General features: G+C 38.3%; 11 protein-coding genes and 3 long non-coding RNA genes across 23 annotated transcripts; 11 read left to right on the top strand and 3 right to left on the bottom strand.

Annotated features, from left to right (window-relative positions):
* The first annotated feature begins 6,515 nt into the window (after positions 1-6,515).
* cUnh4orf54 (chromosome Un C4orf54 homolog) lies at positions 6,516-11,250 on the top strand. Its single transcript, XM_079595197.1, has one exon. It carries the CDS (start codon positions 6,903-6,905, stop codon positions 11,229-11,231), a length of 4,329 nt encoding a protein of 1,442 aa, XP_079451323.1. The 5' UTR covers positions 6,516-6,902; the 3' UTR covers positions 11,232-11,250.
* Positions 11,251-20,533: 9,283 nt separating this feature from the next.
* trmt10a (tRNA methyltransferase 10A) lies at positions 20,534-26,193 on the top strand. 5 transcript variants are annotated; one of them, XM_079605248.1, is made up of 8 exons: positions 20,534-20,645; positions 21,211-21,413; positions 21,811-21,973; positions 22,103-22,174; positions 23,323-23,397; positions 24,042-24,191; positions 24,445-24,550; positions 25,648-26,193. In XM_079605248.1, exons 2-8 carry the CDS (start codon positions 21,226-21,228, stop codon positions 25,914-25,916), a joined length of 1,023 nt encoding a protein of 340 aa, XP_079461374.1. In that variant the 5' UTR covers positions 20,534-20,645; positions 21,211-21,225; the 3' UTR covers positions 25,917-26,193. The 5 variants fall into 5 exon arrangements, with proteins under 5 accessions (XP_079461374.1, XP_079461377.1, XP_079461378.1 ...); XM_079605251.1 differs by having other exon boundaries at positions 20,540-20,645; positions 21,221-21,413; XM_079605252.1 differs by having other exon boundaries at positions 20,595-20,645; positions 21,154-21,413.
* Positions 26,194-26,391: 198 nt separating this feature from the next.
* Positions 26,392-50,992, top strand: nectin4a (nectin cell adhesion molecule 4a). 2 transcript variants are annotated; one of them, XM_079605246.1, is made up of 12 exons: positions 26,392-26,523; positions 30,807-31,109; positions 36,553-36,765; positions 38,318-38,485; positions 41,323-41,601; positions 43,512-43,629; positions 46,125-46,276; positions 46,532-46,691; positions 46,793-46,868; positions 47,454-47,510; positions 47,747-47,926; positions 49,415-50,992. In XM_079605246.1, exons 2-12 carry the CDS (start codon positions 31,061-31,063, stop codon positions 49,841-49,843), a joined length of 1,881 nt encoding a protein of 626 aa, XP_079461372.1. In that variant the 5' UTR covers positions 26,392-26,523; positions 30,807-31,060; the 3' UTR covers positions 49,844-50,992. The 2 variants fall into 2 exon arrangements, with proteins under 2 accessions (XP_079461372.1, XP_079461373.1); XM_079605247.1 differs by lacking the exon at positions 26,392-26,523 and having other exon boundaries at positions 30,516-31,109; positions 36,556-36,765.
* A 1,170-nt stretch (positions 50,993-52,162) lies between these two features.
* Positions 52,163-77,155, top strand: coro1b (coronin, actin binding protein, 1B). The gene is made up of 11 exons (XM_079605245.1): positions 52,163-52,643; positions 58,202-58,407; positions 58,531-58,653; positions 59,770-59,899; positions 61,881-62,062; positions 63,044-63,163; positions 65,762-65,866; positions 67,284-67,429; positions 69,057-69,114; positions 72,654-72,962; positions 75,669-77,155. The coding sequence occupies exons 2-11, from the start codon at positions 58,204-58,206 to the stop codon at positions 75,789-75,791; spliced, it is 1,500 nt and encodes a 499-aa protein (XP_079461371.1). The 5' UTR covers positions 52,163-52,643; positions 58,202-58,203; the 3' UTR covers positions 75,792-77,155.
* A 1,876-nt stretch (positions 77,156-79,031) lies between these two features.
* On the top strand, positions 79,032-82,556 carry LOC306984047 (uncharacterized protein). The gene is made up of 2 exons (XM_079585023.1): positions 79,032-79,101; positions 80,918-82,556. Exon 2 carries the CDS (start codon positions 80,920-80,922, stop codon positions 81,529-81,531), a length of 612 nt encoding a protein of 203 aa, XP_079441149.1. The 5' UTR covers positions 79,032-79,101; positions 80,918-80,919; the 3' UTR covers positions 81,532-82,556.
* A 1,375-nt stretch (positions 82,557-83,931) lies between these two features.
* Positions 83,932-116,717, top strand: dtx4a (deltex 4, E3 ubiquitin ligase a). Of its 4 annotated transcripts, none has more exons than XM_079591415.1 (9): positions 83,932-84,257; positions 85,555-85,772; positions 87,566-88,544; positions 108,180-108,241; positions 108,389-108,550; positions 110,534-110,595; positions 110,729-111,049; positions 111,232-111,321; positions 114,804-116,717. In XM_079591415.1, the coding sequence occupies exons 2-9, from the start codon at positions 85,562-85,564 to the stop codon at positions 115,029-115,031; spliced, it is 2,115 nt and encodes a 704-aa protein (XP_079447541.1). In that variant the 5' UTR covers positions 83,932-84,257; positions 85,555-85,561; the 3' UTR covers positions 115,032-116,717. The 4 variants fall into 4 exon arrangements, with proteins under 4 accessions (XP_079447541.1, XP_079447543.1, XP_079447544.1 ...); XM_079591417.1 differs by lacking the exon at positions 114,804-116,717 and adding an exon at positions 111,717-112,298 and having other exon boundaries at positions 83,947-84,257; XM_079591418.1 differs by lacking the exon at positions 114,804-116,717 and adding an exon at positions 111,721-111,854 and having other exon boundaries at positions 83,947-84,257.
* A 1,388-nt stretch (positions 116,718-118,105) lies between these two features.
* Positions 118,106-125,363, top strand: msantd1 (Myb/SANT-like DNA-binding domain containing 1). Its single transcript, XM_079584968.1, has 3 exons — positions 118,106-118,833; positions 124,328-124,606; positions 124,686-125,363. The coding sequence occupies exons 1-3, from the start codon at positions 118,577-118,579 to the stop codon at positions 124,960-124,962; spliced, it is 813 nt and encodes a 270-aa protein (XP_079441094.1). The 5' UTR covers positions 118,106-118,576; the 3' UTR covers positions 124,963-125,363.
* LOC306984023 lies at positions 120,362-123,628 on the top strand. The gene is made up of 8 exons (XR_013794463.1): positions 120,362-120,453; positions 120,570-120,670; positions 120,761-120,899; positions 121,275-121,315; positions 121,746-121,864; positions 122,854-122,953; positions 123,036-123,131; positions 123,270-123,628. It is a non-coding gene; the product is annotated as an uncharacterized lncRNA (long non-coding RNA).
* A 1,813-nt stretch (positions 125,364-127,176) lies between the features above and the next one.
* rgs12a (regulator of G protein signaling 12a) lies at positions 127,177-178,947 on the top strand. Of its 2 annotated transcripts, none has more exons than XM_079585235.1 (18): positions 127,177-127,289; positions 128,263-130,176; positions 144,668-144,769; positions 165,164-165,182; positions 166,846-167,015; positions 167,214-167,306; positions 167,512-167,655; positions 167,745-167,927; positions 169,188-169,332; positions 169,994-170,082; positions 170,459-170,662; positions 170,773-170,846; positions 171,106-171,232; positions 173,147-173,237; positions 173,587-173,645; positions 173,952-174,066; positions 174,727-175,185; positions 178,299-178,947. In XM_079585235.1, exons 2-18 carry the CDS (start codon positions 128,371-128,373, stop codon positions 178,556-178,558), a joined length of 4,140 nt encoding a protein of 1,379 aa, XP_079441361.1. In that variant the 5' UTR covers positions 127,177-127,289; positions 128,263-128,370; the 3' UTR covers positions 178,559-178,947. The 2 variants fall into 2 exon arrangements, with proteins under 2 accessions (XP_079441361.1, XP_079441360.1); XM_079585234.1 differs by having other exon boundaries at positions 170,456-170,662.
* Positions 178,948-180,034: 1,087 nt separating this feature from the next.
* Positions 180,035-187,356, top strand: znf16l (zinc finger protein 16 like). The gene is made up of 3 exons (XM_079585256.1): positions 180,035-181,768; positions 182,461-182,643; positions 184,322-187,356. The coding sequence occupies exons 1-3, from the start codon at positions 180,805-180,807 to the stop codon at positions 185,029-185,031; spliced, it is 1,857 nt and encodes a 618-aa protein (XP_079441382.1). The 5' UTR covers positions 180,035-180,804; the 3' UTR covers positions 185,032-187,356.
* Positions 187,357-192,566: 5,210 nt separating this feature from the next.
* On the bottom strand, positions 192,567-218,193 carry LOC306991225. Its single transcript, XR_013796055.1, has 4 exons — positions 218,056-218,193; positions 214,752-214,808; positions 194,035-194,071; positions 192,567-193,498 (listed from the first exon to the last, which is right to left on the bottom strand). It is a non-coding gene; the product is annotated as an uncharacterized lncRNA (long non-coding RNA).
* sstr1b (somatostatin receptor 1b) lies at positions 193,903-207,378 on the top strand. Its single transcript, XM_079598868.1, has 2 exons — positions 193,903-194,116; positions 202,782-207,378. The coding sequence occupies exon 2, from the start codon at positions 203,486-203,488 to the stop codon at positions 204,599-204,601; it is 1,116 nt and encodes a 371-aa protein (XP_079454994.1). The 5' UTR covers positions 193,903-194,116; positions 202,782-203,485; the 3' UTR covers positions 204,602-207,378.
* Positions 218,194-226,928: 8,735 nt separating the features above from the next.
* On the bottom strand, positions 226,929-229,575 carry cd248a (CD248 molecule, endosialin a). Its single transcript, XM_079605135.1, has one exon. The coding sequence runs from the start codon at positions 229,545-229,547 to the stop codon at positions 227,973-227,975; it is 1,575 nt and encodes a 524-aa protein (XP_079461261.1). The 5' UTR covers positions 229,548-229,575; the 3' UTR covers positions 226,929-227,972.
* A 45,724-nt stretch (positions 229,576-275,299) lies between these two features.
* LOC306992465 lies at positions 275,300-277,664 on the bottom strand. The gene is made up of 3 exons (XR_013796290.1): positions 277,397-277,664; positions 276,277-276,439; positions 275,300-275,449 (listed from the first exon to the last, which is right to left on the bottom strand). It is a non-coding gene; the product is annotated as an uncharacterized lncRNA (long non-coding RNA).
* Between the last annotated feature and the right edge of the window lie 10,694 nt (positions 277,665-288,358).

Here is a 288,358-nt window from a genome sequence, read left to right as displayed (position 1 = left end):
TAGTATCTTTTAAAATGTAATTTATTCCTGTGATGCAAAGCTGAGTTTTCAGCATCATTAGCCTACTCCAGTCTTCAGTGTCACATGATCCTTCAGAAATCAATCTAATATGTTGATCTGGTGCTAAAAAAAAATATTTCTTATTATTATGAATATTTTAAAATGATTGAAAAGGATTATTGGAAACATTTGTGCTGCCTAATATGTTAGTAATTTTACATTAATAATTTTAAGGATAATTTGATTTCATAATGTTAAAACTGAAAACAGAACTGTATAATATTTCCAAATATTACTGTTTTACAGTATTTTTTGATCAAGCTAAATTTTTTTGAGAATGGTGAGCAGTAAATTATTTTGAAAACATTAAGAAATTGTATTCTAAACTTTTGACTATAGGCTATGTATAAGTGCTTGCTATCATCAAAATTTGGCGCTAATGGCAGGATCCATCCAATGAGAGCAACCTGGGGTCAAATGTCATGCTCAAGGCCACAAAACAATAAATAAATAAAATAAAAAGTTAGGTAAATTCCAGCATTTTATTGCTCGTGATTCACATTTATAAGATATCCATAAATGAGCTGTGACAGTGTTTGTAATATTCAGAATATTTGCCTCAGTAAATTTACTGTAATACACAATTTTGTGGGGAAAATGTATTAACAAGGTATACCAATCATTCAGTACCATCACTTTACAGTTGTAAACTACAGGGAAACAATCAAGGTATTTGAAGGAATATAAAATCCTTGACACTGACTGGCCTCTAGTGGTAACATGGGAACACTACATCTAACATCGGCCCACTGATGGACAATGTCCACAAATGTGTTTGATATAATCTCATCAGTTGATCAAGCTGCTATAGATACTGTGCATGCAGCTTTAATCTACAGTGTTACTTTAATTAAAAATATGATTTAAGTAACTAAATGTGCAGCTCATTCACAAAATATGGTATTCATTTATATTATTTATACGACTAGAGCCCAGTCATGCCCATGGCACATACTGATTTAAATAAATCTCGTACAATCTCTAAAAGCCAGAGAATATATTGCAATGATAAGTTATATTGCAATGATGCCATATGCAGTCAGCTGGAAGACTTCATTACTAAGAAAAATTACTTTTAATTATAAATATAATTCGTTCGTTCACTCGGATGTACTATGTTGCACAAGTGACCACTTCTTGCAAAACCCTTGCACGCCCCAAGCCCTTGATCACTTGTGAGTAAATAAAGAGCGAGCGCTGTCAGTTGCTCTTGTGACGTCACAATCTTGTTGCATTGTGGTCTATGGAGCTTCCTGAAGTGTACGGCCCTGTACGAAGCGGCCCTCGCGAGCCTCGCGAATGGAGACGTGAAATTGGGCACTTTCTGCTTCCCATAGTGACTTAATCTCAGATGAAGTGGATTAGATGCAATATTTGCAGCACACATGAGTAAAGGCCTGTTCACACCAAAAACTAACCATAAAGATATTGTCCACACCAGCGCACAATATCTTTCTTTTTGTTTGCTACAGTTTTGCCGTCTGTCACTTTAAATGCTCGAGTTAAAGCAGGATGGATTCTGGTTGGCTGTCAATGTTTTTATCATTCATCCGCTGGAAAAACTATATTGTTTAGCGAATACAACACCGACAGGCTGTTCGCGGAGGGGTCTTGAATCAGCCTGAAGGGGTTGTATTCGCTATAACAACCGCCTCGCTGTACATTATCCCGCTTATTACATGGCTACCTACCAAATAAATCAATAATTTGACAAAATATTGATTTAAAAAGGAGTTTATTGATTTAAAAACGATTGTATTGCTTCTGCTAAAGAAAATAGTCCGTTCGGTTAGAATCCTGCGTCCATGGCAACGCTCTGTTTTTCATGGCAACGGTCTGTTATCAAGAAATAACAGACCGCATTGTACATTAGAATTCAGCCAAGCCATGTAATAAATATATACATACTCACTATATTTAGAAAGATTTTTAGCACTATATCTTTATCGTTGTAGTTACTGTCCTTGCTGTGAATGGGCCTTTGTATCTGTTTGCAAGTGTGGTCGTTTTGCCAGCATTTTGGGGACCACAAAGGCCCTGTTTACACCTGGCATTAAGATGCGTTTTGGTCGATCGGATCACAAGTAGACGACGTTAAATACCGTGTAAACGGGTCTAAAACTTTTTGAGCTTGTCCACTTTTGACCACTTCCAGATGTAGTCGAAAACACATTCGACCAGATTACTTTCGTAGTGTGAACGCTCATGTGATCGATTGTGTTTGAACAGCCACAAAAGGCCGTCTACTCTCCGCTTACTGACTTAATGTGTAACATTATGAGAAGCACACTAGCCAGATGGGATTTAAGCTTTGTCAACTGGAGACCCAAGTTTGGTTTGAAGGTAAAAAAACGTACCAAGCACAATGTTCTCACCGTTCCTGATTTCTAACACGGACTATCAGAGCAGAAATGAAAGATGATGCTCTCTGTATGTTTTTCTGTCGTCTCCTTTCACTTTCATATGTAATTTAAATGAGCCTATTATGTCTATTAGATTAAAGATCTGAAATTTACCCGCCCATAAACCCTCTCCTCGAAGAAATCAGGACAGAAGTGTTAGAAAGCGGACAAAAGAGACGGATTAAAACACCAGGTGTAAACAGGAATGTGTCTCCCTCGTCTACTTGTGATCCGAGCGACCAAAACGCATCTTAACACCAGCTGTAAACAGGGCCTAAGCCAAAACCTTTTGGGACAAGTCCACAAGGGAAAAAAGCTTAATAAACATACTAAATAATGTCTTAATGAAAATGTGGAAAGGCTTGAGATAATGTCTGATAATCAGAGATGAAGCGTTCCTGCCATCACGTTGTGTTTCGATGACAGCTCTCTGTAAGAACACCCACAGGTCCAGCGTGCCTGGGCAGAACAGACTCTCCACGACGTCATATCTATTTCCGCTTTCAAGAAGATTATCACCAATGTGCTTTTTAATGCCACAGATTTAACTGGCAACAACTATGTGATCGACACTTTAAATATATTTGAAAAGTGCTTGCTGTTTACGTAGCAGCTAAAAGTGTCATTTATACGACACCTGATTGATGCATTAGATCTGAAGGCTGAAAGGTTAGACCGATTGACAGTTAACCCTTTAATGCTGTAAATTTGCTTTTAAAGACCTCGAGATATTCGGACAGCGGGCGCCCCGTCTCTCAGCTACTTAAAAGTTGTGAAATGTGACACTGAAAACTAGACCGGTCCGTTGACTTTACTATCGCAGACAGTGGCAGAAAGCGTTCGCTCCATATGGATCCTCATAGAGTTTCTGTGCAAACAAAGTCTCAGTTGCAAGCCGGACTTAATATAGTTCTCCAGACAACCGCTGCATTCTGGCAGGAAGGCTAACGTGCCATGAGTCGACCGCGTAAAACTTGCATAGTTATGAAAGGGAGTAAGGGACCACTGACAGACGGGGCAATAGATGGGCCAAAATTAAACTGAGTCGTTAGGGTGACTGCGGACCACTCCTAATAAATACAATCTTTTGGTAGTCGACTGCAAACATTAGACTTTGGTTCCTATGGAGAAACAACATACTATTTGTTTGTTTATTGATTGATTGCAAGTTATATTTAGCTAAATAATAGGTAGCGCTTTATGGTCCACTTTAAGCATTTTACTAACTATAAGTAACTTTGCAACTACTTCTACTAAGTCCACTAATACTCTAATGACTGCTAGTTGACATGCAGGTGCAAAGTTACTTATAGTCAGTATAATGTCTAAAGTGGACCATCAAAATAAAATATAACCAAACAATAATGTTTAAAATAAATGTTACTTGTCATGTCAAATTCAGCCAAACAGCTCTTCAGGGGGCTAATTTAGTCATCTTAAATATAAAATATGAGTGAATAATTGACTTTACCGTATCTGGTTCATTCATGTGTTACCACTAGAACTAAATGTTTAAGTTACCATAATAATGTTGGGTTAAAAATATCCCAACGAGTAACCCAACTATGGGGTGGTATAGCACCTTCCCAACTGTGGGTTATTTTAACCCAATGCATTGGGTTAAAAGCATCAATATGCATAACCCAACGGCCGGGTTAAAAAAAAAAAAAAACACATGTTTTACTGTGTGCAGACAAAACATTTTTAAAGTATAATTTTTTTTACAGATAACAAGGGCGTCATGAAAGGCTAATGATAATTCATACCAGAGAGGCCTTGACTTACCTTCAACACTAATTCTCACTATCATTGACATCAATTTACAGGACAAGCTGGAAAGCCCCTGAGACTGTACGGGTGAATGATGAATGACTGTACAGATGGTCAAACACTCAGAGTTATCAGTGAAATACTTATCTAAGATCTCACCCCACCTGATAAACCCTTAATACTGCCGCTGTGAACTGAGTCACTCGCTGGTATACACAAGATGTCTTATACCAACATTAAGAGCTGACAGCTTTAAAAGAGGTCCTTATATTGTATGTTTTCAGAAACACTGTGCGGACGGATCATGAAGAAGCTCTTGATTAAGACACTGCAGTCCAATCATAACTCACAGTGCACTTCTGTTAAGCAAGAGAAATTGGCTGTGAATATAAGCTGTATTCGGGTGTGTCTAACTAATCAGCTCTAAACTGTGTGAACTGCCATTTGGTGATTAATAGATGACATGATTTAACACCTGGTGGATTAATACGGCCGCTGAATGTAACTGTATCTGAACACACTTGAGCAGACAGGAGCCATTTAAATAGCACACTAAAATTACCCTGTTTGTGTGTGTGTGTGTGTGTGTGTGTGTGTGTGTGTGTGTGTGTGTGTGTGTGTGTGTGTGTGTGTGTGTGTGTGTGTGTGTGTGTGTGTGTTCTCATGTAACAAACACAACATGAAAAACGGTATAGAATGAAATATATAATAACAATAACTCAAATATTCCTTCATAACATCCTGCTTAATACCATATCACATCTTGGCGGCTGGTTCTGAATTGGTAATGAAGGATCTTTAGTACTTTAAACTGGGTCAGATCTCAGACTCAGTCTGTCTTTATGGTGGTCTTCTCATTCAGCCTACAGTTGCTGAAGGAATGCAACATGATATACCAGTCTAAAACATTTGCTAGTCTTTACAGGTCTCCTGCAGGCCTATGTACTGCACAAACAAAGCACAAAACATCCTTAAATCCTTATAATGGAGTAACATAAATGTGGAGAATATATATATATATATATATATATATATATATATAATTATTTGTTTTGATGTGCAGTGCTTAAGGTTACAAAAGTTATGCTCCGTTTAGTTTTAATTTTCACTGTGTTCTGTTCCTGTTTTGCCTGCCTTAGTTCAATAAAATAAAATTAGTTTAAATTAAAAAATATATATATAATTTTTATTTATTTATTTATTTTTATTTATTTATTATTTCAACTAAATCTATTGTTTGCAGCACAAGACATTGTTTTACACAGAAATACAAATATTATATATATCGCCTATATATACTCAAGAAATCCTTTTATTGTGAAGCATTTGCTCAAATACTATCAGATTAAATGATGTGTGGTAAACGTGTGAAAGATGCATGCAAATAAGTTCTTATACCAATAGGTAATAAGTTAGATATAAATTCTCAGTGTGAATTCAAACACTGACTTTAAATAAAATAGGCTACCAAAATTGTACACAAAGCATGTCATGCTAAAACAGAAATGTAAACACTTTTGGCCTCTAACCCCTATAACAACAACAACTATTCACAGTACATACAAGTCCTTATTCGTTGCCCAAGTCTACTTAATTAAATATTCATGCGAGGCCACGCCCACTTGCGCAATGTACGGATAGGCAACTCATTTTTTTCTGAATCACTTTATTTAATTGACAAATTCATTCAAACAGAGAGAAAAAAATATGTGTTAAACATCACATTGTTGTTTATTTAAATGTAAAAACAAACAAACCTGCTTCCGAGGAATGAACAAATGACGTATTGTCTACTGCAAAGGCGCTGTCCGCCGCTGTGGTGCTGACCTTGCTCCAAAACGCACGTTTTAAGCATTTCCAGGGAATAGGCTAATTGTGGGAAAACGAGATTGTTTTATAAGAAGTTAGAGACGTCCTTAACTAAATATAGCCTAACTACGCAACACTTTACCAACTCTTCCACTATTTACTTTGGCAGCGCACTCTATTCAACTGCATTGCCTCATCAATGACTGAATCCTTCTCATATCCGTCATGCTATCTCCATTTAGAGCGTCAACCTTTCCAACACATGACTGAGACTGAGAGTGATTATATGGCTGTGACATATATTTCTATAGTTGGGTTAAGGCGGTGACACGTCTAAAGCGCGCATTGTTGAGCGGGAAGCTTAAGGAGGATTCATTTTTAGCACAAATGTTGTGTCGGGGGGAGCCAGCCTTGTCTGCAGTATGTAACAAAACACGCTGAACATAACATCCTCGTTCTAAAATAGCCGATTTCGCATTTCGTCATCTGCTCTAAATTTGCAGTCATACGCATTTTAAGTGACAGCGCGCAACACAACAGGCTGTGTCATGGAGGTCAGTCTCCGTTTGTCGTCGGGTAAACGCCTCCCATAGCATTATTACGGGAATGTGCATGGCATATTCTAGGAGAAAGTACAGCAGGGCGAGAGTAGTGTCGTTTCTCTCACTGAAAGGAGGTCGCGTGAACGTCTGGCGCGCGTCTGGAATGACGTTCTCGAGTGCCGCGCTCTCAACTGTGGGCGAGGAAGGCAGAGCAGAGCCACAACTCCACTAGGATTGGACAACGGGCAGTGCAGTGGTGATTCCTGGGGACTGGTGTCTCTCCTAAAAGAAAACTACGGCTTCATCACCAATAAAGCATATGGCAGCTTCGGAGAAAACGCTCATTTACCGGGAAGACACCGATCCGTTTAAGAACTTGCTTTCCAAACGGGACATGCGCCTGATAAGCGCACAAGAAGAGTCAAATTATGTGGATCTGAACGACCTGCTGGAACTGAAACTGGATGATACCAAAACCGTGAAAGTAACATATACTGGAGACTCGAGTCAACTGGAAATAATTAAAAGTATTAGTGGCATGAGCGATTCACAAGGAGAGCATGAACCTTCCACTGAAAAAATACACGAATCTACTCAAAATAAATGCGCACTGGAGGAATGCGCGGAGAAGTCGAGCTCTTTTGAAACAGAAACTTCGGAAACACCACAAGCTGATCAAACGGACTGTATCGAAAAGACGGAGGAAAAGCCTAAATCCCCAAATTTGGAGACGCAGAGCATAGGAAACGATAACAATGAACAATACAATGAAGTTTATCTGAGCAGCAAAAGTGAATCGGACGATGAGGCCACTGTGGTGCTTTCGGATCACGACACGCGCGAAGACGAGTCCCACTATATCACAACCCACGAAATAGAGCTTTTGGAGTTGGACCATGATGTGGATTACGACTTTGAGACGGGATCAAGCTGGGATCTCGAGGACGATCTCCAGGTCTACTCGTTTGTCGATTATGCCTCTTTTGACAGTGATGAAACGATAGGGGCAAAAGAAGTGAGTGTGAAAAGCAACCAGGCTAATACGAGCGGAGCAGTGGTCAGCAGTGAGCCTGAAAGCAATCTCTGTGACGCGGACAAATGTGCCAGCTCAGATGAGGGCCTGTCAAAAAAGCAAAATACAACCGGGCAGATTCACCTGTCAATCAAAGCCACTTCCCGCGCTGTGAATGAGCTACGCAACATCCAAGATCACGAAAAAGACAAAAGTCGCTATGTTTTGAGAGGAGTGGATGCAAAAGGCGACAAAGCGTGTGATAACGCAAAGTGTTTCATTGCTGTGCCAGGGCGCTTGCACTTTGGCAGCAAATTGAAAAGCAAAGATGTGAACGAGTATTCCAGCGGTGCGTCCAGCGCGGTGAGCGAGCTGGACGACGCCGATAAGGAAGTGCGCAATCTCACTGCCAGGGCGTTCAAAAGTTTGGCGTATCCATATTTCGATGCCATCAACTTTAGCACCTCAAGTGAGTCTTCTGCTTCAGAGCATGGGCTGGGAATCAACAGCTGGTCGACGTTTGTTGACCTAAAGTATGGCAAGGGGCGAGATCAAAACTTAGTCGCGCATAAGGGCTCCACACCCAAATTCCATTTCGCCCAAAACAGGGACGGTAAGGGGATAACAGGCTTGACGCTGACCAGCATGCGAGCGCCCCCCGTCGAGATATTTGCTCTGAACGGCAATTTAGTCGGCCACAAAAACGCATCGTCCACCACTAAAAAGATTGAGCTCATGGGGAAGTTCTCACAGGGGCAAAGTGGCCTCATAAGACTGACCGAAACGCTCAATTTTCGATGCAATGTCAAATCCGGCCAGTCTGTAAACGAAAGCGCTGGAGGATCACGTTCCACAGATGAAGTTACACACACCTTGCCAAACGCTCAAGGGAGCGAGGCAAGCAAGCGATCCTGCAATGCAGGTGAAACCATGGAAGACACACACAAGAAAGCAGTATTCGCTTCGAGTCTCCTCAAAAATGTAATTTCTAAGAAAATGCAGTTCGAGCAAGAGCGCAAAATGGAGAGGGGCGAGATATGCGAGGCGCACCACGCGCCCTCTCCGTGCTTCGCGATGCACGAGCACGAGAAAGCGGCCAAGAAAAATTCCAAAGGGCTGCAAAGGCAAAGCTCGAAATTCTCAGAAGCCGATTCCGACTTCACGATCGTCAGCGTGGACGATCTGGGCGACATAGTAGACGGCAATTCAAGCGATGCCAAAGACGACGGGCGCAATGAGGAGACTTTGACGAGTGCATCAGAAACCAATTTAGAGTCGGCGAATGATACTAAAAAAGGAGCATTCGAAGCATCCAAAAGCACGCTGCTTCGAAGCCAAAATAGCGCGTTCAGATCGTGGAGGGACGGCGAGCTAGAGTTTCGAAAGGAACATAAAAACGTCAAAACTCTTGAGGGGAAACCGCTACGCGAGTGTCCCGGGGAAACCAACTTCTGCGTCGATTCAGCGAGCGGCAAGCACACTAAAATGTCACATTTATTTGTGCCAAGCATACAGCTTCCGTCATCGGAGAGGGACCTTAGGAAACCACCGCCGAATGTGAGTTATTCCACGCGCAATCGAGGAGAAAGCGGAGCTTTAAAGTGGCGCTCGAACACACTTTATGTGACAGACGCGACGCGCAGCGCTGTGACATCGAAGTCGCCCGAAATCAAAATAAGTCTGCGGAGTGTACGGGACAACAAAAGCGACCCGTTCAATATCGCCAAGCTGCTGACTCCCAATTTGGGCTGTAAGACAGCTGAGGACACCAGATGCCAAGCGCTCGCCACGGCTTTCAAGGGTGAGTCCTCTGACAAAGTGCCTCACTTTATAGTCAGAGACATTAGAGAGAACAAGGGCAAACTACAGACCCCCATTCACCAGGTTAGAGACGTGCGTAAATTGGTTAAGAGCTCGTATCACTTTGTGTCTTTAGATAACAACGACAACAAATCTAGCTACTCGACTTCTGATGGAGAGCAGAAGACATTAAAGCAGAGTCCTTATCTGAACTCAGCCTCTCTTTCACCCATAGTGATTAAATGCCAGTCTGTGAATACAAATAGCAATGTAAAGCAATCTGGAGATTTAATAGACCCCCCCAAGAGACGGTTTCCAGAGGATATAGTTGAGGCTGACAGGTCCTCTCCTCACGTTGCTGTAGCCAACAGGCTGGCAAAACAAGAGGTCCCAACCGGATTAAAGGTTGAGACGAGCACAAGAAAGCAAGATAAAACAAGCGACGCCAGCGAGAAAAAAACCGAACCCAAGATGGCCAACCAAGCCGCTTTGGAAAAATTGCAAGCTGCAGTCAAAACAATGGAGCAACTGTATGTTTTTGACAAGAATGAGTGGAAGAGAAAAAAAGAACCTCGGCCGTTAACAGACAGCCACGTGCTCTCGCTCATCTCCGGCGAGAAACACACTGGAGAGGAACTGGAAAGCTATTCTCCTGCGGACAGTTTGCAAAGACGAGATTCAAACTCCAACCTAATCGAGGCGCCCCCTAAAAAAGACGACAAGTCATCATCGGCCACTCACGAGCGAAACGGCCCTAAAGCGCTCACAGGAACGCCATGTAAGAACATAACCAAGAAGCCAGTAACCCCAAAGACGCCACAAACACACGTTGCATCACCGGCATCTTTGAGCTCCAAGGCCTTGACACCCAAATCTCCAAAACCACCCATTTCCTTGAAGATATCTCACCCGAAGCGTGTGCTAGAAGAGCGGGAGAGGCCGAACGGAAGTGAGACTGAGTTCGCCCCCCTGCAGTTCACTTCCACAGCAGATTCGGAGAGCTACCTAACCATCCCCGTGAAGCCTCGCGCCACGTCCGCAGCCGGGCTGAGCAAATCCGCTGTTTATGCAATCCCACCCGGAGGAGGTAAAACCCAAACGGCCAGTCCGCCGTCTTACCTGGCTCGCAGTGACATCAGAAGCCACCCGTCACCAAAACGCTCATCGTTTGTCATGGAGGCAAGGTCCCCGGATACCCCGACCGCCACTTTTTACCACACACCCCTGCCTGTCACGATGCAAACTGCTCAGCCTCAACTCATTTGCTTCTCTCCTTCAGTTCAACCCTCCCCCATCCCGACAGAGCACTTCCACACGACCCAAAGAAAGATGCTGCTGGATCCCACCACTGGAAGCTACTACTTGGTGGACACTCCGGTGCAACCGGCCACCAGGCGTCTGTTTGACCCGGAAACCGGGCAGTATGTGGACGTCCCCATGCCACAGCAGCCGCCCATGACCCCCGTCCCACTTCCGATGTCCCCTCTCGCCCTCGGCCCGGGAGCTTATGGCCATACCTACATGTTTTACCCGGGATACATGCCAACCACGATGATCCCCACACGCACTATTCAGTCCCAGCTCTCTATGCAGTCCGAAGCAGATGACGGGGATAAATCGCATCCGCACATGGGACAGCAGGAGGAACGAGTTTATATGGAGAGCCCTTACTATATGCCATCGGGGAAGTCGTCACAAACAGCACATGTGGCTCAACATGTTCCCGCCACCAGCAAGCAGCCTGTCATCAGCATCACCTCCCAGCAAGGCCCGAGGATCATCGCTCCCCCCTCCTTCGACGGCACCACCATGAGCTTCGTGGTGGAGCATCGGTAAAGTCCCGCTCACCTGCAGCGTAAGTGCAAATTCAATATTTCTGCATCGTACTTGCATGCATTGAATGTTTTTCATAATGGTAAGGGCTGAATCATAATCATACACTGTTCGTTCGTTGGCCAGAGGAGAACTGGCCCCCGACTGAGCCTGGTTTCTCCCAAGGCTTTTTCTCCATTCCATTCTGGAATTCTCCATTCTGGCTCCTGATGGAGTTTAGTTTCCCTGCCACTGTCGCCTCTTTCGCCTTTGTCCCCTTAGTTAGGGACATTTACATGTTAATATTCAACAATATGATTGATCCGCCTGCATTGACAGCATTATATGAGAATCGAACTGAGCTGGACAATGACATCATGGTTTTCTCCAGAGCGGCTATATATATATATATATAAAGAAATTAAATTAATATTTTTTTATATATAATTCAAAAATGAACCATCACTGAACTTACTTAAGCTGGACTGTGACTCTATTTTCTTCTAGAAACAAACTTTGTTCCATTATTTTCCTGTTTTCTCTGTAAAACTGCTTTACTAATCTCTATTGTAAAAAGCGCTATATAAATAAAGGTGACTTGACTTCAAAATAAATTCTAAATAATCTTATGAAATACAAGATCGGCAATGTCTTCCTTTCTAGCTACACAACATGTCTTTGCCAAGATCTTGAAGATGTTTTCAGTTTGATTTCTTCACGCCATCTCAAAGACGTGAGATATGTCGCCATTGTTTTGTTATAGTTCAGGAGCACATTGTAGCTTTGTGGAATACGCTTTTCTAAGTTAATACTTAGATATTTTTGATTTACAGTATATACTTAAATAATTCAAGCAGACACTGTCTGACACCATAGATAGTATTATATACAGTACACTCTAAAAAATGCTGGGTTGTTTCAACCCAATTTTGGGTCAAATATGGACCGACCCAGCCGTTGGGTTAAATTTGTAAATTACATTTTTAACCCAACGTTTGGGTTTGTCCATTTGACCCAAAATTGGGTTGAAACAACCTAGTATTTTTTAGAGTGTACCTGAAATGATGTTATTTAAGGTTTGAAAAGCTCATAAAGTATTTGTATAGATTAACACAACAATGTAAACAAACAAACCAAAAAGATTCAATAGATTTTTTCAGATTTAGCTTGAGCTGAACATGCAAAATAGCTTTTCAAACCTTTAATAGTTCTTGAGCATCATTTTAGAGAAATAATGTCTAAAGACTGCTTGGATTATTTAAGTACAGTATACTGTACATCATCAGTGATGGTAATTATATGGGTACATTTAAGGTTCACCCAAAAATAAAAAAGAAATCATTATTTACTCACACTGTTGAAACATGTATGAAAGAAAATGTAAAATAAATAACTATATAAATTAAAAGTAAATTATCTTCCTTTTTTGTTCTTCCGGCTTGTAAGTGCACTTCATGATGACTTCATGATTCACTTCACCCTTTTCTCTCTGGCCACAAGACATAATTTTTAATGAAAAATTACGTTGTTTTTGCTGGCAGCTTATATCGCATACTAGGAATTTTCTTGTTTTAAAGAACTGTTTTTGTCAAAACAACATTGGACCCCATTAACTTAATGGACAGAAAAACAAGAGTTTTTTTAATAAAATGTCTTCTTTTGTGTTCTTGCAGAAGAAAAAAGGAGTCATGCAATTTTGGAACAACTTGGCGGTGAGTAAATGACGACACAACTGTCATTTTTGGGTGAATGATTCCTTTTAGATTCTCATAAGCTAAAGAACAATTTATATATGTACAGGTGAAACTCGAAAAATAAGAATATCGTGCAAAAGTTCATTTATTTCAGTAATTCAACTTAAAGGTGAAACTAATATATTATATAGACTCATTACATGCAAAGTGAGATATTTCAAGCCTTTATTTGTTATAATTTTGATGATTATGGCTTAGAGCTTATGAAAACCCCAAATTCAAAATTAGAATATTAAAAAGGTTTTCATAAGCTGTAAGCCATAATCATCAAAATCATAACAAATAAAGGCTTGAAATATCTCACTTTGCATGTAATGAGTATACATATATATATATATATATATATATATCCCCTAAATAAGTTTTGGATCAGACCTGTAGACATATCATTGCCATTATGTTAATTAATTTGAATTAAGCAGTCATAAAACAATATGTAAGAATTACCTCCCCATGACCATCTTGAAAGAAATCGAGGCTTTGATTATGAAGAACATTTTTTTTTTTTGGTTGTTTATGAGTTATTTATAACTATTGGAAGTTGGAAGCCACCTGTTCTTTTAGAGTGCTGGGTTTGCATTTGCACGCATTTTTAAGATGCTTCTATCTAAACTAACAGTGAAAGTTCACAGACTTGCAGTGGATCCGAGGTATAAACTATGTGCCAGAAACCCACAACCTTGGTATTGCGGGCTCAATGCTCAACCATTACCACTACAGGTTTGCTTTTAAAATTGAAGGCTTCTTTAAAATTGATTCAAGAACTCTGGCTCTAGACATTTTTTTAAAGAGTGTATAGAAGTTGGATCCGTATTATTGTCACTTATAATATTGTTCCCCTATTTCACAATATTATTCCCCTATTTTGTCAAACTTTTCTGTTTATGAATAAAAAAAAATTAATTCCATTTCCATCTCATAAATTTAGTGGTGAATTGGGTGATTAAACTCGTAATTGCATGTTATAAAGTCAGAATTGCGAGATAAAAAGTCGCAATTGCGTTATAAAGTCAGAATTGGGTGATATAAACTCGCAAAGTCCATTATAAAGTCAGAATTGCGTGATATAAACTCGCAAAGTCCATTATAAAGTCAGAATTGCGTGATATAAACTCGCAATTGCGAGATTTAAAGTCGCAAATTCCGTTATAAAGATAATTGGGTGATTTATACTCGCAAAGTCCATTATAAAGTCAGAATTGAGTATTATAAAGTCAGAATTGCGAGATATTAACTCAAAATTGCATGTTACAAAGTAAGAATTGCGTGATATAAACGCGCAAAAAAGAAATAAAAAGTCGTAATTATCTTATTTATGTTTTATTCTGTGCCGGAAACAAGCTTCCATACCAGAGCCCCACTGGTCTTCAATCCTGCTCCTGGAGGGCCACTGTCCTGCAGAGTTTAGTTCCAACCTGCTTCAGCACACCTGCCTTTGTATTTTCAAGCAATCCTGAAGAGATTGATGAACTGATTCAGGTGTGTTTGATTAGGGTTGGAACTAAATTCTGCAGGACAGTGGCCCTCCAGGAGCAGGATTGAAGACCAGTGGGATGTGGTGAAGTAAAAAAGAGAGACGGGAATTCTCTCGAAAAGTTTAGCATTTCCCCGCCGAGAAACTTTCCGTTCGCTCACAAAGATCTCAAAAGGTACGGAGCCCCAAAAGGGTCATAGTGGTGAGAAAGAAAAAAAATGAAATAGGAGGAAAAATAAGTCAATGCTTTTGCATTCTCTTGCAAATATTTTGCTTTCCCCGAGAAACTTTGAAAGATTCATTTCATGATTAACTTGTTGACTCAAGAACAGCTGCAATTGGATCAGTCCGAATCGTGAATTAATCGTTCCCGTGTAATTTGTGAACCAATTCAATAGGTTAATTGGAAAGAATCAGCTCGTTCACGAATCAGACACCGCTATATTGCGTCTCGTTTGGGTTTCGTCTGGCGATTTCTCCAGTTTTATGAAATGGAGTAAAAAGTGTGAAATTAGAATGTAGTGAAGTAAAAGTAAAAGTTTCCCAAAATAAATACACTCTGATACTTGAAAAATGTCCACCACTGCATAAATGAGTTCAACGTAGAAGTTAGATGCCTTACATTAATTTGCATGTGTGACACACACTATTTTGTTTATATGGGTATAAATAAAAATGATCTTATCTTAACACCTCCCACTCAAGTCATAAAATAGCACCACGACTACTGTTCTATTTCCTCAAGAGCTACTGTATGTGTATGGTATGGATGGTGATAAGACGCGCCCTATAAAGAGCGTGCGCGGCGCGGGCGGAAGGGAAGAGGCGTGGCATTGTTCGCATAGCGGTGGGAGGAGAGAAAGGTCAGCCAGTTTGAGGCATGTGTTTGTGCTGATACAGTGTTGTGCCAGCTGCTGCTGGATATCAAGACTCATGGGGCGCAGGCAGGTCACCTTTTTATAGGACGGCCTTATGTTAAAGGGAAAGACCCAGAGGCGGGCCAGAAGCTTTGGCTGAGGGATATTATACAAACAAATCAGCCGGCGTGCGACCGGCCAGCGCAGGGGAGTAATGTAAGACGCCCGAACTGCAATATTTTAATGACCAATAATCCTGCTATTAGCAAGCAGCGGATGGTTTTAGAGACACTAAATAACACTTACATAACTAACCTGTTAGCTGATAACTGCGTTCGCACTGCTGACAGAAGAACGCTGCTGTGAGAGATTCAGTTTTTAATATTACTCTTGTTTTGTTTCACACAGGAGCCACGTGACGTCAGCTTGTCTCTTCTGTTTTTTGCTGAATTTATTCCTCCTTCATCATGAAATACCCCCCCCCCCCCACACACACACACACACACACACACACTCTTCTCCCGTTATTATCTGTGGCCTGCTTGTTCATGCCGGCTATCCCATTTGCTTCGTTCTTGTGTTATAACATTTTGTCGGTCTGCTTGTCAAATCTTTATGAAAGCTGATGGATTTTTTTGCATTGGATTTTGTTTTTTTTCAATGGGTAGTTGAATTCATGTGCATTTACTGTATACGTCATTGTAAAATATCACTCTAAGCACCTTCGGAATGATGTCAGTTAAATAAGTTAAAGAGAACTTAACACTTTACTTAAAGCCTTTATATACTGTATATATACAGTAAATATATATTTGTTTTTTAATGCATTGTATGCAATGCATTTTGCTGTTGATTAACAGTAATTCGTGAAAAAAGAAAATGGCCCAGCATACATTCATTTCACTGTAAATTTCTGACTACAGTAATTTATTGTAAAAATATTCTTTAATCCTGTAAATTCCGGCCATTTTTTTTACAGTGTAGCTCAGATACATTAAAGTATATATTAACAGATACAACCTTTGATGCATTAGTAAATGTTGATATTAACATTAGTTAACTTCATGTTAACTAATGTTAACAAATGGAACCTACCTTTCTGTTACAATTATATAATGCATTATGATGTTCATTATTACAATACATAAAGGCTTTAAGTAAAGTGTTACCAAATAGTTTTTTTTATTATTATGACTGCTAAGGATGTCATATTAAAATTCTGCCAATAATTATTTTAATTTTATGGCTGCTAACCAATAAATATTAGAACTCTATACTATACTATTTTTTGTCTAAATAATCATAATGTAACAGCACGGAAAATCTATATTCATGTTAAAATTTACTACAGATTACATTTAAGAGTGTTAATAAATGATTAGTGTTTTTCAGTGAACTAACTATAAATGCAATCTAAATGTAAAAATAGGCCAAGTTTGTGCACAATTATATATCTGTATATAATTCAATATATATATACAATATCTAATATAAATAGTAACTTAAATTGATACATGTAAAGGCTATTAACAGGTTCTCTATAAAAAACACACCAAATTTCTCCTGGTTTCCATCTTTCCTTGACTGAAGTTCTTCTCCTGACCTTGATTCTCAACACTCTTCCTTGAGAGGTGGTCAGTGAGCTTAACAAATGACATTATACATTTTATATTGTATATTTGTGTGATTTTTTTTTTTTTACTGCTGTTGTTTTTTCTGCTGGTATTGAATAGACCACCATTAAACACACACAAATGTGTGGCGATGTGGTGAACGGAGTGTTTTAGGGGACGGTATTTCCTCTATTACTCACAGTACCGGTATAGCACGAGTGTGTGAGAGAATGTGTTTACCAAGTCATTTTGATTTGGTATTGCAGTTTCATTGCTTTTGGCTGCAGTGATAATGGATCAAGGTCAGGTGAATTGATTTCAGGTGAAGAAATGAAAGATATTAGAAGGGATTTCTTGTATTTTGAATACAGAAACTGTTATACAAAACACAGTTTACAAGCTTTGTAGCTTTAGACAACGTTTTAAAATTTGAAAAAAAGTAATCTACACTGTGCTGGGTAGTAACTCATTACATTTACATGTCATCTGGATTACGTAATCAGACTCCAAAAATTAAGTACTCGCAATTAGATTATATATATAAAAAAGTAAATAGACTACAGTTACTTTTCTCTTGATTACATGCCATTCTCACAATGGCAGTAAATTATTCATCATGATTCTACCGTTCAACCACACTGTGAAAAAGTTGCTACTTTACAATTTTAAGTACAATCAACTCGGATGTTTAAGTAATTTCAACTTAAATTACATTAAAATGACTTTTAAAAAAAGAGTTGAATCTTGTGTAGCATAAACAAGTAGAAAATTGCATAAATTATTTTAGTTATTATTTGAATTATCACTCAGTGAGTCATTCAACCACACTGTGAAAAAAGTTGCTGCCTTAAATTTGTAAGTAATTTTAAGTAAGTCATTTCAATTTAAATTACATTAAACTGACTTAACTTATTTGTATGAGTTAAAGCAATGTAAAAACATATTTTGTCATAAATTATTGATCTTAGAATTGTTTTTACAGCACATGTATTACTGTCTTTGAAAGGCTGTCTTTCAAACACATTCACTTAATTTCATATTTACATGCAATGTAGGAATTCCCCAACTTTTTTGTCAGCTGAACCTTTTTGCCCTAATATATTTATTTGAGGTACCTCCAGATATTTTAAGTTATTAAGTTAGGTCAATAATACAATTAAGACATAATAATAATAATAATAATAAGTAAATAATAAAATGTTATAATAATAAAAAATTATAAAAAATTACGGTTCTCTGATGTCAGTTAATGGTCACACGACATGCAGGTAGACAAATCTTTTTTTAATCTTTTTCATCAAATCTTTTATTTAGATTTTAATTTGTATGACTTAATTACTTACTTCATTAAACTCAAACCCCCCTGCAGTTCCTTCATGAACCCCAGTTGTTGGTTGTTGGTAAGGAAGAAGCTGTACACACTGGACGCGACAAAGCGACTGTTGCGAATCCATTTGTCCTTCGTATCAAATTGAAGTACGTCAGAAACAGTACGTCAGTTTATCGTCCGGAGTTTGTCGCATTGCTCCGCGCCACATCCAGTGTAGACAGCATCATTTATTATAATGGCTTTTATTCGCTTTTTCACGTCTTTAAGATAAGCCGACAAAATTAACATTCTTTATAACTGACATTATTCTGAACATTTTAATAACAGAGGGCTTACATTTAGACCCTCTGTTATATTGTTTTTGTTTTGCTTTTTTTGATGCACATGGCAAGTTTTTAATAACTCTTGTTTTACTATTCTTGTGAATTCATTCATTATTTCAGCTGTTGGAGCTGCTGGCCAGTCCGTTAAGCTGTCTTTGTCAAAGTTTGGTGTGGCGTTGTCATCAAATTAATGAGAATATCATTCGGCGTGTTTAAATTCAGTGACAAGTTTACTTAAAAGTTTTTTTTTTTAAATATAAATATGTGAAATACATTACACAACAAGGTAAATATGTGAAAATGTGTTTGTTTGGTATGTGCTCTATGTTGGTTTTGTTTGTAATCAGAAGTCACTTGATGTCATAAGATGACATTGAATGTTCCTGTAATGCCATTGTTTAATCATAAGCAATCACTGTTTTTACGAGCTACACTTGATAAATGATGAGACTGACATGGGGAAAAAGTTATGTTACAATGGTTAGAAGTATGTGTGAAGATGGACGGGCGACCTATCGGATGAGAATACGCATTATAGCGTCTTAGAAAGAATAAAGACTGAGATTCAAAACAAAGGGATGCAAAAAAGGGAGAAATGTTCTCTGGTTTGAAGTTACAGGAAAAATAAAAATTGTACTTTAAATCAGCATTTTGTTGTTGTTGTTTCCTTACTTGTCCAATAAACATGCACTTTTCCAAACACATACATTTTTTTTATTATAATAGTAGTAAGTAATTTGCTAAATGTTCCAATGAGTGCACTGTACAAAAAAAAACGTACATTAAGTTAGATTTTGAAGGTGAAAATTTAGATAAAGCAATGTAAAAACATTTGTTGTCATAACTTATTGATCATATAATTTTTTACAGTGTGCTGAAGATGGGAGTAGTTTATACTAGAGCCCATATCAGTTGTTGTTAATGGCATTTTAAAAATGAGTAAACCAGCTGTACAAATATTTTTTACCATATTAAGAGCTGCACGTTAAGGTCATTGACAGCAATCTATTTGTAATCCTCTGTAAAGTGCCTATCGGGAGAATTAATATAGGAAGCAACAAATCCATATGCTAATATGTGTTGCAAAGTGCTAATGTGAAAGGTGATAGTCTAGTTAAAAGTCTTTCTCACATTCCTCAGCAATGGGAATGTAAACTTGCTGTAACTCTACTCAGGTGACACCAGCTCTGAATCAAGACTTGACATCTGTTTTATCATTTTAATTCACTGAACTTATCAATGCATTTCCATGAATGATGTGTAATAACTTTTTTTGTGCTGACGCAATGAAAACATTATCAGAGACCAGATATGAACTAAACATTTTATTAACATTACTGTAAGAACGTTTGTTTAGAGAGAATGTATGTCCAGGCAAAGTTCACGGTCAGTTATGAGTGCCTTTTTTCATGCCAGTGCTACATTAAAAGCACTGTTACCATGTAATGTGCATGGCAGAATATTTCAGTTGACCACCTGTGCATGAAACATAATATGGTGTTACATTATATGTTGGGAGGCTGGTATTTTGCCAGCCATGCTGTCAGACATACATCATATATGGTGTTTGAGTAAATAACAAAATAGAAAACAATATTTGCATTATAAACAACTATGGTTTCAACATCAACCCTGTTTTTTTGTAATAATTCACTATTCTTAGAATTGTAAAGGAGACATTTTTAGTACTATAAGGATTTGCCTTTTTGAAAATGTATAGGCTTATAGTTTAACAATATATATGCATATCTCAATGTTAAACGTCCTAGTTTAAGTGTTAAATGACTCACAACATAGGCCTATGGCAGATTCAAGGCCATACACATCCAGAAAATTGTGAAAAGGATTACAGAGTTTCAAAAAAATGTTATAATGCATATACAAAAGTTAATACACATGTAAACAACTCACAACAGATGTTATCAACCTAGGATAATTCATTACAAAGATTTCTCATGCCTGGATGTCTTCTCTTGCCCTCACCAACATGGCGAACTGTTGACGTTCCCACGCTGAGCGAGTCGCTTTTAAATGACGCAGTATCCAGCACACGATGACAGCCCCACTGCAAACACAGCAGTTTAGAGGTAGTTTTCTCTTTCATGTAATTCTGCTATTTGAAGTAAATTATCACTATTATAAGGGCCGTTTTATAAGGTATGTCGGCATGCTTGTTTTATGGTCCCCCTGACGTTTTGCCTCATTTTGACAGTCAGACTCTGAATACATCTGATGTTAGATAGCCTATCTTAAGTTAACCAATATCGTAAGACGTAGATATCTTAAGTTAACATGTATTGCATGTCAAATAATATGGAAGTCATAGGCTACCTTTATACAATAAAATAACAGTCAGAGCTCATGATACCACAGGCAAAAGTGACATAAAGGTTGTAAGTTGCCGTCTTTGTTTGAAAGCTTTCTAGGCATCATAGTCGCGGTTAAACGCGGATACGGTAACCACAATTGTGTCTAAATTCTACCAGCTTTTCTTACATCTGTGTGTGTGTGTGTGTGTGTGTGTGTGTGTGTGTGTGTGTGTGTGTGTGTGTGTGTGTGTGTGTGTGTGTGTGTGTGTGTTATTTGTTTGAGTAGGCTACTGCTCCGCTCGGGATGCCGAATCTTCTCAGTGACTCGAATCTTTTGAATCAGTTCATTTCAGATTGAATGGCCACCGATATGGCCAATGCACCTGCAGTGCAGGAGAGGAGCCATGAATGTGCTAACAATGAAAATAAATCGACAAGGGATGAAAATGAGACCGTACAGACTGGAGAAACCGAAACACTGTCTAAAAGACAAAGGAAGAAACTTCTTAAGAGTCAACAATGGGAAGAACAGAGAGAACTTCGCAAGTAAGCAGTAGCCTACTTATTTTAGTATGATTTATGTATACACTTATATAGTTTTTATTCATATTCTGAATGATGATTCACTTTAATTTATTTCCATTTTAGTTTTAGTGTTTGAGTATTAGTATTGCATTTCTAAAATAAAAAAACGTTTTTATGCAAGTAACCATTCAAACTGACGAAACAAAACAAAACTGTTTGCTCTACTAATACATGGTCAAGCAGCTCATGCTTAATGAGAGACACTATAATTTAGGGTATGGTTCACATCAGCAAAAAAGTGTAAACACAATATGCTTTCTAAATAAAACAACTATTGGTTTCAATAGTTCAGTGTAACGTATCTGCTAGTGGCAAAGCTTAATCATTAAACACTATATACATTTCCATTAATGTACAGACAGAAGCGGAAAGAGAGAAAGCAGCAGAGGAAACTGGAGAGACAAGCGCAGGCTGACGACGGGGTGGAGTGGACGGGGAAGAAGCGTTTGCGCAGGTCGGCAGAGCCCAGCTCTCTCAGACTGGTCATAGACTGCAGCTTTGATAACCTCATGCTGCTCAAGGTGAGCAACAACTTCAGTAAAAGGCATCTTACAACTTCCTTTGATCACTTTCATAATGCTATCTAACTGTTGCACTAAAAAAAATCTTGTTGAAAGGTACTTTAAAGAACCAAATTTCCTATTGTGTAGGATGTAAAGAAACTTCACAAGCAGATTCAGAGGTCCTATGCTGAGAACAGACGCACCCTCCATCCTGTACAGGCATGTTTCCTTCAGATATATACTGTATATATATATATATTATATAGACTCATTACATGCCAAGTGAGATATTTCAAGCCTTTATTTGTTATAATTTTGATGATTATGGCTTACAGCTTATGAAAACCTTTTCACAATATTCTAAGTTTGAATTTGGGGTTTTCATAAGCTGTAAGCCATAATCATCAAAATGATCACAAATAAAGGCTTGAAATATCTCACTTTGCATCTAATGAGTCTATATAATATATTAGTTTCACCTTTAAGTTGAATTACTGAAATAAATGAACTTTTGCACGATATTCTTATTTTTCGAGTTTCACCCGTGTACAGCATTGGTTCCCAACAGGGGAGTCGCGGCCCACAAGGGGGCCTCAGCGAGCTCTGCGGGGGGTCGCGACATATTTTGAAAAGTTTTGAGCAATGAGAATTAAATAAAAGTCCTTAACTGTTTTCTGTTAAAAATGTACAACATTTATATAATGAGTGAGTTCATCATGGATCCATTTCCCAATCCGTGTTTTTGTCTTATCCTGAGCCACTATGGTACTCCTATAATGAGTGTTTACATTGGGACTATTTTACACGGGTTCGGATCGCTGCTGCTGCGAAGTAGCCCTGGACCTGCGTGACTCGTCATAGACGTACACAGAGAGAAGTAGTTCCGGCTACAATGTTCTTCCGAAAGACGCATTATTCTGCAACGCAAGTTTATTATCGCTCGCTATTGCGCCAAAAGCATCAAAAATAAAGCCTCACAAATAACATGCAAGTATTGAGTATGACAGCAGTCATTTAGTAATAGCCTATATTCTTTATTTTTTTACCTACGCACCAGTGTGAATATTTTTGTTATTGCATTTCAAATAGGGCCAATTTATAGGCTACTTCTAGGCTTACATTTTTAAATTACAAAGGGCCTACTGATGTTTTGTTATTGTATTTTCAATATCATAGGCTATTATTTGTGCATAAACATATCTGGTTATAGTAAACATACCGTTTATCATCGATAATATCATTAAATGTGAAGGGGGGTCCTAAAATATTTTCTTGGGAAAAAGGGGGTCTCAGACAAAAAAAGGTTGGGAACCACTGGTATACAGTATATATAAGTAAAACCTTTAAATTCTTTTTCATATTCACAGTTTTACCTTACAAGTCACGGTGGTCAGTTGAAGCAAATCATGGATGAAATTAACAAAGGCTGGGTCAACTGGAAGGTAAGATGTGAAATGACACTACTTATAATAAATATTACAGTTATTTATTTTGTTCGCACTTTTGTAAAGTCATCTGACAGTAAATGTCATTTGCTGTTGCAAAACTGATGTTTGCTGCAGACATCTTAGCAATATAATAAACATTTTAAAATAAATACAATTTAAAAAATTGTTTTAAATATAAACAAACAATATAAACCTTTTTGGCTTGTGTTTACAAAATGCATACCTGCAATTTATAATAGCCATATACTGTAAATATATAGCCATAGTTTTCTAAATGATGTTTGATTACAATTCTTGTCACCCGACGTCTGTGATCTCATGTACCGATTCAGATGGGACTAACATCTGAGACATATGTCTTTAATGAAGTACTTATTGATATAACTTTAATTTATTATTAAAACCCTATTTAAATAAACCTCACATGAGTATATAGAAGTGGATGTTTATAATAAATCCACAAAAGTGACCAGAGTCATCTAGACCGGTATCTTACCTGACACTGATATTAAAATATCTTAGCATATTTTATGGAAAAGGGCGGGGCTACATAAGGTCTTTATGAGTAGATTTGATGTATGAATGTTGGATAATAGAAAGCGACGCCTTTAACACATGGACATTTCAATGTGGTGTAGGATGTCCATGTCAAGCCTGAAGCGTTTCATGAAATCCTGAGCAAGGACGACCTTGTCTACCTCACGTCTGATTCCCCCAATGTGCTGGAAGAGCTGGATGAAGCCAAAGCCTATGTTATCGGAGGTCTAGTGGACCATAACCACCATAAGGTGAGTGGCTTGTTACAGTTAGAACTGAAAAAGGACATTTTCCTTAAGTCAGTGAAATGATTATTTGTGTAAAGTACATGGGACTGTTTTATCTCCTGAAAGTCACAGAAAATAATTTCACAGCCCCTGCTTGCAAGGAGATTTTATTTTGAGATGACAAGTGATAGGGTGGCACTTGTCATAATGTTTAATGTTTTTACCTTGAAGTCATTACAAGCTCATGGTTTTGGGGAATTCAAATGCTTTGTTACAGGGAATCACATTTGGTCGAGCCCAAGAGCTTGGCATTGCTCATGCTCAGCTTCCGCTGGGCAGTTTCGTCAAGATGAATAGCCGGAAGGTGCTGGCTGTCAATCATGGTGAGATGCCCTTTCTGACATTCTCTTTAGTCCCCGTTTACACCTGGAGTTAAGATCCATTTTGGTCGCTCGGATCACAAGTAGACGAGGGAGACACATTACTGTTTACACCTGGTGTTTTAATCCGTCTCTTTTGTCCACTTTCAAACACTTCTGTCCTGATTTCTATGAGGAGAGGGTTTATGGGCGGGTAAATGAATGGGCTTTTTCAAATCTTTCAATCTAATGGACAATATAAACTCACACAATTTACATATGAACGCGAAAGGAGACGCGGAAACATACAGAGAGCATTAGCTTTCATTTCTTCTCCGACAGCCGCAAGATCACGGCGGACGCTGTGTGTGAGTGTTAGAAATCAGGAATGGTGAGAGAACATTGTGCTTGGTGCGTTTTTCGTCTTCAAACCAAACTCGGGTCTTCAGCCAACAAAGTCTAAATCCCGTCTGGCTAGAGCTCTTCTCATAATATTTACACATTAGTTCAGTAAGCGGAGAGTAGACGGTCTTTTGTGGGTGTTTGAACACATTCGACCACATGAGCGATCACACTACGAAAGCAAAACCGGTCAAATGCGTTTTCGACTACCTCTGGAAGTGGTCAAAAGTGGACAAGCTCAAAGCGTTTTAGACCTGTTTACACCTGTATTTAGGGTCGTCCACTTGTGATCGGATTGATGAAAACACATCTTAATGCCAGGTGTAAACGGGTATCCATTCAAATGACACTTCTGTATTGTATGGAGGTTTCAGCCACGAAAAAAAAAAAGTAATTGTCTTTTTATCTCATAATTCAGATTTTTCTTGCAATTCAGACATTATAACTCAATTGAGAGTTTAAATCCTGCAATTCTGACTTTTTTTCCCCTCCGAATTGTGAGATATAAACTCGAAAATTGCAAGTTATAAAGTCAGAATTGTGAGACGACTTTTTTCTCAGAAGTGATATAAAGTCCTAATTCCGAGATGGAAATTAACTCACGATTGCGAGGAAAAAAGTAAAAAACAAAATGATTCTGCGGTGGAAACTTCCATAGTTATATACTACTTTTAAGTTTCCTGCTACAAATTAAACAATCATTTTCCCTCTTGCTGCAGTTTTTGAGATCATCCTAGCCTTCCTGGAGAAACGAGACTGGCAGGAAGCTTTCTTTACGGTTTTGCCACAGAGGAAGGGAGCTGTGCCAGTGGGCCAAGAGGACAAGCTCGGAGAGGGCAATGATGAGGAAGACTCGGATGAAGACTCAGACGCAGAACAGGCAACCTCGGAAAAGGGGACGGACTCAAAGGACCAATCAGATAGCAGACAAGAAGACCACATACCTCTGCTAAACCAATCAGATTCCAGCGAGCGCAACGCAGCATAGAGAGACGTAACATATTTATGCCATTTCATCTTTTTTTTGTGCTAATTTTTAATATTTTGTTTTTCTGATGTTTTTCCTTTTAGTTTAACAACATCTCAATTTGAGGTTTGAGATGCTTTATGCAAAGGTTTGGACTTGAAGCTGTTTTTGTCGAAACATTTAATGAAAATACGAAAAAGTACCTTTTTTTTTCAACCTTTTTCACTAAAAAACAAGCAACAAACAATGTGTAGATCTTGTGAAAAGAAATAAACAATTACAATATTACTTGTTTTAGAACAATGCGCCTTTTATTCATTGTAAACATTTAGTACCTTTGACCAGATGATTAAGAGAGGCGTAGATTTGCTATGTTATCTTAAATCGCATTCCTGTAATGAAAAGGATAAAAATGACAACATTTTTTGATTATCTGAGAAACAGAATCTGCGTATTTGCTGTTTTTGCTGTTCTGCCACAGTGGGATTTGTACCTGTGGGCCAAGAGAACAAGCTCGGACACGGCAAGACCAATCCCAGAAAAGAAACAAGACCAATCAGACAGAAAAAGGGAGGGACACAAAACTCTGTTAAAACAATCTCAGATTCCAGTGAGAGGAATATAACAGGTAGGGCGAAACTTGATATTCAGTCTTTTTTTGCCAGTTTTGTTCAGTTACAGTTTAATGAAATCTCACATGCATATCGATGTTCCCGTGTGTTCCTTTTTCAGTCTCAGACATTTCAAATAAAAGTGTTTTAGTTTAATTCTTAATACATGTGAATGTAGTGATGGTCTACATACATAATATATTTTATCTATTGTAATAATCTGCATCAAAAATGTATTTTAAGATTATATGAGCTAATCAGTGTTGGGGAAAGTTACTTTTTAAAGTAATGTGTTAAATATTGTGTTACTCCCTAAAAAGTACGGTAACTGATTGCATTATTTTTTATGGAAAGTAATCAGTTACATACATTTTTTGTGTTACTTTTTCTCACCTGGACTGGGCTTTTTATTTTATAATAATGATATTAAAAGTTCTACTTTTGGCAAATGTAAAGGCCCTTTCACACCAAGAGTGAAATGTATAAGCCTCAGCCTGAAGGAAATGCAAATTAGAGGAAACAAACCTTACAGCTGTGCTGCCATTCTGGATCACAGAACTGATACATCGAAGGTCAGCAGCAAAGAAATTACTTAATAAAGTGAGATTAAATACATAATAAAGTATATTTGAATTAATTATTTAATTATTGCAGGTTTGCATATTTTGAATAACACTGAATCTGTTTTTGTGCAAGTGAGATGATGAGTAAATGTATGTTCACACGATAGTTACGTGATCAGATTACTTTTTTTCTAGTAACACATTACTTTAATATTTATAAAAAAATATCTTGTTACTTTTTTGCCATTTATTAACTGACACCTGTCCTGTCCACATGTTGAGAGAACGGTACAATAACCATCATGTTTACTCAGCGCACACAACGCCTCTGCACTTACTCACGATTTCTCTCAACATGTGGACAGAAGAGCTGGCAGTCAATAGATGGCAAAAAAGTAACCAATATTTTGCTGTAATTTGAAAGTATCCGTTACTTGTTGCTTAAAAAAAGTAACTTTTGAGTCAGGACCCAAAAGTTTTAAGTCACATTATTACTCGCATTACTTCTAACACTGTAGCTAATAGACCTAAATGTAGAAGACGTTAATGTAGATGTTAAAATATTGATTATTGTGAATCACTCTAGTGTGTAAACATGCTTCACACAGTTGCTGAAGCAATATTAATTTAGAAAACTACTCAAATTGTCCCCTAGATGTCACTATACACATACAATTGGTTTCATCAAATAACTACATACAGTAAATGCCATAAAACTATATATAAACTATTAGTTTAATTAAACAAAAATAAAAAAATAATTCATATTAGATTTAATAGAAACATCTCTTACAATTCTTGATTCAGTTTAGTTTTATCTCTAATTCTTTTCTCAATAAATCTTGATTTCTTTATTGAAATATTTTTTTCTTCCACTTTGATATTTAGTTTTTTTTCCCATTACCGGTAAATAACTTTTTCACAATATTGACACAGCATCACAGATAGCAATAGAATTAAAGAGACCGCATCAATGAAACGTGTGGACATTTGGAGTACTTCATCTTATACATCCATAGACCGATATGATTATCACAGTGTATTTTCTTTATGAGAGCTTTCTTTATCATAATAACTCTTTTTCAGCTCAAACCCTCGTTTGGAACGCTATTCCGTTGAACACAGTAGAAGTGCCCGGGGCTTTAACTGTTTTCAGGAGGGAGAACAGGTTTACAGTTTTGGTGCTCGCTTTCCATCAAGAGAGGAATGCAACCAGATACAGTACATGACAGTTCAGGTTAGATCCCAGATAAATAACCATGTAGCCATTTAGCACACTTGCAAAAATCAATCAGATATGCTAGTAGCTCATCCAGCAGGATCTGATTGGATACTAGAAACACTACAGCCTGGTTTCACAGACAGGGTTTAGATTAAACCAGGATTAGGCCTTAGTTAATTAGGACATTTAAGTCGCTTTTATAAACGTACCTTAGAAAAAACATTACTGGTGTGCATCTTGAGACAAAACAATGGCACTGACATGTTTTAAGATATGCATGTGCAAGTTGCTTTCAGTTAAGACAGCTCAAACATTTTAGTCTGGATTAGGCTTGAACCTTGCCTGTGAAATCAGGGGTCAATGTTTTAGAACAATGTCTTGCTACTGAACCGATAAAAGAGCATTGGGATCATTCACTTTAAACGAAAAAAAACAACTATAAGTTATATACCGTATATGTTCTGAAAGATCTTGTATAAGACCATTTTCAATAGGATCAATATTTATTTTGAAATAATTGTTTGAAGCATTCTATATAAAAAAAAAAAAACGGTGTCATAGTAATGGTGTCTGTAAATCACTGGTCTTTTTCAGACTCAGGGGCGCCGTATAGGGGGGAAAAGTTAGGACGATTCCAAGGGCCCCTGACTGACAGGGGCCCCAACAAATACGTAAAAAGTAATTAATTTTTTTTTATTATATTATACACTATATAAACCATCATCATTGAGTATATTTCAAATAATAATACAATTAATGATGTCTTTGATTGTACTTATTTTGGCAATAAAAGTTAAATATCCCCATTGACCAAAAAGTAAACATACACCCCCCTGTATCTGCATGAAATGGTTTGGTCCTGCCTTAGCGCACTCATCTAGCCGCGTTTCTATTACAGATTTGCGCAGAACTTTTGCGATTTATTTTCTAAATATCGATACAAAACTATTGCGAAATGACGCCGTTTCGATTAACCGATGTTATGCGACTAAAACTTAATTTTCCTCTCGCGAATAGTAATTTAAAAAATCGTGGCAACGGACGTTGGTAGGTTTATATATCCCAGCCACCGCACTAGACATTATTCGTAGGCGTGTTATTCAAGCATCAATGGCAAGGAAAGACTCTTATACTGTGAGTGGCAGATATGAGGAGTTTCTTGGTGTTTCTCCATCATTTCTGCTTCGAGGTCTTGATTGTGGCATTTCTATGAGGTTTAGAATCCAGTATTCCTGTAATTCGTTAACAGATTGACACCCTTTCTTTTGTCTTTCCTCTCTATTTTCTCTCTTTCGTTTTTTTGAAAACCAGATTTTCTTTTACTATGCAACTTTGTGGTTTCTGGTGTTTCTGGCAACTAAACACCGTCATCCGTGTTTCAATTACCTTTCAAATTGCGCAAATTGAAATGAGGTGGTTTTTCAGGCAATTTTGAAAAAAAAAAAATTCGCAATGGAAACGTTTTTTGCGCATTTACACTCATATGATGTAGATGGTGCGGTGTGTTTGGAACAGAATACGAGACGAGTTGTTTATTAAATTCATAAGACAAAAGAATTACAGGAATACTGGTGTATTTCAATTTATTTTTAGAAGCTTGCACACACTTGAGATGCTTGTGAATGATGATGTTCATTTATTTTGATTAAAAAGTTAATAGGGCCTATATATTTAGTTTTTTTCTTTTTTTTCTTTTTTTTTTAAATCTGTCATTCATTTTTACAATAAAAATACATTGACACTGTAAAGGATTGCTTTAAGGACATTTTATGGTGGCTTTTAATCTTGCATCAAATAATGAATTGCATACTGTATGCAGACTTGCATTTACAAATCACCAGCAGTAAAAATTGTGCTAGTACTAGTATTGAACTACAAGAAGCAAGACAGTTGCAAGCATTTGATTAGAGTTATGTAAAGCATCTGATGGGACAGGTACGTCCTAGAGATCTGGTGACAACAGCTGTGCAGGGGGGGCCCAATGTTATTTTTTTGTCATGGGGCCCAAAATTCCTGGCGGCACCCCTGTTCAGACTAAAGTGTTTTTCACAAAACATTAGGGCAATAATCTCCAGATACCCACGTGAGCTCGACTATTAAAGAACCCAAGCGATTAAGCAATTAGAGAATATTAAACCAGCTAGATTGAATCATCCATCCGATTGGGAAGAAACACCCGGATTAAAAAACTGGAAAGTTGAGTTGCGCGTAAGAACTTGTGCGCGACTGCGCAACAGAACTGCCTTTTCCAACAGGTGCCTCTCCTGATCCTCACAGCTATTTCACGCATTCTCTAACCGACCGTCAGAACAATAATGGAAATACTCTGTTTTTTCCCCAACGTGTCGTAGATCTTAAAATAATACGAAAACGCCTTAAACTGGAGTAAAAACTTTTGTCCGCTTCCCTTGAGGATTTACGCACGGAGAAACGTTCACATTTATGGATATAATCCATAAACATTCTTATTAATTGATATCGTTTCCTCTTCTTTTTTTCTTTTCTTTTTTTGTAGGCTACTTCAAATGAATTAATCGATATATTTCAGATGCTAAACACAGAGTGATTTTGTTTTTCTGCACTGGATCTCCACAACGTGATATATGGGAGTCTCCTCTCCTCTTCTCCAACATCTAAGATCGACTGGATTGATTGGGAATACAACTAGCTGTTGACAGGGACACTGTTTTGGTCTTTTAATAATGACCATCACATTGAGATCGCCAAACTGATAACTTGGGCTCAGGTGAAAGTCTGAACTGGAGGACGATGAAGACAGTTTCATATATTCTTGCTGCGATGATCTTCTGGAACTCAGGTGAGCCATTTCAAGCTATAATAAATAAATACATCGCCGGTGCAACTGGAAACATTTTAAAACGTGTTGCAGGATTTAGAGATAAACTTATTATTGGAAACGAACTTCACAACACGTTACGGTTGTCTGATATTACAGGAAGAACTGGTTCTTGCATGACAAACTGAGCTGATTCAGTGTGACAGACAGGCGCTCCCTGCTCACGCGCACACACACACACACACACACACACACACACACACTCACTGACTGTGTGTTATAGGCTACGCATAGTCTTAAGGTGTGTTTTCTGGGCTGATGAAGTTGTGAGAATAAGGGTGTGATGAATCTGAGGGTGTTGTCAACGTAACTTACATTTTTGAGTGTTTTCCCGGTGAGCTTTTCATGTACAGCTGTGCATGATGTGTGTTAATTCAGGGTCAATGCGTCTGAACATGTGAAAGCTGATTAATACATTAACACCGTGTCTACACCAGACGCGAGCGGCGCGACAAAAGCAAAGAGAAGCCATTCAAATAATGCTCTGGATGCGACGCGACGCGACAAATTCCCGACAGTAAACTGACGCCCCTTCTATTTCTGACGTCCTCCAAGCACTCGCGCTACTTCTGATAGGAAGGACAGGTTCATGTGCAGTGGTCACTATGTAGGGTCGGTGTGGGCAGATTCTGTGCGACATGCTTTAGACATGTTCCTGCATCACCATCCTTTGCTGGGCCTTGAACAGTTCAGTCATGAGTTATTATTGCCCTCCCTCTGATGTTTAGGGTCAGGTTTAGGGACCTTGGACAACATTCCAGTCAACCAATCATTTACAGATCATTTTGAGATCAATATTGTTTTTTATGATCCTTTCATTATTTTCTGACATTCAGAATCCGTTTTTAATTAATAATATTTTTCTCTTGGCAAACAGTCATGACCGATTTTCCAATGCTTGGTAGATATTGAGCTGTAAATAACACAATATATTTTTAATTCATACATAGACTAATATTGTTTTATGATCATTTTGGTCATTATTGCCAGACATTATTTCTGCTTTTTGGACACATAGGCCTACTGGCAAAATGATCATTATACCATTCGTTGTTGTTAATGCTATATTATACGTAACGCATTCTACATTATTTTGTCATCTATGATTGCTAGAGAATAATTGGCTGTTAAATAAATAAATAAAAGTAGGCCTAATTCAAAAACACATTACATTACAGTGAATACCTTTGTTATTCTTTAGAAATCCATTAAATTATATTTCAGTTGACCTACTTAAGAACCGATTACAGATTAATAAAGTGTTAATATTAGTAGAAATATCGACATCACTTTATATTAGGAAACACATTCATATTCACATTATGAGCCTAGTTGCTTGGCTGTTTATTAAAGCACAGGCCTTATTCTGCATGACCATATTCTACATCCCTATCCCATACCTAAACTTAGCTACCTAACTATTAATAAGCCGTATGGGAGTTTATTGAGGGGAAACTCCTAGTTAGTATGTGTTCCCTAATCTAAAGTGTTACCAAAATATCAGTCAAATTATGATTTAAGGCTAGAATTAGGTAACAACCGCTGTAAGGATGCTGACTCAGAAACATGTCATGTTGTGTGACAGAGGATGTCAACAAGCATGTGTCTGGAAGGCTTTTGTCATTATGTTCATTGATGTAATCCTCTAGTCTTCGCAAACTGGACAAATGACTGTTGTGGCCTCATGGTCAAGGATCTGGGCTACTGACACAGAGTTCAGTGACTCAGAAACGAAAGAATTAAATGGATTACAGCCCAATCCCGGCCCTGATCTGAGAAGCTATTAAATTAATAGACCTCTTTTTTTATTTTTCCACTTTTCAACCCTGAGTACATATCGAGCTACAAATTTTACAATAAACAATATACATTAAAATAAACAATTTATTTCTTATTCAGTACGTGAGCCCAATCAACATTATGTCTGCATGAACTATTGTCTGAACTACTTATTTATTTACTTAATATGAATATTTTTTATATATATTACAATAAATATATGAATATATATACATTTTTATTTTAGTATATTATTTTATTAAAATATTAGTGCTGTCAAATCGATTAATCACGATTAATCGCATCTTGCATAAAAGTTTATGTATATTATGTAGCCCATGTGTGCGTGTGTATATCTACACATGTATGTGTATGTATGTATATATATATATATATATATATATATATATATATTCACACACACACACACACACACATAATATATATAAATACATATTATAATATATATATACACACACACACACACATATAATATATATAAATACATATTATAATATATACACACACACATATATATAATATATATAAATAAATATTATAATATATATACACACACACACACATATATAAAATATATTTATATATATACACATACTCACATTATGTAAGATGCGATTGATCAATTTGAAAGCACTGGCGTCTGTATTTAAGTGTAAAATGAGCTTGTAAGTAGTTCAGCTTATATTCACTCACCTTTGGATGTTCTTTGGATATGTGTTGAGTTGAGTGTTTGCTTATGCTTGTCTGCCACCCAAAAGTAATTAGCCCTGAGACGCATAACGAGTTGAACCGCATATCTACCTCTGGTCCACACTCTTCCAGACACCTGTCTGTCTCTCACCCCTCTTCCTTTCTCTTATTGTGTTATCCATCTCGATTCCCATGTCTGCGTCTCCTCTCTGTTCTCTGTGCCAGTTCAATAGAGTTCAAAAATGAAAGGTTCATGTTACCACCGTATTGAAGGTAACGGATGACCTCAGCCAATGTGGCCTGACTTTCCTGGTATGTTTCATGCAGGTATATCTATTAGAGGTGTTATTTCCATTCTTTTTAAAGCCTTACTTGAACCGCATTAAGCTGATTGATAAATGGCATATTATTTTTTGGTCTGGCCCTTTAAACCCAGGATGTGATGCCACAGAATGCTATACAAGGAACTTGCTGTGGTGAATTTTTCTTAACATTAAATGCAACACAGAGCAATACATTGTAATGCAATATCATAATAAGTTATTTAAATACATAGTTTTTACAGCTGAACGTCTAATTCGGGAATGTTGTCTCAGTTAACAAACCTGCCAGGGGGAGGAAACTGAACTTCAAAAAGTATAACATATAGTATGTTTATATATATGTCTTCTGGCTACTTTATTAAGTACACATTGCTGGTAGCGGGTTGGACCCACGTTTGCGTTCAGAACGGTCTTATTTCTTCATGGCACAGATTCAACGAGGCGCTGGAAACATTCCTCTGAGATTTTGGTCTATATTGACATGATAGCATTACGCAGTTACTGCAGGTTTATCGGCTGAACATCCGTGATGTGAATCTCCCGTTCCACCACATCCCAAAGCTGCTCTGTTGGATCGAGGTCTGGTGACTGTGGAGGCCATTTGAGTTTAGTGAAGTCATTGTCATGTATAAGAAACCAGTTTGATTTGCTGGAAGTAGCCATCAGAAGATGTGTAAATGGACATGGTCAGCAACAGTACTGTTGTACAACAATAAAAATTGTGATGCTCAATTGGTACTAAGGTCCCCAAAAGTGTGCAAAGAAAATATCCTCCACATCATTACTTCACCATTACCAGCTGAACCGCTGATACAGTGCAGGATGATCCATGTTTACACCAAATTCTGACCCGACCATCTGCAGAAATCCAGACTCCTCAGACCAGGCAACGCTTTTCTCATCTTTAATTGTCCAGTTTTAGAGAACCAGTGTGAATCGTATCCTCAGTTTCTGTTCTCAGCTGACAGGAGTGTGACCGGTGTGTGTCTTCTGCTGCTGTCGCTCTTCTGCTTCAAGGTTCGACGTGTTGTGTGTTCAGAGATTTTCTTCTGAGACATCGGTTGTAACGACTTAAAATATGAGTTACTGTTGAACCAGTCTGGCCATCCTCCTCTGACATCAACAAGGCATTTTCCTCCACAGAACTGCCGTCATTTTCTCTTTTTCAGACCATTCTCTGTTAACCCTAGAGATGGCTGTGTGTGAAAATCCCAGTAGATCAGCAGTTTCTTAAATACTCAGAGCAGCCCGTCTGGCACTAACAACCATGCCATGTTCAAAGTCACTTAAATCACCTTTCTGCCCCATTCTGATGCTCAGTTTCAACTTCAGCGGACCGTCTTGACCAAGGCTAAATCCGAAATCGCCCCCTATTTGTAGTGCCAATTGTAGTGGTGTCCGAAACCACAGTGGACGTTATTGAGTGCACTTATTCAATCCCACATTGCACTGCAATAACGAGTGCACAACCGATGTACCCCACTGGTGGTGGTTGAGGAGAGACCCCGACATCACTTTAAAGCGCTTTGGGTGTACAGTAGTACATAATGAAAGCGCTATATAAATGCCTCCTATTCTATTCTATTCTATTCTATTCTATTCTATTCTATTCTATTCTATTCTATTCTATTCTCAGCGGCTGTCCGAATTCTCTCACTCCATTTCATTCACTCCTTCAAGTGAACAGTATTAGTGGACTAACGTAGGGAATAGTGGGAATAGTGAATGAGGTTTTAGTGGGTGATTTCGGACTCAGCCCATGTCTACTAGCACTGAGCTGCTGCCGTGTGATTGGCTGATTAGAAATTAGCATTAACGAGCAGTTGGACAGGTGTACCTAATAAAGCGGTGTGTGTGTGTATCACATAATAGGCTATTAAAACAAATATATATATAAATAAAAAATATAATCACTGCTGTTCCACCAAATCTTGCACTGTTTATGGTTAAGACATAAATAAATATAATTCAAATGTAGTGCTTTCCAACCAAATCATAATTACAGTATATATAATATGTGACCCTGGATCACAAAACCAGTCACAAGTCACACGGGTATATTTGTGGCAATAGCCAACAATACATTGTATGGGTCAAAATGATAGATTTTTCTTTTCTACCAAAAATCATTAGGATATTAAGTAAAGATCATGTTCCATGAAGATATATTTTGTAAATTTCCAACCGTAAATATATAAAATTATATTTGTGAGTGACTGAAGCACAATCACGAACATAAATGGACAACTTTAAAGACGATTTTCTCAATGTCTCGATTTTTTTGCACCCTCAGATTCCAGATTTTCAAATAGTTGTATCTCGTCCAAATATTGTCTTACCCTAACAAACCATAAATCAACAGAAAGCTTATTTATTTACTTATTATTTATTCAGAAGATGTATGAATCTGAAATTCTAAAAATTGACCCATGTGATTGGTTTTGTGGTCCAGGGTCACATATGTCTATCAAACAACTTCACACACGGCTCATCCAATTGAATTTGTTTCTTTTATCATATTGCTGTTGGCAGAATTGTGTTAAAGCATCTGATCATGTCTAACGGCGCTACTCTGTCTTCCTGTCTTTCAGCAGCCTGTGTAAGTGGAAACCAAAAACCGTTTCTTGAGCCCTCTAAGACCCCCTGGGATCTGCAGTCTTTGGGAGAGGAGGAAACACGTTTACCCTGTCGATTCAATGTGTCGGGCAGTGACATTAAGGTGGTGCAGGTGACGTGGATTCGACAGAACTCAAATGGAGTGGAAGAACAGATTATCACTGTTCATTTCAGTGAAGGACAGACAGGTAAAACAAACTCTTTTACATCACAGATATCAAAACTTTTTTGTAACAATTAGTAGACCGTTTCCTTTTACTAATATCATTATCACCAAAGAAAAACTTTTTTTTTTCTAAATATCTTTTTTCATTAAAATTACAACGGTGCATCAGGGTGTTCAAAAATATGACAATATGTTTAAAAGTTTACTCTGAGAACATGGGTTCAAATAATATATCTCTCTACACTCTTAAAGGGGTGGTATAATGCCCTTTTCACAAGATGTAAAGTAAGTCTTTGATGTCCCCAGAGTGTTTATGTGAAGTTTTAGCTCAAAATACCCCACAGATATTTGTATATAGCATATTAAAATTGTCACTTTTTGAGGGTGAGCAAAATGCACCGTTTTGTGTCTGTCCCTTTAAATGCAAATGAGCTGCTGCTCCCGGCACAGAGGGCGGAGCTTCAAGATCTCATGTCCTTTTACCTCACACACACATGCACTGGAAATTTCAAACACTTTTAGCCTTTTATGTTCAAACGGATTCAGAAAGATGGAGAGACTCAAGAAGGAGTGACAACATGTAGAAGCAACAGGGTGTTTCTGAATGGTTAGTTGATGAATTTATGTAGCTTATGTGTAGTTATCTTCTAGTCAGTGATTAGCATATTCTGTCATGACAATATAAATCGTGTTCAGGGGGCGGGGTTTATGTAAATTATAGGGTTGGTGATATCACTAACCCGGGAGGAATGTTGTGTAGTCGCTACCAGCCGTTTGTTGTAGTCCTTAAAAAGCCATTTCTTTAAAAGCAAGTATCTTCCTTTGCTTTGAACTTTGAGCGTTGTACCTTTGCAGATGTTGTTTATGCTCAAACAGCAATATTACACACTAACTAAAGTTAGAAAAGTGAAATCATAATCAGCCACCCCTTTAAAGATAAAGACTCTTTATTGCGATTTGTGTTTCCATGAAGAACCTTTAGCGTCCAAGGAATCTTTCCATTGCACAAAAGGTTCTTTATACTGTTAAAAAAGGCTTTAGTTTATAAAATGTTCTCCAAACTAAGAAAAAAATATATTTTAAGAACTGTTCACTGAAAGGTTCTTTGGGGGAACCAAAAATGTTTTTTTTTTTAATGGCATCACTGCAAAAAGTGTATTTTTAAAAGTGTAAAAGCTCAGAGTCATTCCAAGAACTTATTTTGCTAAATAGCTTTTCAGTTTTAGCTCAGAATTGTTATCAGCTCTGCTCTTCCTTGTAATGTAACTATACCTGTCCTGTATGATTCAGGACCTACTTTCATTTCTATTTTTTCCATTTTTTGCATTCATTTACATTGAATCATTAAGGAAATGATTTTTTTTAAAGTGACTTATTATTCACTTTTGTAAAGAAACAAGATAATAATTCACAACAATTTATAATACAGGAGCCAACAGAGCAGAATATTGATTCTTTCATTTTAATTTTCAAAATGTTTGTTTTTTTGTGCATCATTCTTTGATGTATGTGTAACAAAACTGTCGTATATGGTGGATGTGACAAACACATTAAATTCTCTTTCTCTCTCACAGAAAACCCTGCATATTCAGGGCGTGTGCGATTCGAGACCAGCAACCCAATAGCAGACTCCGCTCTGATCATTATGCGCACGAGTTCTGCAGATGAGGGCAGATACACCTGTAAAGTCGCCACTTTCCCCTCTGGAAACTTTGACACAGTGATTTCCCTCACAGTGTGGAGTAAGTACATTTAATCAGTGCTATGGGCAAACAAAAGACAACAAACTGTGGTCATGCAAAACTAAAAGTAATTCATTACTAGCTACTAATTACATCTTCAAGCGTGTAATTGGATTACTTTCTAATTACTCTGTCTAAAAAGTATTGCATTACTAAAAGTCCCCCTGTAGTCAATCATTTTATCCTTTAAAACTCACCTTTTATCACCAAAATGACATGTGTAAACGTTTTTTCCTTGAAATAATTCCTTCGTGCCTTAAAATAGCTTGAATGTAACTCTACACCCTTGCCTCATTTAGTATACGTGGTTCGGGACTTTAACAAGATATCTATCTACAAGGATAGACATGAAACTGCTCTTTTAATTCTTTCAAATAAATAATATAAAGTTAAACTGACCAACGTATTTAAAGGGAGAAGGTTACATTAAAAACTTATATTTAACATAGACGTTAAACATGTTGATGTTAAATCCACTATTGTTTTATATAGAATTTTTTTTTTTTATTGTCTGGATCAACATCTTTGTCTCATCAGAATTGCGGGACAAGTTTACAGTTTATGTAAAGTTTAGGCTTACAACCAGGGTTAGGCGCTTCTACATCAATGTTGTTCACCATCATTTCCCTCTGATTTTAGGGATAACTTATGGGAAGGGTTGGGTTTAGGGGTAGGGATAGGGTTAGGACTACATTTTCAGACAGGAATGTTGTTCCAGGATTAACAAAATATTTTGATGATGTCCATGTCTTACTTGTAAAAATCATTGTGACTCACAGTATTTAATGCAATCACATCAGAATTAACTGTAATTAAATGACATAAAAAATTAAGAGTAATCCCATATTTTACTTTTTCAAGGGAAAAGTAATTAAATGATAAACTACTTAGTAATGTATTACACCCAACACTGAAATTGGTACATTGGAAGATCACTTTAAAGCAACTTTTGACTTCAGACATTCACTACGGTCGGTATCATTTCGGTTAAGAACTGCCCACTCAGGGTACGTTTACACAAAGTTTTTCCTTTTCCACGTGCAGACGACACCATTGTCAAAACGGATCTGCGAAAACGACTAAAAATGCTGTACTCTGCTGCCAGGCCACTAGATGGCGATGAAACACTACAGATTGAACACCTAATACGCATGCGCATGACGTCATCGTTTTTATGGATTTGCGTTTTCAACTAAAACGCGTTTTCGACTAAACACCATTTTAAACTAAAAACGTCAAAAAAAATTATGGATTTTGACCATTCATTTACACGACAACGGCGTGTTTGGGTGCCTGAAAAGAACGCAAACTTTTGAAAATGAGTTTCAAAGTGCAAGTTTTTGAAAACGATCTCTATGTAAACAACAAATAAGCGAATAGGTCATGCTCATGCGTATTAAGTGTTCAGTCTGTAGTGTTTCATCGCCATCTAATGGCCTGGCAGCAGAATACAGTGTTTTTAGTCGTTTTCGCGGATCCGTGTGAATGGGGATCGTTTTGACAATGGTGTCGTCTGCATGCGGAAAACTCAAAGGAAAAACTTTTTTGATTTAAGGCCCTGTTTACACGAGAACGCTCGCTGGTGAAAACGTAAAAATATTTTATCAGATGTGCCTTTCGTTTAGACGGCGACGGCGCTTTTGGGGCTTAAAAACGCAAAAAAGTGAAACCACCCTCCAGAGTGGAAATCTTAAAAACCTTCCACCGTCGCGTTCCCATCTAAAGGGTTAAAAACGCAAAAGTCTGCTAGGCACCGATCTGCTCACGGTGGCTCTCGTTGCGTACGCGTTTACGTCACAGGCATGCGCCAGTATCAAACTAAAATATAGCATTCATTTCATTGACAAAAACAAAATAAAAAATCTGTCATTTTTGAGCGACACGCGAAGAGCACCGAGGGTTAAAGCAGCAGCTTTACCGTATTAAACATGAAAAACTGTGTCAGCGTCTCTTTCACTTTCAGTGCTTCACATTGCCACCTAGCCGCCTGGAGTGCACACTACATCCAATTTCACACACTTTTGCGTCACCATATGCACGCAGATTTCCCCCCCATAACTCTCGTCTAAACGCAGAATAAAAAGTGATAACGCAACATCACTTTTGCGTTTTCTCTTCAGATCGGTTCCATGTAAACATAGCCTGAGTCTTATGTATATGCAGCAGTTAGAGATTAAGGATTTACCTTTGACTTTTTTAACATAACTCTTGTCATATCATTCACCGTCCCTTTCATAAACCTAGACAACCCTTTAACCACAAGGCTAGCTCTGCTTTTATGTATACATTTATTGTTCTCAGAATAACACACGAGTATTGTGTTTGTCAATGGAAGTGATGATGGAGGTTTTAACATGAAAGTGTTCATTGTTGCAGCGATTATATGATCGTACAATAGATGCTGCTTTCTCCTTCAGAAGTATTGTTTGTGATTGCGTTCAAGCACACAGTTAGAAACAGGGAAACGAACAGGGATATTTTATACTTTTTTAAACATCAGACGCTGGTGATCTATCTATCTATCTATCTATCTATCTATCTATCTATCTATCTATCTATCTATCTATCTATCTATCTATCTATCTATCTATCTATCTATCTATCTATCTATCTATCTATCTATCTATCTATCTATCTATCATCTGTCCATCTGTATCCATCCATCCATCCATCCATCCATCCATCCATCCATCCATCCATCCATCCATCCATCCATCCATCCATCCATCCATCCATCCATCCATCCATCCATCCATCCATCCATCCATCCATCCATCCATCCATCCATCCATATGTTTATTTACCATTTCTTATTTATTTGTCATTTTATTTCACAGCTAAACCGATCACTTCCCTGAAAGATTTCATCCTGGTCGAGGGCGAGTCATTCCGTCCAGCTGCCACATGCCGCTCGATGGCTAAGCCAATAGCAGGCCTCTCCTGGGACACAGATCTCTCGGGTCAGAGCCAGAACCTTAGTTCGGATGGTTTGGTGGCCTCAATCCAGTTTTCCCTCCACCCTCTCCGTAGCATGAACGGACAGAAGCTGGACTGTCTGGTCTGGCATCCATCTCAAAAGGGCCCCCAGAGGATCTCCAATAAACTTACAGTGCACTGTGAGTCTTAATCTCTTACATTGTTCTGAAAATGTTCACTATGTAAATACTACTGTATAACGGGAGAATCTTATAAAGGAAAGCCTGGGTCATAATTACATCCTTGAATCAAAACAGAAAAAATGCATAAAGAATGCAAAAGAAAAATGCATAAAAATGTCATTGCATAAACATTTTAGCCTATTTATGTGGCTATGTTTTTAATTAAAATCAGCATAAATGTAATTAATTCAGTACTAATACTTCCATGTATACTTTTAATAGTACTTTACAAATACATTTACTTCTATATAGAATTTTAAAATGTATATAATTTAATCATATTTTAATATCACTTTGACTTAAAATAAATTGTAAAAATAACGTTTTTAAAATGACTACTAAACTAAAAATTAATATCACTTTATTTAAAATATAATGTCCTAATTTTTAAGAAATATTATACTGACATTACTAAAATTGTTCTTGATTTGATTTTTTAAAAAATAGTATTCATAACTGCTGCTGTTTATTCAATGTTTATTCATTTTGGCATTTTTTTTTTTTTTTTAAGTCCAATCACTTTTTGATTGCCAAGTTATACACACAAGCGGTGCATAGTACATTTACTTCGAAATAACTTGAACGTTGTCCTCGCTACAGAATGATTGATATACCGTTTCACACATCACTCATTATTACATCGCTGTCTGTATGTGACTCAGAATGATTGTGAATTTTACAATGTGAACCTAAAACTCCTTTCCTGTTTACTGCGCTTGTGAAATTTGAATATGATGCAACTTTCATTTCATCTTTTTATGTCTAGAGATGTCATTTCCAATAATGTGTTGTGACCTGTGCACATCTGTTTATTATCTTAATCGATACTATGACAACATTGCTATTCTCTGATTCATCATTCCTTAAGCTACAGTCATTAAAACATTGTTGCTTTGCGTGACTGTAGGAAAACTTAGTAGCATTAGTTCACCTAAAAATCCTGTCATTTACTCACCATCATGTCTTTAGAAACCCATTTGACATCTTACTTCTGTGGAACTCAAAAGGAGAATACTTAAGAATGTCCTGGTTGTTGGTTTGTTGTTTGTTGATTCATTTCCAATGAATCTATCATTCAGTTCATCTGAACGATTCATTCACAAACTGGACGATTCGACTTACTGACTCAATGATCTGGTTGCAGGAGTTAACATTTCAAATAGGAGATTATCAGTTAGATTTGAGTGGTCCTCACCCAAATAATGTGCACCATTTTGTGATATTTTAATGGTGTTTTTACGTCCTTGTTAAAGTTGGCATTGTATTTTCCCTATTGCTTCGTATACCGCTTAAAACCTAAAGGCGGGACTTGATTTTGCCCATTGGAAGTTGATTGGATGGTAGTGGTTTGCTATTGGTGGATCTCATGTGAGTGACAGGTTGCCCCGCCCTCATCCGAGAAAATAAGAGATGTCGCTGCAAGAGTGAGGGAAAGTTATTGTAATTAAAGCTTACGAGGGCACATGAATTATAAAAAAAGTGATGTGCATGGACAAATCCTTTATAATAAGCTTTAAAGCTGCGGTCCTCATTCTTTAATTGTATAATTGCATGGAGAGAGAAAAAAAACAACAACAACCAGGACATAATTTCAAAATTTCTCCTTTTGTGTTCCACAGAAGCAATAAATGTGGGTTTGGAACCCATTCCCTTAATTTAATTGCACAAAATTGCGATAATTCAAACATGCGTGTTTCATAATGGCAGTATTAGGGTTTGTACTGTGTCAACAACAGAAAGGATCAGGTGAACGTATTGGTCAAACGGGAAGTTCATCACAAGTTCAAACAAGAGGCTGACAAGTGAATTAGACACACCTAATTGTGAGACCTTTTTTTGTGTGTGTGTGTGTTCATGTGTGCGTACAGACCCTCCGAATGCACTGATATCTGGCTACGAGGACAGCTGGCATGTTGAAATGCAAGGCGCAACGCTACAGTGCAGCGGCGAAGGAAATCCAAAACCTCACCAATTCAACTGGACGAGGTGAGGCTTTCCGTCTACATGTCTTTCACCTGTATCTATCAATTGTTTGTTTGTCTTCCTGACAGCCTGTCTTGTCAGTTTGATTCTGTTTCGGTTGGCTTCTCTATCAGCATGCCAGAGTAATCTGTAGGTGTGGACGAGAAGGTTACGGCCTAAACTCACGAGCGAATCTCTCATAGTCGATCAGATTTCAGGTATGAAGGCTGTTAGGAAGCAACACTGACACTGAGAGGTCATTGAAATACACGACAGTTGTTTTTTGCAGTCGTGAATAAGTCTGAGGTGAAATTAGTCACAATCACACACCTATTTTTTGGCATTTTTCAGTACGAGTGACTAAGGGGGTGTAGACACCGACGTTTAGATGATCACGCAATTCCTGAGACAAACATTCTCCTCCTCCTCCTCCTCCTCTCCGCCTTCAGTGGGGAAACCTGTTCTCGGGCTGCTCGGTGTGAATGCAAAGTAAATGAAGTAACTGTGGCCTGGTGTCGTGTTGCAACTTGTGCGGCAAACAGACAAGAGAGCATTTTCACACGGAGGGAGAGAGCGCGGGGGTGAGACGAGGCTAGTGGGGGAGATGCAGTGAATTTATGACGAAGATGTCGGGAAAATTTGCCTGAGTGTGTGTGTGTCATGGGATGAGTATTACTACTGTCCTCATGCAAAACACACTGTGCTCTTTAAAAACACACTGTAACAGTTCCTGGTATAAACTGTGGACAAAGTTCTTATTGTCTACAGAAACCCTGAGTGTGTCCATTTGTGATATTAGCTAAATAAAGGCTTATGAACTTTTAAAAAGTGGGGAAATCGCTTCCCATATCAAACTAAATAAGATGGATGCTTGACAAACTGCACTGAAAAGAACTTGATGTTGAGAGAATTTTCACTGCTAATTGCTAATACATGAAAATTTTTTTTTAACAATTTAGAAAGACTTAATTCGTATCGGGAACACTTTATTTCGATGGTCCACATTAGACATAAGTAACTTTGCAACTACATGTCAACTAGAAGTCATTAGAGATTTAGTGGACCGTAATTAATATCTCAGCTTCAGACTTCACTCCCACGGACCGCTGCTGATGCACACTTAACTGGAAACACTTCAGGATTTTCAAAGTCGTCATCTGATTGGCTGAATTCTACGTCCGGGAGACGTGCATGTCGCTTAATATCTGCAAGTCTCGCGTAGCCAGAGGTTTAGACTGATGATGGCAGACGCTCTGGACTTCATTGGTCAAGGACCACCCAGAGGCCGCCTGACTGACATGTGAAGCAACCAATCACAGTTTGTTTTGAGTCATGTTTAGGGGCGGGAATGTTTACCTGCAAATGAACGAGAGTTAATTGATATGTAGTTGAACTTTAAGTTACTTATAGTTAGTAGAATGTCTAAAGTGGACCACCGAAATTAAGCGCCGCCTTAGTATTTTCTTGTAAAACACACTCCAAAAATGATTTACAACTTCGAAAAACCTTTTTCTGTGTATGACAAACAACAACAACAACATAGACTACATTAAATTTGCATCTTGTCGAGCCGTCACTTCATGTCCAATGTAAAAAGCTGAATCCTGAAGCAAAACCAGTTGTAATCTCCTAACACATTAGTTTGTGTGTTCTTAACTGAATACATGATGTTAACTAACAACAACATGACATTATAGCTGTATGTTATATTGCTGTATTAACACTTCCTTTTCGAAACATTGAAACATGATGTGTATGTATGCATGTATCATGATATGTCCATACAATATGTGATACACTATATATTGTGAAAATTGCTATAAAATTTTAATTGACAAGCTATTGAATTGAACTACTGCTTTATACCACTGAATGAATTCAGTTGAAGTCATCATGATATAAAAATTGACAGTTGTTATTTTTTAAATGGAAAATTACAGTATGTATTATGATTTACCCAGCACATCATTATTATTATTAATTTTTAATTAATGTGCTCTTGTAATTTTTAATTAAAATAACTTCCCCTCCCTCTTACATCGACATCTCTTCTCTGATGGTGTGTTTACTGGCGTTAGGGCGGGGCAACCTGTCACTCACATGAGATCGACCAATAGCAAACCACAACAATCTAATGATCCAATCAATTCCTGATGGACACAATCAAGTCCAGCACTACTCGTTCGAGAAACCGCTTCACTCTGATACCGTGATACGTCACAATAATAAAGAAAATACTATCGCAACTTCAGTTTTATGATGACTTTAACTTATGTTAATTCAAAGACAACATGATCAATATTTTCACTGACAATATGATGGACAAAAGGAAATGGAAAGAAAAAATAAAATGGCTGATGAACTGAAAGTGACACAAGGACATTTTAAGTTGATATTTATGAAATAATTAAGTTACTAGCACTGTGTGTGCTGAATCCTTCAGTATAGTGATAGCATTCTGTTGATTTCAATGCCTGGTTTTTATTTGGGGATTGAATTGTATTTCTCTGTTTACTCAGGAAAGGTGAAGCTCTACCGGAGGGTGTGACGGTGGACCGTGGCTCTCTGAGGTTTTCCAGACCCCTTCTCCTGGCAGATCAAGGGGATTACATCTGCACCACCACCAATCTGGTGGGATCTGGGAAAGCTGAGATTTCAATAAGTATATCAGGTGTGTATCCCGCCGAAAACCCTTCACTCGTGTTGAAGTGCAATGCACAGTGCTGCCATCTAGTGAAAATATTATGCAACTGCATGTCTCCTAACCTATAAAAAAATAAAAAGGAATAATTCATCCAAATACTGTCATCATTTACTCAGCCTTATGTCATTCCCAACTTGTATGTTTTTTTGTTCATTCATGGAATGTGAATAAATATAATTGAATATACTGTACAACAAGCATGTTTTTGCATGTTTCTTTCAGAGTTGCCTCCGAAGCAAACATCAGTGAACTACATGCTGATGATTATTATTGCCGGTGTTGCTGCTGCGGTTGTTCTCACTCTCATCGTAATAATCATTTCTGTAAACCGCCACTATAAACGCAAGAATAAACAACTGGCCACCGAGCTGAAACTAAAAACGTAAGAAGCCTTTCTTTCTGAACACGGAATAGTTCACGTGAATGCTCTGAATATGCGAGTTCCTGTACTTCAATCTGTCCGTGTCTCACTTTCTTCCCAAGGGTGGAAATCAGCACTCTGTCCAGACAAGCCTCGATTAGAAGAGTGAACTCGAGCAGCACAGACAACAGATACTCGGTAATAAATCCAGATACACACACTTTTGAAGCAATCTATATTGATAAAAGCGCTTTATAAATGAAGGTGACTTGACTTAAAAAAAAAATAAACATGTTTATTGATCATTTGGTTTGGGATTATATTTCCTATGCTCACCAAGACTGCATTTATTTAATAAAAAATATGGTTAGATATTGTTTTCTTTTTTAGTATATTTTAAAATGTAATTGATTTTTTGTGATGGCAAGCTTAATTTTCAGCATTATAACTCTATTAGTCTTCAGTATCACATGATCCTTCAGAAATATTTTATTATTATTATCAATGTTGAAAACAGTTGTGCTCCTTAATATTTTAGTGGAAACTGAAATGAACAGTGTGTCTGTGTGTGTGTGTGTGTTATTTTAGGTGTGTATATATATATGTATGTGTGTATATGTTTTACCATTTCAAACTTGTCATAATCTATAATATATATATATATATTTACATCTGGCTTAAGTATCTAATTACCTTTTGGGGCAAATGTATATATGTAAACAAGGATGTATATTATATCTATTATACCTTCCTCTCATTTTGCTCTCTGTCTTCTTTTAAAAGGAGGAAAGTCATCCTTTAAGAGTCGAAGGGACGATACGCACAAGTCTCTCCTCACTGGTTCGTCTCTCTTTTCATGTTTTAAAAAAACGCTCTCATGCATTTACCAGTCACACTCTGCATTTGTTTGATATGATATATATATATATATATATATATATAGGCAGAATAATACTTAATTGTGTTAATGGTCGTCACTAAAGGTGAATTAAGAATAAAGTCTTAATGGTCGTCACAAGTATATTGCTTGTGTTTTGTTTTCCTCTCATAAAACTGATAAAACGTTTACTTTGCAGGATCGTCCTCGCTCCAGGGATAGTCGTTCCACGCTGGGAGGGGTGGACTCACTCGGTCGCCCCGCCATTTTTAACTCGTCCAGACGAGGTCGAGACAAACTGATCGAGAGATCTGATAGAGATACATCATCTCGAATGATGATGATGGAGTCTTATGAAGAGGACAGTAACATGTCACAGGTATGAGATGCGTTTCATGAGTCTGCATGTGCGGTTGACCGTAGCAGCCGTTTCACTTGAAACGGGCGTCGTAACAGAAGGGACCTCCGCTTGCGCTCGTAAAAGAGCCCCGGTCCCCGGCGTCATGCAACACACAGACCAGGGGCGGGAATTAATGGGGGCTTGGAGCAAAATGCAGCCAAAATGAATAAAAATGCACCCAAAATCTAAGATATGGTGGAAAGAAATGTCTTCAAGTTCTTGTTTTTTTTTATATCTAGAAGCAATACCACACAAGCAAAAGTGCTGTTTGTCCCGAATATCAGCACATTTGCAAATGTCATATTGATTTTAAACTTTTGAATTAACAAAATTTTATAATTTTTTTCTTACAATAACTTTGGTAACAAGTTTTAACAAAAAAAGTCAATGCAATTGTGGAAAAAATGACATGTATTGTTGGACAACTGTTACTACAGTAAAACTGTGTTACATGGTATTAGCCACCGACCACCCTAAATTTGCTATGGTTAAAACTAGCCTTTTTTCGTGATTTGTTAATTTTATGTTAGATACTATTTTATCTACAACATCTAATAGATGCCCTTAATTCTTTAAAAACAGTAACACCAAAATGTACCATAATTATATTAAAGGGGTGGTATAATGCCCTTTTCACAAGATGTAAAATAAATCTTTAATGTCCCCAGAGTGTGTATGTCGAGTTTTAGCTCAAAATACCCCACAGATATTTTTATATAGCGTGTTAAAATTGTCACTTTTTGAGGGTGAGCAAAAACGCACCGTTTTTTGTGTCTGACCCTTTAAATGCAAATGAGCTGCTGCTCCCGGCACAGGGGGCGGAGCTTCAACAGCTTGTGTCCTTTCCTTTTTTTGAAAAGTTAAAAAACTTTTAGCCTTTTATGTTCAAACCGGAGTCAGACAATGATGGAGAGACTCAAGCAGAAGTTACAACATGTAGAAAGCAACAGGGTGTTTCTGAATGGTTATGAATTTATGTAGCTTATGTGTGGTTATCTTCTAGTCATTGATTAGCATATTCTGTCATGACAATATAAATCGTGTTCCGGGGGCGGGGTTTATGTAAATTCTAGGGTTGGTGATGTCACTAACCCGGGAGGAATGTCGTGTAGTCCCTACCAGCCGTTTGTTGTAGTCCTTAAAAAGCCATTTCTTTAAAAGCAGATATCTCCCTTTGCTTTGAACTTTGAGCGTTGTAACTTTCCAGATGTTGTTTATGCTCAAACAGCAACAATACACACTAACTAAAGTTAGAAAAGTGAAATCATAATCAACCACCCCTTTAAGCCCTTTATAGCGTTTTACCCTAAATTCCATACAAATACTCTTAATAATAAAATAAAAAGTTGATTTATTGTATATGATCTGATACATCTAGCACTTAATGCTTTAGTATTTTTGAACTGTTTAGTAATGCTAACACAGTTATGCACCTAATCACTATATATTTACAATTTTGCTATACAGGAAACCCATCTTCTCCCTCCTCTCCACCCCTCGTCTTATTCAATGGACCAGGCCATTGAAATGGTTCGATCCCGGAACGGCAGTGCCATTCTCCCGGCAGAGGGGAGGCCGCAATCCGGAGGAAGCAGCAGAGGGCATCACTCACCTTTAATGACCACCTACCCAACTCTTACAGACGAAGAGGAAGAAGACTCTGTTAGCCCGGCGGATTCAGGAGTCCACAGAGGTTTAATGGAGCATGATGCTTTCGAAAACGCCGGCAGCGAGACGGCGAGTTCACAGATATCTGAGGCGCTATCCAACCATTTTGAGCGCACTAACGGCACACTACGGCCCAAGTCGAAACCCAATAACATCCTGCTCCCGGCCAACACAACACTTTTCCTCTCGCCGCATAGCCCAAATATCCACAAAGCTCAGATCGTTTAGAGTGTGTGTTTGGAAGCGTCTTGCATTAGAAGAGAGTTGAATTTATCGCCATCTAAACCCGGATGTGCTATTCTGTAAAATTCACTCTTCCAAGGGCTGTCTTGACAATATCTAACCCATAAAAATGGATCTATTATATGAACTTTTATATGAGTACATTCCCAAGGTGGCAAAAACATGGACAGAACTATCAGGCCATCCAAACTCAAACCTGAAAAACAATACCAGCATTACTCGCATACTTCCTCAAACAGTTGCGTAATCCGGTGTGTGTTCTGGAACTGGGACGCCAGAGCATTATGGGGCACAGCATGCGTTTCATGTACAGATTAACTGGAGACCCCCGGAGTTGAGCTCCACTGTGTGACCAGGGAATGGAATTAAGATCTTTTTTTATTATTATTGCAACATAAGGCTTCACTTGAATTGCTGTTGAGGGAGGAAATACTACATGAACTGTTGGTCATCCTTCACTGTGACTTTTTGACCGTAGTGTCTGTAATCCAAAAGGATATCAAATGGTGTTTTTGAAATATTTTTTTATGCGTCAATTGTGGATTTTGTCTCGAAATTGCATGAATAGTATTTTATGAAGTACTGCATTACCATATTTTAAGAATGACTCCTGCGTGTTCACAAAATGGGACTATCACTGCAGGAGTGACACTGTCTTTGTTTACAACATTTATACTTCATTATGTACTAAAGCTTTAAATGTAATTAGTTTTAATAAGCAGGTCGTGTTACCGCAAGCTCCTGAGGTACTCCTGTGACCTTTTTATCTTGCGATATATAAAGCCATAAATGGATCTTGATTGTAAGTAACTTTGGTGTATTGAGTTCACTACATTGTATGAGGGTGGCGTTAATGACCCGTTATTAAATCAACCCTAATTATACTGCATGTATCCATGTTAGATTAATTTCAGAAAACACAATGTTGAATCAGGACATCAGCCTACACCTGAACAGCACAGTCTGAGGTGTGGTGATTCATCTAGAAAAATTGACCATAATAACTATAATTTCCACCAAAACACTGCAATAAAACAGTGGAAACTTTGAGATTAGCCACCACCATTTTAAAAAATGAGAAAGAAAGAATGGAACCTTATATATTAATATAGTATGTTAGTAACAGGAAGACAGGGCAGGTCATACCGAACAGCTTTAAAAAAAACAAAACAATAGTGTTTAGTTTATATCACAGCTCGGCTGTGATTTCCCCCTATACTCTTAATCTTCTACATATCGCTTTAAAATACAGCATTTGGAGCAGAATTCAAATTCTGACTGTGTGGACGCTGCAGCGGTTTGCATGACACTAATGTGAAACCAACATATTTACACTGTCTGACTCGTTCCCTATCCCCGGCCTAGTGCACTATGTGCCATTCACCATGTAGAAAATAGTAAATAGTCAATTTTATCTGCAGATTCAGTATGTGAAAAGCCCTTCTAGGGACGGACATTGCAAATTAGCCTTGGCTATAAATGTTGTAGTGTGGTACATGTTTATTGTTCACACGTGTCCCTATTAAATAAAATGAAATAAATAAATAAATATTTATAATGTAGGGGGCGGAGCTTCAGATTCTAGAGAGAATTTGATTGGACAGAAAATTTTATGAGAAGCTGAAGTGCAGAGTGATATGTCATCAAAATCATTGATTCATTCTGGTGGAAGTGAGCGTTTTAAATGGTTTTATCTTCTAAATGCGAATTTTGTCATTGTGTTGGAGCACACTAGCTTATAGATAACAGTAAGACTAACATATTTATATTAAAAGCAAAAAAACGTACATTTTGATTTCATGGGGACTTTAAGAGCACCAGAACGGTATTTGTTGCTTGAATTTAGCAATAAAACTTACAAAATTTGAAAGCTGAGGCCTTGTTTAATGTCAAAAGTAACCTGCTCCTTCTTGCCAGTGGTGTTTGTTTTTTCACTGCGTGAGAATGGCCAAACAGTCCCTTTAAGGTATGGTATGGCATTTTCCATCACGAACAATGCTTGGCTGTTAGTGCAGGAAACTTGGACTTTTATTTTGAATTTAAACCTGACTGTCATTCTGCATAGCACTGCATTGCAATTAAAAGTCCCTCATATTTACAAAAAAAATTAAAACTGCCTCTGAAAGTTGAAGAAAATAGCCTTGGAATTTTTGTATGAAAATATATTTTTTGCCTGCAGTTTCCCTCACCAAAAAAATAAATAGTGGAGAACATGCAGAATACATAGACATTGATTAACCTTTTTCGAATACGAAGTTCATTCGGTTATTAATAATAAAATAATAAATGGTCACAAAGCGCTCAGAAAGGGACTTTTATCACATCAAAAAGGCGTATCGCCGTCCATTTTGTTGACTGCTCACCATGGCGAGCTTCACACATCGCTGCTTTTAATTCTAAGCACATTCGCTAAGGAATTTACCACCCATCATCTTTTCTCCTTCACCGGTGTCGACGCTCTTCCTGATTTATTTTAACTTCCTGAACTGTACAGTTTTCTTTCAGCTTTGTATATCTTTTGAAAACACACAATTGGGCATTTATTTCCCTGATAATATGGATTAATTTGTCGATGCCAGCTCAAATTGACTGGATATATCTGTTCCACCTGACCATGCAGAATATCCCGGCGATAACACACTCAAAGGATTAGTGTAATTTATATAGATCATTGCATTTATATAGATCATATTTGTATACCTGGAATCGCGTTATTAATTTCGGCAGGTTTTTCTAAGAAAGGAAAGAAAAATAAAGAAGAAAAAGGAGGAAACCCCAAACAGAGGTACGAATGAATGTAACTAGTTCATGTCATTTATGTTATTAGTGCATGTTTGCGGTTGTGGCTTGTCATCCGCATTTATTCGTTCACGACCCCTTTAACGTTACGTTACTTGTAACAGCCCATGTGGTGTGCGGTGAGGTTTTCTTATTTAAAAAGGAGCTCACATATTTAACGTAGGCCTAGCTAAATGTAAATGTATGTCCCTAGCTTTTACAATGAATTTTCCTGGTTAAATAAACACGACATAAAAAAGAAAGACTAAATACAATTTTATTTTGTATTTTACACTAACTATAATGTTCTATTTATTAAAAACAAGTATACATTTAATCAAGTTAGTGTTTCTACGCATTTTTACATTTATTCCAAAAAAAATAATAACCAGCAGTAACAATTTAAACAATATTATTTGTGAACTAATATTCAGTTTTTCTTTTAAATAGTCAACTTATTTTCAACAGTTATCAAGCTTGTAAACACGTAACGTTAGGCTGGTCAGTGGTCACAGGCTCAAAAACGCGCGGTCATCATTTTTTCAGGCCATTTCCAGTTTCATTTTGACGTGATTTAAAGCAGTGATATCTAAAAGTGTCTTGAGTTGTTTGTTTACTTTTTAATTATTATTTCCATTAATGTCATCATCGTCTTCATTCAGGCAAATTCGAGAACGCGCAAGAAAACAAGAGGCGGGATTTATCGCGTGAACCAATCATAATCAATCATAACTTGATGGAGGCATTGCCTCCTCTCACGTGACTTTCCCTCATTCATTTTCTATTACCCCCCACTAAATGTATCACTAAGAATTAGGCTATCTGTTTTATGGGCTCAGGGGAGGAAAGAGACAGTTACTTTACAAAAAAACGAGTGACTTTTAAACTTTTTAATTTCACATTTTGTAATGTCGATTTTTTTTTTCTCATCCAGGTTTTTTTTTTTTTTTTTTTTTTTAAGGAGACACTGCCAAGTCAAAAATGGCAAATATTTAGTGTTTTTTAAAGGTCTTCTAAACCATCAATCACTGGAAGGAAAATGAGCAAGAATTGTACAAATACTGTAGATAAAGTGTCTTAGCATGAATAGCCCCTTTGTTTTCTGTTAATGTTTAAGCCTTGTGGGTAAACTTGCTTTTCTTCCTGCTTTTAACAGGAAGAAGTTTTCCACTCAATAGTAATGGCTTCAAACAGTTCATAAGTAGTTGAACAATGTATCCCAGTTCGTTTGTGTTTAACGTGAGATGAAATATTCACTATAGGGGTCAAATCTGGATAAATCACGAGCCGATGAACTTCTTCTTAAGCCACTTCTTGGTTGAGTTTGCAGTTTGGGCTGGAGTATTGTTTTGTTTTGTTAAAAAAATAACATCGGATCATTCCTTTATAGATAACTTTTCAATTGTGGGAAGCAAGCCATTCTGCAATATTCTCTTACACTCCAAAGCAGCATTACATGATTTGTAATAGATTAAGATGAAAATAGTGTAATGTCATTAATCTGTATAAAGAAAATTGCAGAATATTGGGAAAAAGATGCACAGGAATGTCCCGTTAAAGCCTGTTCCTGGAAAGCAACCTTTAGACTACAGTTCACATGTCAGAGCTTTAGGATTTACAAAGTAAGCCATTTATAGTGAGATGTTTGCGGGTAGTTTTACCGTTTGGCATGTCTCTATTGATTCTAGTTTGATCACATTAAAGACAAAAAGTGTTTAGGGAGGGTTCATTTATCCAAATATATATAGTCAATATATCTCATTAAATGTGAATGTGTAATAGACCTTATTCAGAGCAGCGCCATGACTGTATGAAAGCGAAGCTGTGAGGGATAAACTTATGTTTTCAATGGCGACCGCTGTAAAAAGCTCCTAATTTTCCACACTCATGTTGTCTGGATTGTTTTGTCCACTGAAATGTCTTGGAAATATATATTTGCTGTGTTTATTCAGCAGAACAATCTAAAAACACATTAAATAACAGTACAACCCACTGAAGAGATATGTCTATCCCTCACCGCTGTTAAAAATCAAAGATGGCGCTGCTGTGAATAAAGTGGAAGGTAACCAAACATCAGACCTCAAATGATGTTGATGGTTTGCGGTCTGTGACTTTAGCTGTGTCGTGTTCAGTCTCAGACACGTGAGAGCTGCAGGCGTATAGAGTTGCACTGGACAAGAGGAGCTCTCACTTTTACCTCAATACTTAAAGGGTTAGTTCACCCAAAAATTAAAATAATGTCATTAATGACTCACCCTCATGTCGTTCTAAGCCCGTAAGACCTCCGTTCATCTTCGGAACACAGTTTAAGATATTTTAGATTTAGTCCGAGAGCTTTCTGTCCCTCCATTGAAACTGTATATACAGTCTACTGGCCATGTCCATAAAGGTAATAAAAAGATCATCAAAGTAGTCCATGTGACATCAGTGGGTTAGTTAGAAGTTTTTGAAGCATCGAAAATACTTTTTGGTCCAAAAATAACACAAAATAAGACTTTATTCAGCATTGTATTCTCTCCCGGGTCTGTTGTCAATCCTTCACAGTTACGCTGATGGCGTAAGACGCTGATGACGTGTATTTCTGGTGCGCCCGAGCTTCATTTGTAGACTGAGGGAAACGCACGCTGTAAAAGTGTCTCATCCGCGACATGCACATTTACGCACCATTAAAAAAATGATATCCACGCAAACAATGTAGAATAGCTTGAATATAGCGGGCGTCTCCCTCAGACTGTAAACGAAGCTCGGGCGCACCAGATAACACGTCATCAGCGTCTTCCGTCAGCAGCGTCACTGCGGAGTCGTGAACGCAGATTCACAACAGACCCGGGAGAGAATACAATGCGGAATAAAGTCTTATTTTGTGTTATTTTTGGACCAAAAAGTATTTTCGATGCTTCAAAAACTTCTAACTAACCCACTGATGTCACATGGACTACTTTGATGATCTTTTTATTACCTTTATGGACATGGACAGTATACCGTATATACAGTTTCAATGGAGGGACAGAAAGCTCTCGGACTAAATCTAAAATATCTTAAACTGTGTTCCGAAGATGAACGGAGGTCTTACGGGCTTAGAACGACATGAGGGTGAGTCATTAATGACATTATTTTCATTTTTGGGTGAACTAACCCTTTAAGCCTATCTGACCTAATAACCCAGTGCTCAATAAAACAGAAAAAGTAGAAATCATATTTTACGTGATAGACCACGTTCATTTTGAGATTATGGCCAAATACAGACCAGGGTATTTATATTTTTGCATATTTATTGTAGTTGATATTGCTGTGTCTTTGCTGTTACATGAATTTTATCATTTTTCCTAATACGTTTACTCTTTAAATCTTGTTTAAAAGCCTCTAAGGCTAGTGTGACAACATGCCCCACTACTGACATCTTGTGTTCAACTACCCACATGTTCCTTGAGGTTCTCTTATAATGTTAGTTCAGAACAAAAAATGTACGTACGGAAATATGATTATTATTTTCAACCCTGGCTAACGTCGATTGCGATCCGGGGCGCAATTAAAATAAACCATCCAACCTTTAAAATAAACCATCAAAATAAACCACTGTCGCCTCTGGCTTGCTTAGTTGGGACACTTAAGCCGTGTGTCCACCAAAGCGTTTTTTCACGCGGCTGGCTTTATTTTTCTATTGTTGTCAATGGGAACGCCGCGTTTTTAGAACGCCAGGAGCGTAACGAGGCGCTGAGCGAGTATTTAACGCTCAAGCGCTGAGCACTCGGCGTTTTTTACAGGTCGCCTAGAGTTGAAGAATGTTCAACTTTAGGTAAAACGCAGCGCTCATCACTGTCACTTTTTAGCCAACCGTCCAATCACAGTGGAGGAGGGGCGGGACTAATACCACACGGACCAACGGATATTCTGTATCATAGCAACGATGCGTCTCAACTGAAAAAAAAACTGCGCTGCCAAAACGCTCTCAAGCGCCCGCAGCTCGGCGTTTTCAGCAGAGCGCCTAGCGTTTTCAGGTGGCTAAAAACGCTTTGGTGGACACACGGCCTTAGGTTCTCTTATAATGTTAGTTCAGAACAAAAAATGTACGTACGGAAATATGATTATTATTTTCAACCCTGGCTAACGTCGATTGCGATCCGGGGCGCAATTAAAATAAACCATCCAACCATTAAAATAAACCATCAAAATAAACCACTGTCGCCTCTGGCTTGCTTAGTTGGGACACTTAGACTGTACTTGAAGCTGCTGTTTGAGAACTGAACTGAGCTGAACGATTACATCATTTCTTTTGTAGAACCGCTTTATATATTAAATTAACTAATTTAATAATTGATGGTCTTTATTACAACATAACTGAATCAACACAGAACTGACTTGCATTATTTTCCTGTTTATCACTGTACAACTGCTCTGAAACAATCTGTATTGTTATAAAGCGCTGTGTAAATTAAGGTAGCCTAACTATTTGTCGATGTCTTGCTCTGGAGGCTGTCATATGCAAATGTATTTGCCAGTGTGACATCACAGATCCCGCAATATCAAAACAAGCCATTTTCGGAGCTTGATTAAATAAATGCTTTGTTTATAATAAGACGTTTTAAGCTCTTCTGAAACTTTCAGGATGTTTTAATGGTACAAAGACCTCTAATGTCAAAAGATCAAGGCAAATTTGATTTCCCATGTCTTTCAAATTGAAGTTTACTTAACCGATTGATGCGATTGCAATATTTGCCTATTGAATTGTGATCAGTCTTTTTTCTTGCATTTATTTTTCTTACCAAATTGCTTTTTTTTTTTTTGCTTTCCTTTACGTTAATTTTTACTTATTGAACATAAACCCCGCCCCCTGAACACCAGTCCATGTTGAGAAGAGGAAGAGTTGTTGTATAAGAGTACATTTGTGAGTCAGCTCAAACTTTAGCATCTGTCTTTTCACATGCAATAGAAAGTCACTCTGTGTGCATCTCACAACAGTTCCTATACGAGCGAGTTATAGATTACCATGACAGAATATCCTAATTGAAGATAGTTAACTCCACATCAGCAACATAAATTCATCAACTAACCATTCAGAGACGTCCTGTTGCTTCTACATGTTGTCACTTCTTCTTGAGTCTCTCCATCTTTGTCTGACTCCGTATTAACATTAAAGGCAGAACAGTTTCTGTCATTTTAGTGTGTGTCTGCGTGAGGTAATCGCAGCTGCTAACACACACACACACACACACACACACACACACACACACACACACACACACAAGCTCTTCAAACCCCGCCCTCTGTGCAGCTCATTTGCATTTAAAGGGCCAGGCACAAAACGGTGCGTTTTTGCAAACCCTCAAAAAGAGACAACTTTAACATGCTATATAAAAATATCTGTGTGGTATTTTGTGCTAAAACTTCACACACACACTCTGGGGACATTAAAGATTTATTTTACATCTTGTGAAAATGGCATTTTACCACCCCTTTAACATGATTTATTTTGTGCTTCATGTCATTTTCATAAAATACTATTCCATGATTGGTTGAATCATTAATGACATGTACTAACTGTGTTCTCCACTCTCCTGCCCACAGTCATGTCCTTCAGGAGGGGTGTTGTCAGGCAGAGTAAGTTCAGGCATGTGTTCGCACAGGCTTGGAAGGCTGAGCATTGCCTTGATGATGTCCGAGTGTCACGCGTGACGTGGGACGGTCCGCTCTGTGCTGCCAATCCGAAGTTCATTGCTGTTGTCATCGAGGCTGGAGGAGGCGGAGCCTTCCTTGTGTTCCCGCTCGCCAAGGTTGGCATGCACTCTCTCTGCGATATGCAAAAGCAATGAGGATTCACAGTTGTCTGCATAATCAAACCAACATTTCCATAAAGTTGGTTGAGCTCACATTGTTTTTACATCTCTGACCACCAGAGCGGTCGAGTGGACCAGAACACCCCGACTGTGTGTGGGCACGCCGCTCCAGTGCTGGACGTGCAGTGGTGCCCACACGATGACAACGTTATTGCCAGTGCCTCAGAGGACTGCACTGTCAAGGTTAGTTTGATTCCCTTCGACAAAACACACACCTCATTTATGAATGGTGAATAAGGTGTCTTTATGAATATTCATCGCATTAAGACATGAAGATAGCAATTCACATATTGTCATTATTGTTGAATGAAAAGTGTTTGGTACGTTTTTCAATATATATTGAATAATTCAACAGTATTATTATAAAATATTATTATAATTTAAAATAACAAAACAAATTTGGTCCCACAATATAAAGTGGGACCAAAATTTTTGTTAATATATTTTAAACTGTAATCCATTCCTGTGATGCCAAAGCTGAATTTTCAGCATCATTACGACAGTCTTTAGTGTGTCACATGATCCTTCATAAATCATTTTAATATGCTGATTTGCTGCTCAATTTTTAACAGTGGTTCTTCTCATTATTATCAATGTTGAACATATTTTTGCTGCTTAATATTTTTATGGAAATCAGGATTTTTTTTATTTATTTTTCAGGATTCTTTAATTTAATTGATTTGAATATATTTTATACAATATAATGTAATATAGATATATATAATATATTATCTTTATATTATTCCAGTTTTCAGGGTCAAATCATGATCCTTCAGAAACTTTTTCATAATTTTTTTATTTTATTAATAAAAAGTTCAAAGGAACAGCATATGTTTGAAATATAAATATTTTGTAACAATATAAATGTATTTTTGATCAATTCAATGTGTAATTTTTAAATAAATTTATTAATTTGTCTCTTTTTTTTTTTATCTCACCCCAAACTTTGGAATGGTAGTGTATCACAATTTTTCATACAAATATTGAGCAGCACAACGGTTTTCAACATTGATAATAATAAGAAATGACAATGGAGACTTTTTCTATTTTGTCAAGGAATCCTGCATTTTTTTATCACGGTTTCTACAAGCATATTAAGCGCCGCATCTGTATTCGTTTCACTTTGATACAAATAGTAAATGTTGATAATAATAGTAAATGTTTCTTGAGCAGCAAATCAGCGTATTAGAATGATTTCTGAAGGATCATGTGACCGAGAAGAACTTCACTTGACTTTTACACGGAAGATACTTTTTCTTTTGTCTCTAAAAAGAGATGCACTGTGTTTGTGCACAACAGGTTTGGCAGATTCCTGACGGAGGTCTTACGTCTCCCATGTCTGAAGCTGCCGTGACCCTCGAGGGCCACAGTAAAAGAGTGGGCATCCTAGCCTGGCACCCTTCGGCCCTCAATATCCTGTTGACTGCAGGTAAGCACTTCCTTTTGTCTCGATATACTTTGCGGCTCACGGCGCTTGGATTAAGTCTGTTCTGGCACACTCTATTTCTGGAGTGTGCTCTAATTCTGGTGTCTTAAACCTGCTTTATATCTTTTCTCAAGCCCTAATTTTGGATGTTGGAGTTTGTTGATGGTTTTGTGCACCTTCAAAGTACTGAAAAGACAATAGAGCTGATTCTGTAATTAAGTGAATCTCAATTAATTGCATATATGAGACCCTGGACCACAAAACCAGTCATAAGTCACACGAGTATATTTGTAGCAATAGACAACAATACAGTATGGGTCAAAATTATCGATTTTTATATTATAGGATATTAAGTAAAGATCATGTTTCATGAAGATATTTTGTACATTTTCTACCTTAAATATATGAAACATTTATTTTTTTGAGTGAATGCAGCACAATCGTGAACATAAATGGACAACTTTAAAGGCAATTTTCCGATTTTTTTGCACCCTCAGATTCCAGATTTTCAAATTGTTGTATCTCGGACATAAATTGTCCTATCCCAACAAACCATACATCAATGGAAAGCTTATTTATGATGTATACATCTCAATTTCTTTTAAAAATTGACCCATGTGACTGGTTTGTGGTCCAGGTCACATATCAATATCTGTTGAGAAAAGCCACCAAATGAAGATAATTGAAGACATTACACTCTTAAAGGCAGACAAATTAATAAGCATGACAAAAAGTGGTTTTAGAAGCCAATAATATATTGTTTTATTTCCATAAAATTAAGAAATAAGGGTTGATATGTCTACAAATCTACACTACACAGAAGTAACATATATAAAGCTAAACCGCTTCATGCACAGATTGATTTAAAGGTTTGTGCACAACCAGACAAAGAAAGACAGCTCTGGGTTTGATTTGCATTAGCATGTAAATATCTGAGATGGAAATCTTAGCTCTTAAACTGGTAAAAAAAAAAATGTTTTGCTGATCTTTTGGCCATTTTTGATTGTTAACACTGTATTTTGATGGTCCACTCTACTAACTATAAGTAACTTTGCAACTACATCTGAACTAACAATCATTAGAGTATTAGTGGACCGTCTGCTTAATATCTGCTAACACTTTATTCTGATGCTCCCAAAACAGATATTCTGCTGAAAATAAGCACCTTTGCAACTACATGTCAACTTACTCTACCTACCTGAACCCTAACCTAACAGTCTACTAATACTCTACTGAGAGTTAGCCGGCATGTCTCTGTACCAATTTCGGGGCCAGAGCAAGAACTGCTGAATTAAGTACTTTAATAAATGTTGCCCTGTTTTGTCTCGTCCGTTGTTTGTCACTGTCAATCATCGCAGTTTCCCATTCAATGGCGCATTTAAATATGGTTGTCAGTCCAGAAACGTTTTCGTGTACTGCGCAGCATGAAAAACTACACTTGAATTGAGACTGTGAATGGGTAATAAAGAGAAACTATCAATCCCTAAAGCTCAAGCTCACTGAATTCTGCACTCTTGTGAAAACTCCCATTATAATGAAAAAAAAAAAGCTTTCTTGATTGTAGAGTGAATCTCCTGTTTATATTGTATCTACACTTTGTTGGTTATAATGAAAGGATTCAGGAGCAAGACAAAACCTCATGCAAATTCTGACTAACTTACTGAATAGCACCTCTGATTGGCCACTGCATTCACGCGCTCAACAGATATGTTTGTGACTCATTACAATGCTCTACACTGGTAAACACCTGTAAATAGAAACCTCTGACGCTCAGAGCGCTCAAACAAACACGAACGAGAGCATTTGAAAGCAGCATCTATCAGCGGGTACCGAATATCCCAGTACTTAGTACTACCGGAACTGCAGAAATGCTGGTACCATCAACTTTTTTTAGTAGTACTGGTACTTTTGACAGCCCTAGAATGTCTAAAGTGGACCATCGAAATAAAGTGTAACCCTTTGATTGTGTGTGCCCATGTTCTAGGATGTGATAATGTCCTCTGTGTGTGGGATGTGGGCACCGGGGAGATGGTGTACCAGCTGAGTGACGCCCATCCTGACCTGATATACAGCGTGAGCTGGAACCGAGAGGGCAGCGTCCTGTGCACCACCTGTAAAGACAAAGCCTTACGAGTCATCGATCCCCGGCGGGGAACTGTCCTTAAGGTCAGCCTGTTCATTCCCGCATCCTCAAATTTCTGCATCAGGGTTTGTTAAGCAATTTAACACAAGACAGATTCAAAAGTTTTGGGGTCGGTAAGATTTTTTGGGAAAGAAATCTCTTATTCTCACCAGGGTTGCATTTGTTTGATCAAAAATACAGTAAAAATTGTAATATTGTGAAATTTTATTACAGTTGAAAAATAACTTTTCTATTTTAATAGAATGATGCAAAGCTGAATTTTCATCATCATTTCTCCAGTCTTCAGTGTCACATGATCCTGCAGACATTATTGTCATATGCTTATTTGCAGTTCAAACCAACAGAATTTATTTTAAATATAAATCTTTTGTAACATTATAAATGTGTTTAGTCACCTTTGATCAATTTAATGCATCCTTGCTGAATAAAATGATTAATGTCTTTCAAAAACGATGTTACTGACCACAACACTTTTGAACGGTAGTGTAGATACAGGAGATTTCAGTGTTAGAATATTCCTAATAGGCTGAGATTATGATACAGGTGTTCAATATAAACATGGGCATTAAGTGCACCTGAGGACTAATAGAATTATTCGAGCAATGTTTATTGAGCTTTATTCTTTCAAAGCTTGCTAGCCTCTCAGAACTTGCATACCCTACCTTTAATAATGTGAAAATAGCATTCATATTCATTGGAAGTGTCACATGTGACTGCAGTTCCGTTTGAGATACGACCGACTTGTTGGTGATGTTGAATTATGTATGAATAGAATATTATTGAATTAACACTTTATAAATCAATAATTGAATAAATAACTTCAATAAATTAATAATGAAATAACCAAACCTCTAAACATGAGAAGTCTCCAGTTAGCTTAGACTTTGCCCTGACGCTGTCCTTGTTTTCTGCATCAGGTCACTTAGGAATGTGTCAGTGTTTTCAGATCAGTGTTTTTGCACAGATATGTGATTTTTCTTGTCGTTTGACGATGTCACACTCAGGTGCGGGAGAAGGCTCATGAGGGCACCAGGCCAATGAGGGCCGTCTTTCTGGCCGATGGGAAAATCCTGACAACCGGCTTCAGTCGCATGAGTGAGAGACAGCTTGCCCTCTGGGACACAGTAAGAGCATTTTTTACAGGAAAATCCTTGGTTCATTGGTCATCAAGAACGTTTTATCCTTTAAAACCTGTGGTGAAGCTTGAATCTGTTAATAGAAACTTGATTGATCTTCCTACTGGAAGCTTTATGGGTAATTAATAATCAAAAATAATATACACTACCATTCACAAGCTTGGGGTTATTAAAGGTGCAGTGTGCAATTTTTTTCTTTACAAAGATGAATTAAGAAATTAGGTTTGCTTAATTATTCAGTAATATGATATGTTATTATGAATATTATTGTTACTTGTTCATCATTGTGTCAGTGTTTTATTCGCTGACTTTAGCTAGCTTCTTTGCATGAAGAACAAAACTGTGACGAAACGCGTTTGTCCATTTAGAGCTACTGTAGAAACATTTCAATGTAAGGGGACCCGCGGTGTGTGTAGATAGAAATGGCTCATTTGAAGGTAATAAAAACATAATTGTTCATTAAGTAAGGTCTTTATACACCACTGAAAACATAGTTATGTATATTATATCGCATTTATGTCAACAGATCCTCCTAAATATTACACAGTGCACCTTTAAGATCATCTTTCATTAGCAAGGATGCATTAACACTAGAACTACCAAGGCAGTCATTTTGACTGTTTTAAAATGTTGCAATGTAATAACTTTGTTGAAATAAAACCCATGTAACTACAGGACCCTGACTTTTCCTAAATGTGTCTATATTTTATTCTATCATTGTTATTTTATTAAAATTACAAGACAGAGTTTTGAGTATTTCTACCTTGAATGGCCATAACAGTCATGCTGACCGTATGCATTACAGACCGTGTATCATTTGCTCCTTTTTGCCAATTGCGGAAAAACTGACTGCAAGAAAAGCAAAACAAAGGACACTTGTGACAAATGTCATTAGGTTGTGAGTGGGAGCTGCACATGGAAGGTAGAGATTACCTGTGTTGACTGTAAGTAACAAGCGTCAGTGAAATTGATGCACGCTGTTTGCCCCCAAAACAACCCAAATCAGCCGGCTTAGTGGAGAATACATTCATTATGATTTAACAGCATGATATTTTCATTGTAATTTTACAGCATGATATTTTTGCTCACTAACACAAATATTGGTTACTAAATCAGTTCGTTTTCTCGCAGTTTATTATATTTTCATATTCTTTTCCCCTGACGGTTAGAATTAATGTTTTGGCCAGTTTGGGGCATATGCATTTTATATGTGCCCATAAAGGTTTAACTTATGCATTGAGATGCATATTGGCGATGTTTTTGTAAGTTATTGTATTCTAATATCCAAGGATGAATACATTTGTTTTCATTTTACAAAGAAAATAATAAAAAATGGATCAATTTCAACTTTGTATCTGTAATTACAATAGCTGTTCTGTGGTTGTCGATTAACTAATAAATTTTCACATACATTAGAATTAAAATGCAGTGTTCAGATGTTTATTATTAGCTATCCTAACATTACAGATCCATTTATTCTTAGATTTGATATAGCTTATTGAAATTGTATGCAAATAATGTATGAGCGGCTAGAATGTCTCCTATGGCCATTATAGTAGTTATAGAATTCCGGTATTTCTAGTGGTAGTTCTAGTGTTAAATGTCTTTACTGTCACTTAACTGCCAGAATTGAAGCAACAAAAAAAAAATCCTTTCATCACCGGCATGCAATAAATTCTGCGGTAGACTAGGTATCCTTTGCGGGAAGGATCCATCTGTTGTATCCTTCATGGCCCGAGAAACGAAGGATGCATTTGGAGGAGCCTTCAAATCGCGCCGCGGTGATGCAACCGGCTTTCGAAAGCAGCCTTCGAAGGATGCAGCCTCTGAATTGGGACTCCGCTACAGTCTTAACTTATGTCGCTTTTCCACTACAAAGTACCAGCTCGCCTCGCTTCGCCTCGACTCGCCTTTGTTTGGTTTTCCACTGTGTAAAAGTTGTACCGGTACCTGCTTCCAGATACTTTTTTTCGTATCACCTTCGGCGAGGTTCTGAGCGAGCTGAGGCGATACTAAAATGTGACGTGAAACACGGCAGACTGCTGATTGGTCAGAGAGAATCGTCACTATTCACTGCGTCACACTTTTCATCATTGCACACAATTCATCATTGCACGCGCCAGGCAGAGTATCCTGAATAACCCTGACATTTTTTAATAGTTTGGCCAGAGATTGAGTGATATACCAATTACTAATATTATGTAAAACAGCATACACTCCATTGTCCTGTGTGTGTGGGTAGCGGGTGTGTGTCGCGTCGCTATGACGACCAGGTACTATTGTGGGGGTACTATCTGCAATGGAAAAAGAAGCGAAAAGTGAAAAAAGTCGAGTCGAGTCGAGCTGGTACTGGTAATGGAAAAGCGCCATTAGCGGCTACTGTATGTTTATGCAACCGGCCCCAGGACTGATCAATAATCAGACACTCACTAATTATTTTAGTTGGCATGAAATCATCTATACAATCAATCAATCAGTCAGATGAGATTGCTTACTTCTATCAGATGTTGCCTGTCTGGTTAAGTTATTGATATGGTTTGGTAATGATATGTTTTTTTGATGACCTGTTCTGTCTGTGCATTTCAGAGAGATCTCTCTGAGCCAATGGTTACACAGGAAATGGACACCAGTAATGGAGTTCTGCTTCCATTCTATGACCCAGACACCAACATGGTTTACTTGTGCGGGAAGGTAAGATTACCCAGCTTTCACTGCTGCATGACAGGTTTCACTAGCTGCTCCTCAAGGGATAGTTCACCCAAAAATGAAAATTCTGTCAGTAATTGCTCACCCTCATGTTGTTCCAACCCCTAAGACTTTCGCTCATCTTCGGAACACAAATTAAGATATTTTTGATTAAATCTGAGAGCTGGCTCACTCCTCATAGGCTTCTATTGTAATTGAAACTTGCTTGCCCAGAAAGTTATGAAAGACATTGTTAAAATAGTCCAAGTGATTACAGTGGCTCAACCATAAGTTTATCAAGCGACGAGAAAACTTTTTGTGCGCAAAGAAACCCCAAAATAACGACTTTATTCAACTATTAATTTTTGAGCGTTTGAAAGCACAAGCAGGTGTCTATCAGCGCCTGCTTTCAAACGCTCCCGTGTGTATCTGTAAGCGCTCCCTGAAGAGCGTCATTGATGTATATTCACATGGTTTTGAAGCGCTGATCATTGTAGCCAATCACAGACATATTTGATGATCCCGTGAACACAATGGCCATTCCAGAGTGTTTACGATTCAGCTCAACAGCGCTCAAAGCGTCATATTTTTTAAAATTTCAATATCGACATGGTACCGAGGTTGGTACTTTTGACAATACTAGCTCTAACAGACATGTAAACTGTGCTGTTTACAGTAAATGTGTCCAATCACTGACTCGGGTAGTTTTCCTTACAATACATACAGTAAACATATTATAAAATAAGCTACGGTTTAAAAGTTTGGAGTCTGTAAGGTTATTTTTTAGTGTTCTTTGATTAAAAATCTCAGGGGCTTATTTGATCCAAAAAAAAATATTTTTATATATTTTAAAATGTAATTTCTTCCTATGATAAAAGCCGAATCTTCAGCATCATTACTACAGTCTTCAGTGTCACATGATCCTCCAGAAATCATTCTAATATGCTGATTCACTGCTCAAGAAACATTTACTATTATTATCAGAGTGAAATGAAAACATCTGGTGTTGAATATGTTTGTAGAAACTGTGATTCTGAACTGTTTTTTCAGGATTATTTGATAAATAGAAAATGTATTTTAAATAGAAAATTTTTGTAACACTGTAAAAGTCCTCACTGTCACTTTTGATCAATTTAATGCACAAAAAGTATTAATTTATTTCAGAAAAAAAAAAAAAATAATTCTTACTGACCCCAAACTTTTGAACGGTAGCGTACGAGATGTCGAGTATAAGCACATGTAAACTAAGCGGTGGTAAATGGCACAGTGATGGTATCAGATGTTAATACCTTGGTACTTTGATGCATACCATAGATCGTGTGTCTCAGAGGCCCATGTAATAAAAGTAGAACTGGTAATTGCTGAAATCCAAGGTAGTCAATGAGCTCTAGTTCAGCTGTCTGTGACCGTCTCTCTTCCACAGGGTGATTGTACCATTCGCTACTTTGAGGTGACAGATGAGTCGCCGTTTGTTCATTTCCTGAGTCTGTACAGCAGTAAGGAGCCGCAGAGAGGTGCTGGTTTCCTAAGCAAACGAGGAGTAGACGTCAACAAGTGTGAAATAGCGAGGTATGAACTGAACTACTGTGTGATTTTAAGACGTTCTTCGACGTCCTTATTCTTTCTATTGAATAGTGCCTTAATGAATCCCTGAGAACATTTGAGTGGCAACTCACACTTCAGTCTTTTGTTTGGTGCCAAAGTTGTTTGACTGGTTATTTGTCCGGGATGTTTGACTTGCTAAAATGTTTTCTTGCCCTCATGTGATTCCATTCTTTCATGGAACACAGAAAAGAATGTGAAAAATATTCACACGGCAACATACCAAAAAAAATTAGGGTTGATAAGAATTTTTTAAGTATTTGAATCTCTTGTGCTCACCAAGACTGTATTTAATTGATAAAACACACAGTAAAAACATTGATACTGTGAAACTGTTACAATCACAATCACATTATGAAATAAATGTTTTTCTCCAAAACAAGTTGGCCACAATTATCGGCACCCTTTTATTAAATACTTTTTGCAACCTCCTTTTGCCAAGATAACAGCTCTGAGTCTTCTCCTATAATGCCTGATGAGTTTGGAGAACAACTGACCAGAGATCAGAGACCATTCCTCCACACAGAATCTCTCCAGATCCTTCAGATTCCCAGATCCATGTTCTGCTTCTTCTCTTCTGTTCAGCCCACTCATCAGGTCGGGGAACCGGGACAGTCATGGCAGAAGCTTTATTTTGTGCTCCGTAACAAATTTTTGTTGATTTTGATGTTTGTTTTGGATCGTTGTCCTGATGGAAGATCCAACCACGGCCCATTATAAGACTTCTAGCTGAAGGCATCAGGTTTAGATTTTTTTATCTGTTGATATTTGATAGAATCCACGATGCCATGTGTCTGAACAAGAAGTCCAGGACCTCCAGCAGAAAAATATCCCCACAACATTAAAGATTTAACGGTATATTAAATTGTACACATGGAGTAGTTTTTATCCTTGTGTGCACCAAACCCATCTAGCGTGTTTGCTGCCAAAAAGCAATTTTTTTAGTTTGATCTGACCACAGAACCTGTGCCGTGTGAAGGTCCAGTCGTGTCTGACAACTGAACATGCTGGAGTTTGTTTTTGGATGAGCGAGGAGCATTTTTCTTGAAATCCTCCCAAACAATGTGGAGATGTAGGGGTTGTTTGATTTATTTATTTTTTAATAGGCTTTCTGACTCCAAAACTCAACTAATCTCTGCAATTCTCCATCTGTGATCCTTGAAGACTCTTTGGCCACTCAAACTTGCATCCTCACCATCCATTAAGGCAATATAGACACACCTCCTCTTCCTTGCAGATTTGATGGTCAAAATGGGGATTTTCAATTCTTTAGCTATTTTCTTACAGCCACTTTCTATTTCGTGATGCTCAATGATCTTTTGCTGCACATCAGAACTATATTCTTTGGTTTTACACAGTGATGATTAAGGGAATTTGGCCTTTGTGTTTCCTCATATTTAAACTCCTGTGAAACAAGAAGTCATTGTTGGACAATTTCATGTTAACTGCGATAGTTAACTAATGTTAACCAATGAACCATATTGTAAAGTGTTACCATATTATTCGCTAAAAATCATTTTCATTTTTGAGCTTATACAGCATCTCTGTCAAGCGCTTGCATTTACCTCCATTGTTCTTCATCTCGTTCCATCAGGTTCTATAAACTTCACGAGAGAAAGGTTGAGCCCATATCTATGACTGTGCCACGGAAGGTAGGTGTTCAGTCTGCATGCATGCGTTCACTTTTGAATCTGTGTTTGCAGCGAGTCAGAAAGGAAAGTTAGTGAGTAACTTTTGGCTACTAATTAGTCATTCCATGTTGTCATCTACAAGAGCTTTGAGGAGAACTTTGTTCTGATAGAAGTGTTGAATTTCTGTTTGAAATGCTTTGAAAGCTTGGCAAGTTTAGTGTTACAGGAAGTTCTCTGAAAAATACCCTATTGTAAATGCTCTCTTGCCTTGTGTGTAGAAAAACAATTGCACAGCGATGCCATATATTGTATACGTTTATATATTTAAAATATATATGTTCAAATGGTGATGATATGCTCATCGGCCATTGCACCGAATGGGTGCCATTTGTTATTGTATATTATTATACTTATTATCCTCTTGAAAATAAACGAATTTAAGATATCTTTATATATATTAAACGAATCTAATAACATGTATATTTAACTATTCAAAACATGTGTTTGTTCATCTCCGGTAACTCCATTTCATTTTTTAAAAGGTTTTTAAGTGGAAGGCGGAGGCATTTTTCTCAGTCCTGTTACCAAAACTCATGCATATATATATATATATATATTTAAAAAAAAACATGTTTACAAACATGTCAACTAATCACTATGTTCTCCTCTCACGGAGATGTTTATTTTAAAGAAACCTTTGATAAAATAATTTATGCACAAGGTGCATTTCTCTGAAAGGTGACTCAAAGTTTGATAAAAGTTTATCCATTTTTTTATATAATGCAATTTGTCAACCGACTGGACAAATAAATAATGGACCAAACTCAATAATTTTTTTTTATTGAAAGAACTATTTAGTAACAGGAATGAACACTGGGTAACAGGAATGCATGTCCATGCGTGTATACAGGGTGGACTACACTTGTAAGGTGTTAATGTCACCGATTAGTGAGCTCAGCTGCACGCCACTTGTTTCTAAATGTAGTGTTAGTGTAAGGGATATGTTTAGGGGTAGGGGGCGGGTTATGAGATAATGGGCCCTATTTTAACGATCTGAAACGATCACCCAAATTAGCTTCGGTTAAACAGGCGTATAATAATTTGGGTAAATGTGTAAGCTAGATTCATGGCTATTTTTTTCACATCTTCATGGACACAACAATGATTTCCCTCATGTGTTAATATGTTTCCTTGTAATAATGTATGAATTTTTTTATTTGCAAAAATTAAAACTGCTGCGTCTGTTTAGATGAGAGAACCAACGTGTATGCGCGTTGTTCACACGGTACATAATGGCCAAGCACGCGCCCTAACGCGCAACGCGCCACTGTCTTTAAGCCTGTTTTATGCTTCTGCGTCGAATCGACGGCGTACCCCCTCCGACCCCTCCGCCGTAGCTCGACGTGCAGCTCCAAAAAATGTTAACTACTCATCGAGGCTACGCAGACCGCAAGGGCTGTGATTGGTCAGATTATACATCATTTCCGAACCACACACCCCCCTAAACGTTATGGCGGTGAAATGCACCGCGATGCAACTCAACTCGACGCAGAACCATAAAACGGCCACGATGCCATAGGTGTGACGGCGTAGCTACCCCGTGGAGTTGACGCAGATGCATAATGAGACCTTTAGACTAGGTTTTTCCTGGTCACCAGGGAACGTTTGCGTCGGAACACGCCTCCTCTTTTCACTGAACCGCACCCGGGAGCGCAAGTTCATTCCCTAATTTACCGACGTGCGTCTGTGGAGGGAAAAGTTCGCTGTGCGCGGGTACAAAATAGGAATGATACATGTGTCGGTGTTCAAAGTCAATTGCACTGGGTGCAAGATAGGGCCCCATATGTCAATAAGAAGAAATAATAAAGTAAAAATAACAGGCACAACAGCTATAAAGTGAATAGCAGGCACAGCAACACAGGACATTACACCGTGAAAATTGTATTTTCAAATGTATTCACTTGAGAGAGTGTGTTTAAAAATCTCAGTTTTCACTGTACAAAAACATTGTATCAGTGCAGATGTGAGGCTAACGTAGAGAAAAAGATGCGGTTTCAAATTGATATAGATTAGTGTGCTTGATATTCACACTAATAAATCAATGCACCAGAGGACACTACTCACTCCTGTTACTATTACTCAGTCCTGTTGCTTTTTGTATAACAGGACTGAGTTTTAGGATTAGCAAATACATATAATATAGCCACATGGCGCATATGCTAATAGCACGAGGGCATTGAGTAAATTATAGTGATTTACCCCCATACATTTTTTTTTCTTTTTTATATTTTAAAATAAACTAACTTCCCAGTCGTAGTTACAATATCATAAAAAATACAGAAAATAAATGAAGACCACATACTTTAGGTCTTCAAATAGCCTTCCGAAGATTCAGATGATGCAATTTCCTGCTGAAGATGTGTCTTTTTGGGAAATGCTCCCATTTTTCAGAGGGGGGAATCTCTTAGGGTAACAGGGCTGAGTGAAAACGACTAAAATGTGTATTTTATCTAATACAAATCTTTTTTTAAATGTTTTAAAGCATTGGGCTATGAGGGTACACAACAATGCAAAAGGAAACCGATTTCTGAAGGATTTTAATCATATTTCATGTAAAATGTAGTGTTAGAGAGTAGGGACAGGCAAACAATGCTATTTATTCAGTGTTTTAGGTATGATTTAAATAATATGTTTCACATTTGCAGATAGGTTAGTGTGCAGGACACTTTTTTAGTGTTAATGTTCATGCAGGTTTGTACATATAATGTCCTGAGGCCGTAAATATACCAGGCATACCCAATGCTGACTGACTGGTGGTAATCTGAATATTATATATTTAGGTGATACAGTTTTTCTCTTCAGATGCTTCATTACTTCAAACACTAATCTAGCCTAATACTTCAGAGTAGAAATCTCTTTTGACATTAAAAAAAAAAGAAGAAATTATACATTTAAAGCTTGACAAAACTGCACAAAGGAAATGTGTAATATTTATTTGTCACTATTAAAAATAGATCAACATTAAACCATTTAGAGCTTAATGATTTAAAGGGTTTTTATGGGTTCAAGGAAATTGGATATCTCACCCAGAAATAAAAACCCTGTCATCATTTCCTCACCCTCATGTCATTCCACACCTTTCAAAAGCAAGTTTGACTTGCTTTCTTCTTTGGAACATAAAAGAAGATGTTTTGAGAAATGGATCAATGTTTTTTATCAATACAAATGAAAGTTACCAGTAACCAAAACTGTTTGGTTCCCAACATTCTTCAAAATATCTTCTTTTGTGGACTTCAGAAGAAAAAGCAACATGACGGTGAGTATATTTTTAGGTGAAAATGAAATAAAACAGGAAACCTATTTGAATTTGCCATTCTTAGCTGGTATTTTATGAATTCTTGGCAGTGCCCCCACTGCTGTATTTTTAGTCTTTGTGTCTCTGTAAAAGAGGAAGAAAACCCATTTTGAACTTTCCATTTGCAAACTACTAATTGTCATCTGGTTATCAAACTGCACCATCTCTCTAAGTTAACCTCGTCTTTTCCCCCACCCACTATCAGTCTGACCTGTTTCAAGGGGATCTGTACCCGGATACGGCGGGACTAGAACCCGCTCTATTGGCGGAAGATTGGATAGCAGGACAAGATGCCGCTCCACTCCTTGTTTCCCTCAGCGGAGGCTACATGGCCCCTCCAACCAAATCCGGCACGCTGCGGGGTCGACCCAAACTGCTCTCTCAGACCAACACGAGTCCCACCAGCACGACTGCGCCAGCAAACCCTATGGCGGTTGAGATGGAGAGCGAGGGTCCGGGCCTCGGGCGAGGAGGAAGGGATGTAGATGGTGGGATAGAGAGAGTAAAGAAAGAGGTGAGTGACAATTGACCCTTTGCAGGGAGTTTGATTGACAGGCAATCTGACCAATCATAATCCGCCGAATCTGACATTTTTATCCGAAAAAGCAGTCAGGAGAGTTAGTAGATTAACGTTGGAGGATTTGAACTTGAAAAACGGAGTGTACTGACGCCTTTCCGCGGTTAAAACAACATTCCTTCTGATGTTCTTTCATGTTTATTTGATGTTATAAATTAACTAGAAGGAAGAGATGATCGGTTCAGAGATCTGTCACGACACATTAAAGAGCCACAAAACGGTGTGGCTTGTCGGACATAGCAACAGTAACTAAAGGGGGCGGGTCTTTTCGAACGGTCAATTGTGACAAGGTCCAGAGAAATGAGGAGACGACAGGGTTGGCTGAGGTGGACTCGTCTCATTATTGTACACTTTTATTTTTATTTTTAGACAAACAAAACAGTAGCGCAGGTCACTGCAAAATAATAACTCTTTCTTCTTGTTGGTAAAACATAGACACAGGCTGCTTATTACGAGTCCACCGGTAGTTTCTCTCTACTCTTTGTCTGTCAGCCAGCGGCTTTTATTCTTGTATGTGTGTGTGTGTGTGTGTGCGTGCAAGCGTGCGTGCGTGCGCTTCGCTGAAAGCAGTGCATTAATATAGAATTGTGATTTAGGCTGACTGGAACTATATGTGCAATTCAACGATTTGAACCATAGACTTTAAAAAAATATGGACATAGTGTCCGTGATGTCACCCATAGGTTTCTGAAGAGCGTTTTTTTTAAGCCCAAAGTGGGCGGAGCTGGCCGTCGCCATCTTGGCAGCGCAAAGGGCAAAAAGGCGAGATTAGCTGAGGTGATGTGACGGCTAACAGACAGCAGACAAACGGCTAGTAGTGGCAGCGGCAATCCATCTGTCACTCAAGTGGCCACGCCCTTAATTATGCAGAACTTTAAAAACGTAATATAATTTAAACACGTTTCACGTGTCCTTCTTTATGTTGTGAAACCCTTACGTAGCCACTTTTTTAAAAAGTTATACAAAAATTCATCCCCCTCACAGTTTTCATGAAGGGCAAAATTAGCTATATAGACCAAAAACACTTTTTGCACCAGGTTGTGTAAACATTGTTTTTCTGCTGTAAAGTTGGGCATACAGTATAAACATGGGGGGGGTCTATGGGATTGACTCTCTTTTGCAGCCAGTCTCTAGTGGCCAGTCGACGAATTGCAGTTTAAGTCACTTCCGTGTTGGTTCAAGAGAGAAATCTCACTCTGTCTCAATAATTCATTCATACAAATAGTATAATTCAATCAAATAAATGTAATCTTACCACTACTTTATCTCTTTGTCTGATTTAAAGCATTCAGTTTCAATGTACCTGTTTAAAGTACCCCTATTATGCTATTTTAAATGTTCCTACTTTTGTTTTGGAGATATCCTACAATAGGTTTATATGCATCCAAGGTCAAAAAACACTTTTATTTTCTCATAATATACTTTGCAACATTACCTCTGCTCTCACAGTGTCTGAAAAGGTTCAATCAAGGATTCATTCTGTCTAAACTCTTCCTTTCTGAGAGTCTGCTCTGATTGGCCAGTCTGTTGTGATTGGTCTACTCTGCTCTGATTGGCCGGATGGCCAAGTCTGTTGTGATTGGTCTTCCGCTTACAGCACGAGTTGGAAATGAATTATCGGCCATATCTGAACTTCAGCTCCGTCTTCTCTATGTAAGCCGAGCTATATTGGTCCAATGAGGGTTTCCAATAATACGGGGAAGGTTTCTTGCGTGTTCCGTCTTTTCTTATGGCAAAGTATTTTGGGTTAAATAAGACACACTCACATATGCAATCATCTCGTTTTAATCTGACTCCAAGAATTAAAAAGGTTCAATGTGACACAATAAGGTTATGCTTACACTTAAATTAGTTACAAATTAGATGCATATGATAATAACTTAGACCATTAATTGTACCCAGCATACGTAAAATATTACCAGAGAGAGAGAGAGAGAGAGAGAGAGAGAGAGAGAGAGAGAGAGAGAGAGAGAGAGAGAGAGAGAGAGAGAGCGCCAAAGGCTGAGGCCTTTGGCTCAAGAGCAGGTCAGCATCCGGAAAGAGACAGAACAACAGTTACAATCTTTTTTTGTCATTTTCCCCGACCATGTGACTAACACCCAGGTGTGAGATATGCAAACTGACCAATCAGACAATCACAACTTCCCCCATTGGCCAAAACCTCTGGCCTACAGGCCTAGATCACTATCAGCACCGCTGTGCCTTGAGAGAAGAGGGGGTGAGAAGCAAATGTCTTTGTTCCTTTCAAATATCTTGGATTATTTCCAATCTTACATCTACATATCGACAACATGAACCAAACTCTTCCAGTCTCAGTTACAACTACAGTGTTTGAGGGTGTAAAGGACGACAAGGGTCAAAGTAGATGTTATCCGTGGGCAACCAATGAAGACCATAGACTGGCTTTATGCAAATGTGTTGCTGGCGGCTCGTTTCGGCAGTTCAGAATCTATTCTTTAAGGAGACAATAGCTTTGTTTTTTTTGTCCACTTTGATCTTTAAAACTTTGCAGACCTTTTACATTCACAAACACCTGTATTTACACACTGCATGGAAAGGTGATATTGGAAAAAAAGGATAATAGGGGCACTTTAAAGCTTAAATGTTAATGTCCCATTTTGGTTGTTTTTCTTTCTTGCACAGGAGGACCAATTTTCCGATATCCTGACGGAGGTGCGGGCTTTGCGGGCTCTGGTTCTGGCTCAGGGTCACAGGATCGACGTTCTGGAAAGGCAACTCGCCCGTATTGAGGATGGAGAAGTGTGAAGGAAACTACAAACATATCACGACGACACATAGCCTTACCCACATTCAAAAAAAGCTTCACTGAAGAGTTATGGGAAATGTAGTTCCGTTACTGTGACATAGTAATACAAAGAAATGATTGAGCTTTGAGCTTTATTGGTACACTTTTGGCTATTGATGCACTGATATATATAATATCCTAAATGCTGCTCATTTTGTGCTTTTACTAGGGCTGTTACATCAGGTACTTACTGCTAAGTACAGACTCTGAAGTCAGAATTTGGTTGGGTCAATATTTGCATGAACATGCAAACTTTAAATGAAAAGCAGACTTGGTAATATGGTGTAGTGTGCATTAAGACAGCATTTATGAATGCTTCCTACTTAATGAAAATAGTTTGAAGCATGAAACCTTCAGGAAATGTATTAATCCAACATGCTGAATTAATTCCTTTCTTCCGCTAAAGTTCGATGGTGCTTATAAACATGCATTGACCAGCACTGTTCTTGGGTTTCTTTCTTCCATTGTATGTCTTAACACTTGTAGCATTTATTTGGGATGTGGTTAGAGTTTCATGTGTGGAAATGTGTGTGTAGCATGTGATAGAAACTGTACTTGTTGTTGAAGGAATTTGTGAGCTATCGGTATAATGAAGAAGAGTGTAATACAGATGAAAAGTTGCCCAGGTCTTACCCCCAAAAAAGTTTTTTTTTTCTTAGTTTTACCCCATAATCAAAATTAATAAGAAATCATGTTTTGACATTTTCTGCATTTTGTAATGGTTTACTTATTTATTTATTTTATTATTATTTTTTTTTAATTCCTATTTTTGGGAATTCACTGATTTTACAGTAATCATTTTCCATTTTAGACTAAAAACGTACTGTAAAACATTTTATTCTACATTTAAATCAGACTAAATCTAAGGCAGTACATCAAATACAACCATGAGACTTTTTTTTCATTTTTCATTATGGTAATGCAAAACGTGCTTAACTGTATGAAAATGCGTATCATTTCTTATTCATTCCCTTTGATTTGGAGAGACCTGGACTTGTTCTTGGCAGGTTTGTTGAGATTCTTGAGAGTCTCTTGATGAATAATTGTGCTTCATTCCTGTTTGATTGAATATGAAAAACACTAGTACAATGTGACATTGATTTAGAGGTTTAGATGATGGTGTTTTTGTATTATGTATTATTTTTTAGGTTGTAATCACGGGCACTACAATCAGGGATGATTGAAACGACTCATCCTCCTCTGTGAATGACTTTATGTAGCTTTATCTGTTGTATATGTTGTAAATGATCTAAGTACCCATTTACTTAAAACTTAAGTGCTAACTCAATCTGTTCTTTTTAATAAATGACATTCACCCTTATCTACTGTGAATCAGTTGGTTTTATTATTTATCGCCCAGATTGCACCAGCTGGCCTGTGATTGAGGTCAAAACGAACATTTCTGGTTTTTAGAAATAAAAGTGAACTAGCTTAGCAGTTCAAACAGTGATTTCTCATGTAAACTAGGAAGTAGTTAAGGTTAATCAAGGTGAATTTCAAAACCGAAATAGCATGTGCAGTGAAAACTGATTTGAGGAATATTTGGCCAGCTCTGCACTCTAAAAAATGCTGGGTTGTTTCAACCCAATTTTGGGTCAAATATGAACAAACCCAAACGTTGGGTTAAAAATGGGTTTGTCCATATTTGACCCAAAATTGGGTTGAAACAACCCAGCATTTTTTAGAGTGTGGCTAAGAAACATGATTTCTTGTGTATTTGAACCAGATTTTGCCTGCATCTTGATCGCAGCCCTTCTCAACTAAGAACTGAGGTGTTTTTTTGTTTGTTTTCAATGCATCTTTTTTGTGTTGTTTGCAGAGCCGGACAGTAACGGAGTACATTTACTTGAGTACAGTACTTAAGTACAATTTTGAGGGATCTGTACTTTACTCGAGTATCATTTTTGAGGAGTAGCCTACTCATGACTTAAGTACATTTGAGAGGCAAATATTGTACTCTTTACTCCACTACATTTCTATCCATAACCGTGAGTACTGAGTACCCGTTACTTCTTCTAAAAAAAATCTCAGAAACCCTCAATTTGTTGTTTCCCTCTCAAACGTGACTGGATTGTGCAGGCGTCACTGATTGGGACAGCCAATCAGCAATCACCTTTCAGAGGTGTGGTTCAGAGGTGTGTCAGAACATTGCTATATTGCCTTCTTTGCTGGTTTAGATTTGATTGATGAAAAAACAGAGAAACTCACATGTACACACAATTGTTAGTTCAAATGTGGGTGCAAAAAATCCATTAAAACTCTAGCAGAGGTTTGTCAGAGCGTTGCCATTGTGCTATTGCCTTGTGGGCAAGTGCGAAATGTTAAATAAAGCAACGTGGTAAAAAGATGAAAATTACTTGATTTTACTTTCAATTCCTTTTACATTATCCAAGGTATTAACATTTTTCATAACTCCATGTAGGACGTTTCTGTACATAAATGTAAGCATTGTGGCAGTAGTAATGCAATATTTAGAAAATGTACTCTTGTACTCTTGATACTTAAGTACTTTTAAAAACAAGTACTTTTACTTGAGTAGACATCTCTGACTGTAGTACTTTTACTTGTACTTGAGTAAAATTTAGCAAGGGGTATCTGTACTTTTACTCAAGTAATGAAGCTGTGAACTCTGTCCGCCTCTGGTTGTTTGTAACGACCACACTCAGCACCGAGCCTTTTGCTGCATTCTCTGCACTGCACGTGCTTCCATGGTTCATAGCATCTTTAAGCTCGAGCTTTTACAGCAGGATGTGGTCTGAGAGAGAGACTCTAGAAGCTAAAGGAAACTGAGCTCTTCCTGTGTGGACTCCTTAAGTTATTTTTGCACATGCTTTCATGCGAACATTTTATTTTCACTATAAAATGTTCATATTTTTTATAAATAAATGATGTATCGTGATGTTAAGCAAGAAAACAAGCCAAATGCATTATTTTTGAATTCTTCTCCATATTTCTTTATTACTTTTACCTCAAAGCTGCCCACTACAAATTGCTTTAAATTTGTACATCCCATAAATAAATACATTTTATATAGGCTATTTTTTTTAAATAAAATATTTAGATATTTTGCAAAACAAGATTATTGTCATGACCTTATTGCATAAAAATCTGATACTTTTTAATCGCGCCTCTCTCTCTCTCTCTCTCTCTCTCTCTCTCTCTCTCTCTCTCTCTCTCCGCCCCTCTTTTCCTGCCTATATGGCCAAGACAAATTTGAATTGTCTATTTTATTCTCGAATGGGTTATGGGTTTAAGGACAGTTGAGTAAAGGTGAGTTATTTCAATTTACCTTTTGTGTTGTGTGGCTTGATTTGACAATTTTTATGAACAGCACTTACTGTATATTCAAAAATGTATTTTGTTTACATATTTTAACACTATTCTTATGCGCTCTGTATTGTAAATAAGAAGTGTGAGTTTTAGGAAACATGTAATGAAGGTTGCTTCAAAACCAACAATTAATTAGTTAATTTCCCCTTCTTCGAGCATTTTCCAGTCGATGTAATTTGGCACCTGAATTTGGCATGCCGTGCAAGAAAATTGCTGTCATCCACCGGGTCCGTATAAGAGAGCATACACAGCTCTATTAGCACAACTTGTGAATTGCTGAAAAGTGCTATTAAGGGGTTTGAAACTAATTTATTTAGACATGTGAATTAATAACCGGTGTGTAAGTGTGTCAAAGAGGAGTACATAAAAATCCTTTAGCACAGAAATGACGAAAAGCCGAAGCGATTTCCTGCCAACTTTTCACAAATAATGCAAGCATGCTTACTTCCGTGCAACTGCACTTCAGCCCAGAGCATGGCGGGAGGATGGTGTTTGTGTGGGCAAAAAAGCCGCAGTTTATCACAGTCTCTATAGGAAACATATTGCAAGTTGCTGAATATCCAGCGAAAGCGTATGAAGACACTGTGGAGACTGTGTGATTGCTATATATTTTTGTGCTGATTCCAGAAATTTTGTTTTTACTATTTAAGTTTTTATTTAATATATATTTATATATATATATATTAGGGCTGTCAAATGATTAATCGTGATTAATCACATCCAAAATAAAAGTTGTGTTTCCACAATATGTGTGTGTACTGTGTATAATTATTTATATATATAAAAACACACACAATCATGTGAAAATTGGTTATATTTATATATAAAATATTTATATATAGCCTAGTATAAATTATATAAATGTATATACAGTATATAAATGCAATTATTCCTTAAATATATACATGAACGTGTGTGTATTTATACATAATAATTCTACACAGTATACACACATAGGCTATATTATGTAGACACAAACTTTTATTTTGGATGTGATCTTTTGACAGCCCTATATATATATATATATATATATATATATATATATATATATATTTAGGCTATTTGAATAAATATATTATTTGGAACTTTATAAATGTATTGTTTACACTACCGGTCACAAGATTGAAATAATTAAGATTTTTTTTCAAATGTTTTTGAAAGAAGTCTCTTATGCTCACCAAGACTGCATTTATTTGATGTAAGATACAGTAAATCTTTAATACTGTAAAATATTATTACAATTTAAAATAACTGTTCTATTTTAATATATTTTAAAATGTCTTCAGTGTCACATGATCCTCAATTAATTTTTATAATAGGCTAATTTGGTGCTTAACTATTATCAGTTATTAATGGTGCTTTAAAAAATGCGTTTGTAACATTATAAATGTCTTTACAATCACTTTTGACCAGTTTAATGGTGAAAAAAACCTATTAATAGGCTATATACTGTATATATATATATTTTAAATCGTACTTAACAAACTTGAGGACTGGAGAGATGGCAGCTTTTCCATCACAGGAATAAATTGTATTTTCAAATATTTTCAAATAGAAAACAGATCTTTTAAATTGTAATAATATTTCACAATACTACTGTTAATAATCCAATAAATGCAGCCTTGGTGAGTATTGTACCATTGAAAACATTAAAAACTCTTTACTATTCCTAACTTTTGACCTGCAGTGTAAATAATTTATACATTTGATTCATTTATTACATTAATTCTCCCTGTTCTCTTTGCACTCTTTTTAGTCATGGCATCCAACGGACCGAGTTCTGACAGCACTGCAACTGTCCTTATCCTCCTCTTCTTATTAATCATACTTGCTCTGGCACTGGTGTATTTTTACAAAAGACTTAATGTGGACACAGATGGACAGTACACCGTCCAGAACATCGTCTTCGCCCCTGGCGGCCTACGGGATCGATTGAGACAAGGAGTTGGGGTTGTGGAAAACCGATTTGGTGTCCACATTTGGCCTCAACCCCGTGATGACGAGGAGAACATGAGAGATGATGACGACGAAGAGGAGGTCGGAGGTCATGACAAACAAAACGACAGTTACACAGAGGAAGGCCAGCAGGAAAATGATGACGGCGGGGGCGATTCTTCGAGTGACTATTCCAGCGTTGACCTGAGGGAGAGGGCTAAGACGCAGGGGGAGGAAACGAAAAGTGAGAAGGAAGAAGCTGAGGAAGAGAAGAAGAAGCAGAAGGAAGAGGAGGAGGCGGCGGCAGCGGGAGATGAGGATGAAAGTGGAGAAGAGAAGAACGAAGAAAAAGTGGGATTGTTCGTAGATCTAACGCCACTTTTGTCTGAGGAGGACAAAGATGGAAATGAGGGAAATGACTTGACTGCGTTGTGAAAAGCACAGAAACATGGCTTGCAAATTTAATAGGTGGGGAAAGGGGACTGGCCCAGGGGGCGGCACAAAAAAAGTCATACAAATTTCAAAAGTCAGTTGAACACTGCAAAGCCTGACATAAAAATCCCATGGAACAGTTTATTGAACCTTAAGACAATGTTTAAAAACAAAGAGCAAAATGTGCATTTTTTTTTTTTTTTTGCTGAGCATCATATTTGATACTCATGTTTTAACAGGATTTTTCTAAAACAATTATGTTTGGATAATCAAGTAAACCTAAATTTCTTCGGTCCAGTGTTCATCTTGAAATATTACTAAACATAAAGGTTTTTGTTACGTTTACTTTATAAAAATTATATGGTTTTAGAATTATTCTAAAAGGCTTTTATACTTGTTAAAAAAAAGGTATAACGCATTGATTAGCTGAAAGAAGACAATGTTGAATGTGTACTACAGGTTTTGCAGGAAAGTTTTGATCATGTAGATAAGTTAGAAGAAGTTTCCGTATCAAATGTACAGTAGGTTTGAACTTTAAAAGTCAGTAAAGCGGTTCCACACCCAAGTTGTTTGTTCTATTCACTTCCTGCTGTTTTTCTACCAATGCTGACTGTGTGTGAAAATAGATTGTGAAACTTGTTAACATTTTTATGAGATGTATATATTTTTGCATTACAGAATATTTTTCATGTCAATAAAGTGATTGTCAGAATTGTTGAGTATTTTAATATACTGTAGCCACTAGTGTAAATCTCACAAAACCTGTCAAGAACATGTTTAGAATATACTTAACCCCCAAATAATAAGAAATAATATTTTTTAAAAGAAAATTAAAGTCGACATGAAAAAGAAGTTGCAATAGTCTTTTCTTCCCTATAGTGATGTACTGTATATGAAGTAGACGGGACACACAAAAAACGTAGGACGGGACATGATTTAGTCCAAGGGGAATTGATTGGGTGGTTGTGGTTTGCTATTGGTCGATCTCATGTGAGTGACAGGTTTGTCCCGCCCTCGTGCCAGTAAACACATCATCAGAGAAGAGAAGAGGTGTCGCTACAAGAGGGAGGGGAAGTTATTTTAATTAAAGATTACAAAGGCACATGAATTAAAAAAATATATACACATGGATAAATCATTTATATTACAGTAAACACTGCAATATTCCATGAAAATAAGATTTGTCCATTCTGATTTCATGGTGACTTTAAAATGTAAATTGTGACATTACATTTCCCATGATGTACCATTAGGGCACAAAACCATCAATCATTTTGAGGTTATAACCGTTAAACCACCTCTCTTATCATGGTTGGACATTTTGTGCAAGGGTTCATGGCTTGGGTCAAGATGACGATGATAAGGAATTTAAGCTAATAATAGTGTAAACTAGATTTTAAAAAAGTTTGACATGACAAAGCCTGAACTTTTTTGAAGTAGTTTTAACAGCTTCAAGTTTTAAGGTTTTCAGTTTGTAATATTTTTTAAGTTTTAGTTGAAAAGCTCAATAAAGACAGACAAACCGATGGATGGATGGATGGATGGATGGATGGCTGGATGGATGGATGGATGGATGGATGGATGGATGGATGGATGGATGGATAGATAGATAGATAGATAGATAGATAGATAGATAGATAGATAGATAGATAGATAGATAGATAGATAGATAGACAAACAAACATATCAATAGATAGATAGATAGATAGATAGATAGATAGATAGATAGATAGATAGATAGATAGATAGATAGATAAGAAATGTTAGATAGAATGGAGTTTTGATGGCTTAGAAATAGTAAATTACATAGAATGGCAGCTTAATCTAATATGAACCTCTCCAACTATCAAAATTTGAACTCCTGCAAAGTTTAGTTTTAGGTATATTTAGACATGTCTGAACCAGCTTGTCAACATTTTTCGGCTTAACTCGCTGGAACCGGGTTTGAACAAAACCACAGAAGAATATTACAGAACTGATTGAAACAAATACCGCTTACATACACATATCAATAGGACGTTACCTTTTTACAACCATAGGCTCAATTTCCAACTTCTCGGTACGGACGGGGTCACGGGGATGTAGCTCAGTGGTAGAGCGCATGCTTCGCATGTATGAGGTCCCGGGTTCAATCCCCGGCATCTCCACTTACTTTTTTTCTTTCAAGAAAACAATAGTGGACAAGTAAACACACGACATCCTATAATTCTTTACGATGATAGCCGCTGGATTAATTTACAGATTTTATATCTGTTATCTGTAGAAAAGCATCGAATGCACGTACGTTTGTGAAGATTTTAGGAGGAGACACTTGAGTCGGAAGTTGCACTCCTGCGCAGACCATTGGTCAGTTAAACGTCAGTGGGCGTCATAATCGCCCCGCCATTGGCCAGTTTAGCCCCCAGTGGGCGTGGTCACAGGCAGAGTCACGCAAACAATCGAAGAATCCTGCACATTCCTTACTAGAATAAGAATAACATTTAAATGTCTTTACGTGGCAGTAGGTAAAATGAGGGATGCCGTTTAAGAGATCTTTAACTGCGCTTTGCGTCGACTGTGCATTTTAAAGTAAAACAATGCAATAATTCGATTTGCCTTTTCCTCTGTGAAAAAAATCTGGGACTATTGTTACATCGCACGGATACTTTTTTGCTCAAGTTAAGATGGATTCGCCCAAGGAATTACCTCCTTCTTCAATGATTTGAATGCAAACGAACGATCTCTTATTGGTGAGTGCTTGCATGCTTTAATTCGTCGCATTTGGGAGATAACGGGCCTTTTGCTTTTGCATCTTGAACGTTCAGTTGGAAAATATGGGTTGTGAACATGTTATAATGGACAGATAAAAGAAGTAACTGAGCCACCATGACAAAATGAACCGCTGCCATTTTATATTAAAGAGAATGAATGTTATGATGACGAACAGAATTAAACACCTGCCCTGCATTTTTCTTTACCAGAGAATGGACATTTTAAGGATGCAATGGAAGAAATGCGTTACTAAAATGTCTTGCATGTAACACAACATTCTGTGGCAAGCGGTTTTAACATTTATTGTCTATAACATTTACATTGTCTATATATTTGATGTTACTAATACTTTTTTTCTTTACATTTTTTTATTAGCTACATTTAATGCATTTTTATTATCTTCTGTTTCTGTACTTCTATTTCTTTTTCAGTATCACTAGTAGCCTACTGTCATAGTACCATTGCTAAGTGGCTAATCGTTGTTTAATAGTAACAAATTGCAGATTTTTGCTATTGAATTCATATTTGTATGGTTCAGGATTTGATTATTTATTATTCCCTGACTATATTATTTAAATTGTTGCTTGGACCTATTACACTGTTTTTTGTTTAGTTCAAAATTAAATTAATAGTGAGATTGGTCACACTTTAGTTTAGGGTCCAATACTAACTTTCTATTCCTCAATAAACTCTATTATTTACTGCTTATTAATAGTTAGTAAGGTAGTTGTTAAGTGTAGGTATTGGGTATATGATTAAAGGATGCAGAATGTGCAGAATAAGGCATTAACATGTGCTTCATAAGCACAGAGTCAGACAATGTCATAGTGTAATATATGCATGCTAATAAGTTACTAGTTAACAGTGAGAATTGTACCTTAAACTAAAGTGTTACCAGTAGTCTATTAAATGGGTGCCAGTATTAAGTAAATATGCAAATAAAGCTGGAACAGCAGCTAGTAATGATACTGACAATTAGCTGATAAATAATGCATTTAATAGTGAAATTGAAAGAGGTAGGCTACTTGTCACTTAGGTTACTCACAATCGAAAAACAAGCACTAGAAACACAAAGTAGAGTTAGTTTAAAGGAATAAATGCTCAAATGGCTTGCCACAGCATGCTGCATAACATTCCCTTTGTGGTCAAATGCATCGCTTGCTTCTAAACGCACCTGTGCCGTGCACGGGAATTAATCGCTGCAAAATAATGAACTGAGTCAAGACACATTCAGACGTCATTATTGTGGACGTGACTTTATTTTTCTTCGCGTAGGTATGAGATGTTGTTAGCCTCGGCCGTGGTCGTCTGGGAATGGCTGAACGAGCACGGGCGCTGGCGACCCTACAGCCCGGCGGTGTCCCATCATATCGAGGCGGTGATCCGCAGCGACCCTCGCGGCGCCGGGAGCGTGGTGCTGGGCCAGGTCGACTCGCGTCTATCGCCGTACATCATTGACCTGCAGTCTATGCACCAGTTTCGGCAAGATACCGGTGAGAGATAACGATATCCTACATGATTTTTATCTTCTTGCTCATCTATTGTGTTTTATTAATACGGTGCCTTTGCTCTGAGATCAAACAAATGCGCTAATGATCTCAGATTTGTATTGTGATGACTTGAAGGCAAAGGTCTGCAGATGTTTTGAAAGCTCACCGTGGTATGAAAAAGGTTGGGCTGGGCCTCAAACCCTTCATTTCAGCAACATCAACCTCTTCATTTTTCTCCAGTCAGCAACCTCTTCATTTTTCTCCAGTCAGATCACTGATATAGTTTAAAAGCTTCATGTTTGTAATTCACACTTGTTTATGTCTCATGCAATGTAGAGTTCAAGTGGCTCTGCCATGAACTCCTAATGATTTTTGTCAATGCACATGAGTGCTTTGCTGGCGAGAATGAAGGAATGAGTTGAACCTATAACAAGGGGCAACGTGAAGCCGAAACAAAGGGGTGGATTGTTGGCTGTCAGAATTTTAGGAGTCTCTATCACCCATCCTGACAAAGGCCATTGTGCAAGACTGACTAGACTTCATGGGAAGATGGAGGAATGGAGAGAATAGGGTCGACGAAGGGTAGCGGCCCATCGCTCCAAAAACACGAGGGAGGAGGAGATGGAAAAATGAATGGTAGTAGAGCGAGGTCATGAAGGGGGGTCTGATGGATAACCTTTGTGTTGCAGTTTATGCACTGTCAAATTCTTGAGACTAATTGTACTGAAGTACTAACGCATAGTTTTGCTGCAAAACGATTACATTTGGGGAGTTGGTTAATTGAACTCTGTTCAGGGTGTCATCTGTCATGTTCTCAGGTGATAAATTAAACCAGTCCTAGTAAAGTTCTTCGGCAACCAGACACCTCTCGATATTTCAGGCGAACAAACGTTACATATTTCTTCTCTAGCATTATTTTGTAAGTGCATAAACACTAGTAATGATATTTGCCTGTTGTGGCTTTTCCTCGTTGTGTGCACAAAATAAACACTGACACAGTCAAAACACATCATTGGAGAAGCACAAATTAAACGTCACGACACAAACTATTTTGGCTGAATTTTTTTCAGTGCATCACTAAGATATGCACATGTAAGGTTTGCATTCTTTCTCTGCCAGGTGGATCAATTAATATAGATGACTCATCTTGTACACGTATACAAATTCCTTTTGTGCAATAAGTTCTTAGAATTGAGAGCCCCTTTCCCTTTAAATTATAAATAACACATGCCTCTAGAAATGGAAGGTAAAAACAATCATGAGTCATCAGTGTATGAAGGGCTATAATATTTGTTATATTTTATGTACTACGTAAATTAATTGTAATTTAGTAATATAATAATTAAAATATTTTAAATTGGATGAATAAAAGTATTAATAATTATTAATAACATTTTAATAATAGACCTTTGGCTAATTAAAAGTACAATTCACCCCCCAAAAAAATTTCTTGTTATCATGTTCTCATCCTCATGTCATTGCAAAGGTATAAACCTACAATTCATCTTCAGAACACAAACGAAGATATTTTTGATATACTTTTTTTTTTAAATTATTTTTAATTTAATTTATACTATCCATTAGAAATCCACACAACCAAAAAATACATACGTAAAATTAATCCACGTGAATCAAGCGGTTTAATCGCTTTAAATGATGAACAGATTTAATTTTGGCTATTCATATATAAACACAGATCAACACTCATGCACAGAGCTCGTCAAATATTTTTGTGAAATTTGTAAAGTGTACAACGTCAGTAGTTTTGCTAAACTAACCTCTGCTCTTCCTTACAGGTACACTAAGACCCGTGCGGCGAAGTTTCTACGACCCGCGGTCGGCCCCGGGGCAGGGTTGGGTGTGGGAATGGGAGAATGACTCGGGCTCATGGACTCCGTACGACACAGAGGTCAGCATCGCCATCCAGGCGGCTCGGGACCGGCAGCAGCCCTGGCTGGACTTAACGCCGTTGGGCTTCTGCTACCTTATAGACCTGCAGAGTATGACGCAGATCAATGGACAGACGCAACGGCGCCGGCGCATCCAGAGGCGCTCAGACCTGGCCTACCCGCTCGTCTCCGGCCCGCTGCCTAAGCCGCACGCGTGGTCGTCCGCTGGAAGTGGTGGACTCTTGGGAGTGGGCGTTTCAGGGGTTAGTGGAGGGAATGGCAGTGCCTATCCCAGTGGAGCTCTCCCAGCTTCTGCTATCACTTCACTTGGTCAACCATGTTCCTGCCAGCAGTGTATGCTAGTCTTGGGCGTCAAGACCCCTAGCATGGCACAAACTCTGGGGCGGAAACCCCCGCCGGTACCCAAGCCGCCGAGTCCAAAGGTGCCATCAAGGGGACACTCTTACTCTCTAACCCTGCCTCACCCTCCTTCCCTTTCCAGAGTCCTCTCGCCACATAGGAACTCCACCTCGGGTGCTAGCGGAGGCTTCGGACACTCCCTCTCTCTGCTGGGTTCAGCCACTGCTGCCCTGTCGATATCCTCTAACCGTCCTCCTCCACCTGCTGTACCGCCACCCCCGCCTCCTTCTGCCATACCCTACACGACCTCTGCGTCCAACCCTACAGCACCTACACCCTCCAACGCCCTTATATCTACAGTGACCACCTGCGCTCCCACGCCGTCTGCTCGTGTTCTGGGTCCTGTGTCTACGGCATCAGCAGCTTGTGCCGCCCCGGTGCCACCGCGCAGTAGTCTGGCAGGCCTTAGCCGCCCCGCCCTGCAGAGAATCGCCATGGCACAGTCACGGGCACTTATTGCATCAGGGTAAGTTGTAACAACTGCAGTCAGCTGTGATTGTAAATTAAATGAAAAGAAAGGTTATAAAAGGTTGTTTTCCTTTATTTTAAAGAGCGTAGCATTCAAAAGTCTGCGATCAGTACGTTTTTGCTGTTCTTTTGAATTCATCAGAGATCCCTAAAAAAGGTTTGGTTTCCACAAATATATTAAAGGGATAGTTCTCCCAAAAATGAAAATTATGTAATTAATTACTCACCCTCATGTCGTTCCAAACCCGTAAGAGTTTTGTTCATCTTCGACAAACAAATTAAGATATTTTTGACGAAATCTGAGAGCTTTCTGTCCCTCCATTGACAGCTACACAACTACCACTTTGATGATTCAAAAAGATTATAAAGAGATTGTAAAACATATCCATCGGAATTGAGCGGTTTAGTCCAAGAGACTCGATCGCTTTATATGATGAACAGAGTGAATTAAGGCTTATTATCAGAAACATAAACAGAAGCTCAAACGAACATGCTTGACACGAGAGAACAAACCTCATTGGATCTTGCAGAAGCTCAAACGTATTGCGTAACACGAGAACAAACCTCATTGGATCTTGCAGAAGCTCAAACGTATTGCGTAACACTAGAATGAACCTCATTGGTTCTTGCAGAAGCTCAAACGTGCAGCGTAACACTACAATGAACCTCATTGATTCCTGCAGAAGCTCAAACGTGCTGCGTAACACGAGAATGAACCTCATTGGTTCTTGCAGAAGCTCAAACGTGCGGCGTAACACGAGAATGAACCTCATTGGTTCTTGCAGAAGCTCAAACGTGCAGCGTAACACAGGATTGAACCTCATTGGTTCTTGCAGAAGCTCAAACGTATTGCGTAACACGAGAATGAACCTCATTGGTTCTTGCAGAAGCTCAAACGTATTGCGTAACACGAGAATGAACCTCATTGGTTCTTGCAGAAGCTCAAACGTGCGGCGTAACACGAGAATGAACCTCATTGGTTCTTGCAGAAGCTCAAACGTGCTGCGTAACACGAGAATGAACCTCATTGGTTCTTGCAGAAGCTCAAACGTGCTGCGTAACACGATAATGAACCTCATTGGTTCTTGCAGAAGCTCAAACGTGCAGCGTAACACGATAATGAACCTCATTGGTTCCTGCAGAAGCTCAAACGTGCTGCGTAACACGATAATGAACTTCATTGGTTCCTGCAGAAGCTCAAACGTGCAGCGTAACACGATAATGAACTTCATTGGTTCCTGCAGAAGCTCAAACGTGCTGCGTAACACGATAATGAACCTCATTGGTTCCTGCAGAAGCTCAAACGTGCGGCGTAACACGATAATGAACCTCATTGGTTCCTGCAGAAGCTCAAACGTGCAGCGTAACACGATAATGAACCTCATTGGTTCCTGCAGAAGCTCAAACGTGCAGCGTAACACGATAATGAACCTCATTGGTTCCTGCAGAAGCTCAAACGTGCAGCGTAACACGAGAATGAACTTCATTGGTTACTGCAGAAGCTCAAACGTGCTGCGTAACACGAGAATGAACCTCATTGGTTCCTGCAGAAGCTCAAAGTGCAGCGTAACACGAGAATGAACTTCATTGGTTACTGCAGAAGCTCAAACGTGCTGCGTAACACGATAATGAACCTCATTGGTTCTTGCAGAAGCTCAAACGTGCTGCGTAACACGAGAATTAACCTCATTGGTTCTCGCACGTCAAGCAAACATGCTTGAGCTTCTGTTTACCACAACTGATGTGTGAGTTGATCAATGTTTAAATGTGAATAAAAGCCTAAATTCAATCTGTCCATCATATAAAGTGATCGTGTCTCTTGCAGAAAATTTGTACTAAACTGCTCAATTCATATGGATTTGTTTTACAATCTCTTTATGATCATTTTGAAGTGGCAAAGTGGTAGTTGCGTAGCTGTTAATGGAGGGACAGAAAGCTCTCAGATTTCATCAAAAAGTTAATTTGTGTTTGAAGATGAAGGAAAGTCTTACGGGTTTGGAACGACATGAGAGTGAGGAATTAGGTGAATAATGAGTGAGGATGAGTAATTGGGTGGACTAACCCTTTAAGCAGCACAACTGTTTTCAACATTGATTAAGGTTCATTCTCTGTTGAAAATTCAGCTTTGCCATCACAAGAAAAAAAAAGAAAAATATCGATTTAATTAATAAATTAAAAATTTACATTTCAATCAAGTAAATGCAGCCTTGGTGAGCATAAGAGACTTTAAAAACATTAAAATCTTACCGACCCCAGACCTTTGACTGGTAGTGTATAATAAAGTAATAAAGCCGCCTAAAGGTGGTCTCATTTACCATTGCAATGTGATATTTCATGGGCGAAATCTAGTCATTTCAATAGAAACCCCCGTGATCGGGAGTTTTTTGGTTGAGGTCGAAAAAATCCCCCCAGCAGATTTTGCTCTTCCTATTTGGTCATGTAAATCCGCTGCATTGAGCAACAGAATAGCTTGGTTCGAAAGTGATCGCCGAGCTGTGCTTCCACTTTTCTTTTCTTGCTTGTTGAAACTTTTTTGCCCAAATTTCTCTAATGTGACCACACCCTAACTTACAAAACGCGTGTGAAGAAGACCAAATCGTGTGCTTGCATCTCCTTGTGACTAAAATGTGAGATTGTTAAATGTTTTAGCTTGAATTCAGCCTCTGCTGCCTCGAATGTCAAAACCTTGACTGTTTACAGAAAGTCTGTCACTCTGGGATGTGTGTACACGGGGATAGTTAGCTCAGATTTATTGCTGTTTTCAGAACGCATTTCACCTTTGGGAACAGACTAAAAATGCTGTAATATAAACATGACAATTGAGAACTTGAATCCAATACATCTCATTTGTTGACTTTATCTGGTTAGACTACTAGTTCATTTGTTTCGTTTGTATGTAGGCCTGTGCTTTGAAATGGTTTCACTTCTCTAATAGTTTATTTTTGAAGAAAAGGAACTTGTGTTACAAGAATACTTGAAAGGGTTGACACATTTAGGCCTGTTAAAAGTAAGAAAGTCTAATTTAGCACTGCTGGCCTGTTTTAAATGCTTGGTCTGAACCTGAATTTCATTCTAGCCTGCTTCCACTCGCTTTTCACATTTTACTTTTGGATCCGGACCTCGGTACTCAGTAAACCAGAATTCTCTCGTAACTAACCACTGGAACGGCGACTGGGGTCGAACATTAAACCATTAACCTCAGAATGGATTGATCCCAACCTCAACTTCAAAATGTAATTTGACAGGTTCCAAGATGGTGACCACTAAAGCAGTGTTTCATTGGTTATTTTCAAGTGGAATTGGGATAATTTGGTTTTACAGGTTGTCTAGAAAGTGGCATGAGTGGAACACTTTGTGGTCAGAGATGGGAAATTTAAACTGGTTAATTTTTTTAAATTAGTACTTTTTAGTTTTTATAATTTTTAGTCAATCTTATCCTGTTTTTGTTTAGTCAAGTTTTAGTCGACTAAATGTCTGTGCATTTTAGTCTAGTCACATTTTTGTGGTTAAATTGATAATTATGATTATTTTGATCAAAATTATTATTGCAATGATTATCATTATAATTTTTATTTTTTACATTTCAACAGAATTATTGCACCTATTATTCCCCTATAAGCACAAATCAAGAGAACGTCAACTGACATGCATGATATATTTGACCTCATTTAGTTTCTTGATTTATTATAGGCTGTTTATCATATAAATGAACACGGTCTCTATATAATGAAAACTGGTAAAGCAAGAAACTTCTCTCAAAAATGAAAGTTTCAATAATTGCAAATTACATTCATGTTTTCTTAAGACAACAGCCAAAAAAGACTTTGCATTGTCACACAGGATTTGCTTTAGTGCATTTATTCAAGCAAGAACAATGGCAAACAATATAGTGGAGATCCATGTTTAGATTTATTACACTGAGAAGGTTTGAACGCAGGTTTAGTCGCAGCAAACAGTGCAATCTCAGTAGAGATCGCTAAACTCCAGCTTACTTGTTTGTCTGTGTTTTCAGATCATTCGTGATTCTTCTGCAGTGTAGAGAGAGCGGGTGCACATGGTTGCCAGATTGCAAAGATTAAGTCAAACACCGGGCTGAAAATGTATCCTCTGACTCTGAGATGGCGAACAGAAACAATAGGTTACTGTCGTAACCCCGGTTCTCTGAAACATCGAGTGGAGAGATCCACCTATGGGAAGGGCATCCGTACCTGACCTCTGCAGAAGCATCCAATTGCACCAAGTCTGGCTAGACAGACAGAAGCGCGCAGCCAATGCCAGGTAAGGCCCCGCCCCCTTACCTAGTGGCATATAACGCCTGCAAGCGCTGCTATTCTCCAGTAAGTATATTCGCTTCTCGTGCGGCAAGCGGGGCAAAGCTGGTGGATCTCTCCACTCGATGTTTCAGAGAACCGGGGTTACGACAGTAACCTATTGTTCTCTTTCATCATCTCGTGTTCGAGATCCACCTATGGGAGAGACATGGACAGCTCCCCGATTGCCCAATACACTCACAGTGAGGTTCTGAAAGCCAGAGAAGGACGGTCGCCCCAGGGGGGCGGTGCCAGACACGTCCCATAATCATGAACCTGCAATCCTGACGCACACACATAACTGCTGTGCACATGCAGGACATGAAACATGTATGTGGTAATAACCCCAGCAACACCAATGTGCATATATACACCCAGGAAGGATTGGAAATACGTGCTTGGTGAGAGGAATGTGCATGGCCAGCCGGCCCATTCACTCCTTATTCGTTACTTCCAACGGGGTTACAGGGAAGGGCTAAGAAGACCCCACCCCTAAAACCGAATGTGCTACCGAAATTCTGGTGACATCCAGCCGGTAGTAACGCACAAAGGTATGAGGAGAAGCCCAACTGGCAGCGGAGCAGATGTCCTGCAGTGACACTCCCCTAAACAAAGCCCAAGAGGCGGCTAAGCCCCTTGTGGAATGAGCTCTGATGCCCCCTGGGGGCTGCACTCCTTTTGATTCATAAGCCACAGCTATAGCATTCACAAGCCAATGTGAGAGGCGTTGCTTAGATATGGGACTCCCTTTGTGAGGGGGCGCCCATGAAATAAAGAGCTGGTCGCTCTTCCGGAACGCACTGGTCCTGGTCATATATGTCTGTAAAGCACGGACAGGACACAGAGCATTTAGCCTCTGATCCTCCGGGGAGGAAAACGGTGGAGGGTGAAAAGCGGAGAGCTCCAACACCTCCGAAGTGAACGCAGGGAAGCACTTCGGCATGAAGGCCGGATTAGGCTTAAGGGAAACCTTATCTCCACTAAGAGAGAATTTAGTGCACGAGGGATGAACCGAGAGTGCATGTAGCTCACTGACACGTTTAGCTGATGCCAAGGCCAAGAGCAAAGCTGTCTTGAAGGACAGCAGCTTAAGGGAAATACTTCCCAGAGGCTCAAAAGGATGTTGAGACAGAGCCTCCAGCACCATGGAGAGGTCCCACTCAGGAACAGTTCTCCTGACGACTGGCAAAGAGCGACGGGCACCCTTCATAAATCTGCGGATTAGAGGATGCTGCCCGACTGTTGAGCCCTCAAAGCCCACATGACAGGCCGAAATCGCAGCCAGGTAGACCTTAATGGTGGAAAAAGACCTCCCTTTTTCCATGAGGTCTTGAAGGAAACACAAAATATCAGGAACTGAGCACTGATAAGATGTGAGACCACGCCCATCGCACCACCCTTCGAACACTTGCCACTTACAGCCATATAAGGACCGTGTAGAAACGGCTCTGGCATTCTGTATAGTGGCAATCACACGCGGCGAAAGCCCCAGTGCGCTTAGGTTCGTCCTCTCACGGGCCAGGCCCAGAGAGCCACCCTGTCCGGGTGTGGGTGGTAAATCTCCCCGTTCGCTTGGGACAATAGGTCCGTGCGTGGGGGGAGGCGCCACGGCTCGGCATATAACAGAGGGATTATCTCCGCCAGCCACGGTGCCTTGGGCCACCTGGGTGCTATCAGAATGAGAGACAGGCTCTGCTCTCTCACCCTGGCCAGTGTTGGAATTATCAAGCACAGGGGAGGAAAAGCATACAGCAGCACTCTGGGCCATGGGTGGGCCAGTGCATCTACCCCGAGGGGTGCGTCCACGTCCTTTAGCGAGAAGAACATAGGACAATGGTAGTTTTCGCGCGAGGCGAATAGATCTACGGTTGCCTGTCCGAATCTCATCCATAACATATCCACTATCTGGGGGTGAAGGCGCCAATCTCCGTAGATTGGATTTCCCCTTGATAGAAGATCCGCACCTCTGTTCAGAATGCCCGGAACATGAGTCGCGCGTAACGACAGGAAAACCCGTCTGCTCCACACCAAAAGCTTGTAAGCTAGAGCGTGAAGTTTCGACGAGCGCACGCCGCCCTGACGGTTGATATAAGCCACAGCCGTGGTATTGTCGCAGCGTACGAGAACATGATGTCCCTGCAGGCGAGGCAGAAAATGATTCAGAGCTTTCCAAATGGTCAACAGCTCTAAATAATTTATGTGCGCTGAACGTAGTCTGCTCGGCCACAGACCGTTCACCGTTCTGCCCTCCTGGGTGGCACCCCAGCCTGTTAAGGACGCATCTGTCGTCACAACTTTCCGCATCATAACCGTCCCCAGAGGGGTTCCCTGTGCGTAAAAGTCTGCGCTCTTCCAGTGTCGCACGGCTGCCGAGCAGGCGCGCGTCACTATTACAGAGCGGCAAAGATCGCGAATCGGGCTGAAATGTAGTGACAAAACCCATTTCATGAACGCTCTCATTCTCAGGAGTCCCAGTGGCACAACTTGGATGGATGAAGCCATAAGACCCTGCAGCCTGAGACATGTGCGATATTGCACTCTCGCCCCCTCTCTGAACTGCGATAGACAGTTCATTAGAGAGAGAACGCGTTCTTGAGAGAGACGCGCTCGCATGGAGACTGAGTTCAACTCCAAGCCCAGGAAAATGACATTCTGACTGGGTGTAAAATTGCTCTTGCTCACATTCACTCTGAACCCGAGAGATGTGACGTGCGCGAGCACACGGCAGGTGTCCTGCAACACTTTCTCCTTCGATTCGGCTATTATGAGCCAATCGTCTATGTATGTCAGAATCCTCAGACCAGACATTCTCATGGGTGCTAAACCCGCCTCCGCACACAGACAAAAACTGCGAGGACTTAGACTGAGTCCAAATGGCAGAACTGTGAATTCGTAACATGTGCCTTGGTAGGCGAAACGAAGAAACTTCCTGTGTGGCGGATAAATGCTTATATGGAAGAAAGCATCTTTCAGGTCTACCGATGTGAACCAGTCGTTCTGTTTTATGGCGCGGGCGAGCGAGCCATGAGTTAGCATTCTGAAATTGTATTTCCTCAAATGTTTGTTCAACACACGAAGGTCCAAGATAGGGCGGAGAGAGCCGTCCTTCTTTGGGACCAGGAAATAACGAGAATAAAATCCCTGATTCATCAGACTGGGGGGCACCACCTGAATAGCTTCCTTGTTTAGGAGGGAGGATATTTCCTCTTTCAGAATGTGTGAAGCGTTCTCTTCCGTGTGTGAAGAGAGAACGCCGTTGAAATGCGGGGGTTTCATTGCAAACTGCAATCTGTAGCCCTGCATTATAGTGCGCATCACCCACTCGGGAGCCGAAACCGCTTGCCAAGCCCGTTCGTGACTCGCGAGTGTTCCCACCCGAGCCGCAGCGGAGCTGTGTAAGCCCAGCTGACTCATTTGTGATGCAATGGCGCCATCTAGTGGATGAACTAGGGGCGGCATGCCGGGGTTTAGAAAGATGTTCTCTCTCTGCAGGGAGATGAATTCTCTCTGCGGAGAGAGATCCTCTCTCCGTAACGAATTCATTTGATTCGTTTGTTTTAATGTGTTTTTTGTTTTTTTGTGTGTTTTGTGTTGGGGGAACACTGGGGCCGAAGCCTTTAATAATTCGGTGAGGGGAAGTGAGTGTGTGCGGTGTGGTGACACTGCTTTGTGACTTTTCCTCACAACAGACCCCTCGAACGTGAGGGGGGAACACACGTTCAACAAACACATGGGCTGGGCAGCCTCGCGAGAGACCCTGCGTCTTTTGGACAGGGGTTCTTGGACATGAAGAGAGTCCAAAGGGCTCGTAGCCCGTGAAAGTGGACTCGATGCCCCCACCGGCCGAACATCAGGCAGGCCGCTTGCGTTTCGAGTCGGTGGGGGTAGGGTTAGATGGTCTTCCAGCCGCGGCCGCGGCGGGAGTAGATTTTCCCCAGTGCTTAGCAGGCGGTGGGTTATTCTGCCGTGGGGCGGGGGGTCTGTTGCGGGGCCTTTCCTTGCCCTGGTGGAAATGTCGTCCCATGGCAGGTGGGTTAGGCAAACGCGCAGGGGGTGCCTGGCGTGGGGCCGCCTTCCTAGGAAGGCATAACTTGAAGGCCTCATCCTCCTTCTTTTTGTCGTCACACCGTTGTTGCATCAATGCGACGGCGGGGCCGAAGAGAGCCCGGCCGGGCTCCACCGATGCGCCCGCGATGCGCCGCTTCTCACTGTCAGGAAGGCCCGACAGGTTAAGCCAGAGCGCGCGCTCTCCCACCACAGAAAGCGCCATAGAGCGCCCGCAGGCTTGGACGGCCTGCCGAGCGTTACGGAGGACGAGGTCGTTCACCGTGAGGATCTCCTTCCACAAGGTTAGAGAAGGAGTTCCCTTTTCCAGCTGTTGCCCTAATTCGTCCAAAATCTCCGCCTGGTAAGCGGAGAGGAGTGAAGAGACGTTCAGGGCCCTGACAGCCAAGGCCGAGGATTTGTATGCGGCCTGGTGAACTGAGGCAGAAAAACGGTCCATCTTGTTGGGCAAGACCGGCTTCGGGGGAGCGAGCAGCCCTCCCTGAGCGGGGTTAAGGTGCCTGGCGATGGAAGGCTCGATAGCGGGGGGGTCACCCATACCATGAGCTGCCATGTCCTTCACCTCAAGACCCGTGAGACCGTGTTTGAAGTCGAGGGGGTCGCTCCAATTGTGCCTCATGTGCTTAGCGCACGCTGGAAGGACGGGGAAGAGTTGTTTTCTCGGACCGGGAGGGGGTCCCAGCACTTTCCCGTCGTAAATATCCCTCTCCTGGTCGGTGGCGCTCTGTGGAGCCGGCCATTCCATGTTGAGGCGAGCGGCCGCTCGCTCACAAACTTCCAGGAGGATGGACTGAGGCAAGGCCGTGTGGGCGCTAGCCTGGGGAAAGCCAGAGGGCGGGATGGCCTCCTCGTCCTCTGAGACCCCAAGAAGGGCCGCGTCATCCTCATCGCCGGAACCGGCCGGTTCGTCGACGAGCGTGAGGTTGCCCGCGAAGATGTCCTCTTCGGGGAATGCGGGATTGGGCTGGTCAGCCCAAATGAGAGAGGCGGCGCCCCGGGAGTCCCCCGGTAGCGCGTCGTCGTCACCGTGTCCCCCATCCGAGTCAGAGAGGCCGAGCTCGGAGCACTGGGTCGCTGCAACTTTCAGACGACGTCGTAAAAGCTTCTTGGGCAGCATAAGGCAGTGACTGCAATTTTCCGGGTTCTCCAAGGCTTCTTGAGCGTGTTTAAGGCCCAAGCAGACCACGCAGAACGGGTGAAGGTCCTTAGCGGCGATGAGCGCACCACACGCGGCCGGGCAGGCCCGTGATAGGCTGTTCCCCGGAGAAGCGGAAGGTTTAGACAGCGACATTCCGGAGAAGAACTCGGAAAAATCCGTGGCGGGCAGCCGTGGAAGGAGGAGCAGGTGAAAAACGGCGAGAGCGCGGGCGGCTCCGAATGCAGAACACAGCAGAAAGGCTGAAAAAACGACTGTCACGTCTGACGGAGGCTGATCAGGCGATATGTCCTCCTGAAGACACGAAAGTGAGCAGCGTAATCCAACCGAACTGTGTCAGTGCAGAGATCGCGAGAAGCGAATGTCAACTGGAGAATAGCAGCGCTTGCAGGCGTTATATGCCACTAGGTAAGGGGGCGGGGCCTTACCTGGCATTGGCTGCGCGCTTCTGTCTGTCTAGCCAGACTTGGTGCAATTGGATGCTTCTGCAGAGGTCAGGTACGGATGCCCTTCCCATAGGTGGATCTCGAACACGAGATGATGAAAGAGAACATGGTTTGTGTAACATTAGCAAAACATTATTAGATATTTGATAACGTAATCAAGCAAAAGGCTCATATTAATTAATTATTAATCAAACATGAGTTTTAAGCGATACAATGATTGACTACAGGGGGACTTTAACGAAATGAACACTGTGAGTGAACGAAATGAGTTTTTGAGGATCATGCTTAGGTTATACTAGACTATAGGATCAGGAAGTGTGAGTCTCTCTGAAAGTATTAGCAGTGTTACATTATATTACACTACTGTTCTGCTACTAAAAGTCTTTGAAAGAAATATCTTCTTCTCACCAAGGCTGCATTTATTTGATCAAAAATACCGTAAAATCAGAAATATTGTGAAATATCATTATAATTTAAATAGCAATTTTCTATTTTAAATGTATTCCTGCGATCGAATCTGATTTTCAGCATAATTATTTCAGTCTTCAGTGTCACATGATCCTACAGAAATCATTCATACCATTAAATGCTGTTTTCTGATGCGCAAGAAAACATTTCTTATTATTATCAATGTAGAAAACAATTGTGCTGCTTAATATTTGTATGGAAACCATATTAAATGTTCTCAGGATTCTTTGATGACTGGAAAGCATTTATTTGAATAATTATTATAAATGATAAACGAACGCCTTCCAGTTTTTGATCAGTTTAATGCATCCTTGGCTGAATAAAAGTATTCATTTCCATTTTTTAAAGATCCAAACTTTTGAACGGTAGTGTATGTCACATTATACTTGGAAAAAACTGTGTGGCCTGTGGGCTCCATGTGAGGAGGCAAGAGAATAGTTAATGAAAGGAAGCTTTCTAGACGTAGCTGGTCGATGGGAGTCCTCCATGAGTGTCAACAGGTCAGTCTCGTTCATTAGACTCCCACCTCCTTCTTTCTGTCCCGTTCTCCCCGTTCCCCGTTCCCAGGCTCCATTCATTCCTGGGGGCCCCTTTAGCTCTATTGTGCGAGTGTTTTCGAGAGCGTGTGTGTGTGCCGAGTGCGTATCCAAGGCAACCTTTGTTGGCAGTCGGCAGCTTGGGTTTTATATTTGCAACACAATGCAGTTAAGGGGGGGGGGGGGGGGGTGTCAGTGGAAAGACAGAGGAGGGGGAAGAGATTTGGTAGTCTGTGTGAAGGAGGTTTGGGAATAGTTGCTTGATTGAGCAAGTGTTTGTTTTGAGTGTGTGTGCTTGTGTGAGACTCAGACGCTGTCCTGTAGACACAAACGTCTGTCTCAGACACTGGAGGAGCGCAGATTTTAGGTTTATGCGCCGTTGTGGCATATGACTGGGATGAGGAGTGAGCCATGAAAAGTGAAGTGAGCCAACGAACGTCATATTCAGGCGTGCACTGGCATACTGATAAGCATCAGATGGGTTTTTTGGATCTTTACAAGCATGCACACGCACAGGAACATCTTATAATGGCAACCATGAATGCTCAGTGTTATGCCACGCTTCTGTGGTTTTGTGGATAAACACAGTATCATCTTGTATATCATATATCTTTTGTGTACACTGCACTGCCGTTCAAAAGTTTGGGGTCAGTGTTGGATTGTGCCAAAATGTTAGATCGGATGGATGCGATGGATTTCAGTTATTTGTGAATTGTAACACAAATTACAATATATTAATAAACACAGCATTGCTGAGCATAAGAGACTTCTTTTAAAAACCTTAAAAAGTCTTACCGACCCCAAACTTTTGAACAGGTGTGTACCGTGTGGTCCAAAAGTCTGACCACCCTGATTAATGTAAAATCGAATTAAAACTAGAAAGCTTGTGCTGTTAAATGCATAAGTTATATTCCAGATTCGTCTATATTTCTAGGTTCATGCAGCACAAGTGCTTCTGTCATTGAAGTGAAAGGGGACAAACCAATTGCTAAATTCTGAAAATCATTGTTTTAATTCCTGATAATATAATTGTTACAGTGGCGCATGGCTGCCACATATTATTTCTTCCACTCAATTATGTCATAATAACGAGATGTGTCATTTAAACTACATATTTTCTCGTAATAACGAGATGCTATGTCATTAAAACAACATATTTTTCTCATTAAAACAATATATTTTCTCTTAATAACACCAACATGATATTATGTCATAAAAATTATATGCTTTCCCGTTATAACAAGATATTATATCGTTAAATTTACATATTTAGCATGTGATAACGTGGGAAATAGGCCTTTATCACAGTCCTCATTTTAAAAGTGGAAATAATATAGTAAAATATCTTCTGCTGTAGCCTGTATGGATGGCAGTGGCCAATGCTTATGTTTATTGAGCGATGCAGGGATGACGTCACTTTGTAGGCCAACCGGCAGTTCGCATCACACTGGTTCCCTCGAGAAAAGCCCAATAGGATTTTCCCATAGGCTTTTGGATTATCGCTGAAAACAAGCTCTATGATCAACAAAGGTTAATGATACTTACACGTTTTTTCCCCCCATCAAGATAATTATCACATATGAACACAACTTTTATGAATTTTGAAGCCTAAATGCAGTCGCCAGAAGTAAAAAGCTAAAGGTAGGCTATAAACGAACTACACCACGGTCCCACGAATTCAACGTCACCACCACTAAGACAACTCTTTCAGGTTTTATCTAAAAACATTTTCCTACAACGTTTGAGTTTGACTATTTTATAAGAGCACAATTATAAGCATAACGATGCTGTTACTGAGTTTACCTGTAATCTCCCCGACAGCCTCTGTAGACACATTTAGCCACTTGTTAGCAACCGCCTTTTTCTCATAGACAGTATATAAGATGGACACAGCGACCCCATAGACTTCAACGGAGAAAAGTGAAGCCCATTTGAAGCACTCACTTCCTGATCGCCAGGCGAACTGCGCAGGCTCAAACTGAGCTTGAACACGTGAGCAACGTGTCTGACAGCTGTCAGTCTTCTAGTAGCTGTGCCGAGTGAAATCTGAATCATTCCCTTCCGAATCTCGCAGAGATGGAGAGCGTGAGCATTAGCTGTCCATGAGCTAGCAGTAAGATCAACTTTATCACTCTCTGTGGGCTACTCCCTTCACTTTATCAGACTTAATGCCTCCACGTTCCCCCGATTGCCCGCGAGCTTCTCCGCCGGTCTATACGGTAATTTCTCTACAGTGCGACAGAGAGTCGCGTGAGTTATGACGCAATCGTTAGCCTATTTTTACAAAAACGGCTTCTACGGGGCCATAACGTAAGGTACAAGGTAATGGAGCCTTTTATACATTGTCGAGTTTCTTTAGAAATAAATAATGGACAAATGGAGTCTTTGGACGCCTCAGATGTAAAGTTATTCGCTGTCAAAGTGACGCAAAAATGAATGGGAGTCAATGGAATGCTAACAGCAGGTGAAGTTCTGCTACAATGGCGGCGCCCGCGGAGGCTTCAGTTTCCGGCGGATGGATTACCCCCTTGTTTTTTCTAGACACGTAACCGCTTCAAAAAATCACGAGTGGAGTAAAACTGATATATTTTATGTCGTAAAATACACTTGTGTTCACCACAGACCTTATTTTAGCCATTTAACCAAAACCCAATTAAAAACTTAACTCACTTCTACTTTATTGGCCTACAAAGTGAAGTTTGGGCCAAGTTCATAAAATTTTCTTTTCAAAATTGGCGACCGTCAATTTACAATAATGCAGGCGGAAATTTGATTGCGCTACTTGTCGAAGCTGTGATAAAGACCTATTTCCCACGTTGCCATGTCAGGTACAAAATATGTTGTTATATATATATAGCGAGCGCAATATACCCCATTATAATGGTAAAAAAAATCGTTATTACAAAAAAATATATAGGTTTAACGCCATGACGTCTCATCGTTACTAGAAAATATATAGTTTAAACGATATAACATATTGTTATTACGACATAATTGAGAGGAAAAAATTATAAACTATAAATTGTAGCGAACATTGTTTTTTTAATACAATTTTAACTGCAAAGTACAACATTTTCACTTGTGTTGAGACCTTTGGACCCCAGTGTGTATATTTACAGTATCACATCATTTGTTAAAGGAACACTCCGACTTTTTGGGACTTTAGCCTATTCAACTTATCCCCCAGAGTTAGATAAGTCCATACATACCTTTTTCATCTCCGTGCGTGCTATAAGTCTGTTTGACGCACCCACCGCTAGCCTAGCTTAGCACAAAGACTGGATGTAAATGGTTGCAGCTAGCATACTAATCCAAATAAGTGACAAAATAACGCAAACATTTTCCTATTTACATGTTGTGATTTATATAGTCACAGAGTGTGCAAAAAACAAAGTCACATGAAACACAGACATATTTTAACCGTATAAATACTGAGAACTATATTCCCTGAATATAGGGCGGAGTGATAACCGCAGCACCTGAGACGCGCTCTGAACGAACTCTCTGAGAGCTCCTCACCACGGCGCGTCTCAGGTGCTGCGGTTATCACTCCGCCCAAGTAGCAGTGCTTCGCCTTCAGAGAATATAGTTCCCAGTATTTATACGGTTAAAATATGTCTGTCTCATTTGACTTTGTTTTTTGTACACTCTGTGACTATACAAATCACAACATGTAAATAGGAAAATGTTTGCGTTATTTTGTCACTTATTTGGATTAGTATGCTAGCTGCAACCATTTACATCCAGTCTTTGTGCTAAGCTAGGCTAGCGGTGGGTGCGTCAAACAGACTCATAGCACACACGGAGATGAAAAAGGTATGTATGGATTTATCTAACTCTGGGGGATAAGGTGAATAGGATAAAGTCCCAAAAAGTCGGAGTGTTCCTTTAAGGAGTGCTAATAGACAGGATTTACTTTTTTTTTTGTACCGATATGTTCCAGGTCCTAAATAGCATTCGTACTGCTTTTTATAATATTTTTTCTTATAACGGTAATAGCTTTTCAGAATATTATTTCACCTGCAAACAGACAAAAATCATGGTTACAGTAATGCACCCAAGTCAAAGTGTCAGCATAAGACATTGCGCAAGAATTAATGCATAATAAATACATAAGATAGGCCTACATAAAACTTAAACATTAGCATAGGTGACCTCCTTGTCCTAAACCCTCCTAAATGTGTTTCCCCATAGATATTCTATGCTAGTGCATTACTGTTGTTGCAAAATAAACTGAGCTTTTTGTTGTTGTTATTGTTGTTGTTGTTATTGTTGTGGTAATTAACGGAGTGATGCAAACAAATACAGTCTGGACTGGAGTGTTTATATATATATATATATATAGAATTTATATTTAAACCACTAGAGGGTGCTAGAAATAAAACTCTGTATGTCTGGAGAGTCTGAGAAATGTCTGGATTTTCAGACCTTTCAGACAAAAGTGTACAATTTTATTTGACTTAATTTTAGATTGTGTATATCTTTTTAATTTTTATCACCAAGTCAATATTAAAAAGGTTAGAAGTCTGAGTAAAGGAAATGATTTGTTTGTCACTAGCCAGGATTTGCTTGTTAACAGTCAGGATTGGTCTCACACTCTTGGCCCAGTCAGGAAGAAAGGATTTGTCTGTCACTCAGGGGGAAAAAAAGTGTAAAAATCGTTAGGGGTACAACAGCTTGTCACTGGGGCAGTACCCTTAAAAGTACATCTTTGTACCTTTCTAACCTCTGAAAAGTTCATAGTAGTACCGTCAAGGGATAGTTCACCCAAAAATGTAAATTCTGTCATCATTTACTCATCCTCAAGTTGTTCCAAACCTGCATAAGTTTCTGTCTTCTGCTGAACATAAAAATATTTTTAATAATATGGGTAACCAAACAATGTCTGGTCCCCATTGACTTCCATATTATGGGGGGAGGGGCGAGTATGATATATTTTCATACTTAAAAATATCTTCTTTTTTGTTCATATGTATGATATATTTTCATACTTCAAAATATCTTCTTTTGTGTTCAGCAGAAGACAGAAACTCATACAGGTTTGGAACAACTTGAGGATGAGTAAATGATGACAGAATTGTAGTTTTTGGGTGAACTATCCCTTGAAGGTACTACTATGAACTTTTCAGAGGAAAAAAAGGTACAAAGATGTACTTTTAAGGGTACTGCCCCAGTGACAAGCTGTTGTACCCCTAAAGGAATACCTAGTCAGTTTTTGCGGGTGTTTAGTTGATGTTGAAATTGAAAACGATGAGTTGTTTATCGCAATGACTGCATGTTTGTTTGTTCTATATGTGAATTTATTTTCACTTGTGTTTCTGCCACAGGCTAGCGGCACCACGCTTATCCCCGTGAGTGTTTGTAAATCTTCTTCAGTCATGCTCAGTTTTTTTTAGGTTTGTGTGTCTGTAGTGGGCGTCGAGTGAAAGCAGGGATCGCATATATAGCACCTATAGCTGGACGTCATTGAGCCTGACGTCACTCTCTCGCTCTAATATGACCCTTCACCTTTAAACCTCCTCGATCTTTTCCGGTACACTTCCAATGGATGTTAGATTCATGCAATGGATTCACTCTTTTCTTTTAGCACAGTAGTAGTACAAGCATTACTGTCATGATACTGGCTTGAATTATAGTTACATAATACACACAAAATACACAAAACATGCCTTTTTCCGACACAGAATCACTGTTTTCATTTTATTTTCCGCCTAGTATGTATATTCACAGTATCATATAATTTGTTAAGGAGTGCTAATAGATAGGATTTTTTTTTTTTTATCATGATTTTGCTGACTCAGTAAATCTTGTGAGGCCAGTGTGTAATTTGTTTGAACTCTGTTGGATTGTTTTATGGTACGAATATTAATAGAGCTTTACAGATTTCACTTTCAAAATGTGCTAAATGTGTCCATGTTAATACTGTGTTTTTGGACATATATCACGGTATTCTTTGCAAAGCAAAACCTCTTGAGCACAACTATTTTTAACATTGATAATAATAATAATAATAATAAGTGTTTCTTGAGCATCAAATCAGCATATTAGACATTTTTCTGAAGGATCATGTGACACTGAAGACTGTAAGAATGATGCTGAAAATTCAGCTTTGATCACAGGAATAAATTACATTTAAAAAAATATAAAAATAGAAAACCTTTCAAAAACATAAAAGAAGTTTAGAGACCATACACTTTTAACTGCAGTCTATCTGAATATCGTAATCATTCAGCACCATGGTTTATACAGCATGAAAATACCATGGTATTACCATCTGATGCCAGAGTATTCAATGAAACAAGCGAATAATCACAGAAATAAATCACAATCTTGCTGTAACAGAAACAAAAGGGCTGGCAAATGGGATTCAGTCGACAATGCCGCCTTCAAACAAGCTAAAAAGTAAAAAGGATTGTGACCAGATCAAGTTCAAAGGTCTTGTCAGTGAGTTTTTTCATCAAGCCCTTAACGTTCGAGATTCTCCTCCTGTTTCCTTCCGTGTTTCATTGCTCTCTTCATGTTTGTCGGTAAGTGGCTACATCTGGCTGTGTTACGCCTACAGCCATATGGGTTTTGTGCTAATACCGCTAGATTAGCCAGCAGCAAACGTGACTAGAGATTTTCCGGTCGCCTTCTTCCCCCCCCCCCCCCCCCCCCCCACCCCCCCAGCACATGCACGTCAGCTCCCTGCTCTCCCTCCTCTACTCATTCATCATCTCGGCGGTGGCACCGTGTACCTTCACACCTCGCCGTGAACACATCAGCTGATGTCTGCACACTGATCTGTGTCTCGAGGTTTCCGTGCACTTGATGTGACGTGCATACGATCAGCTTGTATGCACGTCACATCAAGTGCACGGAACTTGTCACATTTCCACATTTAGTCTGGACTCTTCAGGACACAAGTCACAGTTCATGACGACTATAGATATCATTGTTTATCCTCGTTCCGGTTTCAGCATCATAAAGTTTTTTAGAGCGATCAAAGATTTTCACTGATCACTTCTGCTTTCCAAACATCCTGTACTATGACACACACCAGCGGTCTTTGTGTTTATATGCTGTGCGGGCGAATCTCGCAAAAAACAACAACATACATTTATTATGTAAACACAAACTTTTATTTTGGATAGTATTAATTGCGATTAATCGTTTAACAGCCCTAAATATATATATATATACACATACTATATATGACAATATATTATATATAATTTATATAATTATGCTTATTTTTAAGTACATATAGTATTTTTTATATTATATAATTTCAGATTTTATTTTCCTTTTGAATTTGGGATGAGATATGATCCCGGTTTTGTGAGATTCATCCATATATATCCTTGTGTCTGTGTCCGTATAGTCCCTGGCTGTGCATGCCCATATACGACCAAAATGTTTGAACCCGTGCAGGACACACGCATGGTATGGATGTGTGTGTGTGTGTGTTTGTGTGTGTGAGCAACTATCCTGCACTATGTGCCAGTGTGATGGAACCTTATGGCGGTGTGTCAGTGTGTGACGTTGAGAGGTAATCCCGGTCTCTGTGACGTGGATCACCTTCTTTCCTAGCTGCTTGTCAACAGATGGAAACTCTAGGATTAGCTCTATAAGAGCGACAGCTGACAGGAGTGAGGGAAGACAAACTCATCCAGAAGAAGAGCAACTCCGAGAGAGAGAGAGAGACAGACAGGGGATATATGTGAACAAAACTGCATTGATTCCAGGCTCTCAGAGGGGAAAACAAATCAATCTGAGTACAGAGACTGCCAAACATTCAAAGAAGTTTGAGTGCAGAACGCAAGGAAGTATCCAAACATTACTTTCGCTTTTTCCTTTTTTCCTTTTTGACTCAAATTTTTCTTTGGAGAGCACCGGAATAGTTGAGACATGACTGTTATCAAGGTCAAACCGTGAGTATCTTTGAACATGTTGTTCTAGTTGTCTTGTTTGTTCAATAGTTGGTAAGCTAATAGTTCTCTAATGGTTTTTGAACAACCAACCCTAAATTATAGGGTACAGAAAAGTTGTCAATTGTAAAATTTTCTAGAAAACAAACAAACAATAGAATACATTGTCATTTATCAATGGTTATTGCCATTTGTTTTTATTTTTTAAGTTTAACATAAAAACAACTTTACATTAGTTGCCTTTAATGGTAGCTATAAGCTATATACCAACATCTTTGTTCAACAGTAGGTTTTGTTCGTTCAAAATCTCACTATTGGCTAAGATTTGTAGTTTTACTCATGTTCTGTAATGTTGAGGTGAGATGGCATGGAAATGTTTGACTAAGTAGTCACTGGCATATGTATCGTCACACGTGGGCAACAGGTGATCAGGTCATGCGAGGGTTTGATGTGCGGTACACTGCTGTTGTCTGGCAGCAGTGTGTTTGACCGAAGCTGTGACGTGGTTTACACACTGCAGCATGACTCGGCATGTCTGCGGGTCAGGATGGGGGTGATACGCAATCAGGTGTAGGCCTAGCTGTGACAACTACATGATTATTTCTGTTCGGATCAAGATTATGATTATCTATAAGACCATTGAGGTGCGTGTGTGTGTGTGTGTGTGTTTCTGATTGGTGAGTGGTTGCTTGCGTAGTGGAAGCATGTGTCATGTCTTATTTCTTTTGGTTTACCTTTATAGAGTCCCCACCGTCCCAGTAAAGAACTTAAATGGATCCAGTCCTGTCCATCCAGCTTTGGCAGGTGAGAAACAATATGCAAATAAGTTATAAATAGTGACTGTGATGATTAAATATAGTAACATATTTGGAATAATTTAGCGACAAAAGACAATGAACCTAAAAATAGATGAATACAAAACAGATGTAACTCTCTCTTGTCTTTGGTTAGGTATCACTGGGATCCTAATGAGCGCCGCTGGACTCCCAGTCTGCTTGACCCGCCCGCCCAAACTAGTGCTCCACCCCCCACCTGTCAGCAAGAGCGACATCAAACCTGTGCCAGGCCTCGGCCACTGCTGCCGGAAAACCTCAAAGAAGCAGGCTCGCAAAGGTTAGGTTATGCAAATTATAATATATACTGTGTGTAATGTGTATATTAGAGATGCTCCGATCAGCATTTTTGGGGCCGATCACCGATCACCAAAATCATGATCTGCCGATTGCCGATCACTGGCGATCACAGAATGGCAGAGGAATGGGAATCTTTTATCTATAATCTAGCAGAGTTTGCACCATTTGTAGAAATGAAACTACCGGTAACTATGAGGTGGCAATAACTATTTTTTTCTGGAACAACCAATTATGCAAAACACCCCAAAGCCAGTAGGTTGTTAATCAGACAAAAATTCATGAAAGACCTTTTGAAAGTCAAATTTAAGACATTTTAAGATCATAAAGATTGAAATTTAAGACCTACACGACACATTAACCAGCAAATAACAAATAAAATTAGCATCAATATGCACTTTTTGTTTACTTAAGCATTAAAATAATAACATAAATTATGGCTAGATTTTAAAAGAGTGTCTTGTACAAGTGCAAATAAAGTTTTGACAAAAAAGGTTTTATAAAAAGATAAACCTCATATTTCAGCCTTTAAATAGATTTTTTTATAAAAAGAATGAGTCAAAAAAAGATAAATTACTGGCATTTACAATGCACATTATCTTATCTTTTATTATTAAATAGTAAAATTCGGTCCGATTTTCCCGTGGCGTCTGTCGTTGCTATGCAACCATGCACTGCGCTCTCCACAACGACAAAGATGTTTTAGTAGCTTTTGCTGAATTCTGAAGTTGATATTTTATATCTCGCTGTGCGTGGAAAAAACGGCCGCATCGCTTCTATAATGAGCGCGCTTGCCGCACGCCTATTTTGAAATAACGAACTTGAGCGCGCAAAAGACGCGATATGTTAACGGCCCCTTGGCGAGCTCCCTCCAGTCAGGCCACGAGCTACTGGCCGCGCGCGAGCGCCATGTTGGAGACCCCTGCTCTCTAGACAGACAAAAAAATAGCCTCCCGGAAGTTCCAGGAGTCTTCCGCATATTGATAGCGGCTCACTGATGCCCGCTTTTCTGATCGGCGCTTTTGGCGTTCGCCGATCAAGCTATTTTTAGCCAATATCGGCCGATCATGATCGGCGGCCGATCAATCGGAGCATCACTAGTGTATATATATATATATATATATATGACAAACACATATATATTAGTGCTGTCAAACCAATTATTGCATCGAACATAAAAGTTTGTAAATATATATACATAAATACACACACACACACACACACACACACACACACATATACAGTATATTAGTGTTGTGTCAACCCAATTAAAAGTTTGTATATAGATTATAATATATACTGTGTGTGTATATATATATATATATACACAAACACAAAATTTTGTTTGACGTGATTAATTGGTCAGCGCTAATATACGTATATGTGTGTGTTTGTAATTTATGTATATATATATATATATAAATATACATTCATATATACATTCATATACACATTCACACATATATTATATATTTACAAATACATTGTTTACAAATACAATATAATTACATTATATATTTACAAACTTTTATGTTCGATGTGATTAATCGCAAGTAATCGATTTGACAGCACTAATATATATATATATATATTTATGTATATATAGAGAAAGAGAGAGATCATCATATTAGAATGATTTCTGAAGGATCATGTGACACTGAAGACTGTAAGGATGATGCTGAAAATTCAGCTTTTGCCTTCATAGGAATAAATTACATTCCAAAATATATTAAAATAGAAAACAGTCATTTTAAATTGTAATAATTTTTCACTATATTGCTTATTTGATCAAATGAGCCTTCGTGAGCAGAAGACACGACTTTCAAAAAGATTAAAAAATAATAATAATTCCAAACTTTTTGACCAGTAGCCTGTGTATGTATATCAATATGATAATAAAATGTGTGACAGATTATTTCTCTAAATCCTCATTTGTTTTAACTTACTTTTTCTTTCATTCGAGCAGGTAGAACTTCAGAAGAAGTTGTTAGAAGATATCTCCAGAAAGTCCGCAACCCACCTGAGGAGGTGAACATACATGATTGATATTTTGAATTATAATTAAGATTTAATATACATCATTAGATATCTTTCATTAGATGAACTAAACTGAATTAAACTAATTGTTTTCTTGTTCTCGATCAATTTGTATATTTCTTAGGACTGCACTATCTGTATGGAGTCTCTCTGTGGTCCATCCGGCTATAAAGGCCCAGGTGTCGGCGGCATTTCTCGGGCAGAGTCTGTTGGCCGTCTGTCTCAGTGTGGACATCAGTACCACCTGCAGTGCCTGGTGGCCATGTACAACAACGGCAACAAAGACGGCAGCCTTCAGTGTCCCACCTGCAAAACCATCTACGGTGTTAAAACCGGCAACCAGCCACCGGGCAAGATGGAATACCACGTCATTCCTCACTCCCTTCCTGGACACCCTGACTGCAAAACCATCCGGATTATCTACAACATACCCCCTGGCATTCAGGTAAGAGTCACTCACTTACAACAGAGCTTGTTAAAACCCGCTGCAGTGCCCAGAGCATCCATTCATATTGGCGTTTGTGCCACCTACATCGTATATTGCACTGCTGCAGTGTTATATAACCGCATGCATACATTATATAACTACAATGTAGGTCTAAACGGCTCGGTCTATGATTGTTTTAGGGTCCAGAGCATCCCAACCCTGGGAAGCCCTTCACAGCTCGTGGATTTCCAAGACACTGCTACCTCCCTGACAGTGAGAAAGGCCGTCTGGTGAGTGTCCAGACATTCACAAACACGATCTCATTCATCTACTGCTATTATTGAAGAGGACCTATTATGCTTTTTTACATTTTCAACTTTTATTGTGTGTGTGTGATGTTGGTGTTTGAGCATGAAAGGTCTGTAAAGTTACAAAGCACATTTACTGCAGCAGCTTGTGCCACATCCATGAGATCAATTCAATTTAGATGAATTTCATGTCATAGGATGTTATAGGCCACACTTTCAAATGAATGTGAAGTTATAATTTGCAGCTCAACATTTTTTAAGTCCAGAAGTATTTTTTTTAAAGGTTTTTATTATTAAACTAATTATATAAAACGGTGTTATCAATGCACTTCAAATAAACTGTTTCTATGCCTTTTGTCATTAAAACTAATCCTAAGTCAGGGATAGGCAACGTCGGTCCTGGAGTGCCGGTGTCCTGAAGAGTTTATCTCCAACCCTAAACAAACACACCTGCACATGCTAATCAATGTCTTCAGGATTACTAAACCCCTATTCCAATGGTAATTGTTTCTAATGTGGACGTCTGTGAAAAAATAAATGTGCATGGCACCATGGCGATTTATTCACGTGGAGGAGTTCTGTGATCCTACGAAATTGGGAACTCGGTGGTCAGTCGCATGATGGTGTGCTGTAAATAAAATGTCATATGCTTGGAATAATAAGAATAAATTCACATTTAATTTAATAATAGGAAAATAATGTCATATTTATTATTTAATTATATACTTATAGAAGCTAGGCACGCTACATTTGAAATCGTTTTCTGACTTTAAAATGGAAATTAGCAGAATGGGAAAAAATGGGAAATTAGCAAAAAGTAAGTTAATGCAACCTCTTATTTACACAAGGTAAACATAAAGCTGCTTGGTTTATATGTTTAATGTATATAATTGTAGATAATACATATTTTAAAATGTATTGCATGCATTGCTGCCACAATAACAGCCCATTTCAAATGTTTATGTGCTTTTTTTCTCTTTCTCCTTATTGTTCTTAACAGCTCTCACTCGGCTGAGGTGGAGCGGTGATGAAAATTTCTGTTGTTTTTTAAATACTTTCCAGCATTTCAGTAAATAAAAGTGTACATCTGTAAATTACAGTGAAGCGCAACAGTTATCATACGGTGTGGTCAAAAGGGATTTAAACTGGGAATTTTTAAGTCATCTCTTTTTGTAAACTCAGAGATGTGGATTCAGAAGTTCAATTAAATTACCACACGACCTTGGTGTTTGTCAAAAAGCAAAAAAGTAGGGATTTTTATGCGGGTGGTTGGAGCAAAACACTGACATTCTGAATTCATATAGCAATACAATCACAGACTAGCCCCTGTAAATGTTGAAAATACATTACGTCCCCGTGAGAAACAATTACTGTCCGAATAGGGCTTAAGGCTACAGGCAGGTGAGTTTTTTTTTTTCCAGGGTTGGAGCTAAACTCTGCAGGACAGCGCTCCAGGACCAACGTTTCCGATCCCTGTCCTAAATCCTTAGGGATTTTATTATCCTGTAATGCAGGGGGAATCTCACACCAATGAAAGGGTTAAAATCTTAACCTTCAAGAGTGTAAAATAGACACACACACACACATTTTGATCATATCTAAATCTAATATATATATATACATATATATATCCAAATGCAGTGCCTAATAAAATAAGTCATTATGTCTGAAACACTGTTCTCAGCAACATAGATCAATTTCAAATGAGTGTGAAGTTATCATTTGCAGCCAGTGCAGAAGTATTCATCTTACGTGTTTTTAAATATTTTTATTTACCTAATTATTAAACTAATTATATAAAACTATATTGGCAGTGCGCCATAAATTAACTGGATCTATGCTTTTATTTTGTCATTTAAATTGATAGTAAAAGAGAAGGCCTGCGAGATTTCTTATCCCTTAATGCAGACAAAAGCACACTGCACTGAATGGGTTAAACTCTAAACCATCAAAAGTATAAAATAGACACACACACACACACACACACACACAGAGAGAGAGTGAGATTAAAGGATACTTTTTGAGGCTGTTTACCAGTTAGTTGAGCCAGAAAATTCAACATTTACAAAAAAATCAAATCTAAACAGTCAGTGACAAAGTAGTATTTTATGTGTCTTTCTCTCTATATATATATACAAATGCAATAGCTAATACAAGTAATTATGTCTGAAAAGACTTTTCATCAACAATGCTTTTCTTAACCCCGTTAAAAAAGGCCTATGCTGCCATCAAGTGGTTGTACTGTGTATTACATTTGGTTTTATTTATTTATTTCAACCAGATAACACAAAATCTGCATATCTTTAACCTGCACATAATGCATTCATTATACATTTTTTTTAAATAAATTGTATGAAGCCCTTTGGAGCAGTAGTTAAAAATTCAGTGCTAGGTTAAAAAAAAATCCACATTTAAACAAAAATAGCTGACTTCCTGGTCGGAGCTACTGACTGTAAATTAGAGGGTTGTCCGGATCAATGAGAACAATTTATGTACCGAGTTTGGTGAGTATAGATAAAACTAACCCCCCACTTTAATCAAAAGGTGGCGCCACTGACCCCCTTCTAAGCTCTCCGGTGTCTACTGGCCAACAACTGATGTGTGTGTCGAGTTTTATGTAAATTAAAGCATGCTAAGAGTCTCAAAAGCACCCAAAAATAATATTCAAGTTTGACACATCGCCATGACTACAGTATTCAATATATCAAGAATCCTTTCACAGGTGTACATCGTTGCTGTTTTGACATTATTTTGACAAAGTTTGAAGCACATTGGGTTAAAGAGCGCGATTTCAAAGCATTTGTGGCACACTTTTTGGCACCTGTTGGTGGCGCTATGACTTTGACTCACAATAGTCACATCCCTGTGATCAGCCTCCTACAACGAACACACAGCTGAAGATACAAAACCAGTCAATGTATCCAGAACTAACACACTTCCTGTTTCCCTTTTTTCGCCATAAAATGTCTTGCCTCGCCACGGCCAAACCATCCGTGATACCAAAAATCGACTCGCAATTTAGCATCCTCAATGTCTTGACTTCATGCTGACTGAGTTTGGTGGCGATCAGATGAATCAGCAAGGAGGAGGATATCAAATACCAGAGCACGTGTTTTTCAAACAACCCATAATAGCCGACTTCCTGTCTGGCGAAGCTTATGACTTAAGAGTGCGAAAGTAGCTTGGCCCGATGAGATCTATAAGTGTAAGAAGTTTGGTTACTGTTGGTGAAAAGGGGTGCACTACAGAGTCCCTCAAATACAACCATATAAAAGGGTGCTTAGGGCCCAAATATATGAAAAATAATGTATTTTGAACATTCAAGCATGAAAACCTATTCTATTAGAGCCCAAAAACAAAATTGAGACTGCATAATAGGTCCTCTTTAGTGTACATATTCCAATTCAACCTTGAAATGTAAAGTTTTCCAGCTTTTATTCTAAACAATCCCAATGCTCTTGTAGGTGCTGAAGCTGCTGCTGGTTGCCTGGGACCGTCGGCTCATCTTTTCGGTGGGCACATCCAGCACTACTGGAGAGACGGACACGGTCATTTGGAACGAGGTGCATCACAAGACCGAGTTCGGCTCCAACCTGACGGGCCACGGTTACCCAGACTCCGGCCACCTTGACAACGTCCTGGAGGAGCTGAGGGCGCAAGGCATCACTGAGGAAGAGTGTCTGAGGGACTGAAACTTCGAGGCGGACGACAAAGACTGGATGTTTTTTGTGTTAGTGTTGCCAAATCTGAATTCAATTCCCAGCTCTTGTTTCTCAGAATGCCTGAGACACTTTCGAAAATCAAAAAACGAAACAAAACGAAGCTTAAGGACTCTGAAAGGTTTATAAGTCATCACCGCTCAACGTTTTTTTTTTCAGTGGAGAGACTGTACGAGTCTGTCAGACTCAGAAGTGGGACGGCCAGCTGCAAGAACTGTATTAACAAACAACATTGCACTGTGCGCGCTATTGTGGTGGAGCCGTTATCTTTTCGAAAACTCAAAGGACCCGTTAACGTCCTCCCCACAGAAACTCGATTTGTACAGTGCGATTTTGTCGCTAGTGGGCTGCAGACATAGATGCCGGTGTCTACTCCACCATATAATGTATTGTAGTTCTGTGAAGGATACGCAAAACAAAGGTACTTCTGTGCATGTAGTTGTATCATTCGGCGCAGAGGCGTTTACGTCCTTTGGTGCAAACGAGGCCGCCACTCGTTGCCAACTTTGAAGCTCCAGTTGCAGTTTTAGATGCCGGAACGTGAATGTTTACTGCCCCATAGTGGCACTTGTTAGCATATACATTCCAGTAATAATTACCATGGTATTTATTTGACAACATAGTTTTCGAGATGTTTGCAGTATTTACATTAACCACTTATATTTGTACTTATTTTATTGTATCTCTTACATTATTTTATATTGTCGAAACGAGAAACCTGTATTGTCATTCATTTCGGGATGGGAACCAATCCCTTTCCAGGGACAGAGAGAGAGAGAGAGAGAGAGAGAGAGAGAGAGAGAGAGAGACATTCAACTGAAACTGCTTCGTTAATCAGTATTAAAGAAACGTTGAGACTGGCGGCCAATGGACGGACGACGCACAAATTTAGTGAAAACATGAACTCGTTTCTTTGTGATTGGACTTGCTGTCGGAGAGTTCCGAACAGGGACTGTGTGAAACTGAGCCAAGCTCAATTATGATGTTTTATTGTGACATCGTCGGTTTAGGAACCAATAAGATTTAGATTCTCCAAAGCTGAAGGTGTTGGCCTTTTGAATGGCTACTAAGAGCAACTAACCTACCCTGTTAAAGTCTGTTGAAGTTCTACCCTGTGGACAAACTGTCTCCGGTTGCCTTTCTGGTCGGTACTCTGTAGGTCTATGGTGGACCTGTTTACAAAGCTGTTGACGAAACGTCTGCATGTATGTACATGCAAATGTGTAAGCTTACATTTATAGTTGATGTGCTGTATGTGTTTTATGTACACAATTATTTTCCCCCTGCATCCAAAAGCATGTTGTGGAAGTAAATGAGTAATTATTTTTCTTGTATCACTTTTTTAATTTTATTTTTTATAATATACTTTAACTTTTTTCTTATAAGCTATTAGTTTTTTTTTTTTTTTTTTTCACTGTGAAGTTTTTCATTTCTTTTATTGCACTTGTATGATTTGATTTATTGTCCAGCCAAGTTCCTCATGATAGTTGCTATGGAGACAGTGAAAATGGCATCGCTGCCAGGACAGAAAACTGTGAAGACAGAGAATGGAGCTAGGAGAACTAATGTTGCTGTATAATATAAAATGTACAAAACAACTCTTGCATATTAAATAGCTGCTGGAATACTGAATAAATATTAAAGGTACTCAAGAGAAGCAAATGCTGGTTTGGATTTATTTTCCTTTTAGTCTGGCTGCAGTTTTTGTTTCGTCTTCTCAACCAAAATGTGGCCCTTTTTGCATAGTTTACTGTCAGTCAGGCACTAAATATCATACTCAGCAGGGGGCGATGTTTAACTACAAGTTTTATAAACCAAAATCAAAATAACAGGCATGATCCACACTCCTGGTGCATCTACCTTGTGGCTTATGACCGATCCAGTACCAATATATGTAACACATTTTAATTATATTAATTTAATATGGACAACATTAAACGATTGTTTTGCATAATTCTTGAAATGTCCAAGAAAAAAATACAGTTACTTGACAAAACTGTTGGTAGACAGCCATTTTACACCAGTATTCTCAAAAAGGCCCCAAATATGCACTAGACAGTAACTATTAATATGGCAAAAGGGCTGCTCTCTCTGAATTAAAATTTGAACATCACACAAATGAACAGACCATCTGGTCCCTCTTAAGACCAGGTCATTTCCTCCACAGGCAGAAGATCCAGCCGGATAATTAATGCTCTTAATGTTCTACCTTACATAACCCTGGATCAGATCTATCTATCTATCTATCTATCTATCTATCTATCTATCTATCTATCTATCTATCTATCTATCTATCTATCTATCTATCTATCTATCTATCTATCTATCTATCTGTCTGTCTGTCTGTCTGTCTGTCTGTCTGTCTGTCTATCTACTTGTACAGAACAGTACACATTTCTTGCATATTTTCTTATGCTCAGAATACTGAATGATTATTGTAGATCGGTGCTCATCTCGGTCAGGAATGTCTCAAAACAGAGTGAAGTTGAATGTGAAGGTGATGCGTCTAGACAGATGGGCGAAGCACATAATGCGGTTAACACTGAGTTAGCCATAAAGAAGCACATGCACCGTGTGTCATCTCAGCTGGTAATCTGTCAAAGAATGCACAAGATACACCCCCTCCCCCCAAAAGCACTACCCCCAATGTCCTGTCCGAGACCCCCTGTTGTCTGTGATAGAGGACATAATCTGAAACACTCATGGGGTCGGAGAGGGGGAAGTGTTTGGGGGCGAATGTACTGTGGTAAAAAAGGGCACAGGGCCAGAGGAGTAATTACTTTAACCTAAACTAGTTTCACGCATTAACAAGCATGCGATATTTATGTGCATGTTTCCAAAACCTTTTTAGAGCCCTGCGACTGAGTTTAAAGCCAAATCAGTCTGATCGCTTGCTTTCGTGTCTGACACTAAAACTACAGGATAAATGATGTATTGAAACAAAAATGATGTTGTTTACAAGGCATTATATTAGGTGCAAATGCACTTTCTCTGCAACATTAGTCGAGCTTCTTCTCTATTAAAAGCTTTTAAGCTCATAAACACTCGGACTAAGTGGTCTGGGATAGAGCGGTTGCCTTGGCAACAGCACACTCTGCCGTTTTCCAGTCCCCAGAGGAGTCGTATTTCACATGCAGATTTTCTGCCTGCCCGACCCACTTTTGTTGGCTTTCAGCTAAAAGCTTTTTGCTGCAGAGTGACAGAGACAAAAGAGTAGAGGAGAAGGGGAAGGGTTAGGCTAGAAGAGGAGGGCCTTAGCAGACTGTTGCCAGGGTAACTTGACATCATGCTGACGAACTTCCCTCTTTAAAAGCTTTTAAAGCGATTGCTCCAGCCCTCAAGGTGCCATTTTGAGGCCTCTTAACTAAGCATGGGGGGAAGGGCAGCAAAGGCCTGTCTCTAGCACACACAAGCACATGCTTGAGAAAGCAAAGTAAGGCCTGGAAAACAGACTGCACTGAGAGAGAACCAAGCTTAAATCCTAAACCTGAACGAAAGATATCTAATCTGTTCATAAAATGGCCTCCGAGGACCTCTGCTTTAGTTACACTGTGCCGGGCTCGAGCGAGAAGCACAGGAGAGCTCGTAACTGGACGGATTCCGAGATGAAAGCTCTTGTGTACATTTGGGAAGAGTATGTGGCAGAGCTAAAGAAGGCTAAGCGCAATGCTAAGATCTACGAGACAATGGCTAAGCAACTTTATGAATTAACTGGCGAACAGCGACACCGGGAGGAGATTAAGATGAAGATTACCAACATGACTTTCCAATTCAGGCAAGTAAATACACTATCTATCTATCTATCTATCTATCTATCTATCTATCTATCTATCTATCTATCTATCTATCTATAGAAAGGGAAGACTTTAAAAGACTTTTTTAAAATTATTTTCAACAATCTGTTTACAAGTGTCTACTCTTACAACTTAGTAAACTGTAGACATTTTAAATTGACTATAAGATAAATGTAAACGTGTAAAATGTAAAGGTAAACGCTCATACTTCGCAAGTCTTTCAAAGTGAATGCATGCCACTGGCTGCGAGGAGGATGATTGCACGCGTTCGACGCATGCACACTACATAGCGTTCGCTCACTCGTCTTCTGCGCGCGGACGGCTTAAAACCGCTTAAAACGAACAGAAGAGGACTGTGGCGATGACGAAAATTAGAGTCCGCCACAAGCAAAGTACTTCCGGTTTCTAGAAACCATGTATAAGCATTGGGAAAGAAACAAAGCGTGCCAGTTTGACCATGTCATGATCTACATTGAATTAAAATAGCAACAAAGAACGTAGCCTATTTAGGAACGCTATTCTCGAGAGAATAAAAACAACAACGTGATTCAAACCAAAATCCCTTTATTGAACCATCACATGATCTCACAAATGTAGTCTACATATTTTGCGTGCAGTTGTGCACTGTCAGACATTTGGCCAAAATATACAATATTTTGTATATGCAAGTACATCCAAAAGAGTATGTCAGAGTAAGTAAGTGTACTAAGATTACACATTATTTTCTTTGTGCGGTTTATGTTGTATGCTCATGCGTTTTGTGAGCTTCATTTCTAGCCATTTAATACAGAATTCAACTATTGTAGTAAACAACTGGGTAAGTGTTTAAAGCAGCATAGTACAACTTTTAAAATGGTAAGGTTTAACCAATAGCCTCACAAATTCCCACCAAAAGTCACTATATTGGCCTATCTTTATCCAAACATCCAAGTTTAGTCCAGAATAGTGTAGTAAAAACTGACTTATTGTTTGATTCTTTCTCTTAAGCTAATACACTTTTTAAGACAATATGAAGTAGCTTAAAGGCACAGTATGTAAGTTTCACTGCTTTCGCTTTCAACACACATTATTTTATTTCCTTCTAAATAATGAAACAGCCGCAAGTGCTGAATTGCTATTCATACAGTAGAATTGAAGTAAAAATAATTAAAAAAAGGGTAAAGCAGCGCTGTTTTACTTGGTCAAAACAATCATAGTAAAAATAAATTTGTGTGTGTTGAAAGTTGTTATAACGTTACGGTGCGTTCGTGCGGTGTCTGCTTGTTGCACACTGCAGTAAGCTAAATCGATATTAGAATATCATATTAATAAAAGCTGGATAACTTGTGTAGCTAATGCAATTCATTTTAAAATATATTGTATGGTGCACAGTAAAATCGGCAGTGTAAAAATTGCAGTGTTAAAAGTTATTAATTCCCAAAGAGTTAAATTAACAATCAACAATGTTAAAAAACACTCCTCTTCAGTGTAGTTACAAGTGTAATTTTATTTTTACACTGAAAGTGCAAAAAAAAAAAGCGCCGAATTGTATTGACTCCGCCCCTCGATGACTGCTGTCTCGAAAGACGACGACGCCATTTTATCTTCATGCGACCGAGACGGTAGGTTGAATTGCTTTTTTCTTTCTAAAATAAAAAAGTAAATACACTTGTTAACATTTTTGGTAAAATATGGTGGTGAACACATTTAGAAATGATAAACTGCGCGTTTTTGTCAGGATTAAGGAAGCTCGTCAAGTTCATGAGATGCAGAGATGTAACGTTAACGTTACAGAAGGATGTGAAGGTTTCTCATGACGATTTGATTTCCTGGATGAAGGTGATTTAACGTTTAAAATACGTTTGTATTATAAATTATATTTGTATTACAAATATATTTTTAGCTCATTTCATTTTGGTTTGTTGACAGAAAGCCTTCCCGCCCTCAGTCGCGCCGAGGCCTCAACCGGTCTTACGACAAGCCTGGCACTAAAGTTGATAAGGAGGTCTGAAACAGCAGCAGCATTTGGGCTTCTTTTTTCTGCGCAGATGAGAGAATTCTTCAAATGGTAAGTTTATATTCGTTTTGTGTGTATAAAAGTGGCTGTGTTATACATGAACGCGTTAACGGTTCCGTTTTTGTGACGCATGCGCATTATTAACAGCTCGTTTAAGTATCTTGTAAATTAGCGCGCAGTGCAAACAACAAATGCACTTTTTTGTAGACTGAGGTGAGGGAGCGTTTAAAAACGTTTTATTCGCCCTATGTTTAAGTGAGAATTACATATCTGTATGTTTGTTCTTATCACTGAATATCATGTCGTCATATCTGCGTCAAGACACAAACATACGAACTTCCCATCAAGTTTTTTTTTTTTTTTTTTTTCAAACATTGTGAAAGTGCATTAAAGCTAATCTGTAAATCCATCTGTCTTTCAATTCAGTTTACAGGTAACATTTGCGTATGCACTGGCAGAGCATACAGGTACTTTAGCTTGAAATCAGTCTTTATCAATTCATACTGCATGTTATTTTGGGATAAATTATGTCCTAACTATTTATCTGTCTGCATTTTATTAATATGAATCTGTATGTTCTGTTCACATTATAAATACCATTAATAAATTATGGGTAAAATAAATTCTAAATGCGTATTAAAATCAAGTTAAATTTAAGATGCCTTATTTACTCATTTAACTTATATAAATGTATTCAATAATCAGATTAAATACATATTTTGAATATAAATAATTTTACACCCATGCTTTATAGACATCTCTCAGCATAATCGAAATTAAGGGTAATCACAATTATTTTTACCTTATTTACAGCCCCAATTTAAATTGTATTGCATTACTGAATTTTGGAAATATTAGCATCAACTGACATATTTTTTTCAAATCCTTTTTCAATAGATTTGGCCAAGAACCATCCAGTGTCAAGTGAAGGAAGCTCCTCTCATGAGATTGCTACAGAAACCAAGCAACAGAAATGAAGACGAAAGCAACAGAATGCTGAAGATGAATCCAGAATCGTGAGTGTCATTATATTTTATTCTATGTGCAGTACTAATTTTAATACATGACGAATCAACATGAAACATTTAAACCTAACTGGGCAACCACACAATGCCTTTGTTCAGACCTGAAATGTACATGTGTCTTGGGTGATTGATGTATCTTGATTGTCATAATTCATGATGACACATCAATCACTATGTCATTGTGTTAATTCAAGATATTAAACTGCAAAAAGTTAAAGGGTTAGTTGACACACAAGTGTAAAATTGTTGTAATTTCTCACCCTCATGTCATTCCAAACCCGAAAAGACTTTTGTTCATCTTCGAAACTCAAATAAATATATCAAGAATACTGCACGCAACTACCACTTTGACACTTCAAAAAGTTCATAAAGAGATCATAAAACGAACCCATATGAATTGAGCCGTTTAGTCCAAATTTTCTGAAGAGACTTGATCGCTTTGTGATGAATAAATTGAATTTAGACTTTTATTCACATATAAACATGAATCAACCAACATAAACAGAAGAAAAAGAAAATTTGGACTAAACTGCTTGGTTCATGGATTAGTTTTAAGATCTCTTTGTTAACTTTTTGAACCGTCAAAGTGGTAGTTGTGTAGCTGTCAATGGAGGGAAAGAAAGCTGTCAGATTTCATCAAAAATATCTTCATTTGTGTTTCAAAGACTAAAGAAAGTCTTGCGGGTTTGGTACGACATGAGGGTCAGTAAATTACTGAATTAAAATTTTTGGGTGAACTATCCCTTTAATAAAAAAATGTGGCCTAGACCTCATCAGAACAATCGAATCTCAATGCGGCTTGGGTGCGTTTACACCTGTACTTCGAGTTGTTCGCTTGTGCAAGATGAATGTTAATGCCAGGTGTGAACGGTAATACTCTGTGACTACACAATCATCTGAACAGAATTGTTCCTGAGAGAGATATGGTTGTCATTATGCTATGTAACTGTTTGATTGTTTTTGTTTTGATTTTTGGTTAGAAGACCTCCGCTAAGTTCCTGGAAAGGCTTCTCCCAAGACCTTCAAGGACCTGATTGACTGCAGAATCTGCTGTGCAAGATGATGAAAATGATGATTCAGGTCAGACTATAGTTCAGAATAAGATTATCTATACACGTTCATGCATGAATGCATTTTGCTGAAGTTGTCACGTGTTATTTAGAATGGGGCAGCGATCTTGCATCAATTCGTCTCCTGCAAGAGACCTGGAAAAATGTCCTCATATCAAGCTGAACAACACCTTGTCGTCTCCAAAAAGGTACATTTGGACATTTCTGTCACACTGCCTATTGTCTGCCTCAAAATATTGCCATTTGTGTTGATTGTATTGTGGAAAACGAATATAAAGACGGCCAATTGGAGAGCTGACTTTGAGTGTTATTTTTGTCTTTGGCAGGGACCAGCATACAAGACCACCTTGACTGCATTGAAGAGACCACACAGAATACCTGCTCGCGGCCGGTGATGCTGATATGGCAATAAACTCAAATACTACTTCCTGTTCGCTGAATGGGACAAAGAGGAACTGCATACATGGATGCTACACAACTGTTGACAAGTAGTTTTCTGCAATCTTGTTCAAATCTACCTGTCATATTTCTTCATGTCTAGGCAAATTAACATGATTTTATGTTTTTTCTTGACTTTTTTTTTTCTTGCAACTCCTCATGAATGTGATAATTTGACCTTTACACATCTGGCATATGTTATAAAGGAGCCACTTTGCCTATTTGTTAAATAAACTTTGGATTTATACATCTGTCTGAAGACTCTTGATTTTATCTTGTACATTAACACTATATAATAGTGTAAATAGTTTTTGCACTGAACAGAATACTTTATAAATAACACTTATAGTGTAATCCAATAGTGTAAATCCAATGGAATTAAATCAACACCAGGGGTGTTAAAAACCCCAAGTGTAAAACTTAAACAACAATTTAAGTGTAACACTTTACACTCGAAGTGTAATTTTTCTACACTGTAAGGTGCTATATTAACACTGTAAATTCAACACTACAAACGGTGTACTTTTTACTCTAGATAGATTGGGACCATATATGATCCGGAGTAGTGTTAAAATTAACACTTTAAGTGTTAATTTGACACTGCGTTTTTTACTGTGTGAAGAAAATGTATTACTGTATTACTGTTACTACAAATGTTAGCCACGTAATAAAATAGTGTTGTCTCAGAGGCATGGTACAAACATGTTACTTGCAGTAAATTAAAAAAAACAAGAGATTTCTGTCGATAAAGGTCTCCAAACAGTTGCTCGCCAAAATATACAAAATAATTATACACACTACACATGCATGTATTATTTAAACACAAACTTTTATTTTGGATGCGATTAATCGTTGCCCATCCATAGTCACGATCGATAGACTATCGCAACTTTTGTTCGATTTTAAGTACTGTGCAAACCAATGGTTTAACATCCTTTTCTAATAGGAAGCTGAAGTACACAGCAAATGGTGGGAATGTTATACCTGATTGGCCGTACTACAAATCCATTGAGAGGATCTTGTCAAAGGTACCAGAGCATGCCCATATGAGCCCACCGAGCCTCTCGACGTCTGGCCCCTCCACCTCTCAAATAGAGTCTTCTGCGCCCCCATCAGCTCCGCCAAGTGGGTTTCTACCAGAGTACACTGGTTCCTCAGAGGAGAGAGACCTCAACGATGAGGATGAAGTCCTAACAGACAACTCTGGAAGTTCTTTTGAAACAAGGTAACATGTTTGATCAGATCACAGATCCATTTCAGAATCATAATCATGCATCTATAACTGCATGGCTGTCCATCTGCAGGTCACAACCACGTAAGAGGCGGAGGCTGTCAAATGTGTCACTGCGCCGAAAGAAGCTGCGTGTCATGGATGCAATGCTGCAGGAACAACGCAGGATAAGCCATGCCGTTGAGGAGGCGTGTCACGAAGTTCGCCGCGTTATGCACCAGCAAAACTTCCTGCAGGTGCAGAGCCTCCAGCTTCAGGAGCGAATGATGAACCTCTTGGAGAAGATGATTCCTGCTCAGCCTGCCCCTTCCTGGCCCAACCCACCGGTCCCAAAGACCACGCCTGAGTGACAGGACCTCAGATACAGAATAAGGACCTTTTTTTTGTGTCTTTGCAGAGGAGGCGTTTCTATGCTAAGTATAAAAGCTATAACCAACTAGTTAGCGGTACATCTTAGACCTGTTTAAGCGCTGTTAAGTCTTTTACAATGAATATGTTATTCAGAAATGTTGACAGATGTAACCTACACAAGCAATTTTGTGAAGAAATTACTGTTTATCCACACTATCTGACTCAAAATGTTCTCAAAATCTCACAAGATTAAAGTTGATTGTTATGTAATCAGTGGTTGAAGTGGAAAAAAAGTGTGGGTACTCTCTTGTGCACTGGCTGGCTGTATAGCGGTTCTGGCTTATTTGGTTCCCTAGGTGAAATCAAAAATCAAACATAGAAATTGCTTTAAATGAACTACCAAAAAATGAGAAGAAAGCTGAAAATCTCTGAAAGCTGCATGCATGGGCGGTGCCCTATGCCGTCCCTCAGCGCGTTGCCTTAAGTAAGTTGCGCGTTGTAAGTCCACAAGACCGAAAGTGCATGAAGTGTGCCATTTGGGACAGGGCCAATGTGATGTAAATCTAAAGGATTTCAGACATCTTTTAAAGGGATAGTTTAACCCTTGATGTTTACCCTCAAATGAAAATGAAGTCATAAATTACTCACCCTGGTGTTGTTCTAATGCCGTATGCCCTTCTTTCTTTTATGGACCAGAAAAGTAGAATACGGCATAAGAACAACACCAGGGTGAGTAAATGATGACTTCATTTTCATTTGAGGGTGAACTATCCCTTTATATAGTTCATACTATACTATATAGTATACTATAAGAGGCATACTATAAGAGGACACAGTGTTCAAATAAACTCCAGGTCAAATGTGGTAGACATATAACACCACATGGTTGGTGATAATAGAAACTGTATTAAGTTGACAAGGATTCAAAATGGAGTCTTAGTTTGTACTACTTAAGATTGATGTTACCATACACTTTTACAGCTTAGCACAATTTAGCAAAATGTAACATGTTAGTAAATGTCACAGAATGCATTTGTTTTGGTAGCAATTTATATTACGTATGGGTCAAAAACATGACACTCATGTTTAGCTTAAATCTGTTCAAATATAGCCAACAAAAATTAAATAAAAATGCAATTAACATAAAATGACTTAAATACATTTATGTTTTTTTGTGACGTGTCAAAAATGTCTAGGTGGTCAAACCATTCAAATATTGCGAAAAGGAAATTCAAATGAATAAAGTTGGCTTAAAGTAGTTTGGAATTAACATTTTCTCACTCACACACACACACAATTATTATCCACCAAATCAAAGTCTGAGTTTAGAATAGCATACAATATGAATACACCTAAGTTACTATTGCAATATCTTAAAAATGTGTACCTTTTTAAGAAACTGCCACATGTATTTTAAACTAGATTTTTTTTTTTAAACCTACTTTTTAATAATCTTGGATGTCAGTGTTTGTCGCTTTACCTTATACACTCCTAAAAGTGGCCGGATAGATTAAACCTGACTGGCACCCAAACATTATAATGGTTAATGCACCACCACATGCTCTTTTAATTCATCTTCTTAATGTGAAGACACAAGATAGATAATCCTTTCTGCTGTGCTCCAAATTGAGCATGTAACATTACGTTGTGCAAACGGAGAACAAATATAAATGTCAACAACACCTCTCTTCTTCGACTGTGATGAATTGACCTGTCAGGCGTTCATAAAAGGTCCCTGTTGATAAGAGGAAAGGCGTTAGTGCTTAGTGGCCTGGGTGTGGTGCCATGAATAGAAACTAACATTTAAAAAATGCACTACAGCTGTAAAATTGTATTTTACGCGTCTATATATCAAATGACTTTAGATCAGGAAGATTTCATCGGCTGAATGCAACTTTGAGATCGCCGTTTGTAATCTTGCCATAGTTTACATGCAACAACGCAGTTTTTAATCCTTAATATGTCAATGTATGCTATTGAATGCATGTACGTTAATTCCTACCGTCAATATAATCGTATTAAGTGCACTCAGTGACAAGCACCAGTATAAGTAAACACCGCAAACATTAAAGCATAATCATTAAAGCAAACACTGCATGTGTTTTCCAACTGCCAATGAGAGCGCCGTATATATTTGAACATCGAACATGATTGACGTGTCTGTTGACCAATGAGAGAGCTGATATCATTTTGCAAACGTTACGGTGCCATAGCGACAAGAGAATGACGCTTTGTATTCCCAACAATAGTGAATGGCAGTGGTTTAAGTCCGTCGCGCGAACGGAGTTCCGAAATAAACGAGGAAAAACATTGGTATTAAAAGCAGGTAAGCGCCGGTGTAAACATTTGTTTTTAACATGTATGTGTGAACGTTAAGTGAAAGAGGTGCGCTTTAAACACAAAAGTTTGTTTACATTGAGTGTAAAACAGTTAACAGTTACCGTGAATGAAAAGTGTTTGGCATGTTAAATTACGTTAACTTACATTCGAGAGCTGTTTAGAATTAGCAGCCAGATAACTTAACTTATTGTATCTGTCTGTTCGTTTATCATTATCCTTTTTCCAAATATTTGACTAAATGTTAATGATAAACGTGAATGACACTTTGATAAAAGAACAGACAGATACAATATATCAATAATATATCACTAGTCATATTTTTAATAACCTTTAAAACATTTTTTTTTGTTCACTGAAGTAGTCCTGCGTTGTGACATATATAAAAAGAAAAGAAAAACAAATTGTACAAATATTTATAAGCTATTAAGTTAAATATAATATTGTTTATATAATAAAATATAAAGCTGCATATTTAAAAAATATTTGTTATATTAACGTTATAAATAAAAAAACATGTATAGGTACACACACACGCAGTCTCAATTTATACGAGTTGATAAACTCGTGATCAAAATGAAGAAACAGGTAATTGTCTCTTAGATAATTGTATGAAATAATTGAATAGCAACACACACACACACACACACACACACACACACACACACACACACACACACACACACACACACACACACACACACACACACACACACACACACACACACACACACAGAGAGAGAGAGAAATCAGAAATATCAAAGTTGTTTCACCTTTCATTAACTCTTTACAGTTTACACTCCAAATAATAGAAATACAAGGAGACAGATGCATTAAAAATAGTCTCCCTTTAGGCCACTCTTTAATACTGCTGGATTTTTGTTGTACATATATTGTGTTTCTAATAACTCTTCATTGACAAGTCTCCTGTGTTCTAACCTCAGTCACATTACTCCCCTCAGGTCTGCCCCTTAGCAGTGCACCAAGATGATTTTTCATGGCTGGAATTGTATCTGAACGAAACTGATATACCTTTACAAAGTGCTAATATTGTGAATTCCATCACCGAAATGAGAGTTTTGAAGCCAGCTGAGTCGACAATGAGACTTTTGGACCGTCCCACCAGCCCGGCGGTTCGCAGGGTGGAGATGGAGCGTGGCAGAGCTGGCTACGGATTTACAATTGCCGGCCAGGCACCATGTATTCTGCAAGGAATAATAAAAGGAAGTCCGGCGTACAGTGTCGGACTGCGACCTGGGGACCGCATCTTGCGTGTGAATGATACAGATGTGTCTGAGGCATCACATGAGATTGTGGTGAAGCTAATCGGTACGTCATCACGGTCACTGTGTTTGCTGGTCACATCTGTTGACAGGCCACCCATGGCCTCCTGCTCCAGCGACGAGGAGCTGGGTTGTCAGAGTAAGAGTAAACTGCCATGGCTCAATCCTGGAAAAAAGGACCCCTTCCCTGCTAATCTCAACAGCATGGACACGAGGGAGCCAATGCTTCAGTCAGTTGGAAGTTTTGACACCGTCTTTGAGATTTCCGATCAGGGCACCGCCAATCAAGACACGCAGAAAAAACAAAGACCTTTGTCTGAACCAGATATGTCTTATTGGTTGCAGCAGCATAGATCCAAAAGCCACACTGATAGTCTCTCACAGGATAACGCATCTCGAGTCGTGAGCGAGGATTCTGTGTTTTCAGACCTTCAGAGTCAGAATGACTTTGTGTCTGATTCCAGCATCCTGAACGTTTCAATGATTGTGGGATACATCAACTCCATGGAACTGGAGCTAGAAACATCACAGCCTGAGGAGGAGGCATTGCAAGCCATTCGTGAATGCATCAGTCAGATTGGTATTGAGCAGAAGACCCATTCATTGGTCATGATGAGGGTCAAATGCAACTGCATTCAGCTTTGTGATGACCGAGACGTCGTTCTGGCATCTTACCCAGCGGAGAACCTGGCACTTTGCATCATTTGCACGGAAGACAGCAGGTTCTTTGGCCTTGTTTCGGTTGATTCGACCAAAAATATTGACGTTGGGACACAGACGAGCACCATAAAGACATTATGCCATGTCTTTTTCATAGATCCAGAGCTTTACAACCACAAGGAGCACCAAAGTATCATGAGGCACTTTGGGATTCCCTGCACTCCTGATCCAGACACTCAAGGCTGTTTGGATTTTCCTCAAACTCCGCACTCGATTTCCCACTTCGTGTCCGTCCTCTATACTGACATTGGAGACTATATTGAAAAACTGAGAGTGAAACTCGACAGCGAAAATCCAGACGAAGGACAACAAAATCCACGGAACAGCGGTAGCGACAGTGGGATCGGAATTGCTTCTCCAGAGGATAGAGACAGTCTCACTGGCCAGTGGAGCTTCACATCTCCAAACATTCCCAATCCTCCACCGTATTATTCCCAGCACAGGAACAGCGCACTCCTCAAACCAGATTGCAGGTGCCTTCTGTCTGACCCGCTAACAGGAGCTGCTCAACCTGCGACTCAATCAGGTGTCTCAGCCAGGGTGGATGGTTCAGCTTTTACTCCTCTTCCTCTTAGTATGCAATCCAACTTGCCACCTAAACAGAGAACCAGTCAACGCAGACCGTCCATTGGCTTAAAAGCTCGCTGGCAGAAGTCTCGTCCTAACAGCACCGAATGCTTGTTGGATAGGGACAGCGATGAGCCCAAAAGTAAAGGTAGCACCCTGCCGCCTGCTATGGAACAAATTCCAACTCTCAGATACAAACCACTAGAAGATCTCAAACATCCTCAGAGAATGAACTTCACCCCAGAGCTTGAGCTGACGACCAGGTTCTTCAGTAGCGCAGCCAAGCATAAGGACGGGGAAAACAAGGTCAGAAAGAAAATCTCGGACGACTTTATCTTTGAATTTGTTTTATTATTACACTGTATATAAAAACTAGAACGTACATTTCCAGAAGAAAATGTGAATGGTGCTTGCAGTGGCAAAACTCACCACTCGGTTGCTAGAGTGTGGTACATGATTGCATACGAGCCAACAACCATGTCTGTACGATGTTCTGCTGCTGAGGTATGGCTTATTCATGTTTTGGGTTGGTTGCTAGGGTGTTCTGGGTGGTTACTAGGGTGTTTTGGGTGGTTGCTAGGCAGTTGCTAGGGTGTTCTAGGTGGTTACTAGGCAGTTGCTAGGGTGTTCTGGGTGGTTGCTAGGGTGTTCTGGGTGGTTGCTAGGCGGTTGCTAGGGAGTTCTGAGGTATTTTGGGTGGTTGCTAGGGTGTTGCTAGGGAGTTCTAAGGTATTTTGGGTGGTTGCTATGGTGTTACTAGGGAGTTCTGAGGTATTTTGGGTGGTTGCTAGGGAGTTATGAGGTATTTTGGGTGGTTGCTATGGTGTTGCTAGGGAGTTCTAAGGTATTTTGGGTGGTTGCTAGGGTGTTGCTAGGGAGTTCTAAGGTATTTTGGGTGGTTGCTATGGTGTTACTAGGGAGTTCTGAGGTATTTTGGGTGGTTGCTAGGGAGTTATGAGGTATTTTGGGTGGTTGCTATGGTGTTGCTAGGGAGTTCTAAGGTATTTTGGGTGGTTGTTAGGGTGTTATGGGTGGTTGCTAGGGTGTTCTAAGGTGTTTTGGGTGGTTGCTATGGTGTTGCTAGGGAGTTCTAAGGTATTTTGGGTGGTTGCTAGGGTGTTGCTAGGGAGTTCTAAGGTATTTTGAGTGGTTGTGTTATTAAACGAGTGCATTATAATGAGTGCACGAGGCCTGCGGCCTCGTGCCTATAGCCTATGGTTGCTAGGGTGCTGTAACTGGTTGCTATGGTGTGGCTATGAAGATTTTAGGCCATTACTTATTGGCTGCTGGATAATATAAATCCTCTGAGGGAGAGAGAGGGGGAGACATGCAGGGGTGTCAGGCCCTTTGTGTCTGTGTGTGTGAAAAATGACAGTTGGGATTTGAATTTCTGAAAATTCCGCAATGTTAAGTCAATGGGACTTTTTTGGCCGCTTTTTCGTCCGCTGTGCGAACATCGTACACCCGATCGCTTAGAAAAGATATAGCACACCTCTCCTCAATGGGCCGGTCGATTTGACACCTCACTCAGGGGTCTGTGACAAACGGTGCGGGGCGAGTTTCGCGCCAAAAAAGCGGCAGAATAATAAGAATAAGAACTAGAACGTACATTTCCAGAAGAAAATGTGAATGGTGCTTGCAGTGGCAAAAAACACGACCCGGTTGCTAGAGTGTGGTACATGATTGCATACGAGCAAACAACCATGTCTGTACGATGTTCTGCTGCTGAGATATGGCTTATTCATGTTGTTCAGGTGGTTGCTAGGGTGTTCTGGGTGGTTGCTAGGCGGTTGCTAGGGTGTTCTGGGTGGTTACTATGGTGTTCTGGGTGGTTGCTAGGGTGTTATGGATGGTTGCTATGGTGTTGCTAGGGAGTTCTTAGGTATTTTGGGTGGTTGCTATGGTGTTGCTAGGGAGTTCTAAGGTATTTTGGGTGGTTGCTAGGGTGTTATGTGTGGTTCCTAGGGTGTTCTAAGGTGTTTTGGGTGGTTGCTATGGTGTTGCTAGGGAGTTCAAAGGTATTTTGGGTGGTTGCTAGGGTGTTGCTAGGGAGTTCTAAGGTATTTTGAGTGGTTTTTATGGTGTTGCTAGGGAGTTCTGAGGAATTTTGGGTGGTTGTTAGGGTGTTATGGGTGGTTGCTAGGGTGTTCTAAGGTGTTTTGGGTGGTTGCTATGGTGTTGCTAGGGAGTTCTAAGGTATTTTGGGTGGTTGCTAGGGTGTTGCTAGGGAGTTCTATGGTATTTTGGGTGGTTGCTAGGGTGTTCCGGGTGGTTTCTAGGCAATTGCTAAGGTTTTCTGGGTGGTTGTTAGGGTATTTGGGTGATTGCTAGGACATTTCTAGGCGGTTGCTAGGGTGTTCAGGGCGGTTGCTAAGGTATTTTTGGTGGTTGCTATGGTGTTACTAGGTGGTTGGTAGTTTTCACAGATGGTTACTATGGGGTTAGGGCTAAGGTTAGGCACTCGGCCGCAGAGTATTTAAAATCTCTATTAAACGAGTGCATTATAATGAGTGCACGAGGCCTGCGGCCTCGTGCCTATAGCCTATGGTTGCTAGGGTGCTGTAACTGGTTGCTATGGTGTGGCTATGAAGATTTTAGGCCATTCTAGGTGGTTGCTAGGTGGTGGCTAGGCAGTTGCTAGGGTGTTCTGGGTGGTTGCTAGGCGGTTGCTAGGCAGTTGCTAGGGACTTCAGGGTGGTTGCTAGGGCTCCACAGATGGTTACTATGGGGTTAGGGCTAAGGTTAGGCACTCGGCCGCAGAGTATTTAAAATCTCTATTAAACGAGTGCATTATAATGAGTGCACGAGGCCTGCGGCCTCGTGCCTATGAGTGAGTTTTTATAGAGTATTTAAAATCTCTATTAAACGAGTGCATTATAATGAGTGCACGAGGCCTGCGGCCTCGTGCCTATAGCCTATGGTTGCTAGGGTGCTGTAACTGGTTGCTATGGTGTGGCTATGAAGATTTTAGGCCATTACTTATTGGCTGCTGGATAATATAAATCCTCTGAGGGAGAGAGAGGGGGAGACATGCAGGGGTGTCAGGCCCTTTGTGTCTGTGTGTGTGAAAAATGACAGTTGGGATTTGAATTTCTGAAAATTCCGCAATGTTAAGTCAATGGGACTTTTTTGGCCGCTTTTTCGTCCGCTGTGCGAACATCGTACACCCGATCGCTTAGAAAAGATATAGCACACCTCTCCTCAATGGGCCGGTCGATTTGACACCTCACTCAGGGGTCTGTGACAAACAGTGCGGGGCGAGTTTCGCGCCAAACTTTGTGTGGAATAATAATAAGAAGAAAAATAAGTATGCAAGATAACACTAATGTTGCTTTGCCTATAGGCAAGCACCATTAACTAGAACGTACATTTCCAGAAGAAAATGTGAATGGTGCTTGCAGTGGCAAAACTCGACACTCGGTTGCTAGAGTGTGGTACATGATTGCATACGAGCCTTCAACCATGTCTGTACGATGTTCTGCTGCTGAGATATGGCTTATTCATGTTGTTCGGGTGGTTGCTAGGGTGTTCTGGGTGGTTGCTAGGTGGTTGCTAGGGTGTTCTGGGTGGTTGCTAGGGTGTTCTGGGTGGTTGCTAGGTGGTTGCTAGGGTGTTCTAGGTGGTTGCTAGGGCGTTGCTAGGTGGTTGCTAGGGTATTCTGGGTGGTTGCTATGCGGTTGCTAGGGTGTTCTGGGTGGTTGCTAGGCGGTTGCTAGGCAGTTGCTAGGGACTTCAGGGTGGTTGCTAGGGCTCCACAGATGGTTACTATGGGGTTAGGGCTAAGGTTAGGCACTCGGCCGCAGAGTATTTAAAATCTCTATTAAACGAGTGCATTATAATGAGTGCACGAGGCCTGTGGCCTCGTGCCTACGAGTGAGTTTTTATAGAGTATTTAAAATCTCTATTAAACGAGTGCATTATGATGAGTGCACGAGGCCTGCGGCCTCGTGCCTATAGCCTATGGTTGCTAGGGTGCTGTAACTGGTTGCTATGGTGTGACTATGAAGATTTTAGGCCATTACTTATTGGCTGCTGGATAATATAAATCCTCTGAGGGAGAGAGAGGGGGAGACATGCAGGGGTGTCAGGCCCTTTGTGTCTGTGTGTGTGAAAAATGACAGTTGGGATTTGAATTTCTGAAAATTCCGCAATGTTAAGTCAATGGGACTTTTTTGCCCGCTTTTTCGTCCGCTGCGCGAACATCGTACACCCGATCGCTTAGAAAAGATATAGCACACCTCTCCTCAATGGGCCGGTCGATTTGACACCTCAATCAGGGGTCTGTGACAAACGGTGCGGGGCGAGTTTCGCGCCAAACTTTGTCCAGAATAAAAAGAAAAATAATAATAATAAGTATGAGCAATAACAATACTGTTGCCTTGCTAAAGCAAGCACCAGTAACTAGAACGTACATTTCCAGAAGAAAATGTGAATGGTGCTTGCAGTGGCAAAACTCGACACTCGGTTGCTAGAGTGTGGTACATGATTGCATACGAGCCAACAACCATGTCTGTACGATGTTCTGCTGCTGAGATATGGCTTATTCGTGTTGTTCGGTTGGTTGCTAGGGTGTTCTGGGTGGTTGCTAGGCGGTTGCTAGGGTGTTCTGTGTGGTTACTAGGTGGTTGCTAGGGTGTTCTGGGTGGTTGCTAGGCGGTTACTAGGCAGTTGCTAGGGTGTTCTGGGTGGTTGCTAGGCGGTTGCTAGGGTGTTATGGGCGTTCCTAGGCGGTTGCTAGGGTATTCTGGGTGGTTGCTAGGGCGTTGCTAGGCAGTTGCTAGGGTATTCTGGGTCGTTGCTATGGTGTTACTAGGTGTTTGGTAGTTGTCACAGACGGTTACTATGGAGTTTGTAGCATTTTATTGGCATGATTTAGCACTTAGCTAATCAATATTAGCATGTAGCTATTCACTGCTAGCATGTGTAGCATGTAGCAAGTCCTGTTTGCTAGCATGAGTCAAAAGAGCCAACCCCCATCTCTATACGATGTTCTGATGCAGAGATATACGCCTTGCAAAACGGTTGCTAGGGTAATCTGTTTGGTTGCTAGGGAGTGGCTTGGCAGCTGCCAATCATGAAGCTCCAAAGTCAGTGTGAATGTATAAACCAACCCCCATCTCTATACGATGTTTTGATGCAGAGATATAGGTCTTGCAAAATGGTTGCTAGGGTACTCTATTTTGTTGCTAGGGAGTGGCTTGGCAGCTGTCAATAATGAAACTCCAAAGGCTGCTTGTCAGTATGAATGATATAAACCAACTGCCACGTCTCTGTGACATTCAGAATGGAAGATATCCCTCTTTGGATTTTGGTTGCTAAGGTGCTCGACAATGGTTGCTAGGGAGGGGCTAGGATGTGTTGAGGTGATTGAGGATTGGCTGTTTGCTGCCCCGAGTCAAACGAGCCCACCCTCATGTTTCTATGACACTTATCTCCTGAGATATCCCTTTGATGTCTTTCAATAGAAGTCTATGGAGCTTGTTGCTAAGTTGCTCTAAATGGTTGCTAGGGCGTGGCTTGAAAGCTTCACAATGATCCTGAGAGACGGATTGGTCGTCTGAGTAAAATGAGCCCGCCCCCTTGTCTCTATGACACTGTGATCCAGAGTTATATTCAATACAAATGCGGTTTCTATGGTGTAGGACAGCCCATTTCATGGGCTGTCCTACACCATAGTATGTGAATGGGGCAACTTTGGGCCAGGCCTGCCAACCAGGGGTGCAACTTTTACCCCATTGTGTGGTATTTTGTTACAGAGCCTACCAGCCTCTTCAAATGTGATCCAGAGTTATATTCAATACAAATGCGGTTTCTATGGTGTAGGACAGCCCATTTCATGGGCTGTCCTACACCATAGTACTTCATTGGGGCAACTTTGGGCCCCTCCTGCCCCCCAGGGGTGCAACTTTTACCCCATTGTGTGGTATGTTCTTACAGAGCCTGCCAGTCTCTTTAAATGTGCCAAATTACACGTTTCTGCGACATCCTTGCTCTGAGCTATGAGTCTGTGAATTTTGGTTGCTAAGGGGCTCAACAATGGTTGCTAGGGAGGGGCTAGGAAGTGTTGAGGCTATTCAGGATTGGCTGTTTTCTGCCCCGAGTCAAACGAGCCCACCCTCGTGTTTCTATGACACTTCTATCCAGAGATTGCTAGGCAGTTGCTAGGGTGTTCTGGGTGGTTGCTAGGGCACCACAGATGGTTACTATGGGCTTAGGGCTAAGGTTAGGCACTCGGCCTGCGGCCTCGTGCCTATGAGTGAGTTTTTATAGAGTATTTAAAATCTCTATTAAACGAGTGCATTATAATGAGTGCACGAGGCCTGCGGCCTCGTGCCTATAGCCTATGGTTGCTAGGGTGCTGTAACTGGTTGCTATGGTGTGGCTATGAAGATTTTAGGCCATTACTTATTGGCTGCTGGATAATATAAATCCTCTGAGGGAGAGAGAGGGGGAGACATGCAGGGGTGTCAGGCCCTTTGTGTCTGTGTGTGTGAAAAATGACAGTTGGGATTTGAATTTCTGAAAATTCCGCAATGTTAAGTCAATGGGACTTTTTGGGCCGCTTTTTCGTCCGCTGTGCGAACATCGTACACCCGATCGCTTAGAAAAGATATAGCACACCTCTCCTCAATGAGCCGGTCGTTTTGACACCTCACTCAGGGGTCTGTGACAAACGGTGCGGGGCGAGTTACGCGCCGAACTTTTGTGTGGAAGAATAATAAGTATGCAAGATAACACTAATGTTGCTTTGCCTATAGGCAAGCACCATTAACTAGAACGTACATTTCCAGAAGAAAATGTGAATGGTGCTTGCAGTGGCAAAAAACACGACCCGGTTGCTAGGGTGTTCTTGGAGTTTGCTATGAAGATGCTAAGGTGTTCTGGGTGGTTGCTAGGGTGTTCGGGGTGGTTGCTAGGCGGTTGCTAGGGTGTTATGGGTGGTTGCTAGGGAGTTCTGGGTGGTTGCTAGGCGGTTGCTAGGGTGTTCTGGGTGGTTGCTAGGCGGTTGCTAGGCGGTTGCTAGGGTGTTCTGGGTGGTTGCTAGGCGGTTGCTAGGGTGTTCTGGGTGGTTGCTAGGGTGTTCTGGGTGGTTGCTAGGCAGTTGCTAGGGTGTTCTGGGTAGTTGCTATGGTGTTACTAGGTGGTTGGTAGTTGTCACAGATGGTTACTATGGTGTTTGTAGCATTTTATTGGCATGATTTAGCACTTAGCTAATCAAAATTAGCATGTAGCTATTCACTGCTAGAATGTGTAGCATGTAGCAAGTCCTGTTTGCCAGCATGAGTCAAAAGAGCCAACCCCCATCTCTATACGATGTTCTGATGCAGAGATATACGTCTTGCAAAACGGTTGCTAGGGTAATCTGTTTGGTTGCTAGGGAGTGGCTTGGCAGCTGCCAATCATGAAGCTCCAAAGTCAGTGTGAATGTATAAACCAACCCCCATCTCTATACAATGTTTTGATGCAGAGATATAGGTCTTGCAAAATGGTTGCTAGGGTACTCTGTTTTGTTGCTAGGGAGTGGCTCGGCAGCTGCCAATCATGAAACTCCAAAGGCTACTTGTCAGTATGAATGATATAAACCAACTCCCATTCCTCTGTGACATTCAGAATGCAAGATATCCCTGTCTGGGTTTTGGTTGCTAAGGTACTCGACAATGGTTGCTAGGGAGGGGCTAGGAAGTGTTCAGGTGATTCGGGATTGGCTGTTTGCTTCCCCGAGTCAAACGAGCCAACCCTCGTGTTTCTATGACACTTCTATCCAGAGATATCCATTTGATGTCTTTCAATGGAAGTCTATGGATTTTGTTGCTAAGGTGCTCTAAATGGTTGCTAGGGCGTGGCTTGATAGCTTCACAGTGATCCTGAGAGACTGATTGGTCGTCTGAGTAAAATGAGCCCGCCCCCTTGTCTCTATGACACTGTGATCCAGAGTTATGTTCAATACAAAATCGCTTACTATGGTGTAGGACGGCCCATGTACGTGAATGGGGCAACTTTGGGCCAGTCTTGCCCCCCAGGGGTGCAACTTTTACCCCATTGTGTGGTATGTTGTTACAGAGCCTATCAGCCTCTTCAAATGTGATCCAGAGTTATGTTCAATAGAATATCGCTTACTATGGTGTAGGACAGCCCATTTCATGGGCTGTCCTACACCATAGTACTTCATTGGGGCAACTTTGGGCCCCTCCTGCCCCCCAGGGGTGCAACTTTTACCCCATTGTGTGGTATGTTGTTACAGAGCCTACCAGCCTCTTCAAATGTGATCCAGAGTTATGTTCAATAGAATATCGCTTACTATGGTGTAGGACAGCCCATTTCATGGGCTGTCCTACACCATAGTACTTCATTGGGGCAACTTTGGGCCCCTCCTGCCCCCCAGGGGTGCAACTTTTACCCCATTGTGTGGTATGTTCTTACAGAGCCTGCCAGTCTCTTTAAATGTGCCAAATTACACGTTTCTGCGACATCCTTGCTCTGAGCTATGAGTCTGTGAATTTTGGTTGCTAAGCTGCTCAACAATGGTTGCTAGGGAGGGGCTAGGAAGTGTTGAGGTTATTCAGGATTGGCTGTTTGCTGCCCTGAGTCAAACGAGACCACCCTCATGTTTCTATGACTCTTCTATCCAAAGATATCCCTTTGATCTCTTTCAATGGAAGTCTATGGAACTTGTTGCTAAGGGGCTCTTAATGGTTGCTAGGGGCGTGGCCTGATAGCTTCACAATGATCCTGAGAGACTTATTGGTCGTCTGAGTAAAATGAGCCCGCCCCCTTGTCTCTATGACACTGTGATCCAGAGTTATGTTCAATACAAAATCGCTTACTCTCTCTCTCTCTCCATTTCATGGGCCGTCCTACACCATGTTAAGTCAATGGGAAACTTTCGGGCGCTCCTGCCCCCCAGGGGTGCAACTTTTACCCCATTGTGAGGTATATTCTTACAGAGCCTGCCAACCTCTCCAAAAGTGGTAAATTTCACATTTCTACAAAATCCTCGCTCTGAGCTATGAGGCGTCAAAGTTTGACGCAATGTTAAGTCTATGGGATTTTTCGGCGACTTTTTCGCCCCTGGGGCGACCACCGCACCCCCGATCGCTTATAAAAGTCATAGCACACCATTCCCGAATAAGCCGCACGATTTGACACCTCATTCATGGGTCTGTGACAAAAACTGCGGGAGGAGTAGCGCGTCAAAAAAACGGCGGAATAAAAAGAATAACTAGAATGTACATTTCCAGAAGAAAATGTGAATGGTGCTTGCAGTGGCAAAACTCGACACTCGGATGCTAGAGTGTGGTACATGATTGCATACGAGCCAACAACCATGTCTGTACGATGTTCTGCTGCTGAGATATGGCTTATTCATGTTGTTCGGGTGGTTGCTAGGGTGTTCTGGGTGGTTGCTAGGGTGTTCTGGGTGGTTGCTAGGCAGTTGCTAGGGTGTTTTGGGTGGTTGCTAGGCGGTTGCTAGGCAGTTGCTAGGTGGTTGCTAGGGTATTCTGAATGGTTGCTAGGCGGTTACTAGGGTCTTCTGGGTGGTTGCTAGGGTGTTGCTAGGCAGTTGCTAGGGTGTTCTGGGTGGTTGCTAGGCGTTTGCTAGACAGTTGCTAGGGTGTTATGGGTGGTTGCTAGGTGGTTGCTAGGCGGTTGCTAGGGTGTTATGGGTGGTTGCTAGGCGGTTGCTAGGGAGTTCTGGGTGGTTTCTAGGCGGTTGCTAGGGTGTTATGGATGGTTGCTAGGTGGTTGCTAGGGTGTTCTGGGTGGTTGCTAGGGCGTTGCTAGGGTATTTTTGTGGTTGCTAGGGCGTTGCTAGGCAGTTGCTAGGGTATTCTGGATAGTTGCTATGGTGTTACTAGGTGGTTGGTAGTTGTCACAGATGGTTACTATGGAGTTTGTAGCATTTTCATGGGATGATTTAGCACTTAGCTAATCAATATTAGCATGTAGCTATTCACTGCTAGCATGTATAGCATGTAGCAAGTCCTGTTTGCTAGCATGAGTCAAAAGAGCCAAACCCCATCTCTGTACGATGTTTTGATGCAGAGATATTGGTCTTGCAAAACGGTTGCTAGGGTAATCTGTTTGGTTGCTAGGGACCACTTGGCAGCTGCCAATCATGAAGCTCCAAAGTCAGTGTGAATGTATAAACCAACCCCCATCTCTATACGATGTTTTGATGCAGAGATATAGGTCTTGCAAAATGGTTGCTAGGGTACTCTCTTTTGTTGCTAGGGAGTGGCTCCGCAGCTGCCAATCATGAAACTCCAAAGGCTACTTGTCAGTATGAATGATATAAACCAACTCCCATGCCTCTGTGACATTCAGAATGGAAGATATCCCTGTCTGGATTTTGGTTGCTAAGGTACTCGACAATGGTTGCTAGGGTGTTCTGGGTGGTTGCTAGGCGGTTGCTAGGGTGTTCTGGGTGGTTGCTAGGTGGTTGCTAGGGTGTTCTGGGTGGTTGCTAGGGTGTTCTGGGTGGTTTCTAGGCGGTTGCTAGGGTGTTCTGGGTGGTTGCTATGGTGTTACTAGGTGGTTGGTAGTTGTCACAGATGGTTACTATGGTGTTTGTAGCATTTTCTTGGCATGATTTAGCACTTAGCTAATCAAAATTAGCATGTAGCTATTCACTGCTAGCATGTGTAGCATGTAGCAAGTCCTGTTTGCTAGCATGAGTCAAAAGAGCCAAACCCCATCTCTATACGATGTTCTGATGCAGAGATATACGCCTTGCAAAACTGTTGCTAGGGTAATCTGTTTGGTTGCTAGGGAGTGGCTTGGCAGCTGCCAATCATGAAGCTCCAAAGTCAGTGTGAATGTATAAACCAACCCCCATCTCTATACGATGTTTTGATGCAGAGATATAGGTCTTGCAAAATGGTTGCTAGGGTACTCTCTTTTGTTGCTAGGGAGTGGCTTGGCAGCGCCAATCATGAAACTCCAAAGGCTGCTTGTCAGTATGAATGATATAAACCAACTCCCACGTCTCTGTGACATTCAGAATTTAAGATATCCCTCTTTGGATTTTGGTTGCTAAGGTGCTCGGCAATGGTTGCTAGGGAGTTGCTAGAATGTGTTGAGGTGATTGGGGATTGGCTGTTTGCTGCCCCGAGTCAAACGAGCCCACCCTCATGTTTCTATGACACTTATATCCTGAGATATCCCTTTGATGTCTTTCAATGGAAGTCTATGGAGCTTGTTGCTAAGGAGCTCTGAATGGTTGCTAGGGCGTGGCTTGAAAGCTTCACAATGATCCTGAGAGACTGATTGGTCGTCTGAGTAAAATGAGCCCGCCCCCTTGTCTCTATGACACTGTGATCCAGAGTTATGTTCAATACAAATGCGGTTTCTATGGTGTAGGACAGCCCATTTCATGGGCTGTCCTACACCATAGTACTTCATTGGGGCAACTTTGGGCCCCTCCTGCCCCCCAGGGGTGCAACTTTTACCCCATTGTGTGGTATGTTATTACAGAGCCTACCAGCCTCTTCAAATGTGATCCAGAGTTATGTTCAATAGAATATCGCTTACTATGGTGTAGGACAGCCCATTTCATGGGCTGTCCTACACCATAGTACTTCATTGGGGCAACTTTGGGCCCCTCCTGCCCCCCAGGGGTGCAACTTTTACCCCATTGTGTGGTATGTTCTTACAGAGCCTGCCAGTCTCTTTAAATGTGCCAAATTACACGTTTCTGCGACATCCTTGCTCTGAGCTATGAGTCTGTGAATTTTGGTTGCTAAGGTGCTCGACAATGGTTGCTAGGGAGGGGCTAGGAAGTGTTGATGTGATTCATGATTGGCTGTTTGCTGCCCTGAGTCAAACGAGACCACACTCATGTTTTTATGACTCTTCTATCCAGAGATATCCATTTGATCTCTTTCAATGGAAGTCTATGGAACTTGTTGCTAAGGTGCTCTAAATGGTTGCTAGGGGCGTGGCCTGATAGCTTCACAATGACCCTGAGAGACTGATTGGTCGTCTGAGTAAAATGAGCCCGCCCCCTTGTCTCTATGACACTGTGATCCAGAGTTATGTTCAATACAAAATCGCTTACTCTCTCTCTCTCTCCATTTCATGGGCCGTCCTACACCATGTTAAGTCAATGGGAAACTTTCGGGCGCTCCTGCCCCCCAGGGGTGCAACTTTTACCCCATTGTGAGGTATGTTCTCACAGAGCCTGCCAGCCTCTCCAAATGTGGTAAATTTCACATTTCTGCAAAATCCTCGCTCTGAGCTATGAGGCGTCAAAGTTTGACGCAATGTTAAGTCTATGGGATTTTTCGGCGACTTTTTCGCCCCTGGGGCGACCACCGCACCCCCGATCGCTTATAAAAGTCATAGCACACCATTCCCGAATAGGCCGCACGTTTTGACACCTCATTCATGGGTCTGTGACAAAAACTGCGGGAGGAGTAGCGCGTCAAAAAAACGGCGGAATAAAAAGAAGAATAATAAGTATGACGGATAACAATAATGATGCCTTGCTAAAGCAAGCACCATTAATAAGTATGACGGATAACAATAATGATGCCTTGCTAAAGCAAGCACCATTAATAAAAATAAGTATGAGCAATAACACTAATGTTGCTTTGCCTATAGGCAAGCACCATTAACTAAAGTGTGATTTGCCAAAGTGTTCTAGGTCGTTGATAGGTGGTCGTTTTAAAAGTAGCATAAACCTTAATGAATCTTAAAGGGTTAGTTCACCCAAAAATGAAACTTCTGTTATGAATTACTCACCCTCAAAACTTCTGAACACAAAGGAAGATCTTTTTAATGAAATCTGAGCCTAAATTCAATCTCTTCATCATATAAAGCGATCGTTTCTCTTCATAAAATTTGGACTAGTTGAACTTGTTGATCAGTAAAACTTGATTAGTTTAACAATCTCTTTACAAACTTTTTGAAGAGTCAAAATGGTCGCTGTGAAGCTGTCAATGTAGGGACAGAAAGCTCTCCATTTGTGTTCTGAAGATGATTGAATATTTAGTGTTTGGAACAACATGAGGGTGAGTATTGAGTAAGTAATGGTTGGGTTAACTATCTAACTATTGCAATAGTGATACTTGTAAGCACTAAAATAACTTTACAATACAATACAACAATGTAATAATCTTTCTACTGATTGCCCACTATTGTTTTTGACTTTTAGAAGTCCTTTTCTACTAGCTTTTCTTCTCTCAAGTAGATCCTAGCTCTGTTAGGTGAATCAAACTAGACAATCTTTGCTGTCTGCCCATCGGTCAGTCTTATGGCAGGTTTATTGACACCATGCTAAGTTAGAGGGCTTAATACAATGGTTCAAGGAACAGATGGTGCTGCAAGTAACAGGCACAGCAGATGGAGCTATTGGGTTGATTAGTGCAGTTCAATATGATTACTCCGGATGGATCAGCTTTAGCTTTATTAACAATGTCGGGAGTCACCTAGCAACAATTTGTCAGCCACGTAAAGGAACAGAGGACAATTATTTCCTTCCTTTCACTGAGATGATTTATTGCTGGGTCATCTGTCTCTCTCTGACATGCTTAATCCTTCCGATTTAATTTCAAAGCCTACATTTTATTTTTAGTTTATTTTTAGATGGAACACAAGAGTATTATAATATATAAATTAATATAAATAAAATTCTTAATAGACTACAAATAAGTTTTAAGTAATACGACTGATAAAAAGAGCATTGTACCCAATTGTAAATTAATATTATTTTATGCCACTGTATGGTAAGACACACATTAATGTTTAGGGCTGGGTATGAAACAAATTTCACGATTCGATTTCGATTCACAAGCATGCAATTCGATTTCAATTCAGTGCAATTGGATTCACTATCAATTATCTGGTACATAGCAAATTTCCTCTTGAAAAAAATATCTTCTAATTAATGCTATAAACTAGCCTATAGAAGGAACACAAGTTGGTACATCACTATAATATACTTGTAGGCTTACTTACATTTAAATTGTACATAAGAAAATATTAACATTGTAATGATACATTTTAATGACCTAATTATGTTTCCTAATTGTTTTTTTCTTGTTTTTTCTAAATATAAACATTTTAATGTTAGCTGTCTTCATGATGGATTGACGGATTTGAAGAACAGGTTATGTAAAAATACAATAAATATGCAATACAGTGCATGCATTTAGTAAAATGCTCTCTAGAGTTCTAGCGAGTTTTGAATGTATTTTCTAAGGTAAATGTAATGACGTGTTGTGTCATGGTTTACAAGCTGTTTTATTGCCGTCTTTCGTCGCTTGAAACACTGATTGAGCGATTACATGAGATATAATGCAGATTTCAGAAAGTTGTACTGTATCTTTCAACATAAATTCTGATGTTCATTCATGTTTCATTTGTGCTGTAACCAGTAAAGCAGAAGAGATTAACAGTTAGTGTGCGCTTCCGCTTCGCTTGAACTTGCCAAACGTCAAAATGGTATTTCATAATAAAATTGACAGAATTTGACAGCTGAGACTTTTCTATCATATCAGTTCCATATCAGAAATAACAAAACACAAAGCTTATTGTGATTAATTGGCGCTACAAAGCTTTGTTCATCGATTCATCGTTCATCAAATGAAAACAGCATAGACTGAAATATCTATTCATGAGACTTAAAATAATCGATATCAGTTCTTCAAAATGAGAATTGAGAATCGATTAATAATATATATAATTATTTTTTTATTTTTAAACCCAGCCCTATTAATGTTATTCATATTTGCATAATTTAACTTTTATGAAACTCTGAATTGTAATTAACTCTGGTTAATGTTTGTCCTCTCAGGGATCTTTATTTTGGGCACTCACAAGGGGACGCTCCTCTGTTCGAAAACCAACAGGTCCAGCTAAACGACTCAGTCTGGCTCATTCACTTAATGACCTTGAGGTAAGATTTAGCAGTTTATGCCTTGCTAATATTTGCTGCAGTGCTGATGCATGAAAACAGAGATACAGGTGTGTCTAATTGTTTTGTTATCAGTACATAGGAAGGTCAGTCGGTCTGTATTATGTTCCAATCCTGTTTTCAATTCCTGCTTTAAAAAAAGTATCTCTAAATACGCAGAGTAGCCTTTGTAATGCTCTATTATTCTCAATAACAATCATGTTTTTTCTGTTTTCAATAGACAAGGATAACCATGAAACTATTATAAGCACTTGGCACACTGCATGACAGTGATCGTGGTACCATTAGTATCCTCTCTCAAATGTAAAGAACCCTTTATATAGCTGGGCAGACTGAAATCACACATTACTTTGAGCTTCAACCCTCACTACCGTACATTATTATTATTATTGTTAACTAATTAAAGATTCTGAAGTCATGCAGCAGCTTTTTGTGATGAACAAAGCCTAAATTATTATTCACCGAAGATCCCCTCTTCCCATCTGTCACTAGTCACTACCTTAATTTTAATATTTAATTTAAAGGCAACAGTGGAAATTTTTTACCTTTTAAATTTCTGTCTGTTTGCCAAATAAAACTATCATATGGCCTTAGAAAACTAGGAAGAAATGCAGTGGGAATAAGTAATACACTGTTCAAAAGTTTGGTGTCGGTAAGATTTTTTAATGTCTTTGAAAGAAGTAAATGCTCATCAATGCTGCATTTACTTGAACAAAAATACAATAAAATGGTAATATTTTGACATATTATTACAATTTAAAATAACTGGTTTCTGTTTAAATAGGTTTTAAAATGTATTTTTTTCCTGAGATCATGCAAAGCTAAATTTTCAACATCATTTCTACAGTCTTCAGTGTCACATGATCTTTTAGAAACCATTCTAATATGCTTATTTTCTGCTCAAGAACCAGTTTTTTATTATTATCGATGTTGAAATCTGCTTAATATTTTTGTGTGTAAACTAGGCAAACCATTTTTTTTTTCCAGAATTCTTTGATGACTAGACAGTTCGGCATTTATTTGAAATAATTGTTTAACATCATACAATATCTTTACTGTCACTTTTGATGAATTTCATGCTTCCTTGTTGAATAAAAGCATTAATTTCTTTTATTTTTTTTTATCTTACTAACCCCAAAGTTTTGAACTTTACTAGGGTACAAGTCAAATTAACTACTTCTGTGGTGCCTTTTTGGTGTTTTTCTCATTTATTTGTGGAAAATAACAACATACCGGTTCGGAATGACAAAAGGGCGAGCATGATGGCTAATTTTGGTTTTTGGGGGAACTGTTGCGAGGTTGAGTACTAGGCTATGTACTCAGTAGACTGAGACTAATGAGTACATTTCATACCTTTAAATATTATTTTGTGCACACTAATGGAGTCATGTGAATTTTAACTAGCAAATTTCTTGAGGTTTGAAGCTGGAATAGGTTTGTCACCTCTCCAAGTGTGGAATCTGAGAGGAGTAGGATTTCCCTTTGGCTTTTCCTGGAACTTGAGGCAGACTTTTTCACGGACCTAATGCCCCTCTGGTGGTCAGGCAGACTGGAAAGTGTGGTTATGAGAACATCAGTCATTCTGGTGCTCACCAGGAGAACAAGAGCGAGAGGGAGGGGATGTGAAACGGAGAGGCTTGTTTGGTTGGAAAATGCTTGGTCTAAGCATGTTTTTTTTGTTGCTAGATAACATCTAAATGAAAGGCCGTTCAGTTCATTTCAGCAATGTACTCAGCAGTTTTGTGCTAAACTAAAGGAGCTGCAACAAACTCCTGTTTTTTTTTATGTCACAAAATTTGGCTTTGACATAGTCGAAATATCATAACATTGACAGTGACCATATGATTGCAGTTTAATTTTTTTTTCTGTTGTTCAATCTAATTTCACTCATTGATGGATTGTAACTTTGCTTTTGCAATCTGTTCTGGACACTTATGCAAATTCACTGTTTGATGCATGCAACTCTCAGTCAGAGATCTGTACCTGATATCAGCAAAGGAGGAAGTATACCACAGTACACTTTAGATTAGAACACCATGAAAGTCTGTTTTATGAAGTAAATGGGAGTTTGGACAGCGTCCACCCCTCAGACAGCATTTCTCTTAGCACTAATGCCTAAATTGGATTTCGGCAATCTTTTAAGATCATTACAATACAAATCACACTGCTCGACATGGATCTAATAAACTTGGGTGTATGTAGACGGTATGATGATGATGACACCTATTGAATCGTAGGCTATGACGCAAGTTAGTATAGAAGAATTAAACGTCATCAGCATGCGCTGGTGGTAAACAAATAAAGTAAGATGAATCGCACTTTGGCAATTGAGGTTTTTATGTGCACTGAAAAAAAAGGAGGAAGCGAAAGTGGAGAATATGGTCATCATGGCTAGGGAAAAGAGGCCAACTTGGCATGCCAATTTTGCAAATGGAGTTTGAGGTAAGTAGTTTGAAGTTTTAGCAGCATGTTGCATTGATCAATACGCCATTTCATGTTGCATTGTTATTGGTTAGTCAATAGACGGAGGTCGTAGCAGCAAACACACGGTGAGATGATCAAGCTATGTTTCTGTAAGCTAAGCTGTAGAGTATTTAGGCAGCTCTAGTCTTGATGCTGCTTCCAGTACACGACAGCATGATACTGTCACTGCCTCTATTGACTGATAAAGTGTGTTGTAGAGTCCTGCACAAACAAAGCATTTGTGTTGTAGACCAGTTTGTCAAACTCTTGCTATACAGTATGCTTTCCTGTAGCTCAAACTGTAGAGCATTGGCGCTTGCAATGCCAAGGTCATGGGTTTGATTCCCAGGGAAACAAACCACTGATAAGAATGTAAAAAAAAAACGTGTACCTTGAAATGCAATGTAAGTCGCTTTGGATAAAAGTGTCTGCCAAATGCATAAATTTAAATGTATTGCGCACTACTTAGTATAGAGCAGCAGTGGAGGATGGACAATGAAATGGTACCAGTTAGGACTTTGTCATAAAAACTATGATCAAATGCGACACAATTGTATGTTGCTGCTGTTGATAGTTTTATAGCACATGATAGATTTATTTCCCAAGGAATTGGGATTTACAGCCGATTTACAACAGCTGTGTTTGTATCATATCTATGATGGAAGAATTGTAATATTGCAGAAAATCCATCCAGTACTGATGTCTGACAATTTCTCTTCCAAAAAGCTATTAACAGATAAATAGCTTAAAGAATATAGTTCCACCTATATGAGTGACTGATAGGACAATTGTAGTTTCAGTGTTCATATTGAACCTTCCTTTCTTAAGTGAGACAGGATCATATTTGCAGAGTCTTTACAATGTGAGACAGGTGTGTCCGATCCTGCTCCTGGAGAGCCACTGTCCTGCATAGTTCAGCTCCAACCCCAATTAAACACACCTGAATCAGCTAATTAATGTCTAGGCATACTAGAAACTCCCTGGCAACTTGTTTTGAGGCAAGTTGGAGCTAAACTCTGCAAGACAGTGACCCCCCCAGGACCGAGTTTGTACGCCCCTGATGTGAGACATCCAAGGGGTTAAGGTTTCTTTTAAAGAAAATTATTTAGCCCCTGTTGGTAGCCCCCGCACCTTAAAAAAAGAGTAGCCTATTTAAAATAAGCCATTGCAACACAATCTAACTTATAATTGTTTTCCAATCCACTGAAATGTTTTTAATAGAAGTTTACTTTACTTATAAATTTGTGTTGCATTTAAATGAGCAGTGGATTTCTAGTTCCTAGCTTGCTTTGGGTGTGAGTGGATTGGGAGAGTAGCTAAATTTTGAAATGACTAGGCTAGTTATGTAATTTTATGTTTTTTGGGGAAAAATGTGAAAGTGGAAAGCTCTGTTATGTGAGATTTTAGAAGATTTTATGTTAGTTTTTGATGTTACCATTGTGCTGAAGCTTGTGCTTAGGTTGAGGATGGGTATGTGAAAACATACTTTGTTGCTCAATTAATGCACTCATTACATTACATGTTGTAAAATGTGTGGTGTGTGCTATTGGTAGCTAGTATATAAGAGTGAGTCTATGTGGTAATTTATGTTAAGAATTTTTTTTCTTGATTTGCTGACGCAACACTCTAAACAAAAGGGGGGTTTTTTTATGCAAGGAAATTTCTTTTAGCATGTTGCGTGCCAGTTTTAAGGTACGTTTACATGTGCTGTTGTTCGGTAAATGATTCAAATCCGGTCATTTCAATAGGAATCCATGCAATTAGGAATTTAGAATTTTTGATGATAGAGAATATAACTTTTTTTGCCACATGAAAATGTCACATTTCGCTAATGTGACTGCACCTTTACTGACAGTTTAGTGGTGACGTCAGCGACCGCTGCAAATACACTGATGGAATCGCAAAGGTTTGCGAAAGTGATGCTCCATAATGTGACAAAAAAGTTTAAAAAGTTCAAATTTAGAAACTTTTTCCTCAGCCCACTATTAACTAATGAGAATCCCAGAGAGGAGTGTCTAGTTCTACTCGTAGTAATTCAATTCAATTCAATTCACTGTATTCCTGCTTGATTTCAAAAACTGATCTGACTCTTTTCACACACACACAACTCACCTTGAACATTCCTATCTGTCAAACACTTTATCCGAGCGTTCCTTATAGGTCATAAGAACTCTTAAGAAAACGTTATGCAAGTGAAAAAGACAACATGCCTCATATCATAAACTCAAACATTTTGAGTTCCCTCTCAAATCACCATGACATCACAGTTGTTTTCGGTAGGTCTGAGAGAGTGAGGATTTATTGCTAGCGGAGTTAGTGGGAGGAGGAATCTGTCTGAAGCGGGAGGAGGGAAAAGGGACAGAGCGCAGAAGGGAAAGTCAGACAGTCTGAATGCAAGGGACAGAGCTGGAACTCGGAAGATAGACACATTCACTTCGGCTTCATCCTGTGAACTCACAGAGCGTGCGGCTGAATGGACATGCTTATTTACACTGGGTGTCTACAGGAGCCCTGAGGACTAACAATACTTACGAATGGAGCCAACATTGACTCTTCACTCTACTGTAAGTTCCCTCCTGAAGTCACTGCATCTGTTTTGGATAAGACTCAATGCATACGGATTGTTCTATATATATATTTAGAATAGATATTTGTTAGAAATTCATTCTCCAAAGTGTTTCATTTGTGCGTGTGGTCTCGCATTGTAATGTTTTTGCCAATGTGGAGTAACTCCCTGAAATGTTTGGTGAAATCTTCGTAAACTTTAAGTAAACCATACTTGAAACGGATGACATCAATGCAGGATTTCTCAGCTGGACTTTCCTCTTGTTCCTCTTGGTTGGTCTTCTACACTGAAACTGCTATGTTAAATATAGCCTAAAGCGGTCTGTCAACACTTCTCCAAGTGTATTCACATTCACACTCCTTGATGTCTTTGCAAAACACATTGTGTAATAGGCTACCTATGTAAATACCATTGCTTTACTTGTTGTTCTTTCTTTAATTTTCACGTGTTTACTAGATATAACAATTATCCATGAGGTCACCATCATGACTTAACATTCAAAGATGTACTTCCAGATAAGGCAAAACATGTCCTATCCTTTGACACAAGTCAGCACTTGATATTCATTCTTCTTGGATGATTTGCTAGTATTTGTCCTTATTCCATGTGCTTTGACAGTTGCATTTCTGATTCTTTGAGCAGAGGCCACCTGTTCTGCTAAAGGGCGATGTTTTCTTTCTCTAGATGCGTGGCCTCCCTGTGCTCCCAGGTCTGGTTGGTAACCCAAAACCACAGGCTATGTGATTATTCCTCTGTCCAACAGAAATGTTTCCTTTGACCTGATTTTGCTTAAAAGGGCCGTTCACACCAAGGATGAAAACTATAAAGATAACTCTAACTATAAAGTTTAAATAATCATTATAATTCTATGCGAATGGGGAAATCCGTTTTAAATTCAATTAAAATGCATTTTAATTTAGATCAAGTCAAGTGGTTTTTATTGTCATCCCCTTCCTGTGTGGAAGGGGAAGAAATAAAAAGCAGTTGGTCTATATAGCCTACAAGACATGACATTACAAGTTGGATTGTGTTTGTTAATATATTAATAATAATCTATTTACTAATTAAAGTCATCCTGTGGAACTTTTGGAAGTTTAATGAGGCCCCCTATGGGCCCCTGGTTGAGATCCACTGCACAGATAGACTGTGCGATGAATAAATAGTGTGTTTAGGCACGTGTATGGAAAAAATGATTATTTTCTGTGTGAATTGAACGCCAAGGCCAGCACCCTGCTCACCTCCGTCTGCATTCACTGTGTCCACCTGCTGCTCTACAGACTTCTCCTTCACCCGCGAGCTGGTGCATCTGACAATAACACAGTCTACACCGAGAATGTCCATAGTTGCATTGTGTCCGGTGTAGACAGGGTGTAACACAATAAATAATCGCATGAAAGCTTTTGAGGAGTGTCTGGCTGAAATGGACATGCACCATTGTTGCTCATTAGTGACTAATTGTTTTAAGACATTGACTTATTAAGATGAAAGAAGCTCTGCTCTGGTTCTGGTTAAAGGTTGGGTTTTGTTTGATGTGGGTTGAACACAGATTTTCTTATGCTTGCCTTGCCTTTCTTTTTTTGTTTTGGACGCAGCCAGGGGGCTAATTTTCTCTGTTTAGCTCAGCTCTGTTTTTCCTGTTTGAGCCATTTAGCAGTAATTTACAGCAGCTTATTACCCCTCATTATTAACCTTTTCAAATCAGCACTTTATAAAAGTAACCTTAGAGCTGCCTCTGCTGACATGGACCATGGATATAAGTTATTCTGTTTTAATATCCACTCAAAAAAACTAGTAAAAAAATGTTTTATCTGATTCAAATTTAAGTTGAATTGATCTTAGAAGCCGGCATACCTAAATATGGAACTCCTTAAAGGAGAACTCCGGGCAATTTTTAAGTTCATCTTGATCGTTATACCTTTGTGAGTACTGTCTATAGAAAAAAAAAGCGAACCGGATTGGTGCTTGCAACACGGAGCTGCTACCGCTAATGCCCAGAGCTCCCACTCAGCTTATGGGGGCATATTCATAAAGAGTGTTTTTGTGCCTCTTAACAGACACAAAATGCCATTAAAATGTCTGTCCAACATGAACAGGGTCCTTACATGACAACAAGATGCGTTCAGCAACTTAGCCATTGTTTAAATTCACCTAAATAGTGTTTTAGACAGCTAGCTGTAGTCTCACGCTGAAGTCCCGTGGGAACTCCCGTTGTAGCCGGGAAAAGGTATTGTTGACTGAAAAGTGCGAGCCTAGTTCTTCGTCTGTATACTCGGGTTCGAATAAATAAGGACGACCATCAAACTCAAAAGCCTCTTCCATGTGTTCAAAATCTTCTATATTCTCCATAGTTACGTTACGAACCATTTCTTCTTTATTTGTGAGCAACTCCGATCATCACTCTACACACACACAACGCTCCTCCACCTGCACAATTCTATTTAGCTTTTCCCGGCTACAACGGGAGTTCCCACGGGACTTCAGCGCGAGACTACAGCTAGCCGTCTAAAACACTATTTAGGTGAATTTAAACAATGGCTAAGTTGCTAAACACATCTTGTTGTCATGTAAGGACCCTGTTTATGTTGGACAGACATTTTAATTGCATTTTGTGTCTGTTAAGAGGCACAAAAACACTCTTTATGAATAACTGCCGTTTTAGCTGAGTGGGAGCTCTGGGCATTAGCGGTAGCAGCTCCGTGTTGCAAGCACCAATCCGGTTCGTTTTTTTTTCCCTATAGAGACAGTACTCACAAAGGTATAATAAGATTAACTTAAAAATTGCCCAGAGTTCTCCTTTAAAATGCTGTCTAGATAGGCAGCTCACTAGGTTTTGGTCTTGCGCTTGTAGTGCAGACCTAATAACTAATATATATAAAAACCTGTAATGTAAATCAATAACTTATTCAGTCCCTCCCTGACCTTTTTTTTTTTTAAGTGAAGAACCTCCATATGTTCCTTAAACTCTTTCTTTTATTCCCATGCCTGCCTGCCTCGGTCATATAACAGGTTGTCTCCTTCCAATACTCCACGATTGCTTTGAAAGCAGTTGGTGGGTATACACTTGGTCACAGGGAACTATATTTGTCAGGAAAGAGATCTACCCGCATATAATTATGAGAGTTAGGTTTCAGTTCGAAAGACTGCTGGTTCGGTACAAAGAGAGGGAGGAAGGAGAGAACGTTTGAAAGTGTTTTTGGGTGGGGTCATGGGTTAAGCTTAGATGATGATGGATGCTTTTTCTCCAGGACTTACCCTTACACAAAGGAGTGGAGAGATGTTTATCCTGTGCAAATCACAGATGCAAATGTGGCAGTGTAAATATTTTCAGATTTCAAAGAAACAAATTGTGTCTTACTGATGCGATCTGACTGGGACTTCATCCACGCTTTCTTAAAGGGATAGTTCACCCAAAAATGAAAATTCTGTCAGTAATTACTCACACTCATGTTGTTCCAACCCGTAAGACTTTCGATCATCTTCGGAACTCATCTTCGGAACACAAATTAAGACATTTTTGATGAAATCTGAGAGCTGGGACACTCATTCATAGGCTTCTAGGTAATCGATATCTGCCATCCCAGAAAAGTTAGTAAAGACATCGTTAAAATAGTCCAACTAACTACAGTGGCTCAACTTTAAATTTATCAAGTGACAAGAATACTTTTTGTACGCAAAACCCCCCAAAAAGAACGACTTTATTCAACTAGTATTCATCTTCTTCTGTGTGGGCCTGGGTGAGTTCACGTAGTGTAACAGCGCAGCGCTTCTGGGTTGTACATCAGAACGTAGGCTCACTATTGGCCAGCATCACACGCATCACACACATGATATCGATTACCTAGAAGTCTATGAAGGAGTGAGCCAGCTCTCAGATTTCATCAAAAATATCTTAATTTGTGTTTCGAAGAGGATCGAAAGTCTTATGGGGTTGGAACAACATGAGGGTGAGTAATTACTGACATAATTTACATTTTTGGGCGAACTATCCCTTTAATGATAGGATTACAAGGATGGCAATGCAAAGACTGTTTTTCCACAACTTGGCACTGCTCAACGTCTTGTAATCTTCAGATGCATCTCTATGGTTTTGTTGCTGGAGCAATCCTGTGTTTGTTTCTGTCTTTTATTTACTCTTACATGACATGCGCAAATCAGTTAGCAGAGCTAAAGAGGCAACGGTGTAGAAGCGGGCGTTGATTTTCTTCTGCAGAGACGGTCTTTCCTCGCCTATGATGTAATAATGTGACAAAATCTGAAACGAGTCGTTTTCTGAGCTTGGTTTCAATAAAAGCTGTTTTTGGACTCACAAGGCAGTTTGGAGTTCTAAAACTTACAGGATATTTTTACAGCACAATGACCTTTATATGTCAAAAAAGCTGAGTGTAACACAGGATTCACTTTCACTGATTCACAAAAGCAGTTTCTACAAAACCTGGTTTAGAAACTTTAACACCATTCACACAGCCCATAGTAGATGATGCATAAAAGCATCAATAAAAAGGAGAAGGATGCTGTAACTATAGATCTCAGGTTAGATATTGCACTGTATTGTAGTGCTTTGTTTTGTTGGATGTTCTGTCCAGAGGCCAAACATTCCTACGCTCAGTCCTCCGGTTGTGACCTCTTAAGTGAATGTGGTATTATTTACACATGGAGACGATCCAGTCATTGTTCCTCATAAGACCCAGAACAGTGTGATTTTTTGCATTTTGTCCTGATGATTACAAGGACGGTCTTCCACAGGCAATGTATTCAAAGTCAGCGGTTAAAATATTGCTGTGGTTCGTTTTATGGTTGGGAAGAGAATACATGGCCTTGGTAAAAAATATTTTGTGGTTTCCATTTTGCGTCTGGTTTTGATTTTCACCTTCACTGTAATCATGTTGTTTCATTGAGAAGTTACTGCTTCTGATTAGGTGAATGGCAAACCATAGTGTTTTTTCTTTATTTGACATTTTCTGGACTTAAAAATCAATGAATACTGGCAGCTAGTATAATGAACACTTGAAGTAGACACATTTTGAGCAAACCATCTTATCAGGCTTTCCCTTCCTCCGTCGGGCTCAAAGGAAGTCTCTGATGTTATTTTCAGGCAGTTTGTTGTCTGCCAGAGATAAGCGGAAGAGATTTGTTTTTCCTCCTTGAAAATGAGTTTACAATTCAGAATAGAATTTGCTCTGGGCCGCAGCTTAAACTAAACTTAGTTTAAGCAGAAGTAGGAGTGTGTTCATCGGTCAGTTTATAAAGTCAGATCAAGCCTGCTCACCCAACAGAACGGATACTTCCTTAATCTGGAGTCACTGACTGAGAATAAGCGGAAACTAATATTGTAAATCTAAAGCCCTCTTTATCTCTCATACATTTATTCTCATCTCCTACTTTATCTCTCATACATACACACCCAACCCGCATACACACATTCATGAGCTCACAGTGTATTCTCACTCAGAAACTTACACACCAGCCCAGCCTATAGGGCTGGCAAACTCTATTTTTTCCTACCACAGAATCCAGTTGAGAGTTGGTTTGAAACCAAAATGAAAAAGAAAAATAGCATATAATATAATCACCCTTCCCTGGCAGCTTCAGTCTGGGAAAGGCCCACCCATCATGCCCAGTGCTAAGAGAAATAAAAATGTCTAAATTTATCTATAAGCACTTCTTTAAATAATCACATATGAAATGCAAATAAATATGCTGCATTTCATCAAAAGGACTGCTGATGAAAATGTTTATTGACCAAGATTTAATCAATGGAAATGAAGCCAATATGCAAAAAAGGCAATAGGGGCTTTCACCAGGACAGTCCCCTGAGAACTAAATTTTCCGCTAGGCACATTTTCGTGGTTGAGTTCTCACCGCCAGTAGGAACTGTGAAGTGACGTAAGCCGGCCACCAGCGACGTCATGTAAGCGTGGCATTCAACAATGTCAACAACTTCGTAGCGTAACGGTTGAGAAGGGCTTCAGCGTCAGTCCATCTATCGCTGTTTTCCATGTTCGTAGAGTAAGTATATGTGTGAACTGTGTTTTTGTGTTTACACGGTGCTGGTGTTTCGTATGGCATGTGTTCCATGCGGCCAATCAACGTTCACTTACATCACTTGGAGTTTCCTATTGTGCTGGGTTAGACCCACCTCTGAAGTAAGGGCTAATTTAGTCCCCCTAAAGGCATTTCTATAACTCAAATCTTGCAGTTCTCATCATAGTTATAGGAACTATGAAAGCGTTCCACTGGTGTGAAAACCCCCATTGATATATCTCACAAATACATGGTGCATTTGAATGAATTCTTTTTACATTTTTCTTCTTAAAGGATAATTCCGGTATTTAACACCTTGAGTCTATATTGTAGTTTGTTTTGGATGAACAAGAGTGGTGGACAACATTTTTTTGACAATGGTTCCTCTCTCGAGTTTTTGACTATAAAAGAATTGGCCATGGACCCATTTAACATTGGAGTCAATGGGCATGTCCGAAAATGTCATTAAAACAACCTTTAACATTAGTTTTGTGATGTTAGTTGATGTTCCAGAAACAAAAAGTGTTGCGAAATACAGTTTCTGTCGTGTTTTATTCGTCATTTTGTAAAATCCCATTGAATTCTGTTGAAGGACTGAGTGCTCGTTAATATAAATGCGCTACCGGAAACGGAAAGGGGGCTGTTTACATTTGGTCGATGTAGTCTTTTTGCTCGCTTCCGTTTCTCATAAGGCTAGCGAGCAGAGCAACTGTGCTCCGGGAGAGTCAGCGAAATAAACAAACAAAACCTTGAAAATATTGAAAGACGTGACCACTGACCAGTGCAATATGAAGTTGAACTCGACTGTGACCGTGAGTGTCCCGCGAGACATAAACATCGGTTATCACCATCAAGTGGTCGGGAGTGTGCTAACGCTTCAGATTCAAATATTGAGCCGAAGTTACACGGTTGTGAAGTGTCTGAAAAAATAGTTCCACTATAGCAAAATAAACGGATTGGAATCATATATTGCGACGATATATTGTTTATAATCATCAACTAACATCACTAACCACTCGGTGAGTTTAACAGTTTTGTAAACGAACATTATTGGCTGTTTTAATGACATTTTCGGACATGCCCATTGACTCCAATGTTAAATGGGTCCATGGCCAATTCAATTATAGTCAAAAACTTGAGAGAGGAACCATTGTCAAAAAAATGTTGTCCACCACTCTTGTTCATCCAAAACAAACTACAATATAGACTCAAGGGGCCCTATCTTGCACCCAGCGCAATTGACTTTGTACACCGACGCATGTATCATTCCTATTTTGCACCCGCGCACAGCGGACTTTTCCCTCCACAGACGCACGTCGGTAAATTAGGAAATGAACTTGCGCTCGCGGGGGCGGTTCAGCGCAAAGAGGAGGCGTGTTCCGGCGCAAAACTTCCATGGTGCTATTTTCCAGTTTTAGAAAGCAATTGCGCCATTGACCAGGAAAAAAACAGTCTAAAGACAGTGGCGCTTTGCGCGTTAGTGATATGGTATTTTAAGGGCGCGTGCTTGGCCATAATGTTAACGCGCATCCACTTTGATTCTCTAATATAAACAGATGCAGCAGTTTTCATTTTTGCAAATCATACATTATTACAAGGAAAAATATTAACACACAAGGGAAATCATTGTTGTGTCCGAAGATGTGAAAAAGATCTATCTAGATAAAAAAAATAAAAAAATCTAGATTAGGCTACACATTTACTATACGCCTGTTTAACCGAAGCTAATTTGGGTGGGTTTCTCCCATCATCCCCAATGTCACTTCTCTGTGTTTTACAGTCCTGACGAGAACGTCGGTTTCCTCGGCTGTGAACCGCTCCTGGCGCGCGCTGGCAAATCCGCCGTTATAATAGAAATCCGCCATGAAACAAGCGCGCCTGCTCTTAAAGGGAATGTGAGAGGACGCTCTGATTGGTTTATTTCACGTTACGCCCAAACCACACCTATGAATAATGAAGCTACTTCAGACCTACCTCTTTTAGATTTGCGTCGGGCGCAAGAGTCATTTATCCCGCTGGGAAAATAGCAACAGCGCCGGGATCCGCCCACAAAGTTACTTGCGCTTTGCACTTTGACACTTGCGTTTCAGATCGTTAAAATAGGGCCCAAGGTGTTAAATACCGGAATTATCCTTTAAACATGCATCGTTAATATCTGACATTGTTTTATATATATATATATATATATATATATATATATATATATATATATATATATATATATATATATATATATATTTGTTTTTCACATTTTCGTCATGTTTGAATAAAAAGAATGCTTATATTTATACACTTAATTTTAATGATTTATTTCAGAAACTTACAACTTTGTTTATTTATAGTGAAACTTAAAACGTTTATTTATAGTGAAAAATACTCATATTTATAATTTTTTATTTATTATTGTGTCTTATTATTTTGATAATTGTTATCACTTATTTTTAATTTCATAAACAAAAAAATTACAAATTAAAAACAATATTTTAGTCAATAGTACAACCGAAATCAATGATCTAATAATGAAATATTATTTTAAGGGACATTCTTTGTTTAAAGGATGAAAATGAACTAAACCAAAAAAAAAAAAAAAAAAAAAATCACTAAACCAAAAAACAAACCTATGCAAAAATGAAGACAGGGAATATGTTGATCACAGTGCTGATCAGTTAGAGTTTGAGGAAGTATCAGTAATATAAATTGTGTGTGACAGGTTATGATGACTACAGTAGAAGAGTTCAGTTAGTCTGTAGCGTATTGTCATATGTTGGGGGTGACTGAACATGTACCGACAAGACTTTTTGTGTCGCTATCTGATCCTGGGTGGAGATCTTCAGGTATTCACACAAACAGTGCATTCAATCACCCACACATGCAGTCGCAGTAATGAACCCAAAATCACAGACAAAGAAAAGAAGCCTCCTGACTATGAGTCTCATTAGGAGACTTTCTTTCAGGAAAAAGCGTCCCCCAAGAGTGGTGAGTTTGCGCTACAGTTTTTTCTCCGGTTTAGATCGTTTTTGTTTGTTTTTTGTGCCAAATGATCGGGCTCGGTGAGACCAGCTGCTTTACTCATTAGCTGTTTTATTTCATTCCTGCACTCCCACACCGAGCAGCTGTGGCAGGGAGTCTCTGGACTTGAGACTCAGTCGTTTCACACTCTGATGTTTCCACAGTTGTGTGTCCGGACGTCTGTCCTCACTTTACTTTAGTTTCAATTCAGTTAAGAGTTACAACACCGTTGTTGAACATTTTGTCACAACTTAATTTAATTGCTTTAAATGATGGTACATTTGTAAAACAGAAGCTTATTTAAATCATTTGCATCGGTTATAACAAACAAAAATTATTAATGCAGTCCCGATGGTACAAAGTCCAGATTTGAAAAAAAAAAAAAGCAAAATCTGTAAGTAATAAATATCAGTAGGCAGTGTTTGGTAAAAGGGCACATATTGGAAAATATATGTAATGGAATTATGTAATAATATTGCTATTTTAAAGGTATATCAAAGTAGAGTGGTTCCATCAGAGAAGCAAACTGCTGTGCACATGGAAATGTTGCATGGTGGTGGTGCAAGTTAAGTTTGAACCCCTCACTTTCATTTCATATTATTCAAAAAAAATTCATTTAATTCTCCAACTTAATTACATTTATTGAATATTTTTTTAAATGTATTCTCGCCTGTGGTTGTTGCTCTTTGTGATTTGTCAGAATATCATGTGTAACTTCAGTTTAAACATGCTATGACAAGCCAAGACATTTTGTTTAGACCAACTGGTCTACTTTTGTAACGGTGTTTTTAGCTGTAGCCTAGAGCTCTGGCTATGGGTTTTGTCTTCCTTATCAACAAATGTCAACAGAAGAAGCTAGAATATGTTTGTTTGAATTCGCAGATCATCTTGAATGAGAAGAAAGATCTTTTTTGACAGCACATAGGTAGTGTAAAAAAAAAAAACTCAAACTAAGAGAATCCAGTTTTATTTCTTAGAGTTTAAAAGGGCAAGTCGTCACCTTACGTAGCCTAGAATGTGGAAATATAAACGAAGCAAGTATCGGCAGCTTTTGCCACACATGTAGTTGTGGCTAAGGTTGCTTTCGTAACCTCAATGGAGGTGTGAAGATTCACAAGAAGAAGGGAATATAGCAGGTGTGCAAAGACATCAGAAGAAAGTCATTTGTGATTGTAAGGGAGATTAAGGCTATGCCAACACTAGTGCGTTTTTCATTTAACGCTGCTTTTTAAAAATAAAAATGATCCTCGTCCATACTGCCGTTTCCACTGTGTTTCAGTAAAGGTCTCCGTTCGTCCACACTACGCGAATGAAAACGCATGGCATGTCACATGACCATTCATGCACACTGGGCATGCGCGTACAAGTGTAAACAGTTGCCAGCTTGCCTCTTGCGCATGTAGGCAGAAATGCAGAGTTTAACTGCACAATGGCAAGTCAGCCAAGCTTGCAGTTCCGTCTCCATGCTATTGTTTACACGGTTGTGGAAGCTGGTCTGTTATTTTCGTGTTCCGGTGGCATAATGGTCATATGATAGGGGCTTGACGAATCAGGGAAGGATACACAAAGATCCATAAGACCCAATCAGGGAGCGAATATGGGCAGTCATATCTTTGTTTTCAAAAGTCTCTGAGTTTTCAAACTAAAACGGGGTCAGCAGCGTTTCCAAAAGTCTCCGTTTTTGAGGGTCGAAGACTCTGCAGTAGTGTGGAAGCCAGACGTATCTGTAGCAAAAGTTATGTGTTTTAAAACGAAAATGCACTAAACAGGGTCTAAGGAACACTATGTGTGGCCTGAAAATGCACAGGTGCCATGTCTATTTAACATCATAAGGCATAACTATTGCTGATACTTACTGAAAATTCTGTCATCTACTCACCTTCATGTTTTTTTTTGGTCTATACATTGAGTCAGTGGGGTGCAATGTTGTTTTTGCTTAATAATATTAGTTATTATACTATTATTTTTACTTTTCTAAGCAATTGTACCGTTTATAGCAAGTTGATGATCAAACCTAAAAAACGTTCCCATAGACTCTAAGGAGAGATATCTAGGGTAAATTCTACAGAGTGATAAATTGAGTACACATAAGACTACAAAAACACCCTAGCGACCACACAGTGCCACCTCCAATATCTTAGCATCAGGAAACCACTCACATTTTCTTCAGAAATTTTTTAGATATACAGACACAGATTGAAAATGAAAATGAGCCTAATTATGGTTCGATGACATGCATTGAAATTTCCCTGTCCTATTCTAGTGAACAGGCTCAAACGTGTTTTCTTCTAAACACAGAAGTTACCTCATTATTTCCTCTTGGATTCCATAAATACAGTTCTCTGGTTTTACTTCTCATAAGTTCCAAGGCATCTGATTGGTTCACAAATAAAAAAATGTCACTCATTCACACAGCTGGTCACAACAACCAGATGTCTGTAAGGCACCCTTGAACCCTGCCACGCTGTACGCCTACCAGATCCTGCTGCTGCGAACCCCCCGTCTAATAACACGTTTGCTCATGGGACCGTGTGTTATATATAGAGCACCTCTGCCTGAGACGCGTGTCATTGGTGGCCTCACAGTCTGTGGTCTGAGATGAATTGTTGCCATAGTGTTTCTGACCAAATACACCAGGGTGGTGGCACAAAACGAATGGTAACCAGCCTACAGCGTTTCAGCTTCTTATTTTCTTCCCTTCTCTGTCTTTTCTCTCTCTGTTTCCCATTACTAACTTCATCCCTCACTACAATTAGAAGCATAGAAGGGTCTGCTTCTGGTCTTATAAGGAGTGAGGTTTACATCAGTGGGTTTGGTAGGACTTTATTGGAGAACGTCTTTATCAGTGGGTCTTGGATTGAGATTGTTACAGTGAAGGACTCGGACTCATGAATCTTATTAGTGAACTCTAGTTTGAGTTGTTCAGAGTGGAGCATAAGCCGGCCTGAGCAACTCACCATTTTAAGACACATTTACGCTTTGAAGTGGCCTGGAGGCTTGTGGTTTTTGAAGGCCATCCCTCTTGCGTCTGTACACTGTGTTAAGAGCATTCTTGGACTGGGATGTGATGGAAAAAAGGCCTACATTGCAGACAAGGCTTAAGCAGTGTTTTCATATGTTTATGTTTATAGAATGCACTGTTTGTATATTGTTAGTTGTTCTCACTAAGCAAACCATCTATTGCTCTTAAGGATTAGGATTTTAAATATATCTCAAACTATAGGTATTTAACTTTGGTGGTGTATAACTTGTCCTGCACTGTTTATGCTATAGAGATGAACGATAGCTCGAACCATGCAGATTGTCGAGGAAAGCTGTGCTATTACTTTTCTAAACGTGTGATTTTCTGGTGATGGCTGACAGATAATAAAGTGGACAAAAAATAAATAAAACATTGAATAAGGGAAACAAGCCATCTGGGGAATAGGGATTTCACTTGGAATGTAATGTAGAATATCATGTTTTCCATCCAAAGTTGTGAATTTAACATATGCGCAAAATTGGAATATCGCATTAAACATTTGAGAATAAAGCACGGTTTCCATCCAGTGAGCCGAAGAGACAAAATCGTCACTAAATATCACTGAGAAAAATGAAAGTTGCTGGAGTGGGAGAAGCCACTGCAAACAATAGTAAAAAAGGCGGGTTGCAAGTCCTACTCTCTCACCAACTGCCCCCAAATATAATAATTTCGCATATAATAAATTACTTGCGTCTCAGAGCACGCAGATGAAACGCGAAGTTATCTTGCTTTCGGAGGCAGATGCCTGGTGTTTGGGAACGCAGTCGTGTTAGACAGTTGTGGGAGGGAACCATTCTGAACCACTTTGACAACAGACTTTGCTTAGGCATTTCAGGACAATCAAAACATTTCAGATGCTGTGCAACAAGTTCGGCCCGCTGGTTAGGCGAGTTATTGCAGTTACATGTCTTTTTTAATGCGCATCGAGGAATTTATTCGGTAAATGTGTTTCCATCTAAATTTATGCGCATGTTTTTTATGCACATTTTTAGACTTTACTGTATGTGTATTTACTATTTTGACGTTTCAGTCCACCGTTTTTTATGCGATATCCCAAAATACGCTTAAAAATAGGTGGATGGAAACATAGCTATTTAGACTTTGGGGTTGGTTCTCTCTCTCTCTCTTTTTTTTTCGGTTACTTTTTACATGTTACTTAATATTTTGAATGATATCAATCCACAATCTGACTTAATTAAACCACACCATGTCCATTCGTCTGGCCGGCAGTCACCATTTACAGTTCCTCCTGAACCCCCCCAAAAAAACTTTGTTTACGTTCATTATTATTTTAATTGTTATGTGATTTGAGGCCAGGCAATTTAATGCTTTGCAGACTCTGCTCTGGCTGTGTGTGTTCATGTATTTTGGAGGAGGCGTGACTTTGGAGACGCTCCGAATGAGGGGTGGGATCTCATGCTTTCAAAGCTAACTTACTATTGCTAGCCCTGGCAAAATTGCCTACCCTAGCTTTTTTCATTTTCGGCAATATTATTGACTTGGATGAGAACTGAACTGAGCTGGATGATGACTGTTCTCTCCAGAGAGAGCTTTTTCCCCCCTGATTATCACTGTAAAGCTGTTTTGAAACAATCTGTATTGTATAAAGCGCTGTATAAATAAAGGTGGCGTGACTACTTGGGAGCGTAAGCTAACAAACATCCAGAGCAACTCCATAGCAACATAATATAGGCTACATCTAATAAATCTAGTGAAAATGAATAAATATGAACCTAATTAATTCATTTTTATTTCGCAAATGTTTTGAAAGAAGTGATTGGAAGCACTTCATGTCCTTATTCTTCTCTTTTTTTCTTAGATCATCACAAAGGTATTTATGCTTAGCACTTCATGTGTCACTGGTCAAAACCATTTGTAAGATAACAGAATGATGCCCTTCACATGAACCCCAATGATTAAAGTGTTTTTCATATGTATCCGCCTTTAGCCGTTCTCCATTCTCAGAATCCTTGTCTTTTATTAGCATATAAATAGCTCTCCGTTAGTCATGGTGAGCTCAGATTTGATAATAGTGACATACTGGGACTGGAATGTGCCATTTCTGATTTTAACTCTTTGCCATTACAGACTGATATGAATGCTCTTATTCATATTGTGTGGCTTTAATGCAGCTAAATGCCAATAAAAACCAGAAAAAATGGATTCGATACAAGTTAAGCTTTTATTTATTTATTTTTATACATGTTAATATTAGACTAGTGAGTACATTTGCTTCCTAACGTTATTTATGTCAAATATTATATATCTACTTATTAATATATAATTTATGTATATGCATAATTTCATCTTCCTAGAAGACTAGCCTATTACTTAAAAGTATTAACCATATGGCTTAAATTACTTGTATTGACTTGCATTATAACTGCATTACTGTTCCTGAAATATTTTTTGGACGGGTGTTAGTTTGGCATTAGTTTACCAGTGCACACAATGAAAAGTGCCTACGGCTGAAATGAACACCCTCGACACAACAAATCCGTTTAGATAAACGGCACCTGATAGAATAGTGCAAGTTCATGCATGATATCACTCAGTAAACATTGTCCAGACGTTCTGTGACTCACGAATCTGATTCCATCGTTTTATTATGTGCCAACAAAGAACTTCTATCTCCCGCCTTTACATTATTTTGTAAAATCTCATTTTGTATTCTCCTCACAAAAGTCTCTGTTTCTTTGTGTGTCCTTCTGCTGTCCCAATAACTGCCCTCATTCCGTTACACTTCCTCCCACTGAACAAACATGATGTGTGTTTGTCCATGTGCTTTGCTCCCAGCCTACCAACGCACACACACACACCTCTGTTAGACGTTATTCTAATGTAAATGAATAGGCAGAGAAGTTATTATGTGGATATGTACCTGGGACCTGGATATTCATTATCCATTCTTAATCTCATTCATTCATTTCATGCTCAAGAGAAGCAGGAGCATTTTATGACCTGAAAAACTTGACTAAAGCTTTGTGTTAATGTTATGGTCTATGCAAGTGTCAGGTCATTTGGTGTGTGTGTGTGTGGGGGCGGTAGCCAGAGCAGAGGTGTGAACAGCTGCGTGTTACTACACACAACTACATCAATGACCATATGTCAAAGCCCTCCCCTCAACAAACACATTTCTCACGCACATTCAGTTAAGATGAGAGAGGCTGCTGAGATGTCTGCAGGCATTTTCTCCAGCTCAGTAACTTTACCTCTCTCCTCTTTTTCTCCTCCTCTGCCCCACCGAAGTCAGGATGGCAATAGCTCATTCATGTCTTTTTTTCTTCTCTTTCAGTCGGCTGCGTCAGATGGAGGTGAGTACTCTGTTTAAACCCTTTCTCAAAAACAACTCAGGAAGTTGTGAACTCTGCTGTCAGTTGGGTTTAAGTGGAGATTGCTATTATAATAAATATTTTAGACTCAAAGCACTGTTATTTAATGTGCGATCCATTACATTTTATTTGTGTGGTATAAGTGTTGATTTGTCTATGAAGAGATGCAAGAAAAACGGTACAAGAGAAGTACAAGATCATAATTTAAGCAAGAAATTAAGCAACAAACCTCACTTTTTAGAAAAATATATAATATTAAATATATATATTGATGAATTACAGATTTGATTGTGTAATTGAAGTAATCTGTTGCAATTGTGTAAAATTGTTGAGCTATATATTTTAGGAATAATTAACACTTTTATTCAGCAAGGGTGCATTCAATTAATCATGTAAAGACATACATAATAAAAATAAATGAATAAATTTGGTTCTTTTGCACTTTCTATTTATCAAAGAATCCTGAAAAAAGCAGCACAACTGATTTCAACATTGATCATAATAAGAAATGTTTCTCGAGCAGCAAATAATCATATTAGAATGATTTCTGAAGGATCATGTGACACTGAATACTAATGTTGCAATGAGTAATGATGCTGAAAATTCAATAGAATATATTACAATAGAAACCAGTTATTTTAAATTGTAATAATATTTCACAATATTAAGGTTTTAATGCCTTTTTGATCAAATGAATGCAACCTTGTGGTGAGCATAAGAGACTTCTTTCAAAAGCATTACAAAAATTGTGCAAACCCTGAACTTTTGAACAGTTGTGTGTATTTTATGATCTATTTACTTCCATCTTATTGAGTTACGCACTGTAGGCGAGTTATTTATTTTGTTGTCAATATAGAATATTAAATCTTTAATATATCCTCTTTATACACCCTTAAAACAAGTCTTGAGTAGAAAGTTACACTTAAAGATTTTGGTTCAGGTTGAAGTGCTTAGAGAAACTTTTTGGGCATCTCAGGAGCAAAAAGTGTCAATTAAACTAAAAAAAAAAACTGTCAAAAAATGTTTCCTCTGATTTGCCTGAGGGAAGTTATGACAGCGAGAATGTTTTGAGGTTTGTCTGGACTTGTCTAACTAATCATATTACACATGATAGACCGCAACTGTTTGTGACAAAGATACAAAACAGAATGAATTGTATTTTTGTGATTTGCAAGCAAGTAAAGCACTCACACATGCCTTTTTTGAAGGTAAAATGTGTCATTTTTCTGATGTTAAAATACATTCTAACTAAAAGTAACATTGATTTGCCCAGAATGTGTAAACACTGGCTCTGTGGTATTTTCAACATTACTCTCATAACACTGGCTCAACCAATGGTGTGAATTTTGAGTGACACCATGTTTGACTAAGCAATGTCAGACTGAAGGAAACCTGTTTGAAAACAGTAATTATTTTCAATTCCACTGTTAACGCTAGTGACTGAAATTACGCATGTTGTTATCGGCATGCTGTGTGTAGAACATCTTAACATTTAAAACCATTCCCACTCCTTTCCTCATGCCTCAGTGTTAAAGACACCTCAGAACAGAGAAGCGATTTTATTTTTGTGATCCAGACCAGAACAGTTTCAAGAATCTCATCCTAAATCATCTCGACTTTGATATTTACTTTTTGCCTGGTCCAGAGCGCAGTGGAGTCAAGCGCCATGACTGCGGCAGCGTGAGCAGTTTGGAAAGTAACGGTAGTCTGCCTAGCGTCAACAACCATTGTCGCTTCTCAGAGCGCCGTGTTGCATCATGGGCCATCAGCTTTGAGCGGTTGCTCCAAGATCCTGTGGGTGTCCGCTATTTTTCTGTAAGTACTGCAGTTTGTCTTAGACATGTGGTTATTGTCAACTAAATATATTTTTTATGGCCAGTGAGTTTGCCTTTGTGTATATCAGATTGATAGTTTGTGTTGATTCATTTGTTGACACCATATCATAAAGTAGAAATGTATTAATGTCACAGGATAGTAGTTTAGATCCAAATGTACTGTTATATGTTCCTGCAGGAGTTTCTAAAGAAGGAGTTTAGTGAGGAAAACATCTTATTCTGGCAGGCCTGTGAATGCTTTAGCCAAGTTCCAGAACATGAGAAAAACCAGGTAATCATCTGCAACACATACACGTTTCCCTCAGTGATACATATTTAATCATCTTTCTCCTTCAGCCTCTGTTGAAATCCTCACAGACCCTTAAAGTGATATTTCACCCAAAAATGAAAGTTCTGTCTTCCGTTACTCACACTTATGAGCATACAGGTCAATAGGTTTTTATCTTATTTAAATCATTTTTTTTAATGTTTATCAGCTGTCCCAGAAGGCCAAAGAGATCTACAATCGTTTCCTCTCAAGTAAAGCTACTATGCCGGTGAACATCGATAGTCAAGCTCAACTTGCTGACGACGTCCTGACGGCTCCACAGCCTAACATGTTCAAACAGCCACAGCTGCAGGTCGATGTGCACACATGAATAAACTCACACAGTTGTCATTGTTTGGCAATCAATAATAACCTTCATTAAACCTTGACTCGTCCCTGCAGATCTTTAACCTGATGAAGATGGACAGTTATGCTCGGTTCCTGAAGTCCACTCTCTATCAGGAGTGTATGATGGCTGATGTAGAGGGCCGACCTCTCCCTGACCCCTGCCCAATCCCATGTAGTCCCGCCCCCTCCAAGCACAGCTTGAACTCTGACCGTTCCACATTCTCCACACCTAAAAAGGTACTGATCTCACTACAGCAACAATAACTCAAGGAAGGTTTGTGAGTAATGTGAAAAACTATTTTTATTTGTTGTCTACGGATGCCAAGCAACATTACCCTTTGCTGTGTTAATGCATCACTACATCATAAAAAAAATATATATAATAAAATAATATGAAATAATAAAACATCCATAAAACTATTAATATTAATAATTCATATTAATATTTTTTTTTGTCCTTAATTAACTACATTTAAATGAGTCAATAAACTATGAATTCTTCTTCCAAAACGTGTTTTTGTCTTACCCTGATTCACTTTGGTAAGTGTTTATATTTTAGACTCGGCAGGATGGTTTTTGTGGAAAATTGCATACCGTACATATGTCACTCGCCTGTCTCGTAATATACGTAAATAGAGAAAAGTTGCTCCGACTACTTTGACTCATTTGTGGTGTGTGAGTGGCAGAGGTTAGTTGTCACAACGAGTGAGAAAGATTGAACATCTCCAACCTCCGGGGAATCACCAAACAAAGATCAGAAGAGAGTCTGCTGGCAAAAAGAGAACTTGACAAAGATCGTAATAAAACAAAAATCAACATTGATTTGGCTTTTCGGAGATGGAGGGATTTGAAATGTTGTAAAAGTGACACGGAGATGGCATTTTTATTACTCAACAGGTGAGAGAGGTATTTTATTGAACAGATAAACTGCCATATGCCGCTCTCTAACAGAGTTCATTGTAAAGCATTATCTATTGTAAAGGGTCAATTCATTATGGTTGTTGTAGCGCTGTGCTGGAATAAAAAAAATGTAAGGAAGTACCGTTTTAAGTACCGTGTCCATGGGTAAAGCTACAGTAACGTCTTCAGCTAGTCAGCTTGAGATCCTTTCCATCTAAACTGGTTATATCTCCGAAGTCTAGTGAATGTTTTATGAGCAGTGGATAACCATATTCATCCACACAGTCACGCAGAGACAAAGCACAACCAAAACAATGTTCTTCTGCAAAATGTATGCAGTTTTGTTGCCAAAAGTTACATAGTGTACCTTTTAATATGAAAATATCTGTAAATATAAAAAAAAAACATTTATTTAATTTCCAGGAAAAATAACTAAATTTTGGTATATACATTTACCTTAATATAAAATAAGGCCATTCTGCCCACTGCATATTTTCATGCTATGAAGCATTTATTGGACGTTAAGTATACTTACATTTCCTATAGCCTGATTCACTGCTATGGTGTTCTGTCTAATTGTGTCATGTTGTTTTACAGGAAAATAAGAAGCCCAAAACAGGCAGGTCAAGTGATGACCTCAGAGAGAAACACTCTGATAAGAAAAATGGCTTCTTCTCCTGGTACAGATATCCAAGTATTGGGAAAGGACAAAGGAAAAGAGAAGCCCCAGATTTACCCTACAGTGAGTTTCAAAACAATCTCTCATGATTTAATTTCTTGTATTCATAATCATAACATCTTATATTTTCGTAGATTTGACCCTGTCTGCTGTTGATGTAGCAATGAGTACTTATACTGATCATGCCTAATAAGATTGGATTTAAGGCATGTAAACGCTTTAAAAAGTGTTCTTTTAACAGGAAAGCATCATAAACCATTTAACAAAACTTGATAGACACACACCTAGCTGTATGTTTTCCCTATTACGTGTTGAATTGGATGTGAATGTATTTACTGATGTCCTGTCAGCCTATTCAATGTGCACACATCTATTTATGTGTTTTTTCAACTTCAAGAACTTGGAGGTTCTGTGGGGTTGATTTTTATGAAAAACATATTTCAGCTTCTTTTTTTTTGTCACTTTAAAATGTGCAGGAAAAGCATGTGTTTTGGTTTTTCATAAACTTTCATCCTATCTATTCTAAAATATCTTCTTCATTTATTATTTCTAATGCCTTTAATGTATAGATTTTGTCCCTGACCCAATTTTTTGAAACAAAGAGCAAAGAAAAACTTTTATTTTGGTAATTCTTTTGTACATTGTAAACACACTCTGAAATCAGTTTAATGTATAATATATGACATTTGCTATGTTGTGATTGGTTATCCATATGTTTGGACAGACTGTAATGGGCGGAGAGAGTCTCAGGGTTCACTGTCTTCTGGTGCGAGTCAAGAGCTCAACACTACCTGTCCCGGAGGAAAGAATGAGGTAAGAGGATTGTGAGTTACATTAGGGAGTTTAGGAGTGCACTATTTAGCTAGGGAGTTACAAACATACTTAGCCATTAGACATGCAAGGGGAGGCTTTTTCAGCAAATCAAAGCAAATATTGTGATCAGACAGTACAGTGATTTTACCACAGGTAACGGGGTGTTCTTAGTGCAACATAAACAAAACATTATTTTGTGTTCCTTTAATACAAATATTAATAGACATTTTTTCCACTACTAATATGACATTATGTTTCATTAAACTAACTGTAGGCTGTTTACAGTTGCCAGGCACCATAGCAATTTGGCACATGAACAAACCAATGTTTTTGCTTCTCTGGGTCTTTTTTATAATTTTTGGTATCTGAAAAGCAGTGTGAGCTGAGACGTTCGGGTTCTGTTTGGGAAAAGGACAAAGATCGATGCAGTAGGACGTGTACAGTAATCCTCCCCGACGGCTCCAGCTGCTCCATTCCTCTACGACAGGGCGCCTCCATCAGACAGGTGCTGCTAGAGCTCTGTCAAAAACAGCACATTAACCTGGCTGCTGTCGACCTCTTCCTCACTGGAGGAGAGAAGGTAGAGCTCCCTTCACAAGCTTTATAATGTCTCCTCTAGTTATACTGTGAATGCTAAACTTGAGCTTTGTCTGTGGTTTCCTTTTCCCCGTCCCATTGTTCCCTTCTTAGCCTTTGGTGTTGGACCAAGATAGTAATACCCTCAACTGCCGAGAACTTCGTCTTGAGAAACGCACTTTGTTCAGGTACATTTGATTATTATCATCTTTCTCTCACACAGATGATCTGTTGAAAGTTCAAGATAATCCCTGAACATTTACTGACCCGAATATTTGCACCCAAATGGAGTTCTGTCATTTTGACTTTTATATTTAGTAGGAAGTCGTCTTCAATACCAGCACAATCTGTTTTCTCTAAGAGGGTCAAATGTAGAAAGACTATCAAACAAATGTCTTGTGGTTGGTGCTAAACTATAAATAAATCCACCCTGTTTTCTATTTTCAGACTGGATCTGGTACCCATTAACAGATCGGTTGGGTTGAAAGCAAAACCCACAAAGCCTGTGACTGAGGTTCTGCGTCCTGTGGTTGCCAAGTATGGACTCCACCTTGGCGATTTGGTGGCCAGAATAGTAAGTGATTGACTGTGACCAATTACACATTATGGTTGGTACGATACGTTGTATATTTTTGCGTTGCACACAGTGCACACTGTTGGTACAGATTTAAATTCAGTCTTAATGATCCAGAAAGGGCAATAATCCAAAAATGTCTCATCGATCTAATTTAGGATACATTTTTATAATGTTATGGCAAATTTAAAACAATAGGATTTCCAGGTGTGAAATGGTTCAGTGTCATAGGGTGTGCAGTTATGTGGAATAGCAGGAACTCTGCTTCTCCGCTGCAGTTTTTCCCCTCTTAAAATGTTAAACAGTGCTCATCTGAGCCATCTTTTAGAAGTTAATGGAAGACAGCACTAAGCAGAGAGGAACGACTGTACTGGCTTGAATACAAAGCCACTTCTCAGCTCTGCAAAGCATGAAAGCTAGTTTATTTTTAGCCAGTGGTCTATGAAGCTTTTACTTATATCGCTTAGCACAGACGTTTAGCATTAACCTTCAAAAGCATAGAAGAAGATCTATGTGACACTAGAATGTGGGGCATAGCTAAAATTACAGATATAGTAGCATGTGCTAACATTTCATATAGCAGTGTTTGGTACATAGACGAATGTTCTGGCTTCAAAACTAGTTAAGTTAAAAACAAGAAAAAACTGTGTTTGGTGGTGCAAGACATTCCAGAAGATGTGAAATGTGCAGCTTGTATTTTTGTTCAAGTGCTTATTTAAATTCTTCCTAACAAAATTGTGTGTTATTTGAGCTATAGAGTTGTCTAAATATTCCTTTTAGCTATGGGAATACTGTTCAGGCTGTTGAGTCTTGCATTACCATCATTTTTGTGAATGGAGTTTGCTCATATAAACTGTACTTTGTGGATAGTTATATCATATAATCATGACAGGATTAGAAAAAATATCCACTGTAATTGTACACAGACAAGGTTATTAATGGGCATTATGGGCAGGAGTACAAAGCAGCGTTTCTCAACTGGTGGGACACAAAAGTGGATCGGGAGACGTTTTGTGTGGGTCACGGAGTGTGTAGTCAGAGAAACAACAACACTTTTTTACTTTTATTTTGAAAGACGTGCGTAAATGCTGTTGACTCTTCTGCAAAAGGTTTTACTTTTCTGTCAGATAGAACGCGCTTTTCCATTCCACTGTGCTACTATTCCAGTGTTTTACCATGTACACGTGGTGACGGACGTGTTCGATGGTTTTTGCAGTGTCTTGTGCATGACATGGCATTCTAAAAAATAAAAGTAAAAGTCTATTACTATACACACCATGTTTGAAAAACTGAGATATGCATAGAAATAATTTTCTGTGGTAATCACGAGTATGCAACAGTCTTTTAGAGCTTATATTGTGCCGAAACGGGAACATTCCTTCTAGAACTTTAATCTGTATGTGTCAAAGAATCAATAACTGCAAAATTTGTTTGTAAAGTTGTCACATTCAAGAGGCTAATTAGTCTGGCTATCACCAGACCAAGCTCAATCTTTTAAGATTAAACATTAGTCTGGGGAATCTGCTCTGTATTTCTACTGCACAAGAGGCGTGATCAACGGGCAAAGTTCAAATGACTCTGCGATCGAGCGATTTTTGCAGGTTGTGCAAAAAAAAACATGGAAGTGAGCGGTATTTACACCCACTCGAGCGATTTGTTTTCTAAACTAAAGAAGCCATTGAGCATCGTCGAGAGGTTAAGGAATTGGATTCTCTATCGTCATCGCGTTAAACCCGCCAATAGCGTGCCAGGTGGATAAGCCAGTTTGTGATTGGTTCCCGCAAATTTGGAAAGGAAGCAGGATAGATAAATGTACAGGTTTCCAGCCTGAGCTGTGGGGCAAAACTAAATCGCCGGCAGATCGGGCTGGGTTTACCCAGTTAGAGGCTAATGCTAAATCTTTTACATTTTTAGAGTGGCGAGACAGAGATTCTGGATCTTGGAGTGCCCATATCAAACCTTGATGGTCTACGAGTTGTATTGGAGAGGGCTGATCCAGCCAAAGGTACACACACACACACACACAACGATTTTTATACAGTACAAACTGTATATTCTATCTCCTAAACCTACGATCACAGAAAATGTTCTGCATTTTTACATTTTCAAAATTTATGAGCTGTTTCCTACTGGGGATCAAAACATTTTCCCACAAAGTAACAAATTACTGGTATTACTATCCTTGTGGGGGCATTTGTTCCTCATAACATAGGGAATACCTCAACCACACACACATATACATGGCCTTGTGCACTATTTACTTTTCCACTTCTCCCTGATAATATCAAGTAATTGTGTTCAAGGTCATTTCAACATTCCTTTGTGTAATTGTTTATGTTGTATTTCTTCACCAGACAAATCTAAAACTCTCAACTCCAAAACACCAGCTGCCAAGAAAGGTCTCCTAAGAGAGGTGAGAGTGACTTCAGTAAATGTGATGGTGTGAGATGTCCCGCCTGCTTCGTTCCTCTAAATACCCACATGTTGATCCATCCAACATACTCGATGCATTTACAACATTCTCTGTATATTACTGACTCTAAACATGTATGGATGTGCAGAGCATGAACTTGTGGGTACATGCATGCGAACAAATTTTTCCAGTGTTCAGACAAAATTCCTATTTTATAAAGGGAAATAAATAAATAAAAATGTCAGTCTGTAAGACATTCAGCCAAATACTCAAGTCGTCCTACATCTGTCTTTGCTGCACTGCTAGAGAGACGACAGCTCGGCAGGGAAACCGTCGAAAGGAGAGGCTGAAGACAAGCATCCCCGGACAGCTGCGTCAGAGAGGAAGAAAGGGAAGAAGAATCATGTAGATGAAGCAGAAGGTACTTATTTTACACTTTACGCTGACTTTTCAGTGTTATTATGTCCATTGTTTTTGTCAAAAGGTATTTGAGAACTTAAGTCACATCTACAGACGTGTTTGGCTCACTGTTTAGCTTGAAAAGAGTATTCTTTCTTTAAAATGGTTTATTTTTCCTTTGTTATTTTTATTTATTTATATATATATATCATTATAGTATTTATTCATGTTTTGTATTAGCTTTTTTATATTTTCAGTTTTATTTAAATTTTAGTTTGTTTTTGTAACTTTGTAGGTGCTTTTATTTGTTTTTAAAAATGTCGGTCTTGTTTTATTTAATTTTTAGTTTGTCATTTTAGTACTTCAATATATATATATATTTACATATTATTTAAATTAACAAAACAATTTTTTATAGATTTAGTTTACAATAACAACACACACACACACACATATATATAGTGAAAATTAATAGACATAGATAGTCATTTTTTATATATATTATTATTTATATAGTGAAAATAAATGAATATATATACTTTTTCAAAAGTGTCTGAAATATCCCAATACTTTTTGGGTCAAGAAACTGTACCATGTTTTGTCTTTCGACTTAAATTTGATCTGGGTTACATGCTATAATGGTCACTGTTTACTTATAGTCTAAATCACTCTTCTTTTCTAGAATTTTTCGAGTTGTTGAGTCGTGCCCAGAGCAGCCGTGTCGATGACCAGAGAGGCTTGCTGAGAAAAGAAGATCTCGTGCTTCCCGACTTTCTCCGTGTGAATCCTGATCCCGAACCCCAACCTCCTGCCTGCTCGACCCCCACCTCCCATAAACCCGGCCACACCACCACAAACCCCCATCCCCCTAAACCCAGCTCCTCTAACGGACACCCCCGTGCACCCAGCCCTGACTCGCCCCTTTTCATCGCCCCACTCTCCCCAATCATTCGCCCCACTGGTCCCCAGGGCCCGGAGGAGGAAGGGCTGGGCGATCTGACTCTGGTGGGGGAGGGGGACATCACCAGCCCTAACTCCACTCTGCTTCCGTCTCCACCGACCTCTCCGCCTCCTTATGAGGGCAGTCTACCTGAGGCCGACTTCACTCCTCCGGCATGCGTTCACAAGCGGCCCAGCCCAGGTATTTCTCCCGCCTGACTAGCCGTGAGTGTCGCTGCGTGTGTGTGCGTGTGGTGGGTGGCATGTCTGAATGTAGTAGTGTAGTATTAAAAACACACATCTCAAAAAATGCATCTGACGAGACTGACATACACTTGATATTGTTGTTCTCACTAATATCATATTCACAATCACATACACTTCTGTTGAAAAGTTTGGGGTATGCAAGTTATTTTTGTTTGTTTTTGAAAGAAGTCTCTTCTGCTCATCAAAGGCTGCATTTATTTGATAAAAATATAGTAAAAACAGTAATATTGGGAAGTATTATTACAATTTAAAATAGCTATTTTTGTATTTGAATATATTTTAAAATATAATTTATTCCTGTGATCAAAGCTGAATTTTCAGCATCATTACTCCAGACTTCAGTGTCACATGATCCTTCAGAAATCATTCTGATATGCTGATTTGCTGCCTAATCAACATTTTATATTATCAGCATACCGTAAATAGAAATCCTTTTGTAATATTACAAATGTCTTTACAGTCACTTTTGATCAATTTGATGCTTTTTTTAATAAAATAAAAAAAGTTTTGACCCCAAACTTTTGAACGATAGTGTAGCTGTTCTTGAAGTTAAACACTAGTGTCTGCATACTACACAGTATGTACTATAAACTGCCTGATGTTTCTTTAAGAATAGCATGTGAAACGATATGGATTATGCACATAACCATCATTATAACATGACGTAATTACAAGAAAAAAATCAATGAGTTATAAACACACAAAAATATGGTTATCTTGCAGTTTTTTTTTCATCAGATAAAGGGTTAGATTGCATTGCATTGTGGGATATAGTGTTCTATGCACTGCAGTGTATTCTGCTCTACTCTAGATTTATCAAATCTAGTAGGGCATCTGGGTATTCTGTGTTTGTAGAAAATGTGCATACTATGCACAGTTTACATGTTATTTAATACAGAAATAGCATGAGAATTATGCTGTGTAATTCAGCTCATTTATTTGTAACTGTGGACTATGTAATGTGTTGAAAGCTTTAAATTAACAAGACATTTATTTGTCTTCCCTGTTTTGACGCATCTTCATAAAAATAAGACACCATATAGATCATGCTGTAATGTATATCAAAGACTACAATACAAAGACTGTGCTGCTTACAGTGTTTCAGAGGGTTGTAAATAATCATTTAAAAACTGTCTCATATCGTTTTTTTGTTCTGTCTTTTTTACTTTTACTTTTGATACAAGCTGTGCAAATGTGTCTCTACCCATCTAATCATCATTGCCTAAAGTGCCAGATTTCAGATTCACGCTATAGCCTACATTATCAAACATTGTTGATTTTTTTCCTGTCACCCTGTTTCCTTTGTAGTTGATCATGTTGATTCTGTGTGAATCTGATCATATCTAATAAATGATAGCAAAATCAGACTAGACTTGCTTGTGATCTTGTGTGACATCCCTACACTTCTGTTCACTTTCATCTATCCTGGTGTAATCATGTTTCTTTATGCTCCATTCTTTACTTTTTGGCATCTTAACTTCCTATATATCTTTTTATTGTATTATTATTATTTTTTTCATACTTGCATCGATTGCATTTGAAAATCATACTGGAGCCTTGTTGTTGATTCTTATGACTAATCTAGAGCTGATCTGAAACCAGTCATAAACCTCCAACCATTATTGGTAACATAGCATGTCCTATAATAATCAAAAATCTCTGATATGGTGTACAGCATGTTTTTGCACAAAAAATAATATTTCCAACCTATCAAAGCTGCTAAAATAAGATTTCACTGCATGGAAAGTGACCTATGAGAGCATGAGGTGAAGAAAGCTCTGCCATCTACAATACATCATTTGCCTGTTTCCAATGAACATAAACATGCGCCTCTCAAAACACCTTATTCTAACTCTTCTTTAGTTTTTTTGTAGTAATTTAATTTTACTAAACCGGTCATTCTTCAAAAGAGTGGTGCAGGGATGACAAATTTTTGCAGGCCAACCCGGAAGTCAGCATCACCCTGCCCTGGTTTCCTCGACAAAACCCCAATATGATTTTTCCATTGGCTTTTGGATTGCTGCAGAAAATAAGGTCTGTGACTAGCAAAAGTTTATGATTCTTACACGTTTTGTTCATCGTGATAATCTTAACCAATGAACACAACTTTTATGAATTTTGAAGCGTAAATACATTCGGCAGAAGTCAAAAGCTAAACATAGGCTATTATCAAACTACACCGCGGTCGCATGACTTCAATGTCACCATCACGAAGCTTCCGACAACTCTTTCAGTATTTGATATAACCAGTTTAGATGGAAAATATAAATATATATTATTATTTCGAAAGTTCGAGTTATAATATTTGGGGTGTGAAAGCGGAGTTTACCTGTTCGGCTGATGACGTTTAATGTCTGCGACAACCTCTGTAGTCCCATTTAGCCACTTGTTAGCAACCGCCTTTTTCAAGACTAAATCGTAAGAATAACGTGAAAATATATTGAGCTTGTGTTCACCACAGACCTGATTTTTTTAAAGCATTTAACCAAACCCCCATTTAAAAAAGCAACAACTGATTTTAAAGCCCTTTTTAAATCGCTTCCAGTTTTGGCCTACAAAATTACGTCATCCCTGCGCCACTCTATATTTATATAATACACATAACAATAAAAAATAATCATTGTAATATTTTTTTTATAATCATTAATAAAGTAATGACACCATCCTGACATTATTTTTGGGCTGAGTTTTGATTGATTTATTTTAAAACTAATGGGAACATACTGCCACCTTGTGGTTTGGTGTCACTGTCAAATTAATTTAGCTCACTTTTAAGTTTTCGTAGAGAGCAATAATAATAATAAAAAGTAATTATTATTATTCATAATAGTGTCCTAGAACATGCTGTCTCATAATTAATTTGAACTTTATTAGACCTAGCCTATATTTATTTATTTTAACTTGAATCAAGTTGAAAATGCAACCTAAACCTTGCTTTCATTTAGCTCGAACACAACAATCAGAATCTTCTGGTCCCCCGTTCCCACGTTCTCTCTGTGTATTTCTTTATCTGTGCTTTGCTGACTTATTTTGCAAACTTTTCTCCAGGTACAGAGGAAGGAAGCACGTGCACTTCTACAGCGGTCAATAACCAGCACCCCTCCTCAACATCCCAAGTGGACTCCTCCGTGCGGGACAGGGGGGTCACTCTGGAGGACAGCTTCGAGGGTTACAAAGCCGAGCTTCGCCAGTGCCAGAACAAAATGAGAAATGGCATTCACCCCTCCACAGAAGCGTCCCGTCCCCTCAGCGGGGTGCTGGAAGTCAACGAGAGCGACACAGTGCAATATAAAGCAACGTTTGTCTGAAGGAAGCTGCTTGTTGGACATTTCCAAAGACTGATATGGAGCCAAAATGTGCATGTGGAAAATATTGTGTATATTAATAATGTAGCCTAAGATTGAAGAGGTTATTCATTCATATTTTGTAACTCACAACCAGAAAACTCTGTGTTCAGTGTTAGATTGGAGTCATAGTGCACATCCGAATATCAGTGTAACTAGTTATTATTATTATAGTGGAACTTAATGCAACAATTCACATAAATTCATTTAAATGGGTTTTATTTTTATTTTTACCAAGGCTGTGTTGTATTGTAATTTTGGAATTGCAAACACGTCTTGTTTAACACAGACTCGGTTATAAAAGCCACAAAAATGAATGATTATTAATTATTAAAAATTAATTTTAAAAAGTATCTATTTTTGTCTGTGTGGGCTCACTATTTGTTTGTTGTAACATATTCTTTGTGAATCATTGTTATGCTTTGCTGGATAGATACTTACAAATTGTAGTCGGTTTCTGGTTCCAAATTACATGACAAAATATAGTTATAATGTAAACAATTACATTAACACATTTAAGGTGATATAATCTGACTACTTTTAGATTATTTTGACCTAACTCGTTTATCACATTGATTTGAATAATCTTGAACCATATTGATAAAAAAATACAAAGAGAAAGAGAATATATTCCAGTCTTTGTTATCAACAACATGAAGTGCATTAAATATTACATTACGTCAGGTTTTCCCAGTTTGGGATTTATGAGTTTAATAAAAGCTATTAAAGGGATGGTTCACCCAAAAATGAAATTTCATAATTTACTTGTTCCGAACCTGTATTAATTTCTTTTTTCCTTTGAACACAAACGTTTTTTGTGTCCTTTGAACACAAAAAACTGACAGAACACAAACATTTACTGCCATTGTAAGAATAACATGTCATCAAACAGCAACCGTGTGAAAGGAAGCAAACCAATAACAAGTGAGATTGTACAAAGTCAAGTTTAAAATGAGTCTAAAGTGCCCTTTACTTAAAACAGAATTGGTCCTGCTTCAAAACCAGAGATAAAGCAAACAAACGTGCACTTTTATAGAGGTCTTTAATTCATCCTGCTTGGTCTTAAATAGACCTGACTCATTCCTAGCTTTGATATATTGCGTTTTGCAGCTCACACTATTTTTTTAACAGCACAGATAGTGTCTTTAATGAGACAAATATATGAAGTGTCATTTTAAATTATGCAGTTTATACTTTGTATAAAATATTAAAATAGCCTACTTCAAGCACACGCCAGTTCATCGTGACCTCATAAAAACTATTTTTTATTACACTAAATAAATAATTTATTTATTATTTTTAAACTATTACACTTTATACTTTTTTTACTGTATCGTCCTGAAAACAAGAATTGTTTTTGTTGTGAGTTTCGTTTTTTTTTTTAAGGTCATTACATTGTTTGGAGAATAAGAAACAACTTGAATAGACATTTTTGTAAAAATATTTTATTCCTATGTTATGTCCTCTTTAGAGGACACCAGGATCCATTTACTAAGAAAATGAAAAGACATTATTTGGCAAAAACAATGTTTTTTTATTCACCAATCAATTTTTAGGTTTCCAAACTTTGTATAAAGATGATTCTCAACTATGTTATGAAAGATATAACCGAATGATTTGATATACCATTTTACTTTATGCAATATGCATGTGCATAAATGTCATTTTCAACATGCAATGCATCTGTAATTATGTGTTCTTGGGGCAACATGTAGCCTAATAAAAATATGTGTAATAATGGGAGTAATAATTGGGTATATTTTCACTCGAATATCTCATAAGAATATTGATATATAATTTATTTCCCTATTCACTAGTTATGTCTCCAAAATGCCTAATACACATGATGTGAGTCCTGGTGTCTCTAGAGGTCAGGTGTGAAATCGATGCCCTGTTTCGTACCAGAAAGTCATGATCTGAAACCCCATAACGTTTTTTTTTCTCTCTCTCTTTCTGAGATGTTGATTCCTTACAAACAATTTAAAAACTAGTCAATTTAAATGATAATTACAAAATATTATAATGTTCCCATAAGAGTGCTAAATTCCCAGACAGCAACATAGTGTACATCCCAGATGTGGGCCGACACTATGGTTGCTGTCTGTGTTTGATCATTCAGTCATTTTTAAAGACCTAGAAGAAGAGGGAGTTGTCATGGCAAAACCTCCAAACATTTGGTATCTCTGCAAAGCCCTGAATGCGCTCTTTACATGACTCAACATTTAAACATGTATGTTGTCAAAGAAATGAGCTCGAATATAACGTTTTCTACAGAGGAAAAAGCTCATTGCTGGGCCTCAGGAGGATTGTCCACTGTCTGTTGTTGCAGTCTACAGGATGGCTCTATAGAGGGCGCTGTTTATATACTCAACTTCCGAGGTGAGAGGAAGTTCTTCAGGTTGTTCTATGGTGTCTGTGTGCATCTGGTGTCCATCACGATCAAAACACTGTCCCATCCGCGCTGCGTGCCCGCGCTCTTCAGCATGAGCCGAAAAAGAAACCACTGCTACATGGAAACAGGCCCGTCTTCTGAGTCCCAGACCGCGTTCATGGACAACGCGGGCTCCTTCAGCCGGGACGAGGAGGATTTCTCCGAGCTCGAGCCCGACGAGCAGCTGGTGTGCTCGGTAACCGAGATCACGGAGCACCTGGGCAGAAACATCACGGTGGTGCTCGAGTCCGCGCTGTCCGAGATCCGCAAACTGGTCGGCGTCCGGATCCGAGTCCTGAAGATGGAGCTCCGCGAGAAGACCGACGAGATCGAGCTCCTGAAGGCCAAGCTGGAGACGACGGAGAAAGACGGGAGGGTTTCTAACTCCAGCACCCTGGACGTCAGGAAGCCAGAGCACCAACCGGGCCAGAAACACAGCGCCGACCCGAAGAAAAGCAAACCCGGGACGCCCGTGGTGAAGAAGGAGAACATCAACGCCATCTGCGACTATCTGATGAAGGATAAGAACCAGCGGGGCGCCGCTGAAGTGGAGAGCGACCACAGCAGTCAGGCCTTCGGGTCCGACGCGCAGCCGCACGCGTCGCTGAGCCTGTGGACGGACAGCGGGTCCGCGGACACGGACGCCGACGCGGACATCTTCAACATGCTGCCCTCCGCCAGCAAGCGCTTGTATGACTATGAGTGGATGGCAGGGGTCGAGCTCAACTCAGCCGAGTTTAAAGGTACGGCTCAGATTATAGGAGCCTATGCATGTAGTTGTGTATTATATGCATTGTATTTTACACATGTATACAGTTTGCATGCATTGCCGTACACATGTTATAGTATGCATGCATGCATTATTGTATTTTGATGAATATAGGTGTATGAAGTTTGCATGTATTGTAGTATCATAATAATATGCATGCATTATGACAATACATGAATACAATATGCACGTAGTATATGCATAGCTGCTTACATGCGGGTGCATATAATATGCAATCATTGTGTCTTTGATTGCATGTATGCATGCATTGCTGTATGCATGTAATTTATATTATGAATGCATATATCTATAAACTGCATGCATCCATGTAGTATGCATGCATTGCAGTGTTTATACGTGCAAATATAGTATTATGTACGTACAGTATGCATATTTCCATCTAGTGTGCATTCTTTATAGTATGTGTACATTTGCATGTTTGCTTATAGTATAGTACATTCTTTTCAAATGTTGTTGTTGCTGCAATGTTATATCCGCAAATGGGTTTTCAGTTTCTTGCTTTTATACAGTTATTTATTTAATTCACAGGTAATGACTGCTGACATGTCAAAGGTGTTTTAAAGATACATATTTAAAGCTGAACATTGACTGAAAAAATAATCAAAACCATGTTGTATTTATCCCTTTGCTCCTCTGCTTCTTTAGCCGACGCTGAAACAAAAAGCGAGGACGTTCCCCCTGTGGATGAGGATGAAGAAAATGAAGACTCTGAAGGAGGAAGAGGAAGTCTGAGGTCGGTGTCTGATCATTTTCCTCTGGACACTCAGGGCTCCCCGCGAGAGGACCGGAGCAGCCCAGCGGAGGACAGTCTGGACAGAATGGAGCCAGGTCAGTGTTTTCAAAGAAAGGGAACGGAGCCGTTTCAGGTCAACTCCAGCTGGGAATAATTGTGTGTTGTGCGCTTCTGACTCTTACCTGAACATTTAAGTGATCTTTATGCACCAGTACAAAAATTGTGAACTGTGAAATCTACATTTTCTGGAGCTTTTAACATATAAGAGGTCATCATACTATAAGAATAGTAATAGAAAGATATATAATTTTTTTATTATCTGTGTTGAAAACAGTTGTGCTACGTAATGTTTATGGAACCAGTGGCACAAGAAAGAAATCTTTTATAAACGTTTTTTCTTCTCTTTTGATCAATTCAATGCATCCCAAAAAAAATTAAAAACGCCAAACTTTTAAACTGTAGTCAATATTAGACATTCATTGTATGAAAAAATAGATTGATAGTAGTAATAATGGTAACACTTTACAATAAGGTTAATTAGTTAACATTAGGTAATGTATGAACTAACAATGAACAATACATTTGTTACGGTATTTATTAATCTTTGTTCATATTAGTTAATAAAAATCCAGCTGCTCATTGTTAGTTTACAATGCATTAACTAATGTTAAAGGAACACTCCGACTTTTTGGGACTTTAGCCTATTCACCTTATCTCCCAGAGTTAGATAAGTCCATACATACCTTTTTCATCTCCGTGCGTGCTATAAGTCTGTTTGACGCACCCACCGCTAGCCTAGCTTAGCACAAAGACTGGATGTAAATGGTTGCAGCTAGCATACTAATCCAAATAAGTGACAAAATAACGCAAACATTTTCCTATTTACATGTTGTGATTTGTATAGTCACAGAGTGTACAAAAAACAAAGTCACATGAGACACAGACGTTTTTTAACTGTATAAATACTGGGAACTATATTCTCTGAAGGCGAAGCACTGCTACTTGGGCGGAGTGATAACCACAGCACCTGAGACGCGCTCTGAACATAGACAGTATATAAACGGCTCTGAACGAACTCTCTGCTCCTCACCACGGCGCGTCTCAGGTGCTGTGGTTATCACTCCGCCCAAGTAGCAGTGCTTCGCCTTCAGAGAATATAGTTCCCAGTATTTATACAGTTAAAAAACGTCTGTGTCTCATGTGACCTTGTTATTAGTACACTCTGTGACTATACAAATCACAACATGTAAATAGGAAAATGTTTGCGTTATTTTGTCACTTATTTGGATTAGTATGCTAGCTGCAACCATTTACATCCAGTCTTTGTGCTAAGCTAGGCTAGCGGTGGGTGTGTCAAACAGAGTTATAGCACGCACGGAGATGAAAAAGGTATGTATGGACTTATCTAACTCTGGGGGATAAGTTGAATAGGCTAAAGTCCCAAAAAGTCGGAGTGTTCCTTTAACAAACACAACCTTTAATTTTAATAATGTATTAGTAAATGTTGATACATTTTGAACATTAATAAATTCTGTAGAAGTATTATGCATTCTTAGTTCACATTAACTATAAATGAACCCTATTGTAAAGTGTTACCGTAATAATAATACCTAAGAATAATATTCTGTGTTCTATGGAAGAAAGTAAGTCGCACAGGTTTGTTTTAAACAACCGATAGTGAGATGAGAGAATTCATTTTTGTGTGAACTATCTCTTTAAATCCTCTTGCTGTGGTTGTGAAATATGAGTTGATTTTCCGTGGCTCTCCTCCAGGTCAGCAGTTCTCCTCTCACACCTTCATCTGCCCCTTCTGTGGGACCCTGTGCCCGGACTCCTCTTTCCTGGAGGAACACGTCAAGCTGGTGCATCACGAGGAGAGCGCTCTGCAGTCTCCGCCGGGCAGCTCGTCCTCTCGCGGGGAGGGCGACTCGGGCGAGGCGGGACGGGCTCCGGGAGGCCCGGAAGGACCCGCCGGCAGGGGCGCGCGGGAGAAGAAAGTGGAGGGCGGCTACGAGTGCGGCGACTGCGGCCGGCATTTCAACTATCTGGGAAACTTGCGGCAGCACCAGCGCATCCACACCGGCGAGAAGCCCTTCGTCTGTCCCGAGTGCGGAGAGCGTTTCCGTCACGCCGCGCGCCTCAAGAGCCACCGCCTCAGTCACAGCGGAGCCCAGAGCCCCTTCCCATGCCCGCAGTGCGGTAAGGGCTTCCCAGTGCTGTCCGGACTGAAGCGCCACCAGCGCGTGCACACGGGAGAGAGCCCGTACGCCTGTCCCCAGTGCGGCCGCAGGTTCAAAGAGCTGGGCAACTTATACACACACATGCGCATTCACAGCGGCGCTACGCCATACACTTGCTACCAGTGTGGGCGGAGCTTCAGGCATCTGGGCACATATAAGAGTCATCGCTGTATGCCGGCCACCCAGTTGCCCAGCGGACACAGTCCAGCGTGGGCGCAGGAAGACAAGGTGCAAACTGGGTGATAGCCAGGTGACAGATCTGTTGAAAAAGTGGTTCATTACTTTACTTTCTCAACTGCTGGTTCAGGATCAATTTCAAACCCGATTGGCCGAAGAAAGACGTGAGAAATGTCGCTATGACAGGATCAGGTTTCATCATGAACAAGACTGTTCTGTATGAATCAGCGCATCTTTCTCATTTAAGTCAAGTTTAACGGTAAATTGCTGCTCGTTAAATGTTCGTTTTTGAAACATTTCGCAATAATATCTTCCAACTTCAAACCTAAAATGTGTTTGAATGTCCATACATGGTATTTCAAGATGACTTCTTTTTATTCAGACTTTTTGTAAACTTTTTTTTTTGTAAAGATTTTTTTAGACTCTGTTTAGAACTAGATAGTAGGTCCACAAGGCCAGATTAACTGCCTTACACATTTAATTTAACAATTGTTTGTTAAATTAAATAATGATACATTTATAATGACTCAATATGACATGATCTTTTCCACACTTTACAAAAAAGGTACCATGGTATCACAATATTACTTGGATATAATATACACATTGTATTGAATAATTATCATACTTAAAATAAATATCATACATGTAATACGTACACTGTTGTTCAAAAGTTTGCGGTTGGTAAGATTTCTTTGATCATATATACATTAAAAACAGTAATATTGTGAAATATTATTACGAATTAAAATAACTGTTTTCAGGTTTTATTACATTTTAATTAAATTTTTTCCTATGATGATTTTTTTTAAGTATTCTTTGATTAATAGAAAAATGTATCTCAGCATTTACTTGAAATGGAAATAATGTAACGTTATAATGCCTTTACTACTATCACTTTTGATCATCTTAAAGGTGCACTTTGTACGTTTTCTTGTTTAAAATGTATAACACCTTGAATCCATCTTCCAAACCGTGTTTTTGTCTTATCCTGAATCACTACGGTACTCCTATAGTAAGGGTTTATATTCGGGTTTTTATAAGACCGCCGCGGCGGAGTAGTCCAGAACCTGCGTGACTCGTCATATAGATAAACAGAGAGAAGTAGTTCCGGCTACAATGTTCTTCCGCAAGACGCATGCAGTTTTGCTTATTAACCGCTAGGAAAAAAATGATTAATTCCTTAAAAACAACAACTTTTGAACTCTAGTGTACAAGAATACCATGGTATGTATCCGAAAGCAAATCCAGTCATTAGTAATTAAGTAATCCAATAATCAAGTTATCATTAATGCTAGTGAAAATGTAGATGATAATCTGCATTGTAGGCTACTAATTTCTAGAGTTGAACTGATCTAATACCATTTTTAAAACAACTGAAGGTTGTTTCAGCAACTCAAAATCATGTTATTGAAAAATCAGGTAGTTTACAGTGTCATTTTGAAAAGATATTAGTCTCGAGCACTTTAAAGAAGTGCCGTTCTGAGTGCTGCCATCGTGCGGATGGCTTGTGTTACTGCATCGGTATCACCTGGGAGTCAGTGTATCTGTATTTTCAATATTAACGCGTTTTTTTATTTATATTAGTGAATTTGTTTATATACGTCTACCTGTATTTTAACAAGTTATACGTTTGGGAAAAAAATATACTACCTGAATGGAAAAATATGGCTAACCAGAACACACATAATGATGGAAATGACTGAATTAAGTATTGGGAATGCAAGCAATGCCTCAGATGGATCTTTAAGATTTTCTTTCCGTAGTGCTAATATCAAGATATCCTGAATGTTATGCATTAAATAGGACAAAAAGGTAAAAATAAAATATTTCTCACTTGAATGATCTGTACAAAGCAACCTGAACTGTAACTAATAAATAATTTTAAGCTATGGTTCTAGTTATTTAGCCTATAAGCGGTTCTTGACATCCTGATATTTTATCAAAGCACATAAAAAATAACACTTGTGTATGAAGTTTTTTATTTTTTATTGCTATGGCCACAATTAGTTATTGACACAGGCTGAGTGATTGTCTTTGACAGGTTGAATGCTGGAAATGTCTCAGGTGTGCGTCAGAAGAAAAAGCTGAGGTGAACATATATCACGAGAGACTGAGAGAAAGAAAAACATCCAGACATTGGAACTATTTTCTTTATTAGAGGGTGACAAGTCACAGTCAGCAATCTCGACAACTTAATAACACGCTGCCGTTTGTCCAGGAGATTGCAGGGCTGTGTGTGACTGAAAGAGACGTTTCCAGGAAAAGCAGCAAATTCTCACACACAAGTTGGCTATACAAAACCAACTGTTGATGTTTATAGATGAAATATAACTAAATATGAGGGCACAATTTGACATTTTTGTCAATAAATTACATGTAGCTATGTGTTTTAGGCATCTTTGCTTTCATGAAATGCTTTAAAATTGTGTTATACCGTCACATTTATTCATAAATTGTTTTTTTTTTGTTTTTTTAAAATAATATAAAAATGTAGATCTATAAAGCTGGAAGGGTTAAAGGGTAACAAAAGTAAGAGATGACATTTTATTCAAACTGAACTCTACTGAAACTTTTGCATTGAAATTTTTTTTATAGGCTATATAAACAGTATGACATGTCTATATAAAAAAGCATTATTCAGAGTGGTTGCCCTTGAACTAATTACGTTTAACTTAAAAAAAAAAAGTTTTGTAAATATATATTTAGGTACAGTTCACGCCAGCATTTTTGATAATTTTCAGAAAACTCATTGCCTCTGCTTTAAAAAAAAATAAAAATATATATATATATATTTTACTGTCAAATTTCTTCTTATAAAATTTATTTCTTTAAAATAATATAAAATGTAATATTAATATAATATTTAGCCTATGTATATGAATATCCAGCTGATAAGCTATAAATATTACGGATCGTCTTCAGAAAAATGGCAAAAAAAAAATTTCGAGTCCATCAACACCCCCAAAGCTTTACAGTCCTCTTTAATTCAGTAACATTGGGCAGTTTTGATGCTTTTTAATGTTTGATGATTGCGAAAGCTTATGTGCGTAATGCTGGTTTCTGCTTCTTCGCCTGGATTTTTGATCCGGAGATTCTGTAGCCTACTCTTTCAGAAGATCACGCAAGCGTACGCCCCAATTCTGACTTTATATCTCGCAATTCTGAGATATAAAGTCGCAATTATCTTTTAAAATGTTTTATTCTGTGGCGGAAACAAACTTCCATAGATATAGACAAGTAATTTGTTCAGATCACGAGAAACTATTTTAGTCAAGTAGCCTAAGTCCAAACTAAAAGACTGAAAAATAATGCAAGTAGTAGCCTATTTGTAATAATTTACTCTAAAAAGGATAGGAGATTGTTTTTCATTCTGAAGACTCTAGTGGAAAGCATTGAATGCAATGAAACTGCTAACACATTCCCATTAGTCCACGTAATGTGCACTTTTGGTTGAATCCTACATGTTTCCTACAACTTGTAGGAAACATGTAGGATTCTACCAATCCAATGAAACTAAAGGTGAGCTTGTGTTTGGTGTACACATGTCCCAATATTTAAAGCTGCATTGACGGTGATTGACAGCCGCACATTCTCCTCAAAACATTGTATTCATCCGCGCTGTGCCGTGCCGAGGCACAACCCACGTAAAGTTGATTATTTCGCGAATAACTGCAATTGCAGATTGCGAACAGAGATGGCGACAAAGAGGAAAAACTGCGGACTGCAGCTTTAAACAAAAGATTTTTGGTTGATTATCTTCAGCAGGAAAATTATTAAGAGAAATTAATTATGAACTAAACATTAGCAAAACACAATTACACTGTGTTCTTGGTTTTCATAAGCCATGTCATAATATGGTGATCATATGATCTTGTGTTGTTATCGTCGTATGACGATAATTTATCGTATCACCTCGTATGATCATGTTATCAGTTTCCTGAGAACTAAATTAAAATGCAATAATTGTCTTGCCATGCATGGATTTTTTTTTTTTGGGAGACTTTTACTTTACTTCATTCCAAAGCTTAACATTTACACATCAAACATGCATACAACTGTGAAAATGACAATGAAAAGACCCAAGAACTGCATATTTTTAAAAGTTAGCATTTATGACGCATCATCCTTAAACATCCTTAGACACGCTAATTGTTGTATAACCTTGATGTTAGCACATTTAAAAGGTTCTGTTCTTCAGATAAAGGTGAAGAGATGTTTTGTGCATGTACGAGCATTTCTTCATTCTTTTATAAGGCGAGAACATTTTACCTGAGTGCTGAAGGCATGAATTATTGAAATACATACTTCTATTCAGCATTGAACGCTCACCTACACACTGACACACGCATGACACAATGACAGGGCCAAGATCAATTTAAAGCGTGACTGCTTTACGTATTGATGCAAGTATGAATGCTAGCACATCAGTGCACTTATGGTTCAACTACATGGACATATTCAGCTGAAAATACACCATGACATCAATTCCTTTGCACTTACTATTAAAGGACATCTGCACGCCTGTTAAAAACCATAATTTTCGGCACCTGACTGCAGTTACACTCCATTAACTGATACAAAATTCTCAGTGGTGCATAAAACGTGCCACATCGCCAAGGCAATCATCTATGGTTGCTTTCTAGACTTCAAAAATGTTGCATTTATCTGATGAAATCCATTGCAATGTGTTGTATGAATACAATAAACCAACACACTGGGAATGAATGCCTTCAGGACGTACAAAGATGGTGGCTTTCCATAAAGTCATGAATTATATTCAAATATAGCATACATTTTGAGAGACATAAAACAAGCACAGTGCAGGAGACAACAGCCAAAAGTTCAGTTTACCTGTCATGATACAACAATATTTCACTACATAATGTTCCTGTTGACTAATCAGAATCATTCCAGAGAACCATGAGGAAAAATGTTTAAGTTTAGTCACATTTATGATATGCTTCTCCTGTGATCCACAAGCGCACAGGAATTACAATTCTGAAGCACACATATCAGGAACTGGTTTTGAATGTAATACTCACAACCATAGATATACATATAAGGCTAGATGTCTTAAGGCGGAGTCTCGAACGGCATCACCGGCGGCCATCTTGTCACAGGGAAGCTTTCTGTAAGGCGAGTGATCTGCACAAACACAAATACTCTCATCTCGCTGAAATCTTGACGGATTTACAAACGGTTTGGTTTCTTACAAACGTTATTAACGTGGCTATAATTCTGGATGTTTGAACATGTTGAAATATATCATATTATAATTATTCATAAGTATGCAGTGTCATAACTACATATCTGATGTTCATAAACCAAACCGTTTGAAAATCGGTAGAAATTTGAGCAAGTTATGGTTATTTAAAAAGTACATGCACCATTAAAACACAATGTTACGAGTGAGCGAGCCCCCTGTGGCAAGATGGCCGCCGTGTGCGGACGTCGACCTTCATTGGCCAGACGAGACATCTAGCCTTTATTATATGATATCTATGCTCACAACTACTAAAGGTGCAGTATGTGAGATTGACAGCTAGTGGTGGAAATGGGTACTGCAGTCCAAATTCGAAATATCCGAGATCCTTGTTTCCTCCGCCCCGTCCTGCTCAGACTTGATGCTCACGCGGGTTGCCAGTTTGAGGACACGCAACAGGAACGAGTGCAATTGACAATAGAATAGGAGGAGACTTGGGTTGATGAGTTGATTTATGTTGAGTTGATATCGCATTTAATATGCTCTCGGTCATAGAGATTTTTAGATGGGTGCCGAGGCTTTTTAGGTCAGGTAGAATCTGCGATCTCTGAACCAGTTTGTCCGCTGGCTTCCATGGCTGCAATATGCGGTGTTTTCCACCAACTGGCAACCTGGGGTGGTTAAATTCTATTGGGTAAATTGGCAACGTGCGGTATCGCACAGACCAAAACAAAAACAGACATTCCGACATGGAACGTATACAGTCTTTCAAAGTAAAATAACTGTAGAAGTGTTTTTCAGAGAAACAAGTATGTGAACTCAGCATGTTTCCTAAATATCTGCAAAAATATTGTGGTATTTTTATGCTTTAGTCAAAAACTTACACACAGCACCTTTAATAAGCATTATTCTTTAGTTAAGGGTAAAATAGCTATATGTTAATAAAAAATGCTGGATGAAAAAGACAACATGCTCAACGATTCTTTTTTTGTTCAGAAGACGAGGCAGAGTTCTTTATTAAACTCATAAAAGACAAAAGTATACGGGGATACTGGATTCTAACAAAGAAATGCCACAATTGAGACCATGAAGAAGATAGGAGGGAATCAAGACCATGAAGAAGATAGGAGGGAATAACACCCAGAAACGCATCAAAAAGCTTAGATAACACACTTACGTCTCATCGATTTAAAATAATGGCTAGCATGCAGTGGCTGGGATATACTTAAATCTAGCAACATGATTTTTTGGAATGACTTATCGCAAGAGGAAAAAATGACGTTTTAGATCGGTTAATGGAAACGGCGTCATTTCGCAATAGTTTTTATCGACATTTTAAAAAAAATTGCAAGAGTTTTGTGCAACTCTGTAAAAGAAATGTGGCCAATGAAAGCAATAACTTTATTTAGGCTATTGGGCCAGTGCATGTGGCAGGGCAAGTAACTATCTGATCTAAAATAAATCCTTAATTGAGCCCTGGGTCAATATTTTAGTTTTTTTATGCTAATTAACAGTAATACTTGTTAATAATAATGTTATGAGGACATTTTCTGTTAGTCAAACAGTTGCACACGTGTACCGACTTGAACTGTACACTCTAAAAAATGCTGGGTTGTTTTAACCCATTTTTTGGTCAAATATTGACAAACCCAGTCATTGGGTTAAATCTTTGAATGACATTTTTATCCCAACGTTTGGGTTTGTCCATATTTGACCCAAAATTGGGTTAAAACAAGCAGCATTTTGACTGGTATCATTATATCATGTAGTAATTTAAGTATAGGCTTCTTTTCACTTATTATATAATGCAGTGGTGCCGATTTAAAGAGGCAATGGTCTCTTTCTACACAATCTCACTGAGGGCCTATATGTTTGGGTCAAATATGGACAAACCAAACGTAGGTTGAAAAATTTAAACCAACAGTTGGGTTTGTCAATATAAATATGTAAAGCGATACCAATCCTTTCTCCCATGTTTTCCCCAGACAAGCATTTTATTTACTTGCTCATGGCATTTCCAGTATGGCTACAATAATTGTATAAATATGAATTAATTGAGGTTGTTTACTAAGTTATATGATGAATACTGAATGGATGACAAGGGTTTATCTGAAATTGGTAATAAAATCCAATCAGCCACGAGAGTATTGGCGTCATGAGAAAGACAGAATGGCATTCTTCAATTATAACCTACAGATTCATTCGATTGAAGGAGATTTATTCATACAAACTGCACAAGAGCAGACTGATGTTAAACATACTGATGACAGCAAAATACATTTGTAAAAACAAAACAAAAAAACAATAAGAGTGCTTCCAAAAATATAATCTTCAACGACAGAACATGAAGAATTCATCTGAGAAAATCTCTGAATTAGTATTTGTATTTGTACCACTCTGTGTCTGGTGTAATGCAGCTTTGGTTAAAGTATGCAGGCACAATCATAAATCCTACACATTTTCAGGCATTTCTAGGAATTCTGAAAGGTTACCGCTGAGCATAATCTAATGTATTTGCTTTTATTATTTCAGTAAATCCAAACATGCTTTGTGTTCTCCGGGCGCAGCTCTGATAATGCCATAAGCCTGAGTCACTAAGTTAACGTGTGTCAAGAAACATATGCTAACTATTATTTTATGAATAAATTATGAATTGTAGCTATTTATTAAAAACCTAACTTTATTAGTTATGACAATTAAACCATTCATTTTTAATGCAACATCACATAGCGTTCAATCCTTTTAAATGGATCTAAACGTTTTTTTCTTCTTCTGTAAATTCAGACCTTGAATCGACAGAGGAAGGTAAGTTCGTTTTTTTTCTCAAGCTACTTTCATTTACACTCGAAGCAATACATGTAAAAACTTCAATGCTCTAAATGTGGACAAAAAGATCTTTGAAGCACTTTGTCGTAATACGCAAAAATGGAATAACCTTCAAGTTATGATTGAATCAAAATTCTGTTCAATGTTTTATGAACATTACGTTCTGAATCAAAGCAAACAAAGCAACCAGACCTGTCAAGCTCCAAATAGGACAAACAAAGGCTTGAAAACTTTATTTCAATTACCGTATTTTCTTAGTCCAAATATTTCTAAATAAGATATATCACTGAAAATATTCCATTAATAAGCATTGGTTCTCATCTGTTTGTTTCACTATCATATGCCCACTTTTTAGTGTTTGTTACTGTAAGAGAAAACTTGCACATGAAAAAATATATTTTTGACAAGAAAAACTGGCACCTAAGAATATAATTTTCACAGTTTAATATCCAACTGTCCACAGCCGCCCACTGTCAGTATCTTGATCCATTTTCTTATATCCTGAAGACAACCAAAAGAACATAACAATCATTCATAAAAGGATAGTTTGAGGCGTTCAAATGACTTCAGGTGAAGGAAGATGATAAATCAGACAATCAATCTGGACAGATACAGACGGAGCAAAAAGAAAGGAGAGTTTGTCCTGAAAATAGAATAAATGTGTATGTAATGAGACAGAAAGATTAGAGGGAGGGAGGGAGGAGGGAGAGAGAGAGAGAGAGAGAGAGAGAGAGAGAGAGAGAGAGAGAGAGAGAGAGAGAGAGAGAGAGAGAGAGAGAGAGAGAGAGAGAGAGAGAGAGAGAGAGAGACAGAGAGAGAGAGAGAGAGAGAGAGAAGAGAGAGAGAGAGAGAGAGAGAGAGAGAACATAACCACTGGAATCAAGGAGAATATGTGAAGGCATCGCATGAACGAGGGAGGGAGAGAGAGACAGACAGAAGGAGACGGAGAGATTTCGAGACAGAATGAATGAGACAGAAAGGCAATAGAGGGTTGGACGGATGAAAGAGCTGGAGACGAGAAGATGCTTCAGCTTTACCAGTGTCTCCAGCATCATGAGGACGATCCTGATCAACCTGCACACAGACTGACGTATCAGCAGCGAACTCTACTCACAACAGGTAAATCTACTACAGTATCTCTATACTAAACATATACATTAATCTGTCTACTTTAGATGGAGATTGAGTTATTGCTTAGTTAACTACCTATAATTTACACAATTTAGTATTGATTTTATCATTCAACGACTTACATGTGAGGTTAAAAACATTATGAACAATGCTGAATTTGTATATGGACTGATCTGAGAACAATATAAGTGAGCATGTTTGCTCTGTGCAAGTCTGAGACACAATGTGTTAGATATGTAACTGTGTATGAGGAGGAGAGAGAGAGAGAGAGAGAGAGAGAGAGAGAGAGAGAGAGAGCAAGAGCATCAGAAACAAGTGCATACACACACCTGGAAACACAATCTTTTCTAAAAACACTATGCATATATATGTTTATTTCTGTGTTTCCCAACCTTTATTGCCTTCATCACCTCTTTAATACCAAATGGTACCAGAAATGTTTATCTTAACTCATATACTTATTATTAATCATTAATTACACGTCATTATTACACTGATTCACTTGTAAACGACTCACTTGTGTCTCTCACGTGTTTTGACAGTTCTGCGGGGAACTATTTCTGACATTTTGTCATTGTGAAGATGAGAGAGATATTATTCAAGATTATCTTAATCTGCTTATACGGTCGTGCGTTTTTATTTGAAGTCATCATTTCTGTCAAACCCTGTTGCGTAGCCCTGGTTGCGATCGAGATCTGCTATACGTGTCACTCATCTACACTCTTATTAATAATGCTCCTTTATTGGCATTGATGGTTCCAAAAAGAACCTTTAATATCCATGGAAACCTTTTTGATTCTTTAGATGCTCTTCACAATAAGAAACATCGGTTCTTTTAAGAACTGTTTACTGTCTTTTGGGACCTTTATTTTTAAGTGTGTATTAGCAGTAATAATGTGTTAAAAGCCTGATCAGATGCTCCAGCTGCAGAGAGGAAATAAAGGGATATTGCTGACCTCTTGTAAATACTGTAAAGGAGATTGAAACGTGTTATATTACTATTATGAGTTCAGCCACACACTTTAAATATGAAGACTCTTTCAAAGTTTGAATATTCGTAAATTTAATAAATCAGTATATTTAAAATATAAAAAACAGTTTTTTTACCAGTGACTTTAATTATTATTATTTTTAATCAGTTATTGTGTTAATTTAAGTGATTCATTAGCAGTTCATTTAAAATATTAATGTCGAGTGATTTCACTGTAAAACATTATCGTGATTTTAACGGTAAAAGGCTGTAAAAATGCTACAGTGAAAAACTGTTAATTGGTTAACAGAAAATTTCCTTACTATATACGGTAAATAACTGTGATATATCTAATGGTACATTTAATGTAATTTTACTGTAAAATACCGGTACATTTAATGTCATTTTACTGTAAAATACCGTTACATTTACAGTTTTTGAAAGTGAAAAAGAACAACTCATTGTATAATTTACAGTGAAAACCCGTAAATTGACATTCCAACAATTCCCTGCGTGACACTTCACATTTGATGTATTTTTGTTGAAATAACTGTTTCTTCATAGTTTCTTAGCTTTTTTCATCAGTTTTGTACATTTTACAGGTTTTAAGTTACATTTAATGTTGTTAAATTAATGTTTCTTGCATTTTTAAAATGTCTTCTCTATATTAGTATTAACTGTCTTGTGGACAAGCTGCTTGTGATGAGCTTTGATTGATCATGTGACTCTCATCACTGCTGTGATTGTTGGTTGTTGGTGTATTACAATGGTACAAAACAAATATTACTTCAATGGATCGGTAAATTAACATTATATCAGATAATGAAATACGGGTTATTACTGTAAATTTTAAGTTAAGTCTGTAAAACATAAAATGCTGCTACCGTATCTTATACGGTCTGGCAACCACAGCTGGCAGTATTTTACCGTAAATTTAACAGATTCTTTTTTTTTTTACAGTGGACATGCTCAAACTTCATTTGAGCTCATTTTACACAGTTAGTTTAGGAACAAGTTTGCAATATAGTTGTTATAATTGGTGCATTTAATTGTTAGTGTGTACTTGAAAGCTGAAAAAGAAATCTCTGCTGCTGTTTAAAGGAAGCATGCAAGTATAAATGTGTGTGTCCAATGAATGAACCACAGGAGGTCAGGCTGACCTGATTAACTGAGTCTCATTAGACTGAATAACTGTGTACAAACTACTGGCTCACATCGACCTCTTCTGCTGATACGCTGAACTAGAACAGATCTTTTCAAACAAATAGACAAGGTGAAAATGGAAATCTATCGTGTCTGTATAAACTCGCCACACAGATCAAATCAGACGTTTTAATACAAGCAGTAAAACAAAGCAGTGAAGTTCCTGATCCATTTATCTGGTGTCTCCATAATTCACATTAATAATCTGTTCAAGGACAACAACCTGATTAAACATGCGTACACTTTACAGACCTTGCAGGAAGGAAAGTTTTCATGTCTTTTGGACAAACGTTTCTATCCATAGTACAGATTTTTGTAGGCCTATACACATAAGGCTATAGTTTATATAAAGATTATTAGAATCTATCTATCTATCTATCTATCTATCTATCTATCTATCTATCTATCTATAGTTCAAAATAACAGTACTTAGAAATGTAAAATAGAAACGTTTTGTAACATTATACACTGTTTAAATTATACGCTGTTCAGCAAGAAATAATTAAATTCATCAAAAGTTACAGTAAAGACATTGAATAATAAATTAAATAGATCATTCTATTCATCAAAGAATCCTGAAAATTGTACACAACTGTTTTCAAGATTGATAATAATAATGAATGTTTTTTGAGCATCAAATCAGCGTATTAGTATGATTTCTGAAGGACCATGTGACACTGAAGACTGGAGTATTGATGCTGGAAATAGGAATAATTCACAGGAATAATTTTTTTTTTTATATATTAAAATACAAAACAGTTATTTTCAATTGTCATAATATTTCACAATATTACTTTTCTTTTCTTTTTTAAATAAAAAAAAATGCAGCTTTGGTGACTTATTTTAAAAACATTGAAATGTTTACAGATCCCAAACTTTTAAACATCAGTGTGTGTGTGTGTGTGTGTGTGTGTGTGTGTGTGTGTGTGTGTCAATCGATGTACAATAAGTCAACCAGCAAAGATTTTAAATAACATATAGCCTACTATAGTTCAATTATCAGTGAAGAAGTAAGAAGTACATTTTAAAGTAACAAGTATCCTGATCTTAACTGACCCTACATTCTTAAAAACAAAATATTGATCATTTCACGTTATGTCCGTAATTATGGCATTTGCAATACAGTACAGACCTCCTGATGTTGCCACAAGGTGGAGACTGTGAGTTTTCTTAGCAAATGTTTTAAATGCACATCAGAATGTGGTTTTTCATCGATCACTTTCATTTTCTCTTAGCTGTACACTAAATAAATAAAATCCACTCCCTCTTACAGACAGTACGAGAGTTGAGTGCTGTGTTTCAGCATGAGGCACTGTACAACACAGACGTGACAGGGGTACAAACACAGAGATGGGCTTTTAATATTCCTCGATGCAGCCACTCGCGTTTTCACACTGATTCTGGTCAAATGGTGCAAATAAGCAACACAATTACACGTGACAGCCAATGCTCTGCTTTTCTTCCTCTTTTCCACACTCACTCACTCTAGCAATGTGCGCCACAAATTGCCCAACAATTGTTCAATTATGGTAATAATAATTAGGAGAGTATGGAAATTGCATTCAAATTTCAAAAGACAAAAAGTAATAACTTAACATCACAACACAAGACCTCAGAGAAGAAAAGACAGACCTTTAACGAAAAAAATGGGCTGTGGCAAAATGTTGGCTTCAAGCATAATTTATAAATATGCACATGGCAAATCAACTGCTAAATTTTTTATAAGCAATCCAATGTAGGTCTAGGCTTTTTTTTTCATATGATAAAACAGGTTACAAAAAAATCTAAATTTTTAAAGATGTCCTTCAGAAAATCTATAGATTTTATAGTGCATTTCAAGACCAACACACACATATGCACGCACGCACATGCGCGCACACACACAATTCATGGGTTGGATTAAAGGGAGCCAATCCTGAAGGTCTGAAGCACTGTCTTTGTTCATGGCCCTTTTAGTAGCTATACAATGAAACAGACACACCAGGAAAATACACATCGCCATCCTTTTACCTGTACTTTAAGAGTGTATATAGCCTGTTCACACTACAGCCACTCGCTCTCATTTTACCCAAATGCTTTGAGTTCAGTAAGAGGTGCTAAAAGCATCATGTCACATTTGTCTAAAAATGACTCCTGTGTTTTGTACTCTCAATTGTATTCAGACCCTTCGTGTTTCAACTAATGGCACATTCTTGCAAAACACGGTGCATTTGTGGGAGGGTGACACAAATAGGATTAATTTGTAAATTAGGCTTTACAAATATTAATTGCAATAACAACCCTTGAAACCAATTTGCTTTGCTTGCCATATAATTTTCACTTTATATTCACTGCGAAATCTAACTTTATACAGACTGGTTCGCAAAACAACATTAGCTGACCCTCAGCGCATTTTTTTCAAACTCAGATATTTTTACTCTTTTAAAGTGTTTATTACTTTGAGCACTTATTGGTTTTCAAACAATGCCTCTAATGAGTTGACAACTTTGAAAGAAATTGCGTTTAACCAACAAACTACATTGAGTTAGAGGAACTTAATTTATAACATATACACAAATATATAAGTTGATTCTCAAAAAGATTTGAGTTGAAGGCTGTAAACCCTAATGCTCAAAATAATGAATTGGTTTGAGTATGGCAAATTTAAATTAAACTAAGTAATTCAGTCAAATTAACTTTTATGAGTATTTAGCACTTTCAAGTTCACAGAACTGATATATTTTAAGTAAACTTAACTGTTTAATTGTTTTGAGTTTTATGAAATTATTTCTTTTAATTTAGACGAACTTAAGTTTAACTGAAACGGCTGGGATGTCTATGCACCATGCTTTGCCGATGGCACTCGAAAGTGAGAGTAAATGCTAAAATTAAGTGTAATATAATGTTTTTTTGTGCAAGATTAATGTTAAGTGGGAGATTTAGTAATGAGGGGTTTGTTATGCTAATTTAGAAGAATTTCTGTTAATGTTGGTTTAGTTGCCATCATGTGACAAGTGGTGCATGAGCTTGATTTGAGACCAAATATTACTTTTATATTGTTGCACTCATACAGCAAGTGCTTCTGTATAACATACTATTGCTAATATGATAATAAATTAGCATGTTAGCAGAATAGCTTGTTAAAGCTAAGCTAAGTTTATACTAAGAAAAGTGTTCACATTGAGATTACATGAAAGGTTTAAGTATGAATTAGTGAACTCAAACATTTCAAGTTAAGAACAATTAAAATATATAAGTACAAAATAAAAATACTTTGTTTCACAGCTATAATAGCACATGCTAACTAATAAACTAATTTAGCATGTATTTTAATGAAAAAGATATTACTTGTTGTCACATGGTATTAACACAGTCATTGATATGAGTCAATGTAGAGTTTACCTTCATGTTGTCTTCAGCACAATGATTACCACACAAATTTCAACATTACAGAAACTCTTTTAAATGTCAAACATAACAGCATTAAACACTAACAAGCCTTTCCCTTCAGTAAAAAAAACAATGTTCATTCAAGTCCTATGCAAAGCATTCTGCAATAGAATTAGAAAGTAACAAATCATGGTCCATTGCTGTGATTTCATCTAAATGCTATTGCTTATAAAGAAAGAGAGAGAGAGAGAGAGAGAGAGAGAGAGAGAGAGAGAGAGAGAGAGAGAGAGAGAGAGAGAGAGAGAGAGAGAGAGAGAGAGAGAGAGAGAGAGAGAGAAAAAGAGAGACCTTAAATATATTTGGACAGTTCTGAAAATTGAAAACGTATGGACAAATGGTAAAATATGCTCATAATAACTTAGGATATATTTAAAAATGAATCAAAGCTGCAGAAAAAAAGTGAAGGTTACCCTTTATAAATATGCACATACTTTACCTAAATGGATACATCACTTGACATTGAATCAAATAGAGTGGTGAAAATGGTATAAACATATATATATTTCTAAGAACTTTGCACTTTTAAACTAGATTTTTGATCATTACTGTATTACAAGTCATTACTGTGACCTCAGAGAGAGAGAGAGAGAGAGAGAGAGACTTGAGGAAAATGTCAGAGACAGTGATGGCGTTTCCCTCTCCACTGTGAACCCATTCCCACTTATTCTCTTTCCCTCTTTTTCACTCCCTTGATCTTCCTCTCTATCTTTCATCATGAGCTCCTCCAGCATGTCTTAACTCACACCCGGCTGTATGTGTGAGACGGTCCACCTGTGACCTGCTCCTCTTTCACAATCCCTCTCTTTTATTTCCCCATGTCCTCTGCTCCCGCTGCTTCTCACTGTTTGTGTGTCTGTATCTGCTCACGGCCCATTTCCCCATCACAATTTCCTTTTCAACTGTTGTTCCTTCCTCCTCGCTTTAGTGTCATCCTCATTTCTATTCCACCCCATGCTTCTTTAAGCCTTCTAGCATTACTTCACCTATATGACCAAAGGAGCACATCACATGACAGACATGAAATGCCCATTGCTTCTTGAAAAGGCTTTTGCTTTGGCATGAGCAGCAGGTGCCCTTATGAATATTACCACAGTGGATGAACTATTTACTAAAGAGCTCTGAAATGGTTTGTAAATAATGCCATTTCTCTTTCTCCTGCATTTGATAAATAACGGTTAAGTATGTATAATTACAGCACAGAATCTTTTTTATATGATTATATCTCTATGGTGATATTGCCATTGCAATTCTCTGTAAACAAGAAGCTGCTATTATGATACAAATATGCGCATTAAGCCTTCGGAGTCCTTTCAATTGAAAAACACATTGAGTCACATTTGTTCATATACAATAGCACTTAAAATACAAAGCAGCTTCACTGTAATAAACAGGAGGGGGAAAAACAGTGTTAATGTTGCAAAATTCATCAATAATGGAAAATTCACTTAAGCTCAAATCATTATACAGCTCAAGTCAGTTCAATTCAGTGTGTCAATGTAACTCTAAAAAATGCTAGGTTGTTTCAACCCAATTTTGGGTAAAATATGGACAAACCCAGTCGTTGGGTTACATTTTTACATTACATTTTTAACCCAACGGTTGGGTTTATCCATTTTTTACCCAAAATTGGGTTGAAACAACCCAGCATTTTTTAGAGTGGTACTTTTTTCTTTTTTTAGATATCGAAAGCAGAAAACTATTGAAAGCAAAGAATGAGGGCATGTCTTCTTTGAGGAAATTACCTGGGTGTTCATTTTCCTAAAGAAAAAAAAAATGTTCGGGCTAAAAATTAGTGCAATTTACACCTATTTTGGCATAGAAATGGCTTAAAATGACTGAAAAATGCCCCAGGATAAAAACACACCATCCAGGGCATGGATTGTTATAAGCAATAACACAACAGGCGCTTGGACTTATCCAGATTGAGCAAAACCTTCCATCTTTCTAAATGGATCTTTATCTCTTAGTTTGAAACTGTAAAATCGAATGGCAGGGGAGAAGACAAGCTTTATTTATTATCTGTGCTCAAAATTCTGCTTGCGTGTAGTTTCAGTTGTTTTCTTCAGCATTACCTGTTTTTATGCATTACTAAGCCATTTGTATTCCAACCATTCGTATTAGCCTGCCAGATTTGTGCTTAACACTGCATTTGCCTTGTGGATGATCAGGGGCACGAGCTGCACAGCTTGAGCCGTGAGGAGGTGCAGGGGTTTGTGTTTTCTCTGCTCTCCTTTTCATTACTTTCTCATTTATTTGACACCACCATGGCCGAGTCCTACCGCAGGATGTTTGCTCTTTGTGAGCAAAACAGGCTGATGTCAAAGGTTTCTCTGCATCTTCATGGGCTGAGAGAGCCTTCACACATACTCATGCATCCACAATCACAAGGACGACAAGAACATCTCACTTCTAATCCCTGAATCCATTTTATAACCAGAGCAAATAAATGTAGACACACAGAGTCAGACATGGATGAACTGCAAAACCGAATTATATTTTTCTTTTACATTCAAATGCATTAAGATAAATTATTTATTTACTATACATTTCATTACACTTTATTTCGATAGTCCACTTTAGGTATTCTACTAACTGTGAGTAACTTTGCCACTACATGTCAGCTAACTCTCATTAGAGTATTAGTAGACTGTTAGGTTAGGGTTAGGCTTAGTATGTAGTTGCAAAGTAACTTATAGTTAGTAGAATGTCTTAAAAATAAAGCGTAGATATTAATCAGACAGTTTTTACTAATACTCTAATGACTTCTGGTTGACATGTAGCAGCAAAGTTACTTATATCTAGCAGAATGTCTAAAGTGGACCATTGAAATAAAGTGTTAAATTTCTAATAATTCTGGTGAATATCACCAAATGTTATTCGATTTATGGTTAAAAAAAGACTATTAGCAAATGGGGTAAAAATGATCAACTTAAAGTCTACATTTTTGTCTTATATATAGATATTTTCACTTTTTCGAGTGAGCAATGTCCCTTGTATATAGCTTAGGATTGCCACTAGTGCCTTTAACTAACAAGGTTTTTCTTTTTATAGGTCTTAATGACGCCTGGAGCAAGAAACATCAACGAGAGAAAGCAAACTGTGATAGACCTCTAAAACTCCTCCAGACACATCTATTATATGATGGTACGATGGAACAAGTTCAACTCTAGATGAACTAATCTTGATTCAACAATATGCTGTGGATCAATTCTCCACTGGGAGGTTGTTCTTGAGGCAAGAGCACGTGGAGAGTAACATCGTAATACTTTGATTCACAGACTCAATTTCTTTTTAATGAGCTGGAATGCCTTTCCCCTGCCAAGAATGAGAAGTTGAACGATGCTCAGTGAGCCGTGCCCTTCAACACCTGCACACTCTCATAGACGAGCACAGGTTTGCTTGGGATATGAAAAAGAATGCTCCCACTTAGAGTTTGCAGATGCAACAATTTCGCCTTCAGATTTCAATTTTTCTGCTTAGTACTTCAGATCTTCTGAGTTATGAAGCTGAATCCCTTAGAAGCTGGAGATGACACTGCTGGGTCGACATAAGGACCCGACTATTGGTTTGGCACACAAAAAAAAATTCAAGGACACTTGAAGGTTAAAGAAAAACAATTCTAGGAGATATTCCGTTTGTTTTATTGGTGCCATTTTGAGAATGTCTGACTTAACAACACCATTAAGACATTGACTGGAAATCACAAACTGAGAGGCCCAATTTGGGTAAACATATCAAACACAATACAATATAAAATGGCTGAGCTTGCTGGATACAATGGCAGCGAGAGCTTCATGCTCTCAACCGGTCTGCCTTTCAACGCGACTGGTGACTATGACTATTATGAATCTGAACCTGATGCTAGCAAGATCATCATCCCCTCCATCTATGCACTGGTGTGCTGTGTCGGTGTCACAGGGAATGCCATGGTCATCTACGTCATCCTCAAGTACGCCAAGATGAAGACGGCCACCAACATCTACATTCTCAACCTTGCCATCGCGGACGAACTCTTCATGTTGAGCGTCCCGTTCCTGGCGACCTCGGCCGCGGTGCACCACTGGCCGTTTGGCTCGCTCATGTGTCGTTTGGTTCTCAGCGTGGACGGCATCAACATGTTCACGAGCATCTTCTGCCTGACCGTGCTGAGCGTGGACCGCTACATCGCCGTTGTGCACCCCATCAAAGCGGCTCGCTACCGCCGCCCGACCGTCGCTAAAGTGGTCAACGTTTGCGTGTGGGTACTTTCGCTGCTTGTGATTCTGCCCATCATTATATTTGCAGACACGGTCCCGGCGCAGGACGGTGGAGTGGACTGCAACTTTCTATGGCCTGAGGCCTTGTGGTCGGAAGCATTTGTGGTCTACACATTCCTACTGGGTTTTTTGGTCCCAGTGGCAGCCATTTGCATGTGCTACTGCTTGATCGTGGTGCGCATGCGAGCCGTGGGCCTCAAAGCGGGCTGGCTGCAGCGCCGGCGCTCTGAAAAGAAGATCACACGCATGGTACTGCTGGTGGTCGCCGTTTTCGTGGTCTGCTGGATGCCGTTTTACATTGTGCAGCTGATCAGTGTGTTTTGCAAGCCGCCGGACCCCATGGTGACTCAGCTATTTGTCATTCTGAGCTACGCTAACAGCGGCGCCAACCCCATTCTCTACGGATTTGTGTCTGACAACTTCCGCCGCTCGTTCCAGCGTATCATCTGCTTCCGCTGGCTGGAGAACGGGCTGGATGCCGAGCAGGTGGACTATTGCGCTGTCGCCCTGCGGCGTCAGACCACATGTGGCCCAAAGGACTTTCCAAAAGAGTGCTTAGCCTCCGACATGGTGTTTCGTAATGGAACCTGCACGTCCCGTACAACAACTCTGTGAGAGGCTATTCAGTGAGAGTGAGAGTTTAAAGGGATTGTTCACCACACTTACTTTCATGTTGATACAAACCTGTATGACTTTCTTTCTTTTGTGGAACAGAAAAGAAGGTGTTTTGAAGAACCTTTTAGTTCAAATTGACTTCCACTGCTTGGACAAAAAAAAGAAAAGAAAAGTATTTTATGTTCCACAGAGGAAAGTATGTAATGTTTAAAACGATATGAGGGTAAGACATTTTTGGGTGAACTATACCTTCATTACTATATTCATTGAGACATGGAGTGCAGTACAGATTGCCAACTGAATGTTACACTGGCTGAGAGCTCATTCCCTCGCTCTCAATCCATCCTATATGACTTTCTTTTTTCAGCCGAACACAATCGGAGTCATATCAAATAATATTGCTCTTCCCAGCTTTGTAATGGCATTGAATAGAGAGATTTTGAAGCTCCTAAAACCACATCCATCCATCTAGCATAAAAGTAATCCATACGACTCCAGTGGGTTAATAAATGCCTTGTGAAGTGCAGCGATGTTTTTTTTGTATGCCTGAAAAGTGTCCATATTTAAAACATTATAAACTATAATCACTGGCTTCCAACAGTGGCTGTACAGGAGTTCTCGTCTAACTTTATACGTAATACATCCTACGTCGGGTCAGAGGTCACCCTTCCGACTGAACTCGACTCGAATGCGCGTACGACTATTGCCGGAAGCCAGTGATTCTAGTTTATAAAGGTCTAAATATGGCCTTTTTTTCCCCAAAAACCCATTGCCGCGCTTCAAAAGGCCTTTATTAACCCACTGGATTCGTATGGATTACTTTGATGATGGATACGCTTTTTGGAGATTCAAAAACTCAAGCTCTATTCAATGCCATGACAAAGCTGGGAAGAGCCAGGATGGTATTTGATATGACTCCGATTGTGTTTGGCTGAAAGAAGAAAGTCATGTAGGATGGATTGAGGGTGAGTAAATTATGGGATCATTTACATTTTTGGGTGAACTATTCCTTAAGGGAAATAAACAAAGATTCATTCTGAGAAAGAACATTCTGAGCAATTGTAAGCACAATTTCAAGGTCAAATTAATACAAGAATAATAATCGCATTTACATTGTTAAAATTGCTACTTTACCCCAAATTTTTTTTAAGGCTGGAATACATTACATGGAAATCAGGCTTTTTGTAATTGGTAAAACAACTTTGTAAGTGGTTACAGATTAAAATAGGTATCATACACTAAACAACTGAGGATCACAGACTTTCAAATCGTTCCGAACTCAACCAACTCACATAGAAACATTCACCTCATTGCAAATGAGGTACACGACAAATGAAACCAATGTTTTCTGAAAACGGTTCAAAATATCAAACATGTCTGATAAATGGTCATTCATGCATTGTTAATACATTTCTTCTCTGTTTTTAAAGAGAGGAGACAGTCCAGTGCATCTGTACAGTATAGATAACCCAAATATTTGTTGAATCTTTAAATATCGTTTATTTCTAATTGATGTGTAGACATTGTTTTATTCAAATGAGCTTAAGGGATTAGTTGACAATATAAACATGAGGCTCCATAATGTGGTCACACATTTACCGTTGCTCTGCAAGACTTCACATTTAAAACCCACACACGTTTCCCCATGCAGACTTCACATCAGATTCAAGTTGGTTACACACATTTGCTGTGTTGACCATCAGAAACTGCTTGGTTTGAAAGCGACCTCTGTGTGAGTGGTCTGCTAATGTATTGGTAATGAGATCTTTATGCATTGATTCCCTACACTATTGACTTTTTCTTTGCCTGAGAAATTTTGCAGAAATGCTGCTTATGTGACCGCATCCTTGTAGTAAGTACAGGGTCACCCAAATGGAGAGCAAGGTCAGAATATTTGGTACTCAAGATGAAGTCATAAGGGAATGTGGACGTTATATCCTAGTTTGCCTTAAAATAATACTGAATTTCCATCAAAAACTGGTGAAGATTGCCCCGAAAATGTTAGAATGAACAATTATCCCCCATACTCTTACATTCGTGATCTTTATGTAGTAATGTTAATTGTCGATTAATTGTAGATCAATGTTATATGAAACATTATGTTAAAATGGTTACTTTGTGGATTCCACTTTTGAATGCATACCTAAACGCACAATATCACCAAACCAAAATAATCAATTAGGTCTTGCTTAAATGGTTTTCTTTGTTATGTTTGTGAGGCAAATGGCCAAATTTGATTCAGTTCACCCTGCTTTAAAATTGTGTTGTGGGTCCAAACTGTTGATATTTTAAAGTGAATAAAAAAGACAATAAACGTTGACTGAATCTAGTCAGGCGTCTGCTGATTGTGAAGCACTATTGCTACACATATAGTGAAGAATTCTTTCGGTTGCTAATCCTACTTTAATTCACTTGAACACAACTGTTATCTTTGCTTCTTGCATCATTTTCAATCATTTTGAGCCCCTCCGTCTGCTCAAGCAATTCATAACCCCTCAAATAAGAAAGCCATGGATTGGTTTCAATCTAATGGGGTTTGGAAGTTTGTGGAAGTTTGCCCATTCCTTCCCTTAACCTTATGACATGAGTTTGCTCAATGCATTAACTCTTCTTTTAGAAAGTTGCTGCCTCACACAAAAACAGAAACGCTATAAATCCAGCAAAAACAGCTGGTTTTTGTTTAGCGACATTATTCATTTTGATCTCCTGACAGGCAAAACTGCCTTTAACTAGGAAGAAACAGACACAGAGGTGTATTACGTCATGCTTCACCGTAAGAACATTTCATGGTCAAAGCAAACACATCCTAAAGAGACTCAATGTAGAAGTGGATATGCAGGTTTATTGGAGACTTTTCCATGTATTCAGCTAATAAATCAGGCCAGCTACAAACAACTGAATAAATCACAGGAAAGGAGAATGCACAAATAAAAAACACATGCAAGAACATGCATTGTTCCCATGATGATGAGAAATCGGACGAAGCATCTGTTTTGTTTTTTGTCAGCATGATCTGTTTTTCATTTACAAAGGATGTGTATTTGAATTTCGAGTCCAATCAAGTTGCAGTTAGTGACTCGTTTTTTCGTTAGCATGCTTTGTAATGCAGCCATACAAATGTATTGAGTTCCAGAAGTTTGAATGCTAACATTTCATAACCGCAAACAAGCTATCTGTGCACTAAATGCATGAAACATTAAAGTATAATTCTTAAAATAGAAGTCAACTAATTCAGTTCACTATAGCATCAACCAGAAAATACCCAGTGTTCCCGAATGATCCTCTAAGACAGGGGTTTTCAAACTTTTTGTGTGTGTGGACCACTATTTGTAATCAAGAATTTTTGCGGACCACCTCATATTACGCATAATAAAATATGTTTACACCAGTGTTAATTTTGACAGCAAATTTTGCTTTAGTTTTAGTCATAGTCTTTTGACTAAAATGGCATTTTAGTTTTAGTCATATTTTAGTCATCTGAATTGTTTTAGTTTTAGTCGACTAAATCCAATAAGATTTTAGTCTACTAAATCTACAGTAGATTTAGTCGACTAAAATAGAATGGGTTTAGTTCAATTGTAATGCATTAATTTCAAATTTCTCTAAAATTTCCAAACCCATTATATTCCTGCAGAATATTTTAAAAATTTGAACATGCAACACAGACACAGATTTAGCACTGTGAAACAAAATAATATCTTAAACTTCTAAAGTAGAACAGTCTTTTTGTTCCTCCAATGAATGATTATACAGTCTTTAACTTACATACATCATTCTTTATTCTTTCAAGCAGATATATTTATTTGTATAAATTAAATATAATTAATCCTTATTAAAGCTATTAAACAGCAGTGTATGCTTTTCTCTTTTTATTTTGTTGTTTGATCAATATTAAGTGTACAGAAGGCAATAGGTTTATTATGCACTGTCATTTTATGACAGGAGTGTGCAGATCCAGCACTGCTGATGCACATCCGATATTCTCACAACTGTACGTTCTGTAAAGACATAACCAACTTTGTTTACGCGAATACTCTCCAAAACGGACATTTAGACATAACGTTGTGTGTATTTGTCCATTCAGACGCGAAAGAGAGATCAATTCAGTCCTTGCGCGCTGTATACAACTGTCTGCAGGGCAACGGCTCGTCTTCGGGGCCGGTGTAGCTGAAACCTAATGCTAAGTAGCTTTCGCAGTATTTTCTCTTCACCCTCCTTTTCTTAGTTTTTTTTATGAGGAATCTGGCTTGTAGACGTAGATACCTCCGACTCACTATCAATATCTGCCTCTTTTCTCTTCAGAGAACCTGTTGCTATCCACCGATCCATATTGTGATTCTAACGGCACTGAACTTGAACGTCATGGCCGAGCGCCACTAGTGATCACACAATAACTTGACAATTTAATTAAAATTGTATATATGCCTAGTACATATTCTTTTTATTTAAAAACAAATTTATGGGAATTTCCTCGTAAAATGAATGTAAAAAAATATTATTTTATATTTAATTTTGCCTTTCCACGGACCACCTGCAGTACCCTCACGGACCACAAGTGGTCCGCGGACCACAGTTTGGGAATGGCTGCTCTAAGAGCAGAAACACATGCATTACTGCCTCCCTCTTGTTGCAATTATGTTTCGCAAGCACAATGCCACTCTTTTTAATGCTCTTTGTAAACACCGAGTTGACCTTCACAGTCGGAAGATTAGGCCCACATCTTTTATAATCATCCACTGCAGCAGACTCAAATCACAGTGTTAATACTGATGTCAGCATCTGCTAAGCCAGTAATAAGGACACATGGCCACATAAGTGAATAAATTAGTGGAGATGAGCGAGAGAGAGAGAGAGAGAGAGGGAGGGAGAAGGGAGAGAGAGAGAGAGAGAGGGAGGGAGAAGGGAGAGAGAGAGAGAGAGCAATGGAATGAAAATAATAGCGAGTGAATGATAGAACACAAACTTAAATATAAATCTGCGTTTATAAATTATTTCATTGTGGATTATGCAGTATTGTAGCATTATTCAGAAAAAACAGTTAATTCAAGGTGATGTTACTATAATGACAATAACCAGATGCGAACAGCTCACCATAGCTAAGTTTCTTCCCTTGTCTACTGGTCATTGGTCAATATTTGCTATAATCTACAAGCAGAATAATGGTAACACTTTACAATAAGTCTCATTTGTTAATATTAGTTAATGTATTAAGTAAGGAATAATTGATGACGGGCCATTGAATTATTAGGAAAATAATGCTCCGCTTCGCATCGTGGCAGCATTACAACCACGGGTCTGCGTCATTTATTAATAAGTCCAGAGTCAATTATTCTGTGTATGGTAGCAGTGTCTAACGAAACTGTACGTTTATTTGCTTCAAGAAAAGCGTTGTTATTACATCACTAGTAAGAAATGTCTTGTATCTTTTAAGTTGTTAAACTATTTTACTGATAAAATCGCCAACATGTTTCTGTGCGAGTGTGTGTCCGTATTGTAGGTGTGTGCGTTTGAGTGGAGAGAGAGCAGAAAAAAAAGGAGTATGTGCTGTCCGTACATAATAAAACTTAATTTTGTGGCAAAAAACATGGAAATAATTTGTTGTTTTTATCCTATTGTTTACTATATTTATTTGCGTGGTCCGTGTCGTTGTGGTTTTTGGTTCTTCTGCTATTGTAGGCTGGAAGGACCTTTGAAATAACTAATCATTTGGCAAGGTGATATGGATATATGTTTTGCGTTCAAGTCCTGCGTTTTCCTGAAAATAATTGCACACTTTAGAATGTTCGTAAACCAATCAGATTCAAGCATTCAACAGCCCTGTATAACTAACATCAACAAACAGTGAGCAATGTATTTCTCACAACATCCTTTAGTGTTAATAAATAGAGTTGTCCGTTGTTTGTTCATGTCACAGTTCAACTAACATTTAAAAAATGTATTAATAAATGTTAAAATGAACATCAACTAAGATTAATACTGTTGAAGTATTGTTAATTGTTAGTTCATGTTAACAATAATGTAGTTAACTCGTGTTAATAAATAAAACCTTATTGTAAAGTATTACCAGAATACTGATAGAATAATATGCGAGTACTTTCAGATAACATTGTTATATATACTACTGTTTTTATTAAAAGAAGTCTCTTATGCTAACAAAGACTGCATTTACAATAATCAAGTATCGAAATATTATTACAATTTAAAAAAACACTTTACAACTCTTTTCTATTTTTAAATGTAATTTATTTCTGTGATGCAAAGCTGTATTTTCAGCACATTACTCCAGTCTTCAGTGTCACATGATCCTTCAGAAATCATTATAATATGCTGATTTACTGCTCAAGAAACATTTCTTATTACTATCAATGTTGAAAACAGTTGCTCTGCTACTTTTGTGGAAACAGTGGTTTTTTTTGTTGTATTCTTTGATGAAAGTTCAAAAGAACAGTTTATTTAAAATAGATTTTTTTTCACTTTGATGCATCCTTTAGCTGAACAGTACTAATTTATATTAAAAAACTTTGATTCTACATACATAAAACTTGTATACTGCGCACAGAATATAATAGGCTACTATATACTGCAGATATAATATATGGCATTCTTAACATAGCCATTAAAAACCTCAAAATGTGCATTACACATCTTTCCACACACTGCTCTGATTGTAATTCACTGCCACTGTCGAAGTTTTCCTCATTCAATTTTTATGTCAGTGGAATCGCTGAGACCAACTTATGAGCAACCTCTATCAAACTTTAACAAGGTGTTCACTTTTACAAAACTTTGCTTCAAAAATCACATAGCTGAACTTCTTTTATTAAGGGGAATTAATCAAATTGACATAAATGATTCATGTAGTGAAACCGCAAACTGTGATTCATTTTTCAAATGCGCAGCCTTCTTTTCCACATGTAAAATGTGTTGGGTAGAAATTCTGGGAATTACAGTTCAGTTACAGAAACTCTCTTACAGAAACTGCAAGACATTTAACGTTTAGTTTTGATACTGATTAAACTATTGAACATAGCAGATATTTACATATATTCCATAGGGCAAAATTACGGAATATTTACACAAATTATCATATTGAAGTTTACACACCCTTAGCTAATATAATGTGCTGCCTCCTTGTGAATAAATTACTGTTCATAGCCTTTTGTGATATACATATGTCCGGTTTGCCTTATTGAAGCTGCTGTTTCTTGACTTTTAATTGATTTCTTTAGTTTCCTTGCACTGCACATTCTTCCCAGTTTGTATCACACAATGTTGTACTTTAGTCACCGATGGTCAAAGATTTTATTTTAAATATTATGTAAGCATTCAAACGAGTAATTTAAGTTGTTAATTTGGAATAAACGTAAAGTGCAACAGACCTGAAGTTAAACCTCCATTAATTTTCTCCATAGGGAAATGTATTTTTAATAACAACTTATAAACCTTTAAAGGTAGACGTTCTGTGAGCTACGAGGTTGGTGATCGATGGTATTTATCTCTGCTGAAGCCACATTATTTTAACTTAGTTTTAAAATAATTGTTTAACTACATTAATGTAATGTAACTACATTACTCATGACTCTGTACAGAAAATTCCACCAATCAGAAACGAGCAAAACACTCTAATAGATCTCGTTAGCCCCGCCCACTCGCATGAAGCACTGCAAATGACATAATCAAGTCGGTCTCAAAATATGTAAAGATTTGATATGCATATTTTACAATGAACTTAAAATGTGTTGTTTTAATATACATAATCAACATTTTTAAATAAGTACTCTGATATTTCTCCATTTTAATTTGATTTTGCGGTTCACAATGCTTCATGGGATTGTAGTCCTTTGTCCGCCCAGTGTGCTTTTACACACAAATGTAAATCTTTTAGTCATCCACGCACTGGTCGTAATATTCCGATTCGGGGTACTATTACCTGTGCTTCTACTCATGTGATCTATTTAATTCGTTGTCCTTGTGGTCTTGCATATGTGGGTAAAACGTCCAGACAATTGCGTACTCGCATTAGTGAACATCGCAGCAACATTAGGACTGGAGATATGCGTAATCCTATAGCGTCTCATTTTAGACAAGTAGGTCATAACGTCAGCGTTTTGCAATATATCGGTATAGAAAAGGTCATAAAACCCTCAAGAGGAGGAGATTATGATAAGAAATTATTACAGAGGGAATGTTTTTGGATCTACACCTTAAATACTTTGTCACCTTTAGGGTTGAATGAGGATTTTGATATTAAGCCTTTTTTATAGTGACTTATATTATCTGTTGACATTATTATTATTATTTTTTTCTTTTTTCTTTTTTTTTTCAGGTCACATGATCTGAACTTGTCACATGATCTGTATTTGTCACATGATCTGCACTTGTTACATGTTTCTCTGTGTGTGTGCCCAATTAGGGTGATCACCTGTGTCTATTTAAAGTTGATTTCACTTTACATTGATGTTGTGCCTGATGAAGACCTGAGGGTCGAAACGTTGCCTTTTTAATAGTAAAATCCATTTTGGAAGCAGCTAATGCGGACTTCACACTTCTTTATTTTTGTTTATATCACTTAGTTGTCCTGCACCTGAGCCCAATCTGGGTGTTTGGGATGTGCACAGCATCTTTGTGCTTTTGATTCTATTGTAGTCCTTTCCCTCACTAAAGCCGTAAAGTACACAGTCTTATACCTTTGTATTTTCGTCCGATTTGTCAAGTTTGTAATGTTATGATTCACCGCGCAGCAGGTTGGTTTGGGTCATGGCTTATAACGGTCACGTTTTGAGTTTATTTGTTCATGTTTCGAGTTTGTGGTGTTCTGTTCATGTCTGTGTTTCTAGGTTGTTTTTTCTCGGTTGTTAATTAGTTCAGTCTTCCTCCGTCCCCAGCCTGTATGTCTCCATGGCTACGGATTGGTTTAGTTCTATTCAGGTGCGTTTAGTTCATTAAATTAGGCCCTCTTGTTTGCTGTCTATCTAAGCCTTGTGTTTCTGTGGGAAGAGAGCATTTAAATCATTATTTACTGTAATCTTCCACTCCAGTCCTCATTCACTTTATATTGTGACATTTCGTCAGAAATCCTCCTATTGTGTTCCACGGAAGAACGCAAGTCATACGGGTTTAGAACGACATGAGGGTGAGTAAATGACAGAAATTCATATTTACATGCTAAATATTTGACTGATGCGTACATAAACGAGAAAAGAAATAAGGCATTGCACATTAGCACAACTGTATGAGGCTGAACGCAACAAGATGGTGCTAATTATATATTCAGTGCTGCAACTGAAACCTTTTACTGTTGATCAAGATGGACAGAACTAATCACACTGAATCCCCTGAAGAACCAACACTGGTGACCGGATTGTCAAAGTAATACCCACGGTGCCGGGCGTATATTTTGACCAACAACGTATTGCCCTCAATCACAGAAAGGTCAGGTTGATGAAACCTTTTAACTTTAGACCAATTATAGAACACCTGGACACATTTTAGTGTATGGATGTGAAAAGCATGCAGTGGAACTAAATAAGGTCTCCACAGTATCTGAGTGAATTTTTGAATCAATGCCAAAGCCCATTACCAAGCCAATCTCATAGCAACACTTAAACTCTTCTGTCTTCGAGGCAAAAAATGAAGGCAGCTTGAGACAGTGAATGTATCTGCTAGCATGCTCAGTCCCAAGGCTACAGAATCTCTCTAAAGCTGAACTGCAATTGGAGAAATACAGACTTAATGGGAACAAATGAGCCAGCGGCCTTCTCAACGCTATTTATTCTGAATATTAATTCAACAGACATAAAAATTCATTTTGTAATGCATTAGCGCTTTATAAACGTTCAGGAGCATGCAATGTTTTCCTGAGCATGATTTCTGCAATCCTAATGGAAAACATGTATTTATAGATCTTATGCAGCAGAGAAACAAACGCACAGCCATCTTTAGTATTTTGTCTTTGAACTTCCGTTTTTGCGATAGCTCTGTATATATCTATGTCATCGCTGTCAAAGAGTAATTAGCTGGTGAAGTGGATTTACTTTAAGGAGAGTTATCATACATAAGCATTGTAATATTTGAAGCGGATGTCATTCATACAAATGTCAGTAGACCGGGAAGATATGAGCGGTTCATTCATAAATCCGTAAGATCTCACCTTCATGCTGTGGGAATACAAACAGGAAGACCAAAGGCGTCCTTTGCAATCCGGAGGCTTGTTTCAGAGAAACAGTTGGAGGTCCCCATGTGAGAGAAAAAGACAGACAAGCATTTCATGCAGTGTGACTGCAAATTATCTCTGATATATTCAACAACGTTATCTCAATTCACTCGTGTTAGTCTATTTATAAATGCATTCTATCTACGCATACTATCTCTTTCTTTAACCATAATGAAGTTATACTTTTAAATGAAGCTAAACCGACAGTAGGCGGCAACTCATTGTCTTAAAGGGGTCATCGGAGGTTGCAGGTTGGTATGATTCTTTAGGGTCTTTGTGTAAAGTTTATAACATATTATGGTTAATATTCCTCAATTTGTGTTTTGTCCAGTGTTTAGACTTTTTGAGGATAAAAAAAAAAGGAGTGAATGGATATTTTTCATTGTATGGTGGTTGTGTCCACACACACTGCAAAGACACATTCATATGCAAACACCATATACAAGTGAATTTTGCATCCGATGACAACTTTGCGAGTCATTGAATCATTCAGTTCATTCGTTCAAAACTGCTGATTCATTCAGGTATTATTTGTTCAAAAACGCGGAATCGTTCAGTAACAAAACATCTGTGTTGCTCGGAGACGCGCAATGGCTCTGCAGTGGATTTGTCTAAAAATGTAAGTCACCAAATATTAACTTCTTGTTTATTGAACTGTTGTATAAAATCCAATATGACATCTGCAAACGTGCTGATATTCGGGAAATCAGCACTCTTGCTCGTATGATATTGATTAACTAGCTATACTATTCGGTCCGTGTATCATCCGATCATTTCATTTCCTATTTGGAATGGAATAACGAGAAATGAAAAAACAGCTCGTTTATTCGTTTTTTTGTTTAGTTTAAAAAACGAAAAATTAGATTTTGGCTCGATTTTTTTATTTTTCGTTTGTGGTTTACAAATCGGTTTATGGGTTCGATATTTCGTCCGCGCATGTGGGTGGCGCTGAAACGCCTCTTTCATCTGATTGGTCAAACCGCTCCGCCTTCAGTACGAGCTTTTCTTTCTGTCGGCAGAATAAGAGTCAGTACGAGTGCGTCACTAACATCATTGCACTTAATAATGTCTGAAACCACCACTCACTTTTAAGTTACTATGCACAATATTTGAAGCAGAAGTATGTTCCAGCGACCCCATTAATGTGAGCTACAGTAGGTTAGGCTATGACAGATTATTTTAGCATGATGTAGGCCTATTTCACATTGATAAATACAGTGCAAATAGCCTAGTTCCGTCTCTTTGGATAAAAGGGAAGTGGAAATAAAAATCAACATATAGGCTGAATTGTACCATATATGTCCTTAACATTAGATGTCCGTAGATGACCTAGCCTATAACTGTTAGCTACGTTAGAGTTAGGGGATAACACAGTTTGTACAGTATAAAATCATTATGGTTCCCATAAAACATGAAAACCCAACAACCCAATGGGAATATATCCTTGTTGTGTAAAACATCTGTTCATAATCTTCACCTTTTTCAACTGTTATTTAAGATTATTTGTGCATAAATATTTGTGCATAAATGTCCAGACAGACAGACAGACAGACAGACGGACAGACAGACAGACGGACAGACAGACGGACAGAAGTTTAAATGTGTTAGGCCTATATAAATTTAGGCACAAATAACAAGTATTACAAACTACAATAGCCTAAACAGAACATGGCAAGCCATTGAAAACAAATTTGCTGAGTAAAAACAGAGCTTGTGTTGTTGAATCATATTTTTTCTAGTATATCTTAAAATATAGAGCTCATGACAAATAAAAGTTCCAGATGGACAAATTTAAACGCAAAAACCAGTGTGAATAACAACATCTTAGAGTGGCAAACTTTGAAGTAGGGTTCAAGTTTTAATTAGTTGTACAGCTTGAAGTGTAAAGCTTGTTCTCATACACAGATATGGCCTATTTATGAATGAAATTCATGCATTTATTTGTCATTTAAACTGATGCAAACAGGAAAAGAGAGTAGAAAAGACGTATTATCCTGTCGCCCCCTCTAGTGGAGAGCATTAACTATTACGGCCTTCATTGATAATGCAAGTCAATGGATTTTTTTGGGAAAGTATGTCTGACTAGTTATAAATGATATAAGCGAGTCAGACCAGTCTGGAGGTCTGAGCTGAGTTTGGTGAAGCATTAAAGTGAAGCCAATTTCTCATAATAAATAATAATAATGTTTAAAATATGCTGCATGGCTTTCTCAAGTCAACATAATGAAGACAACTCAGAGAAACATCGACCAATTCAGAATTTAATAAAATCGTATTCGTTTTATAATAAAACTAATAACATTTTAAAGGTATGCTGTGCTCTTCAACCGACATGATTTGAATCAATCCCAAACCCTGCTAATTTTGACAGTATTAACGTTCACTGATTTTAGCTTCTCTCTTTTCTTTCTCTTAATTTTCATGTGAACTGAGTAGGCTACACATGCTTACATTCATAAATATAAACTTTATTTCTATTCAATTTTCAAAATTATTTAGGCTACATGTGTCACACACACCAACCTGCCTTTTGATGTAAATAAAAGACGAGAGTGGTAAATGTTACACACTATAATGGTGTTACATATAATAGTAGCCTACAGTTCAGCCTATTATTGATTTTTATTTCCACTTCCCTTTTATCCAAAGAGACGGAACTAGGCTATTTGCACTGTATTTATCAATGAGAAATACATCATGCTAAAATAATCTGTCATAGCCTACTGTAGCTCACATTAATGGGGCGCTGGAACATACTTCTGCTTCAAATATTGTGCATAGTAACTTAAAAGTGAGTGGTGGTTTCAGACATTATTTTATTAAAGTGCAATAATGTGACGCACTCGTACTGACTCTTATTCTGCCGACAGAAAGAAAAGCTCGTACTGAAGGCGGAGCGGTTTGACCAATCAGATGAAAGGGGCGTTTCAGCGCCACCCACATGCGCGGACGAAATATCGAACCCATAAACCGATTTGTAAACCACAAACGAAAAATGAAAAATCGAGCCAAAATCTAATTTTTCGTTTTTTTAAATAAACAAAAAAACGAATAAACGAGCTGTTTTTTCATTTCTCGTTATTCCATTCCAAATAGGAAATGAAATGATCGGATGATACACGGACCCTATTCTTTATAGAGATTAAAAACGAACTCACACAGAGGGCATGCACTGCGTAATGGCAGGGGTCGGGGCTTTTTATCGAGCTATATTCTTTATAAATATTAAAAACGAACTCACACAGAGACCCTGGCGTCTGCTTGGCGTGCTGGCAGGGGACGGGGAACTTCTTCGAGCTCAATCCGAGGCCGTTTCTGTTGCGAGGCCCGTTTCAAGTGAAATGGGTGATGTATAGAAAAGGCCGCTATACTGTTGAACAGACAACGAGCACAGCGATTAAAAGGGGCGGGGCTATATAAGAGCTATACAAATTTTACTCATATGAGTAATCTGATCGCAAAGTATTATTTTCTATAGCAAATATTGTCTCTCAATGTCAAATGAGTTATGTTGAGAGAGCAAATGGGCCATTTATGCAAGCATGAAATAAAAGTGGACAACATTATTTCCTTTTATAAAAGAAACGGAATAGGACTGCAGAATCATCATATGCACATAAAAAAAGACCCAGCATGTTCAAATAATTCATATTTTTAGGTGACTGCAAAAAGACCAACCGGCTTTTATGATGAGAGTTCGGAGGTGGCTGGTGTCCATTAACAGCTAAAAGTCATTGATTTTGCAGAAAGATTAATAGTAATAAAAAGTAATGGAGGATATGTCATGTACCTATTAATAAGCAGTGTAATTAGGAGTTTATTGAGGCAAAAATCATAGTTAACAGTTAGTTAAAAGTGAGAATTGGACGCTAATCTAAAGTGTGACCAGAAGATCACTTGTTTATACCCACTTTTCATGTTCATGATGTGCAATTGTAATGATAATGACTTCAGTTTTAATGACTCAATCTGTGATATCACAACTGAGGCAGTCATTTAATTACTGTCCACACTAATCTTCTTCTTCCTTTATTATGGTAATGATGTTTAAATGTGAGGCCAGATTGTTTCTTTTATAATAATATTGCTCGAATGTGAGACCATTCTTTTCCTTGTCCTTTTCAACCAGTTTTTGTTAATTGGCCAAGAATGAAGCAGAAGCGTTGATGAATGCTGACTGAACATGTGCACAACCCCAAGGGGCCACATGGAGGAAACATTGGCCTCAATCACTGTGACATTTCATCAATGGTCTTCAGCACGAGTATAACATTACCATTAAGCATCTGTCATACTGCTAATATCTATTGTGCGTATTCTGAAAAGACAGTGTCCAAAAATGCTTTGTATGTGCTAGCGGCAAGAATTATCATCAGCATAAATGATTGGATAAGACGGCAATTTCTAAAACTCTTGGGCGCAATCCTATTTTCCCATGCTACATTTTGACCCTTCTTCCAAACTGTCAGCATGACACAGTCTAAAACAGAGCGAGAACAAAAGCACCTTGCCCAGTAATATTATTAGAATAAAGGTCAAGTAGGAACTCTTGTACTGTCTACATGTCCTTATCATCCTGTCAGAGGTATGCGGGCAAAAAAAGCTGCCAGATCTGGCTTCTGTCCAGAGGAAAATGCTGCATTGCAGACCTCGCTGAGACCCCTGAGGTGCTTGAGAAATCGATCATAGGGAAAGTGGCAGATTATGACATTGTGATTGATAGAAAAGGCTAAAAATAAAACGGTTCACAGAAATGAGGGCAACCACCTCAATTTCAGACAGGCCCTCCAGTACTGTAAACAGGACCAAGATTAAAGCGGAGTTCACATCAATTTTCCAATATTTCGTAAATGTTAGGATATTGACAGACCTCCCGTTTTAAAGCATTTTCTTGGAAAGAGAGGTCAAAGCGTGGAGTGTGTGCCATAGGATAAGATCGTTTAAAGAAAATGCTGATTTTATGACCCTCCCAGCTCCCACCACATCTGGTTTCACCTAAAGCACTAATAACCTTCCATTATGTTCCAGTGAAGTTTCCAGAGAGTCATTTAGCAGGAATTAGTAAGACAAACTGGGGACCTCCACCAAAAGGAGTGAATCCAAATACCTGCCTTAAATATAAAGTAAAGAGAACGATTCCTCATTTTCAGCCTCGGTGGAGCCAATTATGGAGACACACACGGATAATGCATCGTGTTTAAATCTCGGATGATAGAATTGTAGAAGGATGATATGATTTAAACATTCTTTCCTAAGTAAGATGGTCCAGTCAGGCGATCTCTGTTAGAAACCACTCGCTTCACGCAAAGTCATATTTCCACCAATGAACATTCCAAGCGTAAACGACACAGATAATCAAATGATTCCTCATGATTGGTTTACTACATAATTCCATAGTTTAGATACTGTTTATTGTTCATAGCTCGTTCACAGCTGAATGAACATTTTGTCCTGAGCCGTTCATTTAATCACCAGAATCAACAAGAAATTTCTGATGAGACGCGTGGAATTTACAAACACACAAAGACACCTGAGGAAATCTTTTGACCCACTATACTAGCAATCGAGAATATACACTTATTTTTGGCTGCTGACCCACATTACCATTTTAGCAGCTGACCTTGAATCCACATATCCTCATATATTGACGTATGAAACAGTTGGTTACAACTTGGAGTCACATTCAAAGCTTTAGCGACTATAAATAAATATAAACGCACACACATGACTGCACATTCAATTTTAACGTGCCAAGTTGTTGCCTGGAAACTGTAAACAGCCTACAGTTGCACAAATGAAGTAGCCTATTACTTGGAGGAAGAAGTGTTTATTATGAAAATTAATTCTAAATTTAACTGATGAATGTTGCTAAATATAATTATATAATACATTCATGTTGATTGGAAATTACTCTTCTGATTATTTTCGAAAGGAAACATATAAAGGGATTTGAACAAAACGTACTACCCATTTGTGTCAGCGCAATACAGTTTAGTCTCAATTTGAACTTCAATTATTTATCACATCTTCATTTTTCTCTCTTGTATGCCATCTTTTTTTTATTGAAAGCACAGGCTTCCTAAGGAAATGAATTTTCAAAATCTTTCTAAGAACAGCAGCTTAAAAAAGAAATCGCTGAGGGTGTGTTATTCATGATATTCATACATTAGTGTGCTGCATCTTGTATCCTTCCTTATTCATAAGGATATAAATATTATATTTTCGAAAGACATCAATTGGGAATGAAAAAAAAAAACATCTGGGTTTGTTATTAATAAATAGAAAATGTTGTAGCTCAGACAAAAACTCCCAAGGATTCACCTCAGCTACATTTATGTGATTGTCTAGACAGGAATTAAAGGGGGAAAATCTGCACAGGAAATATTAGGCTACACCACAGATGTTGCTTCACTTTAACAATCTGCGCTATAAATTATTAAAAAAATAAAACTTTATTTTGATGGTCGCCTTTACTATAAGTAACGTTGCACCTACATGTCAACTAACTCTCATTAGAGTATTAGTAGACTGTTAGATTAGTAGGATAAGTTGAGTTAGGGTTAGGTTAGCCGTGTTAGCCGATATTAAGCTGACAGTCTACTAATACTCCAATGACTGCTAGTTTACAAGTAGGTGCAAATTTACTTAGTCAACAGAATGTCTAAACCATCCAAATAAAGCCCCAGATAGCATGTAATCAGATATCTGGCAAAGTAATGACTATGGATTGATAACTGCGGGATAGAGGATCCCCTGGGTCTCATGCACAAAGAGAAAATTCATTCACAATTGCTCCCAAGCAACTCAAAGCACCAAGACTGGGGTTTATAAGAGAAAATGTCATGGCGCAGAATGTTAAATACATTATTTCTTGCTATTTTTAAACCATTCGCATCATCACACATGCGGCCTAGTTTCCAATCTCTTGTTTTCTATTTTCAGACTCATTGATTTTACATTATGCTAAGGGGTTAAGTCTGGTCTAAGGTCATGTTAGACAGGCAGACAGATCCAGAATATATACAGAAACACAAGAGCAGAACAGACAATCGTACGATCTCTCTATCTCTACTGTGTTTGAGAGTAGGGTCATTTGGTCACTTTACCTTTTGCCTTTGAATCCAAGACTTGAGTTTCTATGAAGAACTGTATCAGAAAATCTACTGCCATGATTCTTAAAGGGCACCTATTATGACATTTAAAATGTTCCTAATGTTGTTTAGGGAGTCCCCAACAACAGTTTTACATGCATGCAATGACAAAAAACACTTTTGTTTTCGTATAATATGCATTTATTTTTACCTGATTTGCTCACCGACTCCCAAATGATTCGTTCAACGACTCGTTTTTCAAACCCCTCCTTTGCGCGACGCTAATCTGCGATTGGTCAGATGACCCAGCAGTGTTTACAGAGATAATACTTATTTTTAACACGGAGTACAATGATGCTTTTATCAATTAAATTGTATTATAATAATGATTATAGTCCACTGCTTTATAGTTTGTAGTAAAAAACGAAAAATAAGATAAATAATTTAATGTTATGTTAGCGAGCATAGCCCAGAGTTCATATTGTAAAAGCACAATCAGTCTTTGTTTGCGTTAGCCCGATGCATAAACATAACGTTTTTACAAAAAAAAAAATGCAGTTACGTTACTACGAGGTATTACTCTATTCTTTAGACAACTCCGAAAACAACGACAAACACTTCACATATCTCAATACAATTGTCATTGAAGACCTAGAAGCTAAACGGTGCTTACACAACAAACAAAGCCACTTAGTCTTCAAATGCTCCTCCTTGGGCAGATGAAAAAAGTTGGTTTTTGGCCGCACTTCAGAACACAGCGTCTCGTCGCCATGATATTTTCCCTGCTGGCCTTGGAGCGCAATAAGTGGGCGTATCGTATTCAAATAACTTGACAAGTTGACGTCATCTAGTCAGAGAAAAAGCTTCGGTCTTCTAACGATTCATAAAAATGACTCCGAGTCGACTCTCACTTTTGAAAGACAATAACTTTATATACGGTGCACTTTCATATTTCAAACTTTGCAGGATGTTTTTGTTCACTTAGATCTGTGTTACACACTACATGAAAGGTAAATTTCAAAATTCCATAATAGGTGCCCTTTAATGGGGGAGTCCAATAAGAAATGCATTTTTTTTTCATATTTCTCATCCTTATGATGTTCCAAACCTGTATTTCTTTTGTCTTCTGTGGAACACAAAATAATATTTTTCAAACAACGCATGCAATGAGAATTAAACAACATGATGCCATTTACTGCTGTTACTGCAATACAGCAGTATTGTATTATATGTGTCCAAGACAAATTTCTTTCGGGACAATAAAGCCTATCTTATCTTATGAGGGTGAGATGATGATAGAATTTACATTTTTGGCATTTAAGGCTTATAGGATAAAATATGGCCGAGTTACAACTATTTTAAAATCTGGAATCTGAGGGTGCAAAAAAATCTAAATATTGAGAAAATGGCCTTTAAAGTTGTCACAAAAATACTTTTTTGATATATTTAAGGTAGGAAATTTACAAAATATATTCATGGATCATGATCTTTACTTAATATCCTAATGATTTTTGGCATAAAAGAAAAATCGATCATTTTGACGCATTGGCTATTGCCACAAATATGCTCCAGGGTCACATATGTCAATGAAAATTAAGATAACATCTTAATATGCAATATAGGGAAATGATTGCTGCCTGAATAGTTGGCTATTAATATTTAACAACAATGATATTCATATCCTGAAGCATAAATACTAAAACCAACTGCAAGTACTGTAGCTGCTGCTTTATACACACACACACACAATTGGACAAAATACAGTCATGTTCTATTTGTTTGTGAAATTGCTGCTGCTATACAGTGTGCCATGGAAAATGAATCTGATTTTAAGGTTGATTGACAGATCAAAGGCGTCTGCTTGGGGAAACCCCATGATCTACACATCTGCTCAGCAGCTTGTGAAAACAGATAGACCTTGGCTTGAATGGCATGAACCACACATTCAAACATCTCTAATTGTAGATCTTTAATCCCCCTGTCCCATAAACACAAGGCATAAAGAGGCATGTTATTAGCACTTTAAGAAGCCAGAACAGAACCAAAGTAAAGAATGTGGGATTGGGGTATCGGTTGACTTTCCTGAAAAGAATGGCAGTCGTCGCTGAAGTGACTTGGAAAGAGAAAGTGATGCTCGTGTCGGATCAAAGCTACTCAAAAGGAATTTCATGATCTTGGCGAGTAATCCAAGCGCTTTAGAAAAATAGGGCATGACTGCATTTTGTCTGATCTGCTTTATTCTGAAAGGAAAATTGTAAAAGCATGCAATGTTACAGACAACCAACTGACTGATGATGTTTTGGGGCATGGAAGATATTCATATAGTTTAACTGCACATGAATAATGTATTTTACACCAGAAACATGTTCTGCCTTTTTGTGAGATTTAGAAAAGATTCACTTGAGAGCAGATTATGAAGTTGACTCATAAAAATCCACCATATTGAGCAATTTTAACTTAATTTAGGAAGTCAGTGATGGATGTATAGTGCACACACACATACCCACACATTTACATTCCAACAGATCTTTGCTGATAGACATTCAATATACACTCAGTGGCATTTTAAGTCATATTGCCTGCTTGTAAATACAAATCATTTTGATGTAGATCTTGCAGACATGTCCAATAGGTCTAGTTGTCTTTTATTGTTACAACACATAAAACATGAACACCAAAGAGCATCATAGATCAGCCGTATTCCAGTTTAGTCTTATCAGGTAAGCCTTATCTCACATTTCATGCTATTATGAATGCACAAATCATACACATTCACAGAGAGCTACATCTCTCTTTTCTTTTTTTCTTTTTTTTGCATCTCATCTTATTCCTGCAGTCCCTTTAGCTCTATTTACTCACATACAAAATGCATGAATGATGTTAAAAGTCCTTTGGTTAAGAAAGAATCTGCCAAAATGTGAATTCTGAATAATTTACTAAAAGCTATAAAATGTTTGGAAACTATACGAGAAGCCCAGTTTGGTGTCATGCATATATATTCTGCCTGGCTCCGTATTACAGTAACTAGGATTAGAAGAGCAAAAATACACATTTCGCAGCACCCATCTCTCCTTCCTTCTCTGGATATTCTCTTAGATTACCAGATCTTCCTTTCTCTTCGCACTTTGCCTCCTCAGATTTCTGACACATTGCACTTTTTACACATGACTGGCCATAGGACAAGCACTACAGAAGGCAGCCAAGGGAGTCCATAAGGATACATGCGAAGATTTATAGGCCACATACAGCATAGCTGAGACCCGCCTGTACATTCCTGATTCATTCAAATTGCCAGCAAGTTTACAGAAAGTCCTGTAACTGGACTGCATATTTGCATATGAATCAATAAAAACAAGAATGATGAAAATGAACAGAATGATGGAAAACACCTCAACATCAAATGAATACCAAAGTTATTTCATAATACTGGAATTTAGGTCATTTAGGAAGCAAAGCGTGCTAGGTTTCTCTATACCGATAAAATAAAATAAATAAAACTTTGGCATTCTCCATCCATCCCAATACACTAAGGCATGCTAAACACATTTGCCAGTATTCCACGTCGGATGGGATATGGAATGTCAGACTGAAATCACTGGTGTTTTTAATGAGCCACATCATCCTCCATAGGTGCTGGAAACGAGGCATAAAATTTACTTGGGATTCTATATGTTGCGTGGAATGTAGGAACGGTGCTCCAATAATAATCCTTCCTTAATTAATAAAGCTGACAGGTTGTTTATCAGGAAAGGCAGGAGAGCATGATGCATGCAATCAAACACACACAGCTAAGCCAGTAAAGCCGAACACACGTTGGAATACATAACATAAATCGGTCCATTCCCACTCCTAATGCACTGCTGAATTTAAAAGAGGCATCTGTGGAATGTGGAATGGCCATGAAATACTCAAAAATGTTCCTTTGAAGAGTCTGTTGCTGAAATCTTTCCCCAGCTGCTTATCACTGGGCTGAAAGTGAGAGTGCCTGCGGGCACGAAGCAAACACAAACAATCAGAAAGCCTTTGAAATAAAACTCATTACTGCAAGCATTTGTTAAACTGACATTAGTAATTATTGTGGAAGTTTGATTGCAATATTTAAAGGGATTATTTGAAGAATTAGTTCAATGCCTTTAAGTAAGCATATCATGTGGCTATAAATGGTTTTATATATTTCCTAAGAAATAATATAATTACAAAATTATGCTCTTAATTTGCATAAAGACAATTACGTAGGCTATATCAGATATTTAGCCATAATGCTTTTTTTCTGAACACTAGTCAAACAATATTTAAAAGAAAGCTGCATTTATTTAAATACTATTACAATTTAAGAATTACAATTCTTTGATTTTAAGTGTTGAAGCCAGTTGTGCTACTTAATATTTTTGAGGAAACCATGACACATTTTTTTTTCTTTGATGAAAAGACAAATACATTTTGAACTAGATTTTTTTAAACAACAATGTTGAACTTTTTACTGTCACTTATAATTCACAATATATTGCATCCTTGCTCAATAGATTAATTTCTTAATCTTAAAATCTTTCTGAACTCAGTTTTGAACCAAGATGAATCTAAAGTTATCTCACACAGAACCGTAACCACAACAGTAAAACATGTAGGAAGCTGTCGGTTCTCGAACGATTACACCGGAGTGCTTTTCCTGTGATGATGTGAAGGCTGAACACGCCAATTATCCACAACACAGCATGACAGTAAGGAGCTCTCTGATGTCTGTCCAGATTTATCTGATTGGATAATCAGCTGGTACGGTTCTGTACCTTCATAGTAACACTGTCAGTCACTGAAAATCCCTTCAGTATCCACATGGAACAAGAGAGAAAATAATAGGATGGAGGCATAGTTACTTTCATGTAATGGAGTTAACCCTTATCAAATAGTTTTCCTAACCCTAAACAAGCTAATTCTACACATTAAACAGCAATATTGTCTATTGATGTTGTAGGCCTTGTATGAGACATCAAAAGCCAAGTACTGCATGTCCCAGAAAATAAAGACACCAACATTTAAGCCTTGTTGATCACTTTAATAAACAGTAAAAAGAAAAGAAAAAAAAAAGTAGGAAATTTGGTTGTTTGAACAAGTTTATCCATACCTCACTTTCACTTAGCATATCAAAACATAACACTACAAACTAATCAAAGAAAAGTCATTGGTACACCATTGTCTGGCTGCTTGTTCTAACATTTTAAACTGCTTGTGAAGTATGACCAACTTCACTCTCGTTTTCAATCCTGTTCCTGGGGACCCACCACTCTGCACATTTAGTAGTTACCGGTATATGTCTCTTATCTGACACACTTAGTTCAGTTGATGAAGCTCTTTCCTAATGAGCTGATGATCTGAATGAGGGGTGTTAAATAAGCGAGACAGTAGGTCCCCAGGACCAGGATTGACAACCACTGCAGGACTGTTTACTGTCATTAGACACAAAATGCTTAGAAAGCATTTTCTTGTTAGGCATAGTTTTGTGGCAAAAACATTTAACACATATGATAGAAAGCGTTTTTCTTGGTCTGGATCACCACAGGGAATACAAATATTAACACTGTCAAAATGGACTAAAGTTATGGCTCTTTACAGAACAAATCTCTAAAGACATGACTCACTTGAATGACACAAGCACAGCTATTCTGATGGAAAGTTCTTTCAAATTAAAAATAAATAACCCACATTACTCAAGAAAGTATCCTCATCTATTAAGTATGCTCTCTTATTTGCCATGTGACTGTTAAGCAACTGTTTCGCAAACCAAGAGATCAGTGTGAGCAACAGTAGAACAATTTGTATTGCCTCTTGGAGGACAGCAGAGAATGAGGCTTAGTGGTTTTAGAGTCATTCCTCTTTGCCCCCACCTCCCTTTTCTCGCATAGCAAACTGTCCAGATAAACATCCACAAATAATTATGGATAAAAAAATGTCAAAGGAAATAGATGGGGTGCTTATCCTCAATCCATCGAATTCCTTGGAACTCCCACTACTGTGAAGTTACAAAACCAAGTATATTTACATTTTCACACTGTTCAGTCACAGTCCTACTTGCTTAAACATGGGACTTAGTTCCGCTACCAGATATGTCAGCAGACGCTTTATCACCAGCACCGGCAATCCAGTGATAGCAATCGCTTGTGTTCTTGTTCTGTGGTTTAACTGTGTAGCGAGTACAATAGATAATGCCAAGAACCACCATCACCACAATAAAGATGCAAAGCGGCACTAGCAATCCAACTAGCAACCAGCTGGTTCCTTGGCTCTTCTCACTGTTGTTGTTGTCGTCATCATCATCAAGGATGACCTCCTCTATTCCTTGTGACTGCATTGGGAACAGGGTGGAAGTTTGCTGCCCTGGACCAAAGGTGGTTGAATCATAATCATAACTGTCATCATTATCACGGTCTTGATCATAAAACTTATAATCTTCATGGAAATGTAAATGGTTCTTAGCAGTTTCCTGTGTCTCAGGCTTTGTTTGGGTTGAGCTGAACCAGAGCCAATTCCAGGCCCCGCCTAAAGCTGTGGTGGAAGGGTGGTCTGTGGGAACCGTTGTGCTCTCATCCTCATAATAGTCTGGTGTGGGCGTCGGAATGGTTGGTGTAAACAAGGCATTATGAACCGGTTGTTCTGGATGATGGTCAGGAATGGTTGGTGTAAAAAAGGCATTATGAACTGGTTGTTCTGGATGATGGTCAACATTAATGACCTCAGGGGAGTTTTCAGTCGGTGTAGTTGTTTCAGGGTCCATTTCAGTCCAAATCAGGTCTGTTGGAACAGTCTCCACATTGGGCAGCTCAGTCTGCCAGTTCAGAGGAATTCCCCAATCAGACTCAGATGGAGGGCGCCATGGGTAGACAGGATCCTCTGTTTCCCAAATGGGGTTAAGAGTAATCAATGGGGTGGAGACAGTGGTTGTGGAAGTCTCCAGATCCTCCCCGATGGGTCTGCAGGAATATTGGTTAGGTTGAAGAATATAACCTTCTTCACAGTAGCACTCAAAGCCTCCTTCATAATTTATACACATCTGTTCACATGTTCCCTCAATTTGGCATTCGTCAACATCATGACAGCGACTCTGGTCCTCTTGCAATGGGGCAAAACCAAGATGGCAGTGGCAAATATGGGAACCCAATGTGTTTTCACAAGCATGTTCACACAGGTTATCCACACACTCATCCACATCTTCACAGGCACCCTCTTCATCTTGTCGGTATCCATCCCGGCAGCGACATTCGAAGGTACCAGGTGCATTTACACAGATATGCTCGCAGGGACTCTGTAGGCATTCATCGACATCCACACAGCTTCGTTCATCAGGTGCCAGCATATAGCCATCAGGACAAGCACAGCGGTAGCCGTCCATTACAGGCAAGCACTCAAACTCACATGGAGCCCCATTGCAAGGGTCAGACGGAAAGCAGCTTACCCCATCCTCAGCCAGGAGATAACCCTCAGAGCAATCGCAGTAGTTGTGCGAGTCACCCTCAATGCAGAAGTGATGGCAACGTCCATTGTCCTTATCACACCAGCTTGTCTTAGTCACATCAGAGCAAAAAGGTGGATCCCTGTTCCAGCCTACAGTTCCATCATCCTTTAATGTGCACAGAACTGACTGGTCATCCATAGTAGGACACGGTACAGTTGCCACTTTTTCATATTGTTTTCTGATGTCTTTCTGGGTCTCTCCTTGGTTCTACTGGAGCTGCGGTGCTGTGGGTAATGTGTGATCATGCCATGTAAAAGCTATTGTGCTCTTAAGCATTTTTTTTCCCCCCCAAATGTCCCACTCTCTAAAACCAGGCCTATAAAAAAATGAAAGACAAAACATAAATACAAATGTTAATATCCAAACAAAGTATGTAACTTTATTGTACTAATATTAGATGAATGAATTACTCAATAAATTATTATAGCAACTAAATATTTTATGTTGGAATAAAAAATAAGCATTTATATGCATTTCAAAATGTCTAATGGGCATTATGTGAATATATATATATATATATATAATGTAAATATACAATCGTCAATGAATTTAAATGTGCAAATAGACAGTTTTAGGAAACCTTGATGAATGAAACGAGTATTGTTCATACCTGACTGAGCGTAGAAAAACTGAAATGACCTGGAGTCTGCCAGGTCTGTCTGTGAAAACTCTGCAACATCAACAATCACTGTGCACCGGAATGATAACAGACCTAGTTATACTAGAGGTTAAAGTATCCACAATCGTAAGGAACAAAAGCAGATCTAGTTTTGTAAAGAAAACAGAGAAGGGGGAAAACTGAAGTGGGGGTCTCGGTCTGTATATGGTCGTAATGGGGATACAGTTCTGTGGGGGGTTACACAGGAGCAGCCTGAGGAGGAAATGGCTCGATTTCTGAAAGATCATTAAAAATTCACTCTTGTGAATGAAATACAGATGAAGCACACGTCTAGCTCAACCGATAATATCAGATAACTACTTCATGTACGGAAGTGGGTGGTGTATCAGTGTTTCTAAGAGTTTATTTTGATTGTCTATTACTATGGACAAGGACTCATAAAACTTGACAATCGTAAACCAAGCAATTCGTCTCCTGTTGTGGTGATCATTAAAAGCAAATATTCCACATCATAACTTTTTGGAGAGGTCTCAAAAGGTTAAATGACCTGTAAGCTGTGGATTTGTTTTTCAGTGCACATGCACAATGCTACATCTACAATGTAACATTCACTGTTAGTAAACAGAGAAAAGACACTTTTAGACAATCATAAGAACTTGGACAAATCTGTTCATACACTGCAAATGTTCTACAAGAACATATCAATCATTACCATGGAAACACTCAATGTGAAAAATACAACCCTGGATCTGTGTAATAGCTCCACCTTAGTAAGAGCCAGACCTTCTTTAGCAAAATGATACATGAATTAAAATCCAAGAATCAAGGGAAGAAAACAGTTCCAAGAAGCTTTTGTTACAAGATTTCAAGAGCACAACAGCCTTGAAAGTCCTGATTACAGTGAGAAAATTTCATAGGCGTTTTTTTTTTTCAATACGTGAAACCAACCTCAAGATTAGATTTCTAGGAATTGGCCACATGTGTTTTAAACTATTTATTTGACTCGTGCTTTCTTTGGCATCCTCTAAATATACTATCAGTCTATTTTCTTTTTATCTCACCATCAGTATTGATGTACAAAACCTTGATCTCACAACTCAACATTTCTCAGGTACACTGAGGTGAAGCACGGTCAAATCTGCAGGACAGCACAGAAGATCCTTAGGGTATTTTTCTCTCTCTCGTTTATCTGCCTTTATTATTATTTTCCTGGAACAGTCCACCCACCACCTGTAAACCACATTTGCTCTTTTCCGCCCTCAAGACCCCAATATCTTAATATTGTTCTCAGGTCTCGAGCTGCTCCCCGTCATATCATGCAGAACTGAGTGTACTAGCTGCTCTGTAAACGGTGTCTCTAATTCTTGCATGTGATAATTAATTAGAGCTGTGATTAGTACCGGGAAGATAATAATGAACTGTTAAACATGTAACAGACATTCATGGCCTCAAGCATTAAGCTTGCTATTATGCTCTCATGCTGTTTGTAACTTGGCAGGAGTCAGTATTGTTCGTCTCAGTTTAGGACCTCTGGAAAGTAAAAGCAGACTTAGTTCACACTTAGAAGGTTTGGTTCTATTAAAACAAACTCTGGCGTGATTGCTCTGTTAGTGCGGTTTATTTGAATAAGTGTGAACGCTGCCATATGAACCCCGGGTCCCACCAAACAAGTGGACTGAGACCGGTGAAAAGATGAGTCTCGGTCCGCTTTCAAGCGAACTCTGGTGTGGTTCGACTGAAATACGAACACAACACGGAGCAAGGTCACAAATGAACCAAAAACAGGACACAATGTCACAAGATGCGACTATAAAAAGACCAGAATGTTTAAGATGTTTTTTCTCGACATGGTCCATGACAGTTCGCGGCATGTTGCCCATGACAGTTCGGGACAGGCTCGGGACGTCTCCTCGCAGCAGAAATTTGTGTGAGTGACGGAGGGATTCCTGCTACTGTTTTGACTCCTTTACACATTTTATGAGCTCTTTACGAGTTGTCCCCTCCATATGCAGGCTACACACATACAGCGAGCACATTTAGTCTAGCACACACAGCATTGGTTTGGATGTTGGACAAGTTCCATCGCTAAATATACTACATAAAAGCCTTTTTTTGTATTTTTATGTTGGGTGTTAAAAATGACACTGTGGTCGACTCCGATAGCCTCGTTGTTAGCGTGCAGACAGATAGTGCAACTACGCTTCCGGCGACCCGAGTTCGATTCCCAGCTAGAGGTCCTTTCCCCGATCCTGTTCCCCTCTCTCTCTACCCCATGCTTTCCTGTCAAAATCTCCACTGTCCTATCCAATAAAGGCACAAAAAGGCCAAAAACATATAAAAATAAAATAAAAATTAACACTGTGAACGGCAAGCGAACCAAGACTAAATGTATAATTTTATTTTTTGGTCCGGACCGAAATAACTGAACTACAAGTGTGAACACACGTAATGCTATTAGTTCTGAGATACTGATGCGAATGTAAGCCCCATACAGAGAGCACTACAAACTCACAAACTCAAACACACATCATTCCATAGTCTTGAAAACAGTATTCCACAAAAAAAAGAGAAAATTTATTGTTATATGTTACCGGTCAACATTCCCAGCTGTGTTTGGAAACAAGGATCTTGGTGCAGGATGTATAGTCTTAAGCGGCTGTGTTTGACATATATAAAATTCATAATTCAGTCTTTGAGAGCCCTTATGGAAAGTACTCTCCCTGAACCATAAGTCTCAAATCCAATTCAGTTGAAGCGGTCATCCCAAAAGATACATTTCTGGGTCAGGAACTACTTGACTGTACACAAGCATACAGACACTGCATGGATCACACATATATCAATGTTCAGACACTGCATTACATCTGTTTAAATATTACAGCATCTGAAAATCTTTTGATTCAGACGAACGGCTGATTCAATCTGAATGCTAGACAGGCACAGACAACAAATTCGCACAGATATAAACACTGTCCTCCATATTGATTGGGATTGGAATTATGACACCTGAATAATTTTTTCTTAATTTACTATTCAAGCCATTGTCTTACAGTGAATTCTCATCAAATATCAAATCAACCTCAATCAAACACTCAATCAAACCTCAACCAAAATGCTTGTACACTGTTACATACAGTAGTAAACTCTAGGGCAGAACACCCTTTGTCTCGGAAACCAGTCCTTAGAGGTTAAGGCACAAAACAGGCTCTTGTTCGTAGTAAAAACAACAAGTATGAGTCTATATGAGCCCTAGTTCTACCAGAACACACACGAAGAAGCAGAGTGGCTTTGAAGCAAGATGCCGTAGTAGGTCTGGCCCCGGTTAAGAGAGTGAGGAGAAAGTCTGATTAACACTGGGGTGAGTGAAATGTCAGAGTATTTGTGTACCATGCCCTATACACCCCTCAGGGCCGGACCAGGAAAGCAGTCTAAAAACAACCCCCTCTACTCCAAGTCCCACTGTGTAAAATAATGGCTGCATTGACTCAAGAGTCAAGAGCGGTATTCGGGTTGGAAAGCTATTTTGAATTGTGTAAGAAGAAAATTATTCATACGTTATATAATACATACATTTTGGATTTATGTGTTTGTGTGCTGTTCATTCAGTCTGATCTCATTAGCATTCATAGGGATTCATATGTAATGTTTGCACATATATTTGGGTATACAATACACTGAAACATACCATATGGATGTACTGACTGCATCTAAAACATAAAGGTATTTACTTATGCACAGCTTGTGAAATGTAAAAATCTGTATGAGTACTTTATATTTGTATTACAATTATATATTTTACTATTATACAGATATTTGAGCCCCTTACCTCACCCCTACTCTAAACCTACCCATTTCTCAACAATTAAACATGTTCAGAATTTTTTTAGGTGACAATCATTTTTGTTACAATATAGAGTACTATTAAAGACATTAAAAAATTGAAAACATCTTTGAAACGAAAATCACAGAACAGAATGAAACCGCTATCATGTTAAAATAGGTACATATGTTAAATAAAACAAATAAAATATCAAAGTTAAATACAATAAAATCAACCTATTAAACCAAGGAATTCAATATTCTATGAACCTAAAAGTATGCATAGGCATTTGTACTTCTCTAAAATTGTTAATACACAAAATATTGTTTTCGTTGATGCTGTCAATACTTTAATGTGGAACCTATTATTACAAATGAGATTGTGCGGATTTATCTTTGGCTATTGCTGTTGTCAGGAGAAACCTTTTGGGCCCTATCACACACCCGGCGCAATGCAGCGCCAAGAGCGACGCAAGTGTTTTTTGCTAGTTTCAGCCCAACGCAGTTATCATTTTCACGTCCTGCGCCACGTTGTTTAAATAGCAAATGCATTTGCGCCAATTTGTGCGGCCATTGTGCTGGTCTAAAAAAGAGGTTGTTGGCGCGTTGCTATTTTGAGACAACAAAAATAGACTGCGCCATTGACCAACTGAAACCTGGTCTAAAGTCAATGGAGCAATATATTTTTTGTTATTTAAAGAGCGCAATAGTAATATGCGCCTATAGGCGGGTCCACAACGCACGTACACTCTGCTTATTACACACACAGGGATGCGCAGCAGCACACAAACATGCCAAATAGAAATAAAATTACAATGTAAAATATTAATATTGTGAACATAAAGATATGGTGGAATCCGGCTTGTCCCGTAGATGGTATGCTTGCGCACTTTAACCTCGCGCACGAGCAGATCCATTTGCGCCCTGGAGACACGTTCAGTCTTTCCGCTAGCAAATTGCGCCATGTAAATAGTGAATCCGCCGGTTTATTGCACGTTACGCCAAAACACACCCATTACTCATTAAGAGAATAGGGACAACCCTCTTAGACCACAATTTTTCCCGTCGTTAAACCAGCAAAAGGGGATTCGGACACGCCCTAACACACCCTAACTGCGCCCCCTGCGTTTTAGACCATGGGCTTAGATCGCTATTTAATCTTATTCCAGATTCCTTTCATATTCTTTCGATTAGTAAACATCTATTTACTAAGTGAAAGAAGAAATGAAAAAACAAAATAGCAGAATCAAAATGAAGAATAGCAGAATTAAAATAAATCATTATCATTAAAATCATTACAACTGAAAAAAGAGCTGTAAAAAAGAGTTTTAAATTCCTAAAACATTATTTTAATCAATGTCGTTTTTATATAATTTACTCAGCTACTCTAAATGCTCTTAAATGGGTTTTTCATGCATTTCTGTTCTTGAGGTCAGTGTTTAGTCACCAAGAGAGTGGGAAAATGGATTTTCCCATGCCATCATTTCTATACATCATTACTTTTAATGAAGTTAACAGCAACGACCCTCACTAACGACTTGCTATATGTGATTGCACAAACACTAACGCCATTACTCCCAGAGAGGGGGTTTCCATCGCTGCATTCGAGAGCGCAGCCAAAACTCTGAGTCTTAATTCAGAGCAGGATGCAAACTATTTCTATAATGTGGAACCATGCCAAAGCATATTTTCAAAAACTATCTATCTCTCTGTCTTGCTCGCTCTCTCTTGATTATTCTCTTCAGAAAGCGCTAAGACTGCAAATCCTTCAACAACCTCTTCAAAACCCTTCAGGCTTCACAACACACATCGATTATTCAGCTTCAGCTTACACTTTACCTGCACGTCTGGTGTATATTATCCCGTTACACTGACCCTACCTATAAAAGAAATGTCCTGCATTTAAAAAAAAAACTAAAAAACTCATTCTGTATGATTTGACACACACACACACACACACACACGAACTTACTGTATATGGTCTGTCCAGTATAGCAAATTCACTAAGTGTCCTGCTGACGTGTTTTGCATATTTTGGTTTAGAGGCTGTCACCCTAAATGAAAACATTCATCATTCACTCAATATATCAGATAAAACAATAAATATACGTGGGATCTGGTACATAAGGCCCCATTTATAAAGGGCTATAATATATGTTTTTAAGTACTTCATGGAGAGAAATGGAAAAATTTAAACAACAATACAAAGCGATGGATTTCCAGCTTAAGCAAATAACTTTAAAAGCTGGACACAGGAGATTTTCTGCTCCCGAAAGAGCTTTTAAGAGCCAGATAGAAGAGAGGGACTATACAATAAATATCAGACACTAAGAAGAGAGAGAGAGAGAGAGAGAACTTGACTGAATGAAGAGCACGTCAAAAGGAGATCAGAGAATAAAGCTTTTTCTCTTTCCAGCAGACTTTTCGCCACAGACTTCTTACATTTCCTCTTACTCAGAGTTCCACAATGCAAAATTGAGCAGGTTTCTGATTTGGACTTAAGGCGCTGGATGAATTAATTTTCTGGGGCACAGCCGGCTGGTGGAACATGCAATTCATACAGAATGCAGTTTCATTCACTGAACAGAAAGCATTGAATCTGTGCTGTGCAGTAGTTTGTGCTCGAGGCGAAGTGGACAATGAAACGATTTGCATGGATGGAGACAGACAGACACTAAACCCAGCTTATGGTTATGATAACAAAAGCTCAACATACAGTACACTAAACTGTTCAGAAGTTTGGGGTCAGTACGATTTTTTTTGTTAAACTTTATTTTACAGCGTTCTAGTTTACATATGTTACATGTAACATACAGTTTGTAATAATAACAACAACAATAAATTATGCATAATTAAATGCAACTAACCCTACCCTACCCTATAGTAAGTACATGTTGTTAATTAATATTACTAAAGTGTAATCTTTTTTGTGTGAAAAATGAATATAGGTATTCAGCAGGGATGCATTATATTGACCAGCACAACAGTTTTCAAAATAGATAATAATGAGAAATATTTCTTGAGCAGCAAATCAGCAAATCAGAATGATTTCTGAAGGATCGTGTGACACTGAAGACTGGAGTAATGATGCTGAAAATTCAACTTTGCCATCACAGGAATTTATAAATGTTTCAAATAAGTAGGACCACTTCAAATGTCCTCACAAGTCAGTCATATTTTAAAAAAATATGGCCTAAAAGTGTAATACTTTTATAAAAGTGCAGCCAAACCAATACACGCACACACGGCCCACAAACATTATTATTCTTCTGGGGGTTTTACACCTCATGTTTTAAAAATGACCAAAGCAATATCATTTCATTTATGTGTTTGCTGTCTCTCTGTCTCTCTCTCTCATTTTCTTCTTCTTCTCTAAACCTGGCTTTCAGATCAGCAGGCTCTGTGTGTCTGCAGTTAACCCCTCCTTATCTTCAGCCAAGAAGAGAGAGAAAGCGAGTAAGAGACAGAGACCGAGAAGAAGATATCCTTCTTTGTGACCTCTCTTCCACTGTCCTCCCTTACAGGTTCTGATGGAGAAAGCGCGTGTGTCTGCAATTCCCAAAAGACGGCAGATCCAGAAACGCTTTTGACCATCAGATCCTGCTCATGGAATAACAATAGATCCGTTTCTGGCTCTTGTTCAAGCCACGCATACCTTTGCTCTCTCACTCTCTCGAAGGAGAAAAAGAAGGAGAAGGAAAGGTGATGGAGTTCTTCCCTGGAATGAGATTTATTTAATGTATTTCTATAACACGATATGTTACCGTTTGGAGACAGTGGGTGGAGGCTTTGAAAAGCAGCCACCATAAACCATATGCCTTCCTGACTTTTGTTCATTATTTAGACGGTTACAGCACGTATATGGGTTAAACCTGGTAATTTATGGATATCCTGTGCCAGATTACAGTTTATCCAATGTCAGATTGGTCTGATCGCTTTTTATATTGTCCCATTGTTTCTTTTTGAACTTCATGGTAACTACAGTAACATCTAGATTTACCTCATAACATGGCCAAAAGGGTTTCGTATTCCTAGTGCACATAAAATGATCAAAGAAAAAATAACCAGCCCTGACACACTTTATAAGAGTCATGCTCGCCGTGCTTACATTCAAATCCCAATTTAAATGTTGTTTTGATCTGACTGTCAGACGGTCAGCTGGCTAAACCAAACAGCTGAGGCAGAGCTCTGGGAAACAGGGACACGCACGCTCCTTTTTTTCCCAGTCAAAAATATCTACCTTTGTGAAAATAAAGTACACTTTAGCATACTTTTATTACAGACAATATACTTTAAAGGAACACGCCGACTTTGGGGGACTTTAGCTTATTCACCGTATCCCCCAGAGTTAAGATCATACATACCCTTTTCATCTCTGTGCGTGCTGTAACTCTGTCGGACGCACCCACCGCTAGCCTAGCTTAGCACAAAGACTGGAGGTAAACGGCTCCAGCTAGCATACTGCTCCCAATAAGTGACAAAATAACGCAGACATTTTCCTATTTACATGTTGTGATTTGTATAGTCACACCGTGTACAAATAACAAGGTCACATGAGACAGCCATCTTCTAACCGTATACATACTGGGAACTATATTCTCAGAAGGCGAAGCACTGCTACTCGGGCGGAGTGATTAGCGCAACACTCTGAGCGAACTCTCTGCTCCTCACCACGGGGCTTCTCAGGCGCTGCGAGCAAATCACTCCACAGAAGTAGCAGTGCTTCTCCTTCTGAGAATATAGTTCCCAGTATGTTTACGGTAAGAAGATTGCTGTGTCTCATGTGACCTTGTTATTTGTACACGCTGTGACTATACAAATCACAACATGTAAATAGGAAAATGTTGGCGTTTTTCACTTATTGGGATCAGTATGCTAGCTGAAGCCATTTACCTCCAGTCTTTGTGCTAAGCTAGGCTAAAAGTCGGCGTGTTCCTTTAAAAGAATATTCTTATGAGAAATCAAATTTGCATTGATCTTTTAATAGGACTTTGTACCATTAATTGTAACGTTATTGTAAATTTCATAGCTTGAAACGTCCTCCTCATTATAAACAAATAATTTATTTAATTAAGCTCCAAAAATAGACAGTTCTCATCCACTGGTCTGTGAAGAGCATTGAAAGATGTTTATGCCTTTCATTCACTCACTCTTTACTTAGTGTTTGTACTGTCTTTAAGTAATGCTGTTGTGTGGTCTGCCATATTTCCAGAGGTGCTGCTCCTACACTTCTAATGGGTGTGCCTGATAAAAATGGGTCTTTGGTATGAATGCTAAAAGCAAAGAGGTTTAAGAGGGCACCACGGTTATGGGAAAAATGGGATGTCTATTTGTCGTTCTTACTACCTTGAGTAAAGATAAAGGATGGAGAATAATTATAAAGATAATTTAATGTTTCATCATCAGACTCGCGCTCGGATTGATATGGTAAATTCGACGCCATCGTGACTGTCTTTACAGTGTGTACAATCACTGAGCTTCAGGAAGCCTCTGGATGGAGCTGAAGTTTATGGTAATGGGTGTGTAGCTTCCGACAGGCACTAAGCGGTAGACCAAATCACAACAGACTGGGCCATCTGACCAATCAGAGCAGAGTAGACCAATCACAACAGACTGGGCCATCTGACCAATCAGAGCAGAGTAGACCAATCACAACAGACTGGGCCATCTGACCAATCAGAGCAGAGTAGACCAATCACAACAGACTGGGCCATCTGACCAATCAGAGTAGAGTAGACCCATCACAACAAACTGGGCCATCTGGCCAATCAGAGCAGAGTAGACCAATCACAACAGACTGGGCCATCTGACCAATCAGAGCAGAGTAGGCCAATCACAACAGACTGGGCCATCTGACCAATCAGAGAAGAGTAGACCAATCACAACAAACTGGGCCATCTGACCAATCAGAGCAGAGTAGGCCAATCACAACAGACTGGGCCGTCTGGCCAATCAGAGAAGAGTAGACCAATCACAACAGACTGGGCCATCTGACCAATCAGAGCAGAGTAGGCCAATCACAACAGACTGGGCCGTCTGGCCAATCAGAGAAGAGTAGACCAATCACAACAGACTGGGCCATCTGACCAATCAGAGCAGAGTAGACCAATCACAACAGACTGGGCCATCTGACCAATCAGAGCAGAGTAGGCCAATCACAACAGACTGGGCCATCTGACCAATCAGAGAAGAGTAGACCAATCACAACAAACTGGGCCATCTGACCAATCAGAGCAGAGTAGGCCAATCACAACAGACTGGGCCGTCTGGCCAATCAGAGAAGAGTAGACCAATCACAACAGACTGGGCCATCTGACCAATCAGAGCAGAGTAGACCAATCACAACAGACTGGGCCATCTGACCAATCAGGGCAGAGTAGACCGATCACAACAGACTGGGCCATCTGACCAATCAGAGCAGAGTAGACCAATCACAACAGACTGGGCCATCTGACCAATCAGGGCAGAGTAGACCGATCACAACAGACTGGGCCATCTGACCAATCAGGGCAGAGTAGACCGATCACAACAGACTGGGCCGTCTGACCAATCAGAGCAGAGTAGCTCGCAGAAAGTAGGGGGTTAGAGAGACTGAATCATCCTTCGAGTCGTTTGAGAATAATTGAAAAATGTGGTGATGTGCAATGTGTATTACGGTATGAAACCTTTGCTTTGATAACTGTAACCCTGTTGTAGGAGATCTCCAAAACAAAATTAGGAGCCTTTAAAATAGCATTTTCATTAATATATGTAAATCTGCAAGTATATTTATATATATATATATATATATTTTTTTTTTATTATATATATATATATATATATATATATATACACTCTAAAAAATGCTGGGTTGTTTCAACCCAATTTTGGGTAAAATATGGACAAACCCAGCCGTTGAGTTAAATTTTTACATTACATTTTTAACCCAACGTTTGGGTTTGTCCATATTTTACCCAAAATTGGGTTGAAACAACCCAGCATTTTTTAGAGTGTATATATATATATATATATATATATATATATATATATATATATATATATATATATATAAGATTTGAAGTAAGTGCACAGTAAGCGCACTTTTACACAAAAATGTTAATTGATTAAAAATATATTCAGGGTTATTACTCAAGATTTAAGGAGCTTGTTCAGACGAGTTGGAATGAGAACTTGCAATAATGTTTGCATTTTCAAGATGAAACTAAACTGAGCTTAATTTCCATAACGACATACAAACAGAGACAAAGTAACTCCTGCCTCCCATTTTTCCAAAAACCGTGGTGCCCTCTTAAACCTCTTTGCTTTTAGCATTCATACCAAAGACCCATTTTTATCAGGCACACCCATTAGAAGTGTAGCAGCACCTCTGGAAATATAGCAGACCACACAACAGCATTACTTAAAGACAGTACAAACACTAAGCAAACAGGGAGTGAATGAAAGGCATAAACATCTTTCAATGCTCTTCACAGACCAGCGGATGAGAACTGTAAAGCCATTACAGCTGAACTGACACTGACCAGTCCACTTCACCAGAGTGTGGGAACCCAACAGCAGAGCGGAGACCAGTTAAACCGCCGTCACGTGTCAAAGCCTCAACGGCCTCCCAGGGTTCTGTTACGATTGCCTTTCTGTAATTTGCTGAAGGCTTTTAGTCAGCCACTGAGAAAGTGTTGTTGCTTGAGTTGAAACGTGACTTATTTGTGTATGGGTGTGTGTTTATTTTTAGCTTTTTACTGTTGCTGAAACATTTCAGATTTAATTGCGTTTCAGATTTTATTCAAGCCCTTGAAATCACAGACAAAAGCTTAAGCTCTTCATTTAGACAGTATTGTTTTTATTGATATTCATACTGTAGGTTATGTGACCTGCTCCATTTAGTTTGCGTCACCTTGATCCATGAAACAGAGTTTGAGTTGTATACACTAAAGGAAATATACACTAACATTATATGGTTATACTTCGGCAACATTTTTGGAGTAGAAACATAATAATAATATCATTAGAAAGATGACATTTTGTGAACAAAATGGATACAACTAAGAGAGACTTCTAGGTCAAAATGATTTAAAATGATGGAACATGTCACATATTGTTTTAAGCCAGATCAAGGATAAATCTGTCAATCTAACGATGAAAAAAAAAAAAAAACAGCATCAGAAAATAAGAGGAAACCTGTCATACAAGCATTAGAAAGAGGTAATCCTTAATCCTTGCATCTTTAAACATGTGTCTGGGTCAAAGTGACTGAAAATGTTTTATGTCCATTCAGCAATCAAAAGATACTAACTAACTATAGCTATACACAATACAGTCTTTGAGATTTGCCATTTGCAAATTGCTAATCTAAAAATGCTAATTTATAAATGGTTCCATTCTATTCTATTCTATTCTATTACATTCTTAAGATGTACTAAGATCCTGAATAAATTATAAAGTAAGGAAATTAAAATAATATTTTGGTTGTGCAATCTAACAGATAGAGGGTACGTTTACACGACACCGATGTACTAAAAACTGAAACGTTTTTCCTTCGCATTTTTCTTGCGCACAGACGACAACATTGTCAAAACGATACCCATTCACACTGATCCGCCAAACGACTAATAACGCTGTATTATTCATGCCAGTAGTTGGCGATGTCATTTAATGAAGAAACACTGCGCCTATAGACTGAAAACACATTTTAAACATACGCATTAACACCATTAAGGTCCTGTATAGCACTTTCAAAGCATGTTTTTTTCTGAAACCTTATAAATAGGGTCATATTTAGCATCAAAACGGATTTGCTATTGTTACAAGACGAAAAACCTTAATTTGGTTCTGTTTAGAACCATTTTTCTTAAGAGTGTACATAGCAATTTCAAGATCTACCCCTTTTGCTTCTCATTAAACATTGAATTCTACATCCATGCACTCATTCAGTCCTCAATGTATTTTTTTAAATCTCAAAATCTTGATCTTTAAAAGATCTTGATCTATTAAAATAATGTTTGTTGCTTCCTCGCACAGTCTAAGAGCCTGGCCTTCGTGCTGAATTATACCTTTTGAACATTTCCTTTAAAAAAAAAAAAAACTCTTTACATTTGAGAACAAATACACTTGCCAATTTCCTTCATTACGAGGATTAGCAAATGTCAAGTCATTCATTAATGTGGTCCCTCTTAACGTTCATGAATATGCAAGTCATCTCAAGGAAGATCAAAGCTAAAGTCACCATCACTATCTCTCCAGAGGCTGGTATTTCAAAGCCTCATTGAAGCTCCATTGATCCCACCATATTACTCATACAGCCTAGTGTGGTCCCTTGAGGTTCAAAGTCAACTTATCAATTTTTTGTCAACATCTGAGACCCCAGAGATGTCTTATACTTCACATGAGCACTAATGGATTCTTGGTGGAGGACAAACAAAAAGAAAACAGCACAGATTAAAAGTGTTTGTGGTGTTGGCCTGCTATCCGGCTGCAACTCATTTCCAATTAATTCCTTGCTAGTGTGATACGTTTTGCAGCGGTTAATGCATTAAAAACACACCACAGTGTAAAATTATCCACTTCTATGTGAATGAGAGAACTTGTGTGAATGTATAAGCACCCAACCCGGTCACACTAAATGTGTCTCTATAGCACGCATTGTGTTTATCGTGCAATTGATATGCTATTTTTTTTTTTTACGTGCATATGATACGCACACCCCACACCACTATTGAACCTATACCCATGCGTATCATATGCACGTAAAAACATTTTTTTCACGCAATGAAGTGCGTATCATATGCACGTAAAAACTCATTTTCGCGTATAAATTGCACAATAAACACAATGCTTGCTATAGAGACGCATTTTCATGAGATCCACCATATCAGTGAATGTTTGCAATCCTTTTCAACTTTTAAAACCCACAGCAGGGGCACACATACCATTATACTTAGCTTAAAAAACAAAACAAAAATAAGTAATGTGAAGTTGTGGAAGTTTAAACAGGTGTTGACCGTCAACCTCAGACGGCTTCTCTGAACATGAAGCGCTCAAACTCCCAGAACATTCTCCCAGTTTATCAAAACTGCTCAAACAAAGCAAGAGTCTCGAGGGAAACAAACTGGGCTAAAGAACTTGAAAATCTAATTAGGACTCACAGCAGAACACTTATTCTTGTCCACTATATGTCTAGACTAAAACATGTCTGATATTTCCAAGCAAACTGTGGGTTTACTGTTGAACATTCCTCCAGGAATGACCCGTGATGCTCCTACATCTAGCCTCAGATAGCCCGTTTCTCTAGACATTTGATTTTTGTGGAACTGAGAGGATGGGATGAGACAAACATGTCATCTTGTCACATGGATGATGTTCTCCGGAGCAGCTGGATGTTCCTGTAGGTCAGTAGTTTGAATCTCACACAGAGAGAGCGAATGATCTCAGCCCACCGCGGGTGAATGCTGCTATTGTTTCAGCTGAGGTGAAACCCAATCTCAGTGCACTACAAAATATGCCGTTCCCTTCCTTTCTTCCTCCTCCACTGGTCTTCCTCCTCTATCCCTTTATTTCTTCTCGTACTCCAAGGCCCTGTTTACACCAGATATTAAGATACGTTTGGTTGATTGGATCACAAGTAGACGAGGGAGACACGTTCCCGTTTACACCTGGTGTTTTAATCAGTCTTTTTTGTCCACTTTCAACCACATTTCTTCGTGGGGAGGGTCTATGGGTGGGAAATATAAGTGCTTTTTCAGATCTTTCAATCTAATTGACAAAATAAGCTCATGCAATTTACATATGAATGCACTGAAGATGATGGAAAAACACACAGAGAGCAGCATCTTTGGTTTCTTATAGCCGCGAGAGTGTTAGAAATCAGGAACGGATAGAGAATACTGTGCTTGCTAAGTTTTTTTGTCTTCCAACCAAACTTGGGTCTCTAGCCGTCTACACTATGAAATCAATCTGGGCAAATGCGTTTTCGACTACCTCTGGAACTGGTCAAAAGTGGACAAGCTCAAAACGTTTTAGACCCGTTTACAACTGTATTTAGCGACGTTCACTTGTGATTCGATCACATCTTAACACATCTTATTCGATCACATCGAAACACAAAATTATGCTTATATTAGACAAATCCATACAGAATTTCCATAATCTGCACTAATCAATTGTCTAAATGATTAAGTCTTCAAAGCTTAAAAATATACCGATATATAAGTATATGTATTTGTATATATATATTTGTATATATATATACACACACATTTTTTACTTTTTACTTGCAGATAATAAGATTAATGAAATAAAAGACCACTTAAGTTTCCTTAACAGTGCACTTTTATGATCATGTTTAACGACTTCAGTACACTTTTAAAAAGGGCTCTTTGTAAAGTCAAACCAAATGTTTTACTTAAAAGCATTATGTTTTAAAAATCTTTTGTTGTGCTTTAAAGTACACTTCGTTTGATGTGTTGACTAAAGCATATGTAAAATATTTATTATAATTTTAAACTCGTGTGTTATTCTGTACTCCATTAAAGTTAATATACTAAATTGCAACTTCATCATTACAAATGTGTATTTAATACATGAAAAACAACTCATTTGAATAGAAATGACATTAAAGTATATTTTAGTTTATATGCTTGTCAGTACATTCGGCAGTACACTAGAACAATATGTCAAAGACAACAGACCAAAATAACTCTAGTTCATCTAACTGCATTTCATATCAATTTAAACTACAATAAATTTATATTTCATTGCAATTAACATGTGTGAAGGATTTTTTCCCAAACTGTAAAGGATTTTTTCCCTAAACCTAACATTCTAGCGTCTACAAATCGACACTTAATAAATATCTAGCGTCTACAAATCGACACTTAATAACCTTTATACTCTAGCTCTTCGCGTCTCCCGTCGACAACTGGCCGAGTCTCTTACTCTAACTTACTTGCTTCCCTAAACTGAAATATCAGACAGATTTTCAGCAAATGTCCCTTCAAATGCCTTTATTAACGGCCGGGAGAGTCTTCGAGCAGTTCTCAGAGAAAATCTCCCAAGAAGAATCAAGGCCGGAGGATCTCAGACCACCAGTAAAACACAAATACAACAGTTTTATAGAATAAGGAGGTATGGTAAAATGACATGAAACATTACTTAATTTGATTGGTTCTTCATAGACGAGCCCTCTTGTTACCAGGTAACCTTTTTGGTTTCGAGTTTAGACATCTGTCTAGTTTCATTTCCCATAGTCGTTATTTATACACACACACGCACACACTCAAAGTCACAAGTTTTCCATTGGTTTTGTACGTCCTGTTCAAATGTTAGAGGTTAAATAAGTTAGATGTTAAAACATGGTTAGTTTAATATACAGTTTAAAATGTATATGACACATGCAATATTGGTAAGGTGCACTTCTTTTCATAAAGGTAGACCAATGTTAAAAAATATATATTTTTATTGCACAAAATCCTTACACTGTTTACAACAGGTGACATTATTGGAGTTGAAATACTTTCTAAGCCAGCGACGTCTCATCAGTTGCTCCAAATCTCCTGCTCTGCGTGAATAACATCATCATAAAAACAGATCAACACTTTAGTGATAAATACTGCACTACCCAAACACTATTGATTGATTATTGAACTGTATACAGTACAAACCTACAGTTCATCGATTGCGGTATATAAAAGGAAGGATGACAATTAAATAAAGAATGTGGGAAAATGTTTCCCTTGTTCTTTTTAATCTCTCCCACCGAGACAGAATATTGCTTATAAAACAACTAGTTCTCCTATCTGTTCCTGTCAAAAATAGAGTAAAGGAGAAACTGAACAAAGCCAGAACAAGCATCCTGTCATCTGTCCTGAATCCTGATCCTTACCAGGAACCTTGGTCACTACTTGCACACCACGGGTTTAAACATGCAGAATCCTCCCGTAAAACAACAAGTCAACCTTTTCTTGCCAGGGAAGCTTCTCAGATTCTGGTCCTGCAACTCGTTCCTGGCTGGTCTCCTAGAATACACATTCAAACCTCTGCAGATCTTCTAGAAGGATGCAGTCCATGGACAGATCTATCTATAGTATCTATCAAGAGTCAAGAGGCATTTATTTGTCATTTAACACTAGGGAAGAACTGTGTATTGAAATGCTTGTGACGAGGCTCATACATATAGTGACAACAAGACATGAAAGACATACATTTACGTGGATAACACAGAGATTTTAAGTGCAAGTGCAAATACAAAAAAAGTGCAAATACAATAAAGTAAAAGTAAGAACATCATGTATTAGATGAAGGATGGTTGGTCATTAAGCAGTCGGATGGCTTGAAGATAGAAGCTATTCTTCAATCTAGTTGTCCGTGATCGGATGGATCGTAAACGTCTGCCAGATGGCAGTATGGCAAACAGATAATGAGCAGGGTGAGTGCAGTCCTTGATGATGCTGCGAGCTTTTCTCAAACAGCGAGTTTGATATATGTCCTGTAAGGATGAGAGTTTATGTCCAATGATGAGCTCTGCTGTTCTCACCACTCGCTGAAGACTTTTGCGGTCCAAAGAAGAGCAGTTGCCGTACCATACCGTGATGCAGCCGGTCAGAATGCTCTCTATAGTGCAGCGGTAGAAATTTGACATGATGTTGGAGGAGATGGCAAACCTTTTTAGTCTCCGCAGGAAATAGAGACGCTGACGGGCTGTTCTCACTATGGTCTCTGAGTGTAGGCTCCAGGAAAGATCCTCAGAGATATAAATGCCAAGAAACTTGTAGCTCTTAACTGTCTCTACTATCTCTCCATTGATGTCCTGTAGTCCACAATCATCTCCTTTGTCTTTCTGGCGTTTAGAGAGAGATTGTTATCAGCACACCATGCTGTGAGTGCATTTACCTCATCTCTGTAGGATGTCTCATCGCCATTAGTGATGAGTCCTAGGATAGTAGTATCATCAGCAAATTTGAGGATGATATTGAAACTATGCTTAGCAGAGCAGTCAAAAGTGAACAGGGAGTACAAGAGAGGACTGAGTACACATCCCTGTGGGGCACCAGTGTTGAGTGTATCCATCTACAGTATCTATCTATCTACAGAATCAATCAATCTATCTATCTATCTATCTATCTATCTATCTATCTATCTATCTATCTATCTATCTACAGTATCAATCAATCTATCTATCTATCTATCTATCTATCTATCTATCTATCTATCTATCTATCTGACATACAGACAGACAGACAGACAGATAGATGACACAGACAGACAGACGGACGGACGGACGGACGGACGGACGGACGGACGGACGGACGGACGACAGACAGATAGATGACAGACAGACAGACGTCAGACAGACAGACAGACGTCAGACAGACAGACGGACAGACAGACAGACAGACAGACAGACAGACAGACAGACAGACAGACAGACAGACAGACAGACAGACAGACAGACAGACAGACAGACAGACAGATAGAAATACCTTTGTATTTTATTAGTACTCGCACTTCAAGGTTGTAATATGCACCCTTTTGTGTTAGGTAAAATTCAATCATGTATCTTTTAAGAGTACCAGCCCAGAGTCAAACTAAACAAACTATTTCCACATTTCTTCTAACTGTGTATTACTGTAAGGTATTCATGTACCCGATGTAGTCGAAAGTCGTAGTCATGTAAAACCTCTTTTAAAGGCAAAACATTTGTCAGTGCAGCTTGCAGGTTAAATATACATTGATCCATTAGTATTCAAGATGCAACGCAAACAACATGAAATATTGTGTTTGCAATACACATACATCACAATCGGTTTCCTTAAAATGAAGTGTTGATGTCAGATATTCATTACATTGTGGAATACGTGATCAAGGCGTCGACACAGACAATGGAAACCTGTGTGTTGTATCCTTTCTTGTCAACAACTGTGTCCTCACAATTTGTCGCACTGCCAGGCAAACATGCGCACCGTCCAAAAACATCAGATGATTCAGATAAAACAAAACCTCTTCTTCAGCGGTCTCAGATGTGGTGAACAAAAGATCATGAACAAATGAGAGAGAGAGAGAGAGTGTGAAGAGAGAGAGAGAGAGAGAGAGAGAGAGAGAGAGAGAGAGGTGCCTGAAAAGACCCACGTTACACACAGACGGTTGGTGACACACCATTAACATGATTAAAAGCTGAAAGATAGTAGAACGTTATTCAAACTACGATGTGAGGTTCAAGCTGAAGTGCAATGAGTTTGATGTATGAACAATGAAGTTCCACTCAATAGAGATATTTTATTCTTGGTCTGGCTTGCATTGTATGTAAACAAAAACAACATGCATTTGCTTTTCTCTCAATAGACAACAATACACAACAATACACCTAGGGTTCCCTATTTTCCAATCACAAATGCTTCCATAATTTATGCATACAATAATCTTTCAACTTAATTATCAAAGATGCAACTAATTTTTAAGGTGCATTCAAAATACATAAAAAAAACCGAAGGGTTTTCTGATGTTGTTCTTGGAAAATGTACCAATGGTGTACTATTCACTCTTAAAGGGGCCGGTGCAAAGCATACATGGTCTAGAATAAAACAAACAAAAATGACAAAAACATTTGGGGTCCTTCATATTTGATTGAAAAAGGAAACATATTGTGAAAAGACAGACAATCAAGCTGAGAGATTAAAACTGTAACAGAGATTAAGATGAGAAAATCTCCCTAGATAATCAGTGAAGTAAATGTCTACAGAACCATTTCTAAAGAAGTCAATACTGTTGTTAGACGTGCATGTCACACCAAGACCGATAACTAAAAAGATAACTATAACAGTATTTCAGTATCCACCCAGTTCAGTTTATTCATAAGCGCACACTGAAGTTACTATGCCGTCTGCTGCCATACTTGAGCAGGATGGATTCTGATTGGCTGTCAATGTTTTTGTGTTCATCAGCTGGAAAATGTTTTGTTTCTCTGTGCCGTTATCATTATACTTGTGGTGTAGACTCTGCTATTCTTTTATATTTATAACTATATTTTATCGTTTATATCATTATATTTTTCTTCCTCGGTGTGAACATGCCTTAAAGGGATAGTTGACCCAAAAATGAAAATCCTTTCATCATTTACTCACCCTCAAGTTGTTCCAAACCTATATAAATTTCTTTCTTCTGCTGAACACAAAAAGATATTTTAAAGACTATGGGTAACCAAACAGATGATGAGCCCTATGGAGTCCATATTGGGGGGAAAATAGGCTATATGGAAGTCAATGGGGCACATCAACTTTCTTCTTTGTTGTGTACTACTTGAGGGCGAGTAAATGAAGACAGAATAACTATCCCTTTAAAAGCTTTGTGAAATTTCCTGGAAATATGGTTTAGAAATGGTCAGTCTGTTCTTACAGTTGTGAATTTTTTTATTTATATATTTGCTTTAGTGTGCTAGTAGGAAACATACATTCATACATGCATACATAGGGTTCCACTTGGAAATATTAAAACCATAAATGTTTCATTTTGCCATACTAGACCAGTACTCGTTGAAAAAGTAGCGAGTTAAAGGCTAGAAAAACTACACTATTTTGAAAACAGCTCAAATTGCGTGGTTAAGTTAAATAGCGTTGTGCTGCGTATTTACTATCCAACACAGCTAATCCTAACACCAGACAGTATAATTATACGAAACAGCAGGAATACAAATTTTATTCTCATTTGCACAACATTTTTCTTTGATACATGCGGTCTTCAAAACATCAAAATAAACAATATCAAGGTAAATGACACGCATGCTTCAAGAACAGAATTGCTCGGACTTGCTCACAAAAACTCCAGTGTGAAATCCAGCATGACTGATACCTGAGGCTATTTCAGTAATCAATGAATCCCACAAGTTTTAGCATTCAGTCGAGGCAACAACACAGCAGGAGAAATGCTTTCAGCATTGAGTAACCCTTGAACCTGTGATCTGTGAGCTTCACGATCTTCACTTCTCAGGTAACACATGCCTGAATCCTACACTCAAAAAAAATATTATTTGGCTGAACTTAATTCAAATGTGGGCAGTGTTTGTTACACACATTGGAAATGGGTTCTTTCAACTACACCGTCATGTCTACACCGTGAACCTGAATAAGTTGGCAAAACTCAAATAATTTGAGATAATCAGTAACATCAATTTTTTAAAGTTAAGAAATGTAACGATTAAGTAAGCAGAACTTGCAGATTTTTATTTTGTACTCATACATTTTAATTGCTCTGAACTTGAAATATTTTAGTAAGCTAATTCATACACAATTTAAGATTATCATGTCATCTCAACATAATTATTTTTGAGTGGAAGTTTTTAATAGTGGAAGCTTGGCTTGCTTTAACCAGCTAATTCAATAAATGCTACCTTGCTAATTGGCGTACACAATGCTTTAGCAGCATTAGCATAGCATAGCACGGGCTGAATGAGTAGCAACATAAAACAGTTATCATACACTGTTCTCAAACCAAGCTCATGCTACCCCTCGTCACAATGATGGGAACCCCCCAAAAAACCCAACATAACAGAAACTCTTCTAAACTAGCATACCAAAACATTAAACACGACTAAATCTCCCACTTAATATTAATCTGGCACACAAAAAAAAAAAACATTATAAGCATTAATTAATTTTAACTTAATTTTAGCATTTACTCTCCCTTTCAAAATGGGAGTGTCATGCCGGGAAATAGAAATCCCAGCTCAGTTTCAGTTAAATTTAAGTTTATCTAAATTAAAAGAAAGAAGTTCATAAAACTCAAAACAATCCAACTTGAAATGTGTCAGTTTTGTGAACTCAAAAGAAAAAGAAAGTTCTAAAAAAGTTAATTTGATGGAACTAACTTGTATAACTTGAGTTGGCTCAACTCAAACCAATTAATTATTATGAGCATTAGGGTTTACAGTGATACCTAGTGTAGTGGAAACATTCCAGAATAAAGTAAATCCAACAAAATTGCATGTTTAACTCGACTAAATCTCTTCCAGGACACGAGGAGGTCGAGCCGCCTTGCCTCAGTCTCCGCAGCCCCAGTGTGCATCCGAGACACTGGTCTCCCATGAAGAGGAATGATCTGCATTATCTGACCACTTGGAATCCTTCATGGATCACAGGAAACAGAGAAAGCAAACTTCTACTTATTCAATGCGCAATTAAACAAACAAATGCATTAGCTCATCTAAACTACGCACACTGAGCAAGCAGCAAAAAAATCTATTTTTTGAACCGCATCACTGCATGGAGTACAATGCTGAACCGCAGCCAAAAACTCAAGGCTACATGGGAGGTCTGCTACACACGGAGAGACCGAGAGAAACACGCACTCCGATCACCCTCTAGTTACAAATTGAGTTTCTCGGTCTCTCTTCCTCACTGCAGGAAGTGTTTACAGACATTCAAGCCTTAAATTCATGCATTGTGCAGGAAAATGTGCTTGTTAGTTTGTTTGGTTGCCAGCGGGACATTGCAAAGAGAATGAGCCAGTAGCCAGTGGTGTATTCTCAGTTTTTTTTAAAGGGTTTTGTACCACGAAGGCTTAAAAACCACTGACTTCTCAATCTTATAAGGTGAAAATGACTCGACAAGAAAGAAAGGAAGATAGAAAGAACCAGGACGCTCTCATATAGTGTGGAGTTGAACTTGTTATTAACATTTCTTAGACATTTTTACAATGAAACCAGACAACAAAACAGAAAAACTGGACAGTAAAGAGAAGATGATGTGATCGGCTGTATTGTAAGCCTCCAATAATTGTAAAAAATGTGAAAATGTAATGGACAAAATTTGAGTTTGCTATACGGACGGTTTGGGCGTTGACATTTATAAACCGAGGAGCACGTTGCCAGATATCCAGTGAACATTTAGATTGTCGTGACTTGAAAACCACACTATATTTCAGATATGCAAGTGCGTGAACGAGTCCAAGAAGAAAAATAAATAAAACAGTGCAAGAAATCTCACAGATTTCAGCATTCGGTCGAGGCAACAGCACAGCAGGCGAGACGCTTGCAGCACTGAGTAACAAGATGGCCAGGAGGATTAATGAGATTCTAATGAGGACACGCATATTCACGTCGCCGGTCCGTGAGGAGTCTGGGTGGGGATCTTGAGGATCCGAGCTATGACTCATCCGCTGGTCTGTTAACGGACACTCACAATGTTATTGGTCCCACAGGTACCAACGTGTAACATAACCGGAGATAAGCTGAGGAACAATTAATTAGATCAAATTGTGTGCTCACTGACTAGAGGAGGGCAATTCACAACGCAGAGGAAGACAGCGAGGAAAGCAAACAAGACACTTTAGCCAGATGAGAAAATATTATATTCAGTCATGTAATATAGCAGGCAATGCCACATGTATGTACGGTCATCTCATGTACGGTGTACTTTACTGTTACTATTTTCCACATTGTAAAATAACAGTCATCAAAGTACATGTGTGGGAATTGTGTGCTGAACAAAAATGCAAAACAATTTCAAATGATATTACATTTGATCTTCTTCAGGGTCGCAATCCTTTGTTTACATTCTAGATCCGCATACTCGGGACTTCTCTCATGTTGCCTGCTTTTCCATCACTATCTGCTCCAGACCATCCATTTAAAAAAAAAAAATCATCTTAATCATGATGTTTATCATTTGATTTTTGTTTGTTTGTTTGTCAATCATTATGAATATAAACATTTTAAATGTAATCATAATATCCAACCCATCCATTTATTGTCCTCTCTCCATCACTGTATAAATAAAGCCAAAACATTAAAGGGAGAACTTATTTGCATATAAAAAACAACTGGAAAATTTGGTTCAGATGTGTGCTATACATTCTATGTACTAACATTAACTTGTTTGGTTGAATAACACTCATTTTCATTGCATGTAGGTATATTAAAGTTTGTTTTCAAGTAGCCTAAGAAATGAACCTTTTTGTCATCATATTCTAAATGTTCTACAGATAGACAACGTGGACTTTGTTGTGTACTACTTGGTACACAACAAACTTGTGTACTACTATCAAACTTGTGTAGTACTACTTGTGTACTAGCCTACTATCAAATACATTAATCAGTCTGTGGTCCATATGTATTGCTGCTTATGTTTGTGTTATGACCAACTGTTCTTTCTTAAAGCTAACTAAAAACACGAGTCACATTATGATGTCCAGCTGTTGAGCATCATAAACACGGTTTTGAATTTCAGGTTCCTTGCAACCTGCACTCAATTCAAGCTCATTTTGATAGACATTAAAAGTCCTTGTTTTTGAGACAGCAATTTACCAATAAGTGCCTGTTTGCACTAGCGGTGAAAGTAGTGGTGGTATGGAATGAAAAGGATAGATGGATGGGTGGATGAATACAAAATACTGATGATTAGGTTACAGTGAGACATTTTTTTCAAAGAACAACAATTATACTGTGATTCAGTCCTCCTGTGCTATTCAAATGGAGCTTCAGTGATGTATTATTCATCTACAATTATGCTTCATTTTCATAGCAGACTATAGTTATCAGTAGTAATTTGCACTGTATCCGGGCAGCACACTGCTCTTCATGCACACGTTGAGAATATGCAATGTTAAAATGCCATGAAATCACTGTTGCTCTTGAATATCTCTGTTATAAGAGACAGGGGCACAGAAACAATCTGAAAATGCATTAAATGCTTTATGGCTAATGTGTGCTTAGTCTGAAATTCAGCATTTGCATGTAAAATAAAATCATGTACAATTGTAAATAAATGAAAATAATATAATAAAATAAAACTAAATAAAAATTAAGTGGGCGCTTGTGTGTTCTGAAATTCAGAAGTTGCATAAAATGTTATTAAAAAAATAAAAATGATCAAATAAATAAGTGGAAGTTTGTGTGTTTTTCTTAGTCTGAAATTAAGAATTTGCATGCAAAAAATATTATAATATAATATGCTACATATAATATACTATACTATACTATAATACAAATCACCATAATATGTGGTTATAATAAATATTATAATAAGCTGCAATTTGTCTCTGATAAGAAAGATCACATCATCCAACAATTCACCATGAATGACCACATCAGACAAAGGTTTGATTAATAAAACCAAGCTAGCACTAACAACTAAACTAGCAACGCCTATTACATGTTGTATTACAATACAGTATATACACTTTTATAATAGTGCACTCATTAAAATCACCTTGAAAGTTTTATGGTTGGACGTTCCTCAATGAGACCCAATAATACAGTATACTATATATATACACACAAAACACTAACATTAATCAATATTTTCATGCATCGAATATTCATATCCTAAAAGCTGAAATATCATATCATCATCCTGTACTTCAAATGTGCAAAATGTGACCATGCCATGTAGATGTCCATTTTTGCGAAATGAACTTAATGAAATGAAAATGGGCATCCATCTTGCATCATTAAAGCAATGGCAGCAGCGGCAATGCTCTGTGATCTTGCGGTGTCATTGGAAATACCACATCTTACATGAGAGTGTGTGGCAGAACCACAAATTGCGGTGATGATAGTACAGTTCAACCATTTCCTCCCACCGCTGAGCCTTTATCCTCCAACCACCACCAATCCATTACACACATTCACTGCAGTCTCCTTACACTCAGGGGAGATGTTGTGGTACAGTCTTTGAAGTTGTAATTTTCACATACACACATTGCTTGAAAAGATGTCGGCTTTACTTTTAGGAATTGTGTTATTACATTTTGATGTGAAAGACTGTAATTCTATCACATTAACTTAGTTATTAATAAAGGTAATCATATAGGTGTAATACTATATATAATATATATGTCAATAATCTCTTCAATAAAATATGTTACTCGCCTGTTTAGTAATAAAAACGCCATCTCACTTTTACAACATTTAAAATCCCTGAGTTCTCTGCATCTCCGAAAAGCCAATGTTAATTCTTGTTTTATACGAGCTTTGTCGCATATTCTTTTTACCAGCAGACTCTCCTCAGTTAGGCGTTTTTAAAAAAAGGGTGAATCCACGGACAGTCCATGCCAACCTTTTCTCACTCGTTCACAAATAACCTCTGCCACTCGCACACCATACACGCGTGAAAGTAGCCGGAGCAACTTTTCTCTATTTACGGATATGACGAGACACGAACGGGCGAGTGATATTTATGCAATTTCCCGCCAAATCAATCCCGACAATTTTGAAAATAAACATTTAGTAAAATAGGAATCAGGGTTTTGGACATGTTGGAACACATTTGGGAAAAAGAATTGATGATGAATTGTCTTATCTATAATTTGTTAATTTTGAAAAAATAATAATAATTATATACACCTTTAAATTAAAAACTTCTCATTTTCATTTAAAGCAACACCAAGGAACTTTTCCTCTGCGGTCGCCCTACAGGTTGGAAGCGGAATTGTCCATTACCGCTGTCGTAAATAATTTAGCCGACCGTCGCACGCACACTCGCTGTTTATCCAGCACTGACTCTGGAATGAACGATGTCCATAGACAAGGTAGAGTATGATGCATGATTTTATGAAAGTATGATGTATAGCGACATCCGAAATGAAGAAAAATGAAATAATGACTATTGTAACGCTTGACGTAAAACAAGTCAAATTTGTAGTTTTCTTATGTCTCATTAGAACTACAGAAACGCGACCCGGTCTGGCAAACTTACATAGTGTGGTTATAGCCGATAAAGGAGAAGCGGATAGATCTCTCCCAAAGCAGAGGCAGAAGTGCCTTTCACCCTGTTACGACTTGATGAACCACTGAAACGATTTTGGAAACATTATTTTAAGGTAGAAATTCTTCCTTAGTGTTGCTTTAAGTACTAAAAATAATTTATAAAAAATTATAAAAATGGTACTTTAAAATTTTAAATAATAATAAAATAGCCTACAATAATGCATGTATAATACTAAAATAACACTGGTCAATAATGTTTTGTTTTTTTACGCTTTGGTTTGGGGTTTGGACAAATCCTTAGGACTTCCAATACTGACTCTCATCTTAACAAGAACCACAAATGTAAAGCAGCAGAGAGGTACACAACTACAAATATAAACACACAATTACTTCCCAGAAATGGCAAGATCAGTGGTCTCTTAACTAAACGTCCTTTATCCTAATGTCAGAAGTCTTTGTTGTGGTAACTCATGAGTGGGCTTCACTGCAGGGGCTCTGGGAGAAAAGCCAGCCCTGATTTTGGTGTCCAGATTGGGACTGTTTACCATACAGTCCCCATGAGGAGGCTGGTTGACTGGTTCCTCTCATCCCCTCTAGCCATTCTCTTCTCAGTAATGCTTACAATCTGGAAAGCCACCACCACCATTATTTGATTTGTCCGCTCTTTGTGGGAGTGTGTTGTTCCCACACTGCACGATACATTTGTGGAAACAGGCCATAACGGTTGGAGCCATGTTGCCTACATGATAAGGGTCACTCTGGGGGACTTCCTGTTTAAGGACTGACTGTTTGCACAGTGTTACTATATTTTCAAACATGTACACATGGAAACTGTTAGCCAAAAACGACAAGGGGAAAGTACGTGAATAAGAATGGCCCATGTGTGTCAAGCCTTCATCCAAAATAATCTCATTAACACATTTTTATTTTATAGTTCAAACTAATGTCTGGGCAGATACTCAAACTTCTGTGGATCATAATAAGAAGCTGGCAGGGGGTGGAAATATCTTAGTGTGAATAAAAAAGTAAATAACAACTTTGAAAGATGTGAAATGGTGCTTGAATGATGCAAATTGAATGATGCAAAACTCATCACTACAATGCTTGCTCACCCTGAAGTGTGTGTGAAATTCTGGTCTCTGGATTTGGTCCGTCATTATACAGTAAATCAATAGGGTTCTTCCTCAGATCTGCCAGGGATAAATAAGAGGTAAGATCACTCAGGCTTCTCCTCAAACAGTCACACAGCTCGAGGCATTTTTCATGTTTGTGGTGCAAGTCGCACATCAACTTTTAATACTTTGGTTAAAGAGCTCTTCAAATCCCAGCAAGAACAAAAAATGGAGCTCTGATGAATCATAAAAGCAAATGAGGGACGTCCTCTGCATTATCTGGAGATTAATGACGGAGAAACGAGTTCTAGAGATAAAATGTTATCATTCCTGAGGGAGATGATTCTAAACTGGGAAGAAATCTCACCACTCTTTGAGTTAAAGATTCACTTTTAACTGGATAACTTGAACTGTTCAACTGGTCAAGGTTGATGTGGGATTTAGAAAGTAATTAGTAATAAGAAATACAAAACTTTTTAGAGAGTAATCAGTACAGTCATCAAATTACTCGGTTAAAGATGTAATTAGCAGTAATTCATTACTTTTTTAGAGTAACTTACCCAATACTAAACTACCGTTGACAAGTTTTGGGTACATTTATTCAGCAAGGACACAATAAAGGACAGGAATTTGACATGGGTAAAAACAATTAGCTACATTTCACATTTATGGTGTCTAAGAAAATATTGAGCAGCGCAACTGTTTTCAACATTCATAATAATATGAAATGTTTCTTGAGCACCAAATCAGCATATCAGAATAATTTCTGAAGGATCACGTGACACTGAAAACTGGAGTAATGAAGCTGATGATCACAGCTTTGATCACAGGAATTAATTACATTTTAGATTATTTTAAATTGCAATAATATTTCACAATATTACGTTTTACTGTATTAATGTTCCAATAAATGCAGCCTTGGTGAGCATAAGAGCATAACATTTTGACCGGTAAAGAGTATAAAAATATATAACACTGGTCTTGAGTGGACTTTTGACCCCATTGCACATTTCATATTCATGTATACAAATAAATAGACTGGACACCTCGGTTATATGTGTACCAGAAGAATGACATAACACGCACGTATACGAGAATGACTCATGGGTAATGAGAACTGAAGAAGATCCTGGTCAGAGCGACCGGCACAACCTCTTCTCACGCTCTCCCTCAGCCTCCCAGAAATACTGCAGGAAGCCGAGGGGTCACACTGGGGGTCAGGGGAGGGCAACAGTGTGTGTGTGCTTACAGATGTGTGTGAGAGAGGGCTTCACTTTCTCACTGCGTATTATTTTTAGTGCTTCCGCTACAGACTGAGAATCAAAACAACAACAACAACACACTTCTACCTTCCATCCGCTGACAGATTCTTATGAACACAACCAGGTTAAAAGATCACATTTAAAACGACTAAAATACTAAATAAACAATATGGAGCCAGTACATCGACCCACACAGAAATGATAAAATATGTACTGTTTACATATAACGTCAACTTAGCCTTATTAATAGCGTAACACATTACACAAGAGGGCTCTCAGAATATATCATGCATTTATATATGGAAGAAGTGCTATACTGATAATGATGATGTTGGTAACTCCATTAAAGCTTGAATTATAGTTTCCTGTTCTGAAGGGCCCCAGTATCTGAGAAGAACAATATTGTGGCCTATTGTGCAAAATGCTCATGGATTTCTTAGGTTTATAGCTTAGTTAAGCCTCCTTAAAGGGATAGTCACACAAAAAATGAAATGGTGTCATTTACACAATTTTTAGTTCCAAAAATGTATACAATTTTTTGTATTTTTTTTTGACCATACAATTGAAGTCAAAGGGAACCTGTTTGTTTGCCAACATTCTTCAATATATCTTCTTCTTTGTTCCACAGATGAAAGAAAGTCATACAAGTTTGGAACGACATGGCGGGATTTTTTCTCTGGGTGGACTATCACTTTAAATTTTTCTTGAATATCTCATTCAAGATAGAAGTGACATTTTGTGGCCCCTGTGTGAAAAAAAAAATAATATTTGTCTAGCTTATTAGTCAGTGCTTTTTTTATAGCATCGAAAGCCTGAGAAAGAAACATTCTGCCTCTATATTTGGACATGTTATTCTTGACATAGCACAATCACGCGGTGTCTGAAATATATCGACTGATATACAGACATAAAACACCTCGGGAACCCGAGCTAGAATCAAGCATGAGCTGTACGTCCGGGCGAGAGGTTATATCCAATGTCTCCTTATATGGGAAAGCTACAGCCCCCCCTCTGAAAAGACGTTTCACATGGGTCGCATGTTGTAGGGACATTGCGATGTTCTGACACTAGCATGGAATTCGAGGAATTGTTTGTTTAGAAAAGGATGGTGAAGCTGGGGAGAAATAAATATGATCATATGGCATTAATACCCTGGAGATAAAGCTTTGTTTGTGTGTGTGTTTGTGTGTAAAAAGTGAGAAGGAGGGGAGATTGTCCTGACTTTATCCCTTGTGACTGTGACATTTTTAGGGTTTGCGTCCAAATTCCCATATTTTCAGGTAAACTATTAACAATTTAAGCTTTATTAAAATAGAAGAGTTCTTTTAAATTGTAAAAAATATTTCACATTATTACTGTTTTTGATCAAATAAATGCAGACTTGGTGAGCATAAGAGACTGTTCAATTTTTTTAAAAAGGTCTTACCAGCCCCCAAATTTTGGACAGTAGTGTACAATGTTTATATGTGAATAAAAGCCTAAATTCAATCTTATATTCATATTCAATCTCATATTAATCACATAAAGCAAATCATTCATATGGATTAGTATTATGATCTCTTTATGAACTTTTTGAAGCGTTAAAGTGTCAATAGCTGTCAATGGAGGGACAGAAATCAATCAGATTTCATCAAAAAGATATCAATCAGATTTCATCAAAAAGATCTTCATTTGTGTTTCGAAGATGAACGAAAGTTTTGAAACAACATGACGGTGAGTAATTAATGACCGAATTTCCATTATTGAGTGAACTAACCCTTTAAACTCGAATGTTTAGCTCCAAATGCTGCTCCGAGTTATGATTTGCAGAAGGAAATGTGATCTGACACGGACTCCGAAAAGAATTTTAAAACTGATATTTGCTTTGATAGGCCATCACTGTGTCTGAGGCTTATATGGGTTAATAAAGGTCACACGAACCTGGCCGTGACCAGAGAAAGCCCAGCTAGTCAGAAGATTGAATTTGTGCAGAATGGACGTGATTAACCTCAAGCAACTAAAACCCTGAGATATTTCCATTACCTCTCTGATAATAAATCTATTGTGGTGGTGGGTAATGGAAACCACACAATCCTTGAAAGGGATTTTTCAGGTCAATCAAAGTTGAATAAAGTTTTGCTTTTCAGACTTGGGATGCTAACATGCTTTACATTCCTCAATAAGACATGCATTTTACACCTTTAACAAAGTATGCATATACATTCATCCTGAAGTCGCAAAAGCTTTGAGGAACGACTGACGCAAAAACAAGCCTATGATGGCAATCCACCGATTATTACCCACTTGTAATGGCTTAAATACCTTCACTTGAGTAATTACGCTGCTGTGAAAGAGACACGGAGCAAAATAAGTCTGCGAGAGTGCCTGTGAGAGCTTCCTAATAAATGCAGATGTGGGTTTAATGGTCTGTGATGAAACGCACAGCTGCAATGGCTACAACTGACCTACCTCTTTTGATGGCGTACAGATAATCACGAGTCACACAAAAGGGGAGTTTGCGCATGGATTATGCAGCAAGGTTTGACAAACTAGACAGAACTGATTATTTATAGGTGCAATGCTGCCTGAATTATTCATATACATACCAATCTGCGTGAACGGCGGAGATCTTAAGGACTAAATGAGATAGAGCGAGTTCAACACGAGGGAAATCATCTTATGAATGTAACTTCTATCAAACAGATGGGGCTTGAACTGCACAACAGTTGGAAATTTAACGACGACAACATTGAAGTATCACTGCTTCAATGGCATCCTACAAGCATTCATTCTTAAAGTCTTTTCAAGACTACAAGCTGTGTTTTGATTCGGGAAGACTCAGAACTTCCTTTCTTCCTTCAAATAAATAAATTCATTCACTTCTCCTGAACTCCTTAATACACTTTAAAAGATCAAATATATGGCTATTGTTATCATAAAATGTGTTGCATGTGATCTAAATGATTGAATGTGCAGCAGAATTATCCCTGAGAAAAAAAAATCTACCTGGAAACAAACTATCCAATATTGTCAGAAATATTCAAACATTATTATTCATAACATATAATAAAAGCCATTGTGAAGCTGAATTATATATTAATGTTATATATCAACTAAATCCGAGTGGGTACGGTCATGTTTTTTATTAAAACTGAACTCTTTTTTTGTTATATTACTGTTATTTGTTATTAAAACCTTTTACCATGCATACACCTCTTCAAGTAGATTTAGAAGCTGTAATTTTGACACATTTTCAAGAATAAAAAAAAAAAATCCCCTAAAGTTAAACCGTTTTCGAATCCATTCAGCCAATCTCCTGGACTGGCGGTAGCACTTATAGCATAGATCATTGAATCTGATTAGACCGTTGGCATCTCTCTCAAAAAAATGTCCAAAGAGTTTTGATATTTTTCCTTGACTTGACTCTTCTGTAGTTACATTGTGTACTAAGACCGACAGAAAATGAAATGTTGCGATTTTCTAGGCCAAGAAAATCGCAGCTTTTCATTTTCTGACGGTCTTACGATGTAACTACAGAAGAGTCAAGTTTTAAATAGGAAAATATCTAAACTCTTTGGTAATTTTTTTGTGAGAGATGCCAACGGTCTAATCAGATTCAATGCTAAGCTATGCTAAAAGTGCTACCACAAGACCCAGAGATCGGCTGAATGGATTAGAAAACGGTAAAACTCAATTGTTTAACTAACCTATTTCCAAAAGAAAGTGGAGTGTTCCTTTAAAATCAAAGGTTGTATTTGTTAACATTAGTTAATGCACTGTGAACAAACAATGAGGAGCTGGATTTTTATTAACTAACATTAACAAAGATTAATAAATACTGTATCAAATGTATTGTTCATTGTTAGTTCATTAGTTAATACTAATGTTAACTAATGAACCTTATTGTAAAGTGTTACCGCTAAACCTCATCGGATTTCAATCGTATATGCACATAAATCGGATTTGACAGTCTGAGCCTAGCCTTACTGACCCCAAACTTTTGACCGGTAGTGTATATGCCCTCATTGCCCTTTTGCACATTCTTTTGTGAGACCATAAGCGTGTTAAATTTCAGCAATGTGAAAGGTTGCTTTATTTGGATGGAAACCATTCGGAGATGAGTATCCCAAAGGCCATTAAAACACGTATAAAGAATTATACTGTGAGACAAACAAGCAAGCAAAGCAACAACAATCCCGCAAAGTCAACGACCCTCCTCTAGAATGGGCAAAGCAATAAATCCTGGCCTTGTGGGGGGGAGGTGGGGGTGAATTAGGAAACTTACGGAGAGTAGGAGTTCAGGAATGAAGCACAGGAGCAACATCAGGCAAGGCATTCCCGAATCCCCAGTTGACCCCTGCCGGTCAGACGGGCAGAAGAGTAATGAGGTTAGCTCTCTGCATATGTGGGAATCGAATTCAAAAGCGACTTAAACAAACAGTGGCGTTAATGAGAGCACTAATGGAGGCACGGTATGAAGCCGTGTCAGCGGAGCTATCGGATCTTACACAAATACACAAACCTTTGGCTATACAGACCTGAGGGGTTCCAATGGATAAGAGGTGCATGCTGGGAAGACCAACTGTGTGTCTGTCGAGCTCAGGGGATAGAGTTCATCACCAGATTTATAAGCTTCTTGCATCAAACAGGGACAGTGCCAAGTTTCACATAAATATAAGAGCCAACAAAATGAACACTGACCTGAGGGCAACTTCTGAATAAAACATGCCAAATAAAATCCACCTTTTCCATTAATTAGAGATCTGGAGTGGCTTTATTCAACAATAATCTGAGCATGGACCCCCACAGACACAATAATCTGAATAGAAATATTTAGGCATGACTCCACCTGTAGATATTTAAAGGGGTCCTATTATGCCCTTTGGTTTTGGGGTGTACTAGAATATGTTTTCATGCTTGATTGTTAAAAAAACGATCATTTTACATTATAACAGCTCATCTCTCCCCAGTCTGGTTGAACGAGTCGTTTTCAATAAAGCCCCTCCTTCCGAAATACGAAATGTGCTGTGATTGGTTAACTGGCCCAGTGTGTTATGACTTGTGATTGGCACCAGGTGTTCAGGAAATGACGTGTCCCTTCATAACCGCCAGATGTAAATATTAACAATGGCGTCAATTTCAAATCATCTCGAGCCCGATTCAGACCCTGACAATGTTAACGAACAAGAGGATGGTGCTGAACGGATTTCACAGGATGTTTCAGAGTGGCATGTTTTATTTTTTGTATGTCATTTTCTCAGATTTCTCATGTTATCCACCAGTTAATCATATTTGTCAGAAAACTATGGTAAATTTCATGGATAATTTTCTTAAGGGGCGGTGAACAGTCTTACAAAAGAAAGAGCTTACAAAAGCTATAGTAAACACTATCGGAGGCAAAGCCCTTTGTTTCACATATCCAGTCCATAGATTTGAAACTTTTAAGTTTCTATGTAATGTTGTGTAATACATAAATATACCTTATTGTATTAGAAATTACAGCCTGTTAAAATGACCTATGGTCCATTTTCACATTTCTGTTATTCTCAGAAGTTGAAGTCGGCATTGTCGGGTAATGAACGGGAGAGGACAGCAAATCCCATAATACCTGTTGGTCCAATAGCTAAAGAAAAAATCCACGATAGCATTTCCACGACTTTCCAAAAGAGGGAAAAAATATCGAGAGAGTGATTACAGCAGTCAGATGAGAGAATGGTGTCAAATTGCCATTTCTCCCACAGCTATATTGTATTAGAAACACTCAAGTGTTAATTTAAAAAAAATAAAAAATTATTTACTGCCATGGTAATATAACACAAAATATGTTGTTAACTGTGGGGACGCGTCATCACAGTCTGTAAAAAGCATCCATTGTGGTGTCTTCACATGTAGTGTATTTGACTATTTGTATGGAAAATGGATTTGTAAACACGGATACAAAACACCATGTCCGATTTATATTTTTGCAGGAAAAAAAAATTTCTGACTTGATTTGAATGGACACCACATGGTTTATGAAAATTCACTCCAAGAAGCATCTTTTTTGTGAAGTCCTGTTTAAATAACTAAACACTGGCTATACAGAGTAAAATAACACCTCTGAAATCATTTATTAGGAGAACAAATACTGTGTTTCAAAGATCTCACTCCAAATAAAACAGTCAGTATAATACAGAGATCCAATGAAGACGTTAAAGTACATCTGTTTCTTGGTTTAAGTACCTTATAAATAAAAGCTACACAATTAAAAACGGTGAAATAAATCTGATCTTCTTGGGAAACCATCTCAAGGCCTCGTCTCACTTGCAACGTGATTGATTCTCGTCTTTATGTGGTTTGTTTTGGTGCTCGAAAAGATACCGGAGATCTTGCTTTGCTGTTGATCCACGAAATGCTTTGCGGTTTAAAGCCCGTTTTGATTTCATAAAAAGACATTTGTTTAAAGAATCTAGAGGATTTATATAATCAAGTCACTAATCTACACAACTCCAGTAAACAGATATTGAAGCGTTTTATTTCAGTCAAGAAGAGTTTGTTGACTCACTGATGAATGTCCAAATTGCAAATGTGTCAAAAGTACTAAGTGTAGATGCATCCAGACTTGTTAGTTGAAGTTTAGTTTCCAACTACCATCATTAATTAGTACTGTACATGTATCAAGGTTTCCACAAAAATAATAATCAGCACATCAGCTTTCGATATTGATAATAATTCGACATTTTTCTTAAGCACCAAATCAGCACATTATATCTGAAGGATCATGTGACACTGAATAATAATGCTGAAAAATCAGCTTACCATCACAGAAATAAATTACATTTTAAAATAGAAAATAGTCATTTTACATCGTAATAATATTTCACAATATTAATGTTATTTTTTATCAAATAAATGCAGATCAACGCGCTCACACACGTACACACACGCACAGTTTAAAATATTTTACTAACATATTTCTTATGTTGTTATAAACTGTAAGATTGTTATACAAAATGTCCATTGTAACTAGTGAATTGCTCTTTGAGAATAGTATATCCGTGATTTACACAGTGTCATGTTCTGGAACTATAACCCGCTGAGAGCAAGTCAAAGTAAAATATGGCAGTTCAAAGAATCCTGTGTAAATCAAATAAATTACAGTGGGACTTGAGCGCTGGGAGTGACCGAGATGTTTATATGACACCTTCAGCCTCTGCATGCGAGTGTGCTGTGCCATCAAGAGAGAACGATGAATACGTGAGGAAGAAGGCGAGAGTGCAAGAGATAAAGCAGAAGTATTAGAGTGACTGTTGATGGGGGACAGCAACCCTCTCCAGCAGAGCTCCAATCAGAAGCCTTGCTATGATAATCTGCTCCAGATGTTGACCTGTGGAAACCTGGCTGCTGGCATCTCGAGCTGCTGTCATAGACTACCAGCACATTTTCACACACCAGGGGTCATTTTCAGCACGTTAGGAAATCTGGAATACTGTGATTTAGAGCGGCAAAGGGGAAAGTGAAATGACAGATGACTTTCCTGATGTTATTAAAGCATGTGTATAAAGGTTTAAGTAACTCTATATGGGGAAAAAGTATCATATCAGAAAACTGACAAATATTTTAAAGCTGTAAACTTTACCAGCAAATGGAATTTCAAAAACATTGACCGTTCACATTTTCCACTGCTCAAAAAACAAAAAAACAAAACGATATACACTGGATGAGCCAATGTTGCTTGTTTCTGCACATTAAAAAAAGTAATATCATACATTTTTATTGTTGTTTTTCCACCCTCGAGGCTCACTAGCTGAGTTTTCTGGAAGTTAGAGTATGTTTTCACAGTACATCAAGCTCTTTTATCACAAAAGATTAAGGGTAATTTGATTCAGCATGATATGACCTCCTTAAGAAAGCATTTTAACATATATAACCATTATCCACATCAGCTTAAAGTCTATAAACGTTTTATCTTGAAAATAATGTCCAAGCTTGATGACAGTAACTTCTTATCATGGCCTACATCTAGCATTTTAATTGACTAGATAACAAAAAGTTAAAGGCCCTGTTTATACCCGGTATTAAGATGTATTTTGGTCGATCGGATCACAAGTGGACGTTGCTGTGTAAACGGGGTCTAAAACGATGAGCTTGTCCACTTTTGACCAGAGGTAGTCGAGAGAGATGACGCCGTAAAAAAATATTTTCATTATTTGTTATCACAACTTTTTATCTTTTGTCACATCAACTTAACTCAAATCAACTAATTAATGTTGTTCAGATATCATAATAGTTTGAGTTTCTATTGAATAAACTAATCTCCTTTACTGCATTAACTATAATTTTTTATTTCAATGAACTCAAATTTTTTTTAAGGCAACCAGGTAACTTACTTTTTTAAGTTAAATCAACAATAAATATCTACAGTGCAGAAACACTTCAATATTATAGAAAATTAAACGTTTACACAATTAGGAAATTCGCTGATTAATGTTGGTTAATTAGTCAATTCTAGTTATTTGGTTTTAATTTTAATCAGCCGATAAAAGCACTGAGCAATCAGAATCCTAAACCAGCATGGATTTTCCCGGCAAAATATGAAGGGGTCAATCTCATGAGAATTCATATGAGAAATTCATCCATGCGAAAGCTTTTCCAACAGAAGCACGAGCTGTTCCTTCTATGTTTCAAGAATTAATAATACCACGTCTTCAGGGCATACGCAGTTCAAAAAAAGTACACTATTTCAGTTTTGACTCACTATAATCACTATGATATATCAATGACAGCATTATTATCCAACGTTGCCTCACCCACTATTGTATGTCCTCTTGAACACGAACTATATCTTAAAGATGTGACGTACATGTTTATAATAACAATGCAACTGTATTGCGAGGTATGATTCCTTGTCATATTTTATTTGTGTTGTTATTGAGGACAGATGCCTCCTTGATCTTTAGGATATTGCATTTAATATATCAGACTCGCACACTATTCTTTCTCTGGGCAATTTAAAATGCCAGCCAACACTTGTTTCCAGATTTCTATACTGGGCATAGCAGTCATTTTGACTTGAGGGGACACACTACCTCCCCCTCCACCCCTCTGTCTGGGAGATAATGTATTAGGGGGGTTGTTTTGGTTGGCCTTGTTGCAAAGAACAAAAAATTGTAGCCAGCTGTGTAAACTGACAAGTTTAAGACCCAGCAGAAGACTAAAGACTGGCACTGGAAGAATAAAAGTGTTTATGGGCGTTTAAGATTGCGAAAGAAAATGCTGAAGACGCTCATTGTTTTTAAAGCCTTCAATAAATCACTTGCATATATTTTTTTTATTTTACTGTATCCTGACAAGCTGCTCTGCAAATTACAACAGCTGTAGCTAATGTCTAAACACTAAACGGTTTTTCACTTTTTCCACTTTTCTATGACGAGAATTGGCATTTATCTCAATGGCTGCTGCTGGATATGCAACCTGGAGGCTGCATGCCATCTTTGATTTAAGACTTGCAATCAATCGCTCTGTACTAGAACTACTCATTTCAGCAGATGGGGAAAAACATATAAAAATGTTTAAAACTTTGGGGTGAGTTGGATTTAAACACTAGTAAGATTTAGGGTGCGTTCACACTTGGCATGTTTGGTTCGATTTAAATGAACTCTGGTGCGATTGCTCTGTTAGTGCGGTTCATTTGAATAAGGGCGCTTTCACACTAGCACTTTTGGTGCGCACCCGGGATCGAATGACGTAAGAGTTCAGTTCGTTTGGATGATGTGAACGCTGTCTTCCGAACTCGGGTGCGCACCCGCGAACATTCAACATTCATAACAACAAGAAATGTTTCTTGAGCACAATCGGAATATTTGATTCGCTGCAGACACAAAATAATATCCTTTTCGAGCTTTTAAGAGCTCTCGAAAATAACCTGTCAGTGCTAAAACTACTAAAATGTACTATAATAAAACACATTCGGCAATATTATTGACTTAAAATGCACTGACACTATTGGAGCTGGATGATGACATCACCGTTTTCTCTAAAGCTGCTATTGCTGCATTGAGCTTATTTCAAAATTGATAAACTTTACACAGTTATTGAATAAAAGCGGAATCAACACTGAACTGATTTCAACTAAATAATAAATGTTTACTGTTGTCTTTTTACTGCTGCTTTACAGCAGAATTGAAGGTAACACTTTACGATGGTCCACTATAATACACGTTCTACTAACTATAAGTAACTTTACAACTATATGTCAACTAGCAGTCATGTAAGGAATAATTACGACAGGCCGTTGAATTATTAGAAAAATAATGCACACCTGAGGTGGTAAAGCGGTCACGACGCGAAGCGGAGTATTAGAGTAGTACTAATATTAGAGTATTAGTAAACCGTCTGATTAATATCTGCTAACACTTTATTTTGATGCTCACAATACAGACATTCTACTGTCTATAACTTTACAACTACAGTACAACTACAGTTGCAAAGTTACTAATAGTTAGTTGATATTTCTAGAGTAGACCATCGAAATAGTGTAACCGAATTAAATTGTTTGCTTCATTAAATCATAATTTTCCAGTTTACCAGTAAAGCTTTGAAACAATCTGTATTGTATTAAGTGCTATAAAAATAAAGGTGATGAGGTTTTTTTGTGCCATTTATATGTCGTTTACAAATTTGTTAACATTACAATAAGGTTCTATTTGTTAATGTTAGAATTTTAATGCATATAAATGTGTATTCATGCTTTTCAACTGTTAATGCTTGGTAGCAGACCGGTACAATATTGCACTTAGAGCACCACTAACTTATCATTTTACTTTGACAGTGTCGCAAAAAGCAACAAAATATCATCTTGCAAAAAAATGTCACTACATGCACGTCTTTCTAACAAGCTTCAGCGCACAAACGCTTATGACCACAACCACAAGTGAGAAGGGGAATGAGATCATTAAAATACTGGACAGGCGTTTTTTCCCCAGTCTGAAAAGATCAATGCAGGCGACCTTACTGGAAAAGGATGACAAGAACTATGAGGTACAAAAACTGCCATATTTTCAAGAGCAAAGATAATGACAGAGCCAGAGAGAGGAACACCTTTGTCTCTGCTTTATCATTCATTACAATTGGCACTTAGGCTACCTTTACCAGACTGAAACAAATAGAAATAGAAATGGACAAGAAATAAAGGACGGGAGAGAGGGAGGACAGCGTGTTCTTTTGGTAACTGAAGTGGTGTCAGTTTGTTCCTGCTATGTTTGTACATTTCAAAAGTTGCCTGAATGCTGAATTTGGCACAAGTTCTTGACCCAGTTTCTTTCTGCAGGATAATTATTTGAGAGTAGACTGACAAAAGAAGAGCATCTATGCATCCTTTCAAAACAGACTGAATATGCCAACACTTTATATTACACTATTCATGTTATACTATGATTAATTACTGTAATAACGACATCTATTTTTATTTTAAAAAAATATAAAGATGCGAGTCATGCATGCAAAAACGAATTTCCCATCGAATGCATGATCTATTTTTACTTGAAGGCAAAGTAGATCGATTAAGATAAATGCATCTGCCAAATACAATTAAGTAATACTGTAGTTACATTTTACATTTGCATTTTACATTTAATCATTTAGCAGATGCTTTTATCTAAAGCGACTTACAAATGAGGAGAGCAATAGAAGCAATCAAACCAACAATAGGGCAACAACATGCAAGTGCTGTGACTAATAATAGCCTTAGAAAAGCTTAAAGACTGTTCTACAATAATGTATGTGCATATGTAATTAATTAGTATTTCTTACAGGAACAACTGAAAAGTGTGACCTTATTTTTTTTTAGTTCATTAATTTCTTAAGAATTTAGGAAGCCACATTACCGTTCTATTGTTTCAGAAAACAATTATAGAAGAACACTGTGACTAATGAAAGGAGGTCAAAATTGTTTAGTATGATATTTTTTCTCTTTTTGTGAAGAGAAAGATTTCCTACAACTTCTGAAAGCGAGCGGCAGTGTTTTACTGTAGCATAAGAAGTAAGTGTCACTTCAACGTCAGTGAACCAGGGGTGTTTAGGGTTTCTGACAGGCCAACATTAGGTTTATTTAAAGGGGTGGTTGATTATGATTTTACTTTTCTAACTTTAGTTAGTGTGTATTGTTGCTGTTTGAGCATAAACAACATCTGCAAAGTTACAACGCTCAAAGTTCAAAGCAAAGGAAGATATTTGCTTTTAAAGAAATAGTTTTTTAAGGACTACAACAAACGGCTGGTAGGGACTACACGACATTCCTCCCGGGTTAGTGACATCACCAACCCTAAAATTTGCATAAACCCCGCCCCCGGAACACGATTTATATTGTCATGACAGAATATGCTAATCAATGACTATAGAAGATACTACACAAACTATTTCAATTCAGCGACTAACCATTCAGAAATGTCCTGTTGCTTTCTACATGTTGTCACTTCTTGAGTCTCTCCACATTGTCTGAATGCGGTTTGAACATAAAAGGCTAAAAGCTGTTGAAGCTCCGCCTTCTGTGCCCGGGAGCAGCAGCTCATTTGCATTTAAAGGGACAGACACAAAACGGTGCGTTTTTGCTCACCCTCAAAAAGTGACATTTTTAAAATGCTATATAAAAATATCTGTGGGGTATTTTGAGCTAAAACTTCACACACACACTCTGGGGACATCAAAGACTTATATTACATCTTGTGAAAAGGGCATTATACCAACCCTTTAACAACAGAAATAGAAAAAACAAATGTACAAATAAAACACTGCTTAGATAGGTAGACCATTAGACAGATTTCACAATAATGTGATTGTTGTGTGAGCAATATATAATTACTTTTAAGATTGACTGACTGACGGATGGACAGACAGACAGACAGACAGACAGATGACTCCCAGCTAACAAAATTATGTTCTGAGAACGTTGTGGGAACGTTGATTTGAAATGTTCTAAAAACGTTGAAATGTCCAGTTTGCTTAACGTTGCTGGAATGGTTTCTTAATGTTAGCAAAACATTGCTGGAACGTTAGCATAATGTTGCTGGAACGTTATCTTAAGGTTAGCATAATGTTGCTGGAACGTTAGCATAACGTTGCCGGAACGTTAGCATAACGTTGCTGGAACGTTAGCATAACGTTGCTGGAACATTAGCATAACGTTGCTGGAACATTATCTTAAGGTTAGCATAACGTTGCTGGAACATTAGCATAACGTTGCTGGAACATTATCTTAAGGTTAGCATAACGTTGCTGGAACGTTATATTAAGGTTAGCATAACATTGCTGGAATGTTAGCATAACGTTGCTGTAATGTTAGCATAATGTTGCTGGAACATTATCTTAAGGTTAGCATAACGTTGCTGGAATGTTATATTAAGGTTAGCATAACGTTGCTAGAATGTTAGCATAACGTTGCTGGAACATTCTTAAGGTTAGCATAACGTTCATGGAACGTTATTTTAAGGTTAGCATAACGTTCATGGAACGTTATCTTAAGGTTAGCATAATGTTGTCGGAACGTTCACATGACATTGCTGGAACATTGGCATAACGTTGATGGAACATTATCTTAAGGTAAGCATAACGTTCCTGCAACGTTTCCCCCCAAAATGTTATTAACAATACAACATTCAAAGAACATTAAAATGTCCACTGTCTGTCTTTCATGTGAAAATGTTATTTTAAGGTTAGAAAAACAATTCTGCACCATTCGTTCAACTTTATTTTTTTATTAAAACAACCATGTGAATTATAAGCGCATTTTTACATCACATCAAAAAGTAGAACATTTCATATGATTATCATACATTTTAAACGCTACATAATAGCTTAAAAAAAACAACTACAAATATTTTCATGTAAACATTTAAATGAAATGAAAACTGTGTTTAAGGGTTAGTTCACCAAAAAATTATGTCAGTAATTACTCATGTTATTCCAACCCCGTAAGACTTCCGTTCATCTTCAGAACACAAATTAAGATATTTTCGATGAAACCTGAGAGAACAGCACCAGTGATCGTTCCAATCACACAGAACAAGCAGTGATCTGCGTTTTATGTTGGCTGCTAGGCAAACACAGAAACAGCTGTCCTGTCAGTCTAGTAAACGTCAAATCAGCCTTTTATTAACTTTGTTTACTTTCTGTTAACATTACGATTCCTGAAGTCGTTAAGCTCCTGGTAACCCGCGAGAGCACCACAAGTTTATCCTCCATCATCACACTCTCCGGCGTTCAAAGCAACTGTAGCTTTCATCACTACAACGGAAGACCCGCCTCTCCATTCATTCAATTGGACAGTGGAAAAAACACTTTTACCGCTCGGAGTTGATTTTTTAGGCGCATAAACAGTAGAAATCAATTGAAAAAAGGCACCTCTCACTGCCAAAATCGCATTAGGTGTGATCGGCCCCTAAATCAGCTAAAAATAACGCATTTATCGATTACATTGTTTCGCCACAAGGTGGCAACAAGTGACAAAATATATTTGTTATTGAATCATTTATTAAAGAGAATGTAGTAGTATGATGCTTTTGAAATAAGTCAGAAAGGCGTTTACTGTTCTCTTCTCAGGCGCTCGTGTTCTCAGCGCCGCCCGTCAAAATAAAAGTACCGCTTCCAAAACGTCGGCCAATCAGAAAAACTAATCGGCCAACGCCGATATTTGAAAAATGCCTTATATCGGCCGATATATCAGCCTGGGCGATATATCGGTCGACCACTAATCGTCCCAGCCCTAGAGTTCACGAGATCAGCGAGAACTGAGAAGATGACGCAGATGGGTCTCGATGTAGTGCGGCACTTTTGTTAACTCACTCAAGAGGCCCACAAAAATGATTGTCGTTGCTTGATAAACTTAAGGTTGAGCCACTGTAGTCACTTGGACTATTTTAACATGTCTTTACTAACTTTCTGGGCCGGCAGAATGAAATTGCCTAGAAGCCTATGGAGGAGTGAGCCAGCTCTCATATTTCATCAAAATATCTTAATTTGTGTTCTGAAGATGAACGGAAGTCTTAAAGGGATAGTTCACACAAAAATGAAAACTCTGTCAGTAATTACTCACCCTCATGTTGTTTCAACCCCGTAAGACTTTCCTTCATCTTCGGAACACAAATTAAGATATTTTTGATGAAATCTGAGCGCTGTCTCACTCCTCCATAGGCTTCTTGAGGGATTGAAACTTGCCGGCCCAGAATAGTTATTAAAGGTGCAATGTGTAATATTTCTGAGGATCTATTGACAGAATTGCAATATAAGATCCATAACTATGTTTTCAGTGGTGTATAAAGACCTTACTTAATGAACCGTTATGTTTTGAGTCATTTATATCTACATAACCGCAGGCACCCCCTTCTATGAAGCTCGACATATTGTGACGTCATGTTTCTCCCGTAGCCGACAGCGAACAAACAGCGCTACAGAGCGTTTCGTCACTAACTTGAATGAGAAGCTGCAGAAAACACATATTGTTTAGGACAAGAGCCGACGGAGGGTAAATCTAAAAATCACGGGTCAACATCGGTGTGGCTTTTCACTGATGGAAGGGAAAAGCTTTCACTGAGGGAAAAAGGCTTTCAAAGCGACGCCGAAGTTGCCTGTTTTCTGCTGGATAGGTAAGGTATTCCAACTTTAACATTGCAAATGAAAACTGTTGTTTCATAATGTTAGCATTACCTAGAAGCTAGCCATAGACACCGTGTGAAGTGACTTTTCCCTTGTCAGTGGTGTAAAATATGTAGGTATATTGTTTCATGTAACTTAGTTATTCTCCCTCCCTGTGTTATGGCTTTGCTATGTGGGGATAAATGTGCTGGTTACGTTCGTGAGACAATCAGCTGATTAGTACTATTGACTGTAAAACACTAACATTAGTCTACAGCATAACAGTTCATACTAGCCAGCTAAACTAATCTGTTAGAAAATTTTTGTAGTTGGATAGTTTCATGTGGTTCTTCTCCCTCGCTGTGTTGTGGGTTTGCTATGTGGGGAGAAATGTGCTGGTTACGTCGGCCACCGTAGCTTCTCCTTCCAGTTTGAGAAGGGAGGGATAGGCCGTAAGTGACTGGCTGTTTGCAATTCGCAAACCTCACCACTAGATGCCTCTAAAAATCACACACTGCACCTTTAAAGACATCGTTAAAATAGTCCAAGTGACTACAGTGGCTCAACCATATGTTTATCAAGCGACGAGAACACTTTTTGTGCGAAAAAACAAACAAAACTAATGACTTTATTCCACTATTCATTATGTTCTCCGTGGGCCTAAGTGTGTTTACGTAGTATAACTGCACATAGTATATCTGTGTTGCACGTCACCACGTAGGCTCACCATTGGCCGACGCTGGTCATGTGTGTGATGCGTGTGACCTATGGAGGAGTGAGACAGCTGTCAGATTTCAGATTTTCCCCGAAGTCTTACGGGGTTGGAACGACATGAAGGTGAGTAATTACTGACAGAATATTCATTTTTGGGTGAACTATCCCTTAAATATAAGTAGTGTGGGTGTGCCAAACTAGCACTGTGGTCCAGTCTGTGGTCCAGCCTCTTCATGCCCCGTCTGTGGATAAAAAACAGATTGACTGATGTTACTAAAAATTGGTGAATTATTATTTCATAAACATTTGATAATAACAGTGTGGCTACTCCATAAATGTTAACCCTAAAGTTATTTAGACTGTCCTTTGAGTACTATAAATTTATATTAGTTTTTTTCCAACTGCAAACACATGTTTTCAAAACGATGTCACCCTTTTTCAAAACTCTACACACAATTCCCAAAACTGCACACACAAAATGCCTCACATCTCCTTCAAAATGTAACACTGCATTCAAAATGCCATAACCACATGACAGAATGAAGCATTTGCATCAAATGGCAAACACTTCTTTCATAATAGTAAATTTTTGGATATACCATGTAAACACTGTTGTTCTATATCTAAAGCACTCTGGTCTTTCATAGGCTTATATCTACACTTCAATACAATGTTCTACAGTGACAGTAATCTGCTGAGAGCGGGAACAAGTACACTAAACACCAATGCAATGTAGAAACATAACATGTTTTTTAGGCCAAACATTACTGTTGTATACAGTAGCATACAACACAACCATAAACATATGTAAACCAAAAGTATATTCTTTAGAATACAGTAAAGAACACAATTGTGTGTGTGGGGTCTCTGTCCATTGATGGCATCAATAGTTCAAAACAGGTAATCTGACCTTTGACCTATATGTGATTGGTTAGTGATCAGTAAAGCAAAGTGTTTTCACATGTGAGGAGTGTTTTTTTTCTCATGCAACAGTACATTCCACAACAACATGCTGGCACGCTGACAACATTTTCGTCTTCGAGCATAGTACGTGGATAGTTTCTCTCACCTTAGAGCTCCAATTCAGAGGTCAATGCATCCAACGGTTGTCCTGTAATGGGATGTCTGTTTGGTATGCTTTGGCCTTGAGGGGGAAGAACTAGTAGAAGCTTGATGCTCCGCATCCGCCAGTTCAGACGCCCGTCCCATTGGAAGTCTCTGTGGGAAAAAAACTGTAAACCACACAAGATTAAAATGTAGCTTACAAATGTTATACAATGGAAAGGTTTAATAACACATTGTAAAGGATTAGCTACACCTAAAAAATTAATGAACTTCGATCATTGAGGGGAAAATAAGATAATGTGCATCAAAATTCTGTGTAACTTTACCTGCTAAACTTTTCTAATTTGTACTAATTTGCCATACTATGGAAGTAGTAATATAATACTTTCATTGTATGACAATAGCAGCATTGAGAAAGGTCTTCTTTGAAGCTATTATAATAAAATTATAAAAATGTATAAACCAGGGCTTGGCATTAACGTTAACCCTGGTCTTGTACTTGTCCTTTGGACAAATAAATCGTTCATTCACTTGTAAAAAAACAAAAAGTAGCTTGTCAATGAATATATAAATTTTTTGAAGTAAGGTTATTCATCTGTGTGTAACGTGTGTGTGTGTGTGTGCGCGCGCGCGCTGTATGCTTAACGTTAAATTAAAAGAGCACATTAATATGAAAACGGTGATTCAACTGACTTGGAATTAACGTTAACTTATTACCTGTGAATTAAGCGGTTGCGTGACATTCATGTTAATACTAGGCATAAATGGCATTATAAAACCCCAATTTGCCCTCCTGTAGGGCATTCCGTCATGTGAAAACTACGAAATAACCGTCCAGTGAATACTTTTAAGTTAATTAATTTTAAGATAATTTAGTTTACTTCCATTCACATTGAAAAATTGCCACCAAAACCTTTACAAAATCGCTAATCAAGATTACAAGCCTAAAGCCTAAACTTAAGTTACAGCTAAAGTCTAACAGTTGAGATGCTAACGGACTTTTCCCGAAGACACTAAACCATTTCTATAAAGTAAATATTCAACGGAAGCGTGTTATTTACATGAAAGAATGTGTCAGAAACATTTTTATGTACTATTTGTGTAATTTTGGGGACTAAACTTACCTGAAATTAGCGAAACCAACAGTGAGAGACAGAGTTGCTGCTTGTCGTCAGTTGAGCTCCCCGCCCGTTTCCATGGTAACTCCAGTTCAAATCTGGTTCAAACGCAACTCGAATGTTCAGTGCGCGCGCAAATTAAAATACGTAGAAGTCACGCAGCATTTACATGAAAGAAGAAATGATGGAGGGAATTATTTGATAATAAGATAAAATATCATGAAATGTGAGGTTAACATTAAGTGTATAGACTCGTGGCCATCACCAAACTGTAAACGGAATAAGAATATGAAGCATTGAGTGTAAAACAATGTTTACAAAGTCATTTATAATAGGTTATAATAGGCTATAATATAATGTAATATAGTCTATAATATTATATAGCTTTATATAAATGGTTAACGTGGTGTATAAATAAAATTGCTAAACATTTATTAAAAAACTAAACATGATAAGGCATGGATATATTTTATGAAATATACACAATATGTACACAATTTACAGATGAAACATGAGGAACGATTTAAAAGGTTTATGTTCAATGTATTTTTTAAATAATATATGTTCAAAATGTATTTCAATATATTTAACAGAGCTTCACATAATGTGAATAGCATATCTATAAATTACAGGAAGGTCTGTCTGTCTGTGTCTGTCTGTCTGTCTGTCTGTCTGTCTGTATACTGTTAACCACATATCTCTCGAACCGTTAGTCCAATGGATTTCAAACTTGACAGGTTTCTTGCTACGGGCACGAGTAAGTGCAGTGTCAAGTTTGACGTTGTTTGGATAATAAATGCAAAAGATATCGCTAAATATATTGGCAAAAGAAGGTAATTGTTTAAAAATAAACATTCTGACATAAACACTCTGTCAGCTAAACATTTAGTCAGCTACACTGTTTACTTCTGAATATTGTATTTTATTCACAGCTTTTCTCGGAGTTCACTGTGTAGCCTGCTCCCTGAATCGTGTAGTTAAATTTTCCATATTTATTGTATGTCATTATGTCAGTATCAGTATTTGCTTTCATGCACAAATAAAAATGTCACTGAACTTTTGCTGTGTGATTGTAATGAGCCTAACCCTAACCCTAACCCTAACCCTAACCCTAACCCTAACCCTAACAGGCACTTTGCCATCAATTACCTATTCGCACACTGTTTGCTCAAGCGTAGCGTTTTCTCTGAGTTACTGTGTGTAGCCTGCTGCCTGATTCATCACGCTTATTCATTTGTGGATGTTAACTGAATCTGTAAGTCAGCTATGCTGTTTACATCTGAATATTATATGTACTTCTCTGGTGCGCTTAATGTTATCGCTACTGTGTAATAGTAGCTTATGCTATTAACCAACAAAACATATAATATTCAATGCGTTCACAATCTCTTTCACAGGCATCATTTGTAGCCTATACACAAACTGTTTTTGCTCAAGCGTATAGCGTTTTCTCTGAGTTCACTGTGTAGCCTGCTCCCTCAATCGTATAGTTCAATTTTCCACATTTATTTTATGTAATTATTTCAGGATCAGTATTTGCTTTCTACCATACACAAATAAAGATGTCACCGAACTTTTGCTGTGTAATTGTAACAATGAGCACTCAAACACACCAAAACAACAATTACTAAAAACACACACAAAAATTTATTTTGCAGAGGCATTTTGCACTAGTTAATATACAATTATTTATAGCGCTATAAGTGCTGGTTTATTGGGGTGGTGTTATAAACTACTGTGATGTTTAAAATGTTTATATGGATATATAGTCATACAAATCTAGTGATTGTAAACTAATGTTAAGAAGCACACATTTGTTAAGTGTAGCCTACTTAACATTATGAGAATGTTCAGCAAATAACATGTTCCCAGAACGCTGTATGACAGCCTAAATATAACATTCATAAAATACTAATAACATTATAAGGACGTTCGGAGAACGTTGTTCTAAGAACGTTTTCAATTAACGTTATGAGAACGTTCATCAATCACAAAATAACGTCAAAAAGACGTTCCAAGAACATTGTTCCAAGAACGTTTTATATCAACGTTATGAGAACTTTCATCAAACACAAATAACGTCGAAAAGACGTTCCAAGAACGTTGTTCTAAGAATGTTTTATATCAACGTTATGAGAACTTTCATCAATCACAAATAACGTCGAAAAGACGTTCCAAGAAAGTTGTTCTAAGAACGTTTTATATCAACGTTATGAGAACTTTCATCAATCACAAATAACGTCAAAAAGACGTTCCAAGAACGTTGTTCTAAGAACGTTTTCTATCAACGTTATGAGAACGTTCATCAATCACGTAATAACGTCAAAAAGACGTTCCAAGAACGTTGTTCCAAGAACGTTTTATATCAACATTATGAGAACTTTCATCAATCACAAATAACGTCAAAAAGACGTTCCAAGAACGTTGTTCTAAGAACGTTTTCTATCAACGTTATGAGAACTTTCATCAATCACAAATAACGTCAAAAAGACGTTCCAAGAACGTTGTTCTAAGAACGTTTTCTATCAACGTTATGAGAACTTTCATCAATCACAAATAACGTCAAAAAGACGTTCCAAGAACTTTGGTTTTAGAACGTTTTCTATCAACGTTATGAGAACGTTCATCAATCACGAAATAACGTCAAAAAGACGTTCCAAGAACGTTGTTCCAAGAACGTTTTATATCAACGTTATGAGAACGTTCATCAATCACAGATAAAGTCAAAAAGATGTTCCAAGAACGTTGTTCCAAGAACGTTTTATATCAACGTTATGAGAACTTTGATCAATCACAAATAACGTCAAAAAGACGTTCCGAGAACTTTGGTTTTAGAACGTTTTCTATCAACGTTATGAGAACGTTCATCAATCACAAAATAACGTCAAAAAGACGTTCCAAGAACGTTGTTCCAAGAACGTTTTATATCAATGTTATGAGAACGTTCATCAATCACAAATAACGTCAAAAAGACGTTCCGAGAACTTTGGTTTTAGAACGTTTTCTATCAACGTTATGAGAACGTTCATCAATCACGAAATAACGTCAAAAAGACGTTCCAAGAACGTTGTTCCAAGAACGTTTTATATCAATGTTATGAGAACGTTCATCAATCACAAATAACGTCAAAAAGACGTTCCGAGAACTTTGGTTTTAGAACGTTTTCTATCAACGTTATGAGAACGTTCATCAATCACAAATAACGTCAAAAAGACGTTCCGAGAACTTTGGTTTTAGAACGTTTTCTATCAACGTTATGAGAACGTTCATCAATCACAAAATAACGTCAAAAAGACGTTCCAAGAACGTTGTTCCAAGAACGTTTTATATCAATGTTATGAGAACGTTCATCAATCACAAATAACGTCAAAAAGACGTTCCGAGAACTTTGGTTTTAGAACGTTTTCTATCAACGTTATGAGAACGTTCATCAATCACAAATAACGTCAAAAAGACGTTCCGAGAACTTTGGTTTTAGAACGTTTTCTATCAACGTTATGAGAACGTTCATCAATCACGAAATAACGTCAAAAAGACGTTCCAAGAACGTTGTTCCAAGAACGTTTTATATCAATGTTATGAGAACGTTCATCAATCACAAATAACGTCAAAAAGACGTTCCGAGAACTTTGGTTTTAGAACGTTTTCTATCAACGTTATGAGAACGTTCATCAATCACGAAATAACGTCAAAAAGACGTTCCAAGAACGTTGTTCCAAGAACGTTTTATATCAATGTTATGAGAACGTTCATCAATCACAAATAACGTCAAAAAGACGTTCCAAGAACGTTGTTCCAAGAACGTTTTCTATCAACGTTATGAGAACTTTCATCAATCACGAAATAACGTCAAAAAGACGTTCCAAGAACGTTGTTCCAAGAACGTTTTATATCAATGTTATGAGAACGTTCATCAATCACAAATAACGTCAAAAAGACGTTCCGAGAACTTTGGTTTTAGAACGTTTTCTATCAACGTTATGAGAACGTTCATCAATCACGAAATAACGTCAAAAAGATGTTCCAAGAACGTTGTTCCAAGAACGTTTTCAATCAACGTTATGAGAACGTTCATCAATCCCAAATAACGTCAAAAAGACGTTCCAAGAACGTTGTTCTAAGAACGTTTTCTCTCAACGTTATGAGAACGTTAATAACGTTATATGAACGTTCCAAAAACATAATTTTAATAACGTTTTGTACTAACATTTACACAACTTTTAAAGAACGTTAGTGAATGTTCTGGGAACGTTCCCTGTTAGCTGGGCTGGCACTCACACAAGCTTTGTGAAAACAGAGAAGACTTGTCGGTACAGCAGCACAAATGAGCATCATCCCCCATAAGAACACAATGGCCCATCATGACAAAGTAGTTATGTGTGTGCATGAGTTAGTGGATACAAAAAGACAGCATATGGTAAACTTGTTACCTGTCCTTTCACAGGAAGTGAGCTCGTGACCACTCTCATGAACAGGGTGACGCTCCCTATTGAGCTGTTAAACTTCTGCTCTAAAGACCAGCGGCCAAGCCGGTTCAAACAAACAGAGCAATATTTTAAGAGGATAGGATAGAGAAAGTATTGTAACAGACAAATATCAGCCTTTACAGAAATTATGTTTTTTTGTTTTACTGTTTTCTGGGCATAACCAGTGGTTTAAAGTATTGTAAACGTTACTGTAAAATGAGTTACTGTACAGTAAGTATCTTTTTGGCTACTTTGTAGTTTTACTGAGCAACGATATTAACTTTTACTCTCTACTCTACTACATTTTTGAATAAGTATATACTCCAATACATTTGTGATGAGTATCATAAATATCATATAATAAAGGCTAGATATCTCGTCTGCGCTGCTGGCCAATGGAGGTCGACGTCCGCACACGGCGGCCATCTTGCCACAGGGGGCTCGCTCACTCGTAACATTGTGTTTTAATGGTGCATGTACTTTTTAAATAACCATACCTTGCTCAATTTTCTACCGATTTTCAAACGGTTTGGTTTGTTATAAACGTCAGAGATGTAGTTATGACACTGCGTACTTATGAATAATTACAATATTATATATTTCAACATGTTCAAGCATCCAGAATTATAGCCATGTTAATTAACGTTTGTAAGAAACCAAACCGTTTATAAATCCGTCAAGATTTTTTCAAGTATTTGTGTTCGTGCAGATCACTCACCTTACAGAAAGCTTGCCTGTGACAAGATGGCCGCCGGTGATGACGTTAGAGACTCCGCCGTAAGACATCTAGCCTTTATTATGTATATCTATGATGAGTATGGCACCTAACTTTTTCTGCAGCAGTTTATTTCTTCTACAAAAGAAGTGATATCGCCATCTACAGGGCACAGAAGATACTATATCTTATGCATTTCACCCAAACTTGTCAATAAAGCTACTTTACGTGAATGTGAGTGCATTAGCAGGTAGTTGCTGAATCGCAGTTGTTTCCTTTTGTATTTCACAATGGTGTTCATCATTTATATTGAAGAGACCATTTTGAAGGATATTGGTTTGTAACTGGTAATGGAGCCATTTTCTGTGTAAGGTGTGAGTCATTTACTCAAGTATGGTTTTCAGGTACTCTTTACACCTCTGGGCATAGCCTAGATCATTTTCTAGCTAACTGCTTTCTAAAATAGCACTAGTGCACAGTGATTCATTTATAATAAGTCTCCTTTTGGCTGCATGTAAGTGTCAGACCGATCCAGCTTCATTTGCATCCACTTTTCGCACCTGATTGCTGATTGGACGACGAGAGGCAGCTGTAATGTGCAATCCAGTCTCAGGAGCGTTTGAATGCAAACGCATTTATGAGACTTTTCTCCAGTTGGACTTCATTGTAAAATGTTACACGTCAACCTTCCTCACCTCTAATCAGTATTTTTTTTGAACATCACACTCACACACATACTGTGTGAAGACTACAAACCGCACAATCAGGCCGGCCATGAGTGGCCATGGCAATTATGTTGATAACAATTACTTTGCGTGTCTGGGATACTTCATGCCCTGGAACATGCACAAGTGGATCATTTGTGTGGGCATATCAGGGCATAGACAAACACAGTGGAGGCCACAGTGTTTGCAGATAAACAACAATAACCACAAACCACTTGCATTCATGCTGGAGCCCAATGACAATTTAAAACACGATGAATTGAGATTACGGTCTCTGCTCTTTTGGATTTACCACAATGACTGAAGTCACGCATCTCAAGGTTAATTCTTGTTGGTAAAACAGAGCAAAGTCTTGACACCCCCCAACCAAACATTTTTTTTTTTTTTGGAATTAGAAAATTAATTTTTTAATTATTTGGGATCTAGATGGCTTGAAAGAGGGGCCAAGAGGGGCAAAGAAAAATATTTTGCTCACCAACATAAAACAATACAGTAATACTGTGAAATATTATTACAATTTAAAATAACTGTTTATAATTTAATATATTTTAAAATGAAATGTATCCCTGTGATTCAAAGCTGAATTTTCAGCATCATTACTCCAGTCTTCAGTGTCACATGATCCTTCAGAAATCATTCTAATATGTTGATTTGATGCTTAAGAAAGATTTCTTATATCAATGATGAAAACAGTTATGCTGCTTCATATTTTAGTGGAATCCATGCTTTTCAGTGTTTTTTGATGAATAGAAAGTTCAAAAGAACAGTATTTATTACATAACATGTCTTTACTGCCACTTTTGACCAAATTATTGTCCTTGCTAAAAAGTAATAATTGATATCAATAATATAATAATTATTATTATGTATAGTATATACATGTATAGCATTTATCTCTACAATTATTTTAATGCCAATAATTGTATTTATTATTTGCTAAATGAAGACTACAGAATTACATGACTACTAAGCAAAACTTATTCACCAGTTGCATGAAAAAAAACTATTTAAATTGTAAAGTAGAATTGTAATAGTAAATCGTCTTGAAAATATCACAATGCAATTTACCTAAATGGTACTAAAAATAGATTTAATTTATGCAAATCGAGGACATCAGAACAATCTATTAACGAACACACGATGTAAACCTTATTAGCTTGGCTAATGAATATTAATTAGGTGATTGTTGGTTGAACGGAAGGTAAGTGGTCTATAGCCATATAGATCATCTACCGCATGAACACTGATTCAATCTCATGCCGAAGTGACAATGGACGGCGTAATAATGGTTGATTCAAAATATCATGTGTCAGCATTTTGATTTTAGGGGGAAATATGACCCTTTGTGCAACATTCTTTTGTGAGAAATGTGATTTCACATATTGATTTGATTGAATTTCCATGTCATGTCTTGACAGCTTAAGACCATTTGAAATGCACTGCATAACGCATATGGCCTAAAGTGACAATTAATCAGATATTTAAAACTTTCCCTGACTCTCATTTAGATTTTACTATACACGTTTGTCCTGTTGCACGTTCCCTCTATGAGTTCCCATCCTAAGGGGGTATTGTGTTACTGTCTTGCGAGGAGAATTTTGTCAGTATAACTTGTGCGCTTGTGTGCTCAGCGTCTCTGGAGGACGGTGGAATTAGACCTTCCACATTCAGCCTTCCTGATTTACCCTTCACCTCACAGTGTCCGCAGTTACTGTCCCAGACTGCAATAACCACAGGAAACGGGAAAAGTGGTTCCGAGTGACATGGGATCGAACAAGGCCATGGTTCTAGTGCACGGGTAAATTGAATTAGAGCAAACGTATGGGTTGATTTCAGAATGCGTACGAAGTCAAAGCAAAGCATGTTGCTTACACGATCTGTTTCCAATATGTTCATGCTGTTCACTTTGGAGTGCTAGGATAATAGCTCAGGTTTCCCATTGAAAAGCATGTCATTGGAGCACCCAACGGCCACTTTCTTTGCATTTTATTTAATTTAGGTTAAAAAAAATCAGGGTATAAAAAGTGCAGAGAACATGACAGCTTTAAGGAAATATCTGATACATTTTAAAGGCATTTTAAAGGAATTCTGTCATCATTTACTCACAAGTTGTTCCAAACCTGTAAGAATTTCTTTCTTTTGTTCACTGTAAAAAAATATTTTCATGATTTATCACAACTTTTTATCTTTTGTCAAATCAACTTCAATAACTAATGTGTGAAGATAACATACTATTTTGAGTTTCTGTTTATTAAACCATTCTTCTTCATTGTACGAACTCTAATTTTAAATTACAACGAACTCAAAATTTTAAGGCAACTTGCTTTTTAAGTTAAACCAACATTTTTATTTTACAGTGTTGAACACAAAAGAAGATATTTTGAAGAATATGGGTAACCGAAAAAAATAAATATAGTTAGTTATTCATACATGTTTGGAATAAGTTGAGGGTTAGTGAATGACAGAGTTTACAGTATCGGGTGAACTATCCCTTTAAGTGAGCATATAGAGTTGAATAGCTGTATTCTCAATTCATTCCCTAATCACCTTCTCTTTCACAACTATTGAAAGAGAAACATTTTCAGCTGAAGACTGAAATTCCACATAGAAAATAGTCAGACAACAAAGCTAGCTGTCAGTTTTATAACCGCAAGGTCGTGGTGCTCTTAGCTTAAACTCAAACACTGACATTGAAAAGCACGTTCTTAGAAACACCACACAGTCACGACAAAGACCATAACCTCACAACACCACAATTGAATAATACACAGCGAGGGATGACTAAAACCAGAGGGAAATGATGGTGAACAACACTGATGTAGAAGCACTTCACCCTTAGCCTGGACTCGTACTTGTACAGCGAGTCTGGCCTGTCTACATTGACAAGCGCTTACTTCCTTGAAGGCTCTGTTGAAGTTTAAAACTATTGGATCTGCCCATGCAGAGCCACTCTGGATCTGCCATAACCAATCGCTAACGTTTGGTCGTGACGAAACTTCAACTCTGTTCGCTGATTGGACCGGTAAAAAATTTACCGGAGAAAACCCATGAATACACCGCAAACCCAGACGACGTACTGAAGAAAAATTCAAATTGAGCGGAAGTACGTAGTAGGGCGGAGCCAGGCTACTTAACCCTGGTTGTAAGTTTAAACCTGACAGAAACTGTAAACTTCATCCTCAAATCTGATTGGTTGATTGGACTGTTGTTCCAGGATCAACAAAGATGTTTACTGTGAAATCACGTTCACATGTACTCTGCACAATGACAACGAAATACTAAATTAAATATTACATTAGCCTTATCTAACCAGAAGTTCAAACAGCAAACTATTATTCAAATAATCTTGCAGGAGCAAATAGTATCAGGCATGAGGACAAGAAAACAGTGAAGTGTCATCTAGTGCTCGATACACAAAGTCGATCAAACACGAGTTAATCTTGAAAAGCTGAGATTCTAATTTAAAGGGGTATGAAAATGTATTTGCCTGTGTGACGTCACAGATCCAGCAAAGTTTTTGGAGCTTGAATGAATAAATGCTTTGTTTATAATAAGGAGGACATTTTAAGCTATGAAACTTGCTGGAATGGTACAAAGCCCTCTTATATGTAAAAAAAAACCTTGTTATGTCATGACCCCTTTAAAAGAAAAATGAAAAAAGAAAAATTATAAAATGTATAAAGAAATGGAAATTGGAAGTGCTGCAGTCATTAACGTGAAAGTAAGGCAAAAGAAGTGCTAAGAAATACTTAAATATCATGAGTAACATTTTACAATAAGGTCTCATTTGCTGAAATTAACTAAGATAAAATGAACTAATGAGCAATACATCTACAGCATTTATTATTCTTAATTTCAACAATTACTAATACATTATTAAAAATTGTATCAGTTACCATTAGTTAATGCATTATGAAGTAACACAAACAACTTTATTTATATCTTTAACATTATACTAATAATTGATACTACAAATTTCATAAATTCTGTAAAAACTCATATTAATGTTAATAGACTATCGTAAAGTGTTAATTCATTAATTTTTCAATTACATTTTTCACTCACATTGTTATGCTAATCATTTATAATGAAAAAAAGTATTAAATTAATGCAAAATAGAAGTCCATTTTCACAAGTGGACTGAAGGCATTATTAAACAAGCCGAATTATTTAATAAACAAACAGACCGGGTCAGGAGGTGTAATGGTTCGTGAATAATGGCTAATCCAATTCAGCATGTGGGATGCTTTATACCTCAATACCTCAACTGGCAGGAGAGTGACAAATATGTCCGAAATACAGACATGACTTCATGCGGCAAAGACACGACTGAGAGCGATGGGCGCGCACGGTGTCATTATTTTTCTCCGTGGGAAAGAACAGTGCCTAGAGATAATGCCTCATATGCCACTGTAACTGCAGAGCATAAAACAACAACGTCTGGAAACTCGTCCATCATCGTGTCCCTCATTGCCCCGTCACCAGACAGCCGGCAAACACCGCGAAACGCAGTGCTTCAGTTCCTAAAGATAAACCGTCTTCACAGACTGTGAATCTATTAAGATCTTGGGGAAATGTGCACTCAGCAAGAGCACCTTCATTACCGACAACACTGTCTCTTCCACCCCTTCAATATCACCACCATCTGTTCTCATACGACAGCACAAGAGGTATAATGCTGCTTTTTTTGGGGGGGGGAATAGAGTGTGAATCACCACACAATAGGAGGCAATATTTCAAACTTAATGGGAAAGTTATGGATAACTGAAAAGAAATGAAGTCACACTTAAAAATGTCTGAATGCCATGGCATTAGATACAACATTTCAAACCAACTGGCTTCTGCAAAACAAGTGATTATTACCTTTTCTCAGAATTAACTTTACTTTTAAACAACTGGTCTCAATGTGATGCTCAATTTAAAATAAGTTTCTATTCATTTTAATTTCTCAGCAATGAAACCGTTTCTTCAAAATGAACATTTAAATAATAAGTCAATGCGTGTCTCTTGTCATATCCATACATAGAGAGAAAAAAGAAAAGAAAAAGTAAATAGAGAAACT

This window comes from Phoxinus phoxinus (assembly GCF_949152265.1).
Source record: "Phoxinus phoxinus genome assembly, chromosome: 2".
Lineage (NCBI taxonomy): Eukaryota > Metazoa > Chordata > Actinopteri > Cypriniformes > Leuciscidae > Phoxinus > Phoxinus phoxinus.
This window is presented reverse-complemented; position numbering and strand designations above follow the sequence as displayed.

What these genes read in the sequence shown, in the direction of transcription:
- cUnh4orf54 (XM_079595197.1), top strand. Translation starts at nt 6,903, where the DNA reads ATGGCAGCTTCGGAGAAAACGCTCATTTACCGGGAAGACACCGATCCG.
- trmt10a (XM_079605248.1), top strand. Translation starts at nt 21,226, where the DNA reads ATGGCCACCGATATGGCCAATGCACCTGCAGTGCAGGAGAGGAGCCAT. An exon ending in ATAACCTCATGCTGCTCAAG is followed by an intron (nt 21,974 to 22,102) that starts GTGAGCAACAAC and finishes CCTATTGTGTAG; the next exon opens with GATGTAAAGAAACTTCACAA. An exon ending in GCACCCTCCATCCTGTACAG is followed by an intron (nt 22,175 to 23,322) that starts GCATGTTTCCTT and finishes TCATATTCACAG; the next exon opens with TTTTACCTTACAAGTCACGG.
- nectin4a (XM_079605246.1), top strand. Translation starts at nt 31,061, where the DNA reads ATGAAGACAGTTTCATATATTCTTGCTGCGATGATCTTCTGGAACTCA. An exon ending in CAATAAACTTACAGTGCACT is followed by an intron (nt 41,602 to 43,511) that starts GTGAGTCTTAAT and finishes GTGTGCGTACAG; the next exon opens with ACCCTCCGAATGCACTGATA. An exon ending in GATTTCAATAAGTATATCAG is followed by an intron (nt 46,277 to 46,531) that starts GTGTGTATCCCG and finishes TGTTTCTTTCAG; the next exon opens with AGTTGCCTCCGAAGCAAACA.
- coro1b (XM_079605245.1), top strand. Translation starts at nt 58,204, where the DNA reads ATGTCCTTCAGGAGGGGTGTTGTCAGGCAGAGTAAGTTCAGGCATGTG. An exon ending in CAGAGGACTGCACTGTCAAG is followed by an intron (nt 58,654 to 59,769) that starts GTTAGTTTGATT and finishes TGTGCACAACAG; the next exon opens with GTTTGGCAGATTCCTGACGG. An exon ending in TAGAGAGAGTAAAGAAAGAG is followed by an intron (nt 72,963 to 75,668) that starts GTGAGTGACAAT and finishes TTTCTTGCACAG; the next exon opens with GAGGACCAATTTTCCGATAT.
- LOC306984047 (XM_079585023.1), top strand. Translation starts at nt 80,920, where the DNA reads ATGGCATCCAACGGACCGAGTTCTGACAGCACTGCAACTGTCCTTATC.
- dtx4a (XM_079591415.1), top strand. Translation starts at nt 85,562, where the DNA reads ATGTTGTTAGCCTCGGCCGTGGTCGTCTGGGAATGGCTGAACGAGCAC. An exon ending in CGGGCACTTATTGCATCAGG is followed by an intron (nt 88,545 to 108,179) that starts GTAAGTTGTAAC and finishes TTACCTTTATAG; the next exon opens with AGTCCCCACCGTCCCAGTAA. An exon ending in ACAGTGAGAAAGGCCGTCTG is followed by an intron (nt 111,322 to 114,803) that starts GTGAGTGTCCAG and finishes ATGCTCTTGTAG; the next exon opens with GTGCTGAAGCTGCTGCTGGT.
- msantd1 (XM_079584968.1), top strand. Translation starts at nt 118,577, where the DNA reads ATGGCCTCCGAGGACCTCTGCTTTAGTTACACTGTGCCGGGCTCGAGC. An exon ending in AACATGACTTTCCAATTCAG is followed by an intron (nt 118,834 to 124,327) that starts GCAAGTAAATAC and finishes CTTTTCTAATAG; the next exon opens with GAAGCTGAAGTACACAGCAA. An exon ending in GGAAGTTCTTTTGAAACAAG is followed by an intron (nt 124,607 to 124,685) that starts GTAACATGTTTG and finishes GTCCATCTGCAG; the next exon opens with GTCACAACCACGTAAGAGGC.
- rgs12a (XM_079585234.1), top strand. Translation starts at nt 128,371, where the DNA reads ATGAGAGTTTTGAAGCCAGCTGAGTCGACAATGAGACTTTTGGACCGT. An exon ending in TCAAACAGCCACAGCTGCAG is followed by an intron (nt 167,656 to 167,744) that starts GTCGATGTGCAC and finishes TCGTCCCTGCAG; the next exon opens with ATCTTTAACCTGATGAAGAT. An exon ending in GAGGGCTGATCCAGCCAAAG is followed by an intron (nt 173,238 to 173,586) that starts GTACACACACAC and finishes TTTCTTCACCAG; the next exon opens with ACAAATCTAAAACTCTCAAC.
- znf16l (XM_079585256.1), top strand. Translation starts at nt 180,805, where the DNA reads ATGACTCAACATTTAAACATGTATGTTGTCAAAGAAATGAGCTCGAAT. An exon ending in CAACTCAGCCGAGTTTAAAG is followed by an intron (nt 181,769 to 182,460) that starts GTACGGCTCAGA and finishes CTGCTTCTTTAG; the next exon opens with CCGACGCTGAAACAAAAAGC. An exon ending in TCTGGACAGAATGGAGCCAG is followed by an intron (nt 182,644 to 184,321) that starts GTCAGTGTTTTC and finishes GCTCTCCTCCAG; the next exon opens with GTCAGCAGTTCTCCTCTCAC.
- sstr1b (XM_079598868.1), top strand. Translation starts at nt 203,486, where the DNA reads ATGGCTGAGCTTGCTGGATACAATGGCAGCGAGAGCTTCATGCTCTCA.
- cd248a (XM_079605135.1), bottom strand. Translation starts at nt 229,547, where the DNA reads ATGGATGACCAGTCAGTTCTGTGCACATTAAAGGATGATGGAACTGTA.